Below are 288,358 nucleotides of genomic sequence, written 5' to 3' on the forward strand. Positions count from 1 at the left end.
CTCGAGTTGTTCTTGGTGAAGGTGGGTCTTGAGTTCCTCTTGTTGCCCCAGAATTGCCATGATGCAAGAGCCATGTGCTCATGATAGGCATACTTTGTGTCTTCAGGGCAGCCCTCCTCTTCCTCATCTTCTTCATCTTCTTCAAGCATTGCTTTTGCTTTCAACGCAAGGTTGGGTGAAGTTGTCTTTGATCGAACACGAGCAAGTGCATTGTTGGCTCTTTCGTTCATGATTGACATTGCAATGAATTCATCCAACACCTCACTGGAAGACAAGGAGTGGAAGTCTGGCCGCTGACGAATGACAGATGACATGGCTTTGTTGAAAGGCATGATGGCTTTAAGGAACTTGCGCTTGACCCATGTATCATCCACATCCTTGCTCCCATGATCCTTGAGTGCCACAGCAATAGCAGTCACCCTCCGATAGAGATCACGAGGGTCCTCGTCTTCCTTCATCACAAACTCATCGGCCTTATCAAGTATCACTTCATAGTTGGATCGTTGAATCCTTGAGCTTCCCTTGTACAACATCATAATATGCTCCCAACAATCCTTGGCCAAAGTGAAGGGACGCAAGTGAGGAAGATCTTCAGGTGGCACTGCAGACTGGAGAATAAACAAAGCGGAGTGATTGTATTGATTGTCTGCATCTTCTCTTAGAGTGAGGTTGCTTGGATCATGGGGATAATATCCTTGCTCGATGATTCTCCACAAGTTTGTTGAGTTGTGATTCAAATGAGACTTAATATAAAATACCCAGTTAGCAAAGTCACCTTTCACAAGCTTAGGAGGAGGACCAACAGGATTAAGACCTGGTGCGGGAATGGATCCTCCATAGACCATGGGGGTGGAACTGAGGCATATGTTCCAGTCCCATCCTTTTCGTGAGATGAGGAAGGTCGCATACCTTTAGCCGCTTCCTTAGAGGAGTTGGCCTCCGAATCGGTGACGGTGGGTTTAACCACTATAGCTGGTTTGGGTGAACTTTTAAATCCCTCAATTAACTCTTTAAGCATGGTCTTGCCTTCATTCATCAAGGATGTCTTGAGGGCGGCCATAGCCGTATTCAAGTCGTCCCTTGTGACCGAAGTCAAGTCCATGGCCTCGGGTTGCCCATGGTTAATTCCCTCTTCGCCTTCCATACTCTTAGGGTGGTTAAACCCTTAATAAAGAGACGTGGCTCTAATACCAATTGAAAGGATCGATATGGTTGACTAGAGGGGGGGTGAATAGACAACGACCACTTTTTAATTAATCTTAGCAAGTTAAGGTAAACAACATATGGGTTCACAAATATTACGACAATGAGGTGAACCCTAACGGAGATAACAACGAGAGCTATTAAGACAAGTAAGATATAGTCAACTACATAAGCATACACAAAGTAAAGGTTAGAGATAACCACAAGTGGAACCGATGGAGACGAGGATGTGTTACCGAAGTTCCTTCCCTTTGACAGGTAGTACGTCTCCGTTGGAGCAGTGTGGAGGCACAATGCTCCCCAATAAGCCACTAAGGCCACCGTATTCTCCTCACGCCCTCGCACGATGCAAGGTACCGTGATTCCACTATAGGTGCCCTTGAAGGCGGCGACCGAACCTTTACAAACAAGGTTGGGGCAAACTCCACACAAAGCTTGGAGGCTCCCAACTAGACCACGAAGCTTCACCACAATGGAATATGGCTTCGAGGTGATCTCAACCGTCTAGGATGCTCAAACACCCAAGAGTAACAAGATCCCCAAGGGATTGGTGGGGGAATCAATTTTTCTCTTGGTGGAAGTGTGGATCTAGGCCTTCTCAACCAATCCCTAAAGAATCAACAAGTTTGATTGGCTAGGGAGAGAGGTCGGGCACTTTTGAGCTTAGGGAGCAACAATGGAGCTTGGGGAGGTAAGAGATAAAGTTCCACAGCTAGAAGAACCCTTTATATAGTGGGGGGACAAATCCAACCGTTTTCCCACTCTGTGCCCGAGCTACAGCGGTACTACCGCTGGCTGCAGAGGTACTACCGCTGGCACTCCAGCGAAACTACCGCTGGCTGCAGCGGTACCGCTGGCCCCCTGGTAGTGCAAAGGCACTACCACCGCCAAGAAAGTCTTCGCAAAAAGGTCCGTCCACGAACAACCGCTAGGCAGGCGGTACTAAGCTCCTGGAGCGGTACTACCGCTGACCAGGGGCGGTACTACCGCCAGCTAGCGGTACTACCGCTAGGGCCAGCGGTACTACCGCTTTGCCCAGCGGTACTACCGCTGAGGGACCATTTTGCAAAGAGGAAAGAAACACAGAGGCGGGGGCTGCTCCAAAGATGAAGGTAAGGGAAAATATGTGAAGTGTGCGCGTGCAAAGATTGATTCCACCCAAACCTTTCCACTACGGTTCCCCTCTTAATAGTACGGCTTTCCTATGACTCGAATAAAGAGAATCATAGAGAACGTCGTGCTTCTGTTCCATGAAAGAGGGGGCGAGTCGTCTTGTGCCGTTGACGTGTGTTATCTGAAACCTTAACACACACGGTTAGTCCTTTACGGTACTGTCATCAATCACCAAAATTACTTAGGCATAAACTATGCACCAACACTTGGCCTTGTGGTAACCTATGCTAAGGTCTTGTTTTGTAAGTACTTGTTCGTAAGAATTTGTACCCACATACCTTCGGTTTCCACCGAGAGTGTGAACAATTATTTACTGAGCAGACATCTGTTTTTAACCTCTGAATGTTGATTACTTGATTAGTTTAATGCATAGTTTCCCACTAGCTGCTTGATTGTTTGTTGCATGCTAATATTCATTAATTTTGTTTTGTGTTTGGTTGTTTGCTGCAGGAAGTAGAAGTGTAGTAGTAGCACCATGGTGGCAAATGCAGCAGCTGATGAGGAGGCTGCTTATGATCCAATGAAAGATCCAACAAGGAGGCCACAATGGTCAAATGATCCGGGTTGGAACTATGGATATTGGCACGATCCACCCAAGTGGGATAATGTTGTGTGTAATATTTGTGGAAAGATAACTTCTGGGGGATCAAGAGGCACAAGGAGCATCTTGCTGGCTCCGGTGGAGATGCTAACGGTTGTCTTAAGGCTACCACACAGCTCAGGAGAGAGATGGCATCATATTTGGAGAAAAACAAGAGGATCAAGGGAGTAGATCTAGATGAAGAGGTTCTGAAAGTTAATGCAGATGGAACAAATGTCCCATGTACCAGGCCAAGCTCAGGGACAACAACCAAAAGGAATAGAAGAGCTTTTGTTCAGAGCATGCAAGCAAGAGGCAAGTTCTTTGCTACATCCACCAATAGTTCTAAGACAATTGTTGCCATGCTACAAAGAACACCCGAGGATCTTGTGGATGAAAGATGCTCTGGTTGTTCTCAAAGCACCATGGAGTCTTGCAGAAATACTCTAGAAAAGAGGCACTATGTGAATATGCAGTGGGCATTGTTCTTCTATGAGTGTGACATTCCTTTGAATGCTGCAAGTAGTAGACAGTTCAAAGTTGCAATTGAAGCCTCTTGCTAATACGGTTCACGTTACAAGCCTCCTAGTGCCGATGAGCTAAGAGAGCCATTGCTTATTGATTGTGTCAAGGAAATAGGTATTTTGAGGAGGCAACATGAGGCAGCATGGAAACAATATGGATGCACACTCATGTCGGATGGTTGGTCGGATAAAAGAGGACGCCATTTGATTAACTTCCTTGTTAATAGTCCGGAGGGCACTTTCTTCTTGGAGTCTATTGATGCCTCAACTGAATCGCATGATGTTGATATGATAGCTGATTTGCTAGAGAAGAGAATTCTATATGTTGGAAACGAGAATGTGGTCCAAGTTATCACAGATAATGGTGCTAATTACAAGAAAGTTGGCCACCTTCTAATGGAGAGGATACCTACTCCATATTGGAGTCCGTGTGCATGTCATTGCTTGGACCTAATGTTGGAAGATATAGTAAAGTTGAAGGCATTTAACAAGCCTATTGCACGAGCTAGACGCGTCACAACTTTCAACCATAGACATGGAAGAATTCTTAGTCTAATGAGAAAGGCCACGGGTGGGGATCTTGTGAGACCCGCAGCCACTCATTTTGCCACAGCCTTTCTCACACTTAGGTGTTTGGTCAAGCACAAGGCCGCATTGAGGAGCCTATTTACATCTGAAGCATGGGTTGGAAACAACTTAGCAAAAACACAAGTTGGCTTGAATGTGCAAGAGGTTGTGCTTTCAGCACAGTGGTGGAGCTCAATTGAGGACTGCCTTAGAGCTTCAAGTCCACTTCCTAGAGTTCTTAGAGTAGCGAATGGTGATGAGCAGCCTGCCATGCTAGAGATTAAAGCATTTATGATTTATGCAAAGGAGAGGATAAATCTAGGTTTCCCTCAACTAAACAAGCAAGCTTTGCTCAAGAAGATCTTGGCCATTGTTGACAAGCGTTGGGAGAATCAAATTGATCATCCATTGTATGGGGCTGCTCTATTTTTTAACCCAGGAAAGTTCTTCCCTATTGTAAGCAGAAACGATGATGCCTTAGTTGGGGAGCTAAGGAGTTGCTTTAATGATGTGCTTGCAAAAATGGTACCAGTTTAAATGTTCGAAACAAGACTGATTAACAAGTTGTGCTCTATGAGGACCAACGAGAAGGCTTTTCTAATCCATTGGCACTAGAAAACATGGACCAAAGAAACCCTCATAAGTCATGTTGAATCCATCATGTTAATTTCAGCATGTTAATTCCAGCAATGTAGTTGTTGTACAAACCCTTATCTCCATTTGTTTTCATCATTTTAGTTGATTGGTGGCATTCATATGGTGGTCGGTCCATTGATCTACAAAGGTTTGCGAAGCGCATTGTTAGTCTTTGTGCTTCATCATCTGGGTGTGAAGGAATTGGAGCACATTTGAATTTGTAAGTCAACCAGTAAACCACTATCACTACATGTGTTTGTTCAATAGTAATTTCAGCAACTTATTTACTAATGTTATTTGTTGTTTGTACTTTGTAGATGCATACAAAGAAAAGGAACAGGTTACAATGGAAAAGGTTGAATGATCTTGTCTTTGTTTCATACAACCGGAAGAATATGCATAGGTTTCAAAAGAGGCATGAGAAGGTGGGCGATAATAGCTACGACCCTTTGGTTATTGAGGATTTTGATTGGGACAATGAGTGGGTTGACCCATCACTATCACAACCTTAAGGTGCTCGATGTTGTCCTGGAGACATTACATGGGAGGATGTTGATGTAGCTATTGGTGCATCTTCAAACCTTCGAGGCCGCAATCTTCCTAGGACAGCAATACAGTTCATAGGGGGCAGTCAAATGTCCGTGTGCAACACTATGGACGTAAGAGACCTAGAACAACACGACCTACAATTCCTGAAGAAGATGAGGAAGAGGAGGACTTGGAGCAAGAGCAACACTCAAGGATGCCTAATGCGGAGGAGGAGGATTCGGACTACGTTGAGGATCAAGATCCAACCAATGTTGACCAAGATGGTGGAGACAACACCAATGCCACCATGGATGAGTTTGATGGCTATTGCTATTGATTGAGAGTTAAGATTTGAGAGTTGAGAGAGTTGGAAAACCTTATGCCCCTTTTGCTATGTTGGTGGTGTTTGTTATGTGGACCTTTTTTATGTCAACTAGTGTCATTTCTCATTTGAACTGCTTATATAATATGTCACCGCAAACTGCACATTGTACTCCTGCTTGTTATCTTGTTTAGTTGTTTTCCACTTCTGCTCACTGCCTCACTTATAGTTTTGTTCAATATTTGTGGAATCTCGCATTTTGGCCATCAAGTGATACATTATTTACTTTTAATATATTGCTTCGTGTTGATGCAGATTATTGTTGGGAGAAGAGAAAGTGCAAAGAGGATGGATGCTATATGGGCCCTACAAACAGAAGCAACAAGAAGGTGTGTATGGCAGTATGCCTAGTTACCTACCAACCAAATTCTACTGTATTCTGCTACTTAGAACTCTCTAAGGCGTCCGCCTTGCCTTATGCCTTATCGCTTAGTCAGTGAGCCCCCCCCCCCCAACGCCTTGCCTCGCCTTACCGCCTTAAAAACAATGGTGATCCACTTCATCAGAATCGAACTCTCGACCTACATCTAGTCGGGAAGGCTTTGGTCCACTAAGTTATATCATATTTCCATGCATAACAATAGGATTCGTAGATCTATGAAATAGTCTCATCTCACTAGCTTACACCCATCCATCGATTTATATATGTCCATGATTTAAAATTAGTAAGCAGCCTCAAGAACAAAAACAGAAGATAATGAATATGTCCCGTTTGGTCAGAAATATTATATGAGGACGTGTATATTGTGTGGTTACCTCTGGGAGGATAGAGCACATTTGTTCTTGAAGTGCAAGAAGGTGAAGGTTGTATAGCATCAATTGGGGTTATAGGTTACCCGTATGGAACTGAAAACACAAACTCAGCCGCACAGGCGCTTGACATCATGTGAAAACTATCTGAGAAGCAACGATCGGAGGTGATCCATGTCTAGTGGCACGAGTGAAACAACATCCGTCATTGAAAATGAATTTACGCTGGTAGTCGTCATGTGAGGACACCCTGAAATTTAATGTGGGTGGTTCATTCAAAGATGAGAGCCTGCCTGGGTCTGATTGGCTGGACGTGGCATGTCGGGGTGGAGCTAATCACGCACCAGACGCATATTCAGCTGAGTTATATGCAATAGTGCGCGCAATCGACCATGTTGCTGAACTAGGAGCTATCCGGATAGTAGTGGAAACTGCTGAATTGAGAGGATGGATTGAAACTAAGATGCAAATGTATACTTGGTTCTCTGCACATACTAAGATGCAAACACTATTGCCGGAAAGCTAATAGTGTAACCCATCACAGAAAGTGCACAGAATTTCAATTTTTATGTCCTTTGAAAATTGTTTGCTTTTGAAAAAATGTTAGAATGTAATTAGAAGTTATTCATGCATTTTCAAATGTTTGTATGGTGTTAAGAAAAGTGTTCACGTATTAAAATAATGCTCATATAACTTGAAAATTGTTTACCTTTTTCTCAAAAAGAAATATGTAATTCTAAACGGTGTTCACATGCTCGAAAATATATTCAAAATCTAAAAAATATTCATAAAACTCAATGCAATCTGAAAATTGTTCGCATGTTTTTAAAATGACGTCGATGCATTGTGAACAACATATACACAATTTTAAAGGGAGTGGATGTAGAAGGGTGGTGTATAGAGGTATAGGCTGTAGCTCGGGAAGCGTGGCCGTCATGTCCAACTCGACTAGATTAGTTTAAAACTATTAGTCGCTCATTTATGAAAATATAGCAACCTTCCTTATATGTGGTAGTGCTTAAATTATGAAAATGCCCCATTCAAATGATTTAATATTGCATCACTATCATCTGTAAAAATAGGTAAATATTAAAATTTGAGGTGAGATTTTAAAGTTTCCTAGCAAACGCCAAAATTTGGCATGTTCTAAAGTGAAAATTGCTACGTAGTGTAAAAACTTGTTAAAGAATTTGTCATGTTGCAGCGAGTAATTACCATGCTTTCGATCGGGAGCCGATGTACCTTAGGCATCAGATTTTTAATCCTACGAATCTGATGTCAGATGTATATCAGGGTCCTAAAATATCTAGGAGTCCACGTCAATCTATAAAATATCTAACGACTGGTATCCTTTAAACTCGAAATCCACGGTGAGTATCACTAGGCAAACAAATCAAACGGCCCATATGCTCTAATCAGTGTGGTGGCTTCATTTCACCCAGCTCTCTAACTATTGGATGGATGCATGTGAATTCTGAATAGAACTACAAATTACACGTATGCTATATTCAATGTGGTGGCTTCATTTTACTCAGCTCTCAGTACTCGACCTAGAATAGAATACTATAATAGCAAACACAAAGCAAAGAAATTAGATTTCTTATACTCCCTCCGTCTCGGTGTATAAGTCATCTTAGACCGTACACCGTGACCAAAACGAAGAGGAAAACGAGAGAAATCAATGCTAATTTGCTAATCTCGGTGTATAAGTCATCTTAGACCGTGCACCGTGATCAAAGCGGAGAGAAAAACGAGAGAAATCAATGCTAATTTGCTAATTAATACCATTGCATGTAATGAATTGACCAATGCATGTTGTGCTAGTTAGTCTCAAGTTATTAAAAACATACATGTCTCACGTCTCTTATTGGTTGATTCCTTTATTCATGTCAAAAACAAGAAACGAGGTAAAAGTTAATGCATCATGCCTAAGTGTTTTGGGATTATTTGGTTTTCATAAGATGACTTATTCACTGAGACGGAGGAAGTAGGTAATTTACATGAATTTTGGGTGGAACAGTCTAGAAAATATTTCTCCAACCAGGTGCTCTCCGGTTTTTCTTCGCAGATTTGATGAAAGTATACTCTTCCAAAGTCTCATAAAAATTTCACCATGTACATCATATGCAAAGAAAATCAAGTTGGTACAGATCGAATGAGTAAATGTATTTTGATCACTGTAACGCATTCTACAATTACCTGATGGAACTTGGAAAAAAATAAAAGGGCACACTGTAAACACGCAAGTATGCAGCAACTTCAGATTCTACAATGACCTATTGAGCATCAAAAACTAATGTATACATTTCTACAATAGACATCAGAAGATATGGGAACCAGTAATTCGATCTCACTCAAATGTTTACAGCAGCTGTCTTACAACATAAGCTTAGCACAAACAGTTGCGGACAAAAGGCAGAAAAATGTTATACAAGACCATTGCCTCAACTTCAAGCCTTCCCTCTTCCTGATAGTCCTGCTTCAACTTTCTTAATTTCAAATATTAGCATCCTCCACATCTTAAGGACAAACATTTCAGCCTCAACATCCAAAATTGACTGTAGGAGCTCCAGCATTTTCGATGCATGGACATGATCTTTGGTGCACGAAACAATATATTCCACCAAAGTCGACTCCTCCTCACCAAGAAATTCAATTATCTTTTTCGAAATCCAAGGCCTCATTCTATCATGCAACTCATGCTGACATAAAAGAATGATGATGTTAGTATTGAATACAACCACACTGCAAACACATGACCACGGGGAAAGCTAAATTAAATAGTGCAGAGTAAAACCATATCTATTATGTCAGATCAAACTGTGAATTATGGAGGTTAACCGGAAAGAAAATAATAACAGGTTTAACATTATACTCATGAAATAATTCTGTAGTGGATCTCATATCTATTCAGGAAAAAAAATCAGATCTGCAATGGTTCAAGGGGCACTACATTGGGTTTTTTTTTCTTTTTGTAACCACTGGCAAACACATACCTAAACTGCTCCATAGAGACCTCACAGAAGATCAGAAGAAAAAGCATGCATGCGCAAATATATGACATGAAATTAACTTGAAAACGGGTGAAGAAACAAAAAATTACTCAACTTATAAGTACTGACAATACAAGGTCAAGAAAAATAATTCACCTTCTCATATATTGCCCAATTAATATCATAGGAAAAAAGCTCTTCCTTTGTCCTTGGAATCATGTCAATCAATTGTTTTGCATCCAATATTTTCTTGTTCTCTAACTTGGGCTTATCTTTGTCTCGATCAGGCATTATTTCTCTTCTGTCATCGCTAAGACGTGCACCATCTTCATCAATTCGACTTTTATCCCTTAGGGTCGATCTATCAATGGCTCTCCTACTCCTTTCGGTTTCAGGCTGCTCTTCCTTTTGATTAGATACCAAGATGCGCTTAGCGAACTCAGCAGCTGCTACAATATTTGGTTGGTCAGCATAAGAATCTGCCTCCACAGATTGCAATTCCTCAGTGGAGTAATCAATAGGTACTAAAGGTCTTATACGTTTATCCTTATTATCATCATCATCCTCTTCAGCAAAAACTGATGGAACAGATGTCCGTTTACCAGAGCCAATCAAACCAAAACCCAACTTCTTTGCTGGAGCATTGCTATTTTGTTTGATATCTAGAATTTGACCAGGTACCGTACTTGTTTCGTCACCGTTACAGTCCTTGTTAGATTTGCCATCATCTGTAGAATGGATGCGTAAGTATTGGAACTAGAATGTAGCTAATGCTATAAGTGTTGGAACAAGAATGTAGTTAATGTGGTAAACTTTGTGAGGAAATATTTACTCACCTGCATCAACGCCATTAGCAATGCTGAAAACATTATCGTCATCTGAAATAATCGGCTTGTTTTGTGCATCTGTTTCCTTCCAATCATCACCATCAACCTCCATAAATATAGCAGACTCTGCCGCAGCTGCTTCATCTGCCTGCTGTTGCAGCTCTATTGCACGCCTCCTTGCTTCAGCAATTTCCTGTTCCTCTTTTAATTTGTCCGCCAAGTCTTCCTGCTTTTCACGTTGCCTCCGCCTTTTCCTCTCTTCAAGTGCGTTACTGCCCCTTCGTCTTCTTTTCCTTGAATCCTCTTCGTCGCTATCATCTTCCTGCTTCATGATCTCCCTTTTGCGTTCACGTTCTTTTTCCTTCTCACGGTCCTTCTCGTATTGTCTTTGATATTCTTTATCTCTCTCCCTGGATTCCCACTCCTTAAGGTGATCTTTGTACAGCCTTTCCACTTCTCTATGCTTGTGTTCCTTGTCTCTATCCCTCCTGACTCTTTCTCGCTCACGCTCACGCTCATATCTTTGAAGATCTTTTTCTTTTTCCTGCTTCTCCTTATCATGTTCTCTATCTTTCCTCTTATCAAGAGAGTCAGTTTCTGCCTTTTCAGTTTCACTAACTGTCCTTTTGTCAATGTAATCCTCATTATTATCTTCAGAATCTGCAGCAGTGATGAAATACATATTATTCAAATGCAAATTTGGCCAAAAAAAACTATTACCATTATTCCATACCAGTCATTGCCATGTCGACAACAGACTCCCCATTGTTATGTTTGGATGAGATTTCAGCAGATGGTTGAACCGGCGGGGGTGGCGGCGGCGGCGGCAGGGGTCGAGTCTTTAACCACTCTTCAATCATACTGTGTATTTGTTCTGCAGCAGCCTTATCAGCCTCAGAATCTTCATTTGTAACAATCCCAAATTTCTTGGTGTTTTCTTCACTATCCTTATCTCCAGAATCTTCTGTTTCATCTGTTTTACCAGAAATGAGCTTGAATGATTCATTTTCAGCAACAGCAGAGGTCCCGTCCCCACCTTCATCTTCTTCTTTTTTGGCATTCTCGTGTACCTTCTTCTTTTCTTCAACATGTTTCTTCAAGTACTCTTTGGTGGCATCATTAATATTAACCTTGCATTGAAAAAAATATAATGAGGCATAATAACATTATCACTACTTTTGAGATAACATATGTAAGATTTACACATATATTCAACAGGAAACACAACAAGTGTCTAACCATGTAAATTGGGGAAAAAATATCTTGATAGCCTCCTTGAAATATGGCTACACTACATCATGCAGGATTTTCACAAGTAACATGTTCCTTATGCAATCCTTGATAAAAAGTACTGCAAGCCAATTCAAATGCTCATTGAACATGGCACTGGCACAGAAATTAATTGTACCAATCGAATGGAGGGATCCTTTACTAGTTCTGCTTTTGCACACAGTAACAGATAATTCAGTGACTGAACAACGGTACACAAGAAAGGTTAGGGTAGGTGTTCTTCTCACCAAACAACCAAGAAATTTAACCAGCCTATCTGCTACCACTTAATGTTGGGTAGCGTACCTCACCTACGGACAAAAGCATCTCTTGTGTCGGTACAATGTCTTCAAAAATGCACATGATGGTAAAACAAGCATTCTATGACTAGGATTCTCAGACTATAAGGTTTCAAAAATTAATCCATAAGACCGTAACACAACTTCATAGAAGCAAAAGGAAAGTATTGTTCTAATCCTTCAGCACAGGATTCCAGTACATAAGAATTAAAAACTTCATGAGTTAGAATTTGTGGGCCCTCATTTTCCATCAATCCAAGAGGTGAAACACTTTTTTACAGATTGGTCTGGAACCCACATGTGAGCAACAAAGACACACAAACTCAATAATTTCCCTTTGGTTCGTACATGGAACATGCAAGTTACTAAGAATCAGTTTACAAACAGTTTTATCAGCTTTTACAAAACAGAGTTTGTTAGAAACAATGTCCTATTATTATTAGGTTATGCAGGTCCTTATCCTTCCGAATGAACTTACATTTTAGTTCCCGTATTTATCAAACACACCGATTCCACAATCATAAGAAATATGTAAGAATGATACATACCACTAGTTCTTGCCCATCAATGTTCAATTTGTTCAGCAACCGTGTCGCACGAAGGATGCCTTCAGCAGATTCAAACTCACAAAAGCCAAATGCTACTGGTTTGCCATTACTTGGATTTTGGGTGCGCTTCCAACTCTTGACAGGTCCACAAATCTGAAGGTGAGAAACCATTTAAATACACATGCTAAAAACAGTTGATGGCATCAACAGAAAAGCTGACTAAAGTATATACAAGTCGGCATTGCCATGTTAATATACTACTAAAATAAGGGAAAAGGAGATATACCCGAAGAAGTGAAAGAAGCAAACCATTGTCCACTGTTGGGGCAATCTTCCCGACATAAACTGCAGTTGGTGGTTTGTCAACAGTTGTAACAGCTGGAGCAGGCGGTCTGGCAGGAGGGGCTACCATAGGAGGAGCACCACGGATTCCAGGAATTACTGCTGGCCGCTGAATTTGCACGACACCAACAGGAGGCATTGGGCGTGGAGGGAACATTGGACGCATCATAGTGTATGGTCCAGGATAACGATGAACGCCTGAAGAGATAGACAAACAAACATCTATGCTGCCACATTAGTAGGAGTCCAGAAAACAGAGCAGAGTGCATACATTAATCCTATAAAAATATGTAAGCTAGCATAAAACACAAAGAAAGAAGAGCAGCACTAAATAGATAGCAGGTATCTTCCATATTCAGAATAACCAGGATGAACATCAACAACATTATTCTTTTCAAATAAAATAAGAACCAGGGAAAGCTAGCCTTACCTCTTAGTGCCCATTAGGCAGGATAACATACTTGTATTGGTTATTTGCAAAACTTGGGATAGCTCCCACCATTTCATTGCACTACTCGAGATATAAAAGCTTAAGCAAATGTGTCACTCACTCTAAACTTCTTATTAACGATGAAAGTAATTCAAACCAAATTAAGCAAGAAATACTTGATATGAAATTAAGCGACAGGAAATCATTGTACCTTAGCCCATTTTTTGAACAACCCATTGTTGAAGGATCTAAGTACATACAGAAACCGAGCCTAATTAAACGGCAAGCTAAAGCATTTAAATCAATTACACACAATGTAAATATAACCAGTTCAAATTCAAACATTCAGCATACCACATGCAGTGAGGGAGAAAACGATCTGTTATAGCTTCAGTTAGAGCAGCAGAATCAAACATGAGCAGGCACCTCTCGCTGAAGGGAGTTACGGCCAGCACGACCACCGCTGTAGCAGAGAAATACCCTGTCATCGTTATCAAGCGAGGGGATGCCAGTTGCTCTAAACACTACTGTAAATCACTAGCACCAGGCGCATCCCACCTCTAAACCCTAATCACACATCCTACCCGCGTCAACGACATATCCAGTCGATTCCACCAGATTTCCTACAGCGCAGCACATGGGACATCTGGAAGTTTCCCAGGCACAATTCGGGGGATTCATAAATCCATTGTCATTCAATCGTATAAGCCTAGAGATGGATGGAGAACGGGACCCACCGGGAGGAACGGCGACGCCCGGCTGCTGCATGTACGGACCCGGCTGGGGCGCGTACATGGTCGGCGGGCGCATCACGTGGTGCACGCCTGGCGGCTGCATCTGCTGTCCCATCAGGTAGCCCGGATTACGTATGGCGCCGTACTGCTGCACCTGCGGCGGGGGCGGTGCACCCAGCGGCCGGAAGGAAGGGGCGAAGGATACCGGAGCAGGGGACATCAGCGGCATGACGACAGGAGGGGCGGGGGCGGAGGCGGGGACGGGGTTAGGGTTAGGGCTTGACATCGTGGGGTTGGAGGCCGGGGGATTAGGGGTTGCCGGGTTCGGGGGGGTGGATGTGGCGGTGGCGGTGGCGGTGGCCTGAGGTGGGGTTGCCGTGCTGGGAGGAGTGGACGGCGGGGGGTCGAGGTTGTCGTGGGTAGGCGCCACGGCCGCCATGGTTGGGAGAGGAGCAGCCGAGCAGCGATGGGGGTTGATGGGGCTCGTTCACGGCGAGGAGGCTGATGCCGTCGTGATGTTGTGGGTTGACGCAGGAATCGTTGGGACGAACAGGCCCGTGAAACTGGCCCGGTCGGTACTAGGGCTGGACCTTTAGCTTATTTATTTATTTTGAGACAAGGCTGGACCTTTAGCTGACAACCGGGGGAGCTCCTAATCGGCGCTTTAAGCGTTGTTCGGGCAACTGGTGCCTACAGCGTCCAGCAACGGGCCGCGACCCACTAAGTAAATCCACTACCGTTCGCGTTTGCTAGGCTTGTTGATCTTTTTACGGATGTGATGCGTTATTGGTTCAGGAAAAGACAGGTTCTGGTTTTTTATAATTTTGAATATATTGTGTAAATTAAAAAGTTCATAGATTTATTTAAAAAATTTAAAAAAATCACGAATTTAAATAAAGTTTATTAGAAATTGAAAAAAGTTCATTAATTCCAAAAAAACGTTCATCATATTTTTAAAAACGTACACCGATTTTTAAAAAAAGTTCATCAAAATTGATAAAAGTTCATCATTTTTTGAAAAACGTTCACCGATTTTTAAAAAAGTTCATCGATTCCGAAAAATGGTCATCGTATTTTATAAAGCGTTCACCGATTTTTAAAAAAGTTCATCAAATTCGACAAAATTTCATCATTTTTTTTAAAACGTTCATCGAATTTTTTTTAAATCATCATTTTAAAAAAATCATCGAATTTGAAAAAAGTTCACAGATTTTGGAAAAAAATTACCTATTTTGAAAAAAAATCATCAAATTTGATAAAAAAATTCATCATTTTTTAAAAACAAATCATCGAATTTGAAAAAAGTTCACAAATTAAAAAAAAGTTCATCAGTTTTAAGAAAAAGTTCATCAAATATAAAAAAGTTCATCATAACTTGAAAAAAGTTCATCGATACTCAAAATAGTTCATAGAATTTTAATTAAAAAATCGTAAAATTCTGAAAAGGGTTCATTGGTTTGGAAAAATATTTGTTCGTTTCAAACAAAAAATGGGTGCTTTTTTTGAAAATAAAAATAAAAAATTATGTGAAAATTAATATGAAAAAGAAAAAGTAATACAAATAGTAAAGAAAATAAAAAAAGAAAAAAGAAAACCCAAATAAAAACCAGTCCTGAAAAAAACTAAATGAAAAAACCCATCTAAAAAGTTTCCGGAAAGTTCACAAAACCGGAACCCCCTCCCTCCTAATGGGCGAGCTCATGATCGAACGTTGCAGGCGCCGGTTAAGAAAATTGCACTTTAACCCGCGTGTGCAGCGCCAAATAGGATTCGCCGACAACCGGGAGACGCGCTTTGCGAGAAATAGAACTCCCGACTAGGCCGGCCCATTCGGTTTGGCCGATACTGTAACGCGCGGGTGATAAAAAAATGTTAAACATGTATAAAAAATGGGAATTCGCCGTATTCTACATTGAAATGTCGAGGCTACCCATACCCCCGACTGTATTTGGGTCGGCCCTTTTATTTCCTCCCTAGTCGTTTTCCTTTCCTCCGTCCGTTCCTTCCTTTTCCTCGTTGTCTCCCCTTCCTCTTTCGTCGTGCGACACCCAGCCTTGGCAAGGGATTGTTGCTTCGTCTTGTTCTTCCTCTACGATCCTGCTCCAACAAGATACCGCGGTTTGGTGAGCAGCCGTGTAACGACCAAGATGCGACCCTATCCTTAATTTGGCACGAGGGCCTCGTCAGGGATAGAAACGCATCTCGTCGTTTCACAAGAATGGATATCGTTACAAGTACATGTACTGAAAAGATGAGATATATGGAATTAGCTTACACTCGCCACAAGCTACATCAGAGTCACATCAGTACAATACATAAAACATCATGAAGAAGAGCATGGTCCGACTACGGACGAAAACAAACGAGAAAAGAACGACGTCCATCCTTGCTATCCTAGGCTCCCGGCCTAGAACCCGTCCTAGGTCGATGAAGAAGAAGAAGAAGAAACTCCAAATGAACAATCATCGCGCTCACATCAAGTAACCTTTACATGTACCTGCAGCTGGTGTTGTAGCAATCTGTGAGCCACAGGGGACTCAACAATCTCATTTCCAAAGGTATCAAGACTAGCAAAGCTTAATGGGTGAGGTATGGTTAAGTGGTGAGGTTGCAGCAAGCGACTAAGCATTTATATGTGGTGGCTAACTTACGAATACAAGAATAAGAGGGGGATGATCTACGCATAGCGGACGTGACCTACTGATGATCAAATGAATGATCATGAACACCTACTTACGTCAAACATAACCCCACTGTGTCCTCGATCGGAGAAGGAGCTCGCGAAAGTGACAGTCACGGTTACGCACTCAGTTGGCATATTTTAATTAAGTTAACTTCAAGTTATCTAGAACCAGTGTTAAACAAAGTTTTCACGTTGCCACATAACCGCGGGCACGGCTTCCAAAAGATTTAACCCTGCAGGGGTGCTCCAACTAGTCTGGTGATCCCCAAGGTGAAGAGCTAGGTCTAATGTACCCTTTGTCCAATAGTTCCTTTATTTGTTTCTTGAGCTCGACTAACTCAGTTGGTGCCATGCGGTATGACTTATTATATATTGGGGTTGTACCGGGTCCAAGCTCGATGACAAATTCTATTTCTCGGTCTGGCGGCATACCTCGTAGATCATCTGGAAATTCACATACCACTGGAACGTCTTTCAATTCGTTGGCTTCTGTCTGGTTTAACCTTGCTTTGCTTGATTTTTTTCCTCCGTAGGGTTGCGACAGTTACCCTTTTACCTTGATGATGAGTGAGGGCGACCGTACGATTAAGGAAATCAATGAATCCCTTGTTGGTGTCTAGCCAGTCCATTCCCAATATAATATCCACTGTGTTGCTTTCGATAACAATAAGATTTGCCCGAAACACCAAATCTTTAATTTCAATAGTAACATTCTTGCAATATTCTTGAGTAGTCTGTTGTACTCTCGGGGGCTTGATAGTCATTGAATTTTCCAAGGGGAGGGTTGAAAAGTTGTGTTTCGAAACAAATCTTTTCGAAATGAATGAGTGGGAAGCTCCAGTATCAAACAAAACCAGGGCAGGAATATTGTTGACACGAAACTTACCGAGTACAATTTCAGGTGTGTTCATGGCTTCTTCCTTGGCGACAAGATTCATGTGACCCTTCCTGTGATTGTTATTGGGGTTGAAATTGTTGCGCTTTGGTGCTGAGTCAAAGTTGGAAGTGTTGGTCTTGGCTGCACCATTTCTGGCCTTTGGGCATTGCCGAGCGAAGTGCCCTGTTTCTCCACATGCAAAACAAGTGATGCTGGTACGGGGAGTAAAATCTTTGTTCCTCAAGTAAGAGTTGTTGTTGAATCTAGTGGTTGGTGCTGGGGCACGCGGAGCCTGAGTCTTTGAGTCCTTTGTCTTGTGCCTGGTGTTGCATACTCGGGTAGAATTATTGTGACGGCGTTTGGGAATGTCATCCAGGTTGCGACGTTTAGCTTCTAGCATATTGGCTTTGTCTACCAGTGTCTTAAAATCTGGAAACGTGTGAACAACTAGTTGGCACTTTAATGCTGGAGCAAGTCCATCCAGGAACTTCTCCATCCTTCTTTCCTGTGTCTTGTAGTCTTCACTTGCATAGCCGGACAGTTAATTATACTGATCCACGTATTCCATCGCGCTGGAACTCCGTTGCTTTAGGTATTCGAATTCTCTCTTCTTTATTTTCATGACACTGTTGGGTATGTGCGCTCCACGGAAACTTTCCTTGAATTCAACCCATGTGATATTGTTCTCGTCTGGATGCACGCGGAGGATATTTTCCCACCACGAGGTTGCGGCTCCAGTTAAATATTGGGGAGCGTACAATACTTTCTCATGATCTGAACACTGTGCAATCGTCATCTTTCTTTCAATCTCACGTAGACAATCGTCTGTTTCCATTGGTTTGTCTGTATGTGAAAATGTTGCCGGACGTGTCTTTTGTAGTTCAGCCAGTCGGGAGTGTTGTGGATGCGGACCACGCTGATTTCCCATGTTCATTAGTTGATTCATCATTTCATGGTGTTGCTGTTGGCTCTGCTCATATAAACGGTAGACTTCTGAAAGTGTTGGGCTCCTTTCAAGCTGGCTAGACTGGCCTTGAGTGAAGTTGTTCCCTATCATAGTGGATTGATTTTCTCCATTGCCCCTTGGCATGGAGCGTGTCTAGGGTCGGCTCATTTTCTCAAAGCTGGGTTAATGTTGCAAGAACCAATAAGAAAATGAAACTCGAATGAAAAGAATTTAGAAACATTTTCCAAGGAAACACTGCAATATTTTTCATAGGATAATCGTCATGTTCGGAGAAGGACCGCGGTACATCTTACATCAATCATAATTATACATGCCACTCAGGTCGTACTCTAGTATGCCTGACTTGTTATTTAAGCTAGTGCACTTCTCCTGTCCTACATGACGCAACACACTAATTCCCTTCGGTCTAGGAGCACAACATCATCCACATCATACATATCATACATGCGTACTAGCGATCTGCTGCACCATCTCTAGGCGGAGTCGGAAGGAACCTGGATTGGCTGACCCAGAGAAAGTCCCAGATGAGGAGCTTGGGAGTTCACTTCCTCCTCTATTGGATCTAAGCGGACCGCGCGAGACAGCGAGGCATGCACATGACTGACAGGCATAGCAGCTTTAATGGGGGCAGGAGCAATAACTTGATTGAAATCCTCAATGGTAGGCAGCTGATGGCGGAGCTGTGCTAGCGGAGTGCATGAGGCAGAAGAAGACAGGCATGACCTAGGCGGTGCTGGGCAAAGGAGCTCAGTCCTATGGTGAGGACGAGTAAGGTGCTCCATGCGATCAGCCACCAAGTCATCCACTAAGCCATCAAAAGCTGACTCCAGGGCTCGGACATACTGCACGAGCATCCCAAGAGCATCATCTTCCTCTCCTCTGGGCATGCAAAGTCATAGTGGCTGGTGTAAGACACGTGGCATGGCCGATAATAATAAGGAGGAGTCTTCATTGCTGGAAGAGTGTCCCGGAGATGAGCAATCGCCTCCCTGGCTGCCATCTAAATAGCATGCCTCTCCGTAGGCATGGCTCTTCCAACGAGGCGAAGGCGATGATACTCTGGTCAACCACCAATAAAATGCACCGACGCCTCATGCATAGTCAGCGAGTCGCTGATCTTGTGGCGGTAAAACGTGTACTCGGTGCGGATCGTCGGCCCAATCGCGATCTTCACGATGACTGAAAGCAGTTGCGAAAATCCCGTTGGCTCATTGGCGAACACCTGCGATGGGCAACCGTTGCCAGCCATCTACAAAACAAAAATATCATATAGTCAAAACATAAATATATGTTGACTAATAGAAAATTGCTAAAACAAGCAGGAAATAAACGACTAATTCGGTCAGTGATCGTGTCTAGGGGTTTCCTACAGTCAGCCTGGCTCTGATACCAAGTTTGTCACGACCGGTTTCCAATTAAATGATTTAATTGGGAATCAGCCATGTGCGTCCTCAGTGAAGAAAATATTTCCCACTGATAGACTCAATTTGATACAGAAAACCAGTAGTACTTAGTATTATACAAGTAGAGCGAGGGTCGCTCTACAATTTATTACAACATATCCAAGTCTTAGGATAGATGGAAATGTTACAGTTGTCTTATGGTGACTCTACTGCTCATGAAAATAAAGGGGGCACGTGTGACGACTAAGATGCGGCCCTTTCCTTATTTGGGGGTGAGGCCTCAAAAGGGAAAGGGGCGCATCTACACGTTTTGCAAGCGAGATAATCATAACATTACATAACTGAAAGAGTGACAAGTAGGGCATACAATTGCCATCTGATAAGAACGTAGTCATATAGTCATACAGACACACTTGTTCAGAACATGGTATGATCCAGCTACGGACAAGATGAAAACAGATAAAGCTATGATATCCCGCATGCTCGCCCCACGATCACGACCACGGCCTCTAGTCCTCCGGATAAGTCACGTACAGTCTGCCAGAGTCCTCGTTGAACTCCCACTTCAATTGGTTGTCATCGGAATCTCCTGCATCAGGCGTACCTGTACCTGTGGGTGTTTGTAGTAAACCGTGAGCCACAAGGACTCAGCAATCGAATGACCCTGGTATCGAATCTAGCCGAGCTAATGGGTGAGGAATGTTAAGTGTATGGGTTTGCAGCAACCTAAGCATATATGGTGGCTACCTTACGATGATCAGAGTAAATATATGGTGGTCTACGGAAGTCATCCAAAGACTAGATTGATCACTAAATCATCCTGAACACCTACTTACGTCAAACATAACCCCGCCATGTTCTAGATCAGAGAAGGAGCTCTGAAGGAGACACTCATAGTTACACACTTAGTTGGCAGTTTTATTAGAATTACTTTAAGTTGTCTAGAACCGGATGTTAACAAAGTATTCATGTTTGCCACATAACCGCGGGCACGGCTTTCCGAAAGATCAAACCCTACAGTGGTGCTCCAACTAGTCCATCACAAATTACCACAGGCCGCATAGCAATCCTCTATCACGAAACTCGTGATCTCGTCGGATTCCTTAGAGGAAAACCTCAACTTTGAGGAGGCCCAAAGTTTCACCGGAATCCCAATTCGCAAGATAAATCGCTAAGGTAAGACAAATTTGGCAAGACCTCCCGACGTGTCGACAAACCCGATAGGAGCCGCGTATCTCGTTCTCGGGACACGACCGGATGAGCGCAGTGTACAGTGGCGTGATAGAAATCTCCCGAGTTGCCCTGGGTTGGCCCCGCACACAACTCTAGTTTGGACCAACAGTCATGAGGAGCAATGGCCCAGGGGTTGATTAGATTCCTCGGGGTAGCTATTCCTATGCGTTTAATTATTAGGTTATTAGCAGATTAACACCAAAGTTGGGTCCTGCCAGACAAGCCTTAACACTATACAACTTATCAAGGGGGTCCCATAACAACCCCAAACGTGTTAGGAGCGCTCGGTTATGGAATATAACATCAGTAGCCGAAACTAAGGCGGCAACAACGGAACAAATCACCCGGCAAAAGGCTAGGCCTTCCGTTATTTACCAAGTGTATATGTGCATTAATTAAATAGCAGTTAAACATAATGATATCAATATGCCCATGTTATCACATGGACCAGCTGGCACCTACAACTAGCAATCCTATCCATTAGTGGTTGAGCAAGCCTACTTAGCCAAACAATATTTGCTAGGAAGGAAAGTGTTTGAGGTTTCATGGCAAAGTTTGATGGCATATGTATCATGTGGTAGGCAGCGGGCATGTAACGAAGGAAACGTAACTCTAAGTATAACAAAGCTAGAAATAGTATCAAGGTCAGAGTCATCTTGCCTGTGATTTCTTCCGACTGGAACTTCTCTTGCTTCCTGCACGAACTCTCCAGAATCCACATACTCGCTCTCCGTTCCCGGTGCTACCCAAAGATAAGATAACAGAAAGTAAACACCAGTAAAACATAATGCAACAAGCAATATGATGCATGTGTGATGAAGAGGGCATGCATCACTATTCTAGTCAATTTCATATGCATTAGTTGAGTTGTTTATCTTCTGGACAGAACCTCATGTTAAGTTATCTTGACATGCATGAACATGTCATAATCGTATGCATCACGAGAAAACGATGCAAAAAACCTATAAATAACATCGTGAACGGAGTCTCGGATCAACCGAAACTACAAAACAAGTTACGAAGGTCTACGGGTTCAAAACAGCCTGAAACACAATTATATGGGCACTCATTGGTGTAACCAGGTTGCCAAATGAGCAAGCACCAAAAACAAGTGGTATGGTGTTTGAGAACACACAAAACCATCAACCATAGCTCACACAAGCTCAAAAACCAGTTTGACACCAATCTGTTTTTAACAGCAACATAACACTTTGACTACAATATATATAGCAACTACAACCCTCTAAATAACTCATACAAGACATGAAACTAAAGCCATCCAACTGCATTACAACCTCTAACAATAATCTAAGCCAAAGGGATCACAAATCAGCAGATATACAACCCCTAACTTGGACAAAATATCACAGATTGGGACTTAGTGAAAATTACAGATTTTCACCAGCTGCTTATGCTCTGAAGCATTTTTGCAGCCTCCAAAATGATATCTACAGGAGGTATCTGGGCATGAAATTTTGCACAGAGCTAGAAAAACATACCATCAAACAAACATTAGTTTGTTTCTTGGGCTAATTCCCAACAGAGGAGCAAATATGAACAACACAACAGGAGAAGAAAATAACCCCAGATTCCCAGACTTAGTGAAATTCACAGCTTTTCTCAAAACTGTCATTTTCAGTCAAGTGCCCACTTTGACAAGGTGTAATAATAACATGCAAAAACCTATGAACAAAACATATGTCCCATGTTGTAGAGGGGTTCACCCACTACCATCTACCAACGAATCAACATCAAAAGATCAATGCTCCACGTAATACAAAGCTCCAAACATGGCATGAAATCCTAAGTTGCAATACTTAGGGGAAAATCCTACTACCTCCACAAATAACAAAACAATCCTGAGGGAGAAAAATATATATAGTGGCCCTCTCACAGGATGACATGTGGGTCCTCTGGACCCACTGTCATACACACACAATACACCTACACATGCTACAGGCACTCCCATACACAAAGTTCGCACACAGGAAAAAAATAAAAGGGGCCATGGGGAATCAAACCCTGCCCTCCTGCTTGCACACACGACACCACACCAGTACTCTACGACCTCGAATCTGACCACATAGGGGAGGCTATCAAGTTAAGCTACCCGCACTGCTATTCACAACAGGTAGGAAAACATGAAATAAAAAGGGGGCGCCCGTGGAGATTCGAACCCCCGATCCCTTGGTAGGGGCGCGGCGCCGGAACCAGTCGTGCTAAGAAGGGGGATCTCAACAGAGAGCTTCTGCTACTCTGAAACTGTCGCCACTTCAACTACAACAGAGCAGCTAGTCGCCGGAACAAGGGACGTCGCCATCTCGCGCTCCGGCGCCGAATCGAACCACCTAAGTTATGCGAGAGAGAGGCGGTGCCACGGGGGTTCCATTCCTGGGGTTAACTCCCTGGAAGGAGGCCCACAACGACGGCTCAATGGAGTGCTACTCCGGCCAGGCCGAGCTCGAAGCCAGCGGCCTATGGCACGCAGAGTTGAACAATGGAACACTGCACACACTTGTATTCACATATGTTGGGGGTATTTATACAGCAGATGTACAAGGGGGTGAGGGAGTCGTGGGCAACGGGCGTGGCCCGAGCACGCCGGTGCGCGCGCGGAGCGCGGCGCCTGGGCGAAGCGGTCAGGGCAGTTGGCCCGCGCTGGGCGTAGCACGCGGGCTGACAGTGGGCTTCCAACAGCCCCCCGCAGCCGAAATGGGAGGCTCCCGGATGTTGAGGCTGGACCGGAAGTCGAGGAAGACACTCGAGGGCAGCCCCTTGGTGAAGACGTCGGCGAACTGGGAACTGGTCGGCACATGAAGGACGCACACTTCGCCGAGCGACACACGCTCCCGAACAAAGTGCAAGTCGATCTCCACGTGTTTGGTGAGCTGGTGCTGCACCGGGTTCATGGACATGTACATGGCGCTGACGTTGTCGCAGTAGACGACGGTGGCACGCGTAGGCGGTTGATGAAGTTCGCCGAGGAGTTGGCGCAGCCAGACGGCCTCGGCGACGGCATGAGTGACGGCACGGTACTCGGCTTCCGCGCTGGAGCGGGACACGGTGTGCTGTCGTTTGGAGGACCAAGACACAAGGTTGCCACCGAGAAACACGCAGTACCCAGACGTGGAGCAACGCGTGTCAGGGCAGCCGGCCCAGTCGGAGTACGCGAGGAGGTCGGTGGAGGCGGAGCGGTGCAGTTGGAGCCCGAGGTGGGTGGTGCCGCGAAGGTAGCGAAGGATCCTTTTGAGGAGCTGGAAGTGGGAGTCCCGGGGAGCATGCATGAAGAGGCAGCATTGCTGGACACCGTAGGAGAGATCGGGGCGGGTGAGGGTGATGTATTGGAGAGCACCGGCGAGGCTGCGATACAGCGAGGGGTCGTGGAAGAGAGGACCGGCATCAGCGGGGAGTTTGGCGTGTGTGTCGACGGGGGTAGCGATGGGCTTGCAGTTTAACATGCTAGCCCGATCGAGAATCTCCAAGGCGTACTGCTCTTGAGATAAGAAGAGCCCGGCGGAGGTGGAGGCGACGTTGATGCCGAGAAAGTGGTGCAGGGACCCGAGGTCCGACATGGCGAACTCTTGGTGGAGAGAGGAGATGATGGACTGGAGGAGGGTGGTGGTGCTGGCAGTAAGAATTATATCATCGACATATAACAGGAGGTAGGCGAGGTGGGCACCGCGGCGAAGAATGAAGAGAGAAGAGTCTGAGCGGGAAGCCACAAACCCTAGCCGGAGTAAGAACGAGGTGAACCGTGAGAACCACGCCCGCGGCGCCTGTTTCAGCCCGTAGAGCGATCGGTTCAGCCGACAGACACTGGTGGGTTTGGTGGTGTCGACGAAGCCAGAGGGTTAGTGAGCATAGATTGTCTCGGCAAGATGCCCGTGCAAGAAAGCGTTCTTGACATCGAGCTGGTGGATCGGCCAGGAGCGCCCCGCAGCAAGGCCAAGGACGGTGCGGATGGTCGCCGGCTTGACCACGGGACTGAAAGTCTTGCCGTAGTCGACGCCGGCCTGTTGCGTGAAGCCGCGGAGGACCCAGCGCGCCTTGTAGTGAGCGAGCGAGCCATCAGGATGAAGTTTGTGCCGGTAGATCCACTTCCCTATCACCACGTTGGAACCTGCAGGACGAGCAACCAAATCCCAAGTGTCATTCTGCAAAAGCGCGTTGTATTCCTCAAGCATGGCGCGGCGCCAGTTGGGATCCTGCAGGGCAATCTTGTAGGAGGAGGGAATGGGAGTGACGGTGGTGGCGGAGGTGTGGAGGCTGAGCTGTGTATTCGGGAGGTGGAAACCAGATTTGGCGCGCGTGCGCATGGCATGCTGGTTAGCAGGAGGAGCGGTGGGAACGGCTCGGGGAGGAAGAGGTGGTGTGGCAGGCGTAGGTGAGGGTGCGGGCGCGGTAGGCGCAGGAGAAGCGCGAGGGCTGGCGCCGGCAGGTGAGGGTGGAGGGGAGCCTGCATGCGATATAGGAGGAGAGATGTGTCATGCCCAAGATGCGACCCTATCCTCAATTTGGCACGAGGGCCTCGTTAGGGATAGAAGCGCATCTCGTCGTGTCGCAAGAATGGATATCGTTACAAGTACATGTACTGAAAAAGAAGAGATATATATATAGAGTTGGCTTACACTCGCCACAAGCTACATCAGAGTCACATCAGTACATTACATAATCATCAAGAGTAAGAGCAGGGTCCGAACAAACGAGAAAAGAAGAACGACGTCCATCCTTGCTAACCCAGGCTGCCAGCCTGGAACCCATCCTAGATCGAAGAAGAAGAAGAAGAAGAAGCAACTCCAAATGGACAATCAACGCGCTCGCGTCAAGTAACCTTTACATGTACCTGCAACTGGTGTTGTAGTAATCTGTGAGCCACAGGGGACTCAGCAATCTCATTACCAAAGGTATCAAGACTAGCAAAGCTTAATGGGTGAGGCATGGTTAAGTGGTGAGGTTGCAGCAGCGGCTAAGCATATATTTGGTGGCTAACTTACGAGTACAAGAAATAAGAGGGGGAAGATCTACGCATAACGGACGTTTCTACTGATGATCAAATGAATGATCTTGAACACCTACCTACGTCAGGCATAACCCCACCGTGTCCTCGATCGGAGAAGGAACTCACGAAAGAGACAGTCACGGTTACGCACACAATTGGCATATTTTAATTAAGTTAACTTCAAGTTATCTAGAATCAGTGATAAACAAAGTTTCCATGTTATCACATAACCGCGAGCACGGCTTTCCGAAAGATTTAACCCTGCAGGGGTGCTCCAACTAGTCCATCACAAATTACCACAAGCCGCATAGAAATCCTCAATCATGAAGCTCGTGATCTCGTCGGATTCCCTAGTGGAAAACCTCAACTCTGAGATTACCCAAAGCATCACCGGAATCCCGATGCACAAGATATCTCGTCAAAGGTAAAATTAATCCAGCAAGGCCGCCCGACGTGTCGACGATCCCGATATGAGCCGCGGATCTCGTTCTCAGGACACGACGGATAAGCACAGCGTACGGTGGCCTGATAGAAATCTCCCGAGTTGCCCCGGGTTGGCCCCGCAAACGGCTCTAGTTTTGGACCAACACTCATGAGGAGCACTGGCCCGGGGGTTGATTAAATTAGTCTGCGGGTGCCGGCGGGTCCCTATGCATTATTATTAGGTTATTAGGCAAATGTAGTACCAAAGTTGGGCCTTGCCAGACCAGCTTTAATCTAAAACGAATTATCAAGGGGGTCCCCATAACAACCCCGATCGTGTTAGGAGCGCTCATTTATGGAACATAACACCGGTAGCCGAAAACTAAGGGGGCAAAGGTGGAACAAAACACCAGGCTAGAAAGGCCGAGCCTTCCACCTTTTACCAAGTATATAGGTGCATTAAATTAAATATCATTAAGTATGGTGATAAGACAAGGAACCCATGCTTTCACATGGAAGCAACTGCACCTGCAACTAGCAACGCTATCAACAGGGTTAAGCAAGCAGTAACATAGCCAATCAGTGGTTTGCTAGGTCGATCAGGTTGAAGGTTTCATGGCATTGTTGAGAGGCTGATAATTAACAGGTGGTAGGCAACGAGACATAATCGATAGAAGCGGTAAAACTAGCATGGCAATGATAGTAATGGTATCTGGGGAAATGATCATCTTGCCTGAGATCCCGCTTGGAAGAAGAATGCCTCCGTGAAGCAGACGAACCGACGTAGTCGAACGGGTCCTCACATCCGACACACTTGCGGAACTCTATCGAGACGGAGCAAACCGGAAACACAAATCAACACACGTAATTCACCACACGATGCACAACACAAATGATGCATGAACAGCTGAAAACATGCAAGTCACGGCATGACAATTCACACAATCAAACACTACACATTAAGTGAAGTTCAATATGCAATGAGTTGCATATTGACGAAACTCCACGATTAATTATTTAGTTCTATCCCGATTAGGTACACGTCAATATTAAATGTTGTTAAACATGGCAAGAGGTGAAGCGCAATTAATCTACCTATCTAGGCATTTTAAATGAGGTCGGAAATGACATATAGCATCTCCGAGACGACCTCACATGTTAATTTACAATTCTGTCCAGATCTGAACTAATGCATTTAATTAGTTGTTAAACAGCAAAACATATAGGTTCACGTGAATCTACGCGTCAAGACAAGCAATCTACACATCGAGAACATCTCCAACGGAGCTGCGGATCAAAAGATACGGACACCGCAAGATATGACGGCATGAATGCAATATGTGTGCAACGACGGTCACGAGCACTTCAAAACATCCAACCAGCGAGGGAAAATGAAACTACACGAGATTCTAAGCAAGTTTCATGTAGGACACAATCAAATCGGAGCTACGGTTCAACAACTACGAGCAAAACAAGAAATGACTACAATCTGTCAAAATCAGCCACATAGCATTTTCTACGCCCCACAACTATGGCTACACAACTCCGATATGCTCAAGAAAGGCATGGCACGGAAGAGGGCAAGAAGCACTACTAAAAACTACTAACAACAACTAACATGGCAGCAAGGATCACTAGAGAAAGAAGTCACAAAATGGCATCCCACTCACTATTTCAGACTTAGTGAAAATTACACCTCATGAAAGTGCAATTTTCGATCTGAAGCAATATTGACAGCAGAAAAACCTATAACTACATGACTCCAAATGGCATGAAAATTTACAGCATGCTAGAGAAACACAAGGGGTACAACTAACTCCATTGGACCAACCTCAAAAGAGCTACAGATCACAAGATGCAAGCAAGAAAAGACAACAACAAAATATAACAGATTCCAGACTTGGAAATATTTCAGCACGTCCAAAACAGCACTATTTCAAGCAACTTGAGGGCAATCAAAACACACCTAAACATGCATTTCTGTTGCAACCAAAAATACCAGGGGCTAAACAAAACATCCAAGATCAACTCTCTAGTTGACAACTCCTCAAACGAGGCACGGGATAAATCCTACGAATTAATCAAAAGGGCAACATAGCAAAATATCTCGCGAACTAACTTGCTCTAATGCTAAAACTAATTGCACAGAAAAATCCATGGGATTTTTCTACCCCGGAAACATATAAAATATGTGGGGTTTGCAACACAAAATAAAGCCACACATTAATGCGGGAAAATAACCTATATACGCGAAAATAAACTAGAGGCAATTCCCTACTCGCAAAAATACAACTAATCACTCTAAAATACATGGAAAGTAGGTTCCTAAATCATGGGCATTTATTCTACGACATTCAAACTAACCGGACTTGCGCGAAAAAATAAATACGGGACGTATCCTATTAAAACAACACGTTATTCTAGGCATCCGGCATGCCAAGCGACGTCAAACAATTATGCATGTTTCAAATTCGTATTCTACGCGCGAAACTACCACAAAACCATATATAATACGCGTCGTTCCGACTTACGGTTTAAAAACTACGGACGTTCTAAGATATGCCTATTTTCTGGAATATAAATAATTCCGAAAAACAACCTAAAATTCTAACGGGCCGTACAGGGGGCGCAGCAAAACTAAGCTACGCCATGGGTGTGGGATAGGGGAGGGGCTCACCTTTGGGCCGGATCTGGCCTGGCCGGTCGGAGGAGAGGAGGCCGAGGCACTCGGGCCGACTTTGGGGCGACTAGGCATCGGGGGTGCGTGGAGATGGGCCGCTGCGGCTTCCTGGCCTCGACGCGGGGCGGCCCAAGAGGCGCAGGCGAGCGCTGCTCGTGACGGCAACGACCTCCCGTCTAGAGGCCATGGCGGCGCGGCCAACAGGTAGGAGACGAGGCGGCACCGGCGAGGCGGCGGCCAGGCCGCGGCAGCCAGTGGCGGATCCGGCCTCGAGCTGCCCGGATCTGGCCGAGGAGCGCCGTTCCCGGCGGCGAGGAACTAGGGCCGGCCTTCCTCGGAGCTCGGGCTGCAGCACCATGGGGAGGTTCTCGGGGTCCTGGTGGCGGCTTTGGGGGCGCGGCGAGGGCAAGGCTCCGGTGGCGGCGGGAGGCGGTCAGAGAAGGCGGATCCGGGCCGGTGGCGGGCAAGGCTCCCGACGGCAAGGGGCGAGGCGGGGCTGCGGCTCGGGATGGCCGGTGGCGCTGGGCACGGGAGGTAGGAGGAGCTGCGGGATCGCGGGGGAGGTGGCGCGCAGATGGGCCCGGCGGGCTCTAGATGGGCCTCTTGGGCCCGGCGGCTGGAGAGGGAGAGAGGAGGCTGGCTAGGGTTTCGGGTTGGCACGGATTTCGAGGCACAGGGAGGGGCTGTCTAAAATTAAGGTGGAGGGGTATTTATAGAGAAAATAGGGGCTCGGTTAACCGGAATCGTGTTCCGGATCCAACCGCGGGGTCGGATTCGAACGATTCCGAACGCGGGTATAGGTACGCGGCCGTGTAGAGGGGATATCCGGAGACGAGAGGGAGAACGGGCGGCGCGGCAACGATTTATAACACACTGAAAGACGCCCGACGGTAGACCGAATACGGTGCCGCTACGGTTGACCGTTCGGGTACCAGACGGACTCCGATCGCGATGAAATTCGACAGGCGGCCTAGCTATAAATAAATAATACCGCACGAAAAATTCCAGCTCAAACGGAGAAAGATTTATACACGCTTTAAAAACAGAGTTACGACGGTGTCGCGGGCGCGTGCGTGTGCGGTCAGGCTCGGAACGAACAACGACGAGAACCGGCAACTAACAACGGATGCAAGTTTTGAAAACGGGTGGCAACGGAGGCGCCGATGCAATGCAGATGATGTGAATGATGCGATGATGATGCGACAAATGAAAATACCCCCACGACAAAAACGAAAAGAAAAGGGAATCTTCTGGAACGTCGGCATCGGGCTGTCACAAGATGGGCAGGAGATTCCCGTGGGACCTGGTACGAGGTAGGTGGATGGAGTCTGTGCGGTTGGTGGGATCTGCGGCAGGCTCGTGGGTTGGCAGGTGCGCACGAGTGGGCCAAGGTAGGTGGGGGGGTTCCGCGCGACGGGGAGGCGCGGGGATTGGCGGCAGGAGGGTGGGTGGGATTTGGTGGGCCCCCAGTACGAGGTAGGTAGTGCGGGGGGGGGGGGCAGGTTCAGCGGGATCTTCTGTGGCCACCGGTGGCGGAGGGGAGCGCGGTGTGTTGTAGGGAAAAATGGACTCGTTGAAAACAACGTGTCGTGAGATGATTACTTTGCGAGTGGTGAGGTCGAGGCAGCGATACCCTTTGTGTTCTAGGGGGTAGCCAATAAAAACGTAGCGAACGGCACGAGGGGAGAGTTTGTGGGCAGTGGTGGGGTAGACGTTTGGAAAACACAGGCACCCAAAAACTCAAAGGTGATCGTAGGTTGGGTGTTGGCCGGAGAGGCGGAAGAAAGGTGTGCTGTTGGCGATTGCAGAGGAGGGACGCCGGTTGAGGAGGTGGGTGGCAGTGTGAAGAGCCTCGACCCAAAAGGTGGGTGGTAGGTGTGCATGAAGGAGGAGTGTGCGGAGGACATCATTGGTGGTGCGAATCATGCGTTTGGCTTTGCCGTTTTGGGTGATGTATATGGACAGGAGAGGCGTAGGGAGGAGCCGCGAGAGGAGAGGAAACTGCGGAGCGAGGCCGTGAGGAATTCGCCGCCGTTGTCGCACTGGAGGCACTTGATGGGAACACGGTATTGGGTGGCGATGAAAGCGAAGAAATGAAGCAGGGTGGGGGAGGTGTCGGACTGTGGCGCAGTGGGAATGTCCACGAGAAGTGGGAGAAGTCGTCGAGAACAACGAGGTAGAACTGGTACCCGGAGACGCTGGCTACCGGGGAGGTCCAGAGATCGCAGTGCACTAAGTCAAAGGGAGCAGTAGTACGAGAGTGCAACGAGACAAACGGCATTCTTGATTGCTTGCCCAATTGGCAAGATTCACAAACATGAGAAGGGAAACTAGTACGATTACATGGTGTTTGAAGAAATGATTTAGCTAAAGTAGAAAGGGAACTATTGCTAAGATGTCCAAGACGCTGGTGCCATAGGTCGCCGTCGATGGTAAGGAGCTGCTGGACTATGCTGGAGCTGAAGAACGGGTAGAGATCTCCGTGGCTACTGGACGTCATGAGGATGTGGCGGGTTTTGAGGTCCTTCACAACAAAACCAAAAGGATTAAATTCAATGATGCAAGAATTATCATGGGTGAAACGACGAACAGAAATGAGGTTTTTGATGATCGTGGGAGACACAAGAATATCGTGGAGAGAGAAAGGGCCAAGACGGGCGGAGCTAGTGGCAACGACAGGGATCCGCGAACCGTCACCGACGACAATGCCATTGGAATGACGCGAAGTAGAGGACATGTGGGAGAGATTACCCGGCTCACCAGTGACGTGGGAAGTGGCGCCGGTGTCGAGGAACCACTCGCCGATGCCCTGCTACTGCTGCGCGATGTTGTTGAGGGCAGCATGGAGGGCGACGTAGTTGTCCCAGGAAGCCGTGGAGGAGCCGGACGCCCCGGCGTTGTAGACTTGATGTTGCGGGGCTGGCCGGGGGCCGAGGACGCCGGCAGAGTTGGGCGCCGTCCAGGGGGCGCGGGTCTGCTGTGGAGGTGGGAAGGGGCTCCCGTACGGCGCGAAGTAGCCCATCCACGGGTGCGCGCCAAGAGGTGGATGCGGAGAGCCGCGCCCAGAAGGGGCAGAGTTGCCGCCGGGGTGGTGACGGCCACGGCCGCGACCATGGCCGCGACCACGCCCACAGTCACCGCCGGAGGAGGGCTCAGTCGGGGACTTCCCCTTGTCCGCCTGATTGCCGGTGTAGGGGCGGTCAGATCGGGTCCCCCCGGAGGAGCCACCGACGTTGGTGCCGATGGAGAGGGCGGTGGCGCCGTCAGAGCGGCCTTCGGTGCGGGCGCGCTCGTTTTGAGTGATCTCCTCGAGGAGGAGGCGGGAATGGGCTTGGACGAAGGTGGGAAAGGGCACCTGGAGAGGGAGCACCGTCGCGAGTACGTGGAAACGACGACTGAGCCCGTTGATGAACTGAAGGGTGAGGGTGCGGTCGGTGATGGGTTCGTCGACGTCGTCGAGCGCGGCCGCCAGCGACTGAAGGCGACGGGCGTACTCGGCGACCGTCAAGTCACCTTGAACGGTGCTGCGGAAGTCGGCCGAGAGGTGGAGAGCGCGCCCGACCTAGTTGTCGAGGAAGAAGAGGCGGAGGGTGTGCCACACCTGGTGCACCGTGCTGGACGAGGACACGACGATGTCATACAACTCATCAGAGATCGTGGAGTAAATCCACAATATGATGGTGATGTCATCGTTGCGCCACACGGCGTCTTGGAGAAGAGGGTCGCGTTCCTTGTCGACGTGATGTTGGACATTGTACTTGCAGAGAATACAATAGAAGAGGTGGCGCCACTTGGAGTAATTACCGACGGTGAGATCCAGCTTGAAGCGGAGGAGGTGGGTGATGGTGGCCGGCAGACCGTCAGCAGGTGGTGGCGCCGGTGCGTCGGGCGGGTCGACGATGGGGACGAGGGCATCGCCAACGCCGTGATGGAGACGAGCCGCGAGGGGATCGGCGTTGCCCGCTGTAGGAGCGCCGGGAGCGTCAAGATCGAGGGGCGCAACCGGGACGTGGGGAGGGCCTGGCGCTGTAGGGGCGGGCGGGATGGCAGCAAGAGGTGCTAGGGGAGGAAGGTTCGCCGCTGCTGCTAGGTCAGCAGAACGGGAGCGACGGAGCAGGCGGTTCTTGGCAGAAGCGTGGGGTGGATCAGGAACCTGCTCAGGTACCAAGTTGAATAATAGAACACTGCACACACTTGTATTCACATATGTTAGGGGTATTTATACAGCAGATGTACAAGGGGGTGAGGGAGTCGTGGGCAACGGGCGTGGCCCGAGCATGCCGGTGCGTGCGAGAGAGCCGCGGTGCGCACGCAGAGTGCGGCGCCCGGGCGAAGCGGTCAGGGCAGTTGGCCTGCACTGGGCGTAGCACGCGGGCTGACAGTGGGCTTCCAACACGCAGAGGGGGAGAATCTACGTGCGGGGAAGAAGAGAGGGGGATGGGGCACTCACCCTGAGGTTCTCGAGGATGAGCTCCACGCCGAGAGGAAGGAAGAAGAGGCGGGGCGACGGCGACGACACTGCTCTGCTCCGACCCTGATGAAGACGACGAGGAGGGGCCGAGAGAGGAGGGGAACCACCCCTCTACCAGTGGGAACAGGACGAGGGAGGATCCAGCATCCTCCCTGCGCGCTTGGACTTGAAGGAGAAGCACCGGCGACGAGGGTAGGGACGGCGGCGATGGCGATAGCATTGCCTCTGAACCTTCTTGTCTCTGAATCTCTCTCTGATACCTACCTGCAGAGGGGGGAAGAAGGAGGAAGAGAGGCTGGCGGCGCGATGGGAAGAGGAGGGAAACCCTACGTGGGCACGCACGCCGAGGGGACTAAATAGGCGCTGATGGGACGACCTCGACGCCGTGAGCCGCGTGACATTGTGCTCTCTCTCGCGGTGTGACGAAAAGCAGGCACAGGAGGGAAATGTCGCCAGGAGGAAGAAGGAAAGGAGAGTGGGCTCTAGCGCCAGGGAGGAGGCAATGGGCCACGGCCCGTCCAACTCCCTCACACCTCTTTTAAAACAGAAGCTCGTTCTCTCTTTTAAAAAATAATAATAATTCAACCAGTTTTTGAATAAAGCCAGGGAAGGAAAAAAATAAAAAGGAATAAAACTAAAAATAAATGTAAGTCTCTAAAATGCTCCTCCTATTTGTAAAAATAGAGGAGGCATTTTAGAGCAAAGTAAAATTAATTATTTTATTAAATCTGTCCTTGTTTTTAAATTAAAACAAAGGAAAATAACTTCAAATAAGTGAGGGTTTTCATCGACAAATATTTAAAAGGATTTTAACAGAAGATGAACATTTTAATGCCCCAAAACAGAAACTCAATTCTGCCTCAAAATATAAAGGAGAGGGGGTTTGTTTGGGCTATGGTGCAACTAAGAATTTGAAGGACCTTCTTGCACCCACACCACACTTCACAACAACAACACAAAACACATGCAACACATCACCAAGGTAGGCACCACCACAAGAACAAGACAATATGCATGATGCATGAGATGCACATGAAATGATCACCTCATGAAATGATAGCCACCTCCATAACATATGTTCAACAAGGTTGCCACAATTGGAAAAGCTTACAAAAGAGGAAAGAAAGCATCTAGGCTCTTACAACTCTCCCACACTACAAGAGGATCTCGACCCGAGATCTAGGACTGGAAGAACTCTGTAAATTCGGAACGGAGGTGACCCTCATGCTCCCAAGTGGCCTCTTTGTCGGAATGATGTGACCATTGCACTTTGAGAAACTTGATTGACTTATTGCGGGTCTTGCGCTCAGTCACTTCAAGAACTGCAACTGGATGCTCATGGTAGGATAGGTCGGGTTGGAGGTCGATATCCTGGAGATCAACTGTGCGCTTGGGAGTCTTGAAGCATCTCCGGAGCTGAGAGACATGAAACACGTCATGTCAAAGGATCGATGTGGTTGACTAGAGGGGGTGAATAGGCAACGACCACTTTTTAATTAATCTTAACAAGTTAGGGTTAGCAACATAAAGGTTCACTAAAATGACAACAAGGTGATGAACCTATATGATGCTACCAACTATAAACACTAAGGCAAGTAAGAGATAGTCTACAACAAAAACATACACAATGTAAAGATCAGAGATAACCGCAAGTGGAACCAACGAAGACGAGGATGTGTTACCAAAGTTCCTTCCCTTTGACAGGAGGCAAGTAAGAGATAGTCTACAACAAAAACATACACAATGTAAATATTAGAGATAACCGCAAGTGGAACCAATGAAGACGAGGATGTGTTACCAAAGTTCCTTCCCTTTGACAGGAAGTACGTCTCCGTTGGAGCAGTGTGGATGCACAATGCTCCCCAATAAGCCACTAGGGCCACCATATTCTCCTCACGCCCTCACACAATGCAAGGTGTCGTGATTCCACTATAGGTGCTCTTGAAGGCGGCGATCGAACCTTTACAAACAAGGTTGGGACAAACTCCACATAAAGCTTGGAGGCTCCCAACAAGACCACGGAGCTTCACCACAATGGAATGTGGCTCCGAGGTGACCTCAACCGTCTAGGGTGCTCAAACACCCAAGAGTAACAAGATCCACAAGGGATTAGTGGGGGGAATCAATTTTCTCTTGGTGGAAGTGTAGATCTAGGACTTCTCAACCAATCCCTAGGAATTCAACAAGTTTGATTGGCTAGGGAGAGAGATCGGGCACTTTTGAGCTTAGGGAGAAACAATGGAGCTTGGGAGGGTCAAAGGTAGGTTTCTTGAGCAAGAAGAACCCTTTATATAGCGGGGGGAAATCCAACCGTTTTCCCACTCATAGCACGATCCCAGCGGTACTACCGCTCGCTGCAGGGTACTACCGCTGGCTGCAGCGGTACTACCGCTGAACCCAAGGTAGCACAAAGATACTACTGGGCCAACCACCGCCAAGAAAGTCTTCGCAAAAAGTCCGAAGAAGTACAGCCGCAAGCATGGTGGTACTAAAGTCCTAGAGCGGTACTACCACTGACCAGTGGCGGTACTACCGCCGGGCTAGCGGTACTACCGCGAGCTCTAGCGATACTACCGCTAGGGCCAGCGGTACTACCGCTAGGTGACCTTTTTGTAAGAGGAGAAAAACAAGAGATGGGAAAAGCTCCAAAGTTGCAGGGAAAGGGGATGAAGATAAAGTGTGTGCGTGCAATATTGATTCCACCCAAACCTTTCCAATATGGATCCCGCTTAATAGTACAACGTTCCTACGACTCAAAACCACCAAAGAGAATCATAGAGGACATCGTGCTTCTGTTCCATGGAGGGTGCCGAATCATCTTGTGCCTTTGTCATGTATTATCTGAAAGCTCAATGAACACGATTAGTCCATTAAGGTACTGTCATCAATCACCAAAATTACTTAGGTATAAATATGCCCTAACAATCTCCCCCTTTTTGGTGCATTGATGACAATACCGGATTTGCAAAGTAGAAAGCATGTGATCATAAAGATAATTTAATAGAGATAATTGAAGAGCATATGACTCACAGCATATGATAAAAATAGGTTTGACAATAAAAACAAGTCTCACATCACACATAGTAAAGATAGCAAAATACGATCAAACCAAGTTCAAAGCAAACACGATAAAGATAAAGCAAAGCAAATCCAACTCCTAGACTCTCTCCCCCTTTGGCACAAGACACCAAAAAGGGGGGCACACCTAAGACATAGGTGATCACTCCTCATCCTCCTCATCCCCAGACGCATCCGTGGCATCCGGATCCTGCTCGTCCTGCTCCTCCTCAATGTCCTCCTCAGAAGCCTCCTCCTCAGCATCAGACCCAGTCCACTGGTAACGTTGAGCCCTCATCCTATCAGTTTCTGGAGTGATGTCGTCCTCTGAGCCGCTTGAGATAGCCACATCAAGGGTCCTTAAGACACGCTTGTGCCTCTGACGGTCCTCCTTCTAGGCCACATGAGACTGATACTGTCCCTTGGCCTGCATACAGAAGAGAGTCTTCATCTGCTCCTTCAGCTTCACACCCAAGATGGCATAGCAGAAGAGCGGGTATGCGAAGCAGGTCCTCCTCCAGCAGCAGTCTCTGTGTCCGTATCCATGTGCTGAGAAGAAGTTGATGGGTTGGTCCATTTGTCCTTTATACGGAGCTTGATAGGATCATGCACAAAATAGTCAGCCTGAATAGGGAAGGGATCTATCAGATAGATATCGTGCCACCTCTTCTGAATATAGGCAAACAGGTAAGGCCCGTAGATGTGAACCTTACAGTTCATGATGCAATTCCAGAGCTCATGGAACATCACATGAGCTATGTCGAGAGGCGCAGTTTCCTTAGTCCTTGCCTCCTCGCATAGTAGAAGCATCTCAGCCATATGACCATGCACCTCGTCCTTGTTTCCAATACGAGGGAATAGAGAGTTGCGGAAGACCCGATGCATGATATCCATATGCGTGGGGAGCACACCTTTCTTGATGTAATGTTGTTGCAGCCTGTCCTTGGGGGTGGCAGTAGACGAAGTAGGAGCATGAGGACGCATCCCAAGAGCATCTTCTTCCCCCTGGAAGTCGACATTGAGGAACTGCATGAACTCTGTCCAGGAACCAGTCAGCTTCTGATTACCGGTCATCCAGGTCATGGTGCGCGTCATTAGGTTGAAAGTGAACAGTGACATAAAACTGGGCCATAAGATCTGGATCGAAGTCCTTTCTGAAGGTGATGATATCTGTAAAGCCAAGCTTTTCAATCAAGGAGAGAGCCTCACCAAAGTATTCCGGATTCCGCCGAAAGTGAGCGAGGTCGATCCACTGCACTGGGACAAATATCTTCTTGAAGGGCCTGATGATGTCACGATAGATCATTGCCTGTTCCCGTGACCAAACATGATCGACGTTCTTGAGCTGAGCCTTGTCATCAACATAGGGATCACGGGTGCGGAGTGCCAGAAAATCCTTAGGGGCCATAGTGCGAATGTTGACCCCTTTGGTCTTGGTAGCAGTCTTCTTGAAGGACCTCTTCTTAGGATTCAGACTGGAAGTGGCGGAACCTTATGGAGCCTCTGGAGTGCGATACTGCTTAGATTGGGTGTTACGTGCAGGATTCGAGCGACGAGGACCACCTGTGACACACAAGACACACACACACCAAAAAGAGCGACAAAAGGAGTCATGGCAATGTTCAAAAATCTTTAGAAAAACACATATTGCCAAGAGAAATCAAAATAAAATAAATAAATAAAATACCCTCCTGGCGGTACTACCGCTCGCCCTGGCGGTAGTACCACTGGGGCCCTGGCGGTAGTACCGCCAGGCTGGCGGTAGTACCACTAGGAGGTTAACTTTCAGATCTGGATATATTTGAACCTACAAAAACTACTAGATTCATTTCAAGAGATCCACGGCTAATAAATAAACTCATTACAAGAATCACCATAGCCCTAACACGTGTGGAACTCGAGATCATCTAGATGGAGACAAGCCTAGTTAATGGGATCCAAGTTTTAGATCAAATCCATGAGATGTATGATGAGAACTACTAGATCTAAAACATGGAGAACTAGGGCATGTCAAAATATTTGCAATGAAGAACATTAGACCTAAAATCTCCAAAGATATCTCCCTCGTTCCATCCAAAAACTAAGCACAAATCATATCCATGGATCCAAATCAACAAGCTCCTAACCCTAGAACCAAACACACCAACCAAGAGAAGAAAGGGAGGAGCTTTACCGGGGTCCATGGCACTTGATGGAGGAAGGAGGAGGGGAGCAAACCCTCCAACTAAAAGGAGAGGAGGGGCTCCGTAGAGAAAGATCTAAACGGGGAGAGTTCGGAGAAGAGGGAGAGAGAGCCACGAGGAAGAAGAAGAAGGGCAAGAAAAACTGGCTCCCCCTCCTTTATATAGTCCAAGGGGTACGGGCCCAGCGGTAGTACCGTTGGGTCAAAGCGGTAGTACCGCTCCCCTGGCGGTAGTACCGCTGGGGTCCTAGCGGTAGTACTGCCGTCCTGGCGGTAGTACCGCTGTCCTGGCGGTAGTACCGCTCCCCCTTGAGACAACCCTAAAAAGCCCTAGTCAAGCCTCGATAGGCTGGGGTCCTGGCAGTAGTACCGCTACCCCTGGCGGTAGTACCGCTACCCCTGGCAGTAGTACCGCTCAACAAGGCACAACGAGACATAGGACTTCGTGGAAATGATCTGGGCACCGACTAGTCGGTGTAACAGAAAAGGTAACACCCGCAAGATATACTGACTAGTCATTTTGTATCCTTTCTTCAACACGAGAGAAAGGTGGGGGCGATGGCCGAAGCCACCTACGTTTGAGACAAAGGTATGACACTGTGAAGAATTGTCCTTGGGTTCATGACCAACGCTCGTCTTTGAAGCACAAGTGACATTTAATAATGGCCAAAGTGAAAGACTTGATCGATTTATGCATAATGGGGGGAGGGAAAGTTCATTGAGAGAACAACACTCCCCCTATGTCCATGCCTACACCTAGAACAAGATGTAATGCCGAGTGAGGTGCAAAGTGCCTAGTTTCAATCCACATTACTTGAATCAATGATATTTAGCTCATGCCCTAACTCCCGGAACCTTGCTTCATCGAGGGGCTTAGTGAAAATATCTACAAGTTGCTCTTTAGTGTTGATGAAGCGAACCTCAATATCACCTTGCTTGATATGTTCATGAATGAAGTGATGGCGAATATCAATATGCTTGGTCTTGCTATGTTGCACCAGATTGAGGGAAATCTTGATAGCACTTTGATTGTCACATAGAAGAGGCACTTTGTCACAAGTGACACCGTAATCCTTTAAAGTTTGCCTCATCCATAGCAACTGTGCACAACAACTTGCAGCTGCCACATACTCAGCTTCGGTGGAAGATAGCGAGACATAATTCTGCTTCTTTGAAGACCAACTTACCAGTGAACGACCAAGGAATTGGCATCCTCCAGAAGCTGACTTCCTCTCCACATAGTCTCCTGCCCAATCTGAGTCAGAATAGCCCACTAGGTTGAAGTTTGCTCCTTTGGGATACCATAGACCAAAGTTTGGGGTATGAGCCAAATATCGAAAGATTCGCTTAATAGCCATAAAATGTCTTTCTTTTGGTGTAGATTGAAACCATGCACAAATCCCTACACTCAACATGATATCTGGTCTAGATGCACAAAGGTAAAGAAGGGATCCAATCATGGAGCGATATTACCTTTTGATCCATTGCTTTACCATTGGGATCACTGTCAAGCTTGCATCTTGTTGGCATGGGAAACTTGACCGGCTTGACATCCTCTAGCTAGAACCTCTTGAGCATGTCTTGAGTGTACTTGGCTCTTTTGATGAAGGTCCCTTCTAAGCCTTGTTTAATCTCGAACCGGAGGAAGAACTTCAACTCACCCATCATAGACATCTCAAATTTCTCGGTCATTAGTGCAACAAATTCTTCATTGAAAGATTCGTTAGGGGAACCAAAAATGATATCATCAACATATAGTTGGCATATGAACAAATCCCTTTGACCTTCTTAGTAAAAAGAATGGGATCTATCTTCCCAATTTCAAACCCACGATCTTGTAACAACTCAGTAAGGTACTCATACCACACACGTGGGGCTTGTTTAAGGCCATAGAGTGCCTTATTAAGTTTGTACACATGATTGGGGAGCTTGGGATGCTCGAACACTGGGGGTTGTTTGACATAGACCAACTCATTTAAAGGACCATTAAGAAAAGCACTTTTCACATCCATTTGTTGTAATCTGAAATTATGATGAGAAGCAAATGCAAGCAGCATGCGAATAGATTCTAGACGAGCAACACAGGCAAAGGTTTCACCATAGTCGATACCCTCGACTTGGGAGTAGCCTTGAGCCACCAATCTTGCCTTGTTTCGAATCACAATCCCATTGGCATCTTGCTTGTTTTTGAAGATCCATTTGGTCCCGATGACATTATGTTCCTCCTTTGGTCTTGGCACTAAATTCCAGACTTGATTACGCTCGAAGTTGTTGAGTTCTTCATGCATGGCCATAAGTCAATCCTCATCATCGAGCGCTTCCTGTACCTGTTGAGGTTCACAATACGAAACAAACGTGTGATTCTCACAATAATTCCAAATTTGTTGACGAGTGGATACTCCCCTTTTCAAACTGCCAAGCACATTCTTCATAAGATGTGTCTTGGCTCTCAGCTTGTTCGCAATCTTGGCTGCGCGACGCTCCAAGAGTTCTGGATTGGATAATTGGGGAGCATCGACTTGATTACTTTGCTTGCCCTTGCGTTTTGATCCTCCTTTGGCACCAGTAGCCCTCTTAGGTGCCGCAGAAGGGAATTGAGAGACAACATCCTAATCAACTTGATTTTCGACTTGAGCAGGTTCACTGGTTTGTCCTTGTTCTTGTGGTTTCTCTTGATCTTGATCTTGTGCTTCTATTTGGTCTGGATCTTGTAGTTGCACTTGATCTTGATCTTGAGCAGATTCGGAACCTTGTGTAACCACTTGGACATCATGGGACACATCACCATCTTTGAGCAATTGATCTTGTCCTTGAACTTGTTCAACTGGTTGAGGGTCTTCTCTTTGTTCATCGAAAGCGTGTGGGGCCTGTGAGGACGATGGCTCCACTTTAGTAGAGCATTGTCCTTCTCCTTCGTCCACAAGGGGTTCCTCAATGGGGAGTATTTGACCAATCCCCATTCTTCTTATGGCTTGGGGAGGAATTTCATCACCTACATCACATATACCACTTTTCTCCACTTGGGAGCCATTATTTTCATCAAACTCCATGTTACACGTTTCCTCAATGAGCCCGGTGGACTTGTTGAGGACACAGTAAGCATGAGAGTTTGTAGCATAACCAACAAAGATGCCCTCTTGTGCTCTAGAATCAAATTTAGCTAAACGCGCACCTTTCTTGAGAATGAAACACTTACACCCAAATACCCGGAAGTACTTGAGATTGGGTTTGTTTCCGGTGAGAATCTCATATGGGGTCTTGTTCAAGCCTTTGCAGCTATAGAGCCGATTGGACGCATGACATGGTGTGTTGATGGCTTCGGCCCAAAAGTTATATGGAGATTTGAATTCCGCCATCATTGTTCTTGTAGCGTCCGTCAACGTTCGGTTATTCCTTTCCGCCACACCATTTTGTTGAGGGGTGTATGGTGGTGAATATTGATGTTTTATTCCCTCATCACCTAGAAACTCATCCAAGGTGTAGTTCTTGAACTCGGTGCTATTGCCACTTCTAATCATCAGAATCTTTGCTTCATGTTGACGTTGAGCTTCATTAGCAAAGTTGATGACAGTTTGTTGAGTTTCACTCTTCATCTTGAAGAAATATACCCAGGTGTATCTTGAGTAGTCATCAACAATCACCAAGCAGTACTTTCTGCTCCCAAGACTATCAAATGATGGAGGACCGAAGAGATCCATATGAAGGAGCTCCAATGGTCTCTTAGTGTAAATGAGAGTCGTTGGATGATGAGCAGTTTCATGAATCTTTCCTTCAATGCAGGCACTGCAAGCACGAACTGTGGCAAAACTCACATTCGTTAGTCCATGAATATGGTCCCCATTGAGGAGACTTTGCAAAGATCTCATATTGACATGAGCTAGTTGGCGATGCCAAAGACAGCCCACATCAACTTTAGCCATTAGACAAGTCGCAGTCTTAGTGGGTCGCTTTGAAAAGTTCACCACATAGAGACCATTTTCGACATATCCAACATAGGCTACTTTAAGAGTCTTGATCCACAGAAGGACCACGGTATCAAGATTAAAGAATGTGGAAAAGCCCATACTTGCAAGTTGACGAACCGGAAGTTAATTGTAAGCAAGGGACTCAACAAGCATGACCTTCTCAATAGATAACTCTTGAGAGATGACCACCTTACCAAATCCAAATACCTTTGACAATGATGCATCGGCGAATTGGACATGGGTGGGCATAGATGGGGAAGGATGCACATCCACCACTAGGTCCTTGCTTCCGGTCATATGATTTGTTGCTCCACTATCGAGCAACCATGACACCCCACCAGAAGCAAACTCCTGCAATAGATCGAGGCTTGGTTTTAGGTACCCATTTTTGAATGGGTCCTTTAATGTTAGAGACAAGGGTCTTAGGAACCCAAATAGCCCATTCAATGGATTCATAGTAAGAACCAAAAAATATGGCATAAACATGCCCATCACCAGCACGACATAAAACATAGGAAGGATTGAGTTTGCCGGCTGTGTTTGTAGGAATGGTTTTGCCCTTCTTGACGCTACCATTCTCCACCTTGTTCCTTTTCACCTCCTGAGTCCCTCCGCCCTCTTTGACAAAGATGTCCATGAGGGTAGGGGATCGTTTGTTCCTGTTCTTCCTTTTTCTTTTTGACTTGGATGTAAGTCCAAGTCCCTCCTTTCCTACCACACCCTTTTGATTGCTCAAGAGGTCGTTCAGGTTCTTCTTGCCTTGGATGCATGACACAAGGCCCTTCTCAAGTTTATCCTTCAACTTGGCATTTTCCTCCACAAGATGTACATGCTCACAACAAGGGTTAGTTGTACAAGCATTATCAATTAAAACGAAAGGAGGACAAGTAGAGATCTCCTTGGTAAGCTTTGCTTGGAGTTGATCATGAGACTCTTTCAGGGAGAAATGAGCACCTTTCAAGACCTTGTGAGCCTTGTCAAGTGTGTCAAACTCCACTTTGAGTCTGTCATGGCCAACTCCAAGAGTATCCTTTTCAGACTTAAGCATACGAGTAAGAACAATAGCATGATCTAGTTCCTTTTGCAATTTAGCGCGGTCATGGTTGTATGACTCCTCAAGAGCCAAACAAAGAGTGCGCTCCTTTTCTAGTGCAATAGATAGTTCTGCAATCTCATCGGCATAGTCACGACTATGTCCTTGCAGCTCGGAGATGGTCTCCTCATGAGACTCGATGAGGTCATTAGCCTCACCCAGTTGTTCCAAAAGAGCAACAAAGTGCTTCTTGGGTTCTCCTTTGATCGTACACAGAAATTTGTCAAGATCATGCTCATTAAGTTCCACAACATCATTATCATCGACACAATTCAACAATGAAGGAGAAGTAGTGATGTTGGTCTAAATGTTGGGTGTTACCTGATCCATACCTTTGGCCATGAGGCACTTAGCGATGTGGTTATCGTTGGGGACGTTGAAGAGAGACACATTCTTGGGAGAAGGGGTGGCAATGGTGACAGTCGCAGTTGCCACCATATCATCATCGTCATCATCATCGGAGGGGTACTCTTCAAGTGCCACCATACCCTTTGGGTGGGGTTTCTTGACAAAGTTGTTCTTGTTTGGAAATGACTTGGTTTTGTCTTTGCGAATGAGCTTGCCCCCGTTGTCTTCCCTCTTCTCATAGGGACATTCTGCCACGAAGTGACTCACATTACCGCAGTTATAGCATGTCCTCACTCGTTGCTTGGATTTGAACCCACTTGAGTTGTTCTTGGTGAAGTTGGGTCTTGAGTTCCTCTTGTTGCCCCAGAATTGCCTTGACGCAAGAGCCATGTGCTCGTGATAAGCATACTTAGTGTCTTCAGGGCAGCTCTCCTCTTCCTCATCCTCTTCTTCTTCTTCAGAAGCAGCCTTTGCCTTTAAAGCAAGGTTGGGTGAAGCTGTCTTTGACCGAACGCGAGCAAGTGCATTGTCAGCGGTCTCGTTCATGATTGACATTGCAATGAATTCATCCAACACCTCACTGGAAGACAAGGAGTGGAAATCTAGTCGTTGGTGAATGACTGATGACATGGCTTTGTTGAAAGGCATGATGGCCTTGAGAAACTTGCGCTTGATCCATGTGTCATCCACATCCTTGCTCTCATGATCCTTGAGAGCAACAGCAATAGCAGTCACCCTTCGATAGAGATCACGAGGGTCCTCATCTTCCTTCATCACAAACTCATCGGCCTTATCAAGTACCACTTCATAGTTGGACCGTTTAATGCTTGAGCTTCCCTTGTACAACACCATAATGTGATCCCAACAGTCCTTAGCCAGAGTGAAGGGCGCAAGTGAGGAAGATCTTCAAGAGGTACTGCGGACTGTAGAATAAACAATGCAGAGTGATTATATTGATTGTCCGCTTCTTCTCTTGGAGTGAGGTTGCTTGGGTCATGAGGATAGTAGCCTTGCTCGATGATTCTCCATAAGTTTGTTGAGTTGTGATTCAAATGAGACTTAATATAAAACACCCAGTTAGCAAAATCACCCTTAACAAGCTTAGGAGGAGGACCAACAGGGTTAAGACGCGGTGTAGGAACAGGTCCTCCATAGACCATGGGAGGTGGAACTGAGGCATAGGTTCCAGTCCCATCATTTTCGAGAGGGGAAGAAGGTCGCATACCTTTAGCTGCTTCCTTAGAGGAACTGGCCTCCGAATCTGTGTTGGCGGGTTTAGCCACCAACGTCGGTTCGGGTGAACCTTTACTTCCCTCAATTAACTCTTTAAGCACGGTCTTGACTTCGTTCGTCAAGGACGTCTTAAGGGCGGCCATAGCCGTATTCAAGTCGTCCCTTGTGACCAAAGTCAAGGCCATGGCCTTGGGTTGCCCATGGGGAACTCCCTCATCATCTTCTATACTCTTCGGGTGGTGAAACCATTAATAAAGAGACGTGGCTCTGATACCAATTAAAATGATCGATATGGTTGACTAGAGGGGGTGAATAGGCAATGACCACTTTTTAATTAATCTTAACTAGTTAGGTTAGCAACATAAAGGTTCACTAAAATGACAACAAGGTGATGAACCTATATGATGCTACCAAGTATAAACACTAAGGCAAGTAAGAGATAGTCTACAACAAAAACATACACAATGTAAAGATTAGAGATAACCGCAAGTGGAACTAATGAAGACGAGGATGTGTTACCGAAGTTCCTTCCCTTTGACAGGAAATACGTCTCCGTTGCAGCAGTGTGGAGGCACAATGCTCCCCAATAAGACACTAGGGCCACCGTATTCTCCTCACGCCCTCACACAATGCAAGGTGCTGTGATTCCACTATAGGTGTTCTTGAAGGCGGCGACCGAACCTTTACAAACAAGGTTGGGGCAAACTCCACACAAAGCTTGGAGGCTCCCAACAAGACCACGGAGCTTCACCACAATGGAATGTGGCTCCGAGGTGACCTCAACCGTCTAGGGTGCTCAAACACCCAAGAGTAACAAGATCCGCAAGGGATTAGTGGGGGGAATCAATTTTCTCTTGGTGGAAGTGTAGATCTAGGCCTTCTCAACCAATCCCAAGGAAATCAACAAGTTTGATTGGATAGGGAGAGAGATCGGGCACTTTTGAGCTTAGGGAGCAACAATGGAGCTTGGGAGGGTCAAAGGTAGGTTTCTTGAGCAAGAAGAACTCTTTATATAGCGGGGGGAATCCAACCGCTTCCCCACTCGCAGCACGAGCCCAGCGGTACTACCGATGGCTGCAGCGGTACTACCGTTGAGCTCATGGTAGCACAAAGATACTACCGGGCCAACCACCGCCAAGAAAGTCTTCGCAAAAAGTCCAACGAAGTACATCCACAAGGATGGCAGTAGTAAAGTCCTGGAGAGGTACTACCGCTGACCAGTGGCGGTACTACCGTTGGGCCAGCGTTACTACCGCGAGCTCTAGCGGTACTACCGCTAGGGCTAGAGGTACTACCGCCAGCTCTAGCAGTGTGACCGCTAGGCCCAGCGGTACTACCGCTAGGTGACCTTTTTGCAAGAGGAGAAAAACGAGAGATGGGAAAAGCTCCAAAGTTGCAGGGAAAGGGGATGGAGATAAAGTGTGTGCGTGCAAGATTGATTCCACCCAAACCTTTCCAATACAGATCCCCTCTTAATAGTATGGCGTTCCTACGACTCAAAAACCACCAAAGAGAATCGTAGAGGACACCATGCTTCTGTTCCACGGAGGGTGCCAAATCGTCTTGTGCCTTTCTCATGTATTATCTGAAAGCTCAATGCACACAATTAGTCCATTAAGGTACTGTCATCAATCACCAAAATTACTTAGGCATAAATATGCCCTAACATCATGCACATTTGAGAAGTTGGAAGGGAGCTTTAACTGATATGCAAGATCGCCTCTCTTGCCAACAATTCTGAAAGGATCAACAAAATGAGGAGCAAGCTTCCCTTTGATGCCGAAGCGCGGAGTGCCCTTCATGGGAGATACTTTGAGATACACGAAATCATCGAGCTGAAAAGTCATGTCATGATGCTTGCTATCGTAGTAACTCTTCTGATGGGACTGCGCTGCTTTGAGATTATCCCGAATGACACAGCACATTTCTTCTGCTTCAGCAATCATGTCATTCCCAAGAATCTGACGCTCACCAGTCTCTGACCAATTGATTAGGGCACGTCACTTCCTACCATAACGAATCTCGAATGGAGCCTTGCTTGAGCTTGCCTGATAGCTGTTGTTGTATGAGAACTCAGCAAAAGGTAGGCAGTCTTCCCATTTCATGCCAAATGAAATCACACAGGCTCTTAGCATATCCTCGAGGACCAGATTGACTCTCTCCACTTGCCCACTAGTCTGAGGATGGAAGGTTGTACTGATTCGAATCTTAGTACCCAATAAAGACTGAAATGAATCCGACAACTTGGAAGTAAAGATGCTTCCGTGATCCAAAGATATCAGCATTGGAACACCATGGAATGAGACTATCCTTGACATATACAACTCTGCAAGATGAGTTGCCGAGATAGACTCCTTGACTGGAAGGAAATGAGCGACTTTGTTCAACTTGTCGATGACGACGAAGATGGCATTGTTGCCTTTCTTGGACTTCGGAAACCCAATGACGAAATGCATCTCAATATGATCGAATTTCCACTCGAGAATGGGGAAGGGATGCAAGAGACTTGTTGGACGTTGATGCTCTGCTTTCACTCTGCGACAAACATCACATTCGTTCACGAACTGTGCAATTTCACGCTTCATGTGAGTCCACCAGAAAGTCTGCTTTAGATCCTGATACATTTTGGAACTTCCTGGATGTATCGAGAGAAGGGAATTATGGGCTTCTTCCATGATAACCTTCATGAGATCCCCTTTCGGAACGACAAGGCGGTCCTCGAAGAATAATGTATCTCTGTCATCAACACGGAAGCACTTATATTTGGGAATGCTCTTTGCTAAGCCAATCTTAACTTTCTTCACCATTGCATCAAGAAGTTGAGCTTGTCGGACTTGGTCTTCCAAGGTAGGAGAAATCTGGAGATTAGCAAGAAGTCCCTGAGGTACTAACTAAAGGTTGAGCTTCCTGAAAGATTCACAAAGATTAGTGTGGAGAGGCTTCAGAATGAGATTGTTGTAGTAAGCCTTTTTGCTCAAAGCATCTGCAACGACATTAGCTTTGCCTGGAGCGTAGTCAACGCTCAGATTGTAATCTTGGAGCATTTCCACCCAACGAGTTTGCCGAAGATTGAGGTTGGGCTGGGTGAAGATGTACTTGAGACTCTTGTTATCGGTGTAGACCTCAACCTGTCTGCCCAACAAGAGATGTCTCCAAGTCATCAGAGCATATACCACTGCCGCCAACTCAAGATCATGAGTGGGGTAATTCTTCTCACTTGGCTTCAACTGCCTCGAGGTATAAGCTACCACTTTTTTCTCTTGCATCAGAACTGCACCAAGACCTTGAAAAGAGGCATCACAGAAAACTTGATAAGACTTGGAATCATGAGGAGGAATCAAGACTGGATTAGAAGTGAGCTTCTCTTTGAGTGTGTCGAAGGCCAACTGACACTCTGGAGACCAGACAAACTTCACACTCTTCTGGAGAAGGCTTGAGAGAGGCTTAGCAATCTTGGAGAAATTCTCAACGAATCTTCCGCAATAGCTTGCAAGCCCGAGAAAGCTTTGAAGCTGCTTCACATCCTGAGGAGGCTCCCACTCAACAATGGCCGGCACCTTTGATGGATCAACTTTGATGCCCTCGGCAGAGATGATGTGTCCAAGGTACACAACTTCCTTCAATGAGAACTCACATTCTGAAAACTTAGCATAGAACTTATGCTCTCCTAGCTTAACAAGCACAAGTCGGAGATGTTCTTCGTGCTCTTCCTCAGTTTCAGAAAAGACCAGAATGTCATCAAGATACAACAAGACAAATTCATTCTTGAATGGGGAGAAGATATAATTCATCATCCAATAGAAGGTCGGTGGAGGATTGGCGAGATCGAAAGACATCACTGTATACTCATACGAGCCAAAGCTTGTCCTGAAGGTAGTCTTGGGAATGTCCTCTTCACGAATGTGAATCTGATAATAGCCTATCCTGAGATCAAGCTTCGAGAAGATCTTATCCCCTTTCAATTGCTCGAACAACTCATTGATGTTGGGAAGTTGATACTTGTTTTTGATCGTCTTCTTATTCAATGGACGGTAATCGACACAGGGTCGGTCCGTGCCATCCTTTTTCTTGATGAAAAGAACTCCACAACCCCAAGGAGATAAGCTTGGTCCGATCAGACCCAGACGCTCTTGCTCATCAAGCTGCTTCTTCAGCTCCTTCAGCTCTTCTGGACCCAGTTTATACGGCCGCTTGCATACTGGTTCAGTACCCAGTTCAAGCTGAATTACGAACTCAACTGCCCGGTGCGGAGGCATTCGTGGCAGCTCTTCCGGAAAGACATCTTCATACTCGCAGACCAATGGAACTTGAGAAATTAGAGAGATCTCACCCTTCTCATTCAAGGAAAACAGACGGATCGTGTCATCACGCGCCGCGAAGATAATCATGTTCTCCGAAGGATGACTTAGCTTTACTTGTTTAGCTTCACAATCAATAGACGCCGTGTTCATAGCCAACCAATCCATCCCAAGTATCAGATCAATATCAGAGTTGCCAATGACAATAGGAGAAGCCAGAAAGGCATAATCACTCATCTTGACAGAGATATCTGGAACTATGCGACTAGAATTCAAAATCAAACCAGGAGAGACCACCGACATAGCTTAGGCAAATCTTGATAATCAAACTCATGCCTGACGAAAAATGACTTTGACATAAAGCAATGCGAAGCACCAGTATCAAACAAGACTTTTGCAGGAGAATCATTAATCAAGAGATTACCCATTATCACATCTGAGGAGTTTTCTGATTCTGCTGCATTCACCATATTGACTCTCGCAGACCTGGGATTGAACTTCACCATAGCATTGCCTGGAGGCTTCCCTGGAGGAGGGGGCAGAAGACGCTGCTGAGAGGTGCACTTGTTGGAGTAGTGACCCTTCTGCCCACATTTGTGACAAGTGACATCTGACAGCGAACGGAATTGCACTTGAGGATTCCCTTGGTTCTGCTGCTGAAACCTCTGTTGGAAAGCTGGGTTGGGTGGGTGGGAAGAACCACGACCACCTGACTACTTGAACTGCTGAATCTGCTGAGGAGGAGGAGACACCCAATATTCCTGCTGCCTCTGGACCACCTGAGTTGAGGGCGAGGAACTAGAGTCTCTGAAACGCTTCCTCAAATTCTCCACTTTGAGCAAAGCTGCTTCAGCCGTGAGAGCCAAGTTATAAAACTTATCGAACTCATCGGGATCGTGCAAGGCAAGGGCTAACTGCAAGTCTTCCCTCAAACCACCTCTGAACTGATAGATCTTGCTCTTGTGATCTGGAATGTCCTGCAAATCATATCGAGCCAGCTCGTGGAACTCAACGTTGTACTTGTACACAGAGGATCCTCCTTGCTTCAAGCGTATGAACTTCTCATGCATCTCTTCCACAAAGCTAGATGGGATATAGTGAGACCTGAAATCTTTGCAGAAATCGTCCCAGCTGATCATTCTGCCTCCCCTGGAGTCCTTCAACTGCTGCCACCATACCGCTTCGTGTCCCTTGAGCTGAAACATTGCAAACTTGACGAAGTCCTCTGGTCGGACATTGCTGCACTCAAAGTGTTTGTTCATGTCACGAATCTAGTCCTCAGCGTCGAATGGCTGATCACAAGATATGAAGGACTTCGGCTGGTTCGCCATGAGTTGATTCAGAGATACAAACTGATGACCACCATGGTTGAAATTGCCCTTCTGCTGATTGTTCCTCTCTTGCAACAGCTGAAGTAACATCTGGGTGTTAGCATTTGTTGCAGCCATCACCGCTTCCATGCCTCTGGAGGAGGAGGCGGCGGTGGTGGAGGAGGCGGAGGCGGAGCATCAGCACCCTCGCGACCCGGATTCTAGCAAGTTGGTGCAGCCATCTTAAAGGCGGACAACATGTTAGACCAGAGATTAACATTCAAGGTAAAGCTGAATCAATAGGCAGAATTATGTGAACAAGAATACTTAGCAATTGCATTCAAACAAAAATTAGTAAGAATGCTTCCTCAAAGTGACTGCCGACAACATCTGATTAAAGGCCACTCGCAACCAAGTATGAACTAGGATTGCTCGGAACAAACATATGACAGAGATTTCATCCGATATCTTCGTGGATATGATGGCACGGGCTCGAGCTTACAGTAGATATCCTGTGCAAGGCAGTGCACACGACATACGAAGCGTCCCCGAGTCGTAGCAAGCTACAAGTACTCATAAGACACAACGAGAGTCGTTGTAAGACGACCGTGAACAAACAGACCCACTGAATGTCGAATCGCAATCTCTATCATGCATCTGTAGGAAGATTGTCCTATAAGTCACTACGTGATATCCCACCTATGAATTGCCGAAATATCTGGTCATGCAATCTGGTCAACGGATACAAGGAGTAATACATCACTCAACTCCTATACTAACCCATCCATTGTATCACATCCGTCAACACATAACCAGAATCTCGGAACTTCATCTAACACAGACCCTCGTAATCACAATGATACTAAGTGTGGCGATACATCCGGAACTCTCTGCACCAGTACTGGGGAAGCCAGACTCCTCTCGTCACTACTAGTATTGAAGCAATTACGAACATCCTTCGTCCTGAGATACTAAGAAATCTGAATGATAGCGATGTGCTCAAGAATCCCCTGGAGCTCAACTCCCCGGAAGAAATCAAGTCAGATAGGAGGCACCAAGATAGAACTCCGTCACATCGGCATCATATCGATTCCAAAATATCCGCGTGATCCTAAAAAATTTGAGCGAGAAGAGGAGTAGAATTAAAATTTCCTAAGTCATCAACCTCACGAAAGCATAGAAGAGGAGAAAAAAGAAACCTACTCTCCGATATAACTAAGACTCAAATAGTTTTTGCTAGACTCGACTCGGCCAAGTTCGATCACACAAAGGCTCCTATGGTCGTAAGGCTCTGATTACCAACTTGTAGCGACTAAGATGCGGCCCTTTACTTATTTGGGGGCGAGGCCTCAAAAGGGAAAGGGGTGCATCTACACGTTTCGCAAGTGAGATAATCATAACATTACATAACTGAAAGAGTGACAAGTAGGGCATACACTTGCCATCTGATAAGAACATAGTCATATAGTCATACAGACACACTTATTCAGAACATGGTATGGTCCAGCTATGGACAAGATGAAAACAGATAAAGTTATGATATCCCGCATGCTGGCCCCACGATCACGACCACGACCTCTAGTCCTCCGGATAAGTCACGTGAAGTCTGCCAGAGTCCTCGTCGAACTTTCACTTCAACTGGCTGTCATCGGAATCTCCTACATCACGGATACCTGTACTTGTGGGTGTTTGTAGTAAACCGTGAGCCACAAGGACTCAGCAATTGAATGACCTTGGTATCGAATCTAGCGGAGCTCATGGGTGAGGAAGGTTAAGTGTATGGGTTTGCAGCAACCTAAGCATATATGGTGGCTACCTTACGATGATCAGAGTAAATATATGGTGGTCTACGCAAGTCGGTCGAAGACTAGATTGATCACTAAATGTTCCTGAACACCTACTTACATCAAACATAATCCCACCATGTTCTCGATCACAGAAGGAGCTCTGAAGGAGATAGTCATGGTTACACACTCAGTTGGCAGTTTTATTAGAATTACTTTAAGTTGTCTAGAACCGGATGTTAACAAAATATCCATGTTTGCCACATAACCGCAGACACGGCTTTCCAAAAGATCAAACCCTGCAGGGGTGCTCCAACTAGTCCATCACAAATTACCACAGACCGCATAGCAATCCTCTATCACGAAACTTGTGATCTTGTCAGATTCCTTGGAGGAAAACCTCAACTTTGAGGAGACCCAAAGTTTCACCGGAATCCCAATGCGCAAGATATATCGTTAAGGTAAGACAAATCTGGCAAGATCTCCCGACGTGTCGACGAACCCGATAGGAGCCACGTATCTCGTTCTCAGGACACGATTGGATGAGCGCAGCGTACAGTGGCCTGATAGAAATCTCCCGAGTTGCCCCGGGTTGGCCCCGCACACGACTCTAGTTTGGACCAACACTCATGACGAGCACTCACCCGGGGGTTGATTAGATTCCTCGGGGTAGCTATTCTCTATGCATTTAATTATTAAGTTATTAGCAGATTAAAACCAAAGTTGGGTCGTGCCACACAAGCCTTAACACTATACGATTTATCAAGGGGGTCCCCATAACAGCCCCGAACGTGTTAGGAGCGCTCAGTTATGGAATATAACACCGGTAGCCGAAACTAAGGCGTCAACAACGGAACAAATCACCCGACAAAAGGCTAGGTCTCCCGTTATTTACTAAGTGTATAGGTGCATTAATTAAATAGCAGTTAAGTATAATGATATCAATATGCCCATGTTATCACATGGACCAGCTGGCACCTCCAACTAGCAATGCTATCCAATAGTGGTTGAGCAAGCCTACTTAGCCAAACAATATTTGCTAGGAAGGGACGTGTGTGAGGTTTCATGGAAAAGTTTGATGGCATATGTATCATGTGGTAGGCAGCGGGCATGTAACAAGGAAACATAACTCTAAGCATAACAAAGCTAGAAACGGTATCAAGGTCACCGTCATCTTGTGTGTGATTTCTTCAGACTAAAACTGCTCTTGTTCTTCGTGCACGAACTCTCCAGAATCCACGTACTAGCTCTCCGTTCCCGGTGCTACCCAAAGATAAGATAACAGCTAGTAAACATCAGCAAAACATAATGCAACAACCAATATGATGCATGTGTGATGAGGAGGGCATGCATCACTATTCTAGTCACTTTCATATGCATTAGTTGAGTTGTTTATTTTCTGGACAAAACCTCATGCTAAGTTATCTTCACATGCATGAACATGGCATAATCGTATGCATCACGAGAAAACGATGCAAAAAACCTATGAAGAACGCCGTGAACGAAGTCTCGGATCAACCGGAAACTACAAAACAAGTTATGAAGGTCAGCGGGTTCAAAACAGCCACAAACACAATTTATATGGGCACTCACTGGTGTAACCAGGTTGCCAAATGAGCAAGCACCAAAATACAAGTGGGATGGTGTTTGAGAACACACAAAACCATCAACCATAGCTCACACAAGCTCAAAAACCAGTTTGACACCACTCTGTTTTTAACAGCAACATAGCACTTTGACTACAATATCTATAGCAGCTACAACCCTCTAAATAACTCATACAAGACATGAAACGGAAGCCATCCAACTGCATTACAACCTCTAACAAGAAGCTAAGGCAAAGGGGTCACACATCAGCAGATATACAACCCCTAGCTTGGACAAAATATCGCAGATTGGGACTTAGTGAAAATTACAGATTGGGACAAAATATTATGCTCTGAAGCATTTTGGCAGCCTCCAAACTGATATCTACAAGAGGTATCTGGGCATGAAATTTTACAGAGAGCTAGACAAACATACCAGCAAACAAACATTAGTTTGTTGCTTGGGCTAATTCCCAACAGAGGAGCAAAGATGAACAACACAACAGGAGAAGAAAATAACCCCAGATTCCCAGACATAGTGAAATTCACAGCTTTTCTCAAAACTGTCACTTTCAGTCAAGTGCCCACTTTGACAAGGTGTAATAATAACACGCAAAAACCTATGAACAAAACATATGTCCCATGTTGTAGAGGGGTTCACCCACTACCATCTACCAAGGAATCAACATCAAAAGATCAATGCTCCATGTAATACAAAGCTCCAAACATGGCATGGAATCCTAAGTTGCAACACATAGGGAAAAATCCTACTACCTCCACAAACAACAAAACAATCCTAAGGGAGAAAATATATATAGTGAGGGGGTCCACCTGATAGTGGCCCTCTCAGAGGATGACATGTGGGTCCTCTGGACTTACTGTCATACACACACAATACACCTACACATGATACAGACACTCACATACACACAGTTTGCACACAGGAAAAAAAGGGGCCAGGGGGAATCGAACCTTGCCCTCCTGCTTGCACACACGGCACCATACCAGTGCGCTACGACCTCGAATCTGACCAGACAGGGGAGGCTATCAAGCTAAGCTACCCGCACTACTACTCGCAACAGGTAGAAAAACATGAAATAAAAAGGGGGCACCGACGGGGATTCGAACCCACGATCCCCTGGTAGGGGCGCGGCGCTAGAACCAGTCGGGTTAAGAAGGGGGGGGGTCTGAATAGAGAGCTCGTGCTACTCTAAAACTGTCGCCACTGCAACTACAACAAAGCAGCTCGTCGCCGGAACAGGGGACGTCGCCATCTCGTGCTCCGGCGCCGAATCGAACCACCTAAGCTATGCGAGATGGAGGCGGTGCCACGGGGGTTCCATTCCTGGGGTTAACTCCCTGGAAGGAGGCCCACAACGGCGGCTCGATGGAGCGCTTCTCCGGCCAGGCCGAGCTCGAAGCCGGCGGCCTATGGCATGCAGAGAGGGAGAATCTATGCGCGGGGAAGAAGAAAGGGGGATGGGGCGCTCACCCTGGGGTTCTCGGGGATGAGCTCAACACCGAGAGGAAGGAAGAAGAGGCGGGGCGACGGCGACGACACTCCTCCGCTCCGACCTTGACGAAGACTATGAGGAGGGGCCGAGAGAGGAGGGGAACCACCCCTCTACCAGAGGGAACGGGATGAGGGAGGATCCCGCATCCTCCCTGCGCACTTAGACTCGACGGAGAAGCACCAGCGACGAGGGGAGGGATGGTGGCGACGGTGACAACACTGCCTCTGAATCTATCTTTGAAACCTACCTGCAGAGGTGGGGAAAGAAGGAGGAAGAGAGGCTCGCGGCGCGATGGGAAGACGAGGGAAACCCTACCGGGGCTCGCACGCCGAGGGGACTAAATAGGCGCAGATGGATGGCCTCGACGCCGTGAGCCGTGCGACGCTCTGCTCTCTCGCGCGGTCTGACGAAAAGCAGGCACGGGAGGGAAACACCGTTAGGAGGAAGAAGGAAAGGAGAGTGGGCTCTAGCGCCAGGGAGGAGGCAATGGCCTAGGGCCCATCCAACTCCCTCACACCTCTTTTAAAACAGAAGTTGGTTCTCTCTTTTTTAACAAAAATAATTCAACCAGTTTTTGAATAAAGCCAGGGAAGGAAAAAATAAAAAGGAATAAAACTGAAAATAAATATAAGTCTCTAAAATGCTCCTCCTATTTGTAAAAATAGAGAAGGCATTTTAGAGCAAAGTAAAATTAATTATTTTATTAAATATGTCCCTGTTTTTAAATTAAAACAAAAGGAAAATAACTTCAAATAAGTGAGGGTTGTCATCCACAAATATTTAAAAGGATTTTAACAGAAGATGAACATTTTAATGCCCCAAAACTGAAACTTAATTCTGCCTCAAAATATAAAGGAGAGGGGGTTTGTTTGGGCTATGGTGCAACTAAGAATTTGGAGGACCTTGTTGCACCCACACCACACTTCACAACAACAACACAAAACACATGCAACACATCACCAAGGTAGGTACCACCACAAGAACAACAGAATATGCACGATGCATGAGATGCACATGAAATGATAGCCACCTCCATAACATAGGTTCAACAAGGTTGCCACAATTGGAAAAACTTACAAAAGAGGAAAGAAAGCATCTGGGCTGTTACAACATGTCACATCAGAGAAATGTGACATGACAAGTACTACTACGCGCTAAGCCTCAGAGTGAAACTCAACGATTTATTCGGGGTGGCGGAAGCGGTGGAATAAAACAACGACGGACTCCAGGATTACAAGACTGACTAGGACTCCTCTAGACATCAGACTCGCTATCGAAATCTTCATCCATGAGGTCTCCTTCATCCATATCTGGCAACAACAACAAGCCAGTGGGTACTCCGAGAAGTACTCGCAAACAGTTTGCACAAAATATGAGATGCATGCAGTTGATTTTTATATGCATGGTTAGAGTCAAGTTATATCCCAAATATATGTGCTGAAAATAAATAAGTTAGTGGATAAAGTAGGCGGTAGTTCTCCCGAGATATCCGTAACAGAAAAATAAAATAATCCACCGTCGGGCATCTGAGCGACACCACACACAGGGCATAACATAAATGAAATAAATAACAAGCCTCGAACAGGCGTCTCTGCGACACCACAGTAAGGGCAAATATAAAATAAAATAACATGCCGCAGTCAGGCGTCTCAGCGACACCACATAAAGGGCTTATAAGAAATAATAAAACATGCCACAGTTGGGCATCTCAGCGACACCACATAAAAGGCTTATAAGAAATAATAAAACATGCCATAGTTGGGCGTCTCAGCGACACCACATAAAGGGCTTATAAGAAATAATAAAACATCCCGCAGTCGGGCGTCTCAGCGACACCACATAAAGGGCTTATAAGAAATAATAAAACATGCCACAGTCGGACATCTCGGTGACACCACATAAAGGGCTTATAAGAAATAATAGCATGCCACAGTCGGGCATCTCAGCGATACCACATAAAGGGCTTATAAGAAATAAGAAAATAAATGTTGAATATCCAGGAGGTAGAATCGTCCCAGGGATATCCAGCAACATAATCATAAATGTTAGTCCAGAGTGATAATCACGATATGACAATGTCCCACATCATCATACGGTTCACCACATCCCTTATTTTTAATACCACTTATACTCCAAGACCGACTATAGGACCGACACTTGACTCGTCAAACAACGTCCTTGACTGTAGACATGGCTACTCGAATAGTTTTGACTCTACAGAGGGTGTACTCTTTACCCATAGCCCACGGTTTTCAATAGTCAATATGACTAATCCCGCGTACGACATTTTAGAAGTGGACACTCAGAATCAGCACACACCCACTTTACCTCTGCGAAGCCCGGATTCACCCGGACTATGCTGCCAAGGTAAACCCATAAGACGGGGAGGCTCCGACCTCGACTAACATGGGATCAAAAATATTTATACCGCACGCTCACGAGGAGTGCCCTCCCTTCCGGTCCCAGGCCGGAAACACCCATGCCCCCTGACCGGATGACTGGATTTAGTCCAAGGCCATGGATACCTTCATACCGGCCCCTCTAATGGTGAGTGACTGATAATAGGTCTACAACTGACTATACCGAATCCATTATCCACGAAACTGTGGTAGCACGATAAGAAGTATGACACGGACAAGACTCGATCTAGGTCGATACTAGAGTTTACCAAATTTATACCATCACCATTGTGTTCATGCCATGACAAGGCCATAACCTATCACGTTCCGCGTGACTAGGCTATTCCACAACATTTCATAACTACTACTTGCCATCATCATATTTTCATTATGGTTGAATATGTATAGCATGTATGGAATAATGCAAGGTGATGAGTATTAAATATGATTTAAGTTAGCAAATAGCACACCAAGAGTAACAAACATGCTTTCCTGGTTCCACGTAGTCGAGATCAAGCTCAGTGCAGTTGACGTCGGGAATCTCGGTGTCGGAATCTACGGTATACATCAAACAAGGGCATAAGTGGCACTGCCTAGCTACTGGTCTTAAAATATTTTTAGAAAACTCTTAAAATAAACTAGGCATTACCAGGAACAATTTGCAAAAAGAATCACTAAAAAATAAGTTATGGATCAAAAGTTATAGCCAAAACAGTTTCATGGACTATTCTGTAATAAGTTTTAATAGAAACAGGGGCTAGACTGAGATTTAGTCAAAACGCCCGAGGAGAAAGACGTTTCCCTGAAAGGAAAACGGCTACTGGCCGAATATGTTTCCATCGAAACGCTTCAGAGGGAGAGAGAGACACTGACAGAGGGGGTCCCCTGTCAAGTTCGAAAGCTTCACCGGCGCCAGAAGCTTCCGGTGATCACCGGCGACGCTAGCAGGGAGAGGAGAGCCAGATGGGGGTGCGGGCGCACTCACTGTTGACTCGCTTGACTGATGGAGAAGGATTTGGCTACGGGGAAGCCTCACGTCCACGGCAGCAGGTCTCCGGCGGTAGCAACTCCGATGACGCGAGGAGATCGACGACACGGAGCTTCTGCGATGGAATTGAGCACGGGGTAAGAAGGGGAGGAGCTCCTGGATGCAAACGAAGGCCTCGGGAGGTCCTACCTCTACTTACACTACACGGGAATGGCCGGATCCCGAAGCGGATCGGAGCGGCCGGAGCTGGGGAAGAAGGCCCCTCGAGGACCCCTTCCTGGATCGGCTGGTGCTGAGAGGTGAAGATGGAGTGTGTGGAGCTGCGGAGTGAGGTATAAAGCACTTGAGGAGGGCTCTATTTATAGGTGCCGCGGGACGAGCTACGACAATAACTCCGACGAGCGATTCTGGCGATGCAGGAGCTTGGGCAGGAGGTTAGGTGGCTAGGATCGAACCTAATCGCCGCTCGGGTTCCATTTTTGACCAGAGGGAGTCTGGTCATCGACCATGGCAACGCGGCGATGATGCGGCCATTGTTGCGCACAACGGCTGCAGAACCCGTGCTTTGAGATGCTGGGTGCGTGGCGAAGGTCTTCGTGGAGCACACTTTCAAGGAGGGGCATTCGACAGCAGCATGAGGAAAGGGCGGTGCCGGGCGGCGCAGGATTGCGGCAGGGGGCTGCTACGGCTGCTGCAGAGGCGCTGCCAGAGCTTTGGTCGTGTGTGTCAGCAAGCCACCGACGAGGAGATGAGTCCATGCTGCGGGCAGCGCTGCGGATAGGCTCAAGGCACAGGAGCGACGGCGAACGCGCTGCTACTGGCGAGATTGGCGACGGGGGAGGAGTTGTGCTGTGTCTAAAGGTTGGTCTGAAATAAATTTAGGCAGTTTGAGACAGAGTGCAGCTGAGGTGCTCGACAGAAAGAAAATGGGAGCTAGGAAAAGAATTTGAAGCTGAATTTTTGAGGGGAGCACTCTCATTTGAAGAAAAGATGCTGCAATAGTTTTCAGAATTTTTGGTGGGGTTTAAGGCTGGGTTGAAGCAAAAATGAGTTTCTCGGGTCAAACTTCAGTCAAACATAATTTGAATTTTTCAAACTTGAGAACCTAAAGTTTTTGATGGAATAGAATGAGGATACTAAAGACTACAAACTTCAATAGTTTGGGGTCAAGAATCCAAAGGAAAAGGAAGGTTCCTTTGAAAAATTTCAGGAGCTCAAACAGATTACAGAAATTCCCATTTTAACAAATAAAATAATTGAGGGTGATCCATCCCTTCTAAATTTTTGGAAAACATTCAAAATAAAATTTTAGGGCTAGAAGAGGAGTAAAAATATTTAAAACAGAAGGTGGTGATTAATTCTTTTTGAAAATTAATAAATAGACATATGGAAAAAATCCAATTTTGAAAAGAAGGAATATTCTTTTAACCATTTCATTTTTTTTGAGAAAGGGCCAAGAGAATATTTCTTAAATTGTTTGGTGGAAAAGAAGATCAAAAGTTTTCTCTCATGAAGATTAGCAAGAAAACTTCAAAGTTCTTGTCAAGCTAAAAATTTAAATCCCAAGGAAATCAAGGAAATAATAGTTGAAAATCTTGGGTGTTACAGGAAATGAAGCAGCAGAACCGCATAATGGTAACATTATTTCATCACTAACCATAGAAATAACGACCTCAAAATACTATGTACTTAACTAGAGAGCCAAAAAGATCGTTCAAGACCACTTGTTTCTCTTACAGTTGCTACCATTATGGTACTCCATTGGAACCAACTCTTGTATTAAGTCAACAATGCATTCTAAGAAACAATGAGCAGACCCTAGCAACAGTTCACCAGAACTACAAGTCACCAGAAGTACTCCATCATGTTGCAACAAAATTCAAAAAATAACATAACATATATACACAATAGAGGAAAATTTATGCATCATGCTACACAAAGCCCCCTATAAACACTATCAACAATGGAGACTCGAGAACAAAGGAATTTTTTTGATCCACCCGTGCTGGTTAAAGCCTCCTACAAACCCTAGCACACAAAGAAGAAGGAACAAAACGGGGAACCAAATCTTGCGGACATTACCTCGTGGAACCAGATCTCGACGAACCTTGACGAAACCCTAGATGACGCCCACCTAGATGAAACCCTAGATGACACCGACGTCGACACCAGAGACACTGGCCACCTGCAAAAAACATCCAATGCCGATGGTCAGCCAGATCTGATGCCCTACCGCCGATGAAGCCGATGAATAGGAAGGAGAAAGGCCCGACGGCTTGTGACAGCCCGAGACCGATGCTCCAGAAGATTCCCCTTCTATTCTGTTTTCGCCGTGTGACTTATTTGTTTATCGCATCATTCGCATCATTAGCATTGCATCGGCATCCCGTTGCCGCCAGTTTTCAAAACTTGCATCCGTTATTAGTTGTCGGTTCTCTCCGAGTTCGTCGTTGCCCGTTCTAAGCCCGACCTCACACCCACGCGACCGCGACATCGTTTAAACCCTGTTTTAAAAGTGTGTATAAGACTTCCTCTGATTGGGTTGAAACTTGGTGTGCGTTCTTAATATATTATAGGTAGGCCGCCTGCCAATTTTCGACGCAATCGGAGCCCGTCTCGTACCCGAACGGTCGACCATAGCGACACCGTATTCGGTCTATCGCCGGACGTTTTACCGGTGTTTTAAATTACGTTGTCGGGTTCCTGTTCTCCCTCTAATCTCTGGCTAGCTACTCTACATGGCCACTTAGCCTTTCCCCCGTTCGAAACCGTCCGATTTAGATCGCACGGTTGAAAGCGGGGCGAAAAACTGCTAAACCTAGCCCCCATTGTTATAAATAGACCCCCATGCCATTTTTAGACAGCCACCCCCCTTGCCTTGAAATCCATGCCAGCCTCCACCTTCTTCACCTTATCCTCCCAGATCTAATCTGAGCGATCTGGACCGTCGGATCGGAGATCCAACAGACTAGATCCTCCCATGCCCGAAATCCTCCTCCTCCCGTAGCTTTCTGCCCGCACCTCCTCTCCTCCCGAGCTCCTCGTTGGCCATGAGCGCCGCCCGGCCGCCCTCCTAGGCCCCCGGGCCGTCCCTCGCGTTGTTGCAGTCCGCCGGCCAGCCAGATCGACCTAGGAGCGCCGGATCCGCCGCCGACCCGCGCCCGAGCCGCCAGATGCGCCGCCGCCAGTCGCTGCCCTCGCCTCGGTGCGAGGAGGACGAGGCAGCGAGCGTCGCAGCCCAGGCCGAGGCCCAACACCCCGTCAGCCTACGCCGGCCCAGCGCCGCACCGCCCCCAGGCCTACCTCGCCCTGCCGGCCCAGGCCTCCTCCAGGCCGCCTCCCCTCTGCATCGAGCCAAGCCCAGCTCCAACCGCATCCTCTCCAGGCCAGGGCAGGCCCAAGGTGAGCAAACCCACAGGCCCCCTACGTTGCGCCCCGAGCGGGATTTAGCTATCTAGCGCTTGCTCTGTTAAGCCCATGAATGATTTAGGCCCGTTAGAATATTTTAGGATTTTAGGATTTATTATTTCACAATATATTAAATATTTCAAACACCCGTAGTTTATTAACCGTCCATTGGATCGGGATGTTTTAAATATGGAACTTGATTAGTTTTCCGCGTAGCCCTTAAGATTCTCTAGCATGCTGGGAATTTTCATGCCATTCGGAGTCGTGTAGCATATAGTTTTGCTGCTGTCAATATGCCTTCAGATCGAAAATTGCACTGTCTAAAACTGATATTTTCACTAAGTCTGAAACTGTGTGCGAGATGCCATTTTGTGACTTCTTTTCCTAGTGATCCATGCTTCCATGCTAGGTGTTATTAGTTGTATGTTGTAGTGCATCTTAACCTCTACTGTGTCATGCCTTGGTTGAGCATATTTGATTTGTGTAGCTAGTTGTTCGAGGACGTAGAAAATGCCATGTTGCTGTTTTGGGCAGATTGTAGTGATTTCTTGTTTACATCATCGTTGTTGAACCGTTGCTCCGTTTTAATCGTGTCCTATATGAAACTTTCTTAGAATCTCATGTAGTTTCATATTATCTTGCTGGTTGTATGTTTTGAAATGCTTGTGACTATCGTTGCACACATTTTGCATTCATGCCATCATATCTTGCGGTGGTTGTATCTTTTGAACCGTAGCTCCGTTGGAGATGTTTTCTATGTGTAAATTGATTGGAACGACGTGTAAAATCACGTGAACCTATTTATTTTGCTGTTTAACAATATTAACACGTGTTAATTCAGATATGGACAGAATTATAAATTGACGTATGAGGTCATCTCGGAGATGCTATATGTCGTTTCCGACGTCATTTAAAATGCCCAGATAGGTAGTTTAATAACGCTTAACCTCTTGACATGTTTAATAACATTTAATATTGCCGTGTACCTAATCGGGATAGAACTAAATAATTCATATGTGGAGTTTCGTCAATATGCAACTCGTTACATATTGAACTTCACTTAATGTGTAGTGTTTGATTATTGTGAATTGCCATGCCATGTCGTGCATATACTCAACCGATCATGCATCATATGTGTTGTGCATCGTGTGGTGAATGTCTGTGTTGATGCTTGTTTCCGGTTTCCTTCGTCTCGATAGAGTTCCACAAGCGTGTCGGAAAGTGAGGACCCGTTCGACTGCATCGGTTCGTCAGCTTCACGGAGTCGTTCTTCTTCCAAGCGGGATCTCAGGCAAGATGACCATTTCCCCAAATACCATTACTATCATTGCCATGCTAGTTTTACCGTTTCTAACGTTATGTCTCGCTGTCTACCACCTGTTAAATATCAACCTCCCAACATTGCCATGAAAACCTTCAACATGTTCACAACCTAGCAAACCACTGTTTGGCTATGTTACTGCTTGTTTACCCATGCGTTAGCGTTGCTAGTTGCTGGTGCAGTCGCTTCCATGTTATAACATGGGTTCCTTGTTATATCACCATATTAATGCTATTTAATTTAATGCACCTATACACTTGGTAAAAGATGGACGACTCGGCCTTTCTAGCCTAGTGTTTTTCCACCTTTGGCCCCTTAGTTTCGGCTACCGGTGTTATGTTCCATAATTGAGCACTCCTAACATGACCGGGGTTGTTATGGGGACCCCCTTGATAATTCGTCTTAGATTAGAACTGGTCGGGCAAGGCCCAACATTGGTTCTACATTTTCCCAACATAATAATTTTGTTAATACTGAAAGCATAGGGCGTCATGAACCTGAGGAGTACTTCTACATAATACAGGGAGGGCCAGTGCTGGTCCAAAACAGAGCATCGTGCGGGGCCAACCCGGGGCAACTCGGGTGATGTCTATCAGGCCACCGTACGCTTCGCTTATCCGTCATGTCTTGAAAACGAGATACGCGGCTCCTATCGGGATCGTCGACAAATTGGGTGGCCTTGCTGGATTAGTTTTACTTTTGATGAATGTCTTGTGCATCGGGATTCCGGTGATGCTTTGGGTAATCTCAGAGTTGAGGTTTTCCACTAAGGAGTCCGACGAGATCGTGAGCTTCGTGATTGAGGATTTCTATGCGGCTTGTGGTAATTTGTGACAGACTAGTTGGATCACCCCTGCAGGGTTAAATATTTTGGAAAGCCGTGCCCGCGGTTATGTGGCAACGTGGAAACTTTGTTTAACAGTAGTTCTAGATAACTTGAAGTTAACTTAATGAAAATATGCCAACTGAGTGCGTAACCGTGACTGTCATTTTCGCGAGCTCCTTCTCCGATCGAGGACACGGTGGGGTTATGTTTGACGTAAGTAGGTGTTCAGGATCGTTCATTTGATCATCAGTAGTTCACGTCCACTATGCGTAGATCATCCCCCTCTTATTCTTGTATTCGTAAGTTAGCCACCACATATAAATGCTTAGTCGCTTGCTGCAACCTCACCACTTAACCATACCTCACCCATTATGCTTTGCTAGTCTTGATACCTTTGGAAATGAGATTGTCGAGTCCCCTATGGCTCACAGATTACTACAACACCAGTTGCAGGTACAGGTAAAGGTTACTTGACGTGAGCGCGATGATTGTTCATTTGGAGATTCTTTTTCTTCTTCATCAATCTAGGACGGGTTCCAGGCCGGCAGCCTGGGATAGTAAGGATGGACATCGTTCTTTCCTCGTTTGTTTTTGTCCATAGTCGGACCCTGCTCTTCTTCATGATGTCTATGTATTGTATTGATGTGACTCTGATGTAGCTTGTGGCGAGTGTAAGCCAATTCCATATATCTGATCTTTTCAGTACATGTACTCGTAACGATATCCATTCTTGCGAAACGACGAGATGCGCTTCTATCCCTGACGAGGCCCTCGTGCCAAATTAAGGATAGGGTCGCATCTTGGGCGTTACAAGTTGGTATCAGAGCAGTACCTACCTAGGAGCCCCCTTGATTGATCGAACTTGGCCGAGTCGAGTCTAGTGAAAAACTATTTTGAGTCTTAGTTATATCGGAGAGTAGGTTTCTTTTTTCTCCTCTTCTATGCTCTGGTGAGGTTTACGACTTAGGAATTTCAATTCTACTCCTCTTCTCACTCAAAAAATTAGGATCACGCGGATATTTTTGGAATCTATATGATGTCGATGTGACGGAGTTCTGTCTTGGTGCCTCCTGTGTGACTTGATTTCTTCCAGGGAGTTGAGCTTGAGGGGATTCTTGAGCACATCGCTATCATTTAGATTTCTTAGTATCTCAGGACGAAGGATGTTCGAAATTGCTTCAATACTAGTAATGGCGAGAGGAGTTCGACTTCCCCAGTACCGGTGCAGAGAGTTCCGGATGTATCGTCATACTTAGTATCGTTGTGATTACGAGTGTCTGAAATAGATGAAGTTCCAAGATTTTGCTTATGTGTTGAATGATGTGATACACTGGACGGGTTAGTATAGGAGTTCAGTGATATATTACTCCTTGTATCCGTGGACCAGATTGCATGACCACAAATTTCGGGAGTTCTTAGGTGGGAATTCAAGTAGCTACTTATAGGACAATCTTCCAACAAAAGCATGATGTTAGGTTGGGGTTCGACATCTAGTGGATTCGTTTGTTCACGGTCGACTTACAACGGTTCTCGTCGGGTCTTAAAGAGTCCTTGTAGCTTGCTACGACTCAGGGATGCTTCGTATGTCGTGTGCACTGCCTTGCACATGATGGCTTCTATAAGGATCGAGCCCGTGCGATCCTGTCCATGAAAATATCGAGCATAATTCTCTCATGAATTTGTTCTGGCTTGTTTCATAAGCCTCATCCCGTTGTTTTGTTGGAATATGGTAATTTGAGTTGCTTCGATGTCAAGTGGTGAATTCATATCCTTCCAAGAGGTGTTCTCATAATTTTTATGAGAATTCAAATTATTTCCCTCAAACAAATTGTCTTATCAATTCTTGTCAACCGGAGTTGTTATGTCAATTCTTTTCCATCCGATGTGCTTCTCTTCAACTGTATTCTATCCTTTCCAATTTTGCAAGATCAATCTCTCTTTTCTTTCCAGAGTTCATCTCATCTGTCCCAAGTTGTCTTTGTTTTTCCCGCCCTCCCACCCTTTTCTTCAGTGATTCAATTTTCATCCAAGTGTCTTATTTTAATTGTTGCTTCCGCTATCTCTTCTTCCTTTTGTAGCCGGTGATTCTTGTGAAGATTCTCAGGAGCTTCATGTTCATCTTTATTCATTCTTGTGGTATTTTCCGGTGAATTCAATTCAGTTATCCGTGTCATCATATCCTTTTCATCCTTGTAATTCTATCCTATGTGGAATTTTTTATAGAGTCTTCTTGCTGTCATTTCTCTCTATTCTATCCGGAGTGTCGAAGATATCTCAGAAGTTCTTGTTTTCAATTCTTTCAATTATTTCGAGGTGCTCAACCTCATCTAGTTTTCATTTGTACCAGTGCAATATCTCTCTTTCTGAGCAATCTTTTCAACGGTGGTTTCTTTGACTAGGCCCATAACCCACATGTTCTTTCCCAGGATCTTATATGGCTCTTGTAATCTTTCCGGAGTTCTCTAATTCTTTTCAACTATGACGTAAGTATGAATCTCACCAGTCATATTCCTTCTTCAAGATCACTTCAAATTTATTTTCGTCTTTGTCTCAACCTTTCGTTCTTCATTATTCCGGAGTGTCTCAGTAGTTCTTGGTGGTGTTCTTCTCATCATTCTCTCCATTAAAGATTGAAGGAGTGTTTCTCTCAAATCTTGATCCATTCTCTTAGGGATTCATCATTCCAGCTTGGTGGCATCATCTTGATATGTTCCCAATCATGAGTATCCCTTTCTCACTATCCGGTGCATTTTAGTGTGGTTTTCATTTCTTGATCCTCCGAAGGCCATCATTTAAGAAGATTTCTTCGTTCTCAGCTTTCAGCTTTCGTTCTCAAATTCTTCTCAATTGTGTCTCTTCTTTTGTCTCTCAATTATTCCGGTGCCTCATTCAAGTTTTTCTCTTAGGTGGCTCGTGATCTCTTCATTCTCATGCATCCCCATTCAATCCAATTCTTACCGGTGTCTCCTTCAAGACTTCTTCACGTTTGTGCTCATATATCTCCTCAATCATTTATAGAAGAATAAGTGGTACGCTAAATCCGTTGCTTGTCATCAATTAAACTTGATGAAGGATAAGCATAACATAATTCTTATTCTTGTTCGTAGTGCTCGGACTTCTTCTTCCGGAGTGGCTCATGATATCAATTCTTTGTCTCAAGTTATTCTTCAAGATTCTGGTGGTAATAGCTCTCAATTTCTTCTTCGTTCTTGTCTTGCCAAGAGCTAGTTTCTATTTTTTATAACGGAGGCTTTGTGATGTTGCTCTCTTCAATTTATTATTTTGTCTTTTCAATATCATATTGTTCCCTTTCTCAATTTAGTTTGTTTGTTGTGAATCTTGTCTAGTTCTCCTATCTTATCGAATTTTTGTCCCCTTGTCCTATCGAAGTGCTGCCGAAATTTTCTGTGAATTCTTGCTTGGTTCTCATGTCATTCTTCATCTCTTTGCAACCTTCAAGGATTGTTGGTTTCACTCGTTTGTCAAAGAAGCAATTAAGTTTTACCTCTTTTCCTTCTCTTTCTCTTCCCCTTTCATTCTTGGATCTCGGGTCGAGATCCTCTTGTAGTGTAGGAGAGTTGTGACAGCCCGAGACCGACGCTCCAGAAGATTCCCCTTCTATTCCGTTTTCGTCGTGTGACTTATTTGTTTATTGCATCATCATCGCATCATTCGCATCATCAGCATCGCATCGGCATCCCGTTGCTTCCAATTTTCAAAACTTGCATCCGTTCTTAGTTGCCGGTTCTCTCCGTGTTCGTCGTTGCCCGTTCTATGCCCGAACACACACGCACGCGCACGCAACATCGGTTAAACCCTGTTTTAAAAGTGTGTGTAAAACTTCCTCTGATTGATTTGAAACTTGGTGTGCGGTCTTAATATATTATAGGTAGGCCGCCTGCCAATTTTCGTCGCAATCGGAGCCCGTCTGGTACCCGGACGGTCGACCGTAGCGGTACCGTATTTGGTCTATCATCGGACGTTTTATCGGTGTTTTAAATTACGTTGTCGGGTGCCCGTTCTCCCTCTCATGTACGGATAGCCACTCTACACGACCACTTAGCCTTTCCCCCATTCGAAACCGTCTGATTTAGATCGCGCGGTTGAAACCGGGGCGAAAAACTGCTAAACCTAGCCCCCCATTGTTATAAATAGACCCCCATGCCATTTTTAGACAGCCAACCTCCCTTGCCTCAAAATCCGTGCCGGCCTCCACCTTCTCCCCCTTATCCTCCCAGATCCGATCTGAGCGATCTGGACCGTCGGATCGGAGATCCAACGGACCAGATCCTCCCATGCCCGAAATCCTCCTCCTCCCGTAGCTTTCTGCCCGCAGCTCCTCTCCTCCCGAGCTCCTCGCCGGCCATGAGCGCCACCCTCCTCGGCTCCCGGACCGTCCCTCGTGTTGTTGCAGCCCGCCGGCTGGCCAGATCCGCCGAGGAGCACCGGATCCGACGCCGACCCGCGCCCCAGCCGCCAGATGCGCCGCCGCTAGTTGTTGCCCTCGCCTCGGTGCGAGGAGGATGAGGCAGCGACCGTCGCAGCCCAGGCCGAGGCCCAACGCCCCGTCAGCCTGTGTCGGCCCAGCGCCGCACCGCCCCGAGGCCTGCCTCGCCCCGCCGGCCGAGGCCTCCTCCAGGCCGCCTCCCCTCTGCACCGAGCGAGGCCCAGCTCCAACTGCCTCCTCTCTAGGCTAGGCCAGGCCCAAGGTGAGCAAACCCCCAGGCCCCCTATGTTGCGCCCCGAGCAGGATTTAGCTATCCCGCGTTTGCTTTGTTAAGCCCATGAATGATTTAGGCCCGTTAGAATATTTTAGGATTGTCGGATTTATTATTTCAGAATATATTAAATATTTCAAACACCCGTAGTTTATTAACTGTGCATCGGATCGGAACGTTTTAAATATGAAACTTGATTAGTTTTCCGCGTAGATTAATATTTTACAACTTTCATGCATGTTTATTGTGGTTTGACCCGCCATATGCCTAGGTTTGCGTGCTGTCCTAATAGGAGATTACCCTGTATTTATTACTATGCGTGTGCGGATTTCTCAAACCCCGTAGATGAAATGCTCATGTTTTTAGGGACCTTTTGCCATGTATTTTAGAGTAGTTGTTTGTATTTTTGCATGTAGGCTCCGTCGCTAGTTTGTTATTTCATGTTTAGGACATAATCTCGCATATACGTGTGGCATTAATTTTTATTTTGCAACCCCTCGTATTATACATGTTTTTGGGGTAGAAAAATCCATAGAATTTAACTGCATATTTAGTTTTAGCTTTTGAGCAAGTTAGTGCGCGTGATATTTTGCCATGTTGCCCTTTGTTTATTTGGTGGGATTTAATCCGTGCATGATATGAATGAGTTGTCAACTAGAGATATGCCCTTGGATATGTATGCTAGCCTCTGGTAATTTTGGTTGCAATAGAAATCCATGTTTAGGTGTTCTTTGATTGTTCTCAACTTGCTAGAAAATAGTGCTTATTTGGAGATGGTGAAATAGTTCTAAGTCTGAAATCTGTTATATTTTGTTGTTGTCTTTCCATGAGTTTATCTGGTGATGAGTAGATCTTTTGAGGTTGGTGCAATGGAGTTAGTTGTAGCCCTTAAGATTCTCTAGCATTATGTGAATTTTCATGCCATTCAGAGTCATGTAGCATATAGTTTTTCTGCTGTCAATATGCCTTCAGATCGAAAACTGCACTGTCTAAAACTGATATTTTCACAAAGTGTAAAACTGTGTGCGAGATGCCATTTTGTGACTTCTTTTCCTAGTGATCCATACTTGCATGCTAGGTGTTATTAGTTGTATGTTGTAGTGCATCTTGACCTCTACCGTCTCATGCCCTGGTTGAGCATATTTGAGTTGTGTAGCTAGTTGTTCGAGGGCGTAGAAAATGCCATGTTGTTGTTTTGGGAAGATTGTAGTGATTTCTTGTTTAGATCGTAGTTGTTGAACTGTTTGCTCCGTTTTAATCATGTCCTATATGAAACTTGCTTAGAATATTGTGTAGTTTCATATTATCTTGCTGGTTGTATGTTTTGAAATGCTTGTGACTGTCGTTGCACACATTTTGCATTCATGCCATCATATCCTGCGGTAGTTGTATCTTTTGAACCGTAGCTCCGTTGGAGATGTTCTCTATGTGTACATTGATTGGAATGACGTGTAGAATCACGTGAGCCTATTTATTTTGCTGTTTAACAAATATTAAAACGTGTTAATTCAGATCTGGACAGAATTATAAATTGACATATGAGGTCATCTCGGAGATGCTATATGTCGTTTCCGACCTCATTTAAAATGCCTAGATAGGTAGTTTAATAACGCTTAACCTCTTGACATGTTTAATAACATTTAATATTGTTGTGTACCTAATCGGGATAGAACTAAATAATTAGTATGTGGAGTTTCGTCAATATGCAACTCATTGCATATTGAACTTCACTTAATATGTAGTGTTTGATTGTTGTGAATTGGCATGCCATGTCGTGCATATATTCAACCGATCATGCATCATATGTGTTGTGCATCGTGTGGCGAATATCTGTGTTGATGCTTGTTTCCGGTTCCTTCGTCTCGATAGAGTTCCGCAAGCGTGTCGGAAAGTGAGGACCCGTTCGACTACATCGGTTCGTCTGCTTCACGGAGTCGTTCTTCTTCCAAACGGGATCTCAGGCAAGATGACCATTTCCCCAAATACCATTACTATCATTGCCATGCTAGTTTTACTGTTTCTAACGTTATGTCTCGATGTCTACCACCAGTTAAATATCAACCTCCCAACATTGCTATGAAAACCTTCAACATGTTCACAACCTAGCAAACCACTGTTTGGCTATGTTACTGCTTGTTTACCCATGCGTTAGCGTTGCTAGTTGCAGGTGCAGTCGCTTCCATGTGATAACATGGGTTCCTTGTTATATCACCATATTAATGCTATTTAATTTAATGCACCTATATACTTGGTAAAAGGTGGAAGGCTCGGCCTTTCTAACCTAGTGTTTTGTTCCACCTTTGCCCCCTTAGTTTCGGCTACCGGTGTTATGTTCCATAATGGAGCGCTCCTAGCACGATCGGGGTTGTTATGGGGACCCCCTTGATAATTCGTCTTAGATTAGAACTGGTCTGGCAAGGCCCAATATTGGTTCTACGTTTGCCCAACATAATAATTTTGTTAATACTGAAAGCATAGGGCGTCATGAACCCGAGGAGTAATTCTACATAATACAGGGAGGGCTAGTGATGATAGTGTTGGTCCAAAACAAAGCACCGTGCGGGTCCCACCCGGGGCAACTCGGGTGATGTCTATCAGGCCACCATACGCTTCACTTATCCTTCGTGTCCTGAGAAAGATATACGCGGCTCCTATCGGGATCGTCGACACGTTGGGTGACCTTGCTGGATTAGTTTTACCTTTGACGAATTTCTTGTGCATCGGGATTCCGATGATGCTTTGGGTAATCTCAGAGTTGAGGTTTTCCACTAAGGAGTCCGACGAGATCACGAGGATCTCTATGCGGCTTGTGGTAATTTTTGATGGAGAGATGGAACGCTAAGGCTGTGCATTGATTATAGAGCACTCAACATGGCCACTATAAAAAAATACCCACTGCCAAGAATAAATGATTAGTTTGATCAATTAGCACAAGCTAAGGTATTTTCAAAGATCGATTTGAGGTCAGGATATCATCAGCTCAAGATCCGCCCTGAAGGCATTCCAAAGACATCCTTTACCTTAAGATACGGATTGTATGAGTTTACAGTAATGCCTTTCGGGCTAACCAACGCACCAGCTTACTTCGTGCATTTGATGAACAAGGTATTCATGAAGTATATGGATAAGTTCATCGTAGTCTTCATCGATGACATACTTGTCTACTCCAAAAATCCCAAAGAGCATGCACAACACCTAAGGATTGTGTTGGGAGAACTCCACAAGCATCAACTATACACAAAATTCAGCAAATGTGAGTTTTGGCTTAAACAGGTTAGATTTTTGGGACATGTGATGACACAAGAAGGAATAGTCGTGGACCCAGAAAAGGTCAAGGCCGTAAGCGAATGGCTGCAACTAGCTAATGTGACAGACATCCGGAGTTTCCTCGGATTAGAAGGATATTACCGGAGGTTCATTGAATTTTTTTGTACTATTGCGCGACCCATGACCCAGTTACTCAAGAAAGAAAACAAGTTTGAATGGACCGAAGCTTATGAGAAAAGTTTCCAGGAATTGAAGAAAAGGTTGACTACAACCCCAGTACTAATTGTGCCAGACTTAAATAAGGATTTTGAAATATACTGTGATGCCTCCAGAAATGGCCTCAGATGCGTACTCATTCAAGAAAGAAAGGTCGTGGCTTATGCCTCACGACAACTCCGTCATCACAAAGAGAACTACCCCACTCATGATTTGGAGTTGGACACAGTGATTCACGCTCTCAAGGAATGGAGACACTTTCTTCTTGGAAATCGCTGCGAAATATACACGGATCATAAGAGCCTCAAGTATATTTTCACACAACCGGATCTCAACCTACGACAACGAGATGGTTAGAATTAATTAAGGATTATGATGTGGGCATTCATTACCACCCGGGTAAGGCTAACGTACTAGCAGATGCTCTCAGCCAGAACCCCGCCTCAGGCAAGAAACTCGTACCAAAGATGAGACCTGAGCTTGCAAAAGAGTCCGCTCTGCTAAACCCGCTCCTTGTTCCAGAAGGTACAGTGGCACAACTTGAATTACAACCCACCTTGGACGGGAATATCAAGGAAGCTTAGAAAGGCCACCCCAACATTGAGGGCATAAAGAAAAATATGGACCTCGGGAAGGCCCCCGAGTTTATTATTGACGAGCAAGGGATTCTATGGTACAGAGACTGACTGTGCGTGCCAGACCAAGAGAACCTCAAAACTCAAATTATGGAGGAAGCCCACGATGTGCCCTATTATATTCACCCCGGAGGCACAAAACATGTTCAAGAACCTCCAGACAAAATATTGGTGGCACGAAATGAAGAGAGATATTGCCTCTTTCATAGCTCGTTGTGACTCATGTCAACGAATTAAAGTAGAACATCAGAAGCGAGCAGGGCTACTAAAACCTATGAAGGTACCCGAATGGAAGTGGGATGAGGTAGGAATGGATTTTATTGTCGGACTACCACGGTCACGACACGGGCATGATGCTATATGGGTGATTACTGATCGACTCACAAAAGTGGCTCACTTCATACCAGTCAAGACTACGTAGTCCACCCAGAAGCAAGCAAGACTATACCTTGCCCGTATTGTGTGCTTACAGGGAGTACCCAAGACTATTGTATCAGACAGAGGCACCCAATTTACCTCAAGATTTTGGGAATATCTGCAACAAGCTTTGGGAACACAGCTAGTATTCAGCACAACCTATCACCCTCAGACGGGAGGACAAACTGAATGTATAAACCAGATCCTTGAAGACATGCTCATGGCTTGTGTACTCACATATGGGAACAGTTGGGAAGATAGTTTGCCCTATGCCGAGTTCTCTTACAACAACAGTTATCAAGCAAGCTTGGAGATGTCGCCTTTCGAAGCCTTGTATGGAAGACGATGTCGTACCCCTCTAAATTGGTCACAGACCGGAGATAGTCGCATCTTCGGACCACAGTTTCTCCAGGAGACCGAGGACAAGGTGAAAGTCATAAGAGAGAAACTCAAAACAGCACAAAGCCGTCAGAAAAGCTACTACGGTCAAAAACACCGGGAAGTCGGTTTCAACCCCAACGATTTTGTATATCTTAAGGTATCACCCATGAGAGGGCTATAGAGATTCAAAGTGAAAGGCAAACTTGCACCTCGTTTCATCGGACCATTTCACATAATTGCTCGGAAAGGACAAGTTGCCTACCAGCTAGACCTACCAGCAGAATTGTCAGATGTGCATGATGTGTTCCACAACTCGCAGCTAAGGAAGTGTGTGAGGTACCCCGAGCAACAAGCAGCTCATGACAACATAGAAGTGCAACCATACCTATCCTATCAGGAACACCCTGTGAAAATATTAGAGGAGTCAGAAAGAAGGACTCAAGAGAAGGTCACCAAGATATTCAGAGTACAGTGGAGCAACCACTGAGAGGATGAGGCCACATGGGAAAGAGAAGATTACCTGAAGAAAGAGCAACCACAACTTCTGGAGGAATAGCTTAAATGTCGAGGACGAGATTTTTCTTAAGGGGGTAGGTGTTGTAACACCTAAGATTTTCAACTTTTATTTCCTTGATTTCCTTGGGATTTAAATTTTTGGCTTGACAAGAATTTTGAAGTTTTCTTGCTAATATTCATGAGAGAAAACTTTTGAGCTACTTTTCCACCAAACAATTTCAGAAATATTCTCTTGGCCCTTTCTCAAAAATGAAATGGCTAAAATAATATTCCTTCTTTTTCAAAATTGGATTTTCCCCATAAGCCTATTTATATTTTTTCAAAATGAATTAATCACCACCTTCTGTTTTAAATATTTTTACTCCTCTCCTAGACCTAAAATTTTATTTTGAATGTTTTCCAAAAATTTAGAAGGGATGGATCACCCTTAATTATTTTATTTGTTAAAATGGTAATTTTGTAAGCTCTTTGAGCTCCTGAAATTTGTCAAAGGAACCTTCCTTTTGCTTTGGATTTTTGACCCCAAACTTTTGCAGTTTGTAGTCTTTAGTATCCTCATTCTATTCCAGCAAAAACTTTAGGTTCTCAAGTTTGAAAAATTCAAATTAGGTTTGAGTGAAGTTTGACCCCAGAAACTCATTTTTGATTCAAACCTGCCTTAAACCCCACCAAAAATTCTGAAAACTTTTGCAACATCTTTTCTTCCAATGAGAGTGCTCCCCTCAAAAGTTCAGCTTCAAATTGTTTTCCTAGATGCCATTTTATTTTTTTCGAGCACCTCAGCCGCACTCTGTTTGAAACTGTAAGAATTTATTTCAGACCAACCTTCAGACAGAGCACAACTCCTCCCTCGTCGCCAATCTCGCCAGTAGCAGCGCGTTGGCCGTCGCTCCTGTGCCTTGAGCCTATCCGCAGCGCCGCCCGCAGCTTGGACTCATCTTATCGTCGGTGGCTTGCCGACAGAGCTAGCCAAAGCTCTCGCAGCGGCTCTGCAGCAGCTGCAGCAGCCCCAGCTGCAATCCCATGCCGCTCGGCACCGCCCTTTGCTCCTGCTGCCGCCGCGTGCCCCTCCTCGACAATGTGCTCCGCGAAGACCGTCGCCACGCACCGAGCAGCTCAGAGCACGGGTTCTGCAAAGCAGAGCGCAGCTATGGCTGCGTCGTCACCGCGTTGCCACGGTCGATGACCAGACTCCCTCTGGTCAAAAATGGAACGCCAGTGGTGATTAGGTTCGATCCTAGCCACCTAACCTCCTGCCCAAGACCAGCATCGCCGGAATCACTCGCCGGAGTTATTGTCATAGCTCATCCCGCGGCACCTATAAATAGAGCCCTCCTCCAGTGCTTCAGACCTCACTCCGCACCTCCACACACTCCATCTTCACATCTCAGCACCAGCCGATCCAGGAAGGGGTCCCCGAGGGGCCTTCTTCCCCAGCTCCGGCCGCCCCGATCCGCTTCGGGATCCATCCATTCCCGTGCAGTGTAAGTAGAGGTAGGACCTCCTCAGGCCTTCGTTTGTATCCAGGAGCTCCTCCCCTTCTTACCTCATGTTCAATTCCATCGTAGAAGCTCTTTGTCGATCTCCTCGCTTTACCGGAGTTTCTGCCGTCGGAGACCTACTACCGTCGACGTGAGGCTTCCCCCGCAGTCAAATCCTTCTCCATCAGTCAGGAAATTCAACGTGAGTGCGCCCGCACCCCCAGCTAGCTCTCGTCTCCCTCCTGGCGTCGCCGGCGATCAGTGGAAGCTTCTCGCATCGGTGAAGCTTTCGAACCTGACAGGGGGACCCCCTCTGTCGGTGTCTCTCTCTCCCTCTGAAGCGTTTCGATGGAAATGTATTCGGCCAGTAGCCGTTTTCCTTTCAGGGAAATGTCTTTCCCCTCGGGCGTTTGGACTAAATGTCAGTCTCGCCCGTGTTTCTATTAAAACTTATTACAGAATAGTCCCTGAAACTGTTTTGGCTATAACTTTTGATCCATAACTTATGTTTTAGTGATTCTTTTTGCAAATTGTTCCTGGTAATGCCTAGTTTATTTTAAGATTTTTCTAAAAATATTTTAAGACCATTAGCTAGTCAGTGCACTTATGCCCTTGTTTGATGTATACCATAGATTCCGACACCGAGATTCCCGACGTCAACTGCACCGAGCTTGATCCCGACTACGTGGAACTAGGCAAGCATGTTTGTTACTCTTGGGTGTTGTTTTCTAACTTAACTCATATTTAATACTCATCACCTTGCATATTTCATACATGCTATACATATTCAACCATAATGAAAATATGATGATGGCAAGTAGTAGTTATGAAAGGTTGTGGAATAGCCTAGTCACACGGAACGTGATAGGTTATGGCCTTGTCATGGCATGAGCACAATGGTGCTGGTATAAATTTGGTAAACTCCAGTATCGACCTCGATCGAGTCTTGTCCGTGTCATACTTCTTATCGTGTACCACCGTTTCCTGGATAATGGATTCGGTATAGTCAGTTGTAGACCTATTATCAGTCACACACCATTAGAGGGGACAATATGAAGGTATCCGTGGCCCTGGAATAAATCCAGTCATCTGGTCAGGGGGCATGGGTGTTTCTGGTCTGGGACTAGAAGGGAGGGCACTCCCCGTGAGCGCGCGGTATAAATATTTTTGATCCCACGCTAGTCGAGGTCGGAGCCTCCCCGTCTTATGGTTTTACCTTCGCAGCGTAGTCCGGGTGAATCCGGGCTTCGCGGAGGTAAAGTGGGTGTGTGTGCTGATTCTAAGTGTCCACTTCTAAAATGCCGTACACGGGATTAGTCATATTGACTATTGAAAACCGTGGGCTATGGGTAAAGAGTACACGTCTGCAGAGTCAAAACTATTCAAGTTTCCGTGTCCCCGGTCAAGGACGTTGTTTGACGAGTCATGTCTCGGTCCTAGAGTTGGTCTTGGAGTATAAGTGGTATTAAAAATAAGGGATGTGGTGAACCGTATGATGATGTGGGACATTGTCATATCATGATTATCACTGTGGACTAACCTTTATGATTATGTTGCTCGATATCCCTGGGACGGTTCTACCTCCTGTATTCAACATTTGTTTTCTTATTTCTTGTAATCCCTTTATGTGGTGTCGCTGAGACGCCCGACTGTGGCATGTTATTATTTCTTATAAGCCCTTTATGTGGTATCGCTGAGACGCCCGACTGTGGCATGTTTTATTATATCTTGTAAGCCCTTTATGTGGTGTCGCTAAGACACCCGACTGTGGTATGTTTTATTATTACTTATAAGCCCTTTATGTGGTGTCGCTGAGACGCCCGACTGTGGCATGTTTTATTATTTCTTATAAGCTCTTTATGTGGTGTCGCTGAGATGCCCGACTGTGACATGTTTTATTATTTCTTATAATCCCTTTATGTGGAGTCGCTGAGATGCCCGACTGCGGCATGTTATTTTATTTTATCTTTCCCTTACTGTGGTGTAGCAGAGACACCCGTTCGAGGCTTGTTATTTATTTCATTTATGTTATGTCCTGTGTGTGGTGTCACCCAGACGCCCGACGGTGGTTTATTTTATTTTTCTGTTACGGATATCTCGGGAGGACTACCGCCTGATTTATCCACTAACTTATTTATTTTCAGCACATATATTTTGGATATAACTTGACTCTAACCATGCATATAAAAATCAACAACATGCATCTCATGTTTTGTGCTAACTGTTTGCGAGTACTTCTCTGAGTACTCACTGGCTTGTTGTTGTGGCGAGATATGGATGAAGTAGACCTCATGGATGAAGAGTTTGATAGCGAGTCCGATGTCTAGAGGAGTTCCAGTCAGTCTTGCGATCCTGGAGTCCACCGCTGTTTTATTCCATCGCTTCCGCCACCCTGAATAAATCGTTGAGCTTCACTGTGAGGCTTAGCGCGTAGTAGTACTTGTCATGTCACATTTCTCTGTTGTGACGTGCCCCCTTTATTTTCACGAGCAATAGAGTCATCATAAGACCACTGTAACATTTCCATCTATCCTAAGACTTGGATATGTTGTAATAAATTCTAGAGCGACCCTCGCTCTACTTGTATAATACTAAGTACTACTGGTTTTCTGTATCAAGTTGAGTCTGTCTGTGGGAAATATTTTCTTCACTAAGGACGCGCATGGCTGATTCCCAATTAAATCATTTAATTGGAAACCGGTCGTGACATTTCCCTTTAACTTTCTGAATGTTTTTGCCAGTAGCCATTATTTTACATGCACTTGAGATGCCTTGCTAAGTGTGAGTAGTATCTGCAAAATTACAAGCTGTCATTTTGTTGTATTTGTTGGGAAACGTAGCATAAATTCAAAATTTTCCTACGCCATATTGAGATCTTCCTATGGAGAAACCAACAACGAGAGAGGGGTAAGAGCATCTTCGTACCTTTGAAGATCACTAAGCGTAAGCGTTGATAGAACGCGGTTGATGGAGTCGTACTCGCGGCGATTCAGATCGCGGTGTGATTCCGATCAGGTGCCGAACCACGACACCTCCGCGTTCAACACACGTGCAGCCCGGTGACGCCTCCCGCACCTTGATCTAGCAAGGAGGAGGGAGAGGTTGGGGAAGAGCTCCGGCAGCACGACGGCGTGGTGGCGATGGAGCGACGAGGTCTCCCGGGAGGGCTTCGCCAAGCATCATGGGAGAGGAGGAAGAAGAGGAGCAGGGCTGCATTGAGAGAGAGAGAAATTCCCGTATCTCCAATGGCCAAAACCCCCGCTATTTATAGGGGGGAAGGGAGGGTGGCGCCCCCCTTAGGGTTCCCACCCCTAAGGGGTGCGGCAACCCTAGATGGGGGGAGGAGGTGGCGGCCAGGAGGGGAGGAGGGGGTGGCGCACCCCCTGGTGGCCCTTAGGCCCACCTGCGCTAGGGTTTCCCCCTTCCCCCTCTTAGGCGCCATGGGCTGAGTGTGGGGGGCGCACCAGCCCACCTAGGGGCTGGTTCCCTCTCACACTTGGCCCATGTAGCCTCCTCGGGCTGGTGGCCTCTCCCGGTGGGCCTCCGGAACCCTTCAGGTGGTCCCGACACTTTGCCGGTGGTGCCCAAAACATTTCTGGCGTCCAAACCCATCAGTCCTATATATCAATCTTTACCTCCGGATCATTCCGGAGCTCCTCGTGACGTCCGGGATCTCATACGGGACTCCGAACAACCTTCAGTATCCTCGTATAACAATTCCCTATAACCCTAGGGTCATCGAACCTTTAGTGTGTAGACCCTACGGGTTCGGGAGGCATGCATACATGACCGACACACCTCTCTGGCCAATAACCATCAGCGGGGTCTGGATACCCATGGTGGTTCCCACATGTTCCATGATGATCTCATCGGATGAACCACGATGTCAAGGATTCAATCAATCCCGTATACAATTCCCTTTGTGTGTCAGTATAGAACTTGCCCGAGATTCAGTCGTCGGTATCCCATACCTTGTTCAATCTCGTTACCGGTAAGTCTCTTTACTCGTTCCGTAGCACATCATCCCGTGACTAACTACTTAGTCACACTGAGCTCATTATGATGATGTTCTACCGAGTGGGCCCAGAGATACCTCTCCGTCACACGGAGTGACAAATCCCGATCTCGATTCGTACCAACCCATCAGACACTTTCGGAGATACCCGTAGTGCACCTTTATAGTCACCCAGTTACGTTGTGACGTTTGATACACCGAAAGCACTCCTACGGTATCCGGGAGTTGCACAATCTCACGGTCGAAGGAAAAGAAACTTGGCATTAGAAAAGCTTTAGCATACGAACAACATGATCTAGTGCTATGCTTAGGATTGGGTCTTGTCCATCACATCATTCTTCTAATGATGTGATCCCGTTATCAATGACATCTTATGTCCATGATCAGGAAACCATGATCATCTATTGATCAATGAGTTAGCCAACTAGAGGCTTGCTAGGGACACATTGTGATCTATTTATTCACACATGTATTATTGTTTCCTGTTAATACATTTATAGCATGAACAATAGACGATTATCATGAACAAGGAAATATGATAATAACCATTTTATTATTGCCTCTAGGGCATATTTCCAACAGTCTCCCACTTACACTTAAGTCAATAATCTAGTTACATTGTGATGCATCGAACACCCATAGCATTGTGGTGTTGATCATGTTTTGCTCGAGGCAGAGGTTTAGTCAACGGGTCTGCAATATTCAGATCCGTGTGTACTTTACAAATATCTATGACTCCTCTCTGGACCTGGTCCTAGATGGAGTTGTAGAGGCGTTGGATGTGCTTGGTCTTCCGGTGAAATCTGGGCTCCTTTGCTATGGCAATGGCTCGAGTGTTATCACACAAGAGTGTCATCGGACCTGACGCGCTTGGAACCACTCCAAGTTCGGTGACGAACTCCTTCATCCAGATCCCTTCATGAGCCGCTTCCGAAGTAGCTATGTACTCCGCTTCACATGTAGATGCTGCCACGACGTCTTGCTTGCTGCTGCACCACATCACTGCCCCACCATTTAAAACATACACGTATACGGTTTGTGACTTAGAGTCATCCGGATGTGTGTCGAAGCTAGCATCGGAGTAACCCTTTACGACGAGCTCTTTGTCACCTCCATAAACGAGAAACATCTCCTTAGTCCTTTTCAGGTACTTAAGGATATTCTTGACCGTTGTCCAGTGTTCCATACCGGGATCACTTTGGTACCTCCCTACCAAACTTATGGCAAGGTTTATATCAGGTCTGGTACACATCATGGCATACATTAGAGAGCCCACGGCTGAAGTGTAGGGGAGAATACTCATCTTCTCTCTATCTGTTGCCATGGTCGGTGACTGAGTCTTACTCATTCTCATACCTTGCAAAACTGGCAAGAACCCCTTCTTTGAGTTTTCCATATTGAACTTCTTGAATATCTTGTCAAGGTATGTACTTTGTGAAAGACCTATGAGGCGTCTCGATCTATCTCTATAGATCTTGATGCCTAATATGTATGCAGCTTCTCCAAGGTCCTTCATTGAAAAACTCTTGTTCAAGTAGGCCTTTATGCTCTCCAATAACTCTATATTGTTGCCCATCAATAGTATGTCATCCACATACAGTATGAGGAAAGCTACAGAGCTCCCACTCACTTTCTTGTACAGACAGGCATCTCCATAAACCTGCATGAACCCAAACGCTTAAATCACCTCATTAAAGCGAATGTTCCAACTCCGAGATGCTTGCATCAGCCCATAGATGGAGCGCTGGAGCTTGCATACCTTGTTAGCACTCTTAGGATCGACAAAACCTTCTGGTTGCATCATATACAACTCTTCCTTAAGATACCAGTTAAGGAACACTGTTTTGACGTCCATTTGCCAAATTTCATAATCATGAAAAGCGGCAATTGCTAACATGGTTCGTACTGACTTTAGCTTCGCTACGGGAGATAAAGTCTCATCGTAGTCAACTCCTTGAATTTGTCGAAAACCCTTTGCGACAAGTTGAGCTTTGTAAACGGTCACATTACCGTTTGCGTCAGTCTTCTTCTTGAAGATCCATTTATTTTCTATGGCTCGCCGATCATCGGTCAAGTCCACCAAAGTCCATACTTTGTTCTCATACATGGATCCTATCTCGGATTTCATGGCCTCAAGCCATTTGTTGGAATCTGGGCCCGCTATTGCTTCTTCATAGTTCGAAGGTTCACCGTTGTCTAACAACATGATTTCCATCACAGGGTTGCCGTACCACTCTGGTGCGGAACGTGCCCTTGTGGACCTTCGTGGTTCAGTAGCAACTTGATCCGAAGCTTCATGATCATCATCATTAACTTACTCTCCAGTTGGCGTAGGCGCCACAGGAACAATTTCCCGCGCTGTGCTACTCTCCGATTCGAGAGGGGGTGTAATTACCTCATCAAGTTCTACTTTCCTCCCACTTACTTCTTTCGAGAGAAACTCTTTCTCTAGAAAGGATCCGTTCTTGGCAACAAAGATTTTGCCTTCGGATCTAAGATAGAAGGTATACACAATAGTTTCCTTAGGGTATCCTATGAATACGCATTTCTCCGCTTTGGGTTCGAGCTTCGCTGGTTGAAGTTTCTTCACATAAGCATAGCAGCCCCAAACTTTTAGAAACGACAGCTTAGGTTTCTTGCCAAACCACAATTCATACGGTGTCGTCTCAACGGATTTAGACGGTGCCCTATTTAAAGTGAATGCCGCAGTTTCCAATGCGTATCCCCAAAATGATAGAGGTAAGTCGGTAAGAGACATCATAGATCGTACCATATCTAATAAAGTGCGATTATGACGTTTAGACACTCCGTTACGTTGCAGTGTGCCACGCGGCGTCAGTTGTGAAACAATTCCACACTTCCTTAGGTGTGTGCCAAACTTGTGACTCAAATATTCTCCTCCACAATCAGATCGTAGACATTTTATTTTTCTGTCACGTTGATTCTCAACCTCACTCTGAAATTCCTTGAAATTTTCAAATGTTTCAGATTTGTGCTTCATCAAGTAGATATACCCATACCTACTCAAATCATCGGTGAGAGTGAGAACATAATGATAGCCACCGCGAGCTTCAACGTTCATTGGACCACACACATCAATATGTATTATTTCCAATAAGTTGGTTGCTCTCTCCATTATTCCTGAGAATGGAGTCTTAGTCATCTTTCCCATGAGGCATGGCTCGCATGTCTCAAATGATTCGAAGTCAAGAGACTCTAACAGTCCATCAGTATGGAGTTTCTTCATGCGGTTAACACCGATATGACCAAGGCAGTAGTGCCAGAAGTATGTGGGACTATTATTATCAACTTTGCATCTTTTGGTATTCACACTATGAATATGTGTAACATCACGATCAAGATTCATCAAGAATAAACCATTCACCAGCGGAGCATGATCATAAAACATATCACTCATATAAATAGAACAATCATTATTCTCTGACTTAAATGAGTAGCCTAAACAAGACCCTGATACAATGTTCATGCTCAAAGCTGGTACTAAATAACAATTATTAAGGTTTAAAACTAATCCCGAAGGTAGATGTAGAGGCAGCATGCTGACGGCGATCACATCGACCTTGGAGCCATTCCCGACGCGCATCGTCACCTCGTCCTTGGCCAGTCTCCGCTTATTCCGCAGTTCCTGCTTTGAGTTGCAAATGTGAGCAACAACACCGGTATCAAATACCCAGGAGCTACTACGAGTGCTGGTAAGGTACACATCAATAACATGTATATCAAATATACCTTTAACATTGCCGACCTTCTTATCCGCTAAGTACTTGGGGCAGTTCCGCTTCGAGTGACCTTTCCCTTGCAATAGAAGCATTCTGTCTCAGTCTTGGGTCCATTCTTTTTCTTCTTCCCGGCATTTGGCTTTCCGGGCGCGGCAACGTCATTGCCGTCTTTCTTGAAGTTCTTGTTACCCTTGCCTTTCTTGAAACTGGTGGTCTTATTGATCATCAACACTTGATGCTCTTTCTTGACTTCTACTTCTGCAGATTTCAGCATCGAGTACAACTCGGGAATGGTCTTCTCCATCCCTTGCATGTTGTAGTTCAGCACAAAACCCTTGTAGCTTGGTGGGAGAGACTGGAGGATTCTGTCAATTATAGCGTCATCCGGAAGTTCGACTCCAAGCTGAGTCAGACGTCCGTGCAACCCAGACATCATGAGAATATGCTCACTAACAGAACTGTTCTCCTCCATATTGCAGCTAAAGAACTTGTCGGAGACTTCATATCTCTCAACCCGGGCATGAGCTTGAAAAACTAGCTTCAGCTCCTGGAACATCTCATATGCTCCGTGTTGCTCAAAACGCCTTTGGAGCCACGGTTCTAAACTGTATAGCATGCCACACCTAACCAGAGAGTAGTCATCACTCCGCGCTTGCCAGACGTTCTGAACATCTTGGGCTGCCGCGGGAACAGGGGGGGTCACCTAGTGGCGCATCAAGGACATAAGCCTTCTTGGATGCAATGAGGATGAGCTTCAAGTTGCGGACCCAGTCCGCATAGTTGCTACCATCATCTTTCAGCTTGTTTTTCTCTAGGAACGCATTGAAATTGAGGTTGACAGGTGCGTTGGCCATTGGATCTACAATATTTGTAAAGACAACTTTTAGACTAAGTTCATGATAATTAAGTTCATTTAATCAAATTAAGTATGAACTCCCACTTAAATCGACATCCCTCTAGTCATCTAAGTGATACATGATCCATGTCGACTAACCCGTGTCCGATCATCACGTTAGACGGACTAGTCGTCATGGTGAGGAACTTCATGCTGATCGTATTCAACCATACGACTCATGTTCGACCTTTCGGTCTCTCGTATTCGAGGTCATGTCTGTACATGCTAAGCTCGTCGAGTCAACCTAAGTGTTTCGCGTGTGTAAATCTGGCTTACACCCATTGTATGTGAACGTTAGAATCTATCACACCCGATCATCACGTGGTGCTTCGAGACAACGATCCTTCGCAACAGTGTACACTTAGGGGAATACGTACTCGAAATTTTATGAGGGATCATCTTATTATGCTACCTCGTTCTAAGCAATAAGATGGAAAACATGATAAATATCACATGCAATCATATAGTGACATGCTATGGCCATTACCATCTTTGCTCCTTCGATCTCCATCTTCGGGCATCGCATGATCATCATTATCACCGGCGTGACACCATGATCTCCATCATCGTGTCTCCATGAAGTCGTCACGCCAACTACTACTACTACTACTACTACTACTACCACTACTACTACTACTACTACAACTAATCGTTAGCAATGAAGTTAAAGTAGTAAACACATGGCGTTGCATCTCATACAATAAATTAAGACAACTCCTATCGCTCCTGCCGGTTGTCATACTCATCGACATGCAAGTCGTGAATCCTATTACAAGAACACGATCATCTCATACATCACACATGTAACATCACATCCTTTGGCTATATCACATCACATGTCAAACCCTGCAAAAACAAGTTAGACGTCCTCTAATTGTTGTTGCAAGTTTTACATGGCGGATTTGGGTTTCTATAAAGAACGCCTTCTTACCTACGTGACAGCCACAACGATGATATGCCAAAGCTATTTACCCTTCATAAGGACACTTTTCATTAAATCCAATCCGACTAGAGTGGGAGAGACAGACACCCGCTAGCCACCTTATGCACCTAGTGCATGTTAGTCGGTGGAACCTGTCTCACGTAAGCGTATGTGTAAGGTCGGTCCGGGCTGCTTCATCCCACAATACCACCAGAAAAGAATAAGACTAGCAGCGGCAAGCAATTGACAAAATCATAGCCCACAACCTTTTTGTGTTCTACTCGTGCAAAGAATCTACGCATAGAAAACCTGGCTCGGATGCCACTGTTGGGAAATGTAGCATAAATTCAAAATTTTCCTACACCATATTTAGCCCTTCCTATGGAGAAACTAGCAACGAGAGAGGGGTAAGAGCATCTTCGTACCTTTGAAGATCGCTAGGCGGAAGCGTTGCTAGAACGGGGTTGATGGAGACGTACTCGCGGCGATTCAGATCACGGTGTGATTCTGATCTAGTGCCGAACCACGACACCTCCGTGTTCAACACACGTGTAGCCCGGTGACGTCTCCCGCACCTTGATCCAGCAAGTAGGAGGGAGAGGTTGGGGAAGAGGTCCGGCAGCACGACGACATGGTGGCAATGGAGCGACGAGGTCTCCCGGCAGGGTTTCGCCAAGCATCGTGGGAGAGGAGAAAAAAGAGGAGCAGGGCTGCGCCGAGAGAGAGAGAGAAATTCCCGTATCTCCAATGGCCAAAACCCCCGCTATATATAAGGGGAAGGGAGGGTGGCACCCCCCCTTAGGGTTCCCACCACTAAGGGGTGCGGCATCCCTAGATGGGGGGAGGAGTTGGCGGCCAGGAGGGGAGGAGGGGGTGGCGCACCGCCTGGTGGGCCTTAGGCCCACATACGCTAGGGTTTCCCCCTTCCCCCTCTTAGGCGCCATGGGCTTAGTGTGGGGGGCGCACCAGCCCACCCAGGGGCTGGTTCCCTCTCACACTTGGCCCATGTAGCCTCCTCGGGCTGGTGGCCTCTCCCGGTGGTCCTCCGGAACCCTTTAGTTGGTCCCGGCACTTTGCCGGTGGTGCCGAAACATTTCCGGCGTCCAAACCCATCCATCCTATATATCAATCTTTACCTCCGAATCATTCAGGAGTTCCTCGTGACGTCTGGGATCTCATCCGGGACTCCAAACAACCTTCGGTAACCTCGTATAACAATTCCGTCTAACCCTAGCGTCATCGAACCTTAAGTGTGTAGACCCTACGGGTTCGGGAGGCATGCAGACATGACCGAGACACCTTTCCGTCCAATAACCATCAGCAGGGTCTGGATACCCATGGTGGTTCCCACATGTTCCACGATGATCTCATCAGATGAACCACGATGTCAAGGATTCAATCAATCCCGTATACAATTACCTTTGTGTGTCGGTATAGAAGTTGCGCGAGATTTGATTCTCGATACCCCATACCTTGTTCAATCTCGTTACCGGTAAGTATCTTTACTCGTTCTGTAGCACATCATACCGTGACTAACTACTTAGTCACACTGAGCTCATTATGATGATGTTCTACCGAGTGGGCCCAAAGATACATCTCCGTCACACGGAGTGAAAAATCCTGATATCGATTCGTACCAACCCACCAGACACTTTCGGAGATACCCGTAGTGCACCTTTATAGTCACCCAGTTACGTTGTGACGTCTGATACACCCAAAGCACTCCTACGGTATCCGGGAGTTGCACAATCTCACGGTCGAAGGAAAAGACACTTGGCATTAGAAAAGCTTTAGCATACGAACAACACGATCTAGTGCTATGCTTAGGATTGGGTCTTGTCCATCACATCATTCTCCTAATGATGTGATCCCGTTATCAATGACATCTAATGTCTATGATCAGGAAACCATGATCATTTATTGATCAACAAGCTAGCCAACTAGACGCTTGCTAGGGACACATTGTGATCTATTTGTTCACACATGTATTACTGTTTCCTGTTAATACAATTATAGCATGAACAATAGACGATTATCATGAACAAGGAAATATGATAATAACCATTTTATTATTGCCTCTAGGGCATATTTCCAACAGTATTATTGTCATGGTGTCATAATTAGTCATTTTGTCAGTTACTTTGGTTAATTTCCCTTACATTTAGTGTAAGATTTCTTCTCTTGCTCTTTTCTATGTTCACGGCTCAATTTTTATATTGAATGTACCTTGTTTGTAGCCGGTTACGAGAGCTGATAATTTTCGTCATGTGAGATATTTTTTTGATGTATTTATTGTTACACTTGTATGTAATTTGTTTCTCGTGTGCGATGTAAATTTCTTTCTCCGCTCACATATTTTAGTTGTGTCCCTGATAGTAGCCATTTTTTCTGTTGTTCTAGTGTTTTGGCCATTGAATTTTCCAGTAATGAAGTAATTGTAATTGGTTCTTGTACTTTGTTGTTGATATGAAGTACTTAATATTTGAAACAGTTATGCAGTAGATCTCGTCATTAATTTTTGTTATGAACATGGTTGCTATTTACTGCTTTTTGTTCTCCTTTGAAATAATGTTTGTTTCAGCCACCTTGCTTTTTTCAGATTATTATGCAGCTCTCCTTAAACTATCGAAATTCCTAGACTTTACAAATACCCCGCGGCTACTACTAAGCACAAGTTATCCACCATCAGGTGGCATAAAGTAATCTGTGATTTAACTCATAAGCAAAAGTCATATGTTTCTAAGTACGAGCTCGAAAACCTTCTGAGTATTCATCCTCACGTGATAATACCAGTTCCAATTCTGAATGGGTTACACAACACTTAAATTGTAATGGTACTGGTGTTTTCAGAAAGGGTAAAAGTATAATTCATCTCAGAAGGGAAATGGTAATTCAGGCCTTTGGGATTCAATCTAGTTCTGTGCCTTTTCATGTGGACAACACAGAAAAAGTTATCATCAATAGAGTGCTAGAACATCAAGCTCAGAATCTTACACCTGACCTGCAGAATATTCTAGTGGATAATATGAGCGGTACTACCAAGCCCAAGTCCTTCCCCAACAAGAACACCTTCACCAAGAAGACTCATCCAAGGGACTTGGTGGCCCACGAAGAGTACACCTCCGATGATGATGAAGACGATACAAGTCGTGAGGGGATGGCAACAGCCACCGTCGCCATTACCACTTCCTCTCCCAAGGTATCTCTCTTCGATGCCACCAACGATAACCGTATTGCCAAGTGCCTCATGGCCAAAGGTATAAATAAGGTAACTCCTAGCACCAAGACCACTCTCACTACCTCTTCTTCATTATTAATTAGACTGTGTTGACAATAGTGAGGTAGTGGAACTTGATGAAAATGAATTCGATAAATTCTTATGTAAGATCAAGGGTGAAACCAAAAGACACTTTGTTGCTCTTTTGGAACAACTTGGTGAAGCCAATGATCTCATTGAGACTCATGAGGATACTATCTCCAAGATGCAAGAACTTATTCGTGATTACGCTGATGAGATAGCAAAACTATCCATTACTCTAGAAGAAGAGTGTGGTCTTCGTTTGGCTCTTGAGGAGTCACACAACGTTGATCATGCTAAATTACGAAAAGAACTTGATCATGCGATTGTTCTTACTCGTGTGCTTAAATCTGAGAAGGTTGCACTTGGGGTTGGCCATGATAGACTCAAGGAATACTTTGATGTACTTGTCAGGCCCACAAGGTCTTGAGAAGTGCTCACTTCTCCCTTAAGGAGTCTCATGATCAACTACAAGTAAAACTAACCAAGGAGATTTCTACTTGTCCTCCATTGGTTTTAATAGATAATGCTAGTGCTACTAACCCTTGTTGTGAGCATGTGCATTTTGTGGAGGAGAATGCCAAGTTGAAAGAACAACTTGAGAAGGGCCTCATTACGTGCATCCAAGGAGAGAAAAATATAAATGATGTGTTGAGCAATCAAAAGGAAGTTCCACGTAAGAAAGGACTTGGATTTGCAACCAAGTCTAAGAAGAGAAGGAAAAACAAGACCAAGCCATCTTCCTCTCTTAAGGACATCTTTGTCAAAGCGGGTGAGAGTACTCCTAAGAAGATGAAGAACAAGGAAGGGGGTGACAATGTCAAGAAGGGCAAAACCACTCCCACCAACACCACCGGCAATTTTAACCCCTCTTATATGTTATGTCGTGCTAGTGATGGGCATGTTTATGCCAAATTTGTTGGTTCTTATTATGCGTACATTGAGTGGGCTATTTGGGTTCCTAAGATCCTTGTTTCTAACATCAAAGGACCCATTCAAAAATGGGTACCTAAATCCAAGCATTGATCTCATGCAGGAGTTTGCTTCCGGTGGGGTGTCATAGTTGCTCGATAGTGGAGCAACAAATCATATGACCGGGAGCAAGGACTTGGTGGTGGATGTGCATCCAATTCCATATATGCCCACTGATACGTCTCCATCGTATCTACTTTTCTCTTTTGCCCTTGTTTTGGACTCTACTTTGCATGATTTGAATGGAACTAACCCGGACTGACACTGTTTTCAGCAGAATTGCCATGGTGTTGTTTTTGTGCAGAAATGAAAGTTCTCGGAACGTCCTGAAAATTTACGGAGAATATTTCTGGAAAATAAGAAAAATACCTGCGCAAAGATCCACCGGAGGGGATGGGCCAGTGGGCCACAAGCCCTGTTGCCGCGGCCCGCCCGAGGCCGCAGCAACCAAGCTTGTGGGGCCCACGTGGGTCTGCCGCCCCAACACCACCTCTATTTATTCCGTTTCGCCCCGAAAAAACCAGGAGAGAAGATTTCATCGCGTTTGCGATATGGAGGCACCGCCACATCCTGTTCTTCATCTGGAGGGCAGATCTGGAGTCCGTTTCGGGCTCCGGAGAGGGGAAATCGTCGCCATCGTCATCGTCAACCTTCTTCCCTCTCCAATTCCATGAAGCTCTTCATCATTCATGAGTAATCTATTCGTAGGCTCGCTGGGCGGTGATGAGTAGGATGAGATCTATCATGTAATCGAGTTAGTTTTGACGAGGATTGATCCCTAGTATCCACTATGTTCTGAGATTGATGTTGCTACTACTTTGCCATGCTTAATGCTTGTCACTAGGGCCCGAGTGCCATGATTTCAGATCTGAAATTATTATATTGTCACCAATATATGTGTGTTTTAGATCCGATCTTGCAAGTTGTAGTTACCTACTATGTGTTATGATCCGGCAACCCCGGAGTGACAATAACCGGAACCACTCCCGGTGATGACCATAGTTTGAGGAGTTCATGTGTTCACCAAGTGCTAATGCGTTGGTCCGGTTCTTTATTAAAAGGAGAACCTTAATATCCCGTAGTATCCTTTTGGACCCTGCTGCCACGGGAGGGATGGACAATAGATGTCATGCAAGTTCTTTTCCCTAAGCACGTATGATGACCCACGGAATGCATGCCTACATCACATTGACGAACGGGAGCTAGCCACATATCTCTCCGTGTTATAACTGTTGCATGATGAATGTCATCCAAACAAATCACCGACCCATTGCCTACGAGTTTGTCCCAATGCTGCTGCTACTTGCTCTGCTGCTACTGCTATTACTACTGTTCTGCTATTGTTACTTGCTACTACTACTACTGCTGTTACTACTCTTGCTGCTACTGTTACTTGCTTTGTCGTGCTGCTACTTGCTACTGTTGCTACTTGCTACCGCTGTCACTACTGCTGTTCCTTGCCACTACTGCTACTCGTTACACTGCTGCTACCTGCTACAATACTTTTTCTCGCATCGTTGCCGGGAAAAGACTATTTCCCGTCCACGGGCAACTTCTGGCACCATTGATACAACCGTTAGGAATAGTCTGCCGTCAACAGATCGTTTCTGGAACCGTTGCTATCATACTACTTTGCTACTGATACTTTGCTTGCAGATACTAATCTTTCAGGTGTGGTTGAATTTGACACATTCAGCTGCTAATACTTGAGAATATTCTTTCACTTCCCATCGAGCGAACCAACAAATTTGGGTTGAATACTCTACCCTCGAAAACTGCCGCGATCCCACGCGCTGGTGGGCCATTGCAAGACAATTGCTAATTGTTGAGCAACTGGGAGCAGTTTTTTTCTGGCTCTGTTGCCGTGGATGCATCAAGTCAGGAACACGTCAACAACATTTTCAAGTGTCGTTGCCGGGGACTGCTGTCAGCATTTTTCTGGCGCCGTTGCCGGGGAGGCATCAAGTTAGGAACACGTCAACCGCATTTTTCTAGTGTCGTTGCCGGGGATTGCTAGCAGCATTTTTCTGGCGCCGTTGCCGGGGAAGGTATTGCTATATTCTCTGAGTCACTTGGGATTTATATCTGCTGATCACTATGAAGAATCTAAAAGATCCAAAAACCAAAGTCTTGCCCTCAACTTCGTGTGGAGGTAAGGAGCTGCCATCTAGCTCTGCACTTGATTCACGTTTAGTTATGAGTAAGTTTGCTACATCACCTCCTGCTAGAAATCTTGATATGTCGCCTGTGCCTGATACTGCTAGAGATGCTATGCCTGATACTGCTAGAGATGCTATGCCTGATACTGCTAGAGATGCTATGCCTGATACTGCTAGAGATGCTATGCTTGATATTGCTTTGCCTGATGATGCTAGAGATGCTATTTTGCCTGATGATGCTATGCTTGATACTGCTAGAGATACTACTTTGCCTGATATGCCACTAGGGGCATTCCTTGATGCTCATATTGCTAGAGTTACTGCCAATGCTCATGATGCTTCTGAAACTACCAATACTATTGAGATAGAACCTGCTTTTGCTCCTGCTAGATCTAGCTCTCCTAGATATGAATTGCCTGATATACCTGAGGGTTATGTTATGGAGGGAGAGATAGCTGAGGATTTTCTTGCGTGTAAGGATGCCTATGACGCTGAGAAATTACTTCTCAAGTGGAAGGAAAAATCTCTGAAAGCTAGGACGAAATACGACCTGAAGTTTGCCATTTCACCTATCTTTGTCACCGATAAGGATTATGAATTCTCTGTCGACCCTGAGATAATCTCTCTAGTTGAATCTGATCCTTTCCACGGTTATGAGTCTGAGACGGTCGTAGCCCATCTTACCAAACTACACGATATAGCAACCCTTTTGACTAGTGAGGAGAAGATCCGCTACTACTATATCCTTAAGCTGTTTCCTTTCTCTCTAAAGGATGACGCTAAAGTCTAGTTCACTTCTCTTGCTCCTGGATGTGTGAGTAGTCCCGAGGATATGGTGTGTTACTTCTGTGAGAAATATTTCCCTGCCCATAAGAAGCAAGCTGCCTTGCAGGAAATATACAACTTTGCTCAACTCAAAGAAGAGAGTCTCCCACAAGCTTGGGGGAGGCTCATCCAGCTACAGAAGGCTTTGCCTGATCACCCTCTTAAGAAGAACGAGATACTTGATATCTTCTATAACCAACTTACCAATGCTTCTAGAGACCACCTAGATAGTTGTGCCGGTTGTGTTTTTAGGGAATGAACTGTAGAACAAGCTGAGATCCTACTGAATAACATCTTGATCAACGATAATGCTTGGACTATTCTCGAACCACCTCCTAAGACAACTCCTAAGAAAATAAGTATTCTATTCCTCAGTCCCGAAGATATGCAAGAAGCCAAGAAATCTATGCAAGAGAAAGGCATTAGATCTGAAGATGTCAAAAATCTACCACCTATCAAAGAGATCCATGGTCTCGATAACCCGATACAGGTAGTGGAAGTAAATTCTCTGCGTAGGTTTGATGAGAGTGATATTCCTTTTGATAAACCCGCTAGCCTATGCTTTGAAGAATTTGACAACTTTGTTGCCAAACAACAGAGTTTCAATGATTATGTTAGCAGGCATTTGGAACAAAGTACTCGTATGCTTAGTCATTTAAGTGCTTGTGTAGACAGAAATGTCAATGATCTGAAGCTTCTAAGTAAACATGCCTCTATGATTATTACTCAGGAGAACAAGTACTTAAAGCTCAGAATGACTTGCTCAATGAATTAAATGACAACTCTGTCAAATTCATTACTAGAGGAGGCAAAATGACTCACGAACCTTTGTATCGTGAAGGCCATCCTAAGAGAATTGATCAAGATTCTCAAGGAATTAATGCTGATACACCTAGTCATCCTAAGGAGAAGAAGAAGGATGATAGAAACCTACATGTGGGTTCACCAAATACTGTCACATCTGAAGAATCAAATGATATTTCTGCGTCTGATGCAGAAACACAATCAGGTGATGAACATGAACCTGGTGACAATATGGACAGCGATGTCCATAATGATGCTCAACCTAGCAATGATAAGGATGTGGAGATTGAACGTACGGTTAATCCTGATAACCCACAACCAAAGAGATACGATAAGAATGACTTCACTGCTAGGAAGCATGGTAAAGAAAGGGAGCCATGGGTTCAGAGACCTATGCCCTTTCCTCCTAAGCCATACAAGAAAAAGGATGATGAGGATTTTGAGCGCTTTATTGAAATGATAAGACTCTGCAGATGCAGTTAACTGATATGCTCAAAATGTCTCCATATGCCAAGTACATGAAAGATATCGTGACCAATAAACGGAAGATACCAGATCTTGAGATATCCACCATGCTTGCCAATTACACTTTCAAAGGTGGAACTCCTAAGAAACTTGGTGATCCCGGATTGCCCACTATACCTTGCTCCATTAAAGGGAACTACGTAAGAACTGCCTTATGTGACCTTGGAGCCGGTGTTAGTGTTATGCCACTCTCTCTTTACCGTAGACTTGAACTGGATAAGTTGACACCCACTGAAATTTCTCTGCAAATGGCTGACAAATCAACTGCTTTCCCTGTCGGTATTTGCGAGGATGTGCCTGTTGTGGTTGCTAACACCACTATCTTAATAGACTTTGTTATCTTGGATATTTGTCACGCCCAAGATGCGACCCTATCCTCAATTTGGCACGAGGGCCTCGTCAGGGATAGAAGCGCATCTCGTCATGTCACAAGAATGGATATCGTTACAAGTACATGTACTGAAAAGAAGATATATATATATATATAGAATTGGCTTACACTCGCCACAAGATACATCAGAGTTACATCAATACAATACATAATCATCATGAATAAGAGCAGGGTCCGCCTACGGAGGAAAACAAACGAGAAAAGAAGAATGACATCCATCCTTGCTATCCCAGGCTGCCAGCCTGGAACCCATCCTAGATCGATGAAGAAGAAGAAGAAGCAACTCCAAATGAACAATCAACGCCCTTGCGTAAAGTAACCTTTACCTGTACCTACAACTGGTGTTGTAGTAATCTGTGAGCCACAGGGGACTCAACAATCTCATTTCCAAAGGTATCGATACTAGCAAAGCTTAATGGGTGAGGCATGGTTAAGTGGTGAGGTTGCAGCAGCGGCTAAGCATATATTTGGTGGCTAAACTTACGAGTAAAAGAAATAAGAGAGGGAAGATCTACGCATAACAGACGTGAACTACTGATGATCAAATGAATGATCCTGAACAGCTACCTACGTCAGACATAACCCCACCGTGTCCTCGATCAGAGGAGGAACTCACGAAAGAGACAGTCACGGTAACGCACACAGTTGGCATATTTTAATTCAGTTAACTTCAAGTTATCTAGTACCAGTGTTAAACAAAGCTTCCATGTTGCCACATAACTGCGTGCACGGCTTTTCGTAAAGATTTAACCCTGTAGGGGTGGTCCAACTAGTCCATCACAAATTACCACAAGCCGCATAGAAATCCTCGACCACGACACTCGCGATCTCGTCGGATTCCTTAGTGGAAAACCTCAACTCTGAGATTAACCAAAGCAACACCGGAATCCCGATGCACAAGATATCTCGTCAAAGGTAAAACTAATCCAGCAAGGCCACCTGACGTGTCGACGATCCCGATAGGAGCCGCGTATCTCGTTCTCAGGACACGACGGATAAGCGAAGCGTACGGTGGCCTGATAGAAATCTCCCGAGCCGGGTTGGCCCCGCACGGTGCTCTCTTTTGGACCAGCACCATCAGCACTGGCCCCCCTGTATTATGTGAAATTACTCCTCCGGTTCATGACGCCCTATGCTTTCAGTATTAACAAAGTAATTATGTTGGGCAAATGTAGTACCAATGTTGGGCCTTGCCAGACAAGCTTTAATCTAAAACGAATTATCAAGGGGATCCCCATAACAACCCCGATCGTGTTAGGAGCGCTCAATTATGGAACATAACACCGGTAACCAAAACTGAGGGGGCAAAGCTGGAACAAAACACCAGGCTAGAAAGGCCGAGCCTTCCACCTTTTACCAAGTATATAGGTGCATTAAATTAAATAGCATTTAATATGGTGATATGACAAGGAACCCATGTTATCACATGGAAGCAACTGCAACTGCAACTAGCAACGCTAACACAAGGATAAGCAAGTGGTAACATAGCCAATCAGTGGTTTGCTAGGTTGAACAGGTTGAAGGTTTCATGGCATTGTTGAGAGGCTGATATTTAACATGTGGTAGGCAACGAGACATAAACGATAGAAGCGATAAAACTAGCATGGCAATGATAGTAATGGTATCTGGGGAAATGGTCATCTTGCCTGAGATCCCGCTTGGAAGAAGAATGACTCCGTGAAGCAGACGAACAGACGTAGTCGAACGGATCCTCACACTCTGAAGCGGTCGGAACTCTATCTAGACGGAGCAAACCGAAAACAAGCATCAACACACGTATTCACCACAGCAAATGCACGACATGATGCAGTACCTAATATGATGCATGGATGCCCAACACCTAATGATGCACTGAAACCATCCTACATCGGTAAACAAGTGCCACCTCATCACAAAGTGACACTTCTGCATATCTGCTCACAACTAGTATCTAGTGCCACCATTGGATTCACTGGGTTCTTCTACCCCTCATCCATATATTACACTTCTATGTATGCAAGCAGAAAACAGCAAAGGAAAAACTACACAAGATCAAACTCCGCTAATAACAAGAACAAGGGCTGTTCTTGATATGCCAGATTTGGCATATTCCTCTTGTGGAATATTCCAGTTTTGGAAATACATCACAAAACTAAACTAAACAAAATGCATGTAATCATCAGGGGGTCCCACTGGTCATACTTACCAAGGCCGCTAGTATGGTAGGTGGGCTCTGGACCCACTGTCAGTGGCACACTACAACAAGCAACAAAATGCACAGGGAAAAAAGTAACATGGGAGTAGGGGGACTCGAACCCACTACCTACTAGCAACTCAACAGGGCAATCACCACTAAGCTAGGCTCGGTTCACTCCCCTAACAGGGGGAGTAAGCTACCTATGCTACCTATGCACGCAACGCAACAGAATAAAAAAAATACCCAAATAAAAAAAGGGGAGCGCGAGGGGCTTGAACCCTCGACCTATTGGCGCTGCAGCGGTTCGGTTGCCACTTCGATGGTGAAGTGTTACTCCTAGAACAGTGGAAGAAATGCAAATATGCAGACCCTGCTAGCGAGAACACAATAGAAGAACAAATCGGGTTGCCTGGGGTTCGAACCCATGACCTCCTAGTCAAATTGCAAGGCCCTTGCCAGCGCGCTACTGCGGATAGTGATACAAAACTGGATTTCGCTGCGGATGAAACATACCCTGAAGCTTACCTGACGAAACTGAACATGAAACAGAGACTTGCTGCTATCTCCTTTGGCTGGGGATGCAATCGCACGTGCGGCGACACGACTGGGTGCCGGCGTGTGCGACGGGGATGGGTAGTCCGGCTCTGGGCTCCGAATCCAGCGGAGGGGCATCCATCTCTAGCGACGGCGGGGCCCATCGAGGTTGACCCGCGCAGCAGCAAAGCGGAGCTCGGCAAGCGCCATGGCTCTCTCCTGCTACTGCGCTATACAGAGAAAGAGGAAGAGATCTTGAGGAGAGGAAAAGAAGACTGGACCAGAGAGAGCTAGGGGCGACGAGGAGGAGGTCCGGTGGCTTGCCTGAGTTACACCAGAGGCGGGAGGCAGGGCTGCTCCGGTGAGCACCGACTGGAGGCGACGGGCTCTCCAGAGGGAGATGCTCTGGCGCTGGTTCACGGGTCCTTGGGCTGCTCCGGTGGCTCATGGCCCTCGCGGAGCTCACGGTCAGGGAGGAGGGGTTCGACGGCGTGACGAAGACGAAGCAGGGGACACAGAGAAGTGGACGTCGAGGGAGAAGCCTTCTGGGTCCTTGCGGTCCGAAGCGGGGGTGAGGAAGACGACAGCGACGATCTTGACGCCCTCGAGGAAGGAGACAGTTGCTTGGTTCAAACCGAGCGCGAGCTCCAACTTGGATAAAAACCATGGCGAGGCATGGAGGAGGCCTCTCTTGGCGGTGGCAGGAGGAAGAGAGGGGGAAAATGGAAGGAGGAGGGTACCCTAGGCCTATCGGGTGCTCTTATGTGGCTAGAGGAAGAAGGGTTGGCCGTCTGTTTGAGCTCCAGGAGATCAATGGTGATCCCCTGGTTCGTACAGGAGGTGACGTATGAAGAACAAGGGGTGGTGGGCTTAATGGGCTGAGATCAAACAGGTAAGAGTTGGGCCTACTCTGTTTATATCTACCTTAGCCATTAATTAAATAAATAGATTTGGAGAATAAAAAAAAGAGAGGTAGAGAAAGAAATAGAGTTAAATTAATATTTTTGTGGAACCACAAAAATATACTCTATTATAAAATCGGTTTGGGGATTTTTACAGGAAATAAATTTACACAAGTTTCAATTAACTCATGCTTGCCTGAATTTAAAACCTAACCAAACCAATGTCAAATGGGAAGAAATTTAGGAAGGTCACCCTACATAATAAAAATGATTTATGGGAACAAGATGAACATTTCTAAAGGAAGTAAAAAAAATACCAAACATAATGAATTAAATTCGTTATGTTTGAATTCAAACTCCCTTTTAAAGAACTTTGGATGGGGTGAATTTAAGAGGGTGGCTGGACCTTAAGCAAAAGAATTATGGGAAAAGTTGAAGGCAAGAATTAAGATAGAAAAGAATGGAGTTAAATTGCAAGTGTGTTATGATTATAATATTTCATTATAGCCCCCTAATGATATTGGGAGGATATGTTATATGGAGAAATCACCATGTGAATTCCCTTGATTTAAATGGACCAAGGATCCGTACCATTTATGCATTGAGTTGAAAAAAAAGAACGACGTGATGGCATGATGACGTGATGAATGCGACAAACAAAATAAAACACATGGTGACAAGGGAATAAAAGGGGAATCTTCTGGAGCGTCGGTCTCGGGCTGTGACAACTCTCCTACACTACAAGAGGATCTCGCCCCGAGATCGAAGACTGAAAGGGGGAGAGGATGAGAAAGAACAAGAGGTAAAAACTTAGTCGCTTCTTTGACAAACGAGTGACACCAACACTCCTTGAAAGTTGCAAAGAGATGAGGAACGATATGAGAAACAAGCAAGAATTCAAGGAAAATTTCGGTAGCACTTCGGTAGGAAAATGGGACAAAAAATTCGATAAGAAGAGAGAATTAGACAATATACATAACAGACAACTAAATATAACAAGGGAACACCATGATCTTGATAGAACAACATAATAGACCCAAAAGAGCAACATTACAATGCCTCCGGAACAAGAGAATATGAACTAGCTCAAGCGGAAGAAGAGAATGAAGAAAAGAATGACAACTACTATCTCAAATGAACTTGGCAATCAGCCTTGCAAGAAGAATTGAACGGAGTTGTTGGAAAAACAAAAACGAAAAGAACAAGATAGTAGTGGGCTTATGGAAACCTTTTCAAACTAATGAAGTGACAACCAGCCACTAACAGAAACAAAGACTGTTTCGGGAAACAAGATAAGCAAAACTTCTTACACCAAGAGGATACATTGAGAACTTGGGTTAATGACAAGCACCATAATTGCAACAATCCTTAGGAAAGGCTTTAGGTGAAAACTAAACCAAGATACTCAACCCAGAAATCATGAGTTGAAAAATATCTCATGATCATAGAATTGGTGGGTTTAATTATCTCATTCTTGAAAGGAAATCTCTTCGAGACTCCTACACTAACAAGAATGCTATAATACCACCTCAAGGATAAGGAAGGACAAATGCACTTGGAAATGCAAGAGAAGAAAAAACTTGAAGTTCTCCAATAAGAATCTTGAAGAACACTTGAGAACGAATTGAAACCTTGATGAACCACCATGAAGGACCACCGTATACAAATGAATGATGCAAAGATATGAAGGTAGAAAAGAATAAGATAATGACATTGCCAAGATTTAGATGAAGCCTCACAAAGAGATACTAAAAGAACTTGGAACTCCGGAAAAGAAAGATAGCACTCCAGAAAAGAATTGAAACCATGAGCCACTCCGGAAGAAGAATTCAGATTACTATGAACAGGAATAATAATTATGTTATGCTCATCCTTCATCAAATTAAATTGATGACAAGCAACGGATTTAGCATACAACTTATTCTTCTTGAAAGAATCTTGAAGAGACAGAGAGATAAGCACCACTTGAAGCACAATTGAAGGATGCACCCGTAAGAATTCACAATTGAAAGGAAATACCAAGAATTAATGGGGATACATGAGAATGAAGAGATCATGATCCACCTGAGAGAAAAATTTAAACAAGACACCAGAATAATTGAGAGACGAACGAAGGGACAACAATTGAGAAGAATTGAGGATGACAGCTGAAAGCTGAGAACGAAGAATCTTCTAAAATGATGGCCTTCTGAGGAACGAGAAATAAAAACAACTCAGAACTGCACCGGATAGCAAGAAAGGGATTACTCATGATTGGAACAATTCAAGATGATGGCACAAGCTGAAAAGATGAATCTTCAAAAGAATGAACCAAGATTCGAGAGAAATACTCCTTCTGTCATCAAAGCTGGAATGATGAGCAGAACACCACCAAGAATTACTGAGACAGTCCGGAATAGAGAAGAATGAAAGGTTGAGTCAAATATGAGATTTAATTCAAATAGGCCTTGAAGAAGGAATATAACTCATGAAATTCATACTTACATCATAGTTGAAAAGATTTAGAGATCTCCGGGATAAGATTAAAAGAGCCAGGAAAGATCTTGGGAAAACCTGTGGGTTATGGGCCCACTCAAAGAAACCACCGTTAGCAAAGATTGCTAGAAAGATTGATATTGCACCGGTACAAAGAAAACTAGATGAAGTTAGCACCTCGAAATAATTGAAAGGATTGGAAACAAGAACCTCTGAGATAACTCCAGCACTCCATATGGAATAGAGAGAAATGACAATAAGAAGACTGATGAGAATTCCTAACATGGAAAGAATTACAAAGATGAAAATGATATGATGAACACGGGCAACTAAATTGAATTCACCGGAAAGATGACAAGAATGAATAAAGAGGAACACGAATCTCCTGAGAATCTTCACAATGAACCACCGGAAAGGATACATAATAAAAGATAGTGGAAGCGTCACTGAATAAGAAGGCACTTGGATGAAATCCAAACACTAAAGAAAAGGGTGGGAGGGCGGGGGAAAACAAAGACAACTTGGGACAGATGAGATGAACTCCGGAAAGAAAAGAGAGATTGATCTTGCAAATATTGGAGAGGATTGAATTCACTTGAAGAGAAGCACACCGGTTGAAAAGCATTGACACGATGACTCCGGTTGAAAAGGAATTGATAAGACAATTGATAGAGCAAAAGAATTTGCATTCCCATAAAAATATGAGAACACCTCTTGGAAAAGATATGAAATCACCACTTGACATCGAAGCAACAAGAATTACCATATTCAACAAAACAAAGGATGCGGCTTGCAATTAGCCAGAACAAACTCATGAGAAAGATTTCGTCCGATATTTTCGTGGACAGGATCGCACGGGCTCGAACCTTACAGTAGCCATCAAGTGCAAGGCAGTGCACCCGACATATGAAGCATCCCCGAGTCATAGCAAGCTACAAGGACTCTTTAAGACACAACGAGAACCGCTGTAAGTCGACCATCAACAAACGAATCCACTAGATGTCGAACCCCAACCTAACATCATGCATTTGTTGGAAGATTGTCCTATAAGTAACTACTTGAATTCCCACCTAAGAATTCCCGAAATATCTGGTCATGCAATCTGGTACACGGATACAAGGAGTAATATCACACAACTCCTATACTAACCCGTCACCTGTATCACATCCGTCAACACACAACCAGAATCTCGGACATTCATCTACAACAGACCCTCGTGATCACAATGATACAAAGTATGGCAGTACTCCCGAACAATCTGCACCAGTACTGGTGACATTGGGGTTATCTCGCCACTACTAGTATTGAAGCAATTACGAACATCCTTCGTTCCGAGATACTAAGAAATCTGAATGATAACGATGTGCTCGAGAATCCCCTGGAGCTCAACTCCCCGGAAGAAAATCAAGTCAGACAGGAGGCACCAAGACAGAACTCCGTCACATCGCCATCATATAGACTCCAACAATATCCACGTCATCCTAAAAAAATTTGAGTGGGAAGAGGAGTAGAATTAAAATATTACGTCAAGATTCCTCACCAGAGCATAGAAGAGGAGAAAAAAGAATCCTACTCTCCGATATATAACTCAGACTCAAACAGTTTTTCACTAGACTCGACTCGGCCAAGTTCGATCAATCAAGGGGGCTCCTAGGTCGGTACTGCTGTGATACCAACTTGTCACGCCCAAGATGTGACCCTATCCTCAATTTGGCACGAGGGCCTCGTCAGGGATAGAAGCACATCTCGTCATGTCGCAAGAATGGATATCGTTACAAGTACATGTACTGAAAAGAAGATATATATATATATATATATATATACATATAGAATTGGCTTACACTCGCCACAAGCTACATCAGAGTCACATCAGTACAATACATAATCATCATGAATAAGAGAAGGGTCCTCCTACGGACGAAAACAAACGAGAAAAGAAGAATGACGTCCATCCTTGCTATCCCAGGCTGCCGGCCTGGAACCCATCCTAGATCGATGAAGAAGAAGAAGAAGAAGCAACTCCAAATGAACAATCAACGCGCTCGCGTCAAGTAACCTTTACCTGTACCTGCAACTGGTGTTGTAGTAATCTGTGAGCCACATGGGACTCAGCAATCTCATTTCCAAAGGTATCAAGACTAGCAAAGCTTAATGGGTGAGGCATGGTTAAGTGGTGAGGTTGCAGCAGCGGCTAAGCATATGTTTGGTGGCTAAACTTACGAGTACAAGAAATAAGAGAGGGAAGATCTATGCATAACAGACGTGAACTACTTATGATCAAATGAATGATCCTGAACACCTACCTACGTCAGACATAACCCCACCGTGTCCTCGATTGGAGCAGGAACTCACGAAAGAGACAGTCACGGTTACGCACACAGTTGGCATATTTTAATTCAGTTAACTTCAAGTTATCTAGTACCAGTGTTAAACAAAGCTTCCATGTTGCCACATAACTGCGTGCACGGCTTTCCGTAAAGATTTAACCCTGTAGGGGTGGTCCAACTAGTCCATCACAAATTACCACAAGCCGCATAGAAATCCTCGACCACGACACTCGCGATCTCGTCGGATTCCTTAGTGGAAAACCTCAACTCTGAGATTAACCAAAGCAACACCGGAATCCCGATGCACAAGATATCTCGTCAAAGGTAAAACTAATCCAGCAAGGCCACCTGACGTGTCGACGATCCCGATAGGAGCCGCGTATCTCGTTCTCAGGACACGACGGATAAGCGAAGCGTACAGTGGCCTGATAGAAATCTCTCGAGTTGCCCCGGGTTGGCCCCGCACGGTGCTCTCTTTTGGACCAGCACCATCAGCACTGGCCCCCCTATATTATGTGAAATTACTCCTCGGGTTCATGACGCCCTATGCTTTCAGTATTAACAAAGTAATTATGTTGGGCAAATATAGTACCAATGTTGGGCCTTGCCAGACAAGCTTTAATCTAAAACGAATTATCAAGGGGATCCCCATAACAACCCCGATCGTGTTAGGAGCGCTCAATTATGGAACATAACACCGGTAACCAAAACTAAGGGGGCAAAGGTGGAACAAAACACCAGGCTAGAAAGGCCGAGCCTTCCACCTTTTACCAAGTATATAGGTGCATTAAATTAAATAGCATTTAATATGGTGATATGACAAGGAACCCATGTTATCACATGGAAGCAACTGCATCTGCAACTAGCAACGCTAACACAAGGATAAGCAAGCGGTAACATAGCCAATCAGTGATTTGCTAGGTTGAACAGGTTGAAGGTTTCTTGGCATTGTTGAGAGGCTGATATTTAACATGTGGTAGGCAACGAGACATAAACGATAGAAGAGATAAAACTAGCATGGCAATGATAGTAATGGTATCTGGGGACATGGTCATCTTGCCTTAGATCCCGCTTGGAAGAAGAATGACTCCGTGAAGCAGACGAACAGACGTAGTCGAATGGATCCTCACACTCCGAAGCGGTCGGTACACTATCGAGACGGAGCAAACCGAAAACAAGCATCAACACAGGTATTCACCACGGCAAATGCACGACATGATGCACTACCCAATATGATGCATGGACGCCCAACCCTTAATGATGCACTTAAACCATCCTACATCGGTAAACAAGTGCCACCTCATCACAAAGTGACACTTCTGCATATCTGCTCACAACTATAATCCAGTGCCACCATTGGATTCACTGGGTTCTTCTACCCCAAATCCCTATATTACACTGCTATCTATGCATGCAGAAAACAACAAAGGAAAAACTACACAAGATCAAACTCTGCTAATAACAAGAACAAGGGCAGTTCTTGATATGCCAGATTTGGCATATTCCTCTAGTGGAATATTCCAGATTTGGAAATACATCACAAAACTAAAGAAAACAAAATTCATGTAATCATCAGGGGGTCCCACTAGTCATACTCATCAAGGCCCCTAGTATGGCATGTGGGCTCTGGACCCACTGTCTGTGGCACACTACAGCAAGCAACAAAATGCACAGCAAAAAATAACATGGGAGTAGGGGGACTCGAACCCTCTACCTACTTGCAACACAACAGGGCAATCACCACTGAGCTAGGCTCGGTTCACTGCCCTAACAAGGGGAGTAAGCTACCTATGCAGGCAACACAACAGAATAAAAAAATACCCAAATAAAAAAAGGGACGTGCGAGGGGCTTGAATCCTCGACCTACTGGCGCTGCAGCGGTTCGGTTGCCACTTCGATGGTGAAGTGTTATTGCTAGAACAGTGGAAGAAATGCAAAATATGCAGACCCTGCTAGCTAGCACAGGAGAACACAGTAGCAGATAAATCAGGTTGCCTTGGGTTCGAACCAATGACCTCCTAGTCAAATTGCAAGGCCCTTGCCAGCGCGCTACTGCGGATAGTGATACAAAACTGGATTTTGGTGCAAATGAAATAGACCCTGAAGCTTACCTGACGAAACTGAACATGAAACAGAGACTTGCTGCTGTCTCCTTTGGCTGGGGATGCAATCGCAGGTGCGGCGACGCGATTGGGTGCCGGCGTGTGCGACGGGGACGGGCAGTCCGGCTCAGGGTTCCGGATCCAGCGGAGGGGCATCCATCTCTAGCGACAGCGGGACCCGTCGAGGTTGACCCGCGCAGCGGCAAAGCGGAGCTCGACAAGCGCCATGGCTCTCTCCTGCTGCTGCGCTATACCGAGAAAGAGGAAGAGATCTTGAGGAGAGGAAAAGAAGACTGGACCAGAGAGAGAGAGCTAGGGGCGACGAGGAGGAGGTCCGATGGCTTGCCTGAGTTACACCAGAGGCAGGAGGCGGGGCTGCTCCGGTGAGCACCGACTGGAGGCGACGGGCTCTCCAGAGGGAGATGCTCTGGCTCTGGTTCACGGGTCCTTGGGCTGCTCCGGTGGCTCATGGCCCTCGCGGAGCTCGCGGCCAGGGACGAGGAGGAGGGCTTCGATGGAGTGACAAAGAGGAAGCAGGGGACGCAGAGAAGTGGACATCGAGGGAGAAGCCTTCGGGGTCCTTGCGGTCCGAAGCGGGGGTTCGAAAGACGACGGCGACGATCTTGACGCCCCCGAGGACGGAGACAGTTGCTTGGTTCAAACCGAGCGCGAGCTCCAACTTGGACCAAAACCATGGCGAGGCGTGGAGGAGGCCTCTCTTGGCCGCGACAGTAGGAAGAGAGGGGGAAAATGGAAGGAGGAGGGAACCCTAGACCCATCGAGTGCTCTTATGTGGCTAGAGGAAGAAGGGTTGGCCGTATGATCGAGCTCCAGGAGATCAATGGTGATCCTCTGGTTCGTAAAGGAGGTGACGTAGGAAGAAGAAGGGGTGGTGGGCTTAATGGGCTGAGATCAAACATGTAAGAGTTGGGCCTGCTCTGTTTATATCTACCTTAGCCATTAATTAAATAAACAGATTTGGAGAATAATAAAAAGAGAGGTAGAGAAAGAAATAGAGTTAAATTAATATTTTTGTGGAACCACAAAAATATACTCTATTATAAAATCGGTTTGGGGATTTTTACAGGAAATAAATTTACACAAGTTTCAATTAACTCATGCTTGCCTGAATTTAAAACTGAACCAAACCAATGTCAAATGGGAAGAAATTTAGGAGGGTCACCCTACATAATAAATATGATTTATGGGAACAACATTTCTGAAGGAAGTAAAAAAATACCAAACATAATGAATTAAATTCGTTATGTTTGAATTCAAACTCCCTTTTAAATGAACTATGGATGGGGTGAATTTAACAGGGTGGCTGGACCTTAAGCAAAAGAATTATGGGCAAAGTTGAAGGCAAGAATTAAGATAGAAAAGAATGGAGTTAAATTGCAAGTGTGTTATGACTATAATATTTCATTATAGCCGCCTAATGATGTTGGGAGGATATGTTGTATAGAGAAATCGCCATGTGAATTCCCTTGATTTAAATGGACCAAGGATCCGTACCATTTATGCATTGAGTTGCAAAAAAAAGAACGACGTGATGGTATGATGACATGATGAATGCGACAAACAAAATAAAACACATGGTGACAAGGGAATAAAAGGGGAATCTTCTGGAGCGTCGGTCTCGGTCTGTCACAATATTCCCGAGGACGATGCCATGGCTGTCATCCTCGGAAGACCCTTTTTAAATACTGCAGGGGCTGTTATAGATTGCAACAAAGGCAATGCCACTTTCCATGTCAACGGTAATGAGCATATCGTGCACTTTCCGAAGAAACGATATCAAGTGCATTGCATCAATGCTATCGAAAAAAGCTCATCGATTCTTATTGGGAGCTTTGAATGCCCAATTCCTCGTGTTAAGATGAAGTATGATTTTCTTGTTGGGGAGGTTCATATCCCCATTGAGGTGACTTAGTGACTATTTGAAAATTCTCCGTTCCCTTTTGCGATTCGGAAAAGTTTTGTCATGAGGATTTGATCAACCCCATTGACGGATTTCTTTCGATGACCATGAAATGGATGGATCAAAGAGTCACATACCTCTGTTTTAAGCTTTCACTTTCTGTTGCTTAGAAGAAAAATGATAGACTTAGTTTAGTTTTCCCTATTTTCTGTTTTAGCGTCCTAGAGAAAAGTACCCCGAAAATAAAAGTTCTCCGATGGTCCTGAAAATCTAGTATGATTTTTTCTGGAATATTTGAAAAATACTGGGACTGAGAGTTGGCCTGGGGGCCACACCAGTGGTCCACAAGCCGTGTCACCACGGCCACCCCCCTGGCTGCGGCAAGCAAGCTTGTGGGGCCCACAGGGACCCCCTCCACTCATTCCAGCTCCCATCCTCTTCCTCTACCTCTAGAAAAAATTGTTTCCTAGCTCAAACCCGTGTTCTTGCCCATTTGGCTGTGATTTTCGATCTCCTTGCTCAAAGCACCATTCTCCGGACCGTTTTGGGGAAATTACTCCTTGGTAAGTGACTCCTCCATTGGTCCAATTAGTTTTTGCTCTAGTGCTATATCCTTCGCGTATTCTTGCTACCTTGGTGACCCTGTTCTTGAGCTTGAAATGTTGATTTTAGCTGGTCCCAAGTAGTTTTAGCGCGTGATACGGTCTCTAGGCACTAGTAGGAGTAGTTGCTACAAGGTTTGGTTGGTCTTTATTCACTTCTTTCTTGAACTTCAAATATTTCAGCAAAAAGAAATTATGTCCAGGAGGAAGTTTCATGGTGGTTCCTCAAGTAAGAAGGGTCCTCGTCTTTCTATTCGGGAGCCCGATCCTTATCAACTAAGGGACACACCTGTACAACCGTGTGAATGGCCTTCCAATGAGTTCATGATCTAAGCATGCTTCAAGGATGAGTTTGATACACTTGTCTGCAATGCCGGGTTAGAAGAATTCCTCTCAGATAAATGTGAACAGTATGCTATGCTCACTGCCTCTTTCGTGCATAGATTTAAATTTTCAGTTGGCCGTGACTCATCCATACTGTTTGATCTGTATGATAAATCCTATGCCAAGGATTTGGAGGATTTCAATAGGATTTGCAAGATACCCGGTGGGGGTAATCTTAAAGATCCCGCTAAGTCTTCGGTTAGAGATTTTGTCTCTAGTATTAACTATTGGAGAAACTAGAGACATCACACAAGCTACCATAGGAAGCATTCATTTCCCTGCCTTGCACCACTTTGCCCTCTTCATAGGTAGATGCATTAACGACAAGGTTGAACATTGTCACCTATGCGCATCCGACCTTAGTATGCTTAAGAGAGCAGTGACGGGTGACAAAAGCTTCAACAAGGGAGCTATTATAGCAAGGAGGCTGAATAAGAACGCTATTGAGGGGGATTTCTTTGGCGGCATCTATGCCACTCGCATAGCAAATTTTCTTGGAATACCCATCCGTGCAGGAGATCCCCCGCTCCATACAGCTTTCCTTGACCGCGTCGCTATGACACGCTACCAGTTTCTTGAGAGGGATGATGAATCCCTCCTATACCGATTGATATTTAACCCGCAGCGTGTTTTCCATATTACCCTTCCTGCTCCTGCTTTCTTTGACTTTCAGGTTAAACGGAGATACTACATAACCATAGGAGATGCGGAGGAGTATGAGAGGGAGGCGACGTCTGCTCATCTCCGTGAGGCAGCTATTCAGGCAGTGGCTGCAGCGCTCCGTATAACCCCGATTATAATTTTGGGTTTCGCCAGGACCGTCCTTGGGAGTAGACCAAGCTAGGACAAAAGCCTAAGCTTGGGGGAGTACGTGTTCTCACCGACTTTACATTCATGCTTATGCTTTCACTTTGTTAGCCGGTGTTTACACTTTGCCACTGTATTATCCATGCTAGTTTATTTTCTTTTTCTTGTTTTCTTGTTTTGTGTCCTTTTGAGAAAACCCCAAAAGATTTCCCTTTCTTCTTTTTTCTTGTTGGGAGCTTTCCCGTGTAAATAGTTTTCTTTTTCTTTGGGTCAAGGTAGAAGATATTGGTTACAATGTTTAGTGGCTCTTGCATGCATACCTGTTTAGCTTTCAAAGAGCCATATTACTTTGTCTTCTCCTTTGTGTTTGCCTGCAGATTCAGCTTAGTCCAATGCACGAGCACTCTTATTATTGTTCACATCGTTCGATCGTGCAAGTGAAAGGTAATAATGATGATATATGATGAAGTGACTGAGACAGGAAAAGCTGGTATGAACTCTATCTATTTTGTTTTTGTAAATATGATTAGCTTGTCGTCCCAGATTCAGCTTTGTTGTGAGAGAACCATGTTTGCAATAACAACTTAGAGATCATAGTTTCTGATGCCATGCTTATTCAGCTAGAGCTTATAATGGTTTGTCTTGAATGCCAACATAGATTTTGAGATGACTATGATGTAGTATGATAGGATGGTATTCTCCTTTGAATGATTCAAGTGGCTTGACATGGCGCATGTTCATGCATGTAGTTGAAACAAAATCAACATAGCCTCTATAATGTTCGTGTTCATGGTGATTTATATCCTGCTCATGCTTGCACTCAATGTTAGTCAAACTCATTGCATCTTGATGACTGTTGTCGCTCTCTAGTTGGTCGCTTCCCAATCTTTTGCTAGCCTTCACTTGCACTAAGCGGAATACTGCTTGTGCATCCACTCCCATAAACCCAAAAGTTTTTCCATGAGAGTCCACCATACCTACCTATTTGCAGTATTTACCTGCCGTTCCAAGTAAATTTGCATGTGCCATTCTCTAAACCTTCCAGAAATAATCTGTTTTGCATGCCCGAACTGCTCATGTGGTGACATGGGGCTATTGGTATCTTCCATGTTAGGCGTGTTATCCTCGACATGTGTTTATTCACTTTCATTCACGAGAAAGGGGTCGGTAATTGGAACGCCCAGTTCCACGCTTAAATCAAAAACATAACTGTAAAACAAGACCCCCCCCGGATTGATGTTAGTATGGACGGTACCCGAGGATTCGGCTAGCCGTGGAGTGTGATTGATTGGTGGTGGGGGAGTTAAAACTTTACTTTTCAGTTCGGGAACCGCCTATAGCATGAGTAGCGTGGAAGATATTGAGAACTCTTGGTCATTGCGTTGACAATGAAAGCATGCCACCCAAAATTATTATCTCTGTTTTCAAAGCTTGAGCTCTGGCACCTCTGCAAATCAATGCTTCCCTCTATGAAGGGCCTGTCGTTTTATTTTCTTGTTGAGTCATCCTCTTCTTATATAAGCACCAATTAGAGAGCACCTCTGTCATTTTATGCTTTGCTTTTGACTGATATTGAGTATGACTATGACTGGATCTTCGTTGCTATGAATTACAATGTTTAGTCAGCCCTTGATCTTTGAAAGTGCTCTGCATTTATGTTTTGCGGTCTCAGAAAGAGCTAGCGAGATACCACCTATTCATATTGCTTCATGCTTGTTTTGATTGAATTGTTGGTATCTGAAACTCATTATTATTTGCTCGCTAGCTGATTATGCCATTGATATTAGTTTACCGTGAGACCTTTGTGTCACTTGCTTATGTGGTTAACTTGTGATCTTAATGAAATTCTGGTTATGAGTTAGACATAGTTGCAACAACAAGATCAAAGAGAGTTTGTCAAAGTTTTTCTTTCTCTTTCAGTTTGTCAACTGAGTTGCTTGAGGACAAGCAAGGTTTTAAGCTTGGGGGAGTTGATACGTCTCCATCGTATCTACTTTTCCAAACTCTTTTGCCCTTGTTTTGGACTCTACTTTGCATGATTTGAATGGAACTAACCCGGACTAACGCTGTTTTCAGCAGAATTGCCATGGTGTTGTTTTTGTGCAGAAATGAAAGTTCTCGGAACGTCCTGAAAATTTACGGAGAATATTTTTGGAAAATATGAAAAATACCTGCACAAAGATCCATCGGAGGGGATGGGCCAGTGGGCCACAAGCCCTGTTGCCGCGCCCCTGGCCGCGGCAACCCAGCTTGTGGGGCCCACGTGGGTCTGCCGCCCCCAACTCCAGCTCTATTTATTCCCTTTCGCCCCGGAAAAAATCAGGAGAGAAGATTTCATCGCGTTTGCGATATGGAGGCGCCGCCACATCCTGTTCTTCATCTGGAGGGCAGATCTGGAGTCCGTTTCGAGCTCCGGAGAGGGGAAATCGTCGCCATCGTCATCATCAACCTTCTTCCCTCTCCAATTCCATGAAGCTCTTAATCATTCGTGAGTAATCTATTCGTAGGCTCGCTGGGGGTGATGAGTAGGATGAGATCTATCATGTAATCGAGTTAGTTTTGACGGGGATTGATCCCTAGTATCCACTATGTTCTGAGATTGATGTTGCTACTACTTTACCATGCTTAATGCTTGTCACTAGGGCCCCAGTGCCATGATTTCAGATATGAAATTATTATGTTGTCACCAATATATGTGTGTTTTAGATCCGATCTTGCAAGTTGTAGTTACCTACTATGTGTTATGATCCGACAACCCCGGAGTGACAATAACCGGAACCACTCCCGGTGATGACCATAGTTTGAGGAGTTCATGTGTTCACCATGTGCTAATGCGTTGGTCCGGTTTTTTATTAAAAGGAGAACCTTAATATCCCATAGTATCCTTTTGGACCCCGCTGCCACGGGAGGGATGGACAATAGATGTCATGCAAGTTCTTTTCCCTAAGCACGTATGACGACACATGGAGTGCATACCTACATCACATTGACGAACGGTAGCTAGCCACATATCTCTCTGTGTTATAACTGTTGCATGATGAATGTCATCCAAACAAATCACCGACCCATTGCCTATGAGTTTGTCCCACTGCTGCTGTTACTTGCTCTGCTGCTACTGCTGTTACTACTGTTGCTGCTATTGTTACTTGCTACTGCTGCTACTGCTACTACTACTCTTGCTGCTACTGTTACTTGCTTTGTCCTGCTGCTACTTGCTACTGTTGCTACTTGCTACTGCTGTCACTACTGCTGTTCCTTGCCACTGTTGCTACTCGTTACACTATTGCTACCTGCTACAATAACTTTTCTCGCACCGTTGCCGGGAAAAGACTATTTCCCGTCCACGGGCAACTTCTGGCGCCATTAATACAACCGTTAGGAATAGTCTGCTGTCAACAGATCGTTTTTGGCACTGTTGCTATCATACTACTTTGCTACTGATACTTTGCTTGCAGATACTAATCTTTCAGGTGTGGTTGAATCTGACACATTCAGCTGCTAATACTTGAGAATATTCTTTCACTTCCCGTCGAGCGAACCAACAAATTTGGGTTGAATACTCTACCCTCGAAAACTGCCGCGATCTCACGCGCTGGTGGGCCATTGCAAGACAATTGCTAATTGTTGAGCAACTGGGAGCAGTTCTTTTCTGGCTCCGTTGCCATGGAGGCATCAAGTCTGGAACACGTCAACAACATTTTTCTAGTGTCGTTGCCGGGGACTGCTAGCACCCACCCATGTCCAATTTGTTGATGGCTCAACATCTAAGGTAATGGGATTTGGTAAGGTGGTCATCTCTCAAGATTTATCTATAGAGAAGGTCATGCTTGTTGAGTCCCTTGCATACAATTTGCTTTTCGTTCGACAATTTGGAATTATGGGCTTTGTCACATTCTTTAATCTTGATATCGTGGCCCTTTTGTGGAGCAAGACTCTTAAAGTAGACTTTGTTGGATATGTCAAGAATGGTCTCTATGTAGTAAACTTTTCGGAGCGACCTACTAAGACCGCGACTTGTCTAATGGCTAAAGTTGACGTGGGTTTGGTATGGCATCGCCGACTAGCCCCTGTAAATATGAGATCTTTGCAAAGTCTCCTCAAAGGGGACCATGTTAGTGGACTAACAAATGTGAGTTTTGCCAGAGACCGTGCTTGCAGTGCTTGTATTGAAGGAAACCTTCATGAAACAGCGCACCGTCCCACAAGTGTCATATATATACTATAAAAGGCCTTTGGATCTCCTTCACATAGATCTCTTTGGACCTCCCTCTTTTGATAGTCTCGGGGGAAGAAAGTACTGGTTGGTGATCGTGGATGACTACTCAAGATACACTTGGGTATATTTCAAGAAGAAGAGTGAGACTCATCAAACTATCATCGACTTTGATAATGAAGCTCAACGTCAACATGAAGCAAAGATTTTGATGATTAGAAGTGACAACGGCACCGAGTTCAAGAACTACACCTTAAATGAGTTCCTTAGTGATGAGGGGATCAAGCATCAATACTCAGCACCCTATACCCCTCAACAGAATGGTGTTGCGTAAAGGAAGAACCGGACATTAATGGACACGGCAAGAACTATGATGGAATAATTCAAATCTCCGTACAACTTATGGGCTGAAGCCATTAGCACCGCGTGTCATGCATCCAATTGGCTCTACCTCCGCAAAGGCTTGAACAAGACCCCGTATGAGATCCTTACAGGGAACAAGCCCAATCTCAAGTACTTCCGGGTGTTCGGTTGTGAGTGTTTCATACTAAAAAAAATGTTTGTTTGTCTAAATTTGAAGCTAGATCTCCAGAGGGCATATTTGTTGGTTATGCTACAAACTCCCATGCTTACCGTGTTCTCAACAAGTCCACCGGACTCATTGAGGAGACGTGTAACATGGAGTTTGATGAGAATAATGGCTCCCAAGTGAAGCAAAGTGGTCTTTGTGATGTAGGTGATGAAATTCCTCCTCAAGCCATAAGAAGAATGGGGATTGGTCAAATACTCCCGATTGAGGAACCCCTTGTGGCAGAAGGAGAAGGACAATGATCTACTCATGTGGAGCCATCACCCGCGCTAGACCCACACGCTTCCAAAGAACAAAATGAAGACCCTCAACCCGATGAACCTGATCAAGGACAAGATCAACCTCATGGAGATGGTGACACACCAAATGATGTCCAAGACCATGCTATAGATTGCGAGCCAGCCCTAGATCAAGTGCAATCACAAGATCAAGGGCAATCTAGTGAAGAAGCTCAAGACGGTGCTTAGAGTGTTCAAGAAGAATCCCCTACATTATCAAGTAGGGAAATTATGAAGCGCTGTGCTGCCAACATAGCCAACAAACTCCGTGTTCGCACATCTTCAAGAATGTGCTTGGTAGCTTCAATAAAGGGGTAACCACTCGTCAAAAATTATCAAACTTTTGTATGCATCACACGTCTGTTTCGTGTGTTGAACCCATAAAGGTAGATGATGCGCTTGATGATGAGGATTGGCTTGAAGCTATGCATGATGACCTTAACAACTTCGAGCGCAATCAAGTTAGGGAATTAGTGCCAAGAACAACAAAGGAACATAATGTCATTGGAACCAAATGGATATTCAAGAACAGTCAGGATGCAAATGGTGTGGTCATTGGAAACAAAGCAATACTAGTGGCACAAGGCTACTCCCAAGTCGAGGGTATCGACTACGGTGAAACCTTTGCCCCTGTCGCTCGTCTTGAATCTATTCGCATGTTACTTGCTTTTGCTTCTCATCATGATTTTAAATTACAACAAATGAATGTGAAGAGTGCTTTTCTAAACGGTCCTTTAAATGAGTTGGTATATGTCAAACAACCCACGAGATTCAAGGATCCCAAGTTCCCCACTCATGTATACAAACTTAGGAAGGCACTCTATGGTCTTAAAAAAGCCCCACGTGTGTGGTATGAGTACCTTACTGAGTTGTTGCAAGACCGTGGGTTAGAAATTGGAAAAATTGTTCCCACTCTTTTTACCAAGAAGGTCAAAGGGGAGTTGTTCATATGCCAAGTATATGTTGATGATATTATATTTGGTTCTCCTCCAAAATCTTTCAATGAATAATTTGCTGTACTAATGACCGAGAAGTTTGAGATGCCAATGATGGAGAGTTGAAGTTCTTTCTCGGGTTTGAAATCAAACAAGGAAGAGAAGGAACATTCATTAAACAAGTAGGTACACTCAAGACATGCTCAAGAGGTTCGAGCTCGAGGATGTCAAGCCAATCAAATTTCTCATGCCAATCAAATGCAAGCTCGACAGTGATCCCAATGGTAAAGCCGTGGATCAAAAGGTATATCGCTCCATGATTGGATCCTTGCTTTACCTTTGTGCATCTAGACCTGATATCATGTTGAGTGTGAGAATGTATGCACAATTTCAATCTGCACCAGAGGAAATCCACTATGCGGGTGTCAAACGAATCTTTCGATATTTGGCTCATACCCCAAACTTTGTCTTATGGTACCCCAAGGGAGAAAGCTTCAGTTTAGTAGGTTACTCTAACCCAGATTGGGCTAGAGACTGTGTGGGAAGGAAGTCAACCTCTAGAGGATGCCAATTCCTTGGTCCTTCCCTGGTAAGTTGGTCTTCGAAGAAGCAAAACTGTGTGTCACTTTCTTCCACCGAAGCTGAGTATGTAGCTGCTGCAAGTTGTTGTGCTCAAATATTATGGATGAGGCAAACTTTAAAGGATGACGGTGTCACTTGTGAGAAAGTGCCTCTTCTGTGCGACAATGAGAGTGCAATCAAGATATCCCTTAATCCGGTGCAACATTGCAAGACCAAGCATATTGATATACATCATCTGTTCATTCGAGATCATATCAAGCAAGGAGATATTGAGGTCCTCTTCATCAACACTCAAGAGCAACTTGCAGATATTTTCACCAAACCTCTATATGAAGCAAGGTTTCGCGAGTTAAGGCATGAGCTAAATATTATTGATTCAAGTAATGTGGATTGAAACTAGGCACTCCACACCTCACTCATCATTATATTTGGCTCTAGATGTACGCATGGACATAGGGGGAGTGTTGTTCTCTCAATGAACCTCTCCTCCCCTATTATGCACAAATTGATCAAATCTTTCACATTAGCCATTGTTGATGTCACTTGTGCTTCAAAGACGAGTTGTGGTCATGACCCCAAGGATCATTCTTTGCGGTGTCATACCATTTGCCTCAAACATAGGTGGCTTCGGCCACCGCCTTCTCCATCGGAGTTTTGGTGTTGTTTCTTATTCTTGTTCGGACTTTCATGTTTTTTTCCTGTTCACTAGCTTTGTTCAAGAGTTCTTTTTGGTATCAAGGAGAGAAGAGCTATTTTTCAAGCAGTTTTTTTGAAAGGAGCACGGTACTACGCCCCCAGCATGGAAGTAAAATTTTACTACTGCTAGGAGAGAGGTACTACCGCTGGCAGAGCGGTACTACCGCCCCCAACACAGTAGTAAATTTTTACTACCGCTGGGTGAGCGGTACTACCGCTGGCCAAGTGGTACTACTACGATGATAGCGGTACTACCGCGCCGCCTCGACCTCGGGGGTTATTTAAGGGGCAGGGGAGGCAGATTTTTTTTGTTTTCCCTTTACCCATTATCCCGAGTTCTTCTTCCTTTTTCTCTATTCTCTCTCAAGGTGCTGCCCAAGGAAGTCACCGGATCTCCCTCTCCGGCCACCCTTCTCTGGTTCCGATTGGTGGGATACTCTCCCACGTGCCATGGACCTCGGTACTGCCCCTCTTTTCCTTCGCTTTTGCTTAAGTTCTGTTGGATCTAGGGGTTAGGGGCATGTATATTTTATGTTCTTCATGGCACACTTCCCTCTTCCTGTAGGGATTGCAGAGTTCCTGGGTCATATGGTATCATGTAGTAGGGTCTGTCGTGTGTAGGGATGCTCAGTAGTTCTAGATCTGACATTTTGTTTCAAAAGTTTCAAGGTTTTAGGCTGCATACAACTGTCAGATCTGGGATTCTGCTTCCCGTGTGGTACTACCGCCCCTCCCGGAGCGGTACTACTACTGTTAGAGCGGTAGTAAAATTTTACTACCACTCGAGCAGTGGTACTACCACTCACCGAGCGGTACTACCGCTGCCAGAGCGGTAGTAAAATTGTACTACCACTCCAGCGGCGGTAGTACCGCTCCTTTTGTTGCACACGCATTGCCCTTTGTTTTTTTGGATATTCCGGTCATTCTTGATCTTTGCCTTGACGTTTTCTGTCCTTCGTGTTGTGTTTGCTTTTTGCGTATCATAGATGGTGCTTCCAGGCGCTCTAACCCTCCTCGAGGTGCCATCTCCAAGCGTCCCTCCTCAGATGTTCCCGAAGGTTCTAAAGCACCGAAGCGCAATTTCAAGAAGACTGCTCAGAAGCCCAGAAACACAGTTGACTAGAACACCATGCTACTTGTTGAGTTTCAGCTGCATCGCAAGTTCAATCCCTACAACAGCAATAGGGAACATTTCCCTAGAGGTGATATGTTTTGGAATAAATACCAGTTTCTTATCTTTGAAGATGTCATCAAAACGAAGAAGAATATGAATGTTCCTGTGCAGTGGATTGATCTCAATCACCTGAAGAAAGATCTTGCTTACTTTGGGGAGGCTCTATCCATAGTGGACCAACTTCAGATTGAGGAGCTCATCACCTTTCAGCAAGACTTTGATTATGAGGTAGCGACACACTTCTTTGCTACTGTTCACTTTCACACTGATGATGACCGCACCATGACCTGGCTGATGAATGGGGAAGTGTTTTATGCTAAGTGGAAGGATTTCATGGATCTTCTGCATGTCCGGGATGAGGGGCTTCACCACCCAGTTGGCTTGCGCCCACATGCCAACCCTACTGCTATTCCCAAGGAGAAGTTGCTAACGTACTACATTGTGAAGCACACCCCATCTGGTGAGGTCTCCTATGTTATGAACCATTTTTTTTGATGTGATGCACCTCATTTTTTGCAACACCCTATTTCCTAGAGTTGGCAACAAGGACCAGGTCCACTCATACCTGGTAGATATGCTCCTCATGTGTCAGAGGGGGTGCTCTCGCTCCTCTGAACCACTCGATGTCTCTCATGTTCTCTGGAGCGAGCTGTACTCCGCGGTCTTCCACCGTAAGGTCCCAATCTATGGTCCTTACCTGTTCTATCTCATCAAGATGACGTGGGCCAAGAAATTTCTAGATTTTGAGTTTGCTACCCCTAATTTCATTCGCCATGAGCCCATCAAACTACGTCAGAAGGACAAATGGGCAAACACCTCCACTACACCTGCTGCCGCTAGAGATTCAGATGAGGATGTGGCTGCTGATGAGGATGAGGCTACTCTAGAGTCACTTATGCCTTCCTCAGCCGAGTCGTCATGGCCCAAGAAGCTCATCGACAGGATGAAGACCTTGTTCTGCATGCAGGCCAAGGGACAGTACGAGTCCCATGTTGCTAAGAAGGACAGTCGCCAGCGTGACAAGATGATCATGAGGAAGCTTGATATGCACATGTCTAGTGGATCTGAGCGAGAGATCACCCCGGAGGCTAAGTGGATGTAGAAGCACCATCTGCAGTGGGTTGCCTCTGAGGAGGAGACCGACGATGACTCAGATGAGGAGTATGTTTAGGAGGAGTCCGAAGACTGATGGCTATATTCTCTCTAGTTCGAGCTACAACCTATGTCGTAGGTGTCCTCTCTGCCTTTTTGGTGTCCCGATGCCAAAGGGGGAGAGAGTGTAGGATTTGCTCGTTTTCTCGCTTTCGTGGTTATTTGGTTTGTTTAACTTCTCGTTTTCTTGCTTTCGTGGTTATTTGGTTTGTTGAACTTTAGTTGCTTTCGCGGTTTGTCTTTGCTTTATGGGTGAGACTATGAGACGTCATACTTTTATCATATGGTGTGAGACATATGCTTTATCTTCCCTATCCTTTGTCTCATTATTATCTATCTTATTAATAGCTTGTGAGTCATATTATCTTGTGCCTTTATATTCATGCTCACATGCTATGCCTTGCTTCCATTTATAATTATATACTCTTTTATGTAGCAAGGATGACTTAGTCTATAAAATCTAGGGGGAGTGTTTTTTCCTTGGTTGCGTGTTGATATGCACACATCCAGGGGGAGCCTGTCTATAGTTTGTAGATTTTGGAGTTTGCATGTGCCTTTTTTATTCTTATGTGCAAATCCTGCATTTTCATCAATCCACCAAAAAGGGGGAGATTGTTAGGGCATATTTCTCCTAAGTGGTTTTAGTGATTGATGACAACACATGTGCGGACTAATCATGTGCATCGAGCATTCCAGATAATTCATATCTAAGCACAAGACGATTCGATGCCCCTCAGAATCTCTCGAAGACGGTTGCTTTCTACGTTTCTCTTTGGTGGTTTTGAGTCATAGGAAAGCCATACTATTAAGAGGGGGTCCGCATTGGAAAGGTTTGGGTGGAATCATCACGTACACACGTAGTGCACCACCTTTCTTTTGGCTACAATGAAGCTCCTGACCCACATTTATTGTCTATGCAAAAAGGCCAGCGGTAGTACCGCTCCCAGAGCGGTACTACCACCCTCAATGCGGTAGGAATTTTTTACAACCACTCCAAGAGCGGTACTACCGTCCTCAGTGCGGTAGCAAGTTTTTACTACCGCTCCGATGGACTTTTTCGCATACTCCCCACCCCCGCAGTAGTAGGCATGGTAGTATTTTAGTACTACCGTGGTTGGTGAGGTGCAAAGCGGTAATACCGGTTGCCTAATGCTGTGGTGGGTGGGTAACGGTTGGGTCTGAGCCCCCCACTATATAAAGATATCTTCTTCTTCGAGGAGCTTACCTTTAACCTCTCCAAGCTCCATTGTTGCCCCACCAGCTTACTTTCGCCCGATATCTCTCCCTAGGCAATCAAACTTGTTGATTTTCTAGGGATTGCTTGAGAGATCCTTGATCTACACTTTCACCAAAGGATATTTGATTCCCCTACTAATCATTTGCGGATCTTGTTACTCTTGGTTGTTTGAGCACCCTAGAGGGTTGAGGTCACCTCCGAGCCACATGCCATTGTGGTGAAGCTTCATGGTCTAGTTGGGAGCTTCCAAGATTTGTGTGGAGATAGCCCCAACCTTGTTTGTAAAGGTCCGGTCGCCGCCTTCAAGGGCACAAATAGTGAAATCACGGCACCTCGCATTGTGTGAGGGCGTGAGGAGAATACGGTCGCCCTAGTGGCTTCTTGGGGAGCATTGTGCCTCCACACCGCTCCAACGGAGACGTACTTCCTGTCAAAGGGAAGGAACTTCGGTAACACATCCTCGTCTCCACCGGTTCCACTTGTGGTTATCTCTTACCTTTACTTTGTACTTGTTGTAGTTGTGGTGAATTCTTTGATTGCACTTATTATCGTTGTAGTTAGCATCATATAGGTTGCTCACCTAGTCGTTCATATAAAGAACCTTTTGTTGCTAACGTAAATTTGTTAAAACAAGCTAAAAATTGGTAGTTGCCTATTCAGCCCCCTCTAGTCAACCATATCGATCCTTTCACCTTCCTTTTACTTTGTATGTAGTCTTCAAGTTCTGTATTTTTGTATAGTGACTTCTTATTTTCTTTCATTTTGTCTTCTGATCTGCAACCTTCCTAGATTTTTTATATGGACTTTGTAGACTTCACAAGAGCTTCAAAACAAGCAAATATCAACTATGGAGTCCCTAGGATGGCACATATTCAGAATGAAGATTTTGACTATCTTACTTCAGTGGACTTGAACAGAGCTTTGAAGAAGCCGTTTGCATTGGGATTCTTACGAGTAAGCTTGTTCTATTCATTTTTTGTTCTTCAATTTTTAAGTCAGCAAAACTCTTGTAATTCTTATCCAAAAACAGTAAGTAGCAATTTTTTTTGGCTTGCTTTTTCCTTGTTCAGATGAAAGACATATCCAGGACTCCTTACAACAATCGAGAAGTATGTTTTCATGGTTTTTTAGATGTTGTTTCTTAATAGATTTTAGGCATGTCCTTCTTCTTTTGTGCAAGGACTAATACCCATGTATGTGTTTTCTTGGTCGAACTAACAGGTTTTGAATATAATATCTCAAGTTGTTGCGAAACATGATGAAAATTGGAAGAGGATTCATGAACAACATGTCCAAACACATGTATGCAGAAATGAAAGCAATTGTGATGTCATTGCAACACGACCGAAACAGCCAAGTCAACAATGCTGTTACTTCAACAACAAATCCGTTCATTCTTCTTTCATTAGTGAGAAACACGAACATTATCAGTGAACCATCGAACACCAACAAAAACCCAGTCCATGCAAGCACTGATCCAATTATAGAGGAGTTGTTTCAAGATGATTTAGGTGTCAGCCCTACTCCTCATGTTACCTTAAGCCACACAAACGATGACATCTAAGTTCAATTTCCTACACAAGTTTCTTAACAATTAGAGGAACAGTGTAAGCACCTTTAGCTGGGAACAAAGGTATTAAATCTAATAACCCACTTGATCATCATTTTTCTAGTAATCAAGCATGTGATAGCACTCAATTTGTTGTTAACACTCTTTTTGACATCGTAGGTACTGTTTCTGAGCCATTACAGACAAAGGAGTCCAAGCAAGACCAAAAGGTAGATGCTAATATTATTCCATCAATGCTATTGCGGAAACAACTGGATAATGTTGATACTGGAAGAGATATTGAGCCAACTCAGATAGATTTTCACCATGTCAACACTACAACAATAAATTTACAGGAAACTCCTCTTTCTGAGAATTCAGTTTCTGTCACTGATCAAGAGTCAGTTGCTGTTAGTGTGCTCAATGAGACACCAAGTAAAGAAATGTATGGTTGTTGTCCGAGTGTTCCTTTGTTATTTCAGAGTGAAAGAACATATACTCCCTTGGTGGTTTTGGTAATTCATGACAACATACATTGTATCTTGGACTAACTCTTTTACCTAGTATATTTCAGGTATAGTCCACAGAGAGCATTGGCCAAAGGATTGTGAGGAGAATACCCTTGGTGCAAGGAAAGGAATATGATTGGCTCAAGCTTCAAGCAAGAGGACTCTATATTTGACATTTGTGACAAATCATTTTTGAGTCCATAGGAAAGCTAATACAATTAAAAGCGGGTGAAGTATTATGATGAATTGGTTGCTCAAGTGCTTGGAGATAGCCACCAAAAATATTCACTCTTTCTCCCTCAAATATCTGTGTCCCAAGCCAAAACAGCAAAATCGATGCCACCAACTTTTCCCACTCAGCCCTACCAATTTTTCAAGTGAGACGTCCTTTGCCAAACCCTAATCTCTCGGTACCATCAAGTTTCACATCGTTGCCACCAAAAGCATGTGGCCAACTTTCTATTGAGAAAATTCCAAGAATCGTAATTTCCGAGATTGGAGTCGGTCTCACCGAGATTTGGAAACTGCTCTAGGTCATCATATCAGTACCATCGAGATTCATATATCGGTCTCACTGAGAATACAAAAGTTGCCACATTTAGTGCAACTCTATACCACCAAGATTCATCTCGGTGTCACCGAGTTGGGCAATAATGTTGTAACGCTTTGATTTTGGGGGATACCTATATATACCCCTCCACCTCCTCTCATTCACATAGGAAGCATTCATAACACACTTCCACTTGCCACATCAATTTTTCGGATAGAGAGCCACCTACTCATGTGTTGAGATCAAGAGATTCCATTCCAACCATTTGAAATTTAATCTCTAGCCTCCGCAAGTTGCTTTCCACAAAATCAATCTCTCCTACCCATGTCAAATCTGTGAGAGGGTGATTGAGTGTTGAGGAGACTATCTTTTGAAGCACAAGAGAAAGGAGTTCATTGTTTTACCGCATCTATTACCTTCTGGAGGGTGGTGCCTCCTAGATTGTCTAGGTGTCGCTTGGGAGCCTCCTACTTCGTGTTGTGGAGTTGAAACAAGAAGTTTGTACGGGCAAGGAGATCGCCTACTTCATGAAGTTCTACCGTGAGTGAGGCTAGTCCTGAGTGCACGTAAGCCATGGTGGAATAGAAAAGGCCGCTTCTTCATGGACCCCTTCTGGGTGGAGCCCTCCGTGGACTGTCGCAGCCATTACCCTCCGTGGGTTGAAGTCTCCACTAACGTGGACATACGATACCACCACCTATCATAACCACGCCAAAAAACGTCGTGTCATCTTTGCATTTGATCTTCTGAACTCTACTCCTTACTTAAATGTGCAATGTCTTTACTTTCCGCTCTTATATTTTTTGAGTAGCATGTGTAGGGTGCACTAGACTCGTTAGAATTTCTGAAGTCTCTCAAAGCACAATTGCTTCCTAGGGTGGTTTTGATAATTGATCATAACATATGCATCATTGGACTAATGTGTTTTCCAAGTATATTTCAGAAAAGTTCAAAAGATGCTATGGCTTAAGGTTTATGTGGAGATACCACTGGATGCAAGAAAGGAATTATATTGGCTCAAGCTTCAAGCTAGAATACTCTTCATTTTATATTTGTGAGAAATCACTTTTGAGTCCACAGGAAAGCCAATACTATTAAAAGGCGGTGAGGTAGTAAAATAAACTGATTGCTCAAATGCTCAAAGTTAGCCACCAAAACACTCAGTCATTTTCCCCACATATCCACTCTGTGAAGTTCCACATTCACAAATTCGGTGTCACCAACATTTACACATCGGACCCACCAAGTTTGAACCTCATACAGAACCCTAGCCATTTCCACCAAATCGGTGCAACCGAAACTACATCGGTGCTACCAAGTTCAATGTGACCAACATTGTGTTAGCAAGATACACAAAATCGGAATTTATGAGTTTGAGTATCGGTGCCGCCGAGTTTGGTCATCTGACCGTTAGTCACCTTTTTGGTGCCACCGAGTTATATATATCGGTCTCACCGAGACTCAAAAGTCCACACCTTTAGTACTAGTCGGTACCACTTGGTTGTCTACATCGCTGTCACCGAGTTTGCACTTTTGTGTGTAACGGTTGGATTTTGACTGCTACCTATATATACCCCTTCACCAACCTCTCTTTCGTGGGAGAAGCACCCAGAACACACACTTCATTTCCAGATCCATTTTCTGAGAAAGAACCACCTACTCATGTGTTGAGACCAAGATATTTCAACCCAACCATTTGAAACTTGATCTTTATCCTCCCCAAACTGCTTTCCACCAAATCAACCATCTCCTACCCATTCATATTCTGTGAGAGAGTGATTTGTGTTGAGGAGGCTATCTTTAGAAGCACAAGAGCAAGGAGTTCATTGATCTACCCCATCTATTACCTTTTGAAGTGTGGTGCCTCCTAGATTGGTTAGGTGTCGCTTGGGAGCCTCCTACTTCGTGTTGTGGAGTTGAACCAAGATGTTTGTAAGGGCAAGGAGATCGCCTACTTTGGGAAGATCTACCGTGAGTAAGGCTAGTCCTCCGTGGACGTAAGCCGTGGTGGGATAGACAAGGCCGCTTCTTTCTAGACCCTCCGTGGGTGGAGCCCTCTGTGGACTCTCGTAGTCGTTACCCTCCGTGGGTTGAAGTCTCCACTAACATGGACGTACGATAGCGCCACCTATTGGAACCATGCCAAAAATTGCCGTGTCAACCTCATGCGTTTGATCTTCCTACCTTACTCGTCTACTTTACAATTGCATGTTTACTTTCCGCTGTTATACTATTAGAACTGCATGTGTAGGGTGTACTTGACTTGTTATAACTGTCGTAGCTGCCTCTCAAGTAAAATTGGGAAAAGGCAAAAAAAAATATCTTGTCAAGTAGTCTAATAACCCCCTCTAGACATATTTTCGATCCTACAGTATCAAACCATTAAAATTGGGAAAAGGCTAGGATTTTAATTTATGCAAGTAGTCCATTCACCCCCCTCCTAGACACCCCTTCTATGGATCCAACAATTGTTATCAGAGCTTTGGTCTCCATAGCCATGGTTTAATCACCATTGCAGGAAGATGGATGTGCCCAGTTTGGGGAATATTATTTGTAGAGTGCCTAGTCTTCATGGGGAGTATTATAGACAATGGAAAGATGAAGTGTTTGATATATTTGATGAATACCATTTGCACAAGTATGTTGAATATCCTTATGCGCCTCCCATTGATCCTTTACATCATTCTCATGATGAAGAACTTGATATGCTTGGCTATCTTGTAACTATATATCTAATCATTAGATGAGTGACAAGAAATGTGCTTAATCAAATGAAGAATTTTGGGTGTGCTCATACTTTGTGGAAAAACTTAGAGAAAAGATATCCAAACCATTCCCTCAAAAATCTTGATATGATTTTCCTTAAATGCATTGCCTTTCACAAAATGAAGCCAAATGATCCTAATTTTGATAAATTTCTATTTGAGCTTCGTGACCTCATGCATGCTAAAGGATATGTGATTAGCATTAACAATGTCATTGTTGAAGCCATTCGCATTAATAAACATGAACATTGTCATAGTCAAAATTGTGATGAAACTCTTGATTCTTGTGACGAGGATATTCCGTCTGATGGTGACAATGTGGAACATGACTACTACAATGAAGATGAGGAGTTTTACATCGAGTATGAGAAGACCATGAGGAACCTTAGTCTTAGAGTGGATACTTGACAGTGGATGCACCGATCAGATGACGAGAGATAAAGACATGTTCCATGCGATCACACCAAACCATGGACCTCGAATTTATGTGACTTTTGTAGACAACTACAAGGGTAAGGTACTTGGTCTTGGTAAGGTGACCATATCTCATGATAGATCCATTCAAAATGTCATGATTTTTGAATCCCTTGGCTACAATCTTCTTTTCGTATCTAGACTAGAAGACTTTGGTTTCAATGTGCTATTTACGGAAGTTGACTACCAAGTGTTTCGTAGAGACAATCATAACATGGTCTTTATTGGTTTTCGCAAAGGTGATCTATACATTGTCGATTTCACCAAAAAAATCCAAACACCATGCATGTCTTATTGCAAAATCTTCTAAAGGTTGGTTATGGCGTAGAAGGCTAGGACATGTTGGTATGCATAACCTTGATATGCTTATCAAAGGTGATCATACTCTTGGTGTTAAAGATGTTATCTTTGACAAAGATAGAGTTCGTAGTGCATGTCATTCAGGAAAGCAAGTCGGTGGAAGTCATGCCGTGAAGAACATCATGACTACAAGAAGGCCACTCGAGCTGCTCCACATGGATCTCTTTGGCCCCAATGCTTACAAGAGACACATTGCAAATTCTTATGGTTTAGTCACTGTTGATGATTTCCAGATTTACCTGGATATACTTTCTTGATGATAAGTTGCAAGTACAACAGATCTTCAAGAACTTCGCTCAAAAAGCCCAAAATCAATTTAAAGTGAAGATCAAAAAAGTTCGGAGCGACAATGGAACATAGTTCAAGAACACAAATTTGGATTCTTTTCTTCACGAAGAAGGTATATCACATGAGTTCTCAGGGACATACACACCTCAACAAAAGAGAGTTGTTGAGAGGAAGAACCAAACTCTCATTGAGATGGACAGAATGATGCTTGACGACTACAAGACGCCAAGACACTTTCGGGCAGAAGCCGTGGAAAAAACTTGTCATAACATAAATCGACTCTACTTGCACAAGATTCTGTGTAAAACGACAAATGAGATACTCACTGGTAACAAACCCCAAGTTGGATACTTTCGAGTATTCAGCTCTAAGTGCTACATTCTTGATAAGCATCGTTGCTCTAAATTTTCTCCTAAATCTCATGAAGGTTTCCTACTTGGTTACGGATCAAACTCTCACACTTACTGTGACTACAACAACTTCACTCGAAAAGTTGAAGAGATGGTAGATGTGAAGTTCGATGAATCTAACGGTTCGCAAGTCAAACAATTGTCAAATGATGTAGGAGATAAGGAACCTTCGGAAGTCATCCATGATATAGCTATTAGCAAGATTTTTCCCATGGAGGTGAAGGAAATTAGTTCATCAACCCGAGTGGAATATCCTACTTCGCATCAAGGCCAACCATAAAATGACATGGAGGCATCCACAAGCGGTACACAACATGATGAAGAAGTACTTCATTTTATATTTGTGAGAAATCACTTTTGAGTCCATAGGAAAGCCAATACTATTAAAAGGGGGCGAGGTAGTAAAATGAACTGATTGCTCAAATGCTCAAAGTTAGGTACCAAAACACTCAGTCATTTTCCCACATATCCACTCTATCAACTTCCACATTCACAATTTCTGTGTCACCAACATTTCCACATCGGACCCACCGAGTTTGAACCTCAGCCAGAACCCTAGCCTTTTTCACGAAATCGGTGCAACCGAAACTCCATCTATGCTACCGAGTTCTGTATGACCAACATTCTGTTACCAAGATACAAAAAATAGGAATTTCTGAGTTTGAGTATCGGTGCCACCGAGTTTGGTCATCTGACTGTTTGTCACCTTTTCGGTACCACCGAGTTCTATATATCGGTCTCACCGAGATTCAAAAGTTCACACCTTTAGTACTAGTCGGTACCACCGAGTTGTCCACTTTGGTGTCACCGAGTTTGCACTTTTTTGTGCAACGGTTGGATTTTGGCTGCTGCCTATATATACCCCTTCACCCACCTCTCATTCGTGGGAGAAGCACTCAGAACACACACTTCATTTCCAGATCCATTTTCTGAGAGAGAACCACCTACTCATGTGTTGAGACCAAGATATTCCAAACCAATCACTTGAAACTTGATTTCCAGCCTCCCCAAACTGCTTTCCACCAAATCAACCTCTCCTACCCATTCATATTATGTGAGAGAATGATTTGTGTTGAGGAGACTATCTTTAGAAGCACAAGAGCAAGGAGTTCATTGATCTACCCCATCTATTACCTTTTGGAGGGTGGTGCCTCCTAGATTGGTTATGTGTCGCTTGGGAGCCTCTTACTTAGTGTTGTGGAGTTGAACCAAGATGTTTTTAAGGGCAAGGAGATCGCCTACTTCGTGAAGATCTACCATGAGTAAGGCTAGTTCTCCGTGGACGTAAGCCGTGGTGGGATAGACAAGGCTGCTTCTTTGTGGACGGTCCATGGGTGGATCCCTCCGTGGACTTTCGCAGTCATTACCCTCCGTGGGTTGAAGTCTCCACTAACATGGACGTACGATAGTGCCACCTATCGGAACCATACCAAAAAATCGCCGTGTTAACCTCATGCGTTTGATCTTCCTACCTTACTCCTCTACTTTACACTTGCACGTTTACTTTCCGCTGCTATACTATTAGAACTGCATGTGTAGGGTGTACTTGACTTGTTATAACTGATGTAGCTGCGTCTCAAGTAAAATTGGGAAAAGGCATAAAAATTATCTTCTCGAGTAGTCTAATCACCCCCCTCTAGACATACTTTCGATCCTACATTCTCAAACCATTAAAATTGAGAAAAGGCTAGGATTTTAATTTATGCAAGTAGTCTATTCACCCCCTCCTAGACACCCCTTGTATCGAGTATCAGAGCTTTGGTCTCCATTTCATTGGTTTAGCAACCTAGGAGAGTATGGCATCTAGTGAGGGAAATTATCATCGTAGAGGTCCTTACTTCGATGGCACTAAATTTGCTAGTTGGAAGCAAAACATGAAAATGCATATACTTGACTTTAATCCTCATGTTTGGGTTGTTATTTGTGTTGGTGTGCAAGGTAACTTCTTTGGAGAAGGGCATGAACCAGATCGTGATGCGACAGCTGATGAACTGAAGATGTTGCAACTTAATGCTCAAGCCTACGATATCATCTTCAACTGCCTTTGCCCCGAAGAATTTGTCTTGAGAATGCAAAATAAATTTGGGATACTTTGGTTGATATGCACGAAGGTACTTATTCTGTCAGAGAATCTAAGTTGGATGTGCTTCAAAGTCAGCTTGACAAGTTAAAGATGAAGGATGGTGAAGGAGTCGCTGAAATGTACTCCATGCTAGCTCTTATCAGCAATGAGATTGCCGGCTTAGGAAGCAAAGAGATTACCGACAAATTCATCATCAAGAAGATACTTAGAGCTCTTGATGGCAATTATGACACAGTGTGCACCTTGATCCAAATTACAAAGATCTCAAGCCAACTGAAGTCATTGGTAGGATTGTTGCTCATGTGATGTCACTCAAGGACAAAGATGAGATGCACAACAAGTCAAGCGGTGCTTATAAAGTTTCATGTGATGCTCCCGCTACTTCAAAATACAATCTTGTCACTGATGAAGAGATAAGCCTCATGGTCAAAAAAATCAACAAGTTCTAAAGAGTAGAGGCAAAGATAGAAGCTCAAGTTCAAGACATGATGAGAAGCGTTCGTCCAGTCATGACCAAAACTACTACAAGTGTGGGCAGCCCGGACACTACTCAAATGAGTGCTCGGCTCCCTACAAAAGAAGAGAAGAGTCGCCTCAAAGATGAAGCTCAAGAGATGAGTCACCTCGTAGAGAGAGAAGGAGTAGAGAAGATCACTATGAATGAAGACACTCACGAAGAGGCTACGAATCAGAGAAGAAGGACAAATACACCAAGAGCAGTTCAAGAAGAAGACCTCAAGCTCATGTTGGTGAATGTGTCTTTGGCTTCAAGTCTGATCACCACTCCGAGAGAAGCTATCACTCCAACTCCAACTATAGTCAAGATGACGGTGTTGCCGGAATTGCGCTTAATTGTTTCCAGCAACTCCTACGACTTATTTGATTCACCAAATGAGGGAGTCGGAAACTGCTTCATGGCTAAAGGCCCCAAGGTATCACATCCTGAGTATCTTGATTTCAATAGTGATGAGGATGACTTGTTAGGAGAAGATGACTTGCTTCTAGATAAAGCTAGTGAATGCACTCAAAACGAACTTGCTATTTTCATGCTAGTCAAGAGAAGCTGAATGACGATGATAAGAAAGAAATTGAACGATTACTCAAGAATTAAAAACTCTTAAGTTAGCTCATGAGACTACTCTATAAGATCATAGAGAGCTTGCAAGAACCCATGAGAAGCTACGCTTCGAGAAGCTCAACTTGGAGCAAGAGCACAAGTTCTTAAAATCAATCAGTGATGATCTTCAAAAGAAGAGTTCTTCTTATCTAGCCAAATGATTACTCTTGTCTAGCTTTGTTCCACAAGTTAAACCTAGGAACACTAGTAACAAAGGCAAGAAGGTTTCTTCATCTAGTAACAACAATGCTAAAGCTAAATCCAATAATGTTTTTGCTAGTACCTCTATTGATTCCACTAACAATGCTCTTAGCCAAGTGATACTTGAGCAAGAAAATGATCTATCGAAAGGGATTATAGAGAGTCTTGCTGGAAGTAAGCAATTTGAGGAAAATGACCACAAGCAAGGAGCACATCAGAAGAAATAAGGTGTTGGCTACTTCAACATCAACGAATATGTTTGGGAAGAAGGTCCATATCCCACTCCGAAGTTTGTTCCCCAAGAGGAGAAGTCCACTCCTTCTGAAGGAACAAGATCACAAGATGGCCTTCTACCACAAGACCACAAAGGCAAGGGAAAGCTTTAAGATGACATTGACCTATTTGAAGAAGAACCCCAAGCTAAGGTCAAGTGGATTCCCAAGGATACTACTAGCTCTACCTCAACAAGTGCTACCACAACTCCAAGGATTCCCATCAATTTGTTGTGGATTCCCAAGAGAAAGAACTAGAAGTTCTTGAGGGGTGACTCTGCCAATGAAATTCACTCATATTCATTTTGGGAAGAACTATATGAAATCAACCTCAACCATATGCATTAGTTAAAGGAGTCACACATTCACTCAAAGGTAAGTAAGGAATAAGGTAATTAATGCATCTTTGGACATTATCTCATGTGTGCTTCACTCCATGTCCATAGATAGTCTTGCATATGTTCCTTTTGCTTTGGGACTAACCCATGTAGGTGAGAATAGTATGAAAACAACAAGGATTTCTCCCAACTCAAGATGATCTTCAACAACATTGAGCATCCACCACTACTTCACCTACTTGAAGTCTTCTATGACAAAACCCAAGGTTAGTTGATCCCTCTTAGTGGGGATATCATATCAAGGTGGAGCTTTACTCTAGGACTTGAGTATAAGCGTCTCCTAAGGATATGAACTCATTAATGCTTATGTAAAAGTGGTAACTCCACTTGTGCTTAACAATGAGTATGACCTATGATCAAGTAATCTTACTTGGCTCCTATGTCAATATACTCATATATAGATGACTTTGTCATCTCCCAAGTGCTTGATAGCTGCTAGAATGTTTGTGCATGTTCACCATGTTTTATTCATCATTCTTATTGTGTGAGCATGTTGGTTTGCATGTGTTTGATGATTCGAGGACGTCCCATTGTTCTTATTTGGCGCTTGATTTATCTTTTGCCAATTGGATGGACAAGAATGCCTAGGACCCTTATGTAGCTATCTATGCCATCTCATCTCAAGTTCTATTCATGCTTCCTCACAAAAATTGAACAAGAACTTGTCGATCCCTCTATGTGAAGGTGCACTCGGAGTTCTATATCGTCAAAGGCTGCCTTCCAAAACCTCTTTGAAAAACTCGGTGTGACCAACTGCACAAACTCGGCGCCACTGATTTTTCAAAGTTGATCAGGTTTTCTATCTCGGTACCACCAAAATCGCCAACTTGGTTACACCGAGTTTACCTATCTGCTGACAATTGAGGAACTCGGTGACACCAATTTTGCCATCTCGATGACACCGACAGCGCACGTGTATGTATATATATATATATATATATATATATATATATATATATATATATATATATATATCCTCGGACCGAATCTTTGACTTTAGTTCGTCAAAACCGTTCGTTTGCCAAACCTTCGCTTCCCCTGAGACCCCAGGTCATCACCTTTGTCTCCCCGAGCGTCGCCGCCTCCGGGATTCGCCGCCGTCGATGCAATCTGCTCTGCCATCGCCGTCGTAGCCGGACCACAGCCAAGTTAGGGTACAGATTCGATTTCCTTTGCGATCCCGTCCGATTCTTACGCTTTGGGAAAGTTTTTTCTTCGATCCACCATGTGCGAACCCTTCCTTCCACGAGATGAATCTCGTAGTGTAGAAGAACTAGAAATTTTGGATCTGATCTGCCGCAGCATGCAACTCGGTGAGACCAAGTTTGCAAAATCGGTTCCACCGATTCTTGTTTTAGGGTTCCTAAGAAGTAACTCGGTGAGACCGAGCAACTCTTTTTGGTGCCACCGAAAATGACTGCCAAGTCTCTGTTAAGTGAGTAAGCCTTCTCGGTGACTCCGTAAATGCCAACTCGGTGCCACCGATTTACATCCTACAGAAGATCATACCCTAAGTTTCAAACTTCAAATTTTCAAAAAACATCTGAATTTTGTGATGCTCATCCATTCTGTCTTTCCTATATCCACTTCACAGGTTCTACTGTTTTCTATTGAGTGTGTGTGTCAGGATGTCAGGTTCAGATGATAGTTAGAATGACTTCAGAGAGCAAAGTGTCGAGATGGACTCACGCACTAGTCCAGAGAAGACTGCTTCAGACCCTAGTTCTCCCAGTTCTCATGGCTTGCCCAAAGCAGCCACCAGGCAAAGGAGGAAGATAGTTTCTGATGAAGAAGACTCAGTCTTTTTGCCAGAAGAAACTTCAGCACCTCCTAAGGCTCCTCCAAGGAAACTTGTCAGGAAGATATCTTCTAGTGCTGATGATCTAAGAGCACCTGATTATGCCAAGAAGGGCAAAGCAATTTCCAAGGATGCACTTGCAAAGAAGGCTGGTATGAAGATGCCCAGGAAGAGAACTATCCATCTTGTTGGCAGAAAGACTTCTATGTTTGAAGATCCAGAAGAAGCTGAAGAAGAAGCTCCTGAGGAGATCCGAGTTCCTCCCAAGAAGAAGAAGCTGATGGCTGATGCAATGAAGTATGCTCCAAAGCCTGCTGCTAAAGCAAAAAAGGCTGTAGCTTCCAGGAAGATCACCAAAGATATACCTGCAACTGCTAAAAGCAAAGGCCCTGCATCCAGTGTCCATGCTGCATAGGAAGAAGATGAGAATGCTCCAGTTCTCAGGAAGCTCAGACCTTTCCTTCCACTCCACAATGATGCTCATCCTATAGCAAAAGATATGAAGAAGAGGAAGGATGCTGGACTAAGAAAGTGGAGAGCTATTTATACATATGCTATCAGAAGAAGAACTGGTGTTGATCCAAGGTTTCACACCAAGGACCAACAAGATTTTTATGAGATTGTCCTGTATGACAAGAGTCCCGCTGTCAGTGATATGAGGTATGTTGACTGGGCATACATCAAGAAAAATGAGAATTTATTTCCACATGTTCAAGAGAACTTCAGGCTAGTTGACATAGAAGATTTTGTTGGGAAGGAGATGACCCCATGGAATGACGAGCTTATCATGCAATTCTATGCAACTGTTCACTTCTATGATGAGTGTTTAGTCTAGATGACTGATCATCACAAATATAAAGCCATAATTGCTGAATGGGCTGCAATCATTGGTGTCCCCAAGCAGGAAGAATCAGATGTATATGTGCATGCAGAAGCAAACAGAATCACAACTCCATGGCCAATATGTAAAATACCATCCCCATCAGTACTTGGCCAGTCACAAGTTTGGTTCAGTATATTTTCTACAAGCTGGTATTCCCATGACAAACACTTTACTGCGATACACCCTCATGCCTAAGTCATGATATGAGAAGATGATTAGCGGATATTCTATCAACCTACTGCACCTACTTGATACCCGTACCAGATTTAAAGTGATGTACTTGATAGTTGAGACTATCAGAAGGACTGTTGTGGATCAGAAGAGATCCTGTGGATATGCACCTTACATTCAGATGCTCATCAATGCCAATCTAGGCAAGCATGCATCTACTTGATCGTCCCCATCTACCTCTTCAGCCTGAATTTGAAGATAATGAGGTTGTGATGGATGACAATGATCCCAACTCAGCTGCAACAAGAATGGCAGCAGAGGCACAAGAGGCTGAAGCTGCTAGAAATAGGCCACCTCCAGTTCCACAGCTTAGAACTCAAGCTGAGAAAATGGCATTTCTAGTGAGCACTGTTCAAGGCATGGATAAGAACATCCAGGAGATTATGCAAAATCAGAAGAGTCTTGAGAGAGTTGTGGAGACAAAATTCCACAACATGGATATGAAGGTAACCGAGTTGACCACTATTGCCATACAGCTTCAACATGAAGTTGACTCTCTGGACATTCCATGCTCAGACGATGAAGATGAAGATGAGGATGATGATGATGACGAGGATGAGTCTCCTCCTCCCACTACCACTAGGTTAAGCATCCAACCTCTGTCTGTTGCGGTTCCTGCTCAGGAGACAAGATAGACATCTTCAACACAAGCTTCAGCACCTTCAGCACCAGCTCTAGCTCAAGCTCCTTCAGTATCAACTCCTCCAGCTCCAGGACATTTAGCAGAAGCCTTCGCCGATGTTGTTCTATCGACTCCATCATCAGCTGCCCAGAGAGACGAGTAGTTCTATACTTTTGAATTTTTTGGTAACTTGTTGCCAAAGGGGGAGAAATGTATAGATCATAGACTTCGTGTGAGAGAGAGTTTTTGACTTTATTTGCTCTCATTTGGTTTTAAAAACTTTGGTTTTGGATGACTTTATCCTATCTGTGTGATTGATCATACACTTTATCCTCTATGATGCTACAATATCATCTTTTAGCTATCCTTGTGATGATCACTCACTTATCTTGTTGGTGTCATGTGCATTGGTATTAATTTTACGCACCACCAAGATGTATGTGACATGAAAGAATAAACCATGATCCTAATCGATTGTGCATTTGCATTCAAACGAAAATTTTAAATAATGCACAAATTTAAGGGGAGCTCTTGCTTTTCACATACTTCTCAAAGTGTTGATGCTAATCATTGATTATATCTTTTGTCGAAGCTTTGATCTATATGTTGTCATCAATTACCAAAAAGGGGGTGATTGAAAGCACAATTTCTCCCTAGGGTGGTCTTGATAATTGATCACAACATATGCATCATTGGACTAATGTGTTTTCCAAGTATATCTCAAAAAGTTCAAAAGATGCTATGGATTAAGGTTTATGTGGAGATGATGCAAGAAACTAATAATATTGGCTCAAGCTTCAATCTAGAAGACTCTTCATTTTATATTTGTGAGAAATCACTTTTGAGTCCATAGGAAAGCCAATACTATTAAAAGGGGGTGAGGTAGTAAAATGAACTGATTGCTCAAATGCTCAAACTCAGCCACCAAAACACTGAGTCATTTTTCCCACATATCCACCCTGTCAAGTTCCACATTCACAAATTCGGTGTCACCAACATTTCCACATTGGGCCCACCAAGTTTGAACCTCACACATAACCCTAGCCATTTCCAACAAATGGGTGCAACCGAAACTGCATCGGTGCTACCGAGTTCAGTGTGACCAACATTCTGTTACCAAGATACACAAAATCGAAATTTCTGAGTTTGAGTATCGGTGCCGCCGAGTTTGGTCATCTGACCGTTAGTCACCTTTTCCGTGCCACCGAGTTCTATATATCGGTATCATCGAGATTCAAATGTTCACACCTTTAGTACTAGTCGGTACCACCGAGTTGTCCACTTTGGTGTCACCGAGTTTGCACTTTTGTGTGTAACAATTGGATTTTTGCTGCTACCTATATACACCCCTTCACCCACCTCTCATTCATGGGAGAAGCACTCAGAACACACACTTCATTTCCGGATCCATTTTCTGAGAGAGAACCACCTACTCATGTGTTGAGACCAAGATATTCCAATCAAATCATTTGAAACTTGATCTCTAGCCTCCCCAAACTGCTTTCCACCAAATCAACCTCTCCTACCCATTCACATTCTATGAGAGAGTGATTTGTGTGGAGGAGACTATCTTTAGAAGCACAAGAGCAAGGAGTTCATTGATCTACCCCATCTATTACGTTTTGGAGGGTGGAGCCTCCTAGATTGGTTAGGTGTTGCTTGGGAGCCTCCTACTTCATGTTGTGGAGTTGAACCAAGATGTTTGTAATGGCAAGGAGATCGCCTACTTCGTGAAGATCTACCGTGAGTAAGCCTAGTTCTCCGTGGATGTAAGCCGTGGTGGGATAGACAAGGCCGCTTCTTTGTGGACTCTCCATGGGTGGAGCCCTTCGTGGACTCTCACAGCCGTTACCCTCCGTGGGTTGAAGTCTCCACTAACATGGACGTAATATAGCGCCACCTATCGGAACCATGCCAAAAATCGCTGTGTCAACCTCATGCGTCTGATCTCCCTACCTTACCCCTCTACTTTACACTTCCATGTTTACTTTTCGCTGCTATACTATTAGAACTGCATGTGTAGGGTGTACTTGACTTGTTATAGCTCTCGTAGCTGCCTCTCAAGTAAAATTGGGAAAAGGAAAAAAATTAACTTATCAAGTAGTCTAATCACCCCCCTCTTGACATACTTTCGATCCTATAGTCTCCAACCATTAAAATTAGGAAAAGGTTAGGATTTTAATTTATGCAAGTAGTCCATTCACCCCCCTCTAGACACCCATTCTATCGATCCAACAATTGTTATCAAAGCTTTGGTCTCCATAGCCTTGCTTTAATCACCATTGCAGGAAGATGGATGTGCCTAGTTTGGGGAATATTAGTTGTAGAGTGCCTATTCTTGATGGGGAGTATTATAGACAATCGAAAGATGAATGCTTGATATATTTGATGAATTGCATTTGCACAAGTATGTTGAATATCCCTATGCGCCTCCCGTTGATCCGTTACATCCTTCTCATGATGAAGAACTTGATATGCTAGGCTATCTTGAAACTATCTCCCCTAATAATAAAGCACGCAACGCTTCTGTCGTCCGTCGTCGGTCATTTTGCAGAAAAACCCACACAGTTTCAGGTAATTAACCCCCAGTCCAATTTTAAGTCAGAACGAACCATTTTCTGTCATTTTGCACAAAAGCCCTCATAGTTTTAGATAATCAACCCGCGGTCCATCTTGTAGTCATAGCCGAACCGTTTTTTGCATTTTCCAGAAAACTCCCTGATGTTTCAGGTAATCAACCCGTCGTCCCTATTTAAGTCAGCCGAAACGTTTTTTTGTTTTAACAAAAAAACCCTCACTTTTCAGTTAATCAATCCATATTTTATCTAAAACAAAATTATCCATATCTTATAAACCGTAACTCCGATTTTAACATGTTATATATGAAATTTGATTGAAAAAATGTGTAAAATCTAAATAGGATGTTATTTTTAGCTGTTGAATACTTCTTAAATATTATTTTTGGTGCAAACTTAATCTGTAGTGCATGGTCCTTTTTTTTCTTTCTTTCCGGCGACCATACGAATTACAATAAATATCCATTAAACTAAAACTAAATTGAGAGGAAAGAAAACATCGTTAACCACACATGCACACCTTTGGAAAATCTCGTGGGATAAACAACATATTTCTCATCTTATTCCGAGTGATTGTACATTCAAACGCGTTTTCGTTGTGTGAGCACTGAGGTCATCGTCGGCAACACAAATGTGATGCCATATGAAAATATATTGCGTTCAAAGCGTGTGTTATTTTCTCTTCCGTTGCAACGCACGGGTTTTTTTGCTAGTAAACCTAATCATTAGATGACTCACAAGAAATGTGCTTAATCAAATGAAGAATTCTGGGTGTGCTCATACTTTGTGAAAAGATTAGAGAAAAGATATCGGAACCATTCCCTGAAAAATCTTGATATCATTTTCCATAAATGCATTGCCTTTCACAAAATGAAGCCAAATGATCCTACTTTTGATAAATGTTTATTTGAGCTTCGTGACCTCATACATGCTAAAGGAGATGTCATTAGCATTAACAATGTCATTGTTGAAGCCATTCCCATGCATAAACATGAACATTGTAATAGTCTAAATTGTGATGAAATTCTTGATTCTTGTGACGAGGATATTCCGTCTGACGGTGACAATGTGGAGCATGACTACTACGATGAAGATGAGGAGTTTGACATCGAGTATGAGAAGACCATGAGGAACCTTAGTATTAGGGTGGATACTTGTCAGTGGATGCACCGATCAGATGACGGGAGATAAAGACATGTTCCATGAGATCACACCAAACCATGGACCTCGAAGGTACTTGACTTTTGGAGACAACTACAAGGCTAAGGTACTTGGTCTTGGTAAGGTGGCCATATCTCATGATAGATCCATTCAAAATGTCACGCTTGTTGAATCCCATGGCTACAATCTTCTTTTCGTATCTAGACTAGCAGACTTTGGTTTCAAAGTGTTATTTAAGAAAGTGGACTGCCAAGTGTTTCGTAGCGACAATCATAACATGGTCTTTACTGGTTTTCACAAAGGTGATCTATACATTGTCGATTTCACCAAAAAATCCAAACACCGTACATGTCTTATTGCAAAATCTTCTAAAGGTTGGTTATGGCGTAGAAGGATAGGACATGTTGGTATGCGTAACCTTGATAGGCTTATGAAAGGTGATCATATTATTGGTGTTAAAGATGTTATCTTTGACAAAGATAGACTTTGTAGTGCATGTCAACCAGGAAAGAAAGTCGGTGGAAGTCATCCCGTGAAGAACATCATGACTACAAGAAGGCCACTCGAGCTGCTTCACATGGATCTCTTTGGTCCCAATGCTTACAAGAGACCCGGTGGAAATTCTTATGGTTTAGTCATTGTTGATGATTTTTCCAGATTTACGTGGATATTCTTTCTTGATGATAAGTTGCAGGTACAACAGATCTTCAAGAACTTCGCTGGAAAAGACGAAAATAAATTTCAAGTGAAGACAAGAAAGTTCAGAGCGACAACAGAACGTAGTTCAAGAACACAAATGCCGATGCTTTTCTTGATGAAGAAGGTATATCACATGAGTTCTTAGTGACATACACACCTCAATAAATTAGAGTTGTTGAGAGGAAGAACCGAGCTCTCATAGAGATGGCCAGAATGATGCTTGACGACTATAAGACGCCAAGACACTTTCGGGGAGAAGCCGTGGAAACAACTTGTCATGCCATAAACCGACTCTACTTGCACAAGCTTCTCGGTAAAACGACATATGATATACTCACCGGTAACAAACCCCAAGTTGGATACTTTCGAGTATTCGGCTCTAAGTGCTACATTCTTGATAAGCATCGTTGCTCTAAGTTTTCTCCTAAATCTCATGAAGGTTTCCTACTTGATTACGGATCAAACTCTCACACTTACTGTGACTACAACAGCTTCACTCTAAAAGTTGAAGAGATGGTAGATGTGAAGTTCGATGAATCTAACGATTCGCAAGTCAAACAATTGTAAAATGATGTAGGAGATAAGGAACCTTCAGAAGCCATCCAAGATCTACCTATTAGCAAGATTTGTCCCATGGAGGTGAAGGAAAGTACTTCATCAACCCGAGTGGAATCTCCTATTTAGCATCAAGGCGAACCACAAAACGACATGGAGGCATCCACAAGTGGTACACAACATGATGAAAAAGAGGAAGAAGTACATCATGATGATCCACCTCAAACTTACTCACCACCACCTCAAGGAGATGACACCATCAAAGACAACGAACAAGAATACGATGATGAGGAAGCTCCACCATACAACAAGAAGAAGTTGTCACAAGTTTGAGCAAGAGTGGGCAAGGATCATCCGCTGAATCAAATCTTCGATGACATTCAAACTGGGAGAAACACTCGCTCTAAATCTCGTTTAGCAAACTTTTGTGAGCATTACTCATTTATCTCTAGCATCGAGCCTATGAAGGTTGAAGAATCCCTTCAAGACCCAGATTGGGTGAAGTCCAAGCACGAAGAGATACACAACTTTGAGAGAAATAAAGTGTGAACACTTCTTGAAAAGCCCAAGGACGAGCACAACATCATCGATACAAAATGGGAGTTTTAGAACAAGTAAGATGAAGATGGACAAGTTGTAGGCAACAAGGCGCATCTCGTATCCCAAGGATACACACAAGTCGAAGGTATGGACTATGATGAGATTTATGCCCTAGTTGCTAGACTTGAAGCCATATATATTCTTCTCGCTTATGCCAATCACCATGCCATTACTCTTTACCAAATGGATATCAAAAGTGCTTTTCTAAAAGGTGAAATTGAGGAGGAGGTTTATGTCAAACAACCTCCCGCCTATGTGAACCTCCTGAAACCTAATCATGTTTACAAACTTCATAAAGCTTTATATGGTTTTAAACAAGCCCCTAGAGCTTAGTACAAATGCCTAACGAAGTTTCTCATTGAAAAAGATTTTGAGATTGGTAAAAAATGATACAACCTTATTCACTAACAGAGTTAATGGAGAACTATTTGGGTGCCAAATATATGTGGATGTTATTATATTTGGTTCTACTAACCCACACTTTGGTGAGAAATTTGGAAGGTTGATGTCAAGAAGTATGAGATGTCTATGATGTGTGAGCTAAAATTCTTCCTTGGTTTGCAAATCAAACAATCGAGAGAAGGTATGTTTATCTCTCAAACCAAGTACACCAAGGACTTAATCAAGAAGTTCAACAAGAAAGAGTGCAAAGGTATGAGAACTGATGTCTACTACACAACCTTCTTCTTGTAGACTCATGTTGGGCCTCCAAGCATAGAGTTTTTTAGGACAATAGCAAGTTTCCCGCAAGTGGATGACCTATGGTTTATCAATTCATGGGAGGCGTAGGATGAAGATGGTCTCTCTCAAGCAACCCTGCAATCAAATAACAAAGAGTCTCCAGTGTCCCCAACACACCCAATACAATGGTAAGTTGTATAGGTGCACTAGTTCGGCGAAGAGATGGTGACACAAGTGTAATATGGATGGTAGATATAGGTTTTTGTAATCTGAAAATATAAAACAACAAGGTTACAAATAGTAAACGGTGAGCCAAACGTAGTATAAATGCTTTGAAACAAGGCCTAGGGTCCATACTTTCACTAGTGCAAGTTCTCTCAACAATACTAACATAGTTGAATCATATATAAATCCCTCACGTGCGACAAAGAGTTCACTCCAAAGTCACAAATAGCAGAGAACAAACGAAGAAATTATTGTAGGGCACGAAACCACCTCAAAGTTATCTTTTCTGATCAATCTTATAAGCTATCCCTATAAGTGTCACGAACAACCCTAGAGTTCGTACTAAATAACACCTTAAGATACACATCAACCAAAACCCTAATGTCACCTAGATACTCCAATGTCACCACAAGTACCCATGGGCATGATTATACGATATGCATCACATAATTTCAGATTCTTCATGTTCAATCCAACACAAAGAACTTCAAAGAATGCCCCAATGTCTCTACCGAAAAGTCAAGACGGAAACATGTGCCAACCCCTATGCATAGATTCCCAAGGTCACGGAACCCACAAGTTAATCACCAAAACATACATCAAGTGGATAAATAGAACATCCCGTTGTCACCCCACATATCCCATCGCAAGGCATACATCAAGTGTTCTCAAATCCTTCAAGACTCAATCCGATAAGTAAACTTTAAAGGGAAAACTAAATTCATCACAAGAAGATAGAGAGGGAAAACTCCATATGTTTCATCTATATTAATAAAGATCGCGATACATCAAATCATGCCATCTAAAGAACATGAGACAGAGAGAGATTGAACACATAGCTACTAGTATATACCCTCAGCTCTGAGGATGATTACTCGCACATTATCATGGTGAGAAAGAGAGATTTGTTGATGAAGAGGTGCAGCTCCGAAGAGATGGAGGAGATGGCGTCCACGACACCGACGACGGCCGGTGGCCCCTTGCCCCTCCTTCTTCCTTGGTCTTGGTGCTGCAATGGAGGACCCTCTCCCCTTCTTGGCGGCTGCCAAGGGAGAGGCAAATTCGTGGCTCTTGGTGGCTCTACCAAAATTAGGATTTTGTGTCCTTATATGTGCCTTTTTGGTGCTCTATGGACCTCCGATGGATGGACCTTTGATCCAATGAGTCTCCAAAGTCGTGGCTTGGCCGAATATATGAGATATGTTAAGAGTTGAACTCAATCACGTCAACAATTCTCGCGATCCCGTAATCAGATATTTTCCTTCAGTAAAACGGGTCTCCAAAACGCATACTAGCTCTGTTTTGGACGAATTTGTAGTCCAAATTCATTTTGATAAAATTCCCCACACTCTCCTAGTTTTAGGGTTTTCTATTCGACGCCGTCTTCGGGGGTCAAACTGACGATCTCTAATGACTATTTGTGGACAAATTTTAGGAGAGTGAGAGTCCTTCTCCAACAAGGCTCCTTTTGTGTTTTTTTTGACAATTTATAATTAATTTCTACAAATCAAAGTGTGAAAAAAGAACTTGTGCAATTTTGCAACCATTAGTAGGTGGTTCCAAAAAATAATATAAAGTTGTAGTAAAATGATTGTAAAACATCCAAGAATGATAATATAACAACATGGAATAAGCAAAAATTATAGATAGGTTGTATCCCCAAGCTTAATTCCTGCTCGTCCTCGAGTAGGTAAATGATAAAAAAACAGATTTTTTATGTGGAATGCTGCATAACATGTTCATCAAATTCTTTTCTTCTTTGTATAGCATGGACATTTGGACTTGTAAGTGATTGAAAGCAACAGTCTAGTTTTATCATAATGACTTCAATACTCATGCATGTTACCAAGCAACCATGTCTTTCAAAATATCAACACTAAAGAAAGTTATCCCTAGCCCATCATGCTCAATCATTGATCCATTCATAAAACACACTCAAATATTAGCTATGCTCAATGATCAAGTACGATCATAGTGTTCTCTAGTTGGTTCTTATAAGAGAAGATGGAGACTCAAAGCAAAAATAAAAATTGCATAAAGTAAATAGATAGGCCCTTCGCAGAGGGAAGTAGGGATTTGTAGAGGTGCCAGATCTCAAGGTTTAAATTGAGATAGAAAAATTATTTTGAGTAGCATGCTTTTCCTGTCAACGAAAATGATAAAGTAGCTCACAATATTTTCCATGCTAGATACATCATATGTGGTTCCCAAACAGAATGGTAAAGTTTTTACTCCCCCTCCACCAATCAATCACACTCCACGGCGAGCCGAATCCACGGGTACCGTCCATTACCAACAACATTCCTAGGGGAGTTTTGTTTAATTATATTTGATTTGATTTTTGAGCATGGAGATGGGCATCCCGAATAACAGCCACTTTCTCGTGAATGATAGTGAATCAACACATATCGTGAGAATAACCCACCTAGCATGGAAAAATATTGGATACTCCCCACCGTTTCATGAGCTGTACAGGCACACAAAAGAGAAAAAATATTTTGAAAATTTAGAGATGGCACATACAAATTTTCTTGGAACGACATGGAAACACCGCATATAGGTAGGTATGGTGGACTCATTAGGCAAAACTTGGTTTAAGTATTTTGGATGCACAAGTAGTATTTCTACTTAGTACAAATGAAGGCTAGCAAATAGATTGGGAAGCAATCAAACCAAGAAAAAAATTTCACATAAGTGAGCACTGAGACATAACTAACACTGAATAATGCACCACAGTAGGATGTAACTTCATTGCATAACTATTGACTTTCGTGCATGCATAGGGAATCACGAACCTTAACACCAATATTCCTACTTAAAGCATAATTACTCACTAACATGACTCACACATTACTATCATCATGTTTCAAAACTATTACAAAGAATCAAGTTTAATTTGTCCCATGATCTTCATGAAAGTTTTTATTATATCCCTCTTGGATATCTATTACTTTGGGACTAGTTTCATATATTTCTATTGCCCTTTCTACATGACCAAACCAATTTAAAGGAAGCACAAGAGCATAAAGATTTCATCCCTCAAAAAGGTATAAGTGAAGCATTAGAGGAAATTACAAGCTACTCACAAAAGATATAAGTGAAGATCAATGAGTAGTCAAACAATTAACGAGCTATGTGAGGACTATCTCTCCCTCAAAAAAATATTTTCAGATCTGAGTATTTTATTTAAACAACAAGCAAAATAAAAATACCACTCCAAGACTAGGACGCACCATGTGAATGAATAAAACATTAGGCTCAACATAGGCTAACCGATAGTTGACGAAGAGAGGTGGGATGCGTAGCATCCCCAAGCTTAGATGCTTGAGACTTCTTGAAATATTTACTTAGGATGCCTTGGGAATCCCCAAACCTGAGCTTTTGTATCTCGTTCAATCCTCCCATATCGTGGTTTCACCTATTCGCAAAAACTTCATCCACACAAAACTCGAAAAGAACTCGTGAGATAGGTTAGTACACATAATAATAATCAACTCTTTATGTACTACCAAGACAAGTTGCATAATAATTGCAAACATCATCTACTGTTTACTATCATTTCCACAATTTATATCTATCAATATAGGCTATGGAAACTATAGGATAAGTAGATAACAAAACTATGACAGCAATCTGTCCAAACAGAACAGTATGTAGAACTTTATGAAAATAGTGTACTTCAGTAACTCAATCAATTATTAAAACTTAGTTAATGCTATAAAATTTATATGACAACACTTTGTAAAAATTTCGGAATCTTTTCATATTCCAGTAAAATATGAAAATTCAAACACTACAACACCAGTTTCTGTTTTTACACAACAACAATCAAATTATGCAATGCAAGCATCCTAATGCAATTATTGGAACTTTTTACAGAAAAACAAGATTATAAATAACACCTAATAGAGAACAACAAAATAAAATTATGCTCCAAGAAAAACTCATATTATGTGACGAATAAAAATATAGCTCCAAGTAAGATATACCGATAATGTTGAGGACGAAAGAGGGGATGCCTTCCGGGGCATCCCCAATCTTAGGCTCTCGGGTATTCCTTGGATATTACCTTGGGTGTGCCTCGGGCATCCCCAAGCTTAGGTTCTTGTCTCCCCTTATTCTCCTCATATCGGTGTCTCACCCAAAACTTGAAAACTTCAATCACACAAAACTTAACGGAACTTCGTGAGATGGGTTAGTATAATAAATAATGGTCATTCACTTAGGTACTGTCAAGACAAGATTCATAATTGTTCCCACATGATGCCTACTGTATTATACTATTCCCATATTTATATCACTGAATATAAGCTATGGTAACACTAAACACAAGCAAACTATGAATGCAAAACAGAATCTGTCAAAAACAGAACCATCTGTGAAAATCTCTAGTGTAACCATACTTCCATGTGCCTCAAAATTCTGAAAAATTAGGAAAATCCAGGAAATTTGTATATGAGTCATTTGTAAGAAAATTAGATCAAAATCGCATTCCAGTGAATTTACAAAATTCTTGGACTGAGAGCATGTTTTTGCACAGAATCAAGTCAGCTATCATCTACACTATCCCAAGGGCTTTACTTGGCACTTTATTGAAATAAAAGACACAAAACATGATTACTACAGTAGCTTAATCATGTGAACACATCAAAATAGAAAGTAAAAGTGTTGGGTTGTCTCCCAACAAGCGCTTTTATTTAATGCCTTTTAGCTAGGCATGATGATAACAATTATGCTCATATAAGAATAATAATTGAAACATTCAAAAGAGCATCATGAATCTCATGACAAACACATTTAAGTCTAACCCACTTCCTATGCATAGGGATTTTGTGAGCAAGAAATTATGGGAGCAAGAATCAACTAGCATAGGAAGGCAAAATAAGCACAACTTCAAAACTTTGAACACATAGGGAGGAAACTTGATATTATTGCAATTCGTACAAGCATATGTTCCTCCCTCATAATAATTTTTAGTAGCATCATGAAGGAATTCAACAATATAACTATCACATACAACATTCTTTTCATGATCTACAAGCATAGAAATTTTACTACTCACCACATAAGCAAATTTATTCACATCAATAGTAGTGGGAGCAAACTCAACAAAATAATTATCATGTGAAGAATACTCCAATTGAAAATTAAGATCGTGATGACAAGTTTCGTGGTTATCACTATTCTTTATAGCATACATGTCATAACAATAATTATTATAAATAGGAGGCATGCTATCATCATAATAGTTTTTCTCATCAAAACTTGGGGGACAAAAAATATCATCTTCATCAAACATAGCATCCCCAAGCTTGTGGATTTGCATATCATTAGCATCATGGATATTCAAGGAATTTATACTAACAACATTGCAATCATGCTCATCATACACAGAATTAGTGCCAAACATTTTAATAATGTATTCTTCTAACACTTGAGCACAATTTTCCTTTCCAGCATTTTCAAGAAAGACATTGAAAAGATGAAGCATATGAGGCAACCTCAATTTCATTTTTCTGTAGTTTTCTTTTATAAAACCGAACTAGTGAAAAACAAGAGACTGAAAGATTTAATTGCAAGATCTAAAGATATACCTTCAAGCACTCACCTCCTCGGCAACGGCGCTGCTACTGCAACAAAAGACCTTCCAACGACGCCAGAAATAGGAGTGTTGCTTGATACTACTCAGCAACGGCACCAGGAATCCTTCTGCTACGGCTATGCCTTAAGGGACTTCCTAGGCAAATATGCAAAGGATTTCCCCCGTGGCCTTGGAGCCTTGCGTTGGTGTTCCCTCGAAGTGGAAAGGGTGATGTAGCATAGCGGTGGTAAGTATTTCCCTCAGTTTGAGAACCAAGGTATCGATCCAGTGAAGGAGTATCACAAGTGCCTGCACAAACACAAAAAGCTTGCTCCCAACGCTATGAAGGGGTTGCCAATCCCTTATAGATTGTTCGCCAAGTGAGGACTAAAAGCAGCAAAGTAACAAAGCAAAGTAAAAAACGAAAGTGGAAACGATAGATGTGAATAGACCCGGGGGCCGTAGTGTTTACTAGTGGCTTCTCTCATGAAAGCAAGTAGACGGTGGGTGAACAAATTACTGTCGAGCAATTGATAGAACCGCGCAAAGTCGTGACATAATCTATGGCAATGATTATATCTATAGGCATCACGTCCAAAACAAGTAGACCAATACTTTCTACATCTACTACTATTACTCCACACGTCGACCGCTATCCAGCATGCATCTAGTGTATTAAGTCCAAAAGAACAGAGTAACGCCTTAAGCAAGATGACATGATGTAGATGGACAATCTCATATCTACTACAGAGCCCACCTTGTTACCCTTGATGGCAACTACACGATGTGTGCCTTGCTGCCCCTACTGTTACTAGGAAAGGTCACCACACGGTAAGAACCCAAAACCAAGCACTTCTCCCATTGCAAGAATCATAGATCTAGTTGGCCAGAAAAAACCCAAGACTCGGAGAGACTTACAAGGATATCAAATTATGCATATAAGAAATCAGCAAAGACTCAAATATATATCATAGATAATCTGATCACAAATCCCAATTCATCGGATCTCGACGAACACACCGCTAAAGAAGATTACATCGGATAGATCTCCATGAAGATCATGGAGAACTTTGTATTGAAGATCCAAGAGAGAGAAGAAGCCATCTAGCTACTAACTACGGATCCGTAGGTCTTAAGTGAACTACTCACGAGTCATTGGAGGGGTGATGATGATGATGAAGAAGCCCTCCAACTCCAAAGTCCCCTCCGGCAGGGCACCGGGAAGGGTCTCCAGATGAGATCTCGCGGAAACGGAAGCTTGCGGCGGCGGAAAAGTATTTTCGTGGATCCCTTGATTTTTTTATGATTTTTAGGGAATGAATATATAGGCGCAAGATCTAGGTCAGGGGGGCGCCAGGGAGGCCACAAGCCTGCCCTCCGCCGCCACCCTGGTGGCGGCGTGGGGGCTTGTGGGCTCCCTGTAGCCCTCCTGGCTTGGCCCACAAGCCCCCTGATCTTCTTTCGTCCGGGAAAAAATCATTTTCGGGATTTTTTTCCGTTTGGACTCTGTTCCAAAATCAGATCTGAAAAGAGCCAAAAACACCGAAAAACAGGAAGTGGCACTTGGCAATGAATTAATAAGTTAGTCCCAAAAAAGATATAAAAGGTACATAAAACATCCAAATATGACAAGATAACAACATGAAACCATCAAAAATTATAGATACGTTTGAGACGTATCAAGCATCCCCAAGCTTAACTCATGCTCGTCCTCGAGTAGGGAAGTGATAAAGAATGAATTTTTGATGCTTTCATGCTACCTAGCATAGATGCCCTTTGTAACTCCTCTTATGTGACGTGAATGTTCAGATCCATTAGATTCAAAACAATAGTTTGCTATTGACGTGGAAACAGTTATAATTCAAGAAAACTAGCAAGGTAATCATGAACTTTCAAAATAACAAGGCCAAAAGAAAGTTATCCCTACAAAAGCATATAGTCTGGCTATGCTCTATCATCATTGCACAACGAATTTAAATCATGCACAACCCCGGTATTGGCCAAGTAATTGTTTCACACCTTTACTTTCTCAAACCTTTTCAAATCTCACGCAATACATGAGCGTGAGCCATGGTTTTAGCACTATATATGGTGTGCAGTGTGGTGGACGTTGCAAGACAAAATAGGAGAAGACGGTCACATTAACTAGGCATATCAATGAGCCGTGGAGATGCTCATCAATAGATATCAATGTGACTGAGTGGGGATTTCCATACACATGATGCACTAGAGCTAAGAGTATGTGATAGCTCTTAAAGAAAACTAGTGGGTGTGCATCCAACTTGCTTGCTCACGAAGACCTAAGGCAATTTTGAGGAAGCCTATCATTGGAATATACAAGACAAGTTATATAATGAAAATTTCCCACTAGCTATATGGTGGTGACAAAATGAGAAACTCTCAATCATGAAGATCATGGTGCTTAATATGCACAAGTGTGGAAAAGTGGTAGCATTGTCCCTTCTCTCTTTTTCTCTCATTTTTTTGGTGGGCTCTTTGGCCTCTTTTTTATTTTTTTATTTTGGTGGGCATCTTTGGCCTATTTTATTTCCTCACATGGGACAATGCTCCATTAATGGTGATCATCGCACTTTCAACTCAAAACTTAGAGCAACGATGGCTCTATATGGAATGCCTTCGGTACTGTACCGTGACAATGATCTAGCATGGCATAGACATTAATGGAAACATCATGCTATCTATCTTATGATCATGCAATGGCAATGTAGACGTGATGGCACATGTCATGGTGGTAGTTGCATGGAAATATATCTCGGAATAACTTTGAAAAAGCCATTGTAGGTAGGTATGGTGGCTGTTTTGAGGGAGGCTAATGGTGGGTTTTGTGCACCGGCGAAAGTTGCACGGCACTAAGAAGATAGTTATGGTGGAAGGTGAAAGTGCATCTAAACCATGGACTCAACATTAGTCATGAAGAACTCATATACTTGTTGCAAAAGTTTTATTAGTAATCCAAACAAAGCATTCAACGCATACTCCTAGGGGAAGGGTTGGTAGGTATAAACCATCGCACGATCCCGACCGCCATGCAAAGGATGACAATCAATAGACTAATCATTCCCAGATTTCATCACATAGCGGTTCACCATACGTGCATGCTAAGGGAATCACTAAATTCAACACAAGTATTTCTAGATCCACAACACCTTACTAGCATAACTTCAATATTACCATAACCACAACTCAAAACTAATTGAGATGAATCAAACTTCTCTAACTATTCAATGCACATGAAGGTGGAAGTTTTCGTATCCCTTTGGATAACTACCCCTTTTGAGACTACTTTCAAAGAATAGATCAACTACCAAGCCACGCACCTCTGTGCTCTAAAAGATATAAGTGAAGCACATAGAGCAAAAGTATCTAGCTCAAAAGATATAAGTGAAGCACATGTGAGCTGAATTGTCTACCAAAAGATATAAGTGAAGCTCGACAAAATCACGGTGAGTGCATGTCTCTCTCTCTAGGTGTGCAGCAAGGATGATTGTGACACAAAAAAAATAAAAGACTCCTACGATACAAGACGCTCCAAGCAAAAACACATAACATGTGGTGAATAAAAATATAGCCCCAAGTAACGTTACCGATGGATTGAAGACGAGAGAGGGGATGCCTTCCCGGGGCATCCCCAAGCTTACGCTTTTACGACATCCTTGAATCTCTTGGGGTGCCTCGGGATTCCCCAAGCTTGAGCTCTTGCCACTCTTTATCTCTTTGTCCATAAGAACTTCACCCAAAACTTGAAAACTTCACAACACGAAACTTAAACAGAAACTCGTGATAACATTAGTATGAGAAAGAAAACCACCACTTCCTTAGGTACTGTAGCAAACTTAAATTCTACTTGTGCTGATGTTGGGTTACTGTATTTTCAATCTTCCATGGCTAATACCCCCCGATACTATTCATAGTTTCATCAAAATAAGCAACCAACACAACAAAAACAGAATCTGTTAACAGCAGACCAGTCTGTAGCAATCTGTATATTTCGTATACTTCTAGTACTTCACAAATTCTGAAAAATTACAACAGTATGAAGCATTGGCGTAGTAATCAGCAGAAAAAAGAATCAACTCAAAAGCTCTTACAGAAAACAAATGAAAATTCGTTTCCTGAGCAGAAAGTTTCTGTCTTTTCCAGCATGACCAAATGATCATCCCCAAGACTAATCATAACGGTTTTGCTTGGCACAAACGCACAAAGAAACACAAAAAACACAATCATAACAAAATTCTGAAAGTGTGGAAGACACAAAACAGAAAGAAAAAGGATAGATTCATTGGGTTGCCTCCCAACAAGCGCTTTTGTTTAACGCCCTTAGCTAGGCAAAAGGTGACGGAATCACGTATAGTCATCTTTGGTGCTCAAACCATAAATAGCCCTCATCATAGATTCATAAGGCAATCTTATTTTCTTTCTAGGAAAGTGCTCCATGCCCTTCTTCAAAGGAAATTGAAATCTAATATTCCCTTCCTTCATATCGATGATAGCACCAATAGTCCTTAGGAAAGGTCTACCAAGAATAATGGGACATGAAGGATTGCAATCTATGTCAAGTACAATGAAACCCACGGGTACATAGTTCTTATTTGCAACAATAAGAACATCATCGATCTTTCCCATGGGTTTCTTGACAGTAGAATCCGCAAGATGCAAATTAAGAGAACACTCTTCAATCTCATGAAAACCAAGAATATCACATAAAGACTTCGGAATCACGGAAACACTAGCACCCAAATCACACATAACATTGCACTCATAGTTTTAATCTTGATTTTGATAGTAGGTTCCCACTCATCATGAAGGTTTCTAGGTATAGAGACTTCTAGTTCGAGCTTCTCTTGAAGAGATTTCATCATAGCATCTACGATATGCGCGGTAAAGGCTTTGCTTTGGCTATATGCATGTGGAGAGTTTGCAATGATTTGCATCAAAGAAATGCATTCAAACAAGGAGCAATTATCATAATTTAATTCCTTGAAATCCAAAGTGGGATTTTCATTACTACCCAAAAATTTGATTTCTTCTACTCCACTCTCCACACCTTCATCATCAAGATAGGTGGACTCCGAATCATTGGGGCATTTTTCAACCAAAGTGGATTCATATCCAGCCCCTCCATAAATAGGTTTGACACGCGAAAACAAAGATTCAAGAGGAGACACACCAAGAACTTTAAGATCTTCGTGATTTGCATCACTAGAACGCACCCTTTTAAACCATTCATGCCTAGCGCGAATTTGGGCGGTTCTTTCTTTGCTCTCATTCATGGAGACACGCATAGCTTTCAAAGTTTCATCCAAGTTGACCTTGGGAGGAGCGCATCTAACTTTCGAAGCATCAATATCACAAGACATCCTATCAACGCTTTTAGCCAAATCGTCTATTTTGAGTAGTTTTTCCTCTATGGACGCATTGAAAATCTTTTGAGAGTTGATGAACTCTTTGATATTACTCTCTAAATCAGAGGGTAATTTGTTGTGATTTACATAAGTGTTGTTGTAGGAATTTCCATAATTGTTAGAGGAGTTACTAAGAAAAGGCCTAGGAACATAGTTTCCTCTAAAAGCATTGTTGTTGCCAAAATTGTTCCTACCAACAAAATTCACGTCCAAACTAGCGTTGCTACTCTCAGTCAAGGAAGATAGTGGCATGTCATTAGGATCTACAGTAGTGTTTCTACTAGCAACCAAATTCATCAACTCGTCCATATTAGCACTAAGCGAGTTAATTTCTTCTATAACATGTACCTTTTTGCTAGCAGGTGACCTTTCAGTGTGCCACTGAGAGTAGTTGGTCATGATATTGTCTAGGAGTTTTGTAGCGTCTCCTAACATGATTTCCATGAACGTTCCACCTGAGGCGGAGTCCAAGATATTGCGAGAAACGAAATTCAAGCCAGCGTAAAAGATTTGTATAATCATCCACAAACTCAAGCCATGAGCGGGACAATTTCTAATCATAAGCTTCATCCTCTCCCAAGATTGTGCAACGTGTTCATGATCAAGTTGCTTGAAATTCATGATATCGTTACGTAAGGAGATGATCTTAGCTGGCGGAAAATACTCGGATATGTAAGCATCTTTGCACTTATCCCAAGAATCGATAATATTTTTAGGTAAAGAAGAAAACCAAGTTTTTGCGCGATCTCGCAACGAGAAAGGAAAAAGTTTCGACTTAATCACGTCATTATCCACATCTCTTTTCTTTTGCATATCACAAAGCTCAATGAAGGTATTGAGATGGGATGCGGCATCTTCACTAGGAAGGCCAGAGAATTGCTCTTTCATAACAAGATTCAGCAAAGCTGCGTTGATTTCATACGATTCCGCACTAGTGGCGGGAGCAATCGGAGTACTAATAAAATCATTATTATTGGTACTCGAGAAGTCGCAAAGTTTGGTGTTTTCATCCATGATGACTTCAACAAACAAACAAGCACACAAGCAAGCAAGAAATCCGGCAAAGGAAAACGACAAAAGGCAAAAGTCAAAAGAAAACAACAAAGGAGAAAGGCAAACGAAAACAACAAATGTGAAGTGGGGGAGAGGAAAACGAGAGGCAACTAGCAAAAAAGTAAATGCAAGAGATGAGTTTGTGAGACCTAATTGGATATATCTCTCCTCCCCGGCAACGGCGCCAGAAATACTTCTGCTACTGCAACAAAAGACCTTCCAACGGCGCCAGAAATAGGAGTGCTGCTTGATACTACTCTGCAACGGCACCAGGAATCCTTCTGCTACGGCTACGCCTTAAGGGACTTCCTAGGCAAATATGCAAAGGATTTCCCCCGTGGCCTTGGAGCCTTGCGTTGGTGTTCCCTCGAAGCAGAAAGGGTGATGTAGCAAAGCGGTGGTAAGTATTTCCCTCGGTTCGGGAACCAAGGTATCGATCCAGTGAAGGAGTATCACAAGTGCCTGCACAAACACAAAAAGCTTGCTCCCAACGCTATGAAGGGGTTGTCAATCCCTTATAGATTGTTCGCCAAGTGAGAACTGAAAGCAGCAAAGTAACAAATCAAAGTAAAAACGGAAGTGGAAACGATAGATGTGAATAGACCCGGGGGCCGTAGTGTTTACTAGTGGCTTCTCTCATGAAAGCAAGTAGACGGTGGGTGAACAAATTACTGTCGAGCAATTGATAGAACCGTGCAAAGTCGTGACGTCATCTATGGAAATGATTATATCTATAGGCATCACGTCCAAAACAAGTAGACTGATACTTTCTGCATCTACTACTATTACTCCACACGTCGACCGCTATCCAGCATGCATCTAGTGTATTAAGTCCAAAAGAACAGAGTAATGCCTTAAGCAAGATGACATGATGTAGATGGACAATCTCATATCTACGACAGAGCCCACCTTGTTACCCTTGATGACAACTACACGATGTGTGCCTTGCTGCCCCTATTGTCACTGGGAAAGGTCACCACACGGTAAGAACCCAAAACCAAGCACTTCTCCCATTGCAAGAATCATAGATCTAGTTGGCTAGAAAAAATCCAAGACTCGGAGAGACTTACAAGGATATCAAATCATGCATATAAGAAATCAACAAAGACTCAAATATATATCATAGATAATCTGATCACAAATCCACAATTCATTGGATCTCGACAAACACACCGTCAAAGAAGATTACATCGGATAGATCTCCATGAAGATCATGGAGAACTTGTATTGAAGATCCAAGAGAGAGAAGAAGCCATCTAGCTACTAACTACGGCCCCGTAGGTCTGAAGTGAAGTACTCATGAGTCATTGGAGGGGCGATGATGATGATGAACAAGCCCTCCAACTCCAAAGTCCCCTCCGACAGGGCACCGGGAAGGGTCTCCAGATGAGATCTCGCGGAAACGGAAGCTTGCGGCGACGGAAAAGTATTTTTGTGGTTCCCTTGATTTTTTTCGGATTTTTAGGGAATATATAGGCGCAAGATCTAGGTCAAGGGGGCGCCAGGGAGGCCACAAGCCTGCCCACCGCCGCCCCCCTGGTGGCGGAGTGGGGGCTTGTGGGCTCCCTGTAGCCCTCCTGGCTTGGCCCACAAGCCCCCTGATCTTCTTTCGTTCGTGAAAAAATCATTTCTGGGATTTTATTCCATTTGGACTCCGTTCCAAAATCAGATCTAAAAAGAGCAAAAAACACAGAAAAACAGGAACTGGCACTTGGCACTGAATTAATAAGTTAGTCCCAAAAAAGATATAAAAGGTACATAACACATCCAAAGATGACAAGATAACAGCATGAAACCATCAAAAATTATAGATACGTTTGAGACGTATCATGCGCCAGAAAAGAGATTCATTGACGGGGTGTGAGTGCCGCTTACTTAACCTCCCTGGCAACGGCGCCAGAAAAGAGCTTGATGTCTACTACACAACCTTCTTCTTGTAGACTCGTGTTGGGCCTCCAAGCACAGAGTTTTGTAGGACAATAGAGAGTTCCCCTCAATTGGATGACCTAAGGTTTATCAATCCGTGGGAGGCATATGATGAAGATGGTATCTCTCAAACAACCATGCAATCAAATAACAATGAGTCTCTTGTGTCCCCAACACACCCAATACAATGGTAAATTGTATAGGTGCACTAGTTCGGCGAAGAGATGATGATACAAGTGTAATATAGATGGTAGATATAGGTGTTTGTAATATGAAAATATAAAAATAGCAAGGTAACAAATAGTAAACAGCGAGCAAAACATTGTATAAATGCTTGGAAACAAGGCCTAGGGTCCATACTTTCACTAGTGCAAGTTCTCTCAACAATACTAACATAGTTGAATCATATATAAATCCCTCACGTGCGACAAAGAGTTCACTCCAAAGTTGCAAATAGTGGAGAACAAACGAAGAAATTATTGTAGGGTATGAAACCACCTCAAAGTTATCTTTTCTAATCAATCTTATGAGCTATCCCTGTAAATGTGACGAATAACCCTAGAGTCCGTACTAAAATAACACCTTAAGATACACATCAACCAAAACCCTAATGTCACCTAGATACTCCAATGTCGCCACAAGTACCCATGGGCATGATTATACGATATGAATCACATAATTTCAGATTCATCATGTTTAATCCAACACAAAGAACTTCAAAGAGTGCCCCAAAGTTTCTATCGGTAAGTCAAGACGAAAACATGTGCCAACCCCTATGATTAGATTCCCAAGGTCACGAAACCCGCAAGTTGATCACCAAAACATACATCAAGTGGATCAGTAGAACATCCCATTGTCACCCCAGATATCATATTGCAAGACATACATCAAGTGTTCTCAAATCCTTAAAGACTCAATCCGATAAGAAAACTTCAATGGGAAATCTCAATTCATCAGAAGAAGATAGAGAGGGAAAACTCCATATGTTTCATCTATATTAATAAAGCTCGCGATACATCAAGATCGTGCCATATCAAGAATACGAGAGGGAGAGATTCAACACATAGCTACTAGTACATACCCTCAGCCCCGAGGAGGATTACTCACACATTATCATGGTGAGAAAGAGAGATTTGTTGATGGAGAGGTGCAACCCCGAAGAGATGGAGGCGATGGCGGCCACGACACCGACGACGAGCGGCAACCCCTTGCCCTTCTTTCTTCCTTGGCCTTGGTTCTTCAATGGAGGAGCCTCTCCCCTTCTTGGTGGCTAACAAGGGAGAGGCAAATTCGTGGCTCTTGGTTGTTGTACCAAAATTAGGGGTTTTCTCTCCTTATATGTGCCTCTTTGTTGCTCTATGGCCCTCCGATGGATGGACCTTTGATCCAATGGCTCTCAGGCACCTCTAGAACCTTTCTAGGGGATCCTCACTGCCCTCATGAGTCTCCAAAGTCGTGGCTTGGCCGAATATATGAGATATGTTAAGAGTTCGACTCAATGACGTCAACAATTCTCGTGATCCCGTAATGATATATTTTCTTTTAGTAAAACGGTTCTCTAGATGGCATATGAACTCCGTTCTGGACTAATTTCTAGTCGAGAATCATTGCCATAAAATGCCCCACGGTTTCCTAGTTTTAGGTTTTTCCATTTGACGCTGTCTTCGGGGGTCAAACTGACGATCTTTCACAATTGTTTGTGGACACATTTGAGGAGAGTAAGAGTCTTCCTCCAACAAGGCTCCTTTTGCGTTTTTTGACAATTTTTAATTAATTCCTACAAATCAAAGTGTGAAACAAGAACTTGTGCAATTTTGCAACCATTAATAGGTTAGTCCCTACAAATAATATAAAGTTGTAGTAATATGATTGTAAAACATCCAAGAATGATAATATAACAGTATGGAACAAGCAAAAATTATAGATACGTAGGAGACATATCAAGAACCTCCATGCCTACTAATGGACATATTGACCTCACTAAGGACGACAAACCGGTTGCTCCAAAGGTTTATCGATCAATGATCGGTTCATTGCTATATCTATGTGCCTCCCGTCCCGATATCATGTTGAGTGTTTGCATATGTGCTCGACATCAAGAGGCACCTAAGGAGTGCCATCTATTGGCTGTGAAAAGAATTGTGAGATACCTCATAGATACACCAAACTTTGGCATATGGTATCCCAAGGGATCTTTGTGGGGACCTCGACTTACGAGTCGAGATCGCCGAATGAACATGCTCAGTGATCCCAGAGATCAATGCTCACCGAACACACATATACTGAATAATAAGAATCTTACATCCAAATACTGAATTATTACATCACATGACCGAACAATCAGTTCACAAGATAGGGCCTAAGGCCAAATAATATGGATACAACTAATAGCGGAAATCATACGGGCTAAGCGGGTGCCCATGCCATCAAGCCTACACCGACAGGCATTCTGACTGGGAAGCGTCCTAGTTCGCAGGGGCGTCTCCGAAGATGTACTCATCTCCAAACTCCGGTTCTTCCATGTCTAGTCAATAAAATAACCAATGGCAAGCTAATGAGTACTTTTGAATGTACTCGCAAACAGCTCATGATATGAACAATGAAACTGAAGGATAACAATATCATGCATCTTTGGTGGGATCCACCTTGGTAGTAAATGATTGTGAATACGCATCAAGTTAAAGAATTACTTTTGAAGAACAGGTTACATATATCAATACCTGCTAAGGGTTGAACCATCCGGGTTCACCCTGTATGCAAAGTCACCAAACTTGGTCATATCGTTACTTCCATAATAACTCCTTTTATCACAACTCACACACACTTGGTTTTTGCGGAAACAACTGGACGTAGTTTAAGCAGCACCACCCAATTGTCCTTGACCGTGGACATGAGTATTCAAATAGTTTTGCACTCTCAGAGGTAGTACGCTGGACCAACGAGATCCAGGAAACTTCCGTGTCATCCACGACTCGCGGTATATAACATACCTGAGGTAAGTACCCGATCAATGCCTTTCCCCTGACGATACTAGACAAAGAGGTCCACTCGATTGGTACCCAACCCACATGCTGTACGTCTTACGAGCACCGACTCTGGAAAATATCAACCATGCGGGGACTAACGGTGTGCCTGGAACACATAAAGATGGCATAGTCGCCCTACCTGGCACGACCCCTTCACGAGAGTGACCACACATCACTCCCGCCACTAGTAATGTGGCTCTTGGCTAGCACCAACCAGAGTAATCAACACAGCCCCGTCCCATAAAGGGTTAACATGGTCGTACATGCAAGGTTGGGATGGTCGACACATCACAAATCTATTCCCATTTCCGAAACCATACTCACACAAATACCCGATGCACCACTTCACCAAGAGTGGCCACCTAACTCATCATCACCCTCGGGCATTAGTGGCACCCGACGAAGTTTTCATAAGTCTTTGATTTATACCAACAACATGCTCATGCTATTATTAATCTAACTTTACTTGTCAACATGATGTTAGCATGACCCTCATAGGTGGTAGGATCAAGCTCAATGCATGTGCTTCGGAGGAGCCATCGGTAACATCACATCAATGATTTACCGGCACTTATGATCATATGCAACGGAAAATATTTGCTAAACTAGCATGCAATATAACATATGCTCAGTCATGGTCAAAGGGATGCTTGCCTTGGTCAGCTAGGTATTCGGGGTCTTCGAGGTCTTCCGCTCCGATTCCCTCATCACACGGATTTCTATCATTGTCAAAAGAATAAATAAGAAATAGTTCACTCAAAAACAGATCAGAAAGTCATTTTAAAAATGTTCTTTATTACTGATAAATCTAAGTTGTTATTTAAAAAAATATTTGCCTCTGGTTTCAATAAATCAACTAAACCGAAGCAAAACTATTCCAACTTAATCCCTTTTTATTATTGTAAAACAGAATAGTTGCTAAAAAATTCAACCAATGGTCTTATTAAATACTTCATATTTTTAGAAAAATATCAGTGGAAAATTATATCTTTACACTGGTTAAATATTTTTATAAAAATATTTGAACAACCAGTTTTAAAACAAAAGAAAATTGGGTTAAGTCCCTGGCCTGGCTTGGCCTGGAACTGGGCCGGCCCAAAGGCCAGCCGGTAGCCTCCCCAGGCGCGCGCGCCGTTAGGTTTGAACATGACGTGCGGGGCCGTGCGGTCAGTGGCTGCGGGTAGCGAGGGAGAGGGGACTTGGCGACCAACAGGTGGGGCACACCTGTCGGGGTCGTCTCCTACCTCTGGCCACAGAGGAGGAGGAGCACGTCGGCGAGGTTGCCGACGTCCTCGGGCCCCAACGAAGATAGAAATGGGACCGACTCGTTGTAGCCTACCTACTGATGGTCGGAACAATGACGGAGAGGCTCAGATTCCTCGGCGACGAGGAGGCCGCGGCGGAGGAGTTTCAGGAGGTGGTCGAGAGGGTAGATAGGGGCACAGAAATGCTTGGCAAAGTTGGGGGAAAGCTTCATGAGATCGAGGGGAGTGTTTTGGTGAGTCGAGGGGCGCAGGAGCCGTCATGTAGCCGGAGATCGACCAGAGCTCCGAGGTCGAGGGGCGTCGGTCGATCTCGAGCACCGGGGGAGGCTAGGGAGGTGCTAGTGGTCGTGGCGAAGCTGTCTGAGGGGAGCTGGAGCAAGGGGGAGGGGTATAAATAGGCCCGCGACGGTGAGCCGATTCGGGAGCGCCGATGACTCACCGTGGCGCGCATGGGGGTGTAGAGAGGAGCTGGTGTTGAAACCACGGTCTCAGGACGTGGTTTTGGACTTCCAGAACCATCTACAACAGAGGGAGAGAGAGAGGGGAGTCGAGCATCAGTGGCCGTGCAACTTTGGCCGGTAATGGTGCGCGCGGGCACGCGTCGCACAAGCTCTAGCGCGGGGGAGGAGGGGCCCTGATGGTCGCTTGAGGCAGAGGGGTTGTCGGGGAAGAGGTTGGACACCTCGGGGGAGGCTGGAACTGTCCGAGGGCGTCACCCGCACCTTAGTGGCTTTGTGTAGCGCCCCCAGAGCGCAGTTTTGGCATGCCACGACATGCTGGTGCGCTTTGAGGTGCTTTGGACGTTTCTAGCATGTCCTGGGCACTGGATGGGATGAGGCTAGCCGTTGTAGTCCCGTGGGAGCTTCGGCTGGTCAAGGGAGACAAGAGAAACAGGTGCTGTCAGCTTTGAGCTGAAGCTTAGATTGGGTTTTTTGGCATTTCTACTTTGAACCAGAGAGGGGCCAGTTTATTGGGGTTGGGCATTGATACTGGCCACCTAATATGAGAGTTTGGAGCAAAGGGGTTGGGTTTAGCTATGGCTAAGGGGGCTTTTACCCATCTGTCAGAAGGTGCTCGATAGTGGTTTGGGGTGGTTGCACCCCACCACTGGTGCTGCAACTTAACATGTTTGGGTTTGGTGCTAAAACATGGAGTTTCACCAAGTTTGAGCTCCATTGGACAAGTTTAGCTTTGTAAACTTGAAAACTTCACCATTTGACCAGATGTGTTCCTTCCAAAGAGAGTGTGGGCAAACTAAGTCCCACGAATCCTATTTTTGGTGTGGAACCCTCATTTGAGTTATTAGGCACTCCTGCAAAGTTTCATCATCATTGGACTAACTTTGCTATGTAGAGTTGCTCTAACTTCATTCTGGATAGAAGGGATTTTGCAGTTATTTGGGGTCCTTAATCACCTTGGATCAAAGTGAAACTTTATGTGGACACCAAATAAGGCTTAGGGATACCACTGGAATTTTCTAGGATGTTATTGAGAATATTTCCTTTGGAAATATTTCAAAAGGTCAAAACAAACAGAAATGGTTTTCAGGGTTATACTCAAGTAATTATAATATAAATAGAAGTTTAAAATCTTATGTATGGAAAATATATGTCCTTCTGATCATCTCCAAATTTAATCAGATTTTTCTAAGGCAGAAAAGTATTTTTCCATGTAGGAATACCATTTTGGCCTGAGAAATGGACATGTAAATAAATTAAGAAAACAATTCTAAAAATAATTATTTTGTGGTTTTGGAGCACTAAAATAAAGCTAAAATCAGATCACCAACTTTGGGTAAGAACACTCCTTGCCATCAAGGGCATGTAGTGCAACTCAAAGTAGGGTTTTACCTTAATCAGAAATCAAAAAAGGGTTTTTGGAAACAACTCAATATTGTGAAATGGGTTTTTATCATCACATGACCAAACACACAAGCATACAATGTCAATCATGGCACTCACATCATTAGTTCTTAAAAAGTTTTAACAAGCTCAGATTTTTGCATTACAGAGAAAGTGGTAGTGTGTCACAACCCTAGATTATATCTTGTAGTTAGTTGCATCATGAAGCATTCAGGAATGCATTCAAATCAATTTAATTCAATTTGGATGATCTACGAATGGGGATGACCAAACCCTAACACCAAACAACATCCAAATAGGTTCAACAAGAGAAAAATCCTAGCTATTCTTTATTCAAACAAAACCCTAGCAACTCTATATGCAAAACAATTCAAAAGTGGTGACAAATCAATGAACCAAAATGGTTTTCATAAAAGTCCATCATTTTTGATAAATGTTGGAAAGAAAATATCAGGGGTGATATATATTTTCAAAATACTTTTCGCATTTTATTTTAAACTCAAAAGCCACTGAAATCAATTAATTAATTGATTTCAAATACTTCCTAGTTTTATAAAATGTTGAAACTATTTTTGTGCCATTGATTATTTTTACTACTCTCACATAATACTATTCTAGGATTTCATAAAATGATTAAATGTTTTATTCAAATCCTAAACCTAAAATGCCAGAAAGAAAATAAAACAAAATTAGAAAAAAAAGGAGAGAGAGAAACTAACCTGGCCCAGGAAAGAGATGGCCCAGCCCACTAGCCTCTGCCAGTCATCTTCTACCTCTGCCAGAAGGCAGAGGCGAGATGAGGCACGGTGCCGGGCGAGCCAGCTCCTGCTTCGCCCTGGCGGCCGCCCATGCATCCATATCCGTCTCCGGCCACCACCTAGACCCCTGAGCTCATCCTCCCCTCTCCAGTCTCTCCCCTATCTCTCTGCTTCTCCCTCCCCCATGGATTCCAGCGAGGCCGTCGCCGCCGATCGTCGTAGCCGTGGCCACGAGCCCCCTCTAGCCCAACTGCTATGCCCCAGACCCCCGCCGTGCTCCTCCTCGTCCCCTGGAAGAAGGAATCAAGCCCGGAGGCCCCCTGTCATCGCCTCGCCGCCATCTTCTCCACCTCCGACCGCCGGACCTTCCTCGTCGATTCGCGCCAACCAAAGTGTCCCCGAGCTTGTCGTCTACTCCAATCGAATCCCTGTGAGCTCCGGATCCGTTTCCCCCTCGCCTCATCACCGTTCCCCTCTCCTAGCACCCCGTGCCACCGGAGTCCGAAGCTCCTGCCGCTGGCCATGGCGCCGTCGTGGCTAGAGCCACTTAGGGCCGCTGCCGAGCACCTCCCCGTGCTCTCCGCGCCCGCAGGAAGCCGTAGCCATCTTCAACTCGCTCTTCCGTGCCCCGTAGCCTCGATCCCCACCGTGGCCGACTTCGGCCACCGCCCGAGGTCGTCGCCGGCCTCGCTCCGGCCACCTCCTGACCTGTGGCTTGGTCGGAACGGATGCGGCGCTCTGCCAGCTTCCTGTAGAACCCAACCGCGCCCGATTTGGTGCCGTGTAGCGCCGTTTAGGTCGTCTCCGGCGAGCCCTCCGCCGCGGGCTTGGTCGCCGGCCACCATCCTCCGGTGAGGGCCGACGTGGCCAGTCGTTAGCAAGCTAACCCCCCCCCCCCCCGCCCCAGAGCCACTGCCAGAGGGCCCCACGCCTGGTCAAACCCCTATTAGGGGCTGGTCAGCGCGGGGTTAGCCCCTGGGTCGCTGACGAGTGGACCCCACTGGTCAGATTTGACCTGGCCCAGGCGCAGTTGACTGCTGACGCAATGCTGATGCAGTGCTGACGCAGTAATTGATTTTCAATTATAAAATTATTCCAGAAAATGCCTAAGACTTGTAAAAATCATAGAAATTAAAATATAACTCGAATGAAAATAATTTATAGATGAAAAAGTATCAGAAAAATCCAAGGAATCTGATTATGGCATTTTCATGCATGTTTGAAAAAGTTAACAACACCAAATAGGCAAAATGATGAATAGGGTAAATTTAATAAATAGTTTGGAGTTGGAAATTGATACTTATTTGAATTCCACTTCAATTACTATGCTCAAACATTAGTCAATGCAAATCAGCACCTCAAAAAACTAACTCCATACATGTTGAAACAATTTGTTATGAGCATCAGGTTGAATCAATTAAAAGGGTACCCGGAACAATAACCGGCTTGAAGTGATGTTTGAATCCTAATTCAAACCAACCTCAACTTAGGAAACGATAGCCACATTAGCCCTGCCACCTTTCATTTCATGTCTTGAGCATGCATCATAGTGTTGCATTTCCGTGAAGTAATTGTTGTTCTTTCTTGTTTGTCGGTGTTGTTTCCCCCTCGCTAAACGATGTTTCCGACGATGTGATCGTTGACATTGATGAAGACTCATTGCTATCTTTAGACGTGTCAGGCAAGCAAAACCCCCTTGACCATATTGAAATAAACCCACTCTCTCGCTCCTTCTCTCTTTTACTGCATTAGGACAAACACGATTCAACTGTACATGTTACCGGTAGTTGAACCCTTTCCTTTGCATGACCTGATTTTGTGACAGTAAATAGTTGAAACCACTTAGCATGAGTAGCAACTGCTTGAGCCTTGTTGTGCTTACTCATCCATGCTTGTTTACAATGCCTGCTATGCTTAGAGTCGTGTCGGGTCTGATCCACCTGGATGATGAATAGGAATGGTTGTGATCATGTTCTACAGTGTGAGAGTAAAGGTGTGAATCTGATTTGGTAAAGGTAGCGATGAGAGGCCATGTAGGAGTACATGGTGGGTTGTCTCATTGGGACCGTGCTTAAGAACTGAGTTCTATGTGTGTTATCCAAGAGAAGATACTACCACACATTGGGATACTTAATTGACCCTCTCGTCTTATTAATCGCCTAGATCTCTGTCCAGGAGTTGCAATTAGTTTCTGGTGTTTGTAGGAAAAGTGTTGGCGGCTGTGTTTAGCTCTTCCCGACGGGGTATGCTTCACTACGGTAGATACACAGTGGCACGGTGTACCAAGTGGCACCCGAATGGTGGGCTTGGGAACCCTGCGCGCATCGTTTGGGGCCGTAGAGGAAACCTCGGCCGGACTTCCTTGCGGGTTCAGTCTCAAATAGGCGACAAACCTGGACTAGGGTCTTGTGTGGTTAACGGTCGTGGCCGACACCCACGCCAGTGCTTCCGCTTGAAGGTTGCCGAGATGCATGACGTGCATATGGTGCTAAGTGGTGGGAGCATGTGTGAAGAAGTATACCCCTGCAGGGTGATTTAATCTGTTCGAATAGCCGCGTCCTCGGTTATGGACTACTTGGAAACATTACGTGGTACATAGACAATTTAAATGGATACTCTAAAACATGCAAGATAAGTGTGAGTGCTATGGAAGGCCTTCTCGTAGGGAGACGAGAGTGGATCCATAGTGGTGTATTGCATTGGTGAATATGTGGACTCGTGTGCGCTATCCCACCTCAAGGAAAGAACTTGTAGTCATAGTACAGGTTAGCCAAGAGTCAAAGCTGGCTTGCTGCAATCAAACCCCACAATCCTTTCATTGAAACATGATGCACATGTAGATAGTTCTGATGTAAGACTTGCTGAGTACCTTTGTACTCACGATTGCCTGATTTATGTTTTGCAGAGAAGACTTAGACTCATTAAAAGGTTCTACGCGGCGTGTTTGATGTTGACCGGAATAGCTTGGGAATCCCAGACAGAGGTCTGGCTCCTTTGGTAGGGTCGTAGTAGCTTTTCAGGTTCTTCCATCCACTTTTAGTAGATGTCTGTACCCAGACATGAATTGCTTCCGCTTGTTGTTTGTATGACTTGAGTGGCGGGTCTCGAGACCCCTGTTTGTAATATCATACTATGATGACTCTTATGAGTCTTTAAAAAATGCTTGGGTCATAGAGTTATGTTGTGATGCCATGTCGTATCTACACATGTCGTGCATAATGTGTGTATGTTTGAAATGCATTATATGTGTGGGATTCGACACCTAGTTGTTTGCCTTTAGTAGTACTCTTTACAGGGAAATGCCTCTTTGTGATTCCATCGGGCCTTGGTAGCTTGCTACTGCTCGGAACACATTGATTGACCGGCATGTATCCTTCTCTGCTGCTGTGTATGTCCCCTCGGGGAAATGTCACGCGGTGTAATGGAGTCCTTGTAGCTTGCTACGACTCGTCTACACATGCTGATGACCGACACCTGCCTTGCTGGGTTATGTATGCCTGTCCCTGTACGGATGTACCGCTTGGGTTTATAACTAGTCATGTCGACCCGGGTTCTTTGTCGTTTGAACGCTAGCAACATATTCACATACGTGAGCCAAAAGACGCAAACGGTCCCGGCCAAGGTAAGGTGGCAGCCGTGGAGTTTACCGTGCGTGAGGCCGCAAAGTGATGTGATGTGTTACAGGCTGGGTTCTTATGATTCAGGATCGGGGTCCCGACATAGTGAAAATAGGGTGTGACAATCTTCTTTTAATCTTGTTGGCCATTCCGACTCGGACTATGTCGGAGACAAGGTCCACCTCGGGTACATGTCAATTTCTTGGGAGATCTCTTATGTCTTGGTCATCCAAGAAACAAAACTCGGTATTTTTATCTACCGCCGAAGCAGAATACATTGCCGCGGGATAATGTTGTGTGCAATTACTATGGATGACACAAACTCTTAAGGATTATGGCATTCATGTGAGACATGTTCCATTGTTGTGTGACAATTAAAGTTCAATTAAAATTTCCTATAATCCCATGCCACATTCTCGAACAAAACATATACAAGTGCGACATCATTTCATTCGTGATTATGTTAGTAAAGGAGATATAGATCTCAAGCATGTTCGTACCGACAAACAACTAGCTTATATATTTACCAAACCACTTGATGAGAAAGTATTTTGTCATTTGAGGAGTGAGTTGAACATCATTGATGCTTCAAACTTGAGCTAGACTCACTCGGATGCATGTAAGGGCATGAACTTACTTGATTATTCCATGATGCTATTGATATGATACTATCTTATATCTTGGAAAGCTATGCTCCCTTGTATTGCATATGAACTTTTGTAGGTACTTGGAAGATCTACGCTTCACAAGATTGCCATCAACTCACATCAAAAGCAATCTTGCCATGGCCAAGTATCAACAATTCCTTCTTCACAGATGAAGGGAGAAGACAATAAAATCATATCCTTGACAACTCTTTCATTTATACTGTCACTCATGTCATTTGGATATATTATGTTCTTCCTTGCATGACTAACCAATGTATGTAAAAAGTGAACCAAAGCGACAAGGATAGTTCCCAACAGAAGATGATAATCATCAACTTTGAGCATCCACGACAAGTTCACCTACATGCCACGTCATCAACATCATTCGAAGGTATGTACTCATATCCTTAATAAAGCTTTACATCAAGTCATGAGGTAAAGCAACTCAAGTGATATGAATGCATTAAAAGGCTGCATCTAAAATGGTATCCCATTTTGTGCTTAACAATGAGTATGACCTATGATCAAGCATTCTTGCTTGACTCCTCAACTCAATATACTCTAATATAGGTGACCTAGTCACCGCCCAACATATAGATGGAGATTCGTGTATGGTTGACATTTTCATTGCAAGCTTTCTTGGAACCATTCAACTCTTATATATATATATGAATGTATATTTCAAAAAACACAAAAACTGTTTTCTCTTATTTCTTCTTTAAATCTTTGGATATTTTGTTTTTCAAAGTCTGTCGATATTTTCTGTCTATATTGAGTTAAGAAGTTGATTTTCATTGCAACTCGGTCCCACCGATCTGGAAAACTCGGTTTAACCAATTTTTTACAAAGGCCTAGTATCATTCTCGGTTCTACCGAACCTTAATGCCTCGGTGGCTCCGAAACTTATCATTGCCTATGATTTTGTTATATTTCTGGACTTTTGCCTAAGGGGGGAGGAATTTCAATGATCCGAAGTTTTATTACATCCTAAGCTCTTATTGAACATTTCCATTTTTGCCAAAGGAGGATATAATCTTGCTTCCCAAAATTTTAGAGGGGGAGAAATCCTCAATGATCCCACAATATAAGAGGGAGAAACATCCAGGATCCCTAACATGGGGGGAGATAGTTCAAGGAACTCTTAAAAAATTCTAAAGGGGGAGAAAAGTCAAATTCAAGGAACTCTCATCAAAGAGAGAAGAATCAATGATTCCTTTCTCTTAATGATCCCTCACCCTCTCACATTTTTGGAAATTAATGCCAAAGGGGGAGATATATCAAATCTTCCAATAAGCTTCAGTCATAGGGGGAGATACATACCTACGGGGAGATCTGCCAAAGGGGGAGATATATCAAACCTCACACACTCACGGGGAGAAATACCATTAAGGGGGGGGATATATATAATTGTTTTATTTCTATCAATGGTCTAAATTTGTCTCACCATACCTACCCCCAATATATACATGTTATGATTCAGGGGGAGAGGAAAGTCTTACATAGTCATTCTTAAGGGAGAAAGTTCTAAATTCTCTTGGAGACATATTTATCATCAACTCACATTTCTGATATGTTCTCCAAATCTTGGTACTTTGGAAGCTCCTTGCATATTTACAATAGAGTACTCTTGTGTTATGTAACATTTGTTTTCCCAAGTGTACTCCTACTGCTAAGACGCTCAAGAACCTCAAGGTAAGTATATGCATCATATCCTTGTTCACGATGATCTATTGTCTCTTGCACATATTGTTTGCAAAAGTGAGTCTTGAACATGGAAGTTCTTCATTCACATATATTTGATGCATATAGCTGATAACCCACAAGTATAGGGGATCGCAATAGTTTTCGACGGTAGAGTATTCAACCCAAATTTATTGATTCGACTCAAGGGGAAGCCAAAGAATATTCTCAAGTATTAGCAGTTGAGTTGTCAATTCAACCACACCTGAAAGATTTAGTATGTGCAGCAAAGTATCAGTAGCAAGGTAGTATGATAGCAGCAGTAGCAACAGTAGCCAGTAGCAGCAAAGTGATAGCAGTAGCAGCAAAGTAACATGAGTAGCAACAGAGTAACAGTAGCAGCAGTGCCAGCAGTAGCGGCAAAGTAACAGTAGCGAGGACCAGTAGGAAAAACTCGTAGGCATTGGATCGGTGATGGATGATTATGCCAGATGCTACTCATCATGCAACCGTTATAACACGGAGAGATATGTAACTAGCTCGAGTTCGTCAATCTAATGTAGGCATGTATTCCGTATGTAGTCATACGTGCATAGGGAAAAGAACTTGCATGACATCTATTGTCCATCCCTCCCGTGGCAGCGGGGTCCTAATGGAAACTACTGGATATTAAGGTTTTCCTTTTAATAAAGAACTGGACCAACGCATTAACACTTGGTGAATACATGAACTCCTCATACTATGGTCATCTTTGGGAGTGGTTCCGGCTATTGTCACTCCGGGGTTGCCGGGTCATAACACATAGTAGGTGACTACAACTTGCAAGATAGGATCAAGAACACACATATATTGGCGACAACATAATAGGTTCAGATCTGAGATCATGGCACTCGGGACCTAGTGACAAGCATTAAACATGGCAAAGTAGTAGCAACATCAATCTCACAACATAGTGGATACTTGGGATCAATCCCCGTCAAAACTAACTCGATTACATGATAGATCTCATCCAACCCATCACTGTTCAGCAAGCCTACGATGAGATTACTCACGATGAAGAGCATCATGGAATTGGCGATGAAGAAAGGTTGGTGATGACGATGGCGACGATCTCCCCTCTCTGGAGCCCAGAACGGACTCCAGATCTGCCGTCCAGAGGAAGAACTGGAGGTGGTGGCGCCTCCATATCGTAAAATGCGATGAACTCTTCTCCTTGATTTTTTTCCGGACGAAAGGGACTAAATAGACCTCATATTGGAAGCAGTGGAGCAACTTGGGCCCCACAAGCCTGCCAGGCGCGGCCAGGGGGGCCGTGCCTGGTGGGCTTGTGGGCTCCATGCTCCACTTCCTCCGTTGATTCTTGCGCCAGTATTTTTTATATATTCCACAAAAATTCTCCGTAAATTTCCAGGTCATTCCAAGAACTTTTATTTCTGCGCAAAAACAACACCATGACAATTCTGCTGAAAACAACGTTAGTCCGGGTTAGTTCCATTCAAATCATGGAAATTAGAGAACAAAACAAGGGCAAAAGAGTTTGGAAAAGTAGATACGACGGAGACATTTCAATAGCCAAGATTTATATGACTTGTATTGTCCTTCTACCATGTGTGTGCCCATGCAGTCCAAAGCAACTATCCTGTAGAAAGAGATTGCACACATTTAGGGGGAGCCTGTATTAGTCATATATCTTTCAAAGCTGTCATATTATTATGACTATCATTTTTTGAAGTTTGATTGTATATTGTCATCAATTTCCAAAAAGGGGAAATTGAAAGCACATATGCTCCCTTGGTGGTTTTGATGATTCATGACAACATACATTGTCTCCTGGACTAACTCTTTTACCTAGTTTATTTCAGGTATAGTCCATAGAGAGCATTGGCCAAAGGATTGTGAGGAGAAGCCCCTTAATGTAAGGAAAGGAATAGGATTAGCTCAAGCTTCAAGCAATATGACTCTACATTTTACATTTGTGAGAAATAACTTTTGAGTCCATAGAAAAGCCAATATTATTAAAAGGGGGTGAGGTATTATGATGAATTGGTTTCTCAAGTACTTAGAGATAGCCACCAAAGGTATTCGCTCATTCTCCCACAAATATCTTTGTCCCATGCCAAAACAGCAAAATCTGTGCCACCAACTTTTCCCACTCGACCCTATCGATTTTCCAGTGACACATCCTTTGCCAAACCCTAATCTCACGGTACCACCGAAATCATGTGACCAACTTTATGTTGAGAAAATTCCAAGAATCGGAATTTTCAAGATTGGAATCGGTCTCACCAAGATTTGGAAACTAGTCTAGGTCATCTTATCGGTACGACCACAATTCATATATCGGTCTCACCGAGAATTCAAAAGTTGCCACATTTAGTGCAACTCGGTACCACCGAGATTCATTTCGGTGTCAACGAGTTGGGAAATAATGTTGTAACGGTTGGATTTTGGGGGATGCCTATATATACCCCTCCACCTCCTCTGATTTGCAGAGCAAGCACTCACACACACACTTACACTTGCTAGATCCATTTTTCTGAGAGAGAGACAGCTACTCATGTGTTGTGATCAATAGATTCCAGTCCAACCATTTGAAACTTGATCTCTAGCCTCCCCAAGTTGCTTTCCACAAAATCAATTTCTCCTACCCATGCCGAATCTATGAGAGAGTGATTGAGCGTTGATGAGACTATCTTGTCAAGACCAAGAGCACGGACTTCATCGTTCTACCGCATCTATTACCCTTTGGAGGGTGGTGCCTCCTAGATTGGTTAGGTGTCGCTTGGGAGCCTCCTACTTTTTGTTGTGGAGTTGAACCAGTAAGTTTGTATGGGCAAGGAGATCGCCTACTGCTACTTCTTGATCTTGCGTAGGTTTTCCCTTGAAGAGGAAAGGGTGATGCAGCAAAGTAGATATGTATGTCCTTCAGTTTGTTGAGAACCAAGGTATCAATCCAGTAGGAGGAACAAGCAAGGCCCCAATCTTAGCACCTACACAAACAATGAAACACTTGCACCCAACGCTAAAAAGGGGTTGTCAATCCCTTCACAATTATTTGCAAGGATGAGATCTGATAGAGATAGATATAAAAGATTGCTAGAACTAAAAGTAAAACAAAAGTAAATAAATGACACAATATATTTTTGGTATTTTTGGTTTATAGATCTGAAAGTATAATATGGAAAATAGACGCGGGGCCATAGGTTTCACTAGAGGCTTCTCTCATGAAGGAGAATAATACGGTGGGTGAACAAATTACGTGTTGAGAAATTGATAGAAAAGCGAGTAATTATGAAGATATCCAAGACAATGATTATGCATATAGGAATCACATCCGTGTCAAGTAGACCGAAACGATTATGCATCTACTACTATTACTCCACACATCGACCGACTCCTTCCTGCATCTAGAGTATTAGGTTAAAGAAGAACAAAGTAGCGCATTAGGTAAGATGACATGATGTAGAGGGATAAACTCAAGCAATATGATGAAAACCCCATCTTTTTATCATCGATGGCAACAATGCAATATGTGCCTCGCTGCCCCTATTTGTCACTGGGTGAGGACACCACAAGATTGAACCCGAAACTAAGCACTTCTCCCATTACAAGAATTACCAATCTAATTGGCCAAACCAAACCAATAACTCGAAGACACTAGTTAAGATATGAAATCATGCATATAAGAATTTAGAGAAGATTCAAATAATATTCATAGATAATCTGAACATAAATCCACAATTCATCTGATCTCGAGAAACACATTGTAAAAGAGTATTACATCGGATAGATCTCCATGAAGATCATGAAGAACATGGTATTGAAGAATAAAGCTAGAGAAGAAGCCATCTAGCTACTACCTATGGACCCGTAGGTCTATGGTGAACTACTCATGCATCTTCGGAGGGGCAATAGCATTGATGTAGATGCCCTCCATGATCGATTCCCCCTCTAGAAGATTACCGGAAAAGGATCCCATATTGGATCTCACGGGAACAGAGGCTCCCGGTGGCGGAAAAGTATATTTTTGGTCTCGTTCTGGTATTGGGGGAATATTTGGGAATTTATAGGACGAAGATTAGGGTTAGGAGGCCTGTAGGGGGCCCACAAACCAGGAGGCGCCCCCCTAGGGCGCTCCCTACAGGCTTGTCTTCTCCCGACAGGTCTCCTCCCCCTTCTCCAAGCCTAGCAGGTTACTTCTGGTTGAAGAAAAATCACTCCAAAGATTATATTCCGTTTGTACTCCGTTTAATATTCCTTATCTGCAAGACTAAAAAACATGGAAAAAACAGAAACAGGCACTAGGCTCTAGGTTAATAGGTTAGTCCCAAAAATAATATAAAATAGCATATTAATGCATATAAAACATCCAAAACACATAATATAATAGCAAGGAACTATAAAAAATTATAGATACGTTGGAGACGTATCAAGCATCCTCAAGCTTAATTGTTGCTCGTCCTCGAGTAGGTAAATGATAAAAACATAATTTTTGATGTGGAATGCTACCTAACATATTTATACATGTAATATTCTTTATTATGGTAGAAATATTCAGATCCACAGATTCAAAACAGAAGTCTAACATTGACATAAAAACTATAATACTTCAAGCATACTAACAAGGCAACTGTTCCTTTCGAAATAACACGGTCTTAGAAAGTTATCCCTACAAAATCATACGGTCTGGCTATGCTCCATCTTCATTACACAAAGTATCTAAATCATGCACAACCCCGATGAAAATCTAGCAATTGTTTCACACTTTTTATGTTCTCAAACCTTTTCAACTCTCACGCAGTACATGAGCGTGAGCCATGGATATAGCACTATAGGTGAAATAGAATATGGTGGAGGTTGCAAAAATAAAGAGGAGAAGATAGTCTCACATCAACTAGGCATATCAACGGGCCATGGAGATGCCCATCAATATATATCGATGTGAGTGAGTACGGATTACCATGCAACAAATGCACTAGAGCTATAAGTGTATGGAAGCTCAAAAAGAAAACTAAGTGGTTGTGCAAAAGATGAAATTCCACCAGTTATATGAAAGTGACAAAATAGGAGACTCTCTATGAAGAACATGGTGCTAGTTTCAAGCACAAGTGTGTAAAAAGATAGTAGCATTGTCCCGTCTCTCTTTCTCTCATTTTTTGGTGGACATCTTTGGCCTCTTTTATTTTTTATGGGCTTCGCTGGCCTCTTTTATTTTTTGTAAAGTTCGGAGACTCATACCAACTTGTGAGGGAATCATAGCTTCCATCATCCTTTTCTCACACGGGACAATGCTCTAATAATGCAAATCATCACACTTTTATTTAATTACAACTCAAAGATTACAACTCGATATCTAGAACAAAATATGACTCTATAAGCAATATGGAAGTGATGGTGCGTGTCATATAAAAAGCGGGACGGTGGTGTTGCATGGCAATATATCTCGGAATGGCTATGAAAATGCCATAATAGGTAGGTATGGTGGTTGTTTTCAGGAAAGTATATGGTGGCTATTTTGAGGAAGTGGGTTTAATGTACCGGCGAAAGTTGCGTGATACTAGAGAGGCTAGCAAAGGTGGAAGGGTGAGAGTATGTATAATTCATGAACTCAACATTAGTCATAAAGAACTCACGTACTTATTGCAAAAGCCTATTTGTTAACGAAGCAAAGTATTAGAAGCATGCTCCTACGGGAAGGGTTGGTAGGAGTTAACCATCGCACGATCCCGACCTCCACACAAAGGTTGACAATCATTAAACAAATCATGCTCCGACTTCATCACATAACGGTTCACCATACGTGCATGCTATGGGAATCACAAATTTTAACACAAGTATTTTTTCCAATTCACAATTACTTACTAGCATGACTCTCATATTACCATCTTCATATTTCAAAACTTCTAAAACATTAGGAAGATCAAGGAAATTTTTATACCAAACTTGTGTAAAACTTTCAGATCAAAAGCACGTTCCAGTGAATTTACAAAATTTCTGGAGTGAAGAGCGAAAGTTTCTGTTTTAGCAAAATCAACTTGCAAACACCGTAGACCATCCCAAAGGTCTTACTTGGCTCAAACACTAATTAAAATAAGAAAACACAATTATTACAGAAGTAATAATGTGTGCTGCAATCAGAAACAAAAGCATAAAATAAAATTGGGTTGCCTCCCAACAAGCGTTATCGTTTTATGCCCATAGCTAGGCATGATGATTTTAATGATTCTCGCATAAAGGTAAAGAATTGAAATATAAAGAGAGCATCATGAATCACATGGAAATCATATTTAAGTCTAACCCACTTCATATGCATAGGGATTTTGTGAGCAAACAAATTATGGGAACAACAATCAATTAGCATAGGAAGGCAAAACAAGTATGACTTCAAAATTTCCAACACATAGAGAGGAAACTTGATAATATTGCAATATGTAAAAGCATAGGTTCCTCTCTCATAGTAATTTTCAGCAACATCATGAATAAGTTCAACAATATAACTATCACATAAAGCGTTATTTTTATGATCCACATGCATAAAAGTCTGACAATCTTCCAAGGTAGTGGGATTAACATTAACTAAAGTCATGACCTCTCCAAACCCACTTCCATAAAAAATTCGTAAGATTGAACACTCCCCAAAATAGTGGGATCAATAATGCCTAAAGTTGAAACTCTTCCAAACCCACTTTCAATATCATTATCATCAAGAGTATTAAATAAATTATCAAGATCATAAGAAGCATTATCACCCCAATCATGATCATTGCAATAAGTAGTGGTCATGGAAAAATCATCAAATATAGCATCCCAAGCTTGTGGGTTTGAATATCATTAGCACAATTGATATTAATAGAATTTATAACAATACCATTGCAATCATGCTTCTCATTCACGGAAACATCGTGAATTACTTGATCAACAATTTTCAGATTCACGAATCTCAAGAAAAACTTCATAGAGATAATCAGGTACACTCATATTGCAAGAACTCACATTTTTTCCATCGCCCCGATAATGTTCTGATTTTTCTTGTTTACTTGCCATCCAGCTTTATTTCCCCGTAGTTGATTCATTCCATTGGACTTTGTTGTGCATCGACAATCTCTTTGAACTGTTAATTTCTTCGACTCAAGGAGTTCTGTTCCTCAAATAAAGTCAATAAGTTAACATCAAACATGGTTCGGATTCTTCTTATTTCTTTTCTTTTTTCACTGTAAAATGTTTCTTCTATTACCTTCCGTGTCACTTTTTGTATGTGTATAGTTTTCAAAATAATTTGACTGTTCGTTATTTCTAAGATAGTACTATGCTTGTTGATCCCTAGTTTTTGTTCTTACAACACAACATCAACATGAGCATGCTTTTCAAGTTTGCAGGATGGACATACAAGAATATTGAGAATTTTGAGAGAATTTCACTTGAGAACTATCCCCAGCAAAAGAACCGGTGAGTAAAACAACATCAGTATACTTCGTTCATTGTTGTTTGTAACTATTTTACTCACTTGCCTTATTTTAAACATCAACTTATTTTACTGAAAAGATTTGTATTTTTGTACAGCCACAATTGTGCTTTGGATGCTATCATGTACATGGACATCTCGGATGGGAAGAAGATGAAGGAGTTTGATGATGTGTGTTTTCCCCCTTGTTATATATTTTTCTTTCCTATTTTATTGTTTCCTTATTATGTTTAATATGTTGTTCACAATTTCATTTGTATTAGGAAATTATCCCTCTATTCAGGCAGATTGTTGCTTACAAGCTAGCGAAGTCTAACATCCACGAAGAAGAGTTTTAGGGTCTTCAAGAAGATGTATCAACCAAGAAGAGGAAGAAGCGCCATTAGAAATGTGCAGAAAGAAAACCTCAAGCTCCTAAAATGAATGAGTTTTTCACCATTGCATTGAATGCGCACCAGAAATACTTTTAAGTCTCACTTCTTTTGTTTTGAAAAAAATCGTGTCACTTTTTACCAAGTGTGGAATACACTTCCTGAAAATATTTTGTGTTCTAACTAGTCTACGTGATTATGACGAGCACTATTCCAAGTGTTTTTTCATCCCCTCGTATTGTTCTTAAATGTTTTTACCTTATAAATTGTGTCACCGGTACTATATTTTTTCAAGTTGTTTGTGCGAAGAACATTTTTTTTGTACTTCATATTTCTGTTCATGTACGTGTTGTCTTGTCTCTCTAGGACCCTATTTCTAGGGAACATTATTGAGCGAAATATAGTTTCTAACATTACGCAAGGAACAAAATTTCATTTTAAAGGATTTTCTTGTGCATTATGAAAACTATCTTAAAATGCATGTACTTGTTTTTAAATGCCAAAAGCACTTATATAGAAAACATACTTTTGAATCATGTAAACGATTGGAACATTATTAAATGAACAATTCCCATGGAATATTATTAAATGAAACATTTCTCGGGTAACATTATTAAATGAAACATTTTTCGTGGAACATAATTTCTAATAATGTTCCTTAAAAATGTTACATTAAATTCGTTCAACTAACATCCCTAAAATTTTGTTCCCCAAATAATGTTCCCGCAATAATATTTATTGAGAAAATAATGTTCCCTAAAAATCATGTTTCCTACATGTTTGTTTAATAATCTAACATTAATGATTTCCCACGCAATGTTCGTAGTTAATATTAATTCTAATATTGATCCCCAAACATTTAAATGTTCTTGTATGAAACATTGTTCATCAAATAATGTTCCACTAAAAAATTTGGGGAACATTAACGAGCGGACATTATATTTAGGGAACATTACTAAATTGACCTTATTCACAAAACATTATTAATGGAACAATGTTCCTTCAACAATGTTCGCCGGAAATTTTTCTTTTAATAATGTTCCCATTAAATTTGGTCAACTGTCACACCCTGTTTTTACTACCACTTTGTTTGTAATGCAAAAATCTGAGCTTGTTAAAGCTTTTTCAAAACTAATGATGTGAGTGCCATGATTGTCATTGTATGCTTGTGTGTTTGATCATGTGATGATAAAAACCCCATTTCACAATATTGAGTTGTTTCCAAAACCCCATTTCTGGTTTGTGATTAAGTTAAAAACCCTACTTTGAGTTGCACTACATGCCCATGATGACAAGGAGTGTTCTTACCCAAAGTTGGTGATCCGATTTTAGCTTTATTTTAGTGCTCCAAAACCACAAATAATTATTTCGTGAATAAATTTCCTAATTTAATTGCATGTCCATTTCTAAGGCCAGAAATGGTATTCCTACATGGAAAAAATACTTTTCTGCTTTAGAAAAATCTGACTAAATTTGGAGATGATCAGAAGGACATATATTTTCCATACATAAGATTTTAAACCCCTATTTATATTATAATTATTTGAGTAAAACCCTGAAAAATATTTCTGTCTGTTTTGACCTTTTGAGAAAATTCCAGTAGTATTCCTAAGCCATATTTGGTGCCCACATAAAGTTTCACTTTCATCCAAGGTGATTAAGGACCCCAAATAACTATAAAACCCCTTCTATTGAGATGGAAGTTGGGGCAGCTCTACATAGCAAAGTTTGTCCAACGATGATGAAACTTTGCAAGAGTGCCTAATACCTCAAATGAGGGTTCCACACCAAAAACGGGATTTGTGGGACTTAGTTTGCCACACTCTCTTTGGAAGGAACAAATCTGGTCAAGAGGTGAAGTTTTCAAGTTTACAAAGCTAAACTTGTCTAATGGAGCTCAAACTTGGTGAAACCCCATGTTTTAGCACCAAACCCAAACCTGTTAAGTTGCAGCACCAGTGGTGGGGTGCAACCCCCTCAGACCACTGTCGCTCACCTTCTGACAGATGGGTAAAAGCCCTCTTAGCCACAGCTAAACCCAACCCCTTTGCTCCAAACTCTTCGATTAGGTGGCCAGTATCAATGCCCAGCCCTAGTCAACTAGCCTCTCTGTGGTTCAAAGTAGAAATGCCAAAAACCCCAATCTAAGCTTCAGGTCAAAGCTGACATCACCTGTTTTTCTTCTCTCCCTTGACAAGCCGAAGCTCCCATGGGACTTCAATGGCTAGCCTCACTCCCAGCCAGTTCCAGGACATGCTAGACACGTCCAAAGCACAGCAGAGCGCACCAGCATGCTGTGGCATGCCAAAACTATGCTCTGGGCGTGCTACAGGAAGCCACTGAGGTGGGGCGACGCCCTCGGCCAATTCCAACCTCCCCCGAGGTGTCCAACCCCTTCCTCGACAACCCCTCTGCATCGAGCGACCATGAGGACCCCTCCTATCCCGCGCTACAGCATGTGCGACGCGTGCCCACGCGCACCAGAACCGGCCAAGGTTGCGCGGCCATTGATGCTCGACTCCCCTCTCTATCCCTCTGTTCTAGATGGTTCTAGCAGTACAAAACCACGTCCTGAGACCGTGATTTTGATCCCAACTCGTCTCTGCACCCCCATGGGCACCACGGTGAGTCACCCGTGCTCCCTAATCGGCTCACCATTACGGGCCTACTTATAGCCCTCCCCCTCACTCCAGCACCCCTCAGACAGCTTTGCTAGAACCACTAGCACCTCCCTAGCCACCCCAGCAAGCCAGCAGAGCCCCAGAGCTAGAGATCGACTGAGGCCCCTCCGCCTTGGAGCTCTGGTAGATCTCTGACTACACGACGGCTCCTGCGTTCCTCGACCTCACCCAAAACACTCCCCTCGACCTCAGGAAGCTTTCCCCCATCTTTTCCAAGCTTATTCGTGCACCTAGCAACCACCTCGACCACCTCCCGAAGCTCCTCCGCCACGGCCTCCTCATCGCCGGTGAACCCGTGCCTCTCTGTCATTGTTCCGACCACCAGCAGGTAGGCGGCGATGAGCCGAACCCATTTCTGCCTTCGTTGGGGCTTGAGAACGTTGGCAGCCTCGCCGGCGAGCTCCTCCTCCTCTGTGGCCAGAGGTAGGAGACGACCCCGACACGTGTGCCCCACCTGTCGGTGGCCCAACCCCCTCTCCCTCGCTGCCTGCAGCCGCTGACCGCAGGGCCCCGCACGTCAGGTTCAAACTTGATGGCGCGCGCGCCAGGGCAGGCTGTCGGCTGGCCTTTGGGTCGGCCTAGTTCAAGTCCAAGCCAGGCCAGGGACTTAGCCCATTTTTTTAAAATCTGATTTTCAAAGATTTTTACAAAAATATTTAACCAGTGTAAAAATATTATTTTTCCACTGATATTCTTCTAAAAATGTTTAGTATTTAATAAGACCATTGGTTGAATTTTTCAGCAACTATTCTGTTTTACCATAATAAAAAGGATTAAATTGGAATAGTTTTGCTTCTGTTTAGTAGATGTTAAAAATGTTCCTTCATTGGGATCAGAGGCAAATATTTTTAAAAATAACAACTTGGATTTATCATTAATAAAGAACATTTTAAAAAATGACTTTGTGATCTGTTTTTGAGTGAGCTATTTCTTATTTATTCTTTTGACGACGATAGAAAATCCGTGTGATATGAGAATCGGAGCGGAAGACCTTGAAGACCCCGAATACCTAGCTAACCAAGGCAAGCAACCCTTTGACCATGACTAAGCATATGTTATATTGCATGCTAGTGTAACAAATATTTCCGTTGCATATGATCATAAGTGCCGGTAAATCATTGTTGTTATGTTACCGATGGCTCCTCCGGAGCACATGCATTAAGCTTGATCCTAGCACCTATGAGGGTCATGCTTTTATCACGTTGACAAGTAAAGCTAGAGTAACAGTAGCATGAGTATGTTGTTGGTATAAATCAAAGATTTATGGAGACCCAGTCGAGTGCCACTAATGCCCGAGGGTGATGATGAGTTAGGTGGCCACTTTTGGTGAAGTGGTGCACCGGGTATTTGTGTGAGTATGGTTTTGTAAATGGGAATAGATTTATGATGTGTCAACCGTCCCAACCTTACATGTACGACCACGTTACCCCTTATGGGACGGGGTTGTGTTGATTACTCTGGTGGTGCTAGCAAAGAGCCACATTACTAGTGGCGGGAGTGATGTGTGGTCACCCTCGTGATGGGGTCGTGCCAGGTAGGGCGACTATGCCATTTTTATGAGTTCCACGCACACCGTTGATCCCCGCATGGTTGATACTGTCCACAGTTGGTGCTTGTAAGATGTACAACATGTGGGCTGGGTACCAAACGAGTGGACCTTTTTGTCTAGTATCGTCAGGGGAAAGGCATTGATCGGGTACTTACCTCGGGTATATTATATACCGCGAGTCGTGGATGACACGGAAGTTTTCCGGATCACGTTGGTCCAGCGTACTACCTATGTAGAGTGTAAAACTATTCGAATAGCCGTGTACACTGTCAAGGACAATTGGGTAATCCTGCTTAAACTACGTCAAGTGGTTTCCGCATAAACCAAGTGTGCGTGAGTTGTGATAAAAAGGAGTTATCATGAAAGTAAGGATACGACCAAGTTCGGTAACTTAGCATATAGGGGAACCCAGATGGTTCAGCCCTCGACAAATATATTGATATCTGTAACCTGTTCTTCAAAAGTAGTTCTTAAGTTATGATGCATACCTGTGATCACGTTTATTTACCACCAAGAGACATCCACGAAAGATGCATGTTATTGTTATCGTTCACTTTCATTGTTCATATCATGGGTTGTTTGCGAGTACATTCAAAAGTACTCATTGGCTTGCCACTGGTTATTATATTGACCAGACATGGAAGGACCAGAGTTTGGAGAAGAGTACGTCTTCGGAGACGCCCCTGCGAACTAGGACGCTTCCGAATCAGAATGCCTGTCGGTGTAGGCTTGATGGCATGGGCACCTCTTAGACCCTATGATTTGCGCTATTAGTGGTATTAATATAATTTTTCCTTAGGCCCAACCTTGTGAACTTGACTGTTCGGTCATGTGATGTAATAATTCGGTACTTGGATGTAAGACTCTTATTATTCAGTATATGTGTGTTCGGTGAGCATTGATCTCTGGGATCACTCAACACGTTCATTTGGCGATCTCTACTTGTAAGTCGGGGTCCCCACAGAGCTGGTAGTAGAGCCATCCTGACTATAGGAAGCCTTAGGTAGCATGGACGATAGCCGAGACGATTAGTGCACATAGAGCATAACCAGAGATTCTACACCCACAAAAAACTTTCTATCCCTCTCCTCTACATCTTGTAGATGTCAGCCGTAGCTGAGACGCTTCTGGAGATGGGCTTTCCTCTACTTTTGAGTGATAGCCTTGAGAAGTGCCAAGTACGCTGCACGCCCATCTTCCTTTACCACGAGCACTGGGTCAACGCCGACACCAAGGAATATCACATGGAGGTGATGGTAAAGGCTAATGACTCCCCAGCTAGCTGATTTTTTGAAGGACCATAGATGGAGGATCTGATGTTGGCAGTGGAGATAGCAGCACGAGAGGCGCTCGTGCGAGTCCGCAACATGCTTCCCGAGATGGCTGACGAGCCAGCTACTCGTCGCCTACCCTTCGTTAAGGATGGGATAGACGGGAGTTGGACACTCAACCCATCTTCTGATGACGGGACGCCACTGAGGTTTCAGACCTACTTCAATCTCTCCTCCGACACTTTGATGCTCCTTTTGATCAAAGAGTCGACAAGGATTCGCCAACAGCTGCACCAAGTCAAGGATCTACATTGCATGGAGAAGATCAAGATCCGCAAGGTGAAGAAGGAAGGAGCACCCGAAGGACCACCTGGAATCGCTTTCCGAGGAGGTATACCATCGCTTCAGGCCACTCCTCTTCAGAGTTGTCGCCTTACCGCGGAAGAGTACATCGAACTCTTCGCTACCTCGCCAACCAAGAGACGCCGCGATGGACCGCATCCTTCTCCTACTCCTTCAAAGAAGGGAAGCACTGATGAAGATGAAGATGAAAACGAAGATCCCGCAGAACCCGCCTATGAGACCCCGCAGTCTGCCGCTTAGTATTATCAACATAGGAAATTAGGAGTTACTCCCCGTGCGTAGAAGTTCATGTATCGTTTCAGTGAATCATGAGTGTTGTGTAAGCATGTTGGATGCAAGTCGCATTCTACTTTAGGAAGATTGTGAGCGACTACATCGCTTGTTTAAATCTAATGCGTAAAACCTTTGGCTTAAAAATTTCACACTAGCACAGCACCAGCCCCCCTCTTTACTAGAGCATCATCCCTTATGATTTCGGCCGATTCAGCAAATTGACCTGTCTACTCCCCTGACAGATTGGTGAATGCAACTCGCAACAACACCTTTAGCAACCCTGCCTCTGCTTCTTTAGGTCAGTAGCAGGGAACCAGAGGGGAAGCTCAAGCTGGAGATCACCACGAGCAGCCAGACGATGTTCCACCGCCACTGCCTCCTCCTGAAAGCTTGACTATGTCTCAGTTCCTTCAAGCTCTTCAAGAGGAACGCCAAGCCAATAATGTCGATATTCAGCAGCTGGCTCAAGCCTTGGTGAACAACCCGCCGCAGAACGTGAATGGAAATGGTCGCTCTACTCTCTCTGAGTTCATATAACTACGCCACCTATATTCACGGAGATGACTGAACCATTGGATGCCGATGACTGGATCCGTACCATCGAAGACCTCCTCGCGCTGGTCAAATGCACTGATGATCGTGAGAAATTCCTCTATGCTTCTCACTGTCTCGGAGGCACAACCAAAGCTTGGTGGGATGGATTTCAGATCATGCGAGGAGGACAAGTCATCACTTGGGTATGTTCAAAGATGGATTTCGTGCTGCTCACATTCCTCCCGGAATGATGACCATGAAGAAGCGTGAATTCCGAGCCTTAAGGCAAGGTAGTGGATGCGTCAAGGAGTATTTGCAGAAGTTTAACCTGCTCTCAAGATATGCACCGGAAGATGTCAACACCGACGCCGCCAAAGTGGAATGCTTTATGGAAGGACTACATCAGTCACTCCAGTATCAGCTGGTTGTTTTTGAATGCCAGACCTTTAGCGATCTGGTTAATAAGGCCCTTATGTTGGAGGATTAGCATCGTGCTATGGAGGACACCCGTAAGCGCAAGCTAATGGGTAGTGGAGGACCGAGTAACCCGAAGCCACGCCCATGACAGTCAGCTCCGGCCAGACCCACCTATCAACATCAGCAGTACAAGACTCCAACATTTCGCCAGAACTACCAGCCTCAGCAGCAAGTCAACACCAAGCCAGCAATCAATCCACCGAACAATACTGGTGTCAAGACCAATCTTCCAGCACAAGTTACCTGTTTTGGATGTGGTCAGACAGGGCACTATTCCAGGCAGTGTCCCAACAAGAAGCCCGACGCACCGTGCCCCAATGCGCCAAATCAAGGCCAGGGAGCACTAGGCAGGAACCAAGCTCCCCGCAGTCAGCAATATCACAGCAGGGGGCGGATTAATCATATCTCCACAGAAGAAGCATAGGAAGACCCGGACTACATTCTGGGTACGTTCCTCGGTAACTCCACCCCAGCAACAGTATTGTTTGATTGTGGTTCTCCGCATTCGTTTGTTACACAAGGATTTGCCGAAAAATGTCGTTTAAACCCTACCCTATTTCGCGGACAACTGGCAATTCAAATCCCGGGAGCAGTGTTGAGGACCAACCTAGGATGTAGGAAGGTCGGGTAGTTATCAATGGGACAAGCTTCTCAGCAAATCTCATTGTGCTTAAGTTGCAAGGACTAGAAGTAATTTTCGGCATGGATTGGTTAGCCAAGCATCAAAGCATCTTGGACTGTGCCAACAGGGCTATTACCATGACAAGCGACCAAGGGGTCAAAGTCAAGTATGTGTCTGAGCCAGTAACCACTCAAGTACCGCGGGTTAATAGCCTGTCGGAGGTAGAACTCGATCGAGTGCCAATAGTCTGTGAGTACCGGGACATCTTTCCTGATGAGCTACCAGGAATGCCTCCTGACCGAGACATCGAGTTCATCATTGAGCTCATGCCCGGATCAAGGCCTATCTATGAGAAGCCTTACAGGATGGGATCCGAAGAACTAGCGGAGCTAAAGAAGCAGCTGGATGAGCAAGTCAGGAAAGGGTTCATCCGTTCGAGTGCGTCACCTTGGGGATCGCCTGTTCTGTTCGTGTCTAAGAAGGATGGGACTATTAGACTCTGCGTCGATTACTGTTCTCTCAATGAGGTCACGATCAAGAACAAGTATCCACTCCCCAAGATTGAAGACTTGTTTGATCAACTAAATGGAGCTAAGGTATTTTCCAAGATCGATCTCCGGTCTGGATACTACCAACTGAAGATTCGACCTAAGGACATAACCAAGCCTGCGTTCGTGACTCGGTACGGTCTATACAATGCACTGTCATGTCCTTCGGGTTGACTAATGCCCCATCTTACTTCATCTACCTCATGAACAAGGTCTTCATGGAATACCTGGACAAGATTGTCATCGTATTTATTGATGACATATTAATCTTTTCCAAGTCTGAAGAAGAGTATGAGCAACACTTGAGGTTAGTGTTGGAGAAACTTCAAGAGCACCAACTTTATGCCAAATTCAGCAAGTGCCAATTCTGGCTGAACGAAGTTAGATTCTTGGGTCATACCATGACAACAAGTGGATTGGCACTTGGTCCCTCCAAGATTACTACGGTAACCAACTGGGAGTCGCCAATTGATGTGAAGGAGTTCATGAGCTTCTTCGGACTCGCGAGATATTACCACAAGTTTGTAGAAGGATTCTCCCACAACGCTCGACCTATGACTCAGCTCTTGAAGAAAGGCAAGAAGTTTGAATGGACGCCGGAGTGTGAAGCAAGCTTGCAAGAGTTGAAGAAGAGGCTAACTACCGCCCCGGTATTGGCCACTCCATATATCAGCAAGGAGTTTGATATATTGTGATGCCTCCAGAACCGGCCTCGGTGGGGTCCTAATGTAGGAAGGCAGAGTTGTGGCGTATCTCTCACGACAACTACGCCCGCATGATGAGAATTATGCCACCCATGATCTCGAGTTGGCAGCAGTAGTGCATGCCCTAAAGACATGGCGACATTACCTTCTGGGGAAACATTGTGAAATATACACCGACCACAAAAGTTTGAAGTATATCTTCACCCGAAGGGAATTGAATATGAGGAACCGAAGATGGTTGGAATTAATCAAAGATTACAACCTCAACATCCAATATCACCCCGGTAAGGCCAATGTGGTGGTTGATGCCTTTAGCCGGAAGACCAGGACCTTGAACGTCATGCTCAAGGAAAGGCAGCCCGCCTTATATGAGGAAATGGAGAACTTCGGATTGGAGCTAGTGGAGTCAGGATTCCTATCTAACCTCGAAGTCAAACCAACGCTGGTTGATGATATCAAGGAGGCCCAGAAGGGTCATAAGAGCATTGAAGGCATGAAGAAGAAGATTCAGGAAGGCAAGGCCCCAGGATTTTCAGTGGATGAACAAGGAGTAGTGTGGTATGGGAAACGTTTATGTGTACCTAACAAGGCCGAACTCAAGGATTTGATCCTACAGGAAGCACATGATACACCCTACTCTATTCACCCCGGTGGTACCAAGATGTACCAAGACCTTTGAGAAAGATTCTGGTGGCATGGCACGAAGAGGGAAATAACGTCTTATGTTGCCAAGTGCGACGTGTGCCAGCGGGTCAAGGCTGAGCGTCATCGATCTGCTGGATTGCTACAACCTCTCGAGGTGCCAGATTGGAAGTGGGACAAGATAGGCATGGATTTTGTTACTAGATTACCAAGGTCTAGCAGAGGCCATGACTCTATATGGGTCATTGTCGACCATCTGACCAAGGTGGCCCATTTCATTCTAGTCCACACCACTTATGATGGGAAAAAGTTTGCTATTCTCTATATTGAGCGTATTGTGAGCCTTCACGGAGTTCCCAAGGAGATTGTATCTGACCGAGGCACGTAGTTCACCTCAAGACTTTGGAAGAAGTTCCAAGAAGCCCTCGGAACCAAACTCTCTTTCAGCACCGCTTTCCACCCACAAACGGGCGGACAAACGGAAAGAGTAAATCAGATACTCGAAGATATGCTACGCGCTTGCGTCTTGGCAGATGGTGCGAAATGGGAAAACTATCTGCCGTTCGCTGAGTTTTCATACAACAAAAGCTACCAGTCCAGTCTCCAGATGGCCCCATTTGAAGTGTTGTACGGACGGAAGTGTCGCACCCCGCTCAACTGGTCCGAAACCGGTGAAGGACTGTTTTTCGGGCCGAAAGTCTTGCACAAGGCAGAAGAGAAGGTGCAACTTGTTCGAGACAACCTAAGAGCAGCCAAGTCGCGACAAAAGAGCTATGCGGATTCGCACCACAGAGAATTGGAGTTTAACATCGAAGACCAGGTGTACCTCCATGTCACACCTCTAAAGGGAACCAAGCGTTTCCATGTTAAAGGGAAACTCACTCCAAGGTTCATTGGACCTTTTAAGATCACGACAAGGCGTGGAGAAGTCGCTTACCAATTGGAGCTACCTCCGGAACTTTCGGGGGTGCACAACCTCTTCCACGTGTCACAACTTCAAAAGTGTCTTCAAGTGCCAAACCAATCCGGTCCTTACAAGGACATTGACCATCATGCCATCGACCTTCAGCGAGATCTCACCTACCGCGAGAAGCCGATCCGCATTCTGGATGAAGCTGAGCGTTGCACAAGAAGCCGCACCATCAAGTATTTCGAGGTTCAGTGGACTAACAACACCGAAGCCGAAGCAACATGGGAGCGGGAAGACTATCTCCGATCTGAGTTTCCGGACCTTTTTAGCACCTAGCGGAATTTCGGGGACGAGATTCTTGTAAGGGGGATAGGTTTGTCACACCCTGTTTTTAGTACCACTTTCTGTGTAATGCAAAAATCTGAGCTTGTTAATTTTTTTTCAAAACTAATGATGTGAGTGCCATGATTGTCATTGTATGCTTGTGTGTTTGATCATGTGATGACAAAAACCCCATTTCACAATATTGAGTTGTTTCCAAAACCCTTTTCTAGTTTCTGATTAAGTTAAAAACCCTACTTTGAGTTGCACTACATGCCCTTGATGGCAAGGAGTGTTCTTACCCAAAGTTGGTGATCTGATTTTAGCTTTATTTTAGTGCTCCAAAACAACAAAATAATTATTTTGTGAATTATTTTCCTAATTTAATTGCATGTTCATTTCTGAGGCCAGAAATGGTATTCCTGCATGGAAAAATACTTTTCTGCTTTAGAAAAATCTGATTAAATTTGGTGATGATTAGAAGGACATATATTTTACATACATAAGATTTTAAACCCCTATTTATTTGATAATTATTTGAGTAAAACCCTGAAAACCATTTATATCTGTCTTGACATTTTGAAATATTTCCAAAGGAAATATTTTCAATAAAATCCTAGAAAATTCCAGTAGTATTCCTAACCCATATTTGGCATCCACATAAAGTTTCACTTTGATCCAAGGTGATTAAGGACCCCAAATAACTATAAAACCCCTTCTGTCCAGATTGAAGTTAAAGCAACTCTACATAGCAAAGTTTGTCCAATGACGATGGAACTTTGCAGGAGTGCCTAATACGTCAAATGAGGGTTCCACACCAAAAATGGGATTTGTGGGACTTAGTTTTCCCACACTCCCTTTGGAAGGGACATATTTGGTCGAATGGTGGTGTGTTCAAGTTTACAAAGCTAAACTTGTCCAATGGAGCTGAAACTTGGTGAAACCCCATGTTTTAGCACCAAACCCAAACCTGTTAAGTTGCAGCACCAGTGGTGGGGTGCAACCCCCTCAAACCACTGTTGAGCACCTTCGGACAGATGGATAAAAGCCCTCTTAGCCATAGCTAAACCCAACCCCTTTGCTCCAAACTCTCCGATTAGGTGGCCAGTATCAATGCCCAGCCCCAGTCAACTGGTCCCTCTCTGGTTCAAAGTAGAAAGGCCAAAAACCCCAATCTAAGCTTCAGCTCAAAGCTGACAACACCTGTTTCTCTTGTCTCCCTTGACCAGCCGTAGCTCTCATGGGACTTCAACAGCTAGCCTCACCCCCAGCCAGTTCCAGGACATGCTAGCCACGTCCAAAGCACCTCAGAGTGCACCAGCATGCCATGGCATGCCAAAACTGTGCTCTGGGAGCGCTACAGGAAGCCACCGAGGTGGGGGCGACGCCCTCGGCCAGTTCCAACCTCCCCCGAGGTGTCCAACCCCTTCCCCGACAACCCCTCTACATCGAGCGACCATCAAGGCCCCTCCTCTCCCGCGCTAGAGCTTGTGCGACGCGTGCCCGCGCGCACCAGAACCGACCAAGGTTGCGCGACCACTGATGCTCGACTCCCCTCTCTCTCCATCTGTTGCAGATGGTTCTTGCAGTCCAAAACCACGTCCTGAGACCGTGGTTTCGACCCCAGCTCTTCTCTGCACCCCCATGCGTGCCACGGTGAGTCACCGGTGCTCCTGAATCAGCTCACCATCGCGGTCCTATTTATAGCCCCCCTCGCTCCAGCACCCCTCAGACAGCTTCGCCACAACCACTAGCACCTATCTAGCCACCCTAGTAATCTAGCAGAGCCCCGGAGCTCGAGATCAATTGAGGCCCCTCCGCCTCAGAGCTCCGGTCGATCTCCGGCTACACGACGGCTCCTGCGTTCCTCGACCCCCCCAAACACCCCCTCGACCTTAGGAAGCTTCCCCCCAGCTTTCCCAAGCTTATCCGTGCCCCTAGCAACCACCTCGACCACCTCCCGAAGCTCCTCCGTCGCGGCCTCCTTGTCACCGGTGAACCCGTGCCTCTCTTTCGTTGTTCTGACCACTAGCAGGTAGGCGGCGATGAGCCGAACCCATTTCTGTCTTCGTTGGGGCTTGAGAACGTCGGCAGCCTCATCGGCGAGCTCCTCCTCCTTTCTGGCCACAGGTAGGAGAAGACCCCGATAGGTGTGCCCCACCTGTCGGTGGCCCAACCCCCTCTCCCTTGCTGTCCGTAGCCGCTGACCGCAGGGCCCCGCACGTTAGGTTCAAACCTGACGGCGCGCGCGCATGGGCAGGTTGTCGGCTCGCCTTTGGGCCGGCCTAGTTCTAGGCCAAGCCAGGCCAGGGACTTAGCCCATTTTTCTTTTGTTTTAAAATCTGATTTTCAATGATTTTTATAATAATATTTAACCAGTGTAAAAATATAATTTTTCCAGTGATATTCTTCTAAAAATGTGTAGTATTTAATAAGACCATTAGTTGAATTTTTCAGCAACTATTCTGTTTTACCATAATAAAAAGGATTAAATTGGAATAGTTTTGCTTCTGTTTAGTTGATTTTAAAAAAGTTCCTTCATTGGGATCAGAGGCAAATATTTTTAAAAATAACAACTCGGATTTATCATTAATAAAGAACATTTTTGAAAATGACTTTGTGATCCGTTTTTGAGTGAGCTATTTCTTATTTATTCTTTTGGCGACGATAGAAAATCCGTGTGAAGAGGGAATCGGAGCGGAAGACCTCGAAGACCCCGGATACTTAGCTGACAAAGGAAAGCAGCCCTTTGACCATGACTGAGCATATGTTATATTGCATGCTAGTGTAGCAAATATTTCCGTTGCATATGATCATAAGTGCCGGTAAATCATTGATGTGATGTTACCGATGGCTCCTCCGGAGCATATGCATTAAGCTTGATCCTACCACCTATGAGGGTCATGCTAGTATCATGTTGACAAGTAAAGCTAGAGTAAGAGTAGCATGAGCATGTTGTTGGTATAAATCAAAGATTTACGAAAACCCCATCGGGTGCCACTAATGCCCGAGGGTGATGATGAGTTAGGTGGCCACTTCTGGTAAAGTGGTGCACCGGGTATTTGTGTGAGTATGGTTTCGGAAATGGGAATAGATTAATGATGTGTCGACTGTCCCAACCTTACATGTACGACCATGTTACCCCTTATGTGACGGTGCTGTGTTGATTACTCTGGTCGGTGCTAGCAGAGAGCCACATTACTAGTGGCGGGAGTGATGTGTGGTCACTCTCGTGATGGGGTCGTGCCAGGTATGGCGACTATGCCATTTTTATGAGTTCCAAGCACACCATTGGTCCCCGCATGGTTAATACTGTCCATAGTCGGTGCTCGTGTGACGTACAACATGTGGGCTGGGTACCAATCGAGTGGACCTCTTTGTCTAGTATCGTCAGGGGAAAGGCATTGATCGGGTACTTACCTCGGGTATATTATATACCGCGTGTCGTGGATGACACTGAAATTCCCCGGATCTCGTGGGTCCAGCGTACTACCTTTGCAGAATGTAAAACTATTCGAATAGTTGTGTTCACGGTCAAGGACAATTGGGTAATCCTACTTAAACTACATCAAGTGGTTTCCGCATAAACCAAGTGTGTGTGAGTTGTGATAAAAAGGAGTTATCATGAAAGTAATGATACGACCAAGTTCGCTGACTTGGCATATAGGGGAACACGAAAGGTTCAGCCCTTGACAGATATATTGATATATGTAACCTGTTCTTCAAAAGGAGTTCTTAACTTATGATGCATACCTGTGATCACGTTTATTTACCACCAAGAGACATCCACCAAAGATGCATGTTATTGTTATCCTTCACTTTCATTGTTCATATCATGGGATGTTTGCGAGTACATTCAAAAGTACTCATTGGCTTGCCACTGGTTATTATATTGACCAGACATGGAAGGACTGGAGTTTGGAGACGAGTAAGTCTTCGGAGATGCCCGTGCGAACTAGGACGCTTACCAGTCAGAATGCCTGTCGGTGTAGTCTTGATGGCATGGGCACCGCTTAGCCCCCATGATTTCCGCTATTAGTTGTATTAGTACGATTTGGCCTTAGGCCAAACCTTGTGAACTGGACCGTTCGGTCTTGTGATGTAATAATTCGGTACTTGGATGTAAGACTCTTATTATTCAGTATCTGTGTGTTTGGTGAGCATTGATCTATGGGATCACTGAGCACGTTCATTCGGCGATCTCGACTTGTAAGTCGGGGTCCCCACATCAACCAATAATGTTCATTGAATAATGATCACTTAATAATATTCAAAGAACATTACTCAAGACAAAATTTAATTTTCCAAAGCTTTTGTTGATGATTACTTTTTTATTCAGTTTCGGTAATGATGCTTATTCAAGAACAATTATAAATATTCACAATTTATATAGGGATGTATTCTGTAAATAATGTTCCTTGAATTATTATCTCCCACATGATGTTCCGTGAATATTGTTATATCAGTTCATTAAACCAATAATGTTCCTTGAATATTGTTATATTATTCACCAAATAATGTTCCATTAAATTCACTCAACCAATAATATTTCATGAAAATTGTCCACCAAATAATGTTCCTTGGATAATGTTCCTTAATAATCTTATTTAATATTTTTCATTTAATAATGTTACCTTTATCATGTTCCCCGAAATAATGTTTCATGAGAAATGTTCGAAGAACATTTTTGAAGGAGACAATTTATTTTCCACAACATTTGTTGATGTTCATTTTGTAATATATTTTTTATTATGGAGGTTTTTAAAGATTCTTATTCAAGAACAATTACAAAATATACACAAATTTTATTATCTTCCGCTAATATTATTCCCCAAATAATGCACCCTGGAAAATGTTCCATTAATAATGTTCGGTGAATAGTGACCCCTGAAAAATGTTTCATTAATAATGTTCGTTGCATAAAATTTTAAATCCAAAAATGTTTGGTAAAATCGTTCCTTTAATAATGTTTTCTCAATAATGTTCCCTCCTTTAAATCATGTTCCCTGAATAAATTTCAAGGAATAAAGTTTTATGGAAAATGTTTCAATAATAATGTTCGCTAAATAATGTTCTCTGAAAAATGGTTCATTAATAATTTTTGATGAATAATATTTTAAAATTAACAATGTTTGGGAAAACGTTTCTTGAATAATGTACCCTCAATAATGTTCCTTTAGTAATGTGACCTCTATAATGTTCGTGAAATATTGATGGCCTTTAATAATGTTCCCTCATTAATGTGGGAAATATTGTTCCCTTATTAATGTTCCGTGTAGAAATGTTCATCTTATGATGTGCCCTTAATAATGAAATTTTGTTAAAATAATGAAAAGAACATTATTGGTGGAACATTACTCACAGAACATTATTTGGGGCACAATATTGAAAATAACATTTTAGGAACATTATTCAGAGTAATATTTTTGGGGAACATTATCCAAAGAAGACAAGGCTCGCAAATGTTCCCCAATGTTTGTGAAAATAAAGTAGAAAATAAGAGCATTAGTTTGGAAACATTATTTAGGTACTTTTATTTTTTTTAATAATTTTAAACAAATATGTATCATTGAGGTTTTTTGTATTGAGTGAACATTATTAAAGGAACAATATTCATGGAAACATTGCTTCTAAGGAATATTACTTAAGAATAATGAGTAACATTATCATGACACGTTATTAAAAGGAACATTATTAAGGGAACATTATTCAGGGATCATTATGTAATAAACATTATTAAAAGAACAATATTCCAAGGAACATTAATAGGGAACATTCTTCTTTTAGTATTGTTCCTTTTGTAATGTTCATTTAAATTCGAACTCACACTAATGTCGCGTGAATAATGTTCCGTGAACAATGTTCGAACAACATTTTTGAAGGAGACAATTTTTTTCCACAACATTTATTGTTGATCATTTTGTAACAAGAACTTTTATTATGTAGCATTTTTAAGGATTCTTATTCAAGAACAATTATAAAATATTTAGAAGTTTTATTATATTCCACTAATATTGTTCCCCAAATAATTTTCTGTCACATCCCGGGTTTCCATTACTTGGTGCCTAGCTAGAGTGTGCATCATATTTTATTTTTGCATTAAAATGAAATGGGGAATAAGGAAAGCCCTAGAACCTCACTCTAATTTAAGAAATTCAACTAAGTGTGATCTTCAATGAACCCAAAATGGCCTTAAAAATGTTTATCTTTTTTGTTAAATGTTGGCAACAACATTACAGGGATGAAATCTATTTTTAAATCACTTTTGGCATTTTAATTAATCCATAGAAGCAACTAAAATTGCCAAAACAAATAACTATAAATATTTTAGTTATTACAGAAATGCTGAAATAATTTGTGGAGTTTGGAAATAATTCAAATATGCTCCATATATTTTTATACGGTTTTTGTCTTAGGTTTTGAGCCTAGACAACATAACAAAATCCATGTGAGAACTAAAACAGAAAACTAAATAGAAAATAAAAAAAGAAAGAAGAAACCTTACCTGGCGCCGGCCCATCCCAGCTAGCCCTCTCGTGTCGTCTTCTACCTCTGCAAGTAGGCAGAGGAGGAGGTGGCTGCCGCTTGCCATGGCCGAGGCACGGAGCAGCATGCCTGTTGATTGTGCTCGCGAGTGGGATAAGGTTCCCTCTGCCGTGGCTAGCTTCTCCCCCTCTCCATTCGCTCTCTCCTCCATTCTCTCCTCTCTTCCACCATGGCCTCCGAACGAGCTCGCCGTTGCTAGTTCGCTCCAGCCATTCTCTCTCGCCCCTGTGACGCTCATCAGCTCCACCTTGATGCCCTCAAGCTCTCCAGTAAGTCACGCAACGCCAAGAGCCCCCAAGTCACCATCACGCCGTCGACTTCCACCTCCGGTCATCGAGGTCGCCGCCATCGATTCGCCGTCATCAGGCCCTCCCCTAGCTCGGTTTCGACGTCTCTGCACTCCTCGTGGGCTGTAGAAACCAGTCCCCTCCTTTTCCCCTTCGATCCCTAGCCATAGTTGCTGATTCCATGGATTCCGACGAGATCATCCGAGGGAGCTCACCAACGATGATGCTCCGGTGAACGGTTGGTCAAAGCGATGCCACCAGAAGCTTTACGACGACATGTAGGTGTTGTAGGTACCTAGTTTCGGCTCGTTTGCACATTGCAACATCGATCTCGACGAAGCCCAAACTCCGGCAGCCGCCGAGCTCATGGCCGAAAATGATTCTGGGCACCATGTCCCCTGATACTTGCTCCTTTAGATGCGTGGGTTAGAGGCCGATCCATTTGTGGTCTCAGTCTTCCATTTGGTCGTCCAAGGAGGAATCCTGACCTCCTATGCCGTCTCTCGAGCTGCTGGCGGCTCACCGCCGGTGGAATTAACCCCATCAACCAGGGGTTTGACCTCCCTCGGTCATTGCCACGTGGGGCGAGTCTCTGGTTAATGAACATTAAACTAGTTAAATAATTCAATTATTTTAAACTCTAACAACTCACTAACTAGTGGGACCAACATTGTTAATTAGCTTATTAGTTTAGTTTTAATCTCAGTTAGTGTCTAAGACACGGACCAGTGGACCCCACTTTTCAGGTTTGACTAGCAACGGCCAAATTGACGAGCTGATGCAATGCTGATGTCATGCTGGTGCAATAATTGGAATTCTATGATTAATAAAATTCCAGAATTAGTTCAAAACTTCTAATGATTATAGAAATTAATGTGTAACTCATATTGAAATAAATTATATATCAAAATTTATCATAAAAATCCAAAGAATCCAATGGTGCTATTTTCATGCATGATAGAACAAGTTATACCTGAGCATCAGGTCAAATCAATTAAAATGGTATATGAAAATACCTTATTTGAAGTGGCATTTGAATCTTTGATTCAAACGAGCTCCAACCAACTTATTTAAAGATGCATTAGCTCATCCATCATATCCATGTCATGCCCTGATCATGCATCATATTGCTGCACTTGCCGTGTATTGATTGTGATTGTTTTTTTGGTAGGCCCCGCCCCATAGGATACTCACGAGTATCCGACCGAAGGAGTGTATCCCTCCATTGATCTACAAGGGAAGCACCCCTTTTGAACACCCTGATAAATCCCATGTTCTTCCTCCTGCTCTCATTTATTGCATTAGGACACAACATTTCAAATTTTGCTTCGGTAGTTGAACCCATTCCTCTACGTGACCTACCATTGTCACAATAAATAGCTAAACCATGCAACCTAGCATATCTTGTAGTTGCTTGAGCCATGATGTGCTTTACCTTTCTATGCTTGCTATGCTTAAAGCTGTGTTAGATGTGTTTCATCGGGGTGATGAACTGGAGTGAATGAATGTGTTCTAGTGACTAAAGGTTAAGTGTTGAACCTGATTTGGTAAGGTACCGGTGAGAGGCTATGTAGGAGTACATGTCGGGTTGTCTCATTGGAACCGTTCTTAGGAACTGAGTTCCGTGTATGTGATCCAAGACTAGATACTACCATACAATGGGCCCGAAACCAATGGACCCTCTCGGCTTATTAATCGCCTAGTACTTGGTCGAGGAGTTGCAAGTAGTTTATGGTGTTTGTAGTTATGCTAGAGGCCGTGCATAGTGCTGACCTTATGGGTGGACTGTGACGCGGTAGGTAGTGGCACGGTGTACCAAGTAGCACCTAGATGGTGAGCTTGGGAACCCTGCGCACATCATTTGAGGCCGTAGCGGAAACTTTGACCAGACTTCCATGCGGGTTCAGTCTCAAATAGGCGATAAACCTGGACTAGCTATTAGCAGGGTTAACGGTCGTGGCCGACTCCCTCGCTGGGCTTCCGCTTGAAGGTTCCCGAGGTGCGTGAAGTGCACATGGCAATAAGTGGTGAGAGTATGTGTGAAGAAGTACACCCCTGCAGGGTTATGATCTATTCGAATAGCCGCGTCCTTGGATAAGGACTACTTGGAAAGATATGTTGTTCATAGCTAATTTTAATGGATACTCACAAAAGTATCAAGATAAGTGTGAGTATCATGGATGACATTCTCATAGGGAGACGAGAAAGAATCCATGATAGTGTATTGTTGTGGATGTAGTGGAAACGTGTACGACTTATCAAAACTTGTTCAAAAATACTTTAAGTCCTAGTATAGATTAGCCAAGAGTCAAAGCTGGCTTGTTGCATGGAACCCCGCAACCCCCTTTGTTGATACTTGTGCATGAGTAGGAAGATCTGATTTGAAGTCTTACTGAGTACTTTCGTACTCATGTTTGCTTAATAAATGTTGCAGAAGATACCCACGAACCATCTGGTAGGTTCTACCTAGACGACGATGATGACGAGTAGCTGGTATCCCAACTACGACCTGGCCCCTTCAGAAGGGATCTGTAGATAGTCAGGCTTTATGCCTTGTCCTTTTATCTGTCCGTACTGAGACAACTCTAATTCTTCCGCATGGCTTGTATGACTTTGTTTGTATGACTTGAGTGTCGGGTCATGTGACCCCTACCTATATGAACTTATTTTGTAAGGTTCTCTCGAGTCTTCTAAATAAATGTTGTGATGTTGTATGGTTATGTTGTGATGCCATTGTTGTACCTATGCATATTGAGTATATCATGTGTACGTGTGATGTGCTGTGATATGTATGGGGTTCGACACCTAGTTGTGCGCCTTTGGTAGTAATCTTTACAGAGAAATGCCCATTTGTGATTTCAGTGAGCCTTGGTAGCTTGCTACTGCTCAGGACACATTAGTAGACCGACATGTATCCTTCTTAGGTGTTGTGTCTGTCCTTTCGGGGAAATGTCTCACAGTGTAGCGGAGTCCTTGTAGCTTGCTACGACTCATCTACAAACCCTGATGACCGACGCCTGCTTTGCTGGGTTATGTATGCATGTTTCTCTATGGATGTGCCACTTGGGTTTACAACTACTTATGTCGACCCGGGTTCTTTGACATTGGAATGCTAGCGATACATTGCATACATGAGTCAAAAGACGCAAATGGTCCCGACCAAGGTAAGGTGGAAGCCGTAAGTTAACCGTGCGTGAGACCACAAAGTGATGTTGTGTGTTACAGGCTGGATTCCTATGGCTTAGGATTGGGGTGCCGACTGCATTGGTAACAGAGCCTGACTGACTGTAGGATTACCAAGCCAAACTGGTCGAAGTCGAGTCTAGAAATGCTTTCGTTATATATGAGGGAATTGATTATGGAACGGAACATAAGGCTCTATTCGCTTCTCTTCTCAAGTCATTCTATTCTGGTCACCCTCATCTTTTATATGGGGATTAAGAATTAGGCTTCTTACATATCTCTCAGGATCACGTGTTACTACTCCGTAGACTGTAGGAAACTGGTTCGAGAGTCAATTCGAGTTTTCTTGTTTGTTTTTGAGAAAAATTGTTGACCATGGAACCCTGAATTTGAGAGTTGAGTGTTTATGCTATCCAATCTTTGCAAGATGTCTCAAAATTGTTTATGAGCATTTCCAGTTGTTGTGCTGTCTGATTTTTCTAGAGCTCTAATGCCTCTCCATTATTCTCTATTGAAGATGCCTCCTCGCCCTTCTCGTCAGGTGGTCCGTTTGACTAGGTGCATTGATGTACCGGGTCACACGACCATGTTGGTCATGATGATGTCAATAGCTGGTTACCGTTGGTACCCAGAGTATACAGTGGAGGAGAAGTACCGGGACTTTAACTAGAGCCAGTATATGTGTACTGTTAGGGTATATCCAGATTACCCTGGAGCTGAGGAGCCAATCCATTGGTCATATGGGTTGGGGGTTACCATTGACCTGGTGGTCCAGGATGCCGCCTATTTAATGTTGACCATCATGAGAGCAAATCATGCACTGCTCTAGAATTCAGAGTTTTGTTATATCCCAGCTTCTCAGCCAGGAGAAGAAGGTTATCTCAGTGGAGTTTACTATAAATCTTCTTTGGAGGACCCGTTGCTGGAGGTTACCACCCAGATTTTAAGGAATAGAGACCGAGATGCTCGTGCTCTTCAGATGGAGCTTTATGCTACTCGTTCCCGTCTATGGTCAGCTTTCACACACTTGGCACCTGTCTTTCAGAAAGGCTATGGAGACATGGAGATGTTAAACCGAGTTAGGACTCATGTGCCACCTCACGTTGATTGGCCCGCTATTGGAGGTGTCACCCCTCTTCGGGGACCTCTGTTGCCACCAGTCAGGGGACCGAGGCCACATCCGTGTCCTTATGGTTTCCAGGGGACCCAGGCTAGGGTGTTCCCCGACCCACAGGTTCAGCTCCCCGGTCACGGAGGAAACCTGTATGAGATGTTCTACGCGGATGTCTGAGTTCGTGAGTGCTGTAGTGGTATTGTAGCAGTTATATTTTCCATAGTCCTACGTGTCTTGTGGAATATGACTGAGGTGTGAGATGAGTTCCGGAGGCTTAGATAAATAATGTATAGGAAGCTTGGAATGCCACTAATGAGTAGTATCATCTTTTTAGTAGTTTGCTCTTCAGTTTGAGTTTGTACTGAACTATGTTATGGTGTGTAAGAACCATGGTGTATATATAGCAGTTTGCTTGTTGCCATGATGTTCATATGCTCATTTCTGCATTCCATGGTTCCTTTGGTAGGGTCGTGGTAGCTTTTTAGGTTCCTTCAGCCATTTTTAGTAGATGTCTGTACCCACACAGATTTTGCTTCCGCTTGATGTTTGTATGACTTGAGTGACGGGTCACGAGACCCCTGTTTGTAATATCATACTATGTTGACTTTTATGAGTCTTTAATAAAAGCTTGAGTCATAGAGTTATGTTGTGATGCCATGTTGGATCTACATATATAGTGCATATTGTGTGTATGTTATGAAATGCATTATATGTATGGCATTCGACACCTAGTTGTGTGCCTTTAGTAGTACTATTTACGAGGAAATGCCTCTTTGTGCTTCCACCGAGCCTTGGTAGCTTGCTACTACTCCGGACACATTGATTGATTGACATGTATCCTTCTTTGTTGCTGTGTCCGTCCCTTCGGGGAAATGTCACGCGGTGTAACGGAGTCCTTGTAGCTTGGTACGACTCGACTACACACGCTGATGACCTACACCCGCCTTGCTAGGTTATGTATGTCTGTCCCTGTACGGATGTACCACTTGGGTTTATAACTAGCCATGTCGACCCGGGTTCTTTGTCATTTGAATTCTAGCGACACATTCATATACGTGAGACAAAATACGCAAACGGTCCCATCCAAGGTAAGGTGGCAGCCATGGAGTTTACCGTGCGTGAGGCTGCAAAGTGATGTGACGTGTTACAAGCTGGGTTCTTATGATTCAGGATCGGGGTCCCGACAGCTTTGGTATCAGAGCTTGACTGCATGTAGGATAACCAAGCCAAACTGGTCGATGTTGAAACTAGCAACTCTTTAGTTATATAAGGGAATTGTTTGTGGAGGGAACGTAAGGCTCTTTTTACTCCTTTCCTTCTGTCATCCTTATTCTGAGTCACCCTCTTCTTTATTCTATGGGGTTTAAGAAGTAGGCTTTCTCATCTAATCATTAGGATGACGAGTTACTATGTTGGAGGTGTATAGGGAAGTTGTTGTCCTCAAGGATCCGTTTCTCCATAAGAATTCAATTGTTATGTTGTTAGTTTTCTTGCAGGTTGCCTCATATTTCATGCCCGTACAGCCGTTATGTTGTCCGAGTTTTCTAAGGTTTCTAAACAATCTGATGCAATTGCAAATTCCTTCCTCTTATTTCTAATGTCTTTTCGGCCAGACAAAGCATAATAATTATTGTGATGAGGTACTCTATTACCTCGACTTATTGTTGAAGTGTTAGGAAAACATGTTTCCTCGAAAGTTACCCAATAGTCTAGATGTGTTTTGGTTCCCAGTGTGAAAATTCTGGCCATCACTTATGAAAACATCCCGTGATGTTATCTAGCTAGTATGTATTCTATTTTTGGGTCTTTGAATCCAAGTATCATTCTGCTCATTTGTGTTGATAGTGCTGCTAGTTCCTTTAGAATGATTAGTAACCTTGTTGTAGCTCCCAAGGTTCTTGGTATATCATTCTTCCAAGACCATGGACCATCTCTGGAAGAAGTTCTTCGTGAACTAAAGATCATAACAAGAGTACTCATGATGGGTTCTCTATTTCATATTGTGATTCTGCCAATTCCGCCCTCCTGCATGGGTTATCTGGAAGAATTATGTTGAACTCAATCGACATGCTAATCTATGCATCCACAACTCAAGAAATCATGTGCTCTTGATTTGGCCCTATCTAGTTGTATTTTGACCTTCATCCATGAGAGGTTAGTCAAGAGTAGTTGTGCATTCGTGTCATCGATGTCTTCTATTCCCGTGGTTTGTCAAGTTGTTCTATTTCTAATTGACTAGGAGAAGTAAACTCCAGTACCTCATCCATTTCTTGGATTGGGTCAAAGTAGTTATACTCTGCAGATCAAAATGCCAATCCATCTTGTGTTCTGTTCTACCTTGGGGTATTACCCTCTTGTTCTCAAGAATGTCGTGAGAATTACCATCTCTTATGAGCTCTTGATGTAGTGATATTTATCGATATCATTGTTCGTCCCTCGGTTTCCATGATGGTTGTAACTGGAATTTCGAAAAGTGAACCATGATGTGTGAAATCAATACTCCTAGCAATGCCATTTCTTAGTAGTTAATGGACAATAAATTCACTCTTATGGTGATGATGATTGAGTCGTCATCCTAAGATTGACCGTGCTACCTAGTCCATGTTTCATGGTGCACTTTTCGATCAATGGGTTAGGATTGTGTCAATCCTTTGCTTTTTGATCACATCATCTTGCCCTGAAAAGCGAGATTGTTCCCGAGCTTAATAACATATCGGTGGTTCATGATTTGCCAATTATCTTCTCGGAAGTTTACCAGGTTTTTCCTGACTGTTATGATAGAGCTCGTGATCAAGTTGGTTTCCCTATAATCCACCCTTCTCCAAGAATCGATGTTGGATACCCCGAGCTAGTTGGTTAAGCTAAACAACAACTTGGAGAGTTGGAAGATAAAAGCTTCGCCTAAACTTAGCTCATTTAAAAGGGATATTTTTTCTGTTCTGTAAGTTTTGAAGAAGATGATATTGTCATCGGTTGATTCATGTGATCAATTGTTGTATATATTATCTTGTCCAAATTTGATTTGAGTATGGGCTATTGTCCAATCAAACTCAGAGAAAAAGATTTTCGTAACGGTGTCTTACTCGTGGATTTCCTTCAGCATACACCATTGTATTCTTTGATTTGACCAATGCTATTATCTTGCTCACATAGTTGTGGAAATCCATTTATATGGGTATCTCGATGAATTGTTGTTGAGCCCATCGGCAACATTTTCATTTGTTCCATGATTTATGTTGGACATTAAGCTAGTGCTGGAAATTTGTAGACAATATCTTCGTGTCTTGAGCATGAGGTATATGTTAGGTGTAAGAAGTGACTTCCTCTAATTCATGTGCATTGATCCAAGTTGCTGCCGTGAATTTGCAAAAAGTTAATTTGTTTTCTTCGGAATCATCCCAAGTCAGTCATGGACGTGCGAAGTATTCTATGGTTTGATAGACTGATCATCTCCACTCCATATGTAATTCCAAGCACCCCAAGCCACTGATTGATTTTGTTCAAGGAAAAGAAGTTAAGTGCCATTCTTGAAGGTACCAGACGGATTTGCACATGGCTTCGTTAACCACAATGATGATTTCCACCGAGAACTTTGTAGTGTTTTGTTGCAATACTTTTCATGTGCTCATCATTGTCTTGGACAGCGTGTTCACATGGGTCTTGCAATCCAGCTCATGTCTTGGAGTTGTCTTCCATAGTTCATTTCCCGAGAATCTCGCAATGTTATCTTGTCGATTTGTGTTGAAAACTTTCTTTTCAGACATGCTGAGTCTGAAACATCATGTCACCAACCAGATCTGAATCTCAGGAAGATATGATGGTTGTAACGCTTCCCAAGGATTATAATATTGGTCTCTCTGTAACCCGGTAAGGTGATGTCGTGGCTAACACACCTAGCCGGAAGACTTAATATTATTATATCTTCCATCAGCAACCTTAGCCATCTCCCCGTGAGGTTTGTATGACTTATTTTGGAAGTTGTTCCTCATGGACTCCCTTTGACGCCGAAAGTCCGACCTATACTTGATGTGCTATGTATAAGGCATGACCTATAATTGGGTCGTGCTAGTACATCAAGGAGAACATTATAAGAGGGGTGCTAAATGTCTCTCGGTCGATTAACCAGATTTCGTTCCCTTGGCATAGCTAAGGAGAAAATCTGAGAAAGTGTTGTCTTCCTTTGCATCTGCATCCTCCAACATTATTCATCATGGTGGTATGATGTGTCACCAAGATCTTGGCACGGATATTGGTAAAACCTTGATGAATATGGAAATGCTCAAGTTCTTGAGGGCACACTCAGACACTAGGTTATACCTCAGTATCAATTGGAATGTGCCTTCCGTTTGCCGCGTTGTTCTATAACTCTAGTTCTTTCCACAGCTGAGTATGCCATTCTTTCAAATTTCTTCAAACAATCATTTGTGAATTGCCTTACCCTTGTATGAAGAGTTTTAATGATCTTTGTATCAAAAGTAATTCTTTTTCCACTTAAGGGAATAACTCTACGAGTCACCTTCCTGAGGTGCCCCGTTATGGTATGAAGGGCAACTTAACTCCTCGCTACTTTGAAACCTCGTCATCATCCGTTTTAAGCGTGGATTTGTTGCCTACCAATTGAACCTTTGTCATATGCCTCATTTCCTCGTTTCTGTCATGAGTGTTGTGTTTCAGCTCAAGGGACGTCTCTATGTCTCATTCTATGAGTTGATCTTGAGTTGCTCGATCTTTGAGGGGATCAAATCTTGTAGAATGTTCCTGTTCTTTTGTCGTCGAGCTAGATGAAGACCTCAAAGACAAAGATGTCAAGATCAACATGATGCTATGAATCAACATCTTCAAGAAGGGCAATTGGATCGTGAAGATTGCGATAGTTTAGTGTCCCCTCTTCCTCTTCCCGACTACGCCTGAATCTCGGGACAAGATTCTTGTTTAGTGGGGGTGAGTTGTCACAACCCAAGTTGACCTTGCTTGCCATTGCATATCCATGCATGCATTCAATTTGCATTGAATCTGAAATGAGGAAGTGATCAAGCCTCGGGAACCAAATTCTGGAAAAGAAGCAATATAAAACTTGCTTTAAAATGTACCAACAAAATGTTCCAAGTATTTTGGGAAAACATTGGACTGAGATAAAAATGTCAACAAATATTTTGGATCATAGAAACAATTATATTGGTTTTTGAACTAATCAAACAACTATTATAAATGGAATTTTGTTTTACTATTTATAAAATATGGTTCCATAAATGCCAAAAACTATTATGTGGCATTGGACAATTATATTTAATTCATATAAAAATATATGAGGATCTTTATAAAATGATTTGATTTTATTTTTTAATTCAAAACAAATGTGAGTAAACAAATAAAAACAGAATGAAAAAAGAGAGGAAAGGAATTACCTGGCGCCACCTGGTCCAGCCCAGCCCACCAGGGGCTCTTGTCGTCTTCCTCCCCGGGCCAGTAGGCATAGGAGAGGCGTGGCGAGCTCCCCGACCAGCCATCGCCACCTCCTGCTTGCTCTTGGCACCGCGACGACGGGGATGAGTACCCCGTGCACGCCTCTTCCTTCTCCACCTCTCTCCGGCTTCCCTCCTTCGCTCTCTCGCTCTCTCCTCGCCATGGCCGAGCTCGGCTTGAGCAGGCCGTCGCCGTCCGCGTAGTCTCCGGCCACCCCTCGCCTCCGTGACGTGCTCTTCATCTCCGCCTCGATGAGCAGTTCCTCACCACCAAGAGAATCGAGCCAAAGCCTACTGAATTGAGATGCCACCGCCGTCTTCCCCATCTCCGGTCGCCGAGATCCGCCGCCGTCGATCTGCTGCCACCGGGCTTCTCCGACCTCCCCGATGCCAAAATTGGAATCCCCGTGAGCCGCTGACTCTTTCACCTCTCCTCGCACGCTCTACCGTGCCCCGTAGCCCCGCTCCCCGCATCGGCCGAACCCCACCGCCGTTAGAGCTTGTCGCCGGCACCTTCTGCGACGACTCCACTCCCTCCTGCCACCCCTGCCAGATCGGCCACTTCCCCAGCAACCCGTAGACGCAAACCGCGCGGCAAATGGCCCTCTGTAGCACCATTTAGGTCATCTCCGGTGATCCTCCGCCGTGGTTTTGGTCGTCGCCGGCCAGGCTCTGGCAGCCCCCGACCGCCAACACCCCTCCTAGCCACTGACAGCGGGCCCCAAGGTGGGTCAAACTCTAGTTAGGGGCTGGTCAACTCGGGGATTAACCCCTCGTCACTGACCAGTGGACCCCACTGGTCAGGTTTGACCTGGCCCAGGTCAGTTCACCTGCTGACCTCAGCCCTACGTCATGCTGATGCAATAAATGTATTTCTAATATAAAAGAATTTCCAAAAAATGCTAATAACTTCTAAAAATCATAGAAAAATTATCTGTAAGTCCAATGAAAATAATTTATATATGAAAAATGATCAGAAAAATCCAAAGAATCTGATTATGGCATTTTAATGCATGTTTGAGAAAGTTAACATCACCAAGTAGGTAAAATGATGATTAGGGTAAATTTAACAAATAGTTTGGGGTTGGAATTTGATATATTTTTGAATTCCACTTTAATTAACAAGACCAAACATTGAGCTAGGAAAACCAGTACCTCAAAATGCCATCTTCATGCATGCTAAAACAAGTTATACCTGAGCATCAGGTCGAATCAATTAAAAGGGTATCCGGAAAATACCTTGCTTGAAGTGATATTTGAATTCTAATTCAAATCCAGCTTCAACCTAAGAAATGGTTGCTATATTAGCCCTGCCACTTCACATCTTCATTTCATGATCATGCATCATAGTTTTGCATTTCCGTGAAGTAATTATTGTTGTTTCTTGTTTACCGGTACTTTTCCCTCTCGGTAGACGATGGTTCCGACGATGTGATCGTTGACATTGATGAAGACTCATTGCTTTCTTCAGACGTGTCAGGCAAGCAAACCCCCTTGATCATACTGATATAAACCCACTCTCTAGCTCCTGCTCTCTTTTATTGCATTAGGACAAACACAATTCAACTATTACATGTTGTCGGTAGTTGAACCCATTCCTCTACATGACCTGATTTTGCCACAGTAAATAGTTGAAACCACTTAACATGAGTAGCAACTGCTTGAGCCTTGTTGTGCTTACTCATTCATGCTTGCTTACAATGCCTGCTATGCTTAGAGTCGTGTGGGTCTGATCCATCTGGATGATGAATCGGACTGGTTGTGTTCATGTCCTACAGTGTGAGAGTAAAGATGTGAATCCGATTTGGTAAAGGTAGCGATGAGAGGCCATGTAGGAGTACATGCTGGGTTGTCTCATTGGGACCGTCCTTAAGAGCTGAGTTCTGTGTATGTTGTCGAAGACAAGATACTACCATGCATTGGGCCCTGAAATATGACCCCGCTCGGCTTATTAACTGCCTAGATCTCTGTCCAGGAGTTGCAATTAGTTTCTGCTGTTTGTAGGAAAAGTGTTGGTGGCCGTGTTTAGCTTTGCCCGACGGGGTAGGCTTCTCTGCGGTAGATACACAGTGGCACGGTGTACCAAGTAGCACCCGGATGGTGGGCTTGGGAACCGTGTGCACATCGTTTGGGGTCGAAGAGGAAACCTCGGCCGGACTTCCTTGCGGGTTCAGTCTCAAATAGGCGATAAACCTGGACTAGGGTCTTGTGTGGTTAACAGTCGTGGCCGACACCCACGCCAGTGGTTCCGCTTGAAGGTTGCCGAGATGCATGACGTGCATATGGTGCTTAGTGGTGCGAGCATGTGTGAAGAAGTATACCCCTGCATGGTGATTTAATTTGTTCAAATAGCCGAGTCCTCGAATATGGACTACTTGGAAACATTACGTGCTACATAGACAATTTAAATGGATTCTCTAAAATATGCAAGATAAGTGTGAGTGCTATGGATGGCCTTCTCGTAGGGAGACGAGAGTGCATCCATGGTGGTGTATTGATTGGTGAACATGTGGACTCGTGTGCGCTATCCCACCTCAAAGAAAGAACTTGTAGTCGTAGTACAGGTTAGCCAAGAGTCAAAGCTGGCTTGCTGCAATCAAACCCCACACTCCTTTCGTTGAAAAATGATGCATATGTAGATAGTTCTGATGTAAGTCTTGCTGAGTACCTTTGTACTCACGGTTGCTATATTTATGTTTTTACAGAGAAGATTTAGTCTCTTTAAAAGGTTCTACGCAATGTGTTCGATGTTGACCAGAATAGCTTGGGAATCCGAGACAGAGGTTTGGTTCCTTTGGTAGGGTCATGGTAGCTTTTCAGGCTCCTTCAGCCATTTTTAGTAGATGTCTGTACCCAGTCATGTTTTGCTTAAGCTTGACGTTTGTATGGCTTGAGTGACGGGTCACGAGACCCCTGTTTGTAATATCATACTATGTTGAATTTTAGGAGTCTTTAATAAAAGCTTGAGTCATAGAGTTATGTTGTGATGCCATGTTGTATCTACACGTATAGTTCATATTGTGTGTATGTTATGAAATGCATTATATGTGTGGGATTCGACACCTAGTTGTGTGCCTTTAGTAGTACTCTTTACGGGGACATTCCTCTTTGTGCTTCCACCGAGCCTTGGTAGCTTGCTACTGCTCCGGACACATTGATTGATTGACATGTATCCTTCTTTGTTGCTGTGTCCGTCCCTTCGGGAAAATGTCACGCGGTGTAATGGAGTCCTTGTAGCCAGCTACAACTCGTCTACACACGCTGATGACCGACACCTGCCTTGCTGGGTTATGTATGCCTGTCCATGTACGGATGTACCACTTGGTTTTATAACTAGCCATGTCGACCTGGGTTCTTTGTCGTTTGAATGCTAGCGACACATTCATATACACGAGCCAAAAGATGCAAACGGTCCCGGCCAAGCTAAGGTGGCAGCCGTGGAGTTTACCGTGCGTGAAGCCGCAAAGTGATGTGATGTGTTACAGGCTGGGTTCTTATGATTCAGGATCGGGGTCCCGACACCAATCCTCGCTAACCCTCCTTCCACCCGTAAAACCTAAGGCAACACCCTCGTAGGAGTCTTGCTCCTATAAAATGTTCCTTCATTTAAATCATGTTCGGTGAATAACGTTCCATGAACAATGTTTCCTAAAAAATGTTTCATTAACAATGTTTGCTGAATGATGTTCGTTGAAAAATGTTTCATTCATAATCTTCATTGAATAATATTTTAAATCCAACAATATTTGGGAAACGTTCCATTAATAATGTTCCCTCAATAACGTTTCAATAATGTATAATACGGAGGGTACATTCTAAGGGATATTACTAAAGGAATAATTAATAACATTGTTAATAAAACATTATTAAAAGGAACATTATTAACGGATCATTTTTAACGAACATTTCTAAATGAAATTCGGGTAAATATAGGCTTTGCTGCAGTCACTACATTTTTAGATGCATGTTCGGTTTTACGAATTTTAGAAAATGTTCCCAATTTCATGAACTGTTCACAAAATTCTAAAAATGTTCTTGTTTTCATAATTTGTATGCAAATTCAGAAAAACTTTCACATTTGTCAATTTTGTTCACGTGTTAAAAAAATCAGGGCTTTTTCAAAACCTATTCCTATTTTCCAAAATTTTCTCATATTTTTTCGGAAAATGTTGTCTTTTTCGAATGTTTTCGCGTACATTATACAAACTATTGCGGTAACAATATTCCATAGCAATAATAATTGAAGAGTATGTGTTGGGAATGAAGTTGTTGTTGTTGGAAATAAGCCCTAGAGGCAATAATGAACAGTCATTATTATATTTCCTGTTTCAAGATAATCGTTTATTATCCATGCTATAATTATATTGAATAGAAACATAAATGCATGTGTGGATATATAGACAAAACAATATCCCTAGTGAGCCTCTAGTTGACTAGCTCGTTGATCAAGGATGGTTAAGGTTTCCTAGCCATTGACAAGTGTTGTCACTTGATGACGGGATCAGATCATTAGGAGAATTATGTGATGGACAAGACCCAAACTACACACGTAGCATATGATCGTGTCAGTTTGTTGCTACCGTTTTCTGCATGTCAATGCATCTATTCTTCTGACCATGAGATCATGCAACTCTCGGACACTGGAGGAATACCTTGTGTGTATCAAACGTCACAACGTTACTTGGTGACTATAAAGGTGCTCTACAGGTATCTCCGAAGGTGTCTGTTGGGTTGGCATGGATCAAGACTAGGATTTGTCACTCCGTGTGACGGTGATATATCTCGGGGCCCACTCGGTAATACAACATGAAAATAAGCCTTGCAAAAAATGTGACTAAGTATTTAGTCAGGGGATGTTGTATTATGGAATGAGTAAAAAGACTTTCCGGTAACGAGATTGAACTAGGTATAGAGATACCAACGATCGAATCTTGGGAAAGTAACATACCGAAGGACAAAGGGAACTGCATACGGGATTAACTGAATCCTTAACATAGAGGTTCAACGGATAAAAGATCTTCGTAGAATATGTAGGATCCAATATGGACGTCCAGGTCCTGCTATTGGATATTGCTGAAGAGTGTCTCGGTCATGTCTGCATAGTTCTCGAACCCACAAGGTCTTCACACTTAAGGTTCGATGACGTTTCAATATAGTTGAGTTATAGGTGTTGGTGACCGAAGGTTGTTTGGAGTCACGGATGAGATCCCGGACGTCACTATGAGCTCCGGAATGGTCCGGAGGTAAAGATTAATATATAGGAAGTCCTGTTTTGGTTACCGGAAAGGGTTCGGGCTCATCGGTAGTGTACCGGGAGTGCCGGGAGGATGCCGGAGGACCATCGGGAGGGGTGTGACGACCCTGGGGCTCCATGGGCCAAGAGAGGACGCAAACCAGCCGCTGGTGGGCTGGCCAAAGCCACCTTTAAGGGCCCATGCAGCTGGAGTGGAAAATAAGGGAAAAATACAAAAGGTGGAAAAGGTTTCCAAGTGGAAGGGGAATCCTACTTGGAGTAGGATTGGAGGAGGACTCCTCCCACTTCGGCGGACCCAAAGGTGCAGCTATAGGGTCGACGGCCTCCCTCCTCTCCTCCTATATATACTAGAGCTTTTTAGGGTTTTTGAGACACAACAATTAGCCACATATGCTACCCTCTCGCTAAATCCGTTTCTCCTCTAGTCTGGTTTTCAACGGTGCTTAGGCGAAGCCCTGCTGGACAAGCTCCACCACTATCGCTGTCACGCCGTCGCGCTGCCGGAGAACTCATCTACCTCTCCGCCCCTCTTGCTGGATCAAGAAGGTGGAGATCGTCATCGAGCTTATGTGTGCTGAACGCGGAGGTGCCGTCTTTCGGCGCTAGATCGGGACGGATCGTGGGACAGCGGCGATTTGGATCACGAAGACGTTCCACTACATCAACCATGTTTCTTAACGCTTCCCACCTAGCGATCTACAAGGGTATGTGGATCCAATCTCCCTCTCGTAGATGATCATCACCATGATAAGTCTTCATGTGCGTAGGAATTTTTTTGTTTCCCATGCAATGTTCCCCAAGAGTTGTATCTTCACTCCCAACACAAGCAATTGTATCTTCCTCGGAATCTCCATTTTTAGAATTGCCTTCATTATCATATTCACAATTCTTAACTAAAGAAAGTACGTGCAAAGGAAAAAACACAAGTATTCGACATCCGAATAACAATCTTCACAAATTAATGTTTATATGTAGAAGGTTTATTTTCTTCCTTTTTCCTCAAAATGCAGAATCTTACCTCATTGCAAATTTTTAGCACTTCTCCTGTTGTTGTCAAATGTTCAATGCACATATACTCGCCAACAATATTCCGTAAAAAAATGGAACCTTGATCAATCAATTTGAAAAAAGGTTCAATTACTTCTAGTTTTTTTTCCTTTTTTTCACGCTGACCTGCTTTCTCAAACTTAGCTCAAGAAGATTCAGTAACATTGAAGTGTTCTCATCATTTCTAACGAGTGCATGCCAAAAATAATTAAGACAAACTTTTAATATTTTCATACATTTTTTTGTGCACCCAAAATATATGCTAGAATTATAGTCACACTACCCACTTTATAAGCACTTACAGTCTATTCATTGTTTGTTGACATTCCTAAATTTACACTCATGATGTTTGGTGCATGTTATTCTAGTTCTTCGTCAATACCCCCAAACAAATTAAATCCCATTTCACCTTCTTGAATCTCAATCAGTTCCTGTCCACCATTTTGGTGTGTTAAACTTTGTTTGTTCTTATCACACTTTGTAATAAGAAGGAAGTTCACATAATGAAACCTAGAAGAAATGCATTTGACATTAGAACCAACCTCAGTTTCTTTCCTCAAACTTTCGTATTGAACAAACTGATCATATTGTTCCATCAAATCACTGCCCTAACACAAAAGATAAAGCAATTTTTTTCATCCTTAGTGAAATCTTGTGTGAAGCTGATAACCGAATGAATGTAAGGGACTTACAACACTTGCACATTCGGTAGCACATTTGCCTGCTATTGGTTTGAGAAGGTTATTTTCATTTTTATTCTTTGTTTTCTTCACATCTTTTCCATTGGATGGAGTTATTATCTCACTTTGTTTCTACATCTAACAGAAAACAACACACAAATTAGTCTTCTACGTGGTTTGTAATAAGTAACTTTAAATCAACACATTCAAATTTTTATTTATAAACAAGATTTGTAGAGGCTAACCTTATTAGTAACTTCTTTCTTCTTACTGATTACTGGCTATATACAGATTGCACAAAACTGCTTTTTGCCTTCCATCTTTATATACCATAGGCTCCAACCATAATTCAGAAATTCGAGTTATGAAAAAGCAAAACAAACACTAGATAATGATGGGCTTTGTTCATTTCTTCCTATTCACAGATGAACTAATCTTAGTACTTTGTAGGAAGAATTAACATAATTAAAACTAGATAATCCTAGAAGGTTCAATGCAACACAAGTATAAGCAGTTAAATTCAGGAAACTATAGATTTTCCTAAACAAGTTACTTAGTTAGTGTACCTAGCCAACACTATGTTCTTGTTCTCAGATCAACAATAAATAACACATCCCTAATTTCCAACATTGTTCACAGATCAACCGAAATTGTCAATTATACATCAAATCTACCTGTTCATTCCCTTTTTTCCCAACCAAAATCCTTTCTGTGCCTAAGGAAATTCGTCGGTGGGAGAAGATCAATCAACAAGAAAGGAAGAAGATCAAGAAAAGAGGGAGAGGTATTCTAATACCTGTGCGGTCCTGCGCCGCCACCGCCGCCAGAAGGTGCCCTAGGGGCTCGGACACTACATTGCCACCCCGTTTCTGGTGGATTTGTGCAAGAGACCGAGCCACGTACCCTCAGGTCTTATCTGGCCGGGACGGTGGTTTTTCCTTTTCTTTTTTTACTTATCTTTTTTTGGCTGAACAACAAACAAGTAGGGTCGTCCACCGAGAACACTTTCCCCAAATAAGGATATAGAAATTTTGCTTCTTTGTTCTCTCCGACCTCCGCTTGCTGTCGGTGCTCCCCAAATCTGCTCTTCATCAGAAAAAATATGTTTCCTCTATTTCGTCTCTAATCAAAAGGTTCATCGTCCCCTTCTCATTCCCCTACTTTCTCTCTTCTGACCTGCCTTTCTACTGGCCTTACCTCTCTTTGCTTGTTGTCTTCATCTTGTAGTGCAGAACATGCGAATTAGGTAGAAGGGAGGGTAGGGAGGGGTAGGAAGGAACAAGGAACTTCTCATATGAAGAAGAAAGGAGGGGTAGGGGTGCAAACATATGAATCAGGGATAAGGGAGGGGTAGGGAGGGGTAGGAAGATTATTGTGGGTGTAAACCTTGACAGCAGCCTCAGCTTTCAAGTTTATGTGTTGGTTGTAACACATATGTTCGGGAAATTTATGTTTTGAAGTTTATGAATCAATTTGACTATGAATTTCTTGGTATGATAATTCTGCTACACAAATTATTCTTGCAGGTTTCAAATTGAACATTTTAGAAATAGCTGCAATCTACAAATATTTTTTATGTACAATTGTAGTACCCATTACTTAGTGTTTTTGTGTGTGTTAAAGCCAATTGAACACCGCGGGTGTATTCACGACAATTTTTTACTTAGTACTGCTTTCCACTATGTTCTGCAAGTACAAATTTAGTTCATGGAAGATTCTTTTATTATTAGTAGTTCATAAAACAAGTGCTTTTTTTATATTTTTTGATGAAATGTAGTTTTTAGTAGTACATTATTGTTGTACTCTGTCTTGCGATAACTGTAAAAATAAAAACAACAAATGTTATGAATGTGTGCAGATCAGAATTTTGTGGAATATAACTGTGAGTTTTCATTTGATGGCGAACCAACTACCATGTTCTCATTTTTTACATGCATTCTCTTAATTTAATTACCACAATTAACAATAATCCTGCATTCATCATAGTTGGAACAAGGATGTACAAAGAAGAGGGAAGCAGAAGAAATTGTAAATGAAGGGAACAAATGCAAGGTAATCAACTTAAGCTTTCAAGCATTTTTTGTTCTCAAATAAAAAAAATCCTCTAAAATTTCATTTTTATTTATTTATTTTTTCATGCAGTCCAATCAATTTCATCAGGTTGAATAATTTGTGAAGCTTACATCTGAAATATCTAACAGTAGGAAGCAACGTGTAGCTAGAATGGGTTTCCGGTCATTCTTGGAAATGAGTAGCGTGTCCAATATTGAATGCATTTACTTCTAGCTTACTAACCTTTCAACAATAGTTCCTACTCTATTGAAATGCCAAATGGATTTAAATTCCCAACTACAGCTTCAACTATTCACAAGATTTTTGGCGTACCAATTGGTGGAGTTCCAGTTATCACAAAACCATCAGAATCAACATATGAGTTCATGAAGGATGAGTTAGGGACAATTGCACCCATTATTGAGTACCTTTTCTAAATTATTAGTGATGACCTTCTAGAAGATAATTTGTGCGAAATCTTCATTCTCATTCTGCTATCTTTGTTTGTTGCCCCCAATTCAAGTGGAGTTGATAGCAAGTTTGTGTACAATGCAGTAGTTGACATCGACAAAATTTCACAATACGGTTGGTGCTTGCTAGATCTAAGCTACATGGTTTATTCAATAAAGAAGGCAAGAATGAATAACACAAGCAACAAAAAGTTCATTCCCGGTGGAAGTAAATTACTGATTGTGGTAAGACTATTTCCCACATCAAAGCTACTTCAATTTTCATTTTTCTATATACCATACTAGAAAATTATTTGCCTCAAATTCCCACTTTTCATTTTTTTACATTATGTCCGAGTTTTTATTTTTAATTTCGAATTTCCTACTTTGAGTTCCTTATTATAACAGAATTCAAGTTTTCAAGCATTGAACCAAGACAACCACTATGGTCGGCAAACATGCTAAATTCATACATGGCGCTCGATGCGCTCCATGGAAAAAATAATGAATATGGAAGACTACCGGTATGCCCTTTTTATTCTTAGATATCACTCTTTGCACATAATTAAATATGAATTTGAAGTCCTGATACTGCTTCAAAGCACAGTGAAACATTATATTAATATTTAACATCCTCTTCTTTTAGTCTTATGAAACACAGAGTACATCTGCGCTACTCCATTCAGTGATTAAGTTTTGATTGAACTACATGAAGATATATCCGATTATATTGATTCTAAATTCACACACATAAGTCTAACTGATGTAAGTTCTCTTGCACCTTCTTGTGTTTTTAGAGTAACAACAATCTGACTTTCGCATCTTTGAAGTCCATTTCACAAGATAGACTTACTCATTTCTGACGACAAGATCATAGTTCAAATGCTAGCTGAAAAATGCTTCAAGAACATCATTCAGAACTCAACACCTACTTTGAAGACCTATGTAGATGATATGCATTCTTCATTTGTGGAGACATGGAAATCTTCGAGCAGCCTGAATCTCCAATTTAAATCAGCCCTGTCAAAAAATAAATTCAAAGTTCGTACCACTAAATAATCATTTGCTATAGAATCACCTCCAAATTTTCCAAAGCTAATTGTTCCAACAACCATTGATGAATATAAAGAAATCAACATAAATGAAATTCTCGAGCATTTGGTCAAAGATTTTCCTGACTCTGTGAACATAACAAGCTCCAATTTGTCTCTCTTTTAATCTACCAACTTTCGAAGAGGTTTCGTGTCCAAAACTATTGGTAAATACACCAAGTCCAAAAGCAACATCGCCAATTGATGTTTCAGCACTTTTACATTGTAAGTTTTCTTGTATAATTCTACATTTCAGCATTTTTTCTTTGTACACAAGTAGATCTTGAAATAAATCATAACAAATCTTTTTTATTTGCCCAGAATACTTGTCTGAATCAACATCTAGAAACAGAAGAGCGAAAGAAAGAAAACTCTGCTTACCACAATTCAAATTCTTATTACCAGGAGAGTGGTTGGAAGGTTATTTCTCTTACCAACATCCTTTTGACCCAAGTTTCTTTTCACAGGAATCAGATGAACTAACTTGTTAATTCCATTTTTCTTTGTCAACCAGATTTTAACGCTCATGAACTGGATAAAGGTTGGTTAATTGATGAAAAAAATGTAGTTGACAATACTATCATCAAAGCAGTGCCTGTTAACAGTAGTCAATACACACGCGCATATGTTCCTTCTTTTGATGCAATCAGCAATTCAATTGACATAGTTCAAAATGTTCCTTTCAATTATGTTAGAATTATATCAGAAACAGCTAAACCATTTGCATCTGGTTCCTCTACTCAGTTCAGCCTCCCAACAAGTAAATATAAAACTCATTATAATAGTCATGTGAACCCCAATGTTCTTGCAACTGAGAACCTAATAAGGATACTGGATTTCATATCACCTAAAGTCGACAAAAAAAATATTGGCATACCAACTGAAGATCCTTTGCTAGTCCAAGTACTCGAACATCATGAAGGACAGTCGAGTAAGTTTTCAAGACCACAACCTTCCAACTTGGCATCAAGGTAATAACAATTGTTACAAATCTCAGAACTAGTAATTCAAGAAGAAAAATTTAGAGTAAGAACGCCATATTTTCGAATGTAATAGAGAATGATTTCTACCAATTAATGGTTGGAGTTCTTCCCAAGTTAACTCACACGTATGTAGAAACAACCTATGTTTTTGGATAATTTCTTAACATAAAAATGTTCTACTTGATTTAATTTGAACATAAACATGTTTATCCCATCCATTTGAATTTCTTTTTGATCATTTTGTTGATATGAACATTTTAGATCTTGTTCATATGAACATTTTAGTTTATAATGTAGCAGCTTTCACACAAAGAATATAATTGATCAAATGTTTTTGCACCTTTTTTTAGAATCTGAATGTGTATTTCCAATTACATATTCCCCCTTGCTATTGTGAAGGGTCATCTTATTTTAATTTTTATTGTTGCTGCTCTTCTGCCATGAACAACCAAAGGATATTTGAGATTGAAGGAGTTTGGGTAGACCAGAAGACTATAACTCTATCCTTCAAGACAGGTGGTTGGATCAACTCTTGTGTTGTTGGCTGTTTCGCGAAACTAAAGAATAAGGACGAGCTGAACCAAGGAAGAAAAGGCCTCCTACCAAATAGTGAATTAGTAGAGCAATGATGACATGGTGAGCCTATATTTTGAAATCTTTTCATCATTTTTTGTTTCAAATACATTGATATCTTCCATTTTTAACTATCAATCATTTTATGGGGAGCCGGTAAAAAAAATCATTTTATGGGGAAAACTAGGAGAAGCTAATGAACCCAATGCTAAATCATTCAGATCCTCGAAACAAATAAATCTTACAGGAAAGTACTGTTGGCTTCAATTTATTGAATGCTTCCTTGGTAAGAAAAGTTATTTTGTACAAAATGCTCTTATATATTTTAATTTTTTGAAAGAGGTTGTACTAATACTTTGTTCCTTCCTACAATTACAAGGTAAAAATGTATGTGTTCACGGAAAAGTAATGGATTTTAATCGTTGCTAACTTTAGAGCCAATATTTTTTGATATTATGAACCCATACTACAATGGCGATTCATTTGTGCCAACAATTAGTGCTATTGTCTACAACTTCAAGACTTTGTTCAGTGCTAGATATGGAATTTCTTCTTCTTTTAACAAAGGAAATTTTGAATCATGATTTGTAGCAACTCCCAAGGTGAATTTCAGGTGCGTCTTCCATGGAACTCTCGCCTTTAACCTTTTATAATTGTTAAGATACTTTTTTCTCCATGCAAATAAAAAACAAATTTTAAGGATCCGAAATTCACAATAATTCCAATACTGATTCTACAATTATTTTTTTTACACCTATGACTCGGGAATATTCCTTCTTCAGTACATTAGCAAGTACAAAGGTGCCGGATTGGAGTGTTTCTCAAATGTAAGAGATATGCATGTATGTCCTTTTCTCCTTTTTTGCAAAATATTAGCTCTTAAAATGCACCTTCTTTTGAAAATATTGAAGGGTGATATACAATCTCTATGTCAGAAGTTCCTTTTTGAGATTGTAACTTGTAACAACTGAATTCAGCTACCATTACTAACTTGTTTTGTGCAAAGTCATGTAAGTTCCCTAATAAGTTCTTTTCAGCCTCTTCTTTCAAAACCGAATTAATTTTCTGTTACGAACCTTGATATTTTTCACAACATCCTCTATCTTCTTCGTGCGTTTCAACACGGTTTCCACATAATCAAGTGAAGCTTTCAATGCTAATCATTTTTGTTCGCATATTAGGTAACTTCGTGATCAGTTTGTTCATATGAACATTTTAGAGGTTATTCATATTCAGTAAGCATGCTATACTGTAACACATTTCACCAAAAGAATGTTGAACCCAAATAATGCCATTATTGAGGAAAATATATCCATCTCATTTTTTTCCATTATTGAGGTAACATTATTCACTGTAGCATGTTTCACCCAAAGAATACCATTGATCAAATTTATTTGCACATGTTTTACGATTTGAATATCAATTTCCAAATAACAAGTTTCACCTTTTTATTATGAAGGGTGTCATTGCTGTTAGTACTAGACATCAAGGATGACTCAAGTGAAAGGAACACCTCCAAGGGAAAAAAATTCCTTCAGTTTTCTTTTTTTGTCTTGCTCCTTGATTCATAGTTTCTTGCAATAACTTGATCTTCAAAGAATGTTCGGAAACATGAGAACTAAGTTTGTAAACAAGCTGTAAGCTTACAACAATTTCAGAAGGAGTTGTAAAGAATATTTAGCTAGCAGATTCAATTTCTAGAATAAATTGTTTTTTACAAATGTTTTAGTAAAGTGAAGATCTTGTATATATTAATTTGTATTGGTAGCATTTTTTAATTTTCCTTACGTTTTTACAACTAAAGAGTGCGAGCAATTTTAATTTTCCATAGGTTCTTACAGCGTGTTTCCAAAGAATAGTGAAACTTCATTCCGTTAATTCTCGTAACAAATAGTAGAAACAAGTGAAGAAATAGTGCTAGGAAGCAGTAGGGAACAACAAGGAAGTGTAAGAAACAACACAGAACAACGCAAACTGTACAAATAGTTCAAATAGCTGGAACGTGCGCACGGAAAACACTGAAGAAACAGTCGCGACCCAGAAAAGCCCGCCAATCAGCCGCTCTATGTGAAGCCAGCGCTAGTTAGCACAGAATACGTCCAATAGGGATTCCCTAAAAATGTACAATATGTATAGAAAATGTAGACACCAAAATGCATATTTAAAAGAATCATGTACTTGACAAATATTAAATGTGTATAAGAAAATTCTTTATCAGGTATATTTAAATTGTGCACATTATATGAAAAAATTAGGCATCAAAATATATATGTGAAAAAAAGTTAATCATGTATACGAAAAATGTTAAACATGTTCAAATATGTTTGAAAAGTATAAAAATTGTTCCTACTTTCAAATTTTTTTTACAATGTGTATAAAAACAAAAGTAGAGCTCAAAACATGTTTTTGTTGAAAATATTGACAATGTATTTCAAAAATGGTAAACATGTATAAAAATAGTAATCCGACAAGCACGAGCTCACAGAGTGCCGAGAAGTTGAAATCATTGTCGGTAACCAGTAATAAGCATGCCACGAAGGTATTGCAACAGTGCAGTTGTCGGGACCACATTCTCCCTAGCATGACCACGAAGACGAGAACATTCAAGACGGCCAAGACATCAGCTTCGCCTAATAGGGGGGCAAGGTCATGGCTTGCATCCACGGGCCGCCTCCATGCCACTTCACACTTCTAGTTCAAGTTGTTGATGCATGAGGTGAATGTTGTGCTCCTGAGAATTGATGTGTCCTGGCCACTCAAGTGGTCGGGCACGCCGACCACGTTGGATCATGCGGATCACCCCCAAGATCATATTTTGGATGGACCGCCTCCTGTTGGTGGTATTCTTGATGATATGCAATATACAGGTCACTCCATGCTTGTGGTGGGGGCACGAGCCTCGACGTCATCTCCCCGATGCTTTCAAGAAGATTCCATTGCCCCCAAGTACCTACATCGAATGATGTGTTCTAGGGTGTCGCCAGGGAAATCAATGTGCCTCTTGCGAAAGTGTCATTCATGGTCACCTTTGGGACCATGGCGACTACATGACGGAGAGCATCGTCTTTGCATTCAATCGCCCGTACAACAACATTCTCAGCATCATGCGCTCACGAATCTCCTTGGTGGAGATCCACTATGCCCATCTCACTGTCGAGATACTCAGGCCTCGAGGCACGACCACAATGTGAACTAATCTCCATAGCATTCTATTCTTCACAGAGAATCTTTACCTATTAGGTGTTACCTTCATCAATGACAATGAAGATCACCGAGAATGCTTGGCGTGACCATGAGAAGTTCCAAAATGTCCACCAATGGCGCCACCATGACCAAGAACGTGCCACTTGGTGATGAGCCCTCCAAGACCATCAATATTGGCGGTTGGCTCGCTGCTAAGTAAGGTGAGCTCATTTCCTTCCTCCAGGAAAACATTGTTGTGTTTGCATGGCAACCGTTGGATATCCTCGGGGGCCCTAGGGAGGTGATTCAGCATCACTTGTTCGAGTACCCTGGTGTTTGTAGACTTCCTTGCCCAGAGAGTTTTGGATATTGTTGTGAGAAAGATCGGGGGACACAATTTTTGCTATTACGCACAAAGTGAAATAACCCTTGAAATTTTAAGAAGACTACTATAGTCTCCGAGAAGTTTGCAATAAACTTCATCGAAAGTTATCTACTCCACACAGAAGGCTGATAAATTTCGAGGAGTTTGATTCCGAGCATATTGTGTGTTGAAGATGACTCCAAAAAAGAGGAGCACTACTACAACTTTTGTTAGTAATAGTGTGTGTAACACTCAAAGCATAACTTCTCCCTAGGTGGTTTTGGTAATTAATAACAACTATTTTATTGGAATAATAATTCTACCATGTATATTTGAGGAAAAGTTCAATGAATGGATTGGCTAGGATTGTGAGGAGATTCCCTAGATGCTTGGAACATCAATTGGAAAAAGCTTCAAGACTCTACATTTTATATTTATGTGAGAAATCACACTTGAGTCCATTAGAAAGCCAATACTACTAAAAGGGGATGAGGTATCTATGATGATCTGGTTTCTCAAGTGCTTAGAGATTAGCCACCAAAACCCCTCAAGAATTCTCCCACAATATATTCTGTCAAATCTCTAAAATTCAAATTCGGTCCTACCAACATTACCCAACCGACCATACTGAGTTTTCCTTAGATAGATCCCATAGCCAAACCCTAGCAACTCGGTGTAACCAAGTCCCATCTCGGTACAGCCGAAAACAGTGACCAACTTACTCGTATCCAATTGACAAAAATCAAAATTTCTGAGTTTTTCAATTCAGTGCCACCGAGTTTGCGAAACTTCCCACGCCTTGACCCATCGACCATTTGTATATTGGGCTCACTGAAAAGCCAAAAGTTGCAGCCTTTTGCACTAGTCGGTGCAACCGAGTTTTTACTTCGATTCCACCAAGTTGGGCAATAATGTTGTAACGATTGGATTTTTGTAGATGGCTATATATACCCCTCCACCTCCCTATCATTCGAAGTGAGAGCACTCAGAACAAGCAAACATACTTACCGGAACCACACCAAAAATATCTGTGTCATCTTTGCGTTTGCTCTTCCTATCCCTACTCTCTACTTACATGTGCATGCGTTTACTTTCCACTGCTATACTCAAAGACTTACATGTTCAGGGTGTGCTAGACTTGGTAAAATTGCTATAACTTACCATCCACTAAAATTGTGAAAATGTTAAGTTTTTGTTTGGTCAAGTAGTCTAATCACCCCCTTCTATACATACTTCGGGTCCTACAAGTGGTATCAGAGCTTTGGTCTCCATTGCGTTGGTTTCACAACCTAGGACAGTATGACACTGGTGAGGGAAACTACCACTATAGAAGTCCATATTTTCATGGTACAAACTTTGCTAGTTGGAAGCACAAAATGAAAATGCATAATCTTGGTCATAACACTATCATTTGGGACGTTGTTCGTGTTTGTTTGCAAGGTGAATTCTTTGGTGATGGAAAATAATCGGATCGTGAAGCGACTACGAAAGAATTGAAGATGTTGCAATACAACGCTCAAGCTTGCGACATTCTATTCAACTACTTATGCCCCGAATAATTCAATCAGATTAGTCGTCTTGAGAATACATAGGAAATTTCAGACACTTTGGTTGATATACATGAAGGAACCGACTCCGTCAGAGAATCTAAGTTGGATGTGCTACAAAGTGAACTTGACAATTTCAAGATGTAGAATGGTGAAGGAGTCGTGGAAATGCACTCTAGGCTTGCTCTCATCATAAATGTGATTGCCATCTTACGAAGCGAAGAGATGACCGGCAAATTCATCATAAGAAAGAGACTTAGATCCTTGGATGGAAAGTACAATACCATGTGCACATTGATCCAAATGATGCCAAACTACAAAGATAAAGAAGAGCTCCACAACAAGTCAAGCGGTGCATACAAAGACACAAGTGACACTCCTGCTACCTCAAGAGAGAACCTTGTTAAAAATGAAGAGTTAAGCCTCTTGGTGAATAAATTCAACAAGTTCTACAAGAATAGATGCAAAGATAGAAGCTCCAAATCAAGATATGAGGAGAAGTAGTCATCTAGTCGTGACCGAAATTTTTATAATTATGCAAGACCCGGACACTTTTCCAATGAGTGATCGACCCCCTCCAATAGAAGAGAAGAGTCACCTAGAATAAGAAGCTTAAGAGATGATTCACCTAGAAGAGAGGAGTAGAGAAGACCGTTATGAACAAAGACCCTCCGAGAGAAGCATGGACTCATGGAAGAAGAACAAGTACACCAAGAGCTACATAAGAATAATACATCAAGATCATGTTGGTGAATGGGTATCCAACTTCGAATCCGACAACCAATCCGAGAGAAGCTACCACTCTAACTCCGACTATAGTCACGATGAAGTTTTTGCTGGACTAGCACTTGTTTCCTCTAACTCCTATGATTTATCTCATTCACCAAATGAAGGAATTGAAATTTTCTTCATGGATAAAGGCCCCAAGGTATCATACCCTAAATACATTGAATTTAATAGTGATGAGGATGACTTACTTGGAGATGATGACTTGCTCTTTGATAAAACTAGTGATATTAGTCAAAATGAAGTTGATAATAATCGTGCTAGTTAAGATAGGTCATGTGAAGATGATAAGAAGGAGATTGAGCACCTAACTAAAGAACTAAGCACTCTTAAGTTAGATCATGAATATACTCAAGAGCATCTAAGAAGTCATGAGAAGTTACGCTTCGAGAATTTAAATTTAGAGCAAGAACATGATTTCCTTAAAGCTATCAATGACAATCTTTGAAATAAGAGTTCTTATTATCTTGCCAAACGATTACTCTTGTCTACATTTGTGACACAAGTTAAATCTAAGCAAACTAGTAACAAAGGAAAGAAAGTTTCTTCATCTAGTAGCAATAATAAAAAATCTAATTCAAATGATGTTGCTTCTAGTAGTTCTATTGATTCCACTAATGATTCACTTAGCCAAGTTACACTTGAGAAATAAAACAATTTATTGAAAGGAATTATAGGAAAAGGTGTCTATTAAAGCACATATGCTCCCTTGGTGGTTTTGATAATTAATGACAACATACATTGTCTCTTGGACTAACACTTTTACCTAGTATATTTCAGGTATAGTCCAGAGAGAGCATTGGCTAAAGGATTGCATGGAGAATCCCCAAGGAAAGGAATAGGATTAGCCAAGATTCAAGCTACAAGACTCTATATTTTATATTTGCGAGAAATCACATTTGAGTCCATAGGAAAGACAATACTATTAAAAGGGGTTGAGGTATCTATGACGAATTGGTTGCTCAAATGCTTAGAGATAGCCACAAAAAATACTGAGCCATTATCCCACGGAGTTCTTTGTCCAAAAGCCTAAATATCAAAATCGGTGCCACCAATATTTTCCGCTCGGCCCTACCAATTTTTCCAAAGACAGAACCATTGCCAAACCCTAGAATCTCGGTACCACCAACTTCCATTTTTGGTGCCACCGAAAGCAGTGACCAACTTTCTAGTATGTCGTTTTCTAACAATTCCGAGTTTTGGAATCGGTCTCACCAAGATTTGGAAACTGTCCTAGGTCACAATATTGGTACCATCGAGATTTCGATATCAATCTCATAGAGAATTTTAAAGTTGCCACATCTTTTGCAAACCGGTGCCACATATATTCACTTCGGCTTCACCGAGTTGGCCAATAATGTTGTAACAGTTGGATTTTCGGAGAAGCCTATATTTACCCATCCACCACCTCTCATTCGCAGAGGAAGCACTCAGAACACACATACACTTGCCTTATCCATATTTGTGGGAGAGATCCACCTACTCATGTGTTGAGATCAAGATATTCCAATCCATCCATTTGAAACTTGATCTCTAGCCTCCCCAAGTTGCTTTCCATCCGATCAATCTCTTCTACCCATGCCAAATCCGTGAGAGAGTGATTGAGTGTTGATGAGACTATCTTTTGAAGCACAAGAGCAAGAAAGTCATCATACTACCGCATCTATTACCTTTTGGAGGGTGGTGCCTCTTAGATTGGTTAGGTGTCGCTTGGGATCCTCCTGCTTAGTGTTGCGGAGTTGAACCAAGAAGTTTGTACAGGCAAGGTGATCGCCTACTTTGTGAAGATTAACCTCGAGTGAGGCTAGTCATTCGTGGACGTAATCCATGGTGGAATATACAAGGCTGCTTCTTCATGGAACCTTCATGGGTGGAGCCCTCCATGGACTCCAGCAACCGTTACCCTCCATGGGTTGAAGTCTGCGCTAACGTGGATGTACGATAGCACCACCTATCAGAACCACGCCAAAACTCACAGTGTCCATATTTCCGTTTGATCTTCCTAAACTCTACTCCTTACTTTACATGTGCAATGCCTTTAGTTTCCGCCGTCCTATATGTTGACTAGCATGTGTAGGGTGCACTAGACTTATTAGAATTGCTAAAATCTGCCAACCATCAATATTGGGAAAAGCTAGGTTTTAATTATTGCTAATAGTCTTTTCACCCCCTATCTAGACATGCCTTCTAGTGATACCACAATTGGTATCAGAGATTTGGTCTCCATAGCCTTGTTTTAATCACCATTGGAGGAAGATGGATGTGTTTATGTAACACCCCGGAACCGACGCTCTAGAAGATTCCCATTTTATTCCATTGTCATCGTGTGATTATTTTGTTTGTCGCATTCATCATCACATCATTGGCATCATCCGCATTGCATATGCATTATTTTGTCGTCATTTTTTAAAACTTGCATTTGTTATTAATTGTCAGTTCACTTTGTTCTCGCCGTTGATCGTTTTGAGACCAACCACACCCACACGCACCGTGACATCAAATAAATATTGTTTTCAAAAGTGTCTATAAAACATTCTCGAATTGAGTTGAAAGTTGGCGTGCATCCTTATTGTAGTGTAGGTAGGCCGCTTGCCAGATTTTGTCGCAAACGGAGGTAATTTGATACCCCAACGGATAAACCTATAGCGACACTATCGTTAGTCAAATTGTTGGACATTTTCAATATTTAAAACCTTGTTCCCGGGCTGACCGTTTTCCCTCCCTTCTATTCCTATCCCCTCGCACAAGCCCTACGCGCAACCTATGCATAGATGCCATGTTGAAATGATTTAATTCATAACTAATTAACCGTAGCTTTGATTAAAATGTTCCACATGTGTAACTTGATCTGAAAAATGCGTAGGATAACATGGTGCCATTTATTTTCCTATTTAACAACTATAAAATTGTGTTATAGGAAGAACATTACCGAATCTTAATTTACATATGGGGACTTTCCAGAATTGTTGTTCGTTGTTTCCGACCTCATTTAAAATGGCTAGATATTGTAGTTTATTCATAGTTCACCTCTTGCCTTGTTTAACAATATTTAATGTTGTTGTGTACCTAATTGAGAGTGAACTAAGTAATAAAAATGTGGAGTTTCGTCAATATGCAACTCGTTGCATATTGACACTCATTTAATGTGTAGTATTAATTGTTGTGCTTGCCATGCCTTGCCTAATTTAAATGTACATGCATCATATTTGATTGTGCATCTTGTCATGAATATGTTTGGTGTTACCGTGTGTTGATTGTTGTTTCGGATTGTTTCTTCTCAATAGAGTTCTGAACCGCTTCTGGTTGTGAGGATCCATTCGACTATGTTGGTTTGTGTGCTTCACAGATTCGTTCTTCTTCCAAGAAGGATCACAGGCAAGATGATCATTTCCCTAGATACAACTACTATCACTGCCTTGCTAGTTGTCTCATTTTTGTCGCTATGTCTCGCTGCCTACCACTTAAATGTCAGCCTCCCAACATTTCCATGAAAATCCTCTAAACTTTCCACAACCCAACAAACCCTTGTTTGGCTATGTTATTGCTTGCTCAGCCTTGTTATAGCATTGCTAGTTGTAGGTGCAGATGCTTCCATGTGAACATGGGTTCCTTGTTATATCATCAATTATGGCTACTTAATTTAATGCACCTATATGCTTGGTAAAAGGTGGAAGACTTGGCCTTCTATCCTGGTGTTTTGTTCCATCTTTATCGCCCTAGTTACTTGTGTACCAGTGTTATGTTCCATAATTGAGCGCTCCTAACATGTTTGGGATTGTTATGGGGACCCCCTTGACTTTCGTTTTGGGATAAAACTCGTCTGGCAAGGCCCAACGTTGGTAATAAATTTTCCCAACATAATAACACTGATAATTAATTGACGCATAAGGATTTAGCGCTACCCGAGGAGTAATTCAACATAATATAGGTAGGGCTAGTGCTGATGGTGTTGGTCCTAAACAGAGCACTGTGCGAGGCCAACCCTGGGCAACTTGGGTAATTTCTATCAGGCCACTGTACACGTCGCTCATCCATCATGTCCTGGGAATGAGATATGCGGCTCCTATCGGGATCATTGACACGTTGAGCGACCTTGCTGGATTTCGTTTACCCTTCTTCAAGGTCTTATGCGAGGAAATCCGAGGATACTTTGGGCTATCTCGAGGTTGAGATTTTCCACCATGAATCTGAGGAGATCATGGTTTTTCCATGGTCGAGGTTTCCGACGTAGCTTGTGGTAGTTTGTGTTGGACTAGTTGGAGCACCCCTGGAGGGTTAAATCTTTCCGAGCCGTGTCCATGGTTACGTGGCAACTTGGAAACTTTGTTTAACATGAGGTCATAGCAAACATGAAGTAAACTTAATTAAAACTTGCCAACTGTGTTCGTAACCATGACTATCTCTTCTCGTGAGTTATGCATCCGGAAGAGGACACGGTGTGGTCATGTTTGATGTAAGTAGGTGTTTCAGGATCACTTCGAGATCATTATCAGTTCACGTCCGTTATGCGTAGATCACCCCCTTTTATTCTTGTACTTGTAAGTTAGCCACTTAAATAAATGCTTAGGTACTTGTTGCAGCCTCACCACTTAACATTACCTCATCCATTAAGCTTTGCTAGTCTTGATACCTTTGGAAATGAGATTGCTGAGTCCATGTGGCTCACAAATTACTACAACAACGGTTGCAGGTATAGGTAAAGCGATACTTTGACGTGAGCGCGATGGTTGTTCTATTTGGAGTTTCTTCTCCTTCTTATTCATCGATCAAAGGATGGGTTTCAGGCTGGCAGCCTGGGATAACAGGGGTCGATGTCGTTCTTTTATCATTGTATTTCGTCCATAGTCAGACCCTGCTCTTCTACATGGTAATCAAATGTATTGTTGTATTGTGTTGTTCATGCTGTAGCTTGTGCTGAGTGTAAGCCAATTAAATATACTCATCTCTTCTGTACATGTACTTGTAACGATATCCATTTTTGCAAAACGATGAGATGCACTTCTATCCCTGTCGAGGCCCTCAAGGCAAAATGAGGATAGGATCGCATCTTGGGTCTTACAATCTAGTTTGGGGAATTTTAGTTGTAGAGTTTGTAGTATCAATGGGGAATACAATATACAATGGAAAGGTGAGATGCTTGATATCTTTGATGAATTCCATTTGAGCAAGTATATTGAACATCCCTATGAGCCTCGCATTGATCCCTTACATCCTTCTCATGATGATGAAGTTAATATGCTTGGTTATATTAAAACTATTAATCTCATAATTAGAGGACTGCCAAGAATTGTGCTTAATCAAATGAAGAATTTTGAGTGTGCTTATAATTTGTGGAAAGACTTGGAGAAAAGACATCCTAACTACTCCTTCAAAACTCTCGATATCGTTTTCCATAAATGCATTTCCTTCACAAGGTGAAGCCCAATGATCCAAATTTTGATAAATGTATATTTGATCTTCATGACCTCATGCATGCTAAAGGAGATGTCATTACCATTAATAACATCATTGTTGAAGCCATTCACATGCGTAAACATGAACATTGTCATAGTCGACATTCAGATGAATCTTTTGATTCTTGTGACAAGGACATTCCATGTGACGATGATAATGTGGATCATGGCTACCACGATGAATGCGAAGTGTTTGATATCGAGTATAATAAGACCATGAGGATCCTAAGTCTTATGGAAAGCCTTACAGACTACATGTCACGAGGAAAGGAGTGGATACTCGACAATGGAAACACCGATCACATGACCGGAGATAAATACATGTTTCACGAGATCACGCAAAACCATGGACCACGAAGGTATGTGACTATTGGGGACAACTCCAAGGGTAAGATACTTGGTCTTGGTAAGGTGGCTATATCTCATGATAGTTCCATTCAAAATGTCATGCTTGTTGAATCCCTTGGCTACAATCTTCTTTTCGTATCTAGATTAGCGGATTTTGGTTTCAGTGTGCTATTTATGGAAGTTGATGGCCATGTATTTCGTTGAGACAATCATAACATGGTCTTTACTGGTTTTCTTAGAGGTGATCTACACATTGTCAATTTCACTAAAACATCCAAACCTCGTAAATGTCTTATTGCAAAATCTTCTGAAGGTTGGTTATGGCATAAATGGCTAGGACATGTTGGTATACATAATGTTGACATGCTCGATCATATTCTTGGTGTTAAAGATGTTATATTTGACAAAGATAGACTTTGTAGTGCTTGTCAAGCAGGAAAACAAGTCGGTGGAAGTCATCCCGTGAAGAACATAATGACTACTAGAAGACCACTCGAGGAGCTTCACATGGATCTCTTTGGTCCCAACGCTTATAAGAGCCTTGGTGGAAATTATTTTGGTCTAGTTATTGTAGATGACTTTTCTAGTTTTACGTGGGTTTCTTTCTTGATGAGAAGTCGAAGGTGCAAAAGATCTTCAAGAACTTCGCTAGGGAAGCACAAAATCAGTTTGAATTGAAGATCAAGATAGTTCAAAGCTACAACAGATCAGAGTTCAAGAACACAAATGTGAATACTTTTCTTGATGAAGAAGGTATCTCACAAGAGTTCTCAGTGACGTACACACCTCAACAAAATGGAGTTGTTGAGAGGAAGAACCAAACTCTCATAGAGATGGCAAGAACGATGCTTGATGAATACAAGACACCAAGACACTTTTCGACAGTAGCCATGGGAACAACTTATCATGCCATGTACCAACTCTATGTACACAAGCTCTTCTCGGTAAAATGGCATACGAGCTACTCACTAGTAACAAACCCTAAGTTTGATACTTTCGGGTATTCGGCTCAAAGTGGTACATTCTTGATAAGCATTGTCCTTCTAAATTTGTTCCTAAATCTCATGAACGTTTCCTCACTTACCGTGTTTACAAAAACTTCACTCAAAAAGTTGAAGAGACAGCAGATGTGAAGTTTGATGGATCTAATGGTTCGCAAGTCGAACAATTGCCAAATGATGTGGGAAATAAGGAACCTTCGGAAGCCATCCAAGACTTGTCCATCACCATGATTCTTCCCATGGAGGTGAAGTAAAGCACTTCATCAACACAAGTGGAAGCCCCTACTTCGTGTCAAGGCGAACCAGAAAATGACATGAAGGCATCCACAAGTGGTACATGACATGATGAAGAGGAGGAAGAAGTACACCATGATGATCCACCTCAACCTTTTCACCACCACCTCAAGAAGATGACACCTTCAACGACAACGAAGAAGATGATGATGAAGAAGCTCCACCATCTAACAAGAAAAAGCTGTCACGTGTTTGAGCGAGAGTGGACAAGCATCATCCACTGAATCAAATCTTCGGTGACATACAAACCGGGAGAATCACTCACTCTAAAACTCGTTTAGCTAACTTTTGTGAGCATTACTCATTCATCTATGGAATTGATCCTATGAAGGTAGAAGAAGCCCTTTAAGAACTGAATTGGGTGAATGCGATGCACGAAGAGCTACACAACTTGGAACCCAAGGACGAGTACCCCATCAATGGTACAAAATGGGTGTTTCAGAACAAGCAAGATGAACATGGTCAAGTTGTATGCAACAAGGCGCGTCTCATAGCTCAAGGTTACACGCAAGTCAAAGGTATGGACTACGATGAGACCTATGCCACCATTTCTAGACTTGAAGCCATTCACATTCTTATCGCTTGTGCGAATCACCATGATATTACTCCTTACCAAATGGATATCAGAAGTGCTTTTCTGAACGGTGAAATTTAGGAGGAAGTTTGTGTCAAACAAATTCCCCACTTTCTCGACCCTAAGAAACCTAATCATGTTTACAAACTTCATAAAGCTTTGTATTGTATTAAATAAGACCCTCATGCTTGGTACAAATGCCTAATGAAGTTTCTCATAGAAAAGGGTTTTGAGATTGGTAAAATTGATGCAACCTTATGCGCTAAAAGAGTTAATGGCGAACTATTTAGGTGCCGAATTTTTGTGGATGATATTATCTTTGGATCTACTAACCCACATTTTAGTGAGAAGTTTGGAAGGTTGATGTCTCAGAATTATCAGATTCCCATGATGTGTGAGCTGAAATTCTTCCTTGGTTTGCAAATCAAAGAAACGAGAGAAGGTACGTTTATATATCAAACCATGTACTCCAAGGACTTAATCAAGAAGTTCAACCTGCAAGAGTTCAAAGGTATGAAAACTTCCATGGCCACTAGTGGACACGTTGATCTTACCAAGGAGGACAAACCGGTTGATCAACAATTTTATCGATCAATGGTCGGTTCATTGTTATATCTATGCGCCTCCCATCCCTACATCATGTTGAGTGTTTGCATGTGTTCCCTTATCAAGCGACACCTAAGCAGTGTCATCTAAAGGCTGTGAAAAGAATTGTGACATACTTGATACATACACCAAAGTTTGTCATATGGTATCCCAAGGGATCTTCTTTTAATCTTGTTGGCTATTCTGATTCAGACTACGCCGGAGACAAGGTTGATAGAAAATCCACCTCGGGTACATGTAAATTTCTTATTAGATCTCTTGTGTCTTGTTCATCCAAGAACCAAAACTTGGTATATTTATCTACTGTTGAAGTGGAATACATTTTCGCCGAATCATGTTGTGTAGTGTTACTACGGATAACGCAAACTCTTACGGATTATGACAGTCATGTTAAACATGTTCCATTGTCGTGTGACAATCAAAGTGCTATTAAAATTTTCCATAATCTCGTGCAATATTCTCGAACTAAACATATTCAAGCGCGACATAATTTTAGTCGTGATCATGTTGGTAAATGAGATATTAATTTCAAGCATGTTCCTACGGACAAACAATTGGCTGATATCTTTACCAAGCCACTTGACGAGAAAGTGTTTTGTCATTTGAGGAGTGAGTTGAACATCATCGATGCTTCAAAATTGAGCTAAACTCACTCGGATGAATTCAAGTGCATGAGCCTACTTGATTATTCCATGATGCTATTGATATGTCATCATCTTATATCTTGGAAAACTATGCTCCCTTGTATTGCATCTTGATTGTTCTGCTGTGTATCCCTTGCAACGGCGCCAGAAATAGTTGTGTCGACGGTACCAGGAATCCTTCAGCTACGGCTACGCCTTAAGGGACTTCCTAGGCAAGTATGCAAAGGATTTCCCCCGTGGCCTTGGAGCATTGCGTTGGTGGTCCCTCTAAGCATAAAGGGTGATGTAGCACAGCGACGGTAAGTATTTCCCTCAGTTTGAGAACCAAGGTATCAATCCGGCGGAAGAGTATCTCAAGATCCTGCACAAACACAAAAGCTTGCACCCAACGCTATGAAGGGGTTGTCAATCCCTTATAGATTGTGTGCCAAGTGAGAACTGAAAACAACAAAGTAACAAAGCAAAGTAAAAAAGGAAACGTAAATGATGGATGTGAAAAGACCCGGGGGCCGCAGTGTTTACTAGTAGCTTCTCTCATGAAAGCAAGTAGACGGTGGGTGAACAAATTACTGTCGAGCCATTGATAGAACTGTGCAGAGTCGTGACGATATCTATGCATTGATTATTTCTATAGGCATCACGTCCGAAACAAGTACACCGATACTTTCTGCATCTACTACTATTTCTCCACACGTCGACCGCTATCCAGCATGCATCTAGTGTATTAAGTCTATAAGAACAGAGTAACGCCTTAAGCAAGATGACATGATGTAGAGGGATAATCTCAAACCAATGATAAAAACCCCATCTTTTTACCCTTGATGGCAACTGCTTGATGTGTGCCTTGCTGCCCCTACTGTCACTGGCAAAGGTCACCACATGGTAGAACCCAAAACCAAGCACTTCTCCCATTGCAAGAATCATAGATCTAGTTGGACAAACAAAACCCAAGACTCGGAGAGACTTACAAGGATATCAAATCATGCATATAAGAAATCAGCAAAGACTCAAATATATATCATAGATAATCTGATCACAAGTCAACAATTCATCGGATCTCGACAAACACACCGCCAAAGAAGATTACATCGGATAGATCTCCATGAAGATCATGGAGAACTTTGTATTGAAGATCCAAGAGAGAGAAGAAGCCATCTAGCTACTAACTACGGACCCGTAGGTCTGAAGTGAACTACTCACGAGTCATTGGAGGGGCGATGATGATGATGAAGAAGCCCTCCACCTCCAAAGTCCCCTCCGGCACGGTGCCAGGAAGGGTCTCCAGATGAGATCTCGCGGAAACGGAAGCTTGCGGCGGCGGAAAAGTATTTTCGAGGCTCCCCTGAATTTTTGCGGAATATTTGGGAATATATATAGGCGCAAGACCTAGGTCATGGGCGGCCAGGGAGGCCACAAGCTTGCACACTGCCGCCCCCCTTGTGTCGTGGTGGGAGCTTGTGGGTTCCCTGGGGCCCACCTGGCTTGGCCCAAAGGCTTCTTGGTCTTCTTTCGTTCGGGAAAAAATTATTTCAGGGATTTTATTCCGTTTGGACTCCGTTCCAAAATCAGATCTAAAAAGAGTCAAAAACACGGAAAAAACAGGAACTGGCACTTGGCACTGAATTAATAAGTTAGTCCCAAAAAGATATAAAAAGGTACATAAAGCATACAAAGAAGGCAAGATAACAGCGTGAAACCATCAAAAATTATAGATATGTTTGAGACGTATCAAGCATCCCCAAGCTTAACTCCTGCTCGTCCTCGAGTAGGGAAGTGATAAGAATGAATTTTTGATGCTTTCATGCTACCTAGCATAGGTGTCCTTTGTAATTCCTCTTATGTGACATGAACGTTCAGATCCATTAGATTCAAAACAATAGTTTGCTATTGACGTGGAAGCAATAATAATTCAAGCAAACTAGCAAAGTAATCATGAACTTTCAAAATAACAAGGCCAAAAGAAAGTTATCCCTACAAAAGCATATAGTCTGGCTATGCTCTATCATCATTGCACAACGAATTTAAATCATGCACAACCCCGGTATTGGCCAAGTAATTGTTTCACACCTTTACTTTCTCAAACATTTTCAACTCTCACGAAATACATGAGCGTGAGCCATGGTTATAGCACTATAGATGGTGTGGATAGTAGTGGAGGTTGCAAGACAAAAAAGGAGAAGATAGTCACATTAACTAGGCATATAAATGAGCTGTGGAGATCCTCATCAATAGATATCAATGTGAATGAGTAGGGATTTCCATACAAATGATGAACTAGAGCTACAAGTATGTGAAAGCTCTTCAACAAAACTAGTGGGTGTGCATCCAACTTGCTTTCTCATGAAGACCTAAGCCAATTTTGAGGAAGCCTATCATTGGAATATACAAGCCAAGTTATATAATGAGAATTTCCCAGTAGCTATATGGTGGTGACAAAACGAGAGACTCTCAATCATGAAGATCATGGTGCTCAATATGCACAAGTGTGGAAAAAGTGGTAGCATTGTCCCTTCTCTATTTTTCTCTCATTCATTATTTTATTTATTATTTTATTTATTTTGGTGGGCTCTTTGGCCTCTTTTTTATGGGATTATTTGGCCTCTTTTATTTCCTTACATGGTACAATGCTCCAATAATGATGATCATCACACTTTCAACTCAAAACTTAGAGCAATTATGACTCTATATGGAATGCCTTCGGTAGTGTACCGTGGCAATGATCTAGCATGGCATAGACATCAATGGAAACATCATGCTAGCTATCTTACGATCATGCAAAGGCAATGTAGACGTGGTGGCACATATCATGGAGGTAGTTGCATAGCAATATATCTTGGAATGACTTTGAAAAATCCATAGTAGGTAGGTATGGTGGCTGTTTTGAGGGAGGCTAATGGTGGGTTTTGTGCACCGGCGAGAGTTGCACGGCACTAAGAAGATAGTGATGGTGGAAGGTGAAAGTGCATCTAAACCATGGACTCAACATTAGTCATGAAGAACTCATATACTTGTTGCAAAAGTTTTATTAGTAATCAAAACAAAGCATTCAACGCATACTCCCAGGGGAAGGGTTGGTAGGTATAAACCATCGCGCGATCCCGACCGTCACGCAAAGGATGACAATCAATATACTAATCATGCTCAGATTTCATCACATAGCGGTTCACCATACGTGCATGCTACGGGAATCACTAACTTAAACACAAGTATTTCTAGATCCACAACACCTTACTAGCATGACTTCAATATTACCATAACCACAACTCAAAACTAAATGAGATGAATCAAACTTCTCTAAATATTCAATGCACATGAAGGTGGAAGTTTTCGTATCCCTTTGGATAACTACCCCTTTTGAGACTACTTTAAAAGCATAGATAAACTACCAAGCCATGCACCACTGCACTCTAAAAGATATAAGTGAAGCACATAGAGCAAAAGTATCTAGCTCAAAATATATAAGTGAAGCACATATGAGCTGAATTGTCTACCAAAAGATATAAGTGAAGCTCGACAAAATCACGGTGTGTGCATGTCTCTCTCTCTAGGTGTGCAGCAAGCATGATTGTGACACAAAAAAAATAAAAGACTCCTACGATACAAGATGCTCCAAGCAAAAACACATAACTTGCGGTGAATAAAAATATAGCCCCAAGTAACGTTACCGATGGATTGAAGACGAGAGAGGGGGTGCCTTCCCGGGGCATCCCCAAGCTTAGGATTTTATGGCATACTTGAATCTCTTGGGGTGCCTTGGGAATCCCCAAGCTTGATCTCTTACCACTCTTTATCTTATTGTCCATAAGAACTTCACCCAAAACTTGAAAACTTCACAACACGAAACTTAAACAGAAACTCGTGATAACATTAGTACAAGAAACCAAACCACCACTTCCTTAGGTACTGTAGCAAACTCAAATTCTACTTGTGCTGATGTTGGGTTACTGTACTTACAATCTTCCATGGCTAATACCCCCCCGATACTATCCATAGTTTCATCAAAATAAGCAACCAACACAACAAAAACAGAATCTGTCAACAACAGACCAGTCTATAGTAATCTGTATGTTTTGTATACCTCTGGTACTTCAACAATTCTGAAAAGTTACAAAGTTCTGAAGAATTTGTGTACCAATCAGCATAAAAAAGAATCAACTCAAAAGCTCTTACAGAAAAAAAGGAAATTCTTTTCGTGAGCAGAAAGTTTGTGTCTTTTCCAGCATGACCAAACGATCATCCTCAAGACTAATCATAACGGTTTTGCTTGGCACAAACGCAAAAAGAAACACAAAAAACACAATCATAACAGAATTATGAAAGTGTGGAAAACACAGAACAGAAATAAAAAGGATAGATTCATTGGGTTGCCTCCCAACAAGCGCTTTTGTTTAACGCCCTTAGCTAGGCGAAAGTGATGGAATCACGTATAGTCATCTGTGGTGATCAAACCATAGGTAGTGTGATCATTTATCATCTTAAGATTTTCATGTTTATTAGATGACTCACCACTAAATCTTGGAGCAACAACAGGCTTGACGGTCTTTTTGAGAGGAAGATTTGGAGTATTTTGCACAGCGGCAAAAGCGGAGCCCAAGTTGGTTATGACATCTTCTAATTTGCCAATTCTAGAAGAATCATTAACTATAAGTTCCTTCTCCTTTAAAATTTTCAAAAATTTTCCCACTTTGGATCCGTACTGAGTAATTTGATTGTGGATCTTTCTATCCAAACCCTCAATTAGTTCAACTGTGGCAATTTTGTTTTCAATAGCGTCAAGCCTTTGCATCACGTGTTCCGAGGTCAAGATAGTTCCGTTAACCATGAGCGGGGGTGAGCCTACCAAATTAATGATAGCTCTATAGGAGTCAACAGTATGGCTCCCCAAAAAGTTCCCGCCTACAATGGTATCAAGGATATACCTATTCGAAGGAGAAATTCTAACATAGAAACTGCGAAGGAGGACGGTAGTGGATTGCTTACGAGCAGATATACTTTGAGCATTGCAAATCCTGTACCAAGCGTCCTTCAATTTTTTTTCCTCATTCTGCCTGAAATTGAGAACTTCATTTTCAGGGGTGTCATTTGGAGTGGTGGGTCTAGCCATTGATGGACTATCTCACACACAAACGAGAAGGAAGAGAGAGTGAAATGGACAAAAGAAGACAACAAAAAGGAAAAATAAAATGGCGAAGGCGAAAGGCGAATGAAAACGGAAAATGTGAAGTGGGGGAGAGGAAAACGAGAGGCAACTGGCAAGAAAAGTAAATGCGAGAGAAGAGTTTGTGAGACCTACTTGGATAGATCTTGATTTCTCCTCCCCGGCAACGGCGCCAGAAATACTTCTGATTGTTCTGTTGTGTATCCCTTGCAACGGCACCAGAAATAGTTGTGTCGACGGCACCAGGAATCCTTCAGCTACGGCTAAGCCTTCAGGGACTTCCTAGGCAAGTATGCAAAGGATTTCCCCCGTGGCCTTGGAGCCTTGCAGTGGTGTTCCCTCGAAGTGGAAAGGGTGATGTAGCACAACGATGGTAAGTATTTCCCTCAGTTTGAGAACCAAGGTATAAATCTGGCGGAAGAGTATCTCAAGATCCTGCACAAACACAAAAGCTTGCACCCAACGCTATGAAGGGGTTGTCAATCCCTTATAGATTGTTTGCCAAGTGAGAACTGAAAGCAACAAAGTAACAAAGAAAAGTAAAAACGGAGATGTAAACGATGGATGTGAATAGACCCGGGGGCCGTAGTGTTTACTAGTGGCTTCTCTCATGAAATCAAGTAGACGGTGGGTGAACAAATTACTGTCGAGCAATTGTTAGAACTGTGCAGAGTCATGACGATATCTATGCAATGATTATTTCTGTAGGCATCACGTCTGAAACAAGTAGACCGATACTTTCTGCATCTACTACTATTACTCCACACGTCGACCGCTATCCAGCATGCATCTAGTGTATTAAGTCCATAAGAACAGAGTAACACCTTAAGCAAGATGACATGATGTAGAGGGATAATCTCAAACCAATGATAAAACCCCCTCTTTTTACCCTTGATGGCAACTGCTTGATGTGTGCCTTGCTGCCCCTACTGTCACTGGGGAAGGTCACCACATGGCAGAACCCAAAACCAAGCACTTCTCCCATTGCAAGAATCATAGATCTAGTTGGCCAAACAAAACCCAAGACTCGGAGAGACTTACAAGGATATCAAATCATGCATATAAGAAATCAGCAAAGACTCAAATATATATCATAGATAATATGATCACAAGTCAACAATTCATCGGATCTCGACAAACACACCGCCAAAGAAGATTACATCGAATAGATCTCCATGAAGATCATGGAGAACTTTGTATTGAAGATCCAAGAGAGAGAAGAAGCCATCTAGCTACTAACTACGGACCCATAGGTCTGAAGTGAACTACTCACGAGTCATTGGAGGGGCGATGATGATGATGAAGAAGCGCTCCACCTCCAAAGTCCCATCCGGCAGGGTGCCGGGAAGGGTCTCCAGATGAGATCTCGCGGAAACGGAAGCTTGCGGCGGCGGAAAAGTATTTTTGAGGCTCCCCTCATTTTTTGCGGAATATTTGGGAATATATAGTCGCAAGAGATAGGTCAGGGGGCAGCCAGGGAGGCCACAAGCTTGCCCACCGCCGCCCCCTGGTGGCGTCGTGGGAGCTTGTGGGCTCCATGGGACCCACCTGGCTTGCCCAAAGGCTCCCTGGTCTTATTTCGTTCGGGAAAAAATCATTTCGGGATTTGATTCCGTTTGGACTCCGTTCCAAAATCAGATCTGAAAAGAGTCAAAAACATGGAAAAACAGGAACTCGCACTTGGCACTTAATTAATAAGTTAGTTCCAAAAAGATATAAAAAGGAACATAAAACATACAAAGAAGGCAAGATAACAGCGTGAAACCATCAAAAATTATAGATACGTTTGAGACGTATCACATCTAACCTTTTGTAGGTACTTGGAAGAACTACACTCCACAAGATTGCCATCAACTCACATCAAAAGAAATCTTGTAAAGGCCAACTATCAACAACCCTTTCTTCGAAGATGAAGGAAGAAGACAACAAAATCATATACTTGACAACAAATTGTTTATTAAATTCACTCTTGTCATTTGGATATATTATGATCTTCCTTGCATGACTAACAAATGTAGGTGAAAAGTGAACCAAAACGACAAGAATAACTCCCAACATAAGATGATCTTCATCAACATTGAGCATCCACAACAAGTTCACCTACATGCCATGTCATCAACATCATTCAGAGGTATGTACTCATATCCTGGATAAAGCTTTATACCAAGTCATGAGGTAAAGCAACTCAAGTGAGATGAAGACATTAAAATGTTTAATCAAAAAATAGTAACCCCATTTTGTGCATAACGATGGTATGACCTATGATCAAGCATTCTTGCTTGATTCATCAAGTCAGTATACTCTAGTATAGGTGACCTAGTCACCGTGCAACATCTAGATGATGATTCTTGTATGGTTCATATTTTTGTTGCATGCTTCCTTGGAACCATTCGGTTCTCATCTATATGTATGTATATATTTCAAAAATAAAAAAAGATCTTTGTTTTGTCTTATCTTTTTCAAATGTTTTCTCTTTTATTTTTCTAAACTGTTGGATATTTTCTGTATATTTGAGTTGAGTAGTTGAATTGTTAAATACAACTCAGTCTCTCTGAACTATGAAACTCAATCTAACGGACATCTCCCAAAGGCCTAAGATCAAATTCGGTTGTATCGAATCATATTGCATCGGAGACTCCAAATTTCATCACTACCTTTGATCTTTGTGATTTTCTTAGTATTTCTAGAAATTTATGCTAAGGGGGAGAAACTTCAAATGATCACGCAATATAAGGGGGATAAACATCTAGGATCCCTAGCTAAAAGGGTGAAAAATTTCAAGGAACCCTTATCCATACACAAAGGAGGAGAAATTTCATGGAACCCTTATGTAAACTCAAGGGGGAGAAGAATAAAGGAACCCTTATCAAGAAGAAGAATCCAGGATCCCTTACTCTTAATGAACCCTCACCCTCTGACCTTTTTCGCAGTTAATGCTAAAGGGGGAGATATATCAAAGCTTTTAAAAGCTTATACCTAAAGGGAGATCTACAAAAGGGGAGATCAGCCAAAGGGGCAGATATATTAAACCTTACACATTCAGAGGGAGAGATACCATTAAGTGGGAGAGATATAGAAAGTCTTATTTGAGTTTTATTGCCTACTTTGGATTGAACTTGTCTCACCATACCTACTCCCAATATCTACATGCTATCATTCAAGGGAGTGGAAATCTTACATATTCATACTTAGGGGAGTAAGTTCAAAATACTCATGGAGACATATCTATACTCAAATCCTATTTTCAATATATCTTCCATGTCTTGGTAGTATTTAAGCTCTTTGAATCTTTACAATGTAATACTCTTATGTTATCAAACAATTGTTTTCCCAAGTATACTCCTACTGCTAAGATGCTCAAGAACCTCAAGGTAAGTATATACATCATATCCTTGTGCAGGATGATCTCTTGTCTCTTGCACATATTGTTTGCAAGAGTGAGTCTTGAACATGGAAATCTTTAATTCACATATGTTTGATGCAAATAGACAAGATTCACATGACTTGTCTTGTTACTTCTACCATGTGTGTGCCCATGCAGTCAAAAGAAAACATCCATTAAAAAGGGATTGCACACATTTAGGAGGAGCTTGTATTAATCGTGTATCTCTCAAAGCTGTCACATTCTAATGCATATATTTATTTGAAGCTTTGATTCTATATTTTCACAAATTACAAAAAAGGCGGAGACTGAAAGCACATATGATACATTGTCTATTGGACTAACACTTCTACATAGTATATTTCAGGTATAGGCCACACAGAGCATTGGCTAAAGGATTGTGTGGAGATGCACTACAAAGAGGAATATGATTGGCCAAGCTTCAAGCTACAAGACTCCACATTTTATATTTGTGAGAAATCACATTTGAGTCCATAGGAAAGCCAATCCTATTAAAAGGGGGTGAGGTATCTATGATGAATTGGATGCTCAAGTGCTTAGAGATAGCCACCAAAAATACTCAGCCATTCTCCCATAAAGTTCTCTGTCCAAAATCCTAAATATCAAAATTGGTACCACCAATATTTTCCACTAGGCCCTACTTATTTTTCTAGATACACAACCTTTGCCAAATCCTAGAATCTTGGTACCACCAACTTCCACTTTTGGTGCAACTTCCTGGTATGAAGTTTCCAAGAATCATAATTTCCAAGCTTTGAAATCGGTCGCACCGAGATTTGGAAACTGCCCTAGGTCACCATATCGATACCACAAAGATTCCTATATTGGTCTCACTAAGAATTCGAAAATTGCCACATTTTTGGGAAACCGGTGCCATCGAGATTCACTTCGGTTTCACCGAGTTGGGCAATAATGCTATAAGAGTTGGATTTTTGGAGGTGCCTATATATACCCATCGAACACCTCTCGTTCGCAAAGGAAGCACTCATAACACACATTGTCGGTGCACTAAAGACTGGGTCCTTAGTGCCCCAGACTTGTGCACGGGCGTGAAGAGCCCCTACCGGCAATGCATGGCGGGACCCAGTCAAGATGCAACCCTCAAGTTTATCAAGGCCTCGGCAAGCCTGCCTTGGCGGGAAGATGACCAAGGCCGTGCCCGATTTGGTTGGCGTGATGAACTCGCCAAGTACGAGTCCCCGGCAAGCTCCCTTGTCGGGATGACGACTGAAGCCCCCGGCAAGCTCCCTTGCCAGGACGAAGAATCAAGGCCCCGGCAAGCTCCTTGCCGGGATGACGGTCCTGGCCACTGGTGGGCAACCGCCCTTGCCACAGTGCCACCGCCACCAAGTGCCAGCGCATTCCGCATGCGCCAGCACAGCGTCCAGGTGTGGAAACACCTTGATACTTGTCTTCACCAGCACATCGCTAAAAAGGAAAAATGCGCCCGACGGCGGTAGATGCATAAGCACCGCCCTAGGTTCACTGCAACTCCTCGTGAACCTACCACCGAGCACTGTAGGTGACCCATTTTCCTAGAAAAGGAGGCCCTTAGCTCATTTCGAAGGGGTTAGACTCTTTGGACATTGACCCATAAGACGGTCATCAACGGTCACTGTAACGATCAACAAAAAAATGCTTAATACAACCAGACAAGCAGGATGTAGGGTTTTACGCGTAAGTGGCCCAAACCTGGGTAAAAAGGCTTGCCAGGTGCTGATTGTTAGCTCTGCTCTTCACGTCACGTCTCTCCGCCCTATGATTACAAGGGTTTCATGTTGATTCCTATAGGTGTCAATCTCGCATCGCCGACATCTTCGGTGCGCCAGGTAGGGGGCGTGGAGTTTTGTGCGAATCCGAGCAAACTCAACACCACATTCTTGGAAGTTTGGGCGCTGCGCCGCAGTTCCCCCGGAAACGGGATACCGCGGTGGATGCTCTATTCCGCTACGGCTTCCCAAGGCCTACGCGAGTACGTTGCTGCACGAGCGCGAGGCAGGGAGGCGGAGGCTCCAAAGGCGACATCGTCAGGCCGATGCATCGCACGGGGCCAACGCGCCGCTGTCAAGTGCGTATCTCGGAGCTTCACAGAGGACATGGTGCATACTCTGGCGGACGCACCTCCGCGGAGTGATGCATAGTCGTTGAGGATGTGCCAAACGGTCTCGAAGCCCCAGCGCACACTCCAGCGTAAGTGTTCTGCCCCTGAGAGCGTCGCATCGTCGCCCGAGATGCGCTCGGGGGCTCCGCAAGCACAACCTAGCAAGAGAAAAGTAAAGGGATTACACCCTGGCCAACTTTTTCTCCGAACGACGGTCGCAGACTATCGGCAAAAAGTCTTTGCTGGAGAAAAAGCTGCCGGGAGCGGTAATTTCCTGCTTGGCGGGGGCCCCGACGCCCCGACAAAAGATTCAAGCGCCATGCAACCACGACGTGAGCAGATACGTTTCATGTTTAAGATTCAGATCTGAAGTAGATAGATTCTCTGTTTTCCCTTCTAGAGTTTCCAATCTTTGTGTGTGGAGTCTGCGCATACTGGGACCTTTCCAAAGATCAGTGCACCTTGTCTTTGTTTCGAGCTCGTTCAAACGACCTAAACGGCCACAGAGCACCTTCAAAGTATTTTGAACCAGATCAACACAGCAAGCGGCTACGTAGCGCCTGATTTTTTCTCAAGCTGCGCTTGGCGATTTCTATGGTTGCACTGAACGCGGCAAGGAGCCTTGCCGGTAGTTGCCGGCAAGCCCGGCAAGCTCCCACAAAATGCAAAGACAAATCATACAAAGAATAGAATCAGGAAAAGGGAAAACAGTCTTTTCATTCATTGGAATGGATACATTTGGCTTCACTTACAAAGCATCGTTATCCTAATCTAAAGACTGTGTCTTTTGATGAGGATCGACCTATGCGGGGGAGTGAAGTTCAAAAAGACAAAAAGTGGGCCATCCCCCGGCGCAACCCAGGCTGGCCCCTCGTGGACCATCATTGCATAGTGGAGAGCAGCACCGGAGGACAGGGCAGCAGGAGGAGATGAAGGGTCGGAGACAATGGTCGCACCACCTCAAAGACGAGGCGTCGGTGCGGGCTCCAGCAAGGAGGGTGAGAGGCGTGAGCGGGCGCCGGCGGCAGGGCCAACAGTTAGTGAGAGCTCGGGAGTCGTACTCCGACTTGACCCCCAAGGATTCCAACCTGCTAAGGGCACCACTTTCGCTGTTGTCCCGATCGTCGCTATCGCTCGGGCAGGGACGCTCGCCGCTGCTCGAGCCCTCTTCGTAGCAGGAGAGAAGCACACATGGGCTCCCATAAAGCTTGACGGACAACATGTCCACCTCCGCGAGCTCGGAGCGGAGGACGTGCCAGTCCTCTAGTAGATGGGCGCGAGCGAAGGCCGTCCGGCCTCACCCGAGCATCATGGAGGATAGCCACATGAGCAAGCCTCGGGGAAGGCAGAGGCGCAAGAGTAGCCCTCCGCCTCCCCCGGCCTCAACCTCCACGACGACCGCAGCCCTTCTCCCTTCCTCCGCCACAGGCGCTCGGGCCGTCCTCCGTCGCGGCGCCCCCAAAAGCTGTGGCAAGATTCGAACGGGATCCTCTCGCCGCCCTAGCGGCCGATGGTGGTCGACCCCGTCCCCTAACCAGTTAGGGGCGAGCGCCACCTAATAACAGGAGAAGACTCTCAAGACCAAGGCTGAAGAGTTGGGGGATTCAGAAGGAGTTGGGTGACCAAAACCCCTCGCAAACCCTCCAAATTTATAGGACGGGGCGCGGGGGCTAGCCTCCCTTGCTCCAGAAGCCACCACCCCTCTCGCCCAATCGCTCGTGCTCACGGGCGAACAGGGAACCGCCCTGCTGCACCAATGCATGCACGGGCGGGCCCAACCACTACAGCGCCTTTCAAGGCCACGTCTGCCACCTGTCCATCCATAATTGTGCATTCCACGCACGTGGCAGAGGCGTTTCAAGAGGTGGAAAGGCCACTCCGCGCACGACCCCCCACTTCGCGCGTCCAATGCGCAACGTGGGGAAAAGCAACCGCCAGCGAAGACAGCCATGAAGCCCCGTGCACCTCTTTGGGCCTGGCCCAACAACGCTTCACATGCGTGTGTAGCCCAGGCCCGGGGGCTCCTGTTGGTGCACTAAAGACTAGGGTCCCTAGTGCCCCAGACTTGTGCACGGGCGCGAAGAGCCCCTGCCGACAGAGCATGGCGGGACCCAGTCAAGATGCAACCCCCAAGATTATCAAGGCCTCGGCAAGCCTGGCTTGCCGAGAAGATGACCAAGGCGGCGCCCCAATTGGTGGGCGTGATGAACTCACCAAGTACAAGACCTCGGCAAGCTCCCTTGCCAGGATGACGACTGAAGCCCCCGGCAAGCTCCCTTGCCGGGACGAAGAAACAAGGCCCCGGCAAGCTCGTTGCCGGGATGACGGGCCTGGCCACTGGTGGGCAACCGCACTTGCCACAGTGCCATTGCCCCCCAAGTGCGAGTGCATTCCGCTTGCGCCAGCATAGCGTCTAGGTGTTGAAACACCTGGATACCTGTCTTCACGAGCACATCGCTGACAAGGACAACACGTGCATTAAATGCACCTGACAGCGGTAGATGGATAAACACCGCCCTAGGTTTACTGTAACTCCTAGTGAACCTACCACCAAGCACTGTAGGTGACCCCTTTACCGATAAAAGGAGGCCCTTAGCTCACCTCGAAGGGGTTAGACTCTTTGGACATTGACCCATAAGACAGTCATCAACGGTCACTGTAACGATCAACAACAAAACGCTTAATACAACCAGACAAGCAGGACGTAGGGTTTTATGCGTAAGCGGCCTGAACCTGGGTAAAAAGGCTTGCCGGGTGCTGATTGTCAGCTCTGCTCTTCAAGTCACCTCTCCTCGCTCTACGATCACAAGGGTTTCATGTTGATTCCCATAGGTGTCGACCTAGCATCACCGACACACATACACTTGCGATATCCATATTTGTGTGATAGATCCACCTACTCATGTGTTGAGATCAAGATATTCCAATCCATCCATTTGAAACTTGATCTGTAGCCTCCCCAACTTGCTTTTCATCCAATTAATATGTTCTACCCATGCCAAATCTGTCAGAGAGTGATTTAGTATTGAGGACACTATCTTTTGAAGGACAAGTGCAAGGAGTTCATCGTACTACCACATCTATTCCCTATATAGGGTGGTGCTCCCTAGATTGGCCAGGTGTCACTTGGGAGCCTCCTACTTCGTGTTGTGGAGTTAAAACAAGAAGTTTGTACAGGAAAAGAGATCGCCTAATTCGTGAAGATCTACCTCAAGTGAGGCTAGTCCTTGGATGATGTAAGCCATGGTGGAATAGACAATGCCGCTTCTCCATGGACCCTTTGTGGGTGGCGCCCTCCGTGGACCCGGGCAGTCATTACCTCTGTGGGTTGAAGTCTCCACTAACATGGACTTACGATAGCACCGCCTATCGGAACCACGCCAAAAATCACCGTGTACATCTTTGCGTTTGATCTTCCTAAACTCTACTCCTTACTTTACATGTACGTTCTCTTTACTTTCCGTTGCCATATATATTGACTAGTATGTGTAGGGTGCACTAGACTCGTTAGAATTGCTATAGTCAGCCAACTATCAATATCGGAAAAGGCTAGTTTTTAATTTATGCAAGAAGTGTATTCACCCCCCTCTAGACATCCGTTCTAGTGATCCCACATTGTAAAAGAGTCTTGCCGGAAAGCTATTTGAGGAGATTGTGTGCAAGTAAGGATGGCACCAGAAGAACCAAGGTGCTGGTTTTGAATGAAATTTTAATGCCAATGAAGTTGAATGGGAAGAAGATCAATACCCCAAGACGAAGTTTGTTCCCCAAAAGGATAAGTATGTGCTGGGGAACGTTGCATGGGAAACAAAAAAAAATCCTACACTCACCAAGATTAATCTAGGAGATGCACATCTACAAGAGAAGAGATTGTATATATATACGCTTGTAGATCTCTAAGAGAAAGCATTAAAGAACGCGATTGATGTAGTGGTACGTCTTCGTGATCCAATCATGATCTGTCCCACGAACTCCCGATCGAGTGCCGAACGGACAACACCTCCGCGTTCAGCACACATACAACTCGATGACGTCTCCGCCTCCTTGATCCAGCGAGCGATGGCGGAGTTGTAGATGAGTTATCCGGCAGCACGATGGTGTGGTGGCGGCGGTGGTGGTGCTATTCTGACAGGACTACGCCTAGCGCTACCGAAAGCACGAACGGAGGAGAAAATGATCTAGGGAGAGAGAGGTGCCAAGGGCTTCATGTGTTCTCTTGTGGCGCCCCCTCCCCTCTATATATAGGTGGAGGGGCGTGGACAACAGCCCCTCCAATCCGTACGGCCCAGCCAAGGGGGAGGAGGTGGAATCCTATCCCCCTCCTTCCCTTCCATACAAAGGTGGACTTCCCACCATTCCCAACTCCATGGGCCTTGAGGGACTTGTGCACTTGGCCCAATAAGACCATGATGTCTCCCCTCAGCCAATGCAAACCCTTGGGACGTGTTAGAACCCTTGGTGGACTTCTGGACTCCACCGGAAATTTCCAGAACCTTCTAGAAGCTTCCCGATACAATACCGAAAAACCCGAAACATTTCTGGTAGCCAAAATATGACTTCCCATATAAAAAATCTTTACCTCCGGTACATTCCGGAGCTCCTCAAGATGTACGGTATCTCATTCGAGACTCCGACAAAAATTAAGTTACCATCACACATAACGCAATAATACCAAATCGTCACCGAACCTTAGGTGTGCACACTGTGCGGGTTCGAGAACTATGGAGACATGACCAAGAGACTCTCCGGCCAATAACCAATAGCGGGACCTGGATGTCCACATTGGCTCCTACATATTCTAAAAATATATTTATCGGTCTAACCACGATGTTAAGGACTCAATCAATCCCGTATACAATTCCCTTTGTCTATTAGTATGTTACTTGCCCGAGAGTCGATCATGGGTACCTCCTTGTGACAGCCCCAGACCGACGCTCCAGAAGATTCCCCTTTTATTCAGTTGCCGCCGTGTTATTATTTTGTTTGTTGCGTTCATCACCGCATCATGCGCATCATCTGCATTGCATCAGCATCCCGTTGATGCCAGTTTTCGAAAACTTGCATCCATTTTTAGTTGTTGTTCTCTCCGTTCTCTCGTTGACCGTTTTGAGTCCGATCACACACGCACGCGCCCGCGGCATCATTTAAACCTTTTTTTTTCATATTGTGTTTAAAATATTCTTGGATTGAGTCAAAACTTGGCATGCGGTCTTGTTTTAATATAGGTAGGCCGCCGGCTAATTATCGTCGCAATCGGAGTCCGTTTGATGCCCGAACGGTCGTTCGTAGCGGCACCGTCGTCGAATATTCATAGGACGTTTTTCGGTATTTTAAAACATGTGTCACGAGCGCACAATTTCTCTCTGATTCCCACCTAGCCACTCTTCACAGCCAACTAGACCGTCCCCGCATGTGAGACTATTCAATTTTGATCGCACGGTTGAAACCGGGACGAAAAACTGCTAACCCTAGCCTCCATGCCTTTAAATAGATTGTCTCCTCATATGAAACAGGCAGCCTAGCCTCCCACCTCGGGATTCACGTAAACCCTAACCACTCTCTGTCCCCCCATCTCCTTTCTCCTCAGCCTCTAGCCGCCGCGGGGCCACCTGAGCCTATCTGAGGCCCACGGTTCCCGGACCCGTCGCCGCCGCTCGTGAGCATCTCCCGCAGCCGCCCCGAGCCGCCCATGCCTCGCTCCTGCTTGCTGCCTAGCGCCGCCGCTCTCACTGCCAGCCAGCCGCGCCCCGCCGCAACTGAGCTCCGCCTCTTCGGCGACCTCCTGTCGCGCGCTCCCCCGCCTGCTGCGCCGGTCTGAGCACTGTTGCCGACATCCCTGCCAGATCCCACGAGATCTCGGCCAGCCTCGCCAGCCGGACCTCGCCATGGCTTGGTGTAGCCGCCTCCGACCCCCGCACGTCAAAACATCCGGAGCCTCGCCCCTAGGGGCTGCCGGAGCCTTGCCTCCCCGTGTCTGAGATCTCAACCCTGACAGGCGCCGGCGGCGTTGACATGCACGTTGTCGCCGCTATCTGCTCCTGATCGACATCGGGACCGCGGGCGCTAGCTCACCCCGCTCGGCTCTCGCGTGGGCCGGTTCAACACTTGCTCGAGGCCCAGGTCACGCCTCCCGTTGGCCTCCGTTAGGCATAACAGCAAGCTCCAACCAGCCTCCCACGCCATGGGCCGAGGCCTACCAAGGTGTGACCCCTACCGCGCTCTATTTCACACCCTAGGCGTTACATATTATTTAGCGCATGGCCTGTTGAGCCCAATAAATGGATTAGGCCCGAATAGGTTTTCTTTTCAAGTTTTCTGTGATTTATGAATTTCAGGAATTAGCATATATTTTAAAACGTCGCTAAGTTTTTACCCGTGCCTTGGATTGCAGCAAGTTATATATGAAACTTGTGTAGATTTTCGCGTAGAATATTATTTTACAACTTGCATGCATATTTGGAGTGGTTTGACATGACGTTTGCATAGATTTATGTGCTGTACTATTAGGGTTATATTCCCGTAAGTTATTTTTGTGCGCGTCCGGATTGTTCATTCCCATAGATAAAATGTTCACGATGTTCGTGACCCTTTGCCATGTACTTTGGAGTAGTCGATTGCACTTTTGCATGTAGGAGCTGTCAATAGTTTGTTATGTCGTGTTTAGGACATATTCTCGCATATATATGTGACGTTACTTTTATTTTTCGAACCCCACATATTATATATGTTTTCGGGGTAGAAAAATCCATACAATTTAACTGTGTATTTAGTTTTGCCTTCCGAGTAAGTTTGTGTGCATTATATTTGCCAGGTCGCCCTTTTGTTTATTTGTGTGATTTGTTCAGTGCATGAAATGAATTTGTTGTGAACTAGAGATATGCTCTTGGATATTTAGGCTAGCCCCTTGTATTTTTGGTTGCTATAGAAAGTCTGAAATCTGTTATATTTTGTTGTTGTCTTGCCATGCGCTTTGCTAGTGATCCACAACTCCTTTGGGTTTGGTGCATTGTAGTTATCTATAGTCCTTAAGATTATCTAGTATTCTTTAAATGTTCATGCCATTCGGTGCCCCATAGAATATAGTTTTACTGTTGTCAATATGCCTTCTAATCAAAAACTATTATTTTCACTAAGTCTGAAACTTTGTGTGAAATGCCATTTTATGAGTTCTTTTCCTTGTGATCAATGTTTCCATGCTAGTTGTATGTAGTAGGGTGTTGTTATGCATCTTGACCACTACTGCCTCATGTCTTGTTTGTGCATTTTAGAATTATGTAGATTGTTGTTTTGTGGTGTAGAAAACGTCATGTTGTTGTTTTTGGCAGATTGTAGCTATTTCTTGTTTTGCTTGTAATTATTGAGTCGTTGCTCCGTTTTGAACGTGTCTTATATGAAACTTGCTTAGAATATCATGTAGTTTCATATTATGTTGCCTCCTACTTGGTTTGGAATGATTCTGGCTGTCATTCGCATACATATTGCATTCATGGCATCATATCTTGCGGTGATCACATCTTTTGAACCGTAACTCCGTTTGCACTGATCTCTATGTGTAAATTGATTGGTACGACGCGTAGAATCACATGATCCACATTATTTTGCTGTTTAACAAATGTTAAAACGTGTTAATTTAGATCTGGGAAAAATTATAAATTAACGTATGAGGTCAGTTCAAAGATGTTATAAGTCGTTTCTGACCTCATTTAAAATGCCTATATAGGTAGCTTAATTACGTTTCACCTCTTGCCATGTTTAACAACATTTAATGTTGTCGTGTACCTAATCGGGATAGGACAAAATAAATCGTATGTGGAGTTTCATCAATATGCAACTCGTTGCTTACTGAACTTCACTTAATGTGTAGTGTTTGATTGTTGTGAATGCCCATGCCATATCCTGCATAACTGTAACTGATCATGCATCATATGTGAATTGCGCCATGTCGTGCATGTGCCGTGGTGAATATTGGTGTTGCTACTTGTTTCTGGTTTGCTTCATCTCAATAGAGTTCGGCAAGCATGTCGGAATGTGAGGATCCATTCGTCTACCTCGGTTCGTCTGCTTCACGGAGTCGTTCTTCTTTCAAGCGGGATCTCAAGCAAGATGATCATTTCCCTAGATACCTTTACTATCATTGCCATGCAAGTTGTCTCGCTTCTTTCGTTATGTCTCGTTGCCTACTGATACGTCTCCAACGTATCTATAATTTTCGGTGGTTCCATGCTATTATCTTGTCAAACTTTGGATGTTTTGCATGCCTTTTATATATTTTTTGGGACTAACTTATTAACTCAGTGCCAAGTACCAATTCCTGTTTTTCCATGTTTTTGACCCCTTTCAGAGGAGATTTTGAAACGGAGTCCAACAGAAGAAAATCCCCGAAAATATTTTTTCTGGAACGGAAGAAGATCGGGGAGGTTGGGAGACAAGGAAGGGGAGCCCCAGGGCCCCCACAAGCCCCCACCCCGCGGCCAGGGGGAGGCCGCGCCATCCAGGCTTGTGGCCCCCCTAAGCGTCCCCTGACCTAGGGGTTGCGCCTATAAATTCCCTAAAAATCCCAAAAAAATCGGGAAATCATCGCAATCACTTTTCTGCCACCACAAGCTTCTGTCTCCGCAAAATCCCATCTGGGGGACGTCCTGGTGCCCTGCCGGAGGGCTGATTCGGTCACAGAGCGCTTCTTCATCAACACCATGACCTCTCCGATGATGCGTGAGTAGTTCACCATAGAGCTACGGGTCCGTAGCTAGTAACTAGATGGCTTCTTCTCTCTCTTGGATCTTAAATGCAAAGTTCTCCATGATCTTCATGGAGATCTATCCGATGTAATCTTCTTTTGCGGTGTGTTTGTCGAGATCCAATGAATTGTGGATTTATGATCAGATTATCTATGAATCTTATTTGAGTTTCTTTTGATCTCTCTTATGCATGATTACATATCCTTGTAATTCTCTTTGAGTTGTGGGTTTTTTCTGGCCAACTAGATCTATGATTCTTGCAATGGGAGAAGTTCTTGGTTTTGGGTTCATACCGTGCAGTGACCTCACCCAGTGATAGAAGGGGTAGCGAGGCACACATCGTGTTGTTGCCATCAAGGGTAAAAAGATGGGGTTTGCATCATTGGTTTGAGATTATCCCTCTACATCATGTCATCTTGCTTAAGGCGTTACTTTGTTCGTCATGAACTCAATACACTAGATGCATGCTGGATAACGGTCTATGTGTGGAGTAATAGTAGTAGATACAGAAAGTATCGGTCTACTTGTCTCGGACGTGATGCCTATATGTATGATCATTGCCTTATATATCGTCATGACTTTGCGCGGTTCTATCAATTGCTCGAGAGTAACTTGTGGACCCACCGTGATATTAGCTATTTTGAGAGAAGCCTCTAGTGAACACCATGGCCCCAAGGTCTACTCCACACCATATTTTCAGCCTTAGAGTTTTTACTTCGTTGCACTTTCCGCCTTCAGATCTCACTTTGCAAACAATCTTGAAGCGATTCACAACCCCTTTGAAGCGTTGGGTGCAAGCTTGTTTGTGTTTGCGCAGGTACTCTGGACTTGACGAGGCCCTCTTTCTGGATCGATACCATGGTTCTCAAATTGAGGGAAATACTTACTGCTCCTGTGCTGCATCACCCTTTCCTCTTCAAGGAAAAACCGACAAACCAGAGAAGTAACAAGAAGAATTCCTAAGCGCCTCGGAAGGACTTTTGTTGCCGCAGCACCTACCACCTGTTAAATATCAGCCTCTCAACATTTCCTTGAAAACCTTCAACCTGTCTATAACCTAGCAAACCTGTGATTGGCTATGTTAGCGCTTGCTTAACCATGAGTTAGCGTTGCTAGTTGCAGGTGTAGTTGATTCCATGTGCTAACATGGGTTCCTTTTTATATCACCATATTAACGCTATTTAAATTAATGCACCTATATACTTGGTAAAAGGTGGAAGGCTTGGCCTTCTAGCCTGGTGTTTTGTTCCACCTTTGTCGCCTTTGTTTCTTCTACCGGTGTTATGTCCCACAAATGAGTGCTCCTAACATGCTTGGGGTTGTTTTGGGGCCCCCTAGATTCTCGTTTCGGGATAAAGCTCGTCTGTCAAGGCCCAACATTGGTACTATATTTGCCCAACATAATAATTCTGTTAATACTAGAAAAACCTAGGGTGTTAGCACTACCCGAGGAGTAATTCAACATAATACAGGGAGGGCCAGTGTTGATATTGCTGGTCCAAAACAGAGCAACTTGCGGGCCCACCCGGGGCAACTCGAGGGATTTCTATCTGGCCACCCTATGTATATATTGCTCATCCGTCGTGTCCTGAGAACGAGATACGCGGCTCCTTCCGGGATCATCGACACGCTGGGCGGCCTTGCTGGACTTGTTTTACCTTTCTCGAGCGTCTTGTGCGAGGGATTCCGAGGACTCTTTGGGTTGTCTCGAGGTTGAGGTTTTCCAATAGGAACCTGAGGAGATCACGGGTTTTCCCTGATCGAGGTCATTCCGTCGCAGCGTGTGGTAGTTTGAGATGGACTAGTTGGAGCACCCCTGCAGGGTTAAATCTTTCAAAACGCCGTGCCCGCAGTTATGTGGCAATGTGGAAACTTTGTTTAACATCCGGTTCCAGATAACTTGAAGTAAGCTTAACTAAAACTTGCCAACTGAGTGTGTAACCGTGACTATCTCTTTCGTAAGCCCCTTCTCCTATCGAGGACACGGTGGGGTTATGTCTGACGTAAGTAGGTGTACAGGATCATTCATTTGATCATCTATAGTTTACGTCTGCTATGCATAGATCTTCCCCCCTCTTTTATTCTTGTACTCATAAGTTAGCTGCCAAATAAATGCTTAGTCGATTGCTACAGCCTCACCACTTAACCATACCTCAGCCATTAAGCTTTGCTAGTCTTGATACCTTTGGAAATGACATTGCTGAGTCCCTGTGGCTCATAGATTACTACAACACCAGTTGCAGGTACATGTAAAGAGTTATTTGACGCGAGCACATTGAATGTTCATTTGGAGTTTCTTCTTCTTCTTCATCGATCTAGGATGGTTTCCAGGCCGGCAGCCTAGGATAGCAAGGCTGGACGTCGTTCTTTTGTCGTTTGTTTTCGTCCGTAGACGGACCCTGCTCTTCTTCATGATGATTGTATGTATTGTACTAACGTGACTCTGATGTAGCTTGTGGCGAGCGTAAGCCAACTCTTTATACTCATCTTTTCAATACATGTACTTGTAACGATATCCATTCTTGCAGAACGACGAGATGCGTTTCTATCCCTGTCATGGCCCTCACGCAAGGATAGGATTGCATCTTGGGTGTTACAAGTTGGTATCAGAGCAGTACCGACCTACGAGCCCCCTTGATTGATCGAACTTGGCCGAGTCGAGTCTAGTGAAAAACTGCCTTGAGTCTAGTTATATATCGGAGAGTAGGATTCTTTTTTCTCCTCTTCTATGCTCTGGTGAGGATTCTTGACGTAATAGTTTTAATTCTACTCCTCTTCTCAGTCAAAATTTTATAGGATCACGCGGATATTTTGGAATCTATATGATGTCGATGTGACGGAGTTCTGTCTTGGTGCCTCCTGTCTCACTTGATTTCTTCTCGGGAGTTGAGCTCCAGGGGATTCTTGAGCATATCGCTATCATTCAGATTTCTTAGTATCTCAGGATGAAGGATGTTCGAAATTGCTTCAATACTAGTAGTGGCGAGAGGAGTCCGGCTTCACCAGTATTGGTGCAGATAGGTCTGGATGTATCGCCACACTAAGTATCGTTGTGATTACGAGGGTCTAAGATAGATGAAGTTCCGAGATTCTGGTTATGTGATGATGGATGTGATAGACTAGACGGGTTAGTATAGGAGTTGAGTGATATATTACTCCTTGTATCCGTGGACCAGATTGCATGACAAGAAATTTCGGGAGTTCTTAGGTGGGAATACAAGTAGTTCCTTATAGGACAATCTTCCAACGGATGCATGATATGAGGTTGGGGTTGGACATCTAGTGGATTCATTTGTTCACGGTTGTCTTACAACGGTTCTCGTTATGTCTTAAAGAGTCCTTGTAGCTTGCTATGACTCGGGGATGCTTCGTAATTTGTGTGCACTGCCTTGTACATGATGTTTACTATAGGATCGAGCTCGTGCGATCCTATCCATGGAAATATCGGATGAAACCTCTGTCATGAATTTATTCTGGCCTATTTCGTAAGCTTCATCCTTTGTTTTGCTTGAGTGTGGTAGTTCAAGTTGCTTCAACGTCAAATGGTGATTTCATATCTTTCCTAAGTGGCATTCTCATATTTTTATGAGAGTGCTAATTCTTTTGCTCAATCAAATTGTCTGATCAATTCTTTTAAGCTGTAGTCGTCATGTCAATTCCTTTCAACCGGTGTGATTCTCTTCAAGTGAATTCTATCCTATCCAATTTTGCAAGATCAATATATCATTTCTTTCTGGAGTTTGTCTCATCTGTCCCAAGTTGTCTTTGTTTTCTTCCCACCCTCCCACCCTTTTTATTTAGTGATTCAATTATCATTCAAGTGTCTTCTTTTAATTGTTGCTTCCACTATCTTTTTGTTTTCTCTCTTAGCCGGTGATTTGTTGTGAAGATTCTCAGGAGTTTCGTGTGTATCATTCTTCATTCTTGTTTTCTTCCTTGGTGGATTCTATTCAAGCTCTAGGTGTTCATCATATCCTTTTCTTCCTCTAAGGATTTATGTGTTGGAAATTCTTATTCAAGTCTCTCTTGTTTATTCAACCATCTTTGTTCTATTCGGCGTGTTGAAGATATCTCGGAAGTTTCTTGTTTTCAACCCTTTCAATCATTTCGAGGTTTCCAACCTCATCAAGTTTTTCTTTATACCGGTTCAATATCTCTTGCTTAGAAAACTTTTCAACGGTGGTTTCTTCTAAGTGGACCACAACCCACAGGTTCTTTCCCAGGATCTTTCCTTTCTCTTCTAATCATTTCCTGAGTGTCTCAGTAATTCATGGCGGTGTTCTTCTCATCATTCTCTCCATTGAAGACCGAAGGAGTGTTTCTCTCAAATCTTGGTCCATTCTCTTGAAGATTCTTCATTTCAGCTTTGTGGCATCATCTTGAATTGTTCCCAACCATGAGAATCCCTTTCTTGCTATCCCGTGCATTTCTGAGTTGTTTTCTTTCTTGATCCTCTGAAGGCCATCATTTCACAAGATTTTTTTCGTTCTCAGCTTTCAGCTTTCGTTTTCAAATTCTTCTCAATTGTTGTCTCTTCGTTTGTGTCTAAATTATTCTGGTGCCTTGTTCAGTTTTCTATTAGGCGGCTGAAGATCTCTTCATTATCAAGGTGTTCCTCAATATTCTTGTGCTAGTAGTTCTCATTTTCTTCTTCGTTCTTTCTTGCCAAGACCTAGTTTCTATTATTTCTAATGGAGGCTTTGTGATGTTGCTCTCTTCAATCTATCATTTTGTCTTTTCAACATCATATTATTCCCTCGTTACATTTAGTTAGTTTGTTGTGAATCTTTTCAAGTTCTTTCTATCTTATCGAATTTTGTCCCCCTTTTCCTACTGAAGTGCTGCCGAAATTTTGATTGAATTCTTGCTTGTTTCTCATATCTTTCTTCATCTCTTTCAAACCTTCAAGGATCATTGGCTTCACTCATTTGTTAAAGAAGCAATTAAGTATTACCTCTTGCTCTTTCTCTTTATATTCCCCTTCCATTCTTGGATATCGGGTCGAGATCCTCTTGTAGTGTTGGAGAGTTGTGATAGCCCGAGCCGACGCTCCACAAGATTCCCCTTTTATTCTGTTGCTGCCGTGTTATTATTTTGTTTGTTGCATTCATCATTGCATCATGCGCATCATCTGCATTGCATCGGCATCCCGTTGCCACCAGTTTTCAAAAACTTGCATCCGTTTTTAGTTGATGTTCTCTCCGTTCTTGCGTTGACCGTTTTGAGTCCGATCACACAAGCACGCGCCCGCGGCATCGTTAAAACCTTGTTTTTTCACATTGTGTTTAAAATATTCTCGGATTGAGTTGAAACTTGGTGTGCGGTCTACTTTTAATATAGGTAGGCCGCCTGCCAATTCTCCTTGCAATCGGAGTCTGTTTGATACCCGAACGGGCGTCCGTAGTGGTACCGTCATCGGTTATTCATCGGACATTTTTCGGTATTTTAAAACGCATGTCACGGTCGGACCATTTCTCTCTCATCCCACCTAGACACTCTTCACAGCCACCTAGACCGTCCCCGCGTGCGAGACCATTTGATTTTGATCGCACGGTTGAAACCGGGGCGAAAAACTGCTAACCCTAGCCTTCATGCCTTTAAATAGAGTGTCTCCTCGTCCAAAACAAGCAGCCTAGCCTCCCACCTCGGAATTTGTGCAAACCCTAGACACTCTCTCTCCACCCACCTCCTCTCTCCTCAGCCTCCAGTCGTCGTGGGTTCGCCCGAGCCCATCTGAGGCCCACGGGGCTCGGACCCGCCGCCGCTGCTCGCGAGCTTCTCCCGCAGCCGCCCTGAGCCGCCCTTGCTTCGCTCCCGCTTGCTGCCTAGCGCCGCCACTATCGCTGCCGGCCAGCCGCGCCCCGCCACAGCCGAGCTTGGCCTCTCCGGCGACCTCCTGTCACGCGTTCCCCCGCCTGCTGCGGCGCCCCGAGCACCGCGGTCAGCCTCCGTTCCAGATCTGCCCAGATCTCGGCCAGCCTTGCAAGCCGGACCTCGCCATGGCTCGGTGCACCCGCCTCCGACCCCCGCAGGTCATCAGATCCGGAGCCTCGTCCCTAGGGCCCGTCGGTGCCTTGCCTCCCCGCGTCTGAGATCTCTCCCCTGACAGCCGCCAGCGCCGTTGACCTGCACGTCGTCGCCGCGAGCTGCTCCTAACCAAGATTGGAGCAACGAGCGCTGGCTCGTCCCACTGAGTTGTCGGGTGGGCCGGCCCAGCAATTGCCCGAGGCCCAGCTCTCGCCTCCCGTCGACCTCCATGAGGCCCAGCAGTTAGCTCCAACCAGCCTCCCACTCCATGGGCCGAGGCCCACCAAGGTGAGACCCCTACCACCCTCTTTTTCGCGCCCTAGGCGCTGCATATTATTTAGCGCATGCCCTGTTGAGCCCGATAAATGGATTAGGCCCGAATAGGTTTTCTTTTCAAGTTTTCTGCGATTTAGCAATTTCAGGAATTACCATAAATTTTAAAAAGTGGATAACTTTTTACGCGTGCCTCGGCTCGCAGCGAGTTATATATGAAACTTGTGTAGATTTCCGCGTAGAATATTATTATACAAGTAGCACGCATATTTGAAGTTGTTTGACCTGACGTTTTCCTAGATTTACGTGCTGTCCTATTATGGTTATATTCCCATAGTTATTTTTGTGCGCGTCCGGATTATTCAATCCCATATATAAATTGTTCACGATGTTCGTGACCCTTTGCCATGTATTTTGGACTAGTTGCTTGCATTTTTGCATGTGGGAGTTGTCAATAGTTTGCTATGTCGTGTTTAGGATATATTCTCGCATATATGTGTGGCGTTAGTTTTATTTTTCGAACCCCACATGTTATATATGTTTTTGGGGTAGAAAAATCCATAGAATTAAACTGTGTATTTAGTTTTGCTTTCCGAGTAAGTTTGCGTGCATGATATTTTGCCATGTTGCCCTTTTGTTTATTTCACGTGATTCATTCCGTGCATCAAATGAATTAGTTGTGAACTAGAGATATGCTCTTGGATATGTAGGCTAGCCCCTGGTATTTTTGGTTGCTATAGAAATACATGTTTAGGTGTTGTTTGCTTGTTGCCAACATGCTATAAAATAGTGCTGATTTGGAGATGCTGAAATATTTCTAAGTCTGAAATCTGTTATATTCTGTTGCTGTTTTGCCATGCGCTTTGTTAGTGATGCACAACTCCTTTGGGGTTGGTGCAATGTAGTTATTTGTAGTCCTTAAGATTCTATAGCATGATGTAAATGTTCATGCCATTCGGTGCCCCATAGCATATAGTTTTACTGCTGTCAACATGCCTTCTGGTCAAAAACTGCACTGTCAAAAACTGTTATTTTCACTAAGTCTGAAACTGTGTGCGAGATGCCATTTTATGAGTTCTTTTCCTTGTGATCAATGTTTCCATGCTAGTTGTATTTAGTAGGGTGTTGTTGTGCATCTTGAACACTACTGCCTCATGTCTTGTTTGTGCATTTTAGAATTATATAGCTTGTTGTTTTTGGGTGTAGAAAATGCCATGTTGCTGTTTTTGGCAGATTGTAGCTATTTCTTGTTCTACTTGTAATTGTTGAGCCGATGCTCCGTTTTGAACGGGTGTTATATGAAACTTGCTTAGAATCTCATGTAGTTTCATATTATGTAGCCGGCTTCTTGGTTTGGAATGCTTGTGGCTGTCATTCGCATACATATTACATTCATGGTATCTTGCGGTGATCATATCTTTTGAACCGTAACTCTGTTTGCAATGATCTCTATGTGTAAATTGATTGGAACGACGCGTAGAATCACATGAACCACTTTATTTTGCTGTTTAACAAATATTAAAACGTGTTACTTCAGATCTGGGCAAAATTATAAATTAACGTGTGAGGTCAGTTCGTAGATGCTATAAGTCGTTTCCGAACTCCTTTAAAATGCCTAGATAGGTAGCTTAATTACGCTTCACCTCTTGCCATGTTTAACCAACATTGAATATTGTCGTGTACCTAATCGGGATAGAACTAAATAATTCATATGTGGAGTTTCATCAATATGCAACTCGTTGCATACTGAACTTCACTTAATGTGTAGTGTTTGATTGCTGTGAATTGCCATGCCATATCCTGCATAACTGTAGCTGATCATGCATCATATGTGAATTGCATCATGTCGTGCATGTGTGGTGGTGAATATCGGTGTTGATACTTGATTCCGGTTTGCTTCGTCTCAATAGAGTTCCACAAGCGTGTCAGAATGTGAGGATCCGTTCGACTATGCCGGTTCTTCTTTCAAGCAGGATCTCAGGCAAGATGATCATTTCCCTAGATACCATCACTATCATTGCCATGCTAGTTGTCTCGCTTCTTTTGTTATGTCTCGTTGCCTACCACCTGTTAAATATCAGCCTCTCAAGATTGCCATGAAAACCTTCAACCTGTCTACAACCTACCAAACCACTGATTGGCTATGTTACCGCTTGCTTAACAATGTGTTAGCGTTGCTAGTTGCAGGTGCAGTTGCTTCCATGTGATAACATGGGTTCCTTGTTATATCACCATATTAATGCTATTTAAATTAATGCACCTATATACTTGGTAAAAGGTGGAAGGCTTGGCCTTCTAGCCTGGTGTTTTGTTCCACCTTTGTCGCCTTAGTTTCGGCTACCGGTTTTATGTTCCATAAATGAGCGCTTCTAACATGCTTGGGGTTGTTGTGGGGACCCCCTAGATTTTCGTTTTGGGATAAAGATCGTCTGGCAAGGCCCAACATTGGTACTATATTTGCCAAACATAATAATTCTATTAATACTGGAAAACATAGGGAGCTAGCGCTACCCGAGGAGTAACTCAATGTAATACAGGGAGGGATAGTGCTGATGGTGCTGGTCCAAAACACTGCCACTTGCGAGGCCACCCGGGGCAACTCGAGGGATTTTTATCCGGCCACTGTATGTATTGCTCATCCGTCGTGTCCTGAGAACGAGATACGCGGTTCCTATCGGGATCGTCGACATGCCGGGCGGCCTTGCTGGACTGGTTTTACCTTTCTCGAGCCTCTTGTACGAGGGATTCCGAGGATGCTTTGGGTTATCTCGAGGTTGAGGTTTTCGAATAGGAACCCGAGGAGATCATGGGTTTTCCCTGATCGAGGTCATTCCGTCGCAGTGTGTGGTAGTTTGTGGTGGACTAGTTGGAGCACCCCTGCGGTTATGTGGTAACGTGGAAACTTTGTTTAACATCCAGTTCTTGTTAACTCGAAGTAATCTTAATTAAAGCTTGCCAACTAAGTGCGTAACCGTGACTCTCTCCTTCGTGAGCCCCTTATCCGGTCGAGCACACGGTGGGGTTATGTATGATGTAAGTAGGTGTTCAGGATCATTCATTTGATCATCAGTAGTTTACGTCCGCTATGCGTAGATCTTCTCCCCTCTTTTATTCTTGTACAAGTAAGTTTGCTACCAAATGAATGTCTTAGTCGCTTGCTGCAGCCTCACCACTTAACCATACCTCACCCATTAAGCTTTTCTAGTCTTGATTACTACAACACCAGTTGCAGGTACATCTAAAGAGTTATTTGACGCGAGCGAGTTGAATGTTCATTTGGAGTTTCTTCTTCTTCTTCATCATCGATATAAGATGGGTTCTAGGCTGGCAGCCTGAGATAGCAAGGATGGATGTCGTTGTTTTATCGTTTGTTTTCGTCCATAGACGGACCCTGCTCTTCTTCATGATGATTGTATGAATTGTACTGACGTGACTCTAATGTAGCTTGTGGTGAGTGTAAGACAACTATTTATACTCATATTTTCAATACATGTACTTGTAACGATATCCATTATTGCGAAACAACGAGATGCGTTTCTATGCCTGTCAAGGCCCTCACGCCAAAATAAGGATAGGACTGCAGCTTGGGCGTTCCACTCCATACCTAGTTCAATCTCGTTATCGGAAAGTGTCTTTACTCGTTCTGTAATACAAGCCCCGTGGCTAACTCTTTAGTCACATTGCTTGCAAGCTTCTTGTGATGTTGTATTACCGAGTGGGCCTAGAGATTCCTCTCCATCATACCGAGTGACAAATCCTAGTCTTGATCCATGCCAACTCAACAGACACCCTCGAAAATACCTGTAGAGCACCTTTATAGTCACCTAGTTACGTTGCTATGTTTGATACACATAAGGTACTCATCCGGTGTCAATGAGTTGCACGATCTCATGGTCATAGGAATAGATATTTGACATGTAGAAAACAATAGCAATAAACTGACACATTAATATGCTACGTTCATAGGACGGGTCTTGTCCATCACATCATTCTCCTAATTATGTGATCCCGTTATCAAATGACAACTCATGTCTATGGCTAGGAAACTTTGACCATATTTGATGAATGTGCTAGGCCATTAGCGGTTCACTAGGGACAGTGTGTTGTCTATGTCCCACACATGTATTTGAGTTTCCAATCAATACAATTCTAGCAGGGATAAGGAACGATTATCATGAACAAGGAAATATGATAATCAGTAATTTATTATTTCCTCTAGGGCATATTTACAACAGTCTCGCACTTGCACTAGAGTCAATAATCCAGTCCACATTACTATATGATTAACACCCATGAGTTCTAAGGTTTGATCATGTTTTGCTTGTGAGAAAATTTTCAGTAACGGGTCTGCAACATTCAGATCCGTGTGTACTTTACAAATCTCTGTCATACTGTATATCCTGCTACCACACTTCACTTGGAAGTATTCCAAATGACTGATCCACTATAAGAATCCGGTTTGGTACTCACAGGCATCCAGATTGGTGCCAAAGCTTGCATCGACGTAACTCTTTACGACGAACTCTTTTATCAGCTCCATGATCGAGAAACATTTCCTTAGTCCTCAAATTACTAAGGATAATTTTGAACGTTGTCTAGTGATACAATCCTGGATCACTCTTGTACCCCTTGACAGACTCATGGTAATGCACACATCAGGTGCGGTACTCAGCATGGCATATTATAGAGCCTACGACTAAGGAATAGGGGACGACCTTCGTCCATTTTGTTTCTTCCCTGTGGTCAGGTTTGAGTCTTACTCAAATTCACACCTTATAATACAGGCAAGAACTCCTTCTTTGACTGATCCATTTTGAACTCCTTCGAAATCTTGTCAAGGTATGTATTCATTGGAAGTTTTATCAAGCATCTTGATCTATCTCTACAGATCTTGATGCCCAATGTACAAGTTGCTTAATCCAGGTTTTCTTTTGAAAAACACCTTTCAAACAACCCTATATGTTTTCCAGAAATTCTACATCATTTTTGATCTGCAATATGTCAACCACATATACTTATGAGAAATTCTATAGTGCTCCCACTCACTTTCTTGTAAATACAAGTTTCTCATAAACTTTGTATAAACCCAAAAGCTTTGATCATCTCATCAAAACGTATATTCCAACTCTGAGATGCTTACTCTAGTCCATAGAAGGATCGCTGGAGCTTGCATACGTGTTAACACCCTTAGGATCAACCAAACCTTCCGGTTGTATCACATACAACCTTTCCTCATGGAAACCATTATCGAAACAATGTTTTGACATCCATTTGCCAGATTTCATAATTGAAAAATGTCGCAACCGCTAACATAATTCCAACAGACTTTTAGCATCGCTACGAGTGAGTAAATCTCATCATAGTCCAGTACTTGAACTCGTCGAAAACCTCTTTGCAACAAGTTGAACTTTTTGAATGGTGAAACTTACCATCATTTGTGTCCTCCTTTTAAAGATCGATTTGTACTTAATAGCCTTTTGACCATCAAGTAGTTCTTCCAAAGTCCACACTTTTGTTTCATATATGGATCCTACTCGGATTTCATGGCCCACCATCGCTTCTCCATAGCTCGTAGGTTCATTGTTGTCCAACTACATGACCTCTAAGACAGGATTACCGTACCACTCTCAAGCATTATGTGTACTGACCTATGAGGTTTGGTAGTAACTTGATCTGAAGCTTCGTGATCACCTTTATTAGCTTCCTCTTCAACTGGTGTAGGTGCCACAGGAACAACTTCCTACGCCCTTCCACTCTCTAGTTGAAGTGACGGTTCAAAAAACCTCATCAAGTTCCACCAACCTCCCACTCAATTCTTTCGAGAGAAACTCTTTCTAGAGAAAGAACCCATTTTCGGCAACAAACTCTTTGCCTTTGGTTCTGAGATAGGAGATGTACCCAACTGGTTTGGGTATCCTATGAACATGCATTTATCCACTTTGGGTTCGAGCTTATTAGGCTAAAGCCCTTTGACATAAGCATCATAGACCCAAACACTAAGAAATGATAGCTTAGGTTTCTTGCCAAACTATAGTTCATACGGTCTCATCTCAATGGAATTATATGGTCCCATATTTAAAATGAATGTGGTTGTCTCTAATGCATAACCCTAAAACGATAGTGGAAAATCAATAAGAGACATCATAGCATGCACCATATCTAAAAGGGCGTGGCTATGACGTTCGGATACACCATCACACTATGGTGTTCCATGCGGCATGAGTTGTGAAACAATTTCCACATTGTCTTAAATGCACACCAAACTCGTAAATCAGATATTCACCTCTATGATCACATCGTAGACATTTCATCCTCTTGTTACGACGAAATTCAACTTCACCATGAAATTGCTTGAACTTTTCAACATTTTAGACCTGTGATTCATCAAGTAAATATACCCATATCTACTCAAATCATCTTTGAAGTAAGAAATAACGATATCCACAGTGTGCTTCAGCACTCATTGGAGTGCACACATCAAAATGTATTATTTCCAATAAGTCATTCCCCATTCCATCTTATTGGAAAATGAGGCATGATGACCCTCAAGTGTAGGGGATCGCATCAGTTTTCGAGGGTAGAGTATTCGACCCAAATTTGTTGATTCGCCAAAGGGGAAGCGAAAGAATATTCTCAAGTATTAGCAGCTGAGTTTGTCAAATTCAACCACACCTGAAAGATTAGTGTCTGCAAGAAAAGTATCAGTAGCAAAGTAGTATGATAGCAACGGTGTCAGAAACAGAACTGTTGACGGCAGACTAATCCTAACTGTTGTATCAATGGCGCCAGTGTTGCATGTGGGCGAGGAACTATTATTTCCTGACAACAGTGTGGAAAAAGGTCTTGCAACAAGTAACAGCGAAGTAGCAAGGAACAGTAGTAGCAGCAGAGTAACATCAGTAGCAATAGTAGTAGCAAAGTGGCCCAATCCCTCTTGTAGCAAGGGACAAGCCTAGACAAAGTAACGTAGCAAGGACCATTAGTAAAAGACTCGTAGGTGGATCGGTGATGGATGAGTATGACGGATGTGATTCATCATGTAACAACTATAACACAGAGAGATAAGTAACTAGCTCCCGTTCGTCGATCTAATGTAGCCATGTATTCCGTATGTAGTCATACGTGCTTAGGGAAAAGAACTTGCATGACATCTATTGACCATCCCTCAAGTGGCAGCGGGGTCCTAATGGAAACTACGGGATATTAAGGTTCTCCTTTTAATAAAGAACCGGACCAGCGCATTAACACGTGGTGAATACATGAACTCCTCATACTATGGTCATCTCCGGGAGTGGTTCCGGCTATTGTCACTCTGGGGTTGCCGGGTCATAACACATAGTAGGGGACTACAACTTGCAAGATAGGATCTAAAACATACATATATTGGCAACAACATAATAGGTTCGGATCTGAAATTATGGCACTCGGGCCCTAGTGACAAGCATTAAGCATAGCCAAATAGTAGCCACATCAATCTAGAACATAGTGGATAGTAGGGATCAATCCCCATCAAAAACTAACTCGATTACATGATAGATCTCATCCAACTCATCACCGTCCAGCAAGCCTACGATGATATTACTCACGAACGGTGAAGAGCATCATGGAATTGTCGATGGAGGAAGGTTGATGATGACGATGGCGATGATTTCCCCTCTCCGGAGCCCGAAACGGACTCCAGATCTGCCCTCTAGATGAAGAACAGGATGTGACGGCGCCTCCGTATCGTATAACGCGATGAAACCTTCTCTCTGATTTATTTCGGGCGAGATGGAAGGTATAGAGCTGAGTTTGGGGCAGTGGTGCCAGGTGGGCCGTACAAGCCCTCACGGCGCGACCTAGGGGGGTGGCCGCGGCCTGTGGGCTTGTGGCTCACTGGCACGCCCCCTCCGATGGATCTTTGCACAGGTATTTTTCTTTTATTCCAGAAAAAATCTCCGTAAATTTTCAGGACATTACGAGAACTTTTATTTCTGCACAAAAACAACACCATGGCAGTTCTGCTGAAAACAACGTTAATCCGGGTTAGTTCCATTCAAATCATGCAAATTAGAGTCCAAAACAAGGGCAAAATAGTTCGGAAAAGTAGATACGACGGAGACGTATCAAGGCCCTGAGTCATCTTGCCCATGAGGCATGGTTTACATGTATCAAGCGATTGAAAATGAAGTGAGTCCAAAACATCAATCAACATGGAGTTTGTTCATGCTTTCTACACCAATAGGCATGGTTCGCATATCTCAAACGATTCAAACTCGAGTGAGTCTAAAGATCTATCAGCATGGATTTTCTTCATGCGTTTTATACCAATATGACCTAAGTGGCAGTGCCACAAGTAAGTGGTACTATCATTACTTACTTTGTATCTTTTGGCATACATACAATGAATGTGTGTATCACTACGATCGAGATTCAATAAACCATTCACATTGGGTGCATGACCATGATGTCTACTACACAACTTTATTCTTGTAGACTCGTGTTGGGCCTCCAAGTGCAGAGTTTTGTAAGACATTAGCAATTTTCCCTCAAGTGGATGACCTAAGGTTTATCAATCCATGGGAGTTGTACGATGAAGATGGTCTCTCTCAAGTAAACCTACAATCAAATACAAGAAATCTATTGTGTCCCCAACACACCCAATACAATTGTAAATTGTATAGGTGCACTAGTTCGGCGAAGAGATGGTGATACAAGTGCAATATGGATGGTAGCTTTAGGTTATTGTAATCTGAAAATATAAAAACAGCAAGGTAACAAGTGGCAAACAACGAGCAAAACATTGTATTAATGCTTGGAAATAAGTTTTAGGGTACATACTTTCATTAGTACAATCTCTCAACAATGCTAACATAGTTGGATCCCTCCACGTGCAACAAAGAATCACTCCAAAGTTCCTATCTAGTGGAGAACAATAATATGAAATTGGTGTAGGTAATAGAACCACCTCAAAGTTATTCTTTCTGATAAATCTATTCAAGAGTTCGTACTAAAATAATATCAAGCTATCCTTTCCATTCAGTCTATTCAAGAGTTCGTACTAAGATAACATCAAGCTATCCTTTCCATACAATCTATTCAAGAGTCCTAACTAAGATAACATCAAGCTATCCTTTCCGTTCAATCTATCTAATAGTTCGTACTAGAATAACACCAATGATACATATCAATCGACCCTAATGTCACCTAGATACTCCAATTTCACCTCAAGTATCCGTGGGTAAATTATGCGACATGCATCAAACAATTTGGGAGCTATCATATTCAATCCAACACAAAGAACATGCAAGGAGCACCCAAAGATTTCTATCGGTGAACATGGTATGAAAACGTGCAATAAACCCCTATGCATTGAACGCCAAGGTCACCGGAACCCGCAAGTTGATACCTCAATATATGTCAAGTGAATCATCAGAATACCCCAATGTCACTACGGGTATTCCATGCAAATAATTACATCAAGTGCTTTCATACCAATATGCTCAATCCAACATGACGAGATCCATGACGAGATCTTAAATAAAATGACTCAATTCATCATAACTAGATGGTAAGGGAAGTACATCATATCATCCAACTATATTGACGAATATCGTGTTCTTGAGATCGTGCCATCTCAAGAACATGAGAGAGAGAGGAGAGAGAGAGAGATTGAACACATAGCTACTGGTATATACCCTCAGCCCCGAGGGTGAACTACTCCCTCCTCGTCATGGCCTCTACAAGGATGATGAAGATGGCCACGGGTGATGGTTTTCCCTCTCCGAGAGGGTACTGGAATCACTCCAGATTGGTTTTTCGGTGATACAGAGTGTTCCGGTAGTGGAGCAGAAGTTCTCTCTTTACTTTTGGGGTTTCTCGGATTTATAGGATTTTTCAGTGTTAGAATCACGTCCAAGGCCCAGGTCGTGCCCTGTTGGCTTGTGCCTCCGTGGAATCCCTCCTGTGGTGGTTCTTTGCTCCAATGTTGCTCATATGTTCCAGAAAAAATCATGAAAAGTTTCGGGCAATTCCGAGAACTTCGATTTTCTAAACGAAAAACAACACCATGGTAATCCTTCTGAAAACAGCGTCCGTCCGGGTTAGTTCTAAATAAATCATATAAAGTGCATCAATAACACAACCATAGGCAAATAGGGCATGAATACTTAGTAAATTATCGATACGTTGCAGACGTATCAGACCATTGAAGTTATTATTCATGTAAACATAATAACTATTATTCTGTGACTTCAATGCATAACCACATTGCAATAAAGACGATGTAATCATGTTCATGCTCAATGCAAACACCAAATAACATTTATTTAGGTTTGACACTAATCTCGAAGGTAGAGGGAGTGTGCGATGGTGATCACATCAACCTTGGAAATACTTCTGACACCCATCATCACCTCGCCTTTAGCTAGTCTCCATATATTCCGTACCTTTTTTTCGAGTTACCAACATTTATCAACTCAACCAGTATCTAATACCCAAGTGCTACAAGGACTACTAGTAATGTACACATAAATAAAATGTATATCTAATATACTTATGTTGACGTTGCCAGCCTTCTTATCTACCAACTATCTAGGGTAGTCCCGCTTTAGTGACCGTTCCCCTCATAATAGAAGCACTTAGTCTCGGGTTTTGGTTCAACCTTGGGTTTCTTCATTGAAGCGACAACTGACTTGTCATTCTCTAAGTTTCCCTTCTTCCCCTTGCCCTTCTTGAAACTAGTGGTTTTACTAACCATCAACACTGGATGCTCCTTCTAGATTTCTACCTTCACGGTGTCAAACATCGCGAATAGCTCAGAGATCATCTTCTCCATCCCTGATATGCTATAGTTCATCACGAAGCTCTACTAGCTTGGTGGCAGTGTCTTTGGAGAACTATGTCAATCACTATCTTATCTGGAAGATCAACTCCCACTTGATTCAAGTGATTGTAGTACACAGACAATCCGAGCACGTGCTCATCGATTGAGCTTTTCCCCTTCATTTTGCAGGCAAAGAATCTTGTCGGAGGCGCCATATCTCTCAACACGGGCATGAGCCTGAAATCATAATTTCAGCTCTTGGAACATCTCATATGTTCCATGACGTTCAAAATGTTTTGGAGCCTCAATCCTAAGCCGTAAAGCATGACGCACTCAACTATCATGTAGTCATCACAACGTGTGTGTCAGATGTCCGCAATATCCACAACCGACGCTTGGGGGGAGGGTAGCACAACGAGCGATGCATTAAGGACATAAGCCTTTTGTGCATCAATGAGGACAATCCTCAGTTTACGGACACAGTCCGCATAATTGCTACTATCATCTTTCAACTTAGTTTTCTCTAGGAACGTATCAAAATATATGGGAGCTACAGCACAAACTATTGATCTACAACATTATTTGCAAATAAATTTTGACTATGTTCATGATAATGAGTTTAATTAATCATATTACTTAAGAACTACCACTCAAGTCAACATCCCTTAGGTTGTTCGAGTGTGACATGATCCAAATCCACCAACCCATGTCCGACCATCACGTGAGATCAGGTGGTTTCAATGGTGAACATCTCCATGTTGATCATATCTACTCTATGACTCATGTTCGACCTTTAGGTCCCATGTGTTCCGAGGCCATGTTTGTACATGTTAGGCTCGTCAAGTTTAACCCGGGTGTTCCGCATGTGCAAGACTGTCTTACACTTGTTGTATGTGAACAGAGAGTCTATCACACTCGATCATCACGTGGTGTCTCACAACGACGAACTTTCGCAATGGTGCACACTCGGGGACAACACAATTTTATCTTGAAATTTTAGTGAGGGATGACCTTATAGTGCTACAGTCGTTCTAAGAAAAACAAGGTGTATAAAAAGGATTGACATCACATGCAAATCATAAATAACATGATATGGCCATCGTCATCTTGTGATTTTGATCTCCAGCTCCAAAGCACCGACATGATCTCCATCATCACTGGCATGACACCATGATCTCCATCATTGTGTTGCCATCAGGGTTGTCGCGCCAACCATGCTTCTACTACTATTGCTACTGTTTAGCGATAAAGTAAAGAACTACATATCGTTTAATGATTGACACGCATATCAAACAATAATTAAAGACAACCCTATGGCTTCTGTCGGTTGCCGTATGCATCGACATGCAAGTCGTGATAATCTATACAAAACATGATCATCTCATACATCACCTCTAACATCACATCTTGGCCATATCATATCACAACACGCCCTACAAAAATAAGTTAGACATCCTCTACTTTGTTGTTGCAAATTTTACATGGCTGCTATGGACAACTAGCAAGAACAATTCTTACCTACACCTATCCACAATGGTGATATTCAAGTTTCTATTTAACCTGCTACAAGGACCTCTTGTGTCGAATCTTATTTAACTAAAGTGGGAGAGACACACACACACGCCAGCCATCTTTATGCAACAAGTTGCATGTCAGTCGATGGAACTGGTCTCTCGTACGTGGACGAGTAAGGTTGGTCCGGGACACTTCATCCCACAATACCGTCAAATAAAGATAAGACTAAGGAAGTACGCAATCTTAACATCAACGTGCATAGACTATTTTGTGTTCTACTCGTGCATGTCATCTATGCATAGACCTAGCTCATGATGCCACCGTTGGGGAACGTTGCATGGGAAACAAAAAATTTCCTACGCTCACCAAGATCAATCTAGGAGACGCACATCTAAGGGAGGAGACATTGTATCTACATAACCTTGTAGATCGCTAGGCAGAAGTGTTAAAGAACGTGGTTGAAGTAGTGGTACGTCTTCGCGATCCAATCACGATCCGTCCAACGAACTCCCGATCGAGGGCCGAACGGATGGCACCTCCGCGTTCAGCACACGTACAAATCGACGACATCTCCGCATCCTTGATCTAGAAATCAAGGGTAGAGTAGTAAATGAGTTCTCCAGCAACACGATGGCGTGGTGGCGACGGTGGTGGTGCTATCCCGACTGGGCCAAGCCTAGGGCTACCGAAACTGCGAACAGAGGAGAAAACGATCTAGGGAGATAGAGGGGCGCCAAGGGATTCGTGTGTGCTCTTGGGGTGCCCCATCCCCTTTATATATAGGTGGAAGGGCATGGGGAACATCCCCTCCAAGCCCTAGGATCACCCAAGGGTGGAGGAGGTGGAATCCTAGTCCCCCTCCTTCCCTTCCATACAAAGGTGGACTTTCCACCTTTCCCAACTGCATGGGCCTTGAGGGACTTGTGCGCTTGGTCCAATAAGGCCAAGGTGTCTCCCCTAAGCCCATGCAAACCCTTGGGACGTGGTAGAATCCTTGGTGGACTTCCGGACTCCTCCGGAAGTTTTCGTAACCTTCTAGAAACTTCCCGGTACAATACCGAAAAAACCCAAAAGTTTTCTCGTAGCCAAAATATGACTTACCATATATAAATCTTTATCTCCGGACCATTCCGGAGCTCCTCGTGACATCCAGGATTTCAGCCGGGACTCTAAACAAAATTCAGTTACCATCACACATAACTCACTAATACCAAATTGTCACCGAACCTTAAGTGTGTAGACCCTGCGGGTTCGTGAACTATGCAAACATGACCGTGAGACTCTCCGACCAATAACCAATAGCTGGACCTGGATGTCCACATTGGCTCCTACATATTCTACGAAGATCTTTATTGGTCGAACCACGATGTCAAGGATTCAATCAATCCCGTATATAATTCCCTTTGTCTATCAGTATGTTAATTGCCCGAGATTCGATCATCGATATCTCCATACCTAGTTCAATATCCTTACCGGCAAGTCTCTTTACTCTTTCTGTAATACAAGATCCCATGGGTAACTCTTTAGTCACATTGCTTGCAAGCTTGTTGTGATGTTTTCTTACCGAGTGGGCTCAGAGATACCTCTGTGTCACACGGAGTGACAAATCCCAGTCTTGATCCATGCCAACTCAACAGACACCCTCCGAGATACCTGTAGAGCACCTTTATAGTCACCCAGTTACATTGCGATGTTTGATACACACAATGTACTCCTCCAATGTTAGTGAGTTGCACAATCTCATGGTCATAGGAATAGATACTTGACTTCCAGAAAATAGTAGCAACAAACTGACACATTCATATGTTATGTTCATAGGTTGAGTCTGGTCCATCACATCATTCTCCTAATGATGTGATCCCATTATCAAATGAAAACTCATGTCTATGGCCAGGAAACCTTGACCATCTTTGATCAATGAGTTAGTCCATTAGAGGCTCACTAGGGACAGTGTGTTGTCTATGTACACACACATGTATTTGAGTTTCCAATCAATACAATTATAGCATGGATAATAAGCGATTATCATGAACAAGGAAATATGATAATAACTAATTTATTATTTCCTCTAGGGCATATTTCCAACAGTATGATCCTACACTCTCTAAGGGAAAATCTCAAGATGATCTTCCACCACAAGACCACAAGCTCAAGGGCAAGGACATGCTTCGGGAGGATATTTCCTCATTCGAAGGAGAATCCCAAGCCATGGTCAAGTGGGTTTCCAAGGCCACTACTAGATCTACTGCATCCAGTGCTACCTCAAATCCAATGATCCACATCAAGTTGATGTGGGTTCCCAAGAAGAAGAACCAGAGAACTTCTTGAGGTTAACTCTGCCAACAAAATTCACTCACACTCAATTTGGCAAGAACTATTCGCAAACAACTCCAACCTTACTCAATAATTCAAGGATTCACAAATTCCCTCATTACTAAGCAAGGGGCAAGGTAATTATTGCATCAATGGACATCACCATACATTTATTGCATTGCATGTCCATAGATATCCTTGTATTTGTTCCTTGTGTGGGACTAACCCATGTAGATGAGAAAAGTAAGAAACAACAAGGATAATTCCCAATTCAAGATGATATTAATCAACCAAGAGCATCCACTACTACTTCACCTTCACGAAGTCTACAACAAAAAAACCAAGGTTAGTGCATCCATCTAAAAGGGTATATCACATCAAGGGGGGCTTTATCTAAGACTCGAGTCAAAGCATCTCACAAGATGTAAACAAACTAAAAGCTTTATACAAAAGTGGCAACCCCACACGTGCTTAAATGATGAGTATGACCAATGATAAAGCATTCTTGATTGGCTCCTTAAGTCAATATACTCATATACAGATGACCCCTTCATCGCCAAAGTGCTTGGTAGATACTAGAGTGGTTGCGCATGTTTGACATATTCTTTTTCGACATCTTATTGTGTGAGCATGTTGCTATGCATATTTTAGTCCATTCAAGGACATCCAATTTTTATTATATTTGGATTTTATTTGTCTTGACAATTGTGTGTACAAGAATGCCTAGGTGCCCCCTCTAGCTATCTATGCATTCTCGTCTCAAATTCTATTCATGCTTCATCACAAAATATGAGCAAGCGCTTTTTGGACCCTCCGGGTGAGGAGAACTCGGAGTCACCGATTCGACAAGGGCTGACTTCCAAAACCTCCCAAGTATTTTTTGGGGTGACCAACTTTACAAACTTAGTTCCACCGAAGCACTAGGGGTGATCTAGGTTTTTCTACCTTGATACCTGATACGTCTCCAACGTATCGATATTTAATGAAGTATTCATGCCATAATTACCTATATTTACAATATTTTTATATGGTTTTGATGCATTTTATATGATTTAATTAGAACAAACCTGGTCTGACATTGTTTTCAGCAGAATTATCATGCTGTTGTTTTTATGGAGAAAATAAAAATTCTCGGAATCGCGTGAAACTTTTTGGCGATTTTATGGGCAATATAGATAAATAACAAAGCAAACAACCACATGCGGGGGACCACCTGCGGGCCACAAGAAAACTCGGCGTGCCCACCCACCTCGGCGTGCCTTGTTAGCTTGTGGGGCCCATGTGGCTCCAGCCGACGTGATTGCAATGCTAAAAATTCCTATAAATCTAGAAACCCTTGATAGTGAACCTAGAAGTTCTGCTCCGCTGCGGCAAGCCTCTGTACTAATGAAAACTCATAAGGATCCCTATTTTGGCACCCTACCAGAGGGGAAAATCATCACCGGAGCACATCTTTATTATCCCGGCGGTAGTTCACCCTCGGGGCCGAAGGTTTGTACCGGTAGCCATGTGATATCTCTCTCTCTCTCTCTCTCTCGTGTTCTTGGCAGGTCATGATCTTGATGTATCATGAGCTTTGGTAATACAGTTGGATCATATGGTGTTTTTCCCTTGCTATCTTGATGTGATGAATTGAATCTTTCCCTTTAAGATTTTGTTATGTTGGATTGAATATTGGATTTAATATCACTTGATGTTTGTCTTGCATGTCGATATGCGTGGTGACAATGGGGTGTTCTATTGATTCACTTGATATATGTTTTGGCACTCAACTGGCGGATTCCGGAGGTGATATTGGGGTAATCTATGCATAGCGGTTGATACACGTTTTTGTCCTACTTTCTCCGATAGAAATCTTGGAGTACTCTTTGAGGTTCTTTGTGTTGGATTGAATATGATGAAATCGATTTTTTTTATGCTTGTCGAATAATTAACCCATGGATACTTCAGGTAACATTGGAGTATCTAAGTGACATTAGGGTTGATTGATATGTATCATAGGTGCTCTTCTAGTACGAACTCTAGGGTTGTTTGTGACACTTATAGGCATAGCTCAATGGATTGATGGGAAAGGATAACTTTGAGGTGGTTCGTCGCCTAAATAATTTCTTCTTATGTTCTCCGCTACTTATGAACTTTGGACTAATTCTTTGTCGCACGTTGATGGATGATCATAAGATTCTATTTTGTTAGCATTGTTGAGAGATTGCACTAGTGAAAGTATGAACCCTAGGCCTTATTTCCAAGAATTTATAAAATGTCTTGCCTTCTGTTTACTAGTTGTTAACTCGCTGTTTTTATTTATTAAGATTATAAAAATCTATTTCTACTGTCGATACTACACTTTTATCACCATCTCTTGCCGATCTAGTGCATATATACAATTTTCCACTGTATTGGGTGTGTTGTGGACAAAAGATATTTATTCTATTTGATTGTAGGGTTGTTTGAGAAACACCATCTTCATCCTATACCTCTCACGGATTGATAAAACTTAGTTCATACAATTGAGGGAAATTTGTTGTTGTCCTACAAAACTCTGCACTTGGAGGCCCAACAACGTGTACAAGAATAAAGTTGCATAGTAGACGTCAAGCTCTTTTCTACCACGGTTGCGAGGGAGATGAGTGCTTTAAGGTATATCTTTAGATCTTGTAATTTAATCTTTTAATTTATTGTTTATCACCAGTTTGGTTTATAAAAATAAAACTAAAAAAAATGGAATTAAGGTTGCCTCAAATACTTCGTCTATATAATGTATTTAGTGAAAATGATGGTTCAAGAAATTGTTCCAAATTGCTAGAGCATTACAAGGATGAGATATTGTTGGAAATATGCCCTAGAGGCAATAATAAAGTTGTTATTATTATATTTCCAGTTCATGATAATTTTCTATTATTCATTCTATAATTGTATTAACGAGAGACGGCAATACATGTGTGAATATATAGATCACAATCTGTCCCTAGTGAGCCTCTAGTTGGCTAGCTCGTTGATCAATGGATGATCATGGTTTCCTGATCATGGACATTGGATGTCATTGATAATGGGATCACATCATTAGGAGAATGATGTGATGGACAAGAACCAATCCTAAGCATAGCACTATATCTTGTTGTTCGTCTGCTAAAGTTGTTCTAACGTCAAGTATCATTTCCTTAGACCATGAATTTTGCAACTTCCGGATACCGTAGGAGTGCTTTGGGTGTACCAAATGTCACAATGTAACTGGGTGATTATAAAGGTGCACCATGATGACCCATAAGTATAGAGGATCAATCTTAGTCCTTTCGATAAGTAAGAGCGTCGAACCCAACGAGGAGCAGAAGGATCTGACAAGTGGTTTTCAGCAAGGTAAAATCTGCAAGCACTGAAATTGTCGGTAACAAGTGATTGTCTGGTGAGAAGATTCGTAGCAAGCAACAAGTAACAAAAGTAGCAACGGAGCAGCAAAGTTTCCCAATCCCTTTTGTATCAAGGGACAGGCCTGGACAAAGTCTTATAGGAGGAAAAACGCTCCCGAGGACACACGGGAATTTCTGTCATGCTAGTTTTCATCATGTTCATATGATTCGCGTTCGTTACTTTGATAGTTTGATATGTGAGTGGACCGGCGCTCGGGTACTGCCCTTACTTGGACAATCATCCCACTTATGATTAACCCCTCTCGCAAGAATCCGCAACTAGGAAAGAAGATTTAAGACAAGGTCTAACCATAGCATTAAACTAGTGGATCCAAATCAGCCCCTTACGAAGCAACGCATAAACTAGGGTTTAAGCTTCTGTCACTCTAGCAACCCTTCATCTACTTACTACTTCCCAATGCCTTCCTCTAGGCCCAAATAATGGTGAAGTGTTATGTAGTCGATGTTCACATAACACCACTAGAGGAAAAACAACATACAACACATCAAAATATCGAACGAATACCAAATTCACATGACTACTATTAGCATGACTTATCCCATTTCCTCAGGAACAAAAGTAACTACTCACAAAGCATAATCATATTCATGACCAGACAGGTAATGAGTAACATCAAGGATCTGAACATAAACTCTTCCACCAAATAATCCAACTAGCATCAACTACAAAGAGTAATCAACAAGTACCAATCGGAGTCGTGAGATAGAGATTGGTTACAAGAGATGAACTAGGGTTTCGAGAGGAGATGGTGCTGATGAAGATGTTGATGGTGATGAGTCCCCTCCGATGAGAGGAGTGTTGGTGATGACGATGGCGACGATTTCCCCCTCCGGGAGGGAAGTTTCCCCGGCAGGATCGTCCTGCCGGAGCTCTAGATTGGTTCTGGTCAAGTTCCGCCTCGTGGCGGCGGCGAAACCACGAAAAAGCTCCTCCTTGATTGTTTCCTGCACGAAACCCTTCATTTAGCAAAAGAGGGGGGCAAGTAGGGCAGCAAGGTGCCCAGAATCCCCCATGGCGCGGCCTGGGGGGTGGCCGCGCCATGCAGGCTTGTGGCCACCCCCTGGCGCCCCTCTGGCTCTTCTTCGGCCCAGTATAAATCAGGAAAAAAATCCTCGTTGATTTTTACAGCGTTTGGAGTTGCGTAGAATAGGTATCTCAAACTTGCTCCACTTTCAGGTCAGAATTCCAGTTGCCAGCATTCTCCCTCTTCATGTAAACCTTGCAAAATAAGAGAGAAAAGGCATAAGAATAGTACCGTGAAGTGAAATAACAACCCAAGAAGCGATAAATATCAACGTGAAAACATGATGGAAAATGGACGTATCAACTCCCCCAAGCTTAGACCTCGCTTGTCCTCAAGCGAAAGCCTAGCTCAACAATTATGTCCACATGTTTAGGGAGAGAGGTGTCGACAAAACAAGATACGAACATGCATGCATCATGCTCATGATCAGAACAACAATACCAACATATAATCTCTCATGCTAAAGTGATAATTCCTTCACAAAGTAAAGCATGGATCAAGAACCTTAGCGAGAAGTAACAACCGATAGGCTTTAGTCACTGAAGCAATTGCAATTTATCACAACATCAGAATGAGTCAAATAAGAGCTTGTAAAGCAAATCCACATACTCAATCATTCTTTCATTCTCTACAATTGCTACAACTTACGTGGTACTCATGAGATCAAAGTTTCAGCTGGACACAGAGAAAGATAGGGGCTTATAGTTTTGCCTCCCAACTGCTTACCTCAAGGGTAATGTCAACAATAATAACTCATGAATACTTACCTCCAAGTTGACATATGAATATAGATCTTTCCCCAGCATATGACGTTAGCCAAGATAAAGGCGAGATAAGGAATTGGTTAAGATCACCATGACTCTTTCAAGGGCAAAAAGTAAAGGTACAAGATAGGCCCTTCGCAGAGGGAAGCAGAGGTTGCCATGCGCTTTTGAGGTTTGGATGCGTGTCCTCTTAGTGCGGAGGAACATCACTTTATATTGCCCCCTATGATAAAGAACTTTATTATGCAGTCTGTCGCTTTTATGTCTTCCTCATCACAGGTTCGCACAAAGCTTATTTTCCACACACTAATAGATCATACATATTAGAGAGCAATTTTTATTGCTTGCACCGATGACAACTTACTTGAGGGATCTTATTCAATCCATAGGTAGGTATGGTGGACACTCATGGAAAACTGGGTTGATGGTTTATGGATGCACAAGCAGTATCTCTACTTAGTGCGGGAGGTTTGGCTAATATGAGGTGGAAGCAATCATCACATGCCAAGGGATCTCTAATCCTATAACATTGATCGGAGCCAAGCAAACACAATTCATTATGTTGTCTTCCTTGTCCAACATCTACTTGTAGGCATGTAATAGTTTAGTGAGTGTTCACAATCATAGATGGTGTCAGAGATGATATATTTATATGTGAACCTCTCCTTCTTTATCACTTCCTATTAATTGCAACAATCACCAAGGTCTACGTTTGCGTACCCTCAACAAGTTTCAATACTCATTCTTTTTATATGTGAAGCCATCACTTCCCATAAGATCGCTACATGATCTTTCATGCTTTTGTTCTATTCTCACTCTTTTGATCATGGCAAGCGGCAAAGCCCTTCAACTAAGACACTCTTTATTATATGGCTCACGAGCTCGAATACATCGGGGTGACACAAAGCAAAACTCAAGACTAAAACACTCAGACTTTTAATCTACTAGAGAAAGAGAAAACTGAAAAGGAAAACTAAAACAAAGGTAAAGGCAAAAGATGTGATGGTGATACGATATCGGGGAAACTCCCCCAAGCGTGGCATAAGCCAAGGGCATTGCCCATACCAATGCTCAGTTGTCTTCCTTTGGTGGTGATGGTGGAGGAGTTGCAGCCTCCATGACCTCCATCCTTTTCAGATCAGCACTTACATCTCCATAAACTTGAGGGCGATTGTTCTCCCCCACGGATTCCTGAGACGACATCTTGCTCTAAATCTGCGGCAGAAAACAGGCTCGAAACGAAAAACAGAAAAAATATGCGTAATGCAGGGATCAGACCAAACGGGAGTATATATAATGATTATTTCCAGACCAGAAGGAGTACCCTGCACGAAAACGGAGTCCGGGAGGTGCACGAGGTGGCCACAAGCCCTCCCTGCGTGGCCAGGAGGTGGGCCCGCGTCGTGCAGGCTTGTCTCCTCCTCGCACACTTTCCGGACTATTTCCATTTTTTGTATTTTTTCAAATATTCCAAAACAGAGAAAATTTCCTACTCGAAAAGTTTTGGACTGTGTTTTCTCACCGAATCACATAGCTCTTCGTTTTCGGAATCTGAAACAGGCTGATAAATATCCCTTAGGTATTCTTTCGGAGTTATGGTATTGATGATATTGCGTTCAACATTTATGGGAGTACCTGAGATATAATGCTTGATTCTCTGCCCATTTACAACTCTCGGACAATTACCTTCCGTGTTGTTGATCTTGATAGCACCGGAACGATGTACTTCCTCAACAACATAGGGACCTTCCCATTCAGAGAGAAGCTTGCGTGCAAAGAATCTTAAACGAGAGTTATATAGCAAGACATATTCACCTACATTGAACTCACGCTTTTGTATCCTCTTATCATGCCACCTCTTAACCTTCTCTTTGAACAAGTTGGCATTCTCATATGCCTGAGATCTCCATTCATCAAGCGAGCTAATGTCAAATAATCTCTTCTCAACGGCAAGTTTGAAATCAAAGTTGATCTCTTTGATTGCCCAATAAGCTTTATGCTCTAGCTCAAGATATAAATGACATGCTTTACCATACAGCATTTTGTACGGAGACATGCCCATGGGATTCTTATAGGCAGTTCTATAAGCCCACAGTGCATCATCGAGCTTCTTAGACCAATTCTTTCTAGACCTGTTGACAGTCTTTTGCAGAATCAGTTTAATCTCTCTGTTGCTTAGCTCTACTTGACCACTGGACTGAGGGTGGTAGGGAGACGCAATTCTATGGTTGACATCGTACTTAGTAAGCGTTTTACAGAAAGCACCATGAATGAAGTGTGAACCACCGTCAGTCATTAGATATCTAAGGACTCCAAATCTAGGGAAAATAACTTCTTTCAGCATCCTGATAGAGGTGTTGTGATCAACACTACTAGTGAGGATAGCTTCTACCCACTTAGTAAAGTAATCAACAACAACTAGGATATGAGTATACCCGTTGGATTTTGGAAAAGGTCCCATATAATCAAAGCCCCAGACATCAAATGGTTCAATGACAAGTGAATATTTCATAGGCATTTCCCGACGTTTGCTAATATTACCTATTCTTTGACATTCGTCACAAGACAAGACAAACTTACGAGCATCCTTGAAGAGAGTGGGCCAATAGAAACCAGATTGCAATACCTTGTGTGCAGTTCTATCTCCCGCTTGGTATCCTCCATCAGCCTTGGAGTGACACTTCTGTAGGATCTGTCCCTGTTCATGTTCAGGTACACAACGTCTAATAACACCATCTACTCCTTCCTTATAAAGGTGAGGATCATCCCAAAAGTAATGTCTCAAGTCAAAGAAGAATTTCTTCTTTTGCTGGTACGTGAAACTAGGTGGTATGTATTTGGCATCGACATAGTTTGCATAAGCAGCATACCACGGCGCACTACGTGAAGCATTGATGGCATTCAATTGCTCATCGGGAAAGCTATCATCAATAGGTTGTGGGTCATCAAGAACGTTCTCTAACCTAAGCAAGTTATATGCTACGGGGTTATCAGCACCCTTCGTGTCGACAACGTGAAAATCAAACTCTTGTAGCAAGAGAACCCATTTGATAAGTCTAGGTTCAGCGTCCTTCTTCTTCATGAGGTACTTAATAGCAGCATGATCAGTGTGAATAGTGACTTTGGAATCAACTGTGTAAGACCTGAACTTTTCACATGCAAACACGACTGCTAGAAATTCCTTCTCTGTAGTAGCATAGTTTCTCTGGGCACTATCTAGAGTTTTACTTGCGTAGTGAATAACATTCAACTTCTTATCAACTCTTTGCCCTAGAAGAGCACCAAAAGCATAATCACTAGCATCACACATGATTTCAAAAGGCAAGTTCCAATCAGGTGGTTGAACAATAGGTGCAGTTATCAAAGCCCTCTTAAGTATTTCGAAGGCTTCCTCACAATTATCGTCAAAAACAAAAGGAATATCCTTTTGCAAGAGATTGGTAAGAGGCCTAGAAATCTTAGAGAAGTCTTTAATGAACCTTCTATAGAAACCAGCATGACAAAGGAAACTTCTTATACCTTTGATATCTATGGGGTATGGCATTTTCTCGATTGCGTCAACCTTAGCATTATCGACTTCAATACATATTTCAGAATTTTTATGTCCTAAGACGATGCCTTCATTAACCATAAAGTGGCACTTTTCCCAATTCAAGACAAGGTTGGTGTCTTTACATCTCTGCAAGACTCGATCAAGGTTGTTGAGGCAATTATGAAAGGAAGACCCGTAAATGGAGAAGTCATCCATGAAAACCTCGACAATCTTTTTAGAAAAGTCAAAGAATATAGCCATCATAAATCTTTGAAAGGTGGAAGGTGCATTACATAAGCCAAAAGGCATGCGTCTATAAGCAAAGGTACCAAAAGGGCAGGTGAAAGTGGTTTTCTCCTGATCAGCTTGTGCAACTGGTATTTGGGAGAAACTAGAATCACCATCTAGAAAGCAGAAGTGTGTGTGTTTAGACAGCCTTTCTAGCATTTGATCGATAAAAGGCACAGGGTAATGATCTTTCCTAGAGGCTTTATTCAGTTTCCTGAAATCGATCACCATCCTATAGCCAGTAATAATCCTCTGTGGGATCAATTCATCCTTATCATTAGGGACAACAGTAATGCCTCCCTTCTTAGGGACGCAATGCACCGGACTCACCCAATCGCTATGAGCAACAGGATAGATAATACCCGCTTCCAGGAGCTTTAGTATTTCTTTTCTTACTACTTCTTTCATCTTAGGATTTAATCTCCTTTGATGATCAGCAACTAGTTTGAAGTCAGGATCAGTTTTAATCTTGTGCTGGCATAGAGTGGGACTAATGTCCTTAAGATCATCAAGAGTATATCCAATAGAAGAACGGTGCTTCCTCAGAGTTTTTAGTAACTTCTTTTCTTCATGCTCTGAGAGGCTAGCACTAATTATGACAGGATATATCTCCTCTTCATCCAGATAAGCATACTTAAGAGTATCTGGCAACTGTTTAAGCTCGAACACAGGATCACCCTTTGGTGGGGGTGGACCCCCAAGCAGTTCAACATGCAAGTTATTCTTAAGGATAGGATATTGTTCTAATACAACTCTATCTATTTCATCCCTTTCATCCATATCCATATCATTTTCATACTCAAGCAAGTATTGCTCTAAGGGATCAGTAGGAGGCACGACAATAGAAGCTAAGGCAATAGTTTCATCCTTACTAGGCAACTCCTTTTCATGAGGTTGTCTACCAAACTTGGAGAAATTGAACTCATGTGACACACCTTCAAATCCAATAGTGACAGTTTGCTTCTCACAGTCAATATGAGCATTGACGGTATTGAGGAAGGGTCTGCCAAATATGATGGGACAAAAGCTATCTTGTGTGGTAGCAAGAACGAGGAAATCAGGAGGATACTTCGTTTTACCACACAAGACTTCAACATCCCTAACAGTTCCCACAGGGCAGATATTATCTCTATTGGCAAGCTGAATAGTGACATCAATAGGTTCTATCTCAACAGGTGCAATCTCGTCGTTGATTTCATCATATAAGGATTGAGGTATTGCACTAACACTAGCACCCACATCACTTAAACCATGGTAACAATGATCTCCTATCTTAACAGAAACCACAAGCATGCCACCAACAGGCCTATGTTTGTCTCTAACGTGAGGTTTAGCAATTCTAGCAGCATCTTCACAGAAGTGAATACTATGTCCCTCGACATCTTCAGACATAAGATCTTTGATAATAGCAATGCCAGGTTCAACTCTAATTTGCTCGGGGGGTGTAGGTGTTCTAATATCGCCTCTACGTATCACAGTTGAAGCTTTAGAATGATCCTTTATCCTAACAGGGAAAGGTGGTTTCTCAATATAAGCACTGGGAACCACAGGATCATTATAGGCAATGACTTTCTCTTCAACTGGAGTGGGTTTAACTACATTGACTTCTAAAGGAGGATGATATTTAAACCATTTCTCTTTGGGGAGATCAATATGAGCAGCAAAGGATTCACACAATGAAGCTACTATCTCAGAGTCAAGTCCATACTTAGCGCAAAAAGTATATGTCTCAACAAAGGATTTAACGAAATCAAAAGTGAAATTCATACCTGACTCCTTACCTTCTTCAAGCTCCCAATCTTGAGAGTTGCATTTAATGATCTCCAATAAATTCCATTCGAAGTCAATATGTCTCTTCATAAAACAACTGGTACAAGAAGTGTCAAGCATGGTGTGATCATCATGAGAAGGCGAGCATAGAAGTTCTGAATGATAATTTCTCTCGAGAGCTCATGATTCGGGCATGAATATAGCATTGATTTAAGCCTCCCCCAAGCTTGAGCGATGCTTTCTCTGTCATGAGACCAAAAATTATAAATATAATTCCGATCACGATGTACTAAATGAATAGGATAAAACTTTTGATGAAATTCCAATTTCAACCGATTGTAGTCCCATGATCAAGTATCATCACATAGCCTGTACCATGTCAACACCTTATCCTTCAAAGATAAAGGAAATACCTTCTTCCTGACCTCATCCTCGAGCAAACCTGCAAGCTTAAATAAATGTCGGGACCCCGATCCTAAGCCATAGGAATCCAGCCCGTAACACATCGCATCTCTTTGCGGTCTCACACACGGTTAACCCCACGGCTACAGCCTTACCTTAGCCGGGACCGTTTGCGCCTTTTGACTCGCGTATGCAATTGTGTCGCTAGCAATCCAATGACAAAGAACCCGGATCGACATGTCTAGTCATAAACCAAAGTGGCAGATCCGCACAGGGACATGCATACATGACCCAGCAAAGCAGGTGTCGGTCACCATCGAATGTAGACGAGTCGTAGCAAGCTACAAGGACTCCATTACATCGCGTGACATTTCCCCATAGGGGACAGACACAGCAGCTAAGAAGGACACATGCCGGTCAACCAATGTGTCCGGAGCAGTAGCGAGCTACCATGGCACGTTGGAACACAAAGGGGCATTTCCCTGTAAGGAATGCTACTAAAATCTACGGCTAGGTAATCGAACCCCATACATATCAAGCACGACACACGTACGCACGGCATACCGATATGTATAGATACATCGATGGCATCACAACATAACCATAAACATACAAGCTTTATTTATGAGGCTCGGAAGAGCCACACACATAATATTATACTGTAAGGGTCTCACGACCCATCATAGCAGTCATTCAGTTACAAGCCAGCTGAAGTGTTTAAAACTGTCTGAGTACAGACAGGTGAAACTAGAAGGCACATGGCCTGACTATACTACAGACCCAACTTAGGGCTAGACCGTAGCTGGGACACCGGCTACTCGTCGTAGTCGATGTCTAGGAAGAACCCTCCATTAGGGTCATTAACAACCTCTGCAACAATGATTAAGCAAACATGAGTACGGAGGTAGTCAGCAAGACTTTAGGATAACTATCTACTCATGCAATGTATCAATAAGGAATTGTGGGGTTTCATGCGGAAAGCCAGCATTTGACTCGTGGCTAGACAACTTGCATTTTTAAACCAATTTTTGACAACTTGATTTCTCGCACACGAGTCCACTATCACCACAATAATACTCTATCGTAGAATCATTCCGTCTCCATACGGAAATGCCGTCCACGACACTCACGCTTATCTTGACCATTTTATGAGTAGCCAGTGAAGTTATCTATGAACAACATATGTCTCCAAGTTGTCCATTGTCGGGACCCCGATCCTAAGCCATAGGAATCCAGCCTGTAACACATCGCATCCCTTTGTGGTCTCACGCACGGTTAACTCCACGGCTACAGCCTTACCTTAGCCGGGACAGTTTGCATCTTTTGACTCACGTATGCGAAGGTGTCGCTAGCAATCCAATGTCAAAGAACCCGGATCGACATGTCTAGTCATAAACCAAAGTGGCAGTACCGCACAAGGACAGGCATACATGACCCAACAAAGCAGGTGTCGGTCATCAGCGGATGTAGACGAGTCGTAGCAAGCTACAAGGACTCCATTACATCGCGTGACATTTCCCCAAAGGGGACAGACACAGCAGCTAAGAAGGACACATGCCGGTCAACCATTGTGTCCGGAGCAGTAGCGAACTACCAAGGCTCGTTGGATCACAAAGGGGCATTTCCTTGTAAGGAGTGCTACTAAAGTTCACGACTAAGTAATCGAACCCCATACATATCAAGTACGACACACGTACGCATGGCATACCGATATGTATAGATACATCGATGGCATCACAACATAACCATAAACATACAACCTTTATTTAAGAGGCTCGGAAGAGCCACACACACAATATTACACATTAAGGGTCTCACGACCCATAATAGCAGTCATACAATTACAAGCCAGCGGAAGAGTTATAAACTGTCTGGGTACAGACAGGGCAACTAGAAGGCACATGGCCTGACTATACTACAGAGCCGACGTAGGGCCAGATCGTAGCTCGGACACCAGCTACTCGTCGTCGTCGATGTCTACGAAGAACCCTCCATTAGGGTCATTAGCAACCTCTGCAACATTTATTAAGCAAACATGAGTACGAAGGTACTCAACAAGACTTTAGGTTAACTAAATACTCATGCAAGGTATCAAAAAGGTATTGTGGGGTTTCATGCGGAAAGCCAGCATTTGACTCGCTGCTAGACAACTTGCATTTTTTTTAAATAATTTTGACAACTTGATTTCTCGCACACGAGTCCACTAACACCACAACAATCCACTATCGTAGAATCATTCCGTCTCCCTACGGAAATGCCGTCCACGACACTCACGCGTATCTTGGCAATTTTATGAGTAGCCATTGAAGTTATCTATGAACAACATATGTCTCCAAGTAGTCCATATCCGCGGACGCGGCTATTCGAATAGATCATAACCCTGCAGGGGTGTACTTCGTCACACACGCTCTCGCCACTTATCGCCATCTGCACGTCATGCACCTCGGCAACCTTCAAGCGGAAGCCCAGCGAGGGAGTCGGCCACGACCGTTAACCACACTAGTACCTAGTCCAGGTCTATCGCCTATCTGAGAGTAACCCGTACGGAAGTCCGGCCGAGGTTTCCGCCACGGCCTCAAACGATGTGCGCAGGGTTCCCAAGCCCACCATCCGGGTGCCACTTGGTACACCGTGCCACTGCCTACCACATCACGGCCCACCTCTAGGTCAGCACCATGCACGGCCTCCAGCATTACTATAAACACCAGAAACTACTTGCAACTCGTGGACCGAGCACTACACGATTAATAGGCCGAGAGGGGTCATATTTCAGGGCCCAGCATGTGGTAGTATCTAGTCTTGGATTACATACACGGAACTCAGTCCCTAAGGACGGTTCCAATGAAACAACTCGCCATGTACTCCTACACAGCCTTTCACCGGTACCTTTACCAAATCAAGTTCAACACACAACCTTTGCTCACCGAACACATTGCACATTTCTGTTCATCTCCCAGATGACAGACCATACACAACTCTAAGCATAGCATGCATAGCAGGATAAGGCACATCATAGCTCAAGCAACTATCAGGTATGCTAGGTTGCAAGGTTCGGCTATTTACTGTGACAAGGTTAGGTCATGCAAAGGAAATGGGTTCAACTATCGTGGCAAAAGCAGTTGAAGCATTTGATCCTAATGCAATAAATAAGTGCAGGAGCAAGAACATGGGAATTATCGGGATGATCAAAAGTGTTGCTTGCCTTGTTGCTCAGAGGAGGAACGATATCCGTCAGACGGATATTCGGTGGAATCCGGGGTTGAGGAGCCTACCGAAATAAATGGCAACATTCAATAACAATCATATGCAACCAAAATGATGCATGAGCATGGCATGAGAATGCAAGGTGATAAGTTATTATAATGAACATCTATTAGGTTTAGAGTTGATTTGAATCATATTCGGTATCACTTCAAACGGGGTATTCATGGTTACCGATTTAATTGATTCGACCTGATGCTCAGATCAACTTGATGTTAGCTTGCATGAGATGTCATGTTATGGTACTGATTTGTAACTAGGACAGTGTGTGATCATCGCATTCATAATGAAATTTGAATATTTTTCCAAATTCCATTTAAAAGTAATTATGAGAATTGAATTATTCCTTATTCCACATTTTAGGGTTCTGTAACTTTTTTAAACATGGTTGAAAATAGCATAATCAGAATCCTTGAATTTTTCTGATACTTTTTCATATATAAATTATTTTCATTGGAGTTACAGATTAATTTCTATGATTTTTACAAGTTTTAGCAATTTACTGGAATTATTTCTATACTAGAAATTCTATTTATTGCATCAGGCTGATGTCAGTAGGTCAGCCGACCTGTTCAGGTCAAACCTGACAGGGGGGCCCCACTGGTCAGCCTCTCTGGGACTAATCCCGCACTGACCAGCCCCTAATTGGGGCTTGACCAGGCGTGGGGCCCTCTGGCAGCGACTGAGGGGAGGGCAATTACGTCCTAATGGTCGGCCACGTCGACGCCCACCGGAGGGTGGTCGCCGGCGACCAAGCCCGCGGCGGAGGGCTCGCCGGAGACGACATAATCGGCGCTGCACAGCACCAATTTGAACACGGTTTGCAGCTACGGAACGCTGGTGCAACGCCGCATCTAGCAGGGGCATCAGGAGAAGCTAGGGTCGTCGGGAGAGGCGCCGGCGACAAGCCGGAGCGGCGGCCGAAGCTCGGCCTCCTACGAGCGATGGCTCTAGGGCTCGGGGAGGGCAGCTGGAGGGCTCATCGCACTCCTGGAGGCTCCAGGAGCTTGAATCCTAGCTCGAGCACGTGGATCAGACACCACAGCGACAGCGACGACATGACCGGCGGCGAGAAGCTCTCGGCCTTGGTGGGGAACGAGGCTACGATGCACGGGAGAGCGTGGGGCGAGAGGGGAAACGACGACGAGCTCACGGCGGTTCCGATGGTGCTGTTGAGGGGCTCGGGGATGCGCCGGAGGGAGCGAATCGACGGGAGAGGTCCGGCGGCCGGAGGTGGAAGACGATGGCGTTGGGGGCGATGCAGAGCTCGGGGAAGCTTCGGCTTCTGCAGAGATGACCAGGGCGATGAGGCGGAGCTAACAGACTACGCCCAGGAGGGTTCCCATGGCTAGAGGTGCTGCGGCTCGAGCTCGAGCTCGGCTCCAATGGCGGCAGCAGGAAGGAGGGCAAGATCCGAGAGGAGGGAGAGAGTTAGCGCTGGGAATGGATAGAGGAGGCCTCGGGGAGCTTATCCCCGGCCTTGCCAGCGCGAGGCGGCGGCCAGTCAGGCGCACAGGTGCGTGGCCGCACCGGAGGAGGCGGCGGCCACCTCCTGCTCCTACTGGCGCGAGGGAGGGGACGAGCCAGGGAGATGGGCCGGCCAGGCTAGGCGACAGGTAAGAGTTTCCCATTTTTTTCTGTTTTGCTAACTATTGTTTTGCTATTTATTTCAGCTCCAAAACAAAAAGTAAAAACTACTTTAGACCTCCTGAAATATTGTTATAATATTCCCAACCATTTCCAAAGTTTTCACCATTTTTGAAAATATATAGTTTCTGATTTAAAATTTAAAATTTGAAACCAGTGGCTTTTTGCATTAATTTAAAATTCTTAAAGTGTCAAGAAAATACTTTTCTCCAATGCTCATTTACTTTCATGATTTATCAGAAAGTTTGAACATTTCTTGAGGCCATTTTGGGTTCATTGATTTCAACTAGTTTGAGATTTTCTTTATTTAATGTAGTGGCTAGGGTTTTGAGTTTTTCCTTTGCCACTTTCTTGTTCTTGTCGAAAAATTCTTAGATGCAAATGCAAGGAAGACATGAGCACAAGACTAACTTGCTTAAAGTGTCAGGGATGTGACATCCATATCCGCGGACGCGACTATTCGAATAAATCATAACCCTGCAGGGGTGTACTTCTTCACACACGCTCTCGCCACTTATCGCCCTGTGCACGTCATGCACCTCGGCAACCTTCAAGCGGAAGCCCAGTGAGGGAGTCGGCCACAACCGCTAACCATGCTAGTACTTAGTCCAGGTCTATCGCCTATCTGAGGGTAACCCGCACAGAAGTCCGGCCGAGGTTTCCGCCACGGCCTCAAACGATGTGCGCAGGGTTCCCAAGCCCACCATTCGGGTGCCACTTAGTACACCGTGCCACTGCCTACCGCATCACAGCCCACCTCTCAGGTCAGTGCTATGCACGCCCTCCAGCATGACTGTAAACACCAGAAACTACCTGCAACTCCTGTACCGAGTACTAAGCGATTAATAAGTCGAGAGGGTCAATTAAGTATCCCAACGTGTGGTAGTATCTAGTCTTGGATTACATACACGGAACTCAGTTCCTAAGGACGGTTCCAATGAAACAACCCGCCATGTACTCCTACATAGCCTTTCACCGGTACCTCTACCAAATCAGGTTCAACACACCGCCTTTACTTACTGAACTCATTCTCACAATTCTGTTCATCTCCCAGATGACAGACCAAACACAACTCTAAGCATAGCATGCATAGCAGGATAAGACACATCATGGCTCAAGCATCTACCAGGTATGCTAGGGTGCAAGGTTCAGCTATTTACTGGGACAAAGACAGGTCATGCAAAGGAAGTGGGTTCAACTAACGTGGCAAAAGCATTTGAGCATTTGATCCTAATGCAATAAGTAAGTGCAGGAGCGAGAACATGGGATTTATCGGGATGATCAAAATGGTTGCTTGCCTTGTTGCTCAGAGGAGGGACAATATCCGTCAGTCGGATATTCGGTGGAATTCGGAGGAGCGGAGCCTACCGAAAGGAATGACAACAATCAATAACAAACATATGCAACAAGATGATGCATGAACATGGCATGAGGATGCAAGGTGGTATACTATTATAGCTAACATTTCTTAGGTTTGAAGTTGATTTGAATTAAACTCAAATATCACTTCAAATGAGGTATTCTCGAATACCATTTTTATTGATTCGACCTGATGCTCAGATCTACTTATAATCTTACATGCATGGAAATGACATGTTAAGTTGCTGGTTTGTGATTGAACAATGTTTGACCACATAATTTGAAGTGGAATTCAAATGATTTCCAAATTCCATCTCCAATTATTTATTGAATTTAACTTATTCATTATTCTATATGTTTGGG

At 43.4% G+C, this 288,358-nt stretch overlaps 1 protein-coding gene across 1 annotated transcript; it reads right to left on the bottom strand.

Moving 5' to 3' along the window:
* Positions 1-8,592: 8,592 nt before the first annotated feature.
* On the bottom strand, positions 8,593-14,309 carry LOC123412430 (RNA-binding protein 25). The gene is made up of 7 exons (XM_045105377.1): positions 13,789-14,309; positions 12,566-12,819; positions 12,280-12,432; positions 10,897-11,293; positions 10,173-10,823; positions 9,493-10,064; positions 8,593-9,045 (listed from the first exon to the last, which is right to left on the bottom strand). The coding sequence occupies exons 1-7, from the start codon at positions 14,222-14,224 to the stop codon at positions 8,794-8,796; spliced, it is 2,715 nt and encodes a 904-aa protein (XP_044961312.1). The 5' UTR covers positions 14,225-14,309; the 3' UTR covers positions 8,593-8,793.
* Positions 14,310-288,358: the final 274,049 nt, after the last annotated feature.

The sequence above is a fragment of the Hordeum vulgare genome, chromosome 7H (genome assembly GCF_904849725.1).
Source record: "Hordeum vulgare subsp. vulgare chromosome 7H, MorexV3_pseudomolecules_assembly, whole genome shotgun sequence".
NCBI classification, from domain to species: Eukaryota; Viridiplantae; Streptophyta; class Magnoliopsida; order Poales; family Poaceae; genus Hordeum; species Hordeum vulgare.

What these genes read in the sequence shown, in the direction of transcription:
- LOC123412430 (XM_045105377.1), bottom strand. Translation starts at nt 14,224, where the DNA reads ATGGCGGCCGTGGCGCCTACCCACGACAACCTCGACCCCCCGCCGTCC. An exon ending in TGCTTCTTTCACTTCTTCGG is followed by an intron (nt 12,433 to 12,565) that starts GTATATCTCCTT and finishes TCTCACCTTCAG; the next exon opens with ATTTGTGGACCTGTCAAGAG. An exon ending in ATTGGGCAATATATGAGAAG is followed by an intron (nt 9,046 to 9,492) that starts GTGAATTATTTT and finishes CTTTTATGTCAG; the next exon opens with CATGAGTTGCATGATAGAAT.